General features: G+C 59.3%; 20 protein-coding genes across 40 annotated transcripts; 11 read left to right on the plus strand and 9 right to left on the minus strand.

The window, feature by feature from the left end:
- Positions 1–11,186: 11,186 nt before the first annotated feature.
- Positions 11,187–16,895, minus strand: TMEM8B (transmembrane protein 8B). The gene is made up of 12 exons (XM_032988129.2): positions 16,813–16,895; positions 16,151–16,358; positions 15,863–15,996; positions 15,466–15,725; positions 14,883–15,238; positions 14,485–14,581; positions 14,159–14,282; positions 12,701–12,843; positions 12,326–12,504; positions 12,091–12,237; positions 11,898–12,014; positions 11,187–11,689 (listed from the first exon to the last, which is right to left on the minus strand). Exons 3-12 carry the CDS (start codon positions 15,892–15,894, stop codon positions 11,354–11,356), a joined length of 1,791 nt encoding a protein of 596 aa, XP_032844020.2. The 5' UTR covers positions 15,895–15,996; positions 16,151–16,358; positions 16,813–16,895; the 3' UTR covers positions 11,187–11,353.
- LOC122154648 (collagen alpha-2(I) chain-like) lies at positions 16,372–28,598 on the minus strand. Its single transcript, XM_042804761.1, has 5 exons — positions 28,298–28,598; positions 27,806–27,859; positions 25,846–26,292; positions 16,817–17,006; positions 16,372–16,557 (listed from the first exon to the last, which is right to left on the minus strand). Exons 1-5 carry the CDS (start codon positions 28,596–28,598, stop codon positions 16,419–16,421), a joined length of 1,131 nt encoding a protein of 376 aa, XP_042660695.1. The 3' UTR covers positions 16,372–16,418.
- On the plus strand, positions 20,871–23,810 carry LOC116960499 (atrial natriuretic peptide receptor 2-like). 2 transcript variants are annotated; one of them, XM_042804795.1, is made up of 5 exons: positions 20,875–22,324; positions 22,409–22,583; positions 22,670–22,768; positions 22,865–22,956; positions 23,124–23,810. In XM_042804795.1, exons 1-5 carry the CDS (start codon positions 22,253–22,255, stop codon positions 23,184–23,186), a joined length of 501 nt encoding a protein of 166 aa, XP_042660729.1. In that variant the 5' UTR covers positions 20,875–22,252; the 3' UTR covers positions 23,187–23,810. The 2 variants fall into 2 exon arrangements, with proteins under 2 accessions (XP_042660728.1, XP_042660729.1); XM_042804794.1 differs by having other exon boundaries at positions 20,871–22,583.
- A 618-nt stretch (positions 28,599–29,216) lies between the features above and the next one.
- On the minus strand, positions 29,217–30,368 carry HINT2 (histidine triad nucleotide binding protein 2). Its single transcript, XM_042804695.1, has 5 exons — positions 30,275–30,368; positions 29,861–30,010; positions 29,636–29,740; positions 29,454–29,526; positions 29,217–29,351 (listed from the first exon to the last, which is right to left on the minus strand). Exons 1-5 carry the CDS (start codon positions 30,341–30,343, stop codon positions 29,260–29,262), a joined length of 489 nt encoding a protein of 162 aa, XP_042660629.1. The 5' UTR covers positions 30,344–30,368; the 3' UTR covers positions 29,217–29,259.
- A 1,527-nt stretch (positions 30,369–31,895) lies between these two features.
- TAF1C (TATA-box binding protein associated factor, RNA polymerase I subunit C) lies at positions 31,896–37,347 on the minus strand. The gene is given in 17 exon segments (XM_042804895.1): positions 31,896–32,058; positions 32,061–32,802; positions 33,025–33,308; positions 33,614–33,751; positions 33,870–34,044; positions 34,196–34,324; positions 34,419–34,554; positions 34,677–34,748; positions 34,856–34,979; positions 35,100–35,210; positions 35,291–35,535; positions 35,625–35,695; positions 35,794–35,889; positions 35,983–36,089; positions 36,285–36,405; positions 36,539–36,821; positions 37,111–37,347. Coding segments are annotated over 16 exon segments (2,820 nt in total). The 5' UTR covers positions 36,671–36,821; positions 37,111–37,347; the 3' UTR covers positions 31,896–31,921.
- A 3,803-nt stretch (positions 37,348–41,150) lies between these two features.
- SPAG8 (sperm associated antigen 8) lies at positions 41,151–43,063 on the plus strand. The gene is made up of 4 exons (XM_042804763.1): positions 41,151–41,676; positions 42,398–42,679; positions 42,784–42,846; positions 42,929–43,063. The coding sequence occupies exons 1-4, from the start codon at positions 41,353–41,355 to the stop codon at positions 43,061–43,063; spliced, it is 804 nt and encodes a 267-aa protein (XP_042660697.1). The 5' UTR covers positions 41,151–41,352.
- Positions 43,064–43,719: 656 nt separating this feature from the next.
- On the minus strand, positions 43,720–55,547 carry LOC116964697 (atrial natriuretic peptide receptor 2). Its single transcript, XM_042804877.1, has 22 exons — positions 54,790–55,547; positions 49,539–49,738; positions 49,341–49,454; positions 48,955–49,090; positions 48,776–48,870; positions 48,550–48,682; positions 48,351–48,435; positions 48,117–48,237; positions 47,515–47,589; positions 47,282–47,359; positions 47,038–47,142; positions 46,694–46,765; positions 46,455–46,614; positions 46,226–46,381; positions 45,971–46,139; positions 45,710–45,856; positions 45,413–45,536; positions 45,214–45,282; positions 44,955–45,129; positions 44,762–44,860; positions 44,574–44,665; positions 43,720–44,406 (listed from the first exon to the last, which is right to left on the minus strand). Exons 1-22 carry the CDS (start codon positions 55,511–55,513, stop codon positions 44,344–44,346), a joined length of 3,192 nt encoding a protein of 1,063 aa, XP_042660811.1. The 5' UTR covers positions 55,514–55,547; the 3' UTR covers positions 43,720–44,343.
- A 5,970-nt stretch (positions 55,548–61,517) lies between these two features.
- On the plus strand, positions 61,518–68,368 carry LOC116964710 (microseminoprotein, prostate associated). The gene is made up of 3 exons (XM_033005078.2): positions 61,518–66,136; positions 66,790–66,898; positions 67,309–68,368. Exons 1-3 carry the CDS (start codon positions 66,025–66,027, stop codon positions 67,496–67,498), a joined length of 411 nt encoding a protein of 136 aa, XP_032860969.1. The 5' UTR covers positions 61,518–66,024; the 3' UTR covers positions 67,499–68,368.
- Positions 68,369–68,480: 112 nt separating this feature from the next.
- Positions 68,481–79,498, minus strand: RGP1 (RGP1 homolog, RAB6A GEF complex partner 1). Its single transcript, XM_042804428.1, has 9 exons — positions 79,177–79,498; positions 78,492–78,632; positions 75,048–75,184; positions 74,561–74,644; positions 70,882–71,031; positions 70,656–70,802; positions 70,127–70,254; positions 69,684–69,861; positions 68,481–69,537 (listed from the first exon to the last, which is right to left on the minus strand). Exons 2-9 carry the CDS (start codon positions 78,605–78,607, stop codon positions 69,314–69,316), a joined length of 1,164 nt encoding a protein of 387 aa, XP_042660362.1. The 5' UTR covers positions 78,608–78,632; positions 79,177–79,498; the 3' UTR covers positions 68,481–69,313.
- Positions 79,499–79,614: 116 nt separating this feature from the next.
- On the plus strand, positions 79,615–95,628 carry GBA2 (glucosylceramidase beta 2). Of its 3 annotated transcripts, none has more exons than XM_042804427.1 (17): positions 79,615–79,830; positions 83,704–83,795; positions 84,014–84,129; positions 84,243–84,461; positions 85,740–85,979; positions 86,333–86,435; positions 87,776–87,929; positions 88,214–88,339; positions 88,442–88,626; positions 88,975–89,079; positions 89,729–89,836; positions 90,207–90,358; positions 90,503–90,609; positions 90,768–90,910; positions 91,222–91,337; positions 94,382–94,573; positions 94,660–95,628. In XM_042804427.1, the coding sequence occupies exons 1-17, from the start codon at positions 79,625–79,627 to the stop codon at positions 94,879–94,881; spliced, it is 2,586 nt and encodes an 861-aa protein (XP_042660361.1). In that variant the 5' UTR covers positions 79,615–79,624; the 3' UTR covers positions 94,882–95,628. The 3 variants fall into 3 exon arrangements, with proteins under 3 accessions (XP_042660361.1, XP_032860950.2, XP_032860941.2); XM_033005059.2 differs by lacking the exon at positions 79,615–79,830 and adding an exon at positions 79,884–80,726; XM_033005050.2 differs by lacking the exon at positions 79,615–79,830 and adding an exon at positions 80,737–81,275.
- Positions 95,629–98,640: 3,012 nt separating this feature from the next.
- On the plus strand, positions 98,641–100,094 carry LOC116964704 (avidin-like). The gene is made up of 4 exons (XM_033005070.1): positions 98,641–98,779; positions 98,899–99,109; positions 99,552–99,672; positions 99,945–100,094. The coding sequence occupies exons 1-4, from the start codon at positions 98,708–98,710 to the stop codon at positions 99,988–99,990; spliced, it is 450 nt and encodes a 149-aa protein (XP_032860961.1). The 5' UTR covers positions 98,641–98,707; the 3' UTR covers positions 99,991–100,094.
- Positions 100,095–102,168: 2,074 nt separating this feature from the next.
- On the plus strand, positions 102,169–119,578 carry LOC116961386 (avidin-like). Of its 3 annotated transcripts, none has more exons than XM_042804987.1 (5): positions 102,169–102,464; positions 118,384–118,503; positions 118,641–118,851; positions 119,204–119,324; positions 119,406–119,578. In XM_042804987.1, the coding sequence occupies exons 3-5, from the start codon at positions 118,686–118,688 to the stop codon at positions 119,437–119,439; spliced, it is 321 nt and encodes a 106-aa protein (XP_042660921.1). In that variant the 5' UTR covers positions 102,169–102,464; positions 118,384–118,503; positions 118,641–118,685; the 3' UTR covers positions 119,440–119,578. The 3 variants fall into 3 exon arrangements, with proteins under 3 accessions (XP_042660921.1, XP_042660920.1, XP_042660919.1); XM_042804986.1 differs by lacking the exon at positions 102,169–102,464 and adding an exon at positions 116,881–117,440 and having other exon boundaries at positions 118,644–118,851; XM_042804985.1 differs by lacking the exon at positions 102,169–102,464 and adding an exon at positions 116,886–117,440.
- Positions 105,406–106,303, minus strand: LOC116960376 (avidin-like). Its single transcript, XM_032987599.2, has 3 exons — positions 106,105–106,303; positions 105,509–105,629; positions 105,406–105,439 (listed from the first exon to the last, which is right to left on the minus strand). Exons 1-3 carry the CDS (start codon positions 106,268–106,270, stop codon positions 105,406–105,408), a joined length of 321 nt encoding a protein of 106 aa, XP_032843490.2. The 5' UTR covers positions 106,271–106,303.
- A 5,308-nt stretch (positions 119,579–124,886) lies between the features above and the next one.
- LOC104365264 (avidin) lies at positions 124,887–126,758 on the plus strand. Its single transcript, XM_032992186.2, has 4 exons — positions 124,887–124,991; positions 125,547–125,760; positions 126,220–126,340; positions 126,615–126,758. The coding sequence occupies exons 1-4, from the start codon at positions 124,920–124,922 to the stop codon at positions 126,712–126,714; spliced, it is 507 nt and encodes a 168-aa protein (XP_032848077.1). The 5' UTR covers positions 124,887–124,919; the 3' UTR covers positions 126,715–126,758.
- A 1,942-nt stretch (positions 126,759–128,700) lies between these two features.
- Positions 128,701–130,394, plus strand: LOC116961384 (avidin-like). The gene is made up of 4 exons (XM_032992192.2): positions 128,701–128,772; positions 129,454–129,664; positions 129,770–129,902; positions 130,361–130,394. Exons 1-4 carry the CDS (start codon positions 128,701–128,703, stop codon positions 130,392–130,394), a joined length of 450 nt encoding a protein of 149 aa, XP_032848083.2.
- A 3,102-nt stretch (positions 130,395–133,496) lies between these two features.
- CREB3 (cAMP responsive element binding protein 3) lies at positions 133,497–141,049 on the minus strand. Of its 5 annotated transcripts, none has more exons than XM_042804666.1 (11): positions 141,002–141,049; positions 139,492–139,929; positions 139,047–139,169; positions 138,709–138,964; positions 138,388–138,494; positions 138,080–138,172; positions 137,402–137,505; positions 135,962–136,030; positions 135,730–135,808; positions 135,516–135,597; positions 133,497–135,140 (listed from the first exon to the last, which is right to left on the minus strand). In XM_042804666.1, exons 2-11 carry the CDS (start codon positions 139,585–139,587, stop codon positions 134,758–134,760), a joined length of 1,392 nt encoding a protein of 463 aa, XP_042660600.1. In that variant the 5' UTR covers positions 139,588–139,929; positions 141,002–141,049; the 3' UTR covers positions 133,497–134,757. The 5 variants fall into 5 exon arrangements, with proteins under 5 accessions (XP_042660600.1, XP_042660601.1, XP_042660602.1 ...); XM_042804667.1 differs by having other exon boundaries at positions 139,492–139,932; XM_042804668.1 differs by having other exon boundaries at positions 139,862–139,932; positions 141,002–141,024.
- A 1,533-nt stretch (positions 141,050–142,582) lies between these two features.
- TLN1 (talin 1) lies at positions 142,583–178,461 on the plus strand. 2 transcript variants are annotated; one of them, XM_042804664.1, is made up of 58 exons: positions 142,583–142,924; positions 148,936–149,099; positions 151,334–151,431; positions 151,666–151,795; positions 152,025–152,177; positions 152,468–152,610; positions 153,000–153,127; positions 153,630–153,690; positions 153,985–154,089; positions 154,423–154,578; positions 154,818–154,919; positions 155,144–155,220; positions 155,402–155,582; positions 156,282–156,395; positions 156,733–156,841; positions 157,324–157,532; positions 157,653–157,751; positions 157,951–158,001; positions 159,779–159,946; positions 160,230–160,524; positions 160,629–160,795; positions 161,146–161,274; positions 161,603–161,716; positions 161,921–162,034; positions 162,195–162,329; positions 162,464–162,592; positions 162,712–162,814; positions 162,892–163,100; positions 163,196–163,315; positions 163,475–163,672; positions 164,006–164,145; positions 164,246–164,339; positions 164,510–164,599; positions 164,776–164,898; positions 165,071–165,214; positions 165,546–165,707; positions 165,799–165,939; positions 166,195–166,376; positions 166,696–166,828; positions 166,951–167,052; positions 167,182–167,352; positions 167,502–167,651; positions 167,775–167,876; positions 168,002–168,121; positions 168,424–168,570; positions 169,486–169,652; positions 169,899–170,082; positions 170,348–170,473; positions 170,784–170,900; positions 170,980–171,165; positions 171,278–171,385; positions 174,356–174,461; positions 174,603–174,727; positions 175,028–175,153; positions 175,298–175,360; positions 175,616–175,798; positions 176,513–176,638; positions 177,206–178,461. In XM_042804664.1, exons 2-58 carry the CDS (start codon positions 148,970–148,972, stop codon positions 177,335–177,337), a joined length of 7,677 nt encoding a protein of 2,558 aa, XP_042660598.1. In that variant the 5' UTR covers positions 142,583–142,924; positions 148,936–148,969; the 3' UTR covers positions 177,338–178,461. The 2 variants fall into 2 exon arrangements, with proteins under 2 accessions (XP_042660598.1, XP_042660599.1); XM_042804665.1 differs by lacking the exon at positions 157,951–158,001.
- A 4,068-nt stretch (positions 178,462–182,529) lies between these two features.
- Positions 182,530–198,650, plus strand: TPM2 (tropomyosin 2). 11 transcript variants are annotated; one of them, XM_042804674.1, is made up of 9 exons: positions 182,530–182,733; positions 183,598–183,723; positions 189,939–190,072; positions 193,314–193,431; positions 193,554–193,624; positions 194,398–194,473; positions 194,606–194,668; positions 195,196–195,265; positions 195,604–196,400. In XM_042804674.1, the coding sequence occupies exons 1-9, from the start codon at positions 182,620–182,622 to the stop codon at positions 195,684–195,686; spliced, it is 855 nt and encodes a 284-aa protein (XP_042660608.1). In that variant the 5' UTR covers positions 182,530–182,619; the 3' UTR covers positions 195,687–196,400. The 11 variants fall into 11 exon arrangements, with proteins under 11 accessions (XP_042660608.1, XP_032848117.1, XP_032848115.1 ...); XM_032992226.2 differs by lacking the exon at positions 195,604–196,400 and adding an exon at positions 197,071–197,572 and having other exon boundaries at positions 182,531–182,733; XM_032992224.2 differs by lacking the exon at positions 195,604–196,400 and adding an exon at positions 198,346–198,650 and having other exon boundaries at positions 182,534–182,733.
- A 2,611-nt stretch (positions 198,651–201,261) lies between these two features.
- Positions 201,262–206,762, plus strand: LOC104361959 (gamma-secretase subunit Aph-1b-like). The gene is made up of 7 exons (XM_032992232.2): positions 201,262–201,471; positions 202,812–202,982; positions 204,360–204,433; positions 204,594–204,716; positions 205,069–205,196; positions 205,455–205,578; positions 205,820–206,762. The coding sequence occupies exons 1-7, from the start codon at positions 201,359–201,361 to the stop codon at positions 205,855–205,857; spliced, it is 771 nt and encodes a 256-aa protein (XP_032848123.1). The 5' UTR covers positions 201,262–201,358; the 3' UTR covers positions 205,858–206,762.
- Positions 206,763–207,612: 850 nt separating this feature from the next.
- LOC104368453 (carbonic anhydrase 9) lies at positions 207,613–223,883 on the minus strand. Its single transcript, XM_032992184.2, has 12 exons — positions 223,562–223,883; positions 216,215–216,244; positions 214,769–214,939; positions 212,415–212,557; positions 211,543–211,635; positions 211,221–211,287; positions 210,720–210,877; positions 210,441–210,582; positions 208,308–208,331; positions 208,101–208,130; positions 207,863–207,956; positions 207,613–207,718 (listed from the first exon to the last, which is right to left on the minus strand). The coding sequence occupies exons 1-12, from the start codon at positions 223,680–223,682 to the stop codon at positions 207,655–207,657; spliced, it is 1,137 nt and encodes a 378-aa protein (XP_032848075.1). The 5' UTR covers positions 223,683–223,883; the 3' UTR covers positions 207,613–207,654.
- Positions 223,884–241,461: the final 17,578 nt, after the last annotated feature.

Below are 241,461 nucleotides of genomic sequence, written 5' to 3' on the forward strand. Positions count from 1 at the left end.
GCGGCCAGTCCACGCCAGGAAGGTGGGCAAGCAGCCTGTGCTGAAACAGTAGTCATCCATCTTGAGGATGTGACGGGCCGGCTCTTGCTCGGATGCTGTGCGTGACCTTCAAGGGGGAGGGTGCCGTGCGCGTCCCTGTAGCTCCCCAGCAAGCTGCCTCCGAACTCCCACCCTTCCCACTGCACTCCCAGTGCTGCCTCGGGTGCCTGCCCCACCAGAAACAGCATCTGCCAGGGCACCCCGCATCCTCCAGACGCACGCACCAGCCGGCTGGAGCACCCCAGGTGTGGCCAAGCCATGGAGAGGGGCTAGGGGCATGGCCAATGGGAGCCACCAGCACCGGCGAGCAGCAACGTTGCAGCCCAGCTGGCATCTGGCGGGGGAGACGCGTGGGTGAGCGGCGCTGGGAAAGCCCGTTACCTCTCACGAAACCGTCCCTCGAAACCGTCCCTCGTCCCACACCATCTGGGCACCCTGGGTCAGAGAGAGGGGCCACGCTGCGTGGGCACGCTGGCCCCGTGGTGCAGCAGGCAGGCAGCGGGGGCCCGTGGCGGGGGTGTGGGGGGGGGTGCCCGGGTGCAGGGCCAGCCCCGGTGGGGATGGTGCTCCCACGGTCACACACAAACCCTCCTCGGTGACCCCGAGCGGCGAGCAGAAAGCGGCTGGCTGCTGGCCAGCAGCTCTGGCCCCGAGCCTCACGGTGGTGGGGACGATGCCTGCCATGGCTCTGTGATGGCTTTCCCCCTCGGGGGGGCTGATCTGGGTGGGCAAAGGTGGGCGGGAGGGGAGGTCTCCCTTCCTGAGCCCTGCCTCTTGCAACCGGTGAGGTTGCAATGGGGGGGGGGGGGGGGGGAGGAGGGGGGCACCTTTGGGCTGCGTTTGCCCATGCTCCCCACCACCCCGCCGTGCTCCCCATCACCCCACTGAGCTCCCCCCTGCCCTGCCTGGCTCCCCGCCATCCTGACATGCTCCCACGGGAGCACGGGACACCACGATGGACACCTGGGACACCGTGGCACCCATTCCCCGAGCCCTGGGGGGTGCAGGGGCAGTGAGGCAGGGTGTTGCCCCCGCCACAGAGAACGGGCAGGTCCTTGGCAGAAGGTGAAGCGCAGCAAGGGGTGCCCTGGGAGGGGGCTGGCTGGAAAGGTGGGGGGGTGGGGGCGGCATCAGGGCCTGCAGTGGGGTGGTCAGGGGGTGGCAGATCGGGGGGTGCATGGGGCGGCACCTGATGAGTAGTGGGAGACAGCGGCGTGCCGTACTGGGAAACGGGGTGGGAGGGGCGGGGGGGGTTAGGGTGAGCGTGCAAGGGGGTGCGTGGGGCTGAAGTTGAGGCACAGGGGAGCGCGGCGGGGCGCAGCGGCACGGCGGTGGGGGCGCAAGAGGGGTGCAGTGTGGGGTGCAGGGTTGTGCAGGGGGGTGCAGTGTGGGTGCAGTGGGGGGTGTAGTGGGGGGTGCAGGGGGGTATAGTGGGGGGTGCAGGGGTGTGCCGTGTGGGTGCAGTGTGGGGTGCAGGGGGTGTGCAGGGTTGCGCAGGGGGGTGCAGTGTGGGTGCAGTGTGGGGTGCAGGGGGGGTGCAGGGTTGCGCAGGGGGGTGCAGTGTGGGTGCAGTGTGGGGTGCAGGGGGGTGCAGGGTTGCGCAGGGGGGTGCAGTGTGGGTGCAGTGTGGGGTGCAGGGGGGGTGCAGGGTTGCGCAGGGGGGTGCAGTGTGGGTGCAGTGTGGGGTGCAGGGGGGGTGCAGGGTTGCGCAGGGGGGTGCAGTGTAGGTGCCGTGTGGGGTGCAGGGGGGGTGCAGGGTTGCGCAGGGGGGTGCAGTGTGGGTGCAGTGTGGGGTGCAGGGGGGGTGCAGGGTTGCGCAGGGGGGTGCAGTGTGGGTGCAGTGTGGGGTGCAGGGTTGCGCAGGGGGGTGCAGTGTGGGTGCAGTGTGGGGTACAGTGGGGGGTGCAGGGTTGCGCAGGGGGGTGCAGGGTTGCGCAGGGGGGTGCAGTGTGGGTGCAGTGTGGGGTGCAGGGGGGTGCAGGGTTGCGCAGGGGGGTGCAGTGTGGGTGCAGTGGGGTATAGTGGGGGGGTGCAGGGGTGTGCAGTTGTGGGTGCAAGGGGGCGTGCAGGGGGGGTGCGGGGGACCGGCGGCGGGGCCTCCGGCCATCCCGGCCGGGCCAAGCTAGAGCGGCAGCTCGGCAGCCAATCGGAGATCACGGAGGGAAGGGAGGGGCGGGGCCAGCCCGGGGCCCACCCGCCCGTCGGAGGCGTGGCCTAAGAGCACGCTACCCAATCATGCGGGGGGAGGGGAGGGGCCTCCTCGTGACGTAGAAGGAGGCGGGTCCCCGCCGGGGCGGGGGATCCCGGGGCGGTCCCTGGGATTGCGGGGAGGGGTTTGGTACCCGGACTGCCCCCCCAGAGCAGAGGGGTGCCCCCTCACTGCAAAGGGGGTGAGCTTCCCCCCCCCACGCCCCCCCGGGGTCCCGGCGCAGGGGTGCGTGGAGTGGGCTGCTGGGCAGGCCCGGGGGTGTCGTGCCAGGGGAACGCTGCGGCGCTCACGCTGCACCCTCCGATCCTTTACCTGCCCATGCGGCACGGCTTGGGGTGCCCCTGCCCTCCCCCCGGTTTGGGCACAGTGGGGTGCCGGAGGGGCAGTGAGGCAGGGCTGGACCCCAGCCCCTTTCCAGAGAGCCCACATCCCTGGGATGCGGGCACTGGACAGTTTTAGCAAGGGGAACCGGGGGCTGGCACCGAGGGGACACAGATGGGGAAGGGTCTGAGATAGCCAAAGCCATCGCCCGTTCCGAGGGGGTGCCCACCCGAAACCACCCCTGTGCCTGGTGAGAGCCCTCCTCCCAACACGGGCAACGTGCCCACACTTGCAGGGCTGGGGTGACAGCCTGGAGAACACGGGGCTTGCCGTGGGAGGGGGAAGGCAGGCTCCCTTTGGGGCATGCAAGGCCTTCTCCAGGCTGGAAACAAGTGAAAGCAGTGTCAGATCTCAGCAGGATTTCAGTGCTGCTGTCTGGTGGCCCAGGGACCGTGAGGGTCCAGCTCTGGGCAGCCAAGACATAAGGCCCTTCCCCTTCCATCCCTGACAACAGCTTGCAACGGGGCAGCTGCAGCACCCTCCCTGCACCCCAACAGACATGCGACCCCCCAGGTGGCTAGAGCAGACCTCCGGGGTAGTGAGGACCTGGGGGAAGATTTTTCACTGGATTTATCCTGCTCTGGAACAAGTCAAAGCTGCACGACGCAGCTGATCTTCCTGCATCACCTGCCCCAGACCAGAACCTGCATGTATTGTCTGGAAGAATTGAAATAATAAAGTATTTTTACCTGCCAGTGGAGCAGGCAGCAACCCCTTTGTTCCTCTACCCAGCTTCCAGCCGTCACCCACAAAGCAGAGGCACAGGTAGTGTGACCCAAATGACTGCCCCGAGAGCAGCTTTGGGCTGTGTCCTGTGTTTTTCTGCTCCTGCCGCTCAGCTCTGCGGCTTCCCCACTGCACCAACCCTTCCTCTCCCCTTTCCTGCCCCAAAGGCTGCCCTGAGCCCTGGGGTCAGCTGGTGAGGAGCACAAAGACCCCCCTGGCCACGGCTCACCCCACAGCCCAGCTCTGATGGCTACCCTGCTGAATCCCCTGGCTGCAGCAAAAGCACTGAGTGTTGACATTAGGAACAGTCCCCTGACACTCGAGCCTTTGCAAAAATCCTCCTCAATAACTCCAAATGCTGAAGGTTTACCATGGGCTAAATTGGGGTGCAGCACCCCGTGCACACTCTGCTCCTACCTCCTCACACATCTCCCTGTGCAACTGGTCGGCACTTGCGCCTCAGGGATTTCTCACAGACTACTGAACACCCGACCTGCTGCCAGAGATGGGTCTGCAGGCTCTGCTGGCGGGTGCACAGAGGGATGGACACCTCCAGGCATGGAGGCACCCTGGGCAGCCCTTGGGCACTTCTCTATTGCACTTTCTTTTAAAACCATGACTCTTTTCAATGGAAATGGAGCCATTCTCACCAGCAACTCCTAACTCTTAGTATGTGGGCCAGAAAACAGTGGCAAAGTATTTGGGTTCGTGTTCAAGACCTAAAAGTCTCACATGCTGCAAAGCAGCACCAAGCATCTCCCCCCCACAAACAACCGCCCAGCTGGGATACGATGCAGGACAGATTAGGCAGAAATCTAACTTCAAAATAAGTGAAGTCAGAGAGGGTGTCTAAGGTCAAAGAGAGGAAGCTGATTTGAAGTGTATCAGGATGTTCATCTTGATGTCAAACGCTGTAGTTCACTTTTTTAATGAAGTGGCTCCCCCCCTTTGAAGTGGATCCTCCTTGTGCTGCTCCTGCCTGTGTCTCAGGGAGATCCTGCACAGACTTCACCCTCATCAGATGTTAATTTGTCTCATGTGATTAGCCCGAAAAAAACTCTTGTGTTGCAGCAGTCAGGATGAGACAGAAGTGACGACTCAGGGATGAGACCTGCCAAACTGCGTTCGGACCCAGTGGGCAGAGAACGGGGTCGGGTGGGTTTTTGAAGGCAGCCTGGAACCAGAGCACAGCTGGGGTCTAAGAGTGAATTTTGGTTGAAGGCAGGGTGCAGGGAGATGCTCAATGTCTGGGAGCATTTGGCACCTCCCTGCAGTTGAGACTGCACCCCAATCCTTGAGGTGTATTAATGCTTCTGGGGTCCCTCGGAGAGGAACTGGGTGTTGCTCCAGGTCCCTCCCAAAACAGGGAGGAAGGCTCCAGTTCAGATTATCCATCTTCGCCTCAGGAGACGCTTTCATTAGTTAATTAGAACAACAATCCTCATGGGCCTGTCTGGGATTTGTAGCTGTGCTGGCAGTAGATTTGCTGACTGCAGGCGAGCCCTGGGGCAAAGCTCCTCGGGAGGGAGGATGCGTCGCCCAGAGCCCAGAGCCCACCAGGACTTACCTCCCTTCCTGCTGAACTGGGAGCCTCTGGGTTGTGCTTGTTCCATGTCCATTTAATTTCAGCCAAAATACTCCTCCTCAAAATGTGGAGCTCTGGGTTTTAGCCCTGGGGGTGGTGAGGCATCTTAATATAAAGTAAGAATAAACTGTACTATTCCCCTCAGTGTAGGCACCATTCACACTCCAACAGGAAGATTCAATATGATTTCTTTAATACAGCTTCCATGGAGAGCACTGTTCATACATAATATATTGCTTAGTACTTGGTTCTCTCAGGGGAAATCTTAGTGGTGGTATTTGAGTGGGGGGAAATGTTTTTCATGAAAAAACTTTAATATGCAAGCCATAAAGGGAACGGTGGCTTTGCATCCCATCGAAAATGTTCTCAGCCTCCACTAACATGGTTTTATCGTCCTCTGCAGGATTGCTTCTTAAGGTAAATTTATCCAGGATTGCATTTGGTGTAACAGTTTGATTTCTGTTGGTGCGAGGCTGATTTCTCACGAGAGTAACTGCCTTAATCTCCTACCACTTGACAGCGAGCACAGCTGCACTTTGTACTTGTAGACTTTGTTCTCGCAATCTCAGCCCATGAGAGATCCTTCCCCTGCTCGCTGGCCGCGACACGCCAAGGCTGCTCCTTCAGCAGCATCCCTCTGTGTTGATATACGGGCCCTGAATGTCTGCTCTGGAGCTAGAAACACTTGACTTTCTTGTCCTAACACAAAAGGCAAAGGCTTGCAGGACGTGCAGGTCCTACCTCAATATTCATCGTAAGGAGGTAGGTCCAGGCTGCAGCACTCTGGTGCACCCCTGGACACCCCCAAAGTCTTATTGCTACAGCAAGACCTCAAAGCTGGCATTGCAAAGTTATTTGCAGCTTTACACTGCTGCAAAAGATCTTCCTCAAAACCTTTTGGTGTTTGTTTTGTTGTTTGTTGGTTTGTTGTTTTGTTTTGTTTTTTTTTTTTTTCCTCTGGTTTTCCATGTAACTTCATCCCCTTTCCCATCCTCTTCATTTTGACAGCTTCCCTCCTTGAGGAATGACCTTTCCCACCCATTTGCCTGCTCCACTCTGCTCCTCAGCTACGCTTGCCCTGCAAACCTCGTTAAAGGATGCATTCATTTACTGGAAGTCTCCAGCATGCTGCTGTGAGCAATTCTCATGCTGTCTGCAGGCGCTCTGCCCTCCTGGCTGCTCTATTAATTTCTTTTAGCAAGCTCCCTGATTTCTATGCAGTTCCCTTGATGAAGTCAAGCACAACTCAAGTGGCTTTTCCACTCGGCAGAGCAGCTCTTCAACAGCACTCTTCTAAATTGCCACGGATGAAGTCCCGAGTCTGGCCCCCCCGCAGGTTCCTCTGCCAGTCTCTCCAAGAAACTCAATTACCAGTGGCTAAAAATCATGGTGATTTGCATCACCACCACATTTGCCAGGTCTCCCGTGTCACAGTGTCCCCTTTCCCTGTCTGCTACTCCCCTCCAGCCACGTGAGCATGGCAGCCGCTCTTTGTCCCCTTGACACAGTCCCCCTGTGATGTTCTGGTCCCTGTGGGGGCAGCTAAGCCATTTTCCCCCCATGGCCACGGCCCCTGCACCCATACCCTCATGCAAAACCAGGCATGCTCTGCCTCCCTGCTGCTTTCTCACACCTCCAGGTGTTGTGGCACAGGGCGCTGCTGGGGCGATGCTGGTTCCTGATGCCCTCAGTCCATTTCCGAGCCCCTTGTCCCTGCTCTGGGCTGGCTTTGTCATGCTCAGCTCTGTCCCAGTTGCATGGGACAGGTACCCACGGCATGGTGCTGCCCTGGAGGAGGGACCTGGGGAGATGCGAGCAGCAATGCAGGAACGTGCACTGGGGCTGGGCTTGCTCCATCTATAGCTGTCTCCCACTTGTGGCTACCGTTTGGCCCTTGCCCTGCACCCTGCAGACTGGGGATGAAGCTTTGAGCGATCCCTGACATGGGATGAGGGCTGGGGATGGCAGTGGGGAGGGTGAGGCACAAGCCTAGGGGATGGGATGAGCAAGCAGACCCCGCCTGGGTTGCTCCAGAGGAAACAGGGTCCCCTGGCATACTCAGAGCTGCTCCCCCCAAGGCTGGCCACGGCGGGGACACTGTCTGCAGGGCTGAGGGGCATCCAGGGACAGAGCAGGGCAGGAGGCTCCAGCGCCTGTGATCTGTGCGGCGGTGCCAACTGCGGGTGATGGATGGGTCTGCATGGGGAGGGCGGTCAAGGCTTGCTACTCCGATGAGGAAATCATCAAGTGGCTGCAGGGTGCACGGGGCAAATTGCAAAAGGAGAGAGCAGAGGACCGTTTTCCCATCCTTTCATCATCCCCAGAGTGGCATGGTGACAGCTGTGCCCAGGCAGGGAGCAAGCTCTGGCTGCACCCACGTTGAGATTTACATCGACTGTGGTGAAGAGGCTTCGTCTCACTGGGGCCTGGCAGCAGAGAGAGCAGGAGCAGGGCGAGGACCTCCCAGGGCAGCACTGGGGGATCTGCTGCGTCTGCCCGTGGGGTTTCATCAGGATGCAGGGAGAAAATGCTGGGGTGGGAACTGAGCAGGGTTGCATATCCCTGCAGAGATACTCAGGGACCAGCAACCCCCAGGTGACCAAACTGGTGGCACCAGTAGCCACCCAGCTATCCGCAGCTCGCTGCCCCCAGGGCTAGCGAGGGGCACGGCACCTTCCTGCACCCAGAGAGACCCCAAAGGCTGGGACCTCTCTCCAGCCCCCACCCACCGTTACCTGCTTGGGCACGCACGGTCAGAGAGAGGAGGAGGGATGATGGCTCCTGCCTGCACGCACGCAGCCCGCTGCAGGGCTCAGTAATTCAGGCCTGACACATTAAAGTTGCATGGTGTGCGATTGCCGTCTGCAACGACAGACTGCGTCGGGGCTGCGGTCTGGTGAGCCTGGTCCCAGCAGACATGGGCAGGCAGCGTTGTGTGGGCCCAGCAGCCCCACAGGGAGGGCAGGCTGTGGGCATTGGGCAGAGCATCCCCCGCGGTGGGAGTTAGGGTTGAGAGGAGGAGGCTGCAGGGGGAAGCACGGTCCCGATCCTTTGCGATACACATTTCCAGGGAGCATGTGTTGGCGCTGGGAATGCCGGCCCAATGGCACTGGCAGCCCAGCAGGCAGGATGGGGCTGGGATACAGGAGGCTGGGCTGGGGCAATGCTGTCCCCACGGCCACCCCCATCTGCATCGCCTGTGTCCCCTGCAGCCTCTCTGGCAGGACAGAGGCCACAAAGGCTTGTGCTGTCCCAGGCACCCGGCCAAAGCCCTTCCCAGTTGTGTCTGCCCCCACATCCTGCCCTGGTGGGGTTCGAAACTCACCCCAGTCCCTCTCCAGCACCAGGGAAGCGAAGCTCTTCACTGGTTGTTTGGGGAGTTGGTTGCCATGGGGATGTCAGATGTACCTGGTTGTTATAGGGACACCGTTGCCATGGTTATGCAGTTGCTGTGACCAGCAGGGACAGGGATTGAGCATCAAGAAGGCTGTTTATGCTGGGGGGGTGGTGTGGGGGGTGTGTGCAGGGGTCACAGAGACCCCAACTTTGTGAGCAGGGGTGGCAGGCAGAGTCCAGCCTTTGCCCCAAGTGCATCTCCATGGGCCTGAGGCTGGAGATCATGGGGAGCACACCAGCAAAGCTCACACAGCCCCACAGAGGTGGACAGGCTGGTGCTCCTGACCCCACAACAAAGGGGAGGTGGGTGAGGGGATGCGAAGTTTCCCATGGGGTGTTCCAGCAGGCTTGGTGGGACAGATGGTGCCGCACACCAGCAGAAAGGGACTTCACCGTGCTCGGTTCCAGAACCACTGAGCAAAAACCTTTCAGTCCTGCAAGGCTGCATGTCCTGTACTTGCACCCCACCACAATGCCCCCCTGAGCTTTGCCAGCCTCCTGGGCAGGGGGATGTGTTTCTGCCTTGTTGGGGCTGGGGGGGTGAAGTGGGGAGGGGATTCCCAGATCTCAGCAGGCAGCCTACAGGCGCTGGGGGATGAGCTGGGCTGACAGAGAGTGCCTGGATCCCCTCCAGAGCTGTTTGGCCAAGCTCCCTCCCCCAGCAACATGGTCGGCTGCTTGGCCTGTCCTTGAGATGAAAAATGCAGTCACAGGTTTAATTAAAATGAGAGGGAGCGCTGAGCTGTCCCAGCAGCCCAGAGAAGCAGAGTCCAGCAGAGCCGGTGTATGACTCCTCTGGGCTTCCCTGGGCAGCTCCGCTGGCTAAAGCCCCTGCCCACCTCTGCCAAGACCCCTCAGGGGTCCAGACCTGCATGTGCCACCCCATGGTGTCTGCCATGGGGCAGGACAGGGGCTGCTGCAACTGCTTGCAACGGGAATGCACATCCCACCACGTGCTCACCAGGCTCTGTTATTGTAGGGTCTGCACAAACTTGGAAAGCAGCAGGTTTTCACTTCAACCTTGCAGCAGTGAGCCGGCAGATGAGGGAGGGGTAAGGATGCTGCATGGAGCACCGGTGTCTGCGTGAAATTGGGGTGCATTTGTGCAGGACCACCCGCCGGGCTGGTGGACACGCTGGGGTGGCATGAACCAACCCCACCCCACCCCCCCGTGCTCGGTGCACTCATCCGGCATCTCGCTGATGTGAAAGCTGAAGCTGAGCTCCTCGTTCTCGCCAGGGGTATGCGATTGGATTTGCTGAAGTGAGTAATGTTTTTAATTAAAAAATTCATCCTTAATCAGCCTCCTGGCTGGACCAGACAGGGCATTTTGCATGGCAGCAAAAGGGCTGGAGGGTGAGCTCTCGGAAGGAGGAGGAGGGTGACAGATGGAGGTCCCCCGGCCCCCTTGCACAGTGACTGGGGGTCCTGCCCAGCCACCCCGGGCACACCCCCACACCGGACCCGCTCCCCACAGCCTCCCCGCAAGTCCTGGAGATTCAGGCAGCAAAGCCCTGGACACACCACTGCCACCACGGCCCTCACCAGCTCACCCCTCCTTCTGCTCTGCCTACCCCATCCCCACCATCCCCTCCAGCCACCCCCACAGCCCCCTGAGCCCACCCTGCTCAGGCCAGCTGGGGCCCAGCTCCCAAGCAGCAGGTTTAATTAGATTGCAATCCTATTACATAGCTGCCTGCCCGCCCGCAGTTGCTAATCCTGTTAGGCATCCAGTAAATCTCCCTGTGCTGGGCTCTGTCCCCAGGATACAGGGAGGGGGGCTGCTAGTGGGTGGGCTCTGCTGAGCCAGGATGTGACCGCCAAGGTGCAGCGCTTTGCCTGGAGACTCACTTCTGAAGAGCCCTGCGGGGCTGGGAAGAGCCCAGGGGGTTGGAGCAGTCCTCAGAGGGGTGAGAAGGGGCAGTGGGTTTTCCCCTCTCCTCCCTGGTCCATCTTACTCCCTCTGAGCTGCAGGAGCAGGGTGGAAATGCCCTGTCCTCGGGTCACACACCCAGCCCAGGGAGTTTGCCACCGCACCAGGGTCATCACTGGCTCCAGTGGGTGCTGAGCTTGTGGGTCTGACCACGGTGCGGGACAAGGAACAGGAGCTGAGACGGGGTTGTCCCAACCAGCTGGAGAGGGTACAGTCCGTGCAATGCCCCCTCCCACTGATGCTCAGTGTCCTGCAGAGACAGTGCAACTGCCCATGACTAGTGGCAGCAACAGGGACACAAGGTCACTGCTCCGTGACTGCCGGGTGGGCGCACACCCGTGTGGGGCGCCGAGGGAGGCTGCTCCGGGCAGCAAGGTGACACCAATGGGCTGTGGGCTCCCGGGGATGTGGCCCTTGCAGGCAGTGCACTCTCAGACCCGTGCATCACCATGGCAGGCAGCACCAGCACCGCTCCCCAGTAGCAGCTACCCCCAGGGCGATGGGGTCCCCGTGGTTCTGACAGCTCGTGGGGGGACCCCACCTGCCCTGGCACAGCACAGATGCCCCTGGGTGAGGCTTCACAGCCGTCCTGTGAAAGCACAGTGCCACGTCAAAATCATCCCGGCTCTGCAGCCTCCCCTGCAGCCAGCTGAAAGACGAGCCCCTGGCCTCCCCACCTCTTGCTGGCCACCTTGTTCTATGCAGGAGCTGTGTCAGCCCCAGAGCAGCCCACTGCAGAGCAGCAGCTCTTGCTACAGACCCCTGAGTGAGAGCCAGAGACGGTTGCCTGTACCCGCTCTGCACCCAGCCAGGTCCCCTGGGCACCTGCATGGCTTGGCAAAGAGAGGAGCATGGCCCCAGCTCAGCCTCGAGCCCTCCCAGCTCTGCACTGGACTGAGCCGCAGCAACTGCCGGAGACAAGTTCAATCAGGCTGTAATTGTAAGAACAGGGCGGCACGGGCAGCTGTGCAGCCACCCGGAGGAGTCCTGGTGCTCCCAGGGACGGGTGCCTGTCAAAGAGAGCGGGTGCTGGGCCCCGCGGGGGCTGCTGTCCGTGCCGGAGGAGTTCGGGCTGCCGCTGGCATCAGCTGGTACAAATACTGTTGATGGAAGCCACGGCCGGGTCGACGAGCCCCAGTTCCTCCTGTTCATTGACACAGAGCTGGTACCCGCAGCCCTTGCGCCGGGGCAGCGGCCCCAGGCGCCTGCTGGGCTTGGCGCGGGGCGGCAGCAGGAAGCCAACGCTGCCGGCGATGAGCAGGTGCCAGATGCTGTGGATGTAGAAGTAGTTCTCCTCCGTCTCCACGAAGGCGTAGAGCAGGACGGCGGCCGCCGCGATCAGCGCTCCCGGGCACAGGTAGAAAGCCCAGCGCTTCCAGGTCGGTGGGTAGCAGTGGCGGCGGCGGATGGTGCGAGCTGTCTGCGGTGGGGAAAAGAGGGGCTGGAAGAGGCGGCCCCGGCAGGGATGGGCACGGCTTCTGTGCCTCAGTGCCGCATCCCCCAGGACCCAGGGAGGGGGTTCCTGGGGAAGGGGAGATGCTGGCAGGGGAGCGGGGCTAGACAGCTGGGCAGGATGCTGAGCGCAGCTGGGGCCGGGGCATAAGAGGACAGGGACAGCATGTCCTTACCCAGGCAATGGCCATGATCCCCAAAGCGAAGAGACTGGGGCCCAGCAGGTTCCAGAGCCCGTGGCGGTCCATCTGCAGAGCCATGGAGAGCAGCATGGCCCCCAGCAGGTACAGCACCTGTGGGGCAGCGGGACGCCTGTCAGGATAGGTCCCCTCCGTGTGCACGGCCTGTGCATCCCCTCCCCACACTTGCCTGCTTGACCACGGGCTGGAGCCGGGCCATGGCGATGACGGTGACCCAGACGGACATGAGGGAGCCCAGGAAGTCGCAGAACTGCAGCACATCGTACTCCATGATGCAGAACACCACGATGCCTGGCTGGTCACAGGCGTGGTAGAACTGCGGTAGGGGGGAAAGGGTGTAAGAGCCACCCTGCAGAGCCCCAGCCCCTCGCCTGCCCCCACAGCCACTCCCACCCCACGCTCACAGTGGAGAAGAACATGGTGAAGATGTAGACGGCAGCTTCCAGGAGGTAGTGGCTGCGGACAGCAATGGCCACGGGAGGCACGAACATGACATTGCTGAGGCACAGCAGCAGCGTGGAGAGGAGCTGGAAGCCGTAGGAGAAAGCCTCAGCGTTGTCTGTGCAGCCCCAGCCGTTCCAGCCTGTGGCCAGGGAGAGCCGCTGTCACCCCTGCAGCACTGACAGGGGCTGGGGAGGGAGGGGGAAGCCCCTTTCCAGCACCCTGTGGAGAGCTGACATGGGGGGACTCATGGGGTGCACAACCCCCAGGGAGAGGGGAGGATGCCGGGGGGATCCCCCTGTGCAGTGAGCACCGTGGGTGCCCGGGACAGCTCTCACCAGCTTTGCACTCGCAGGCAGCGTACAGGTAGTTGTTGGTGCGCAGCAGCTTGCACTGGCCATAGATGCCACAGTCGTTGATGCAGGGCGAGAGGTAGGCACGCAGGTACACCTCGGCCGTCACGTTGGTGCAGGGCTCGAAACTGTGGTGTGGGAGAAGGGGGTCAGCCCTTGCCCTGAGCCCCTCAAGCAGCTCCTGCCTCCACCAGAGGCACCCGTCGTGCCTAGAACAGGCAGGTGATGGGAGACCCGGGGACTGGGTGAGCATGGAAATGAGCTGCTTTGGTGCTACGTATGAGAGCTAGTCCCCAAGAGTCTTGTGTGCTGCAGTTGTCTGTGCCAGGCTGGGCGAGCAGGAGGAAGGTGGCCACACTTAGAGCCACTTTGCCTTTAGCAGCACGCTCCGCTGGCTCCTATTTCATTTGGATTTTGCTGTGCAAACACCGTGCCCTGCAATACCTGCGTGTGACCGTGTCGGGGAAGGACCGACTGCAACCGGCAACTCAGCGTGAACTAGAAATGCAGCAGAGGACTCAGAGCAGGCACAGCACCCCTCTGCCCCGCACCACCCACTCGCAGAGCTCCAGGCACACCCGGCACCTCGGCAGCCCCAGCACACGGAGCACAGGCGGGCCCACGTCCCAACACCAACGCACCAACTGCTGCCCGCGCACACGCCGACACCCCAACACGCACAAACACGCAGGCAGCGCCGCCTGCGCACAGAGACGGGCCGTGTCTGCACGTGTGCCCGCTGTCCCTCGCACGGTCAGGTCTGCGCACGCCTGCACGCAGCACACACACGCAGCCCTGGCCGCGCTCGCACGAGCCCGAACACGCACACAGAGCCGTTGCGCACCCCAACAGGCACCATGCGTGTGCATGCACCGGGCATGCACAGAGCGCCGTCTGCACGGCACACGGACTCTGGCGTGTACAGACACACGTGCACAACAGCCCTTTCTCCTCCGCAGGTCTCTCAGGCAGGCACATGGGGAAGAAGCAGAGCTGCAGACACAGGACCGGTCCCTGGAGATGCTAAGCAGTGCAGGGGCACAGCAGCCCGACTGGAGCTGCCCCCTCATATGAATCGCCAAGCCCTGTCCACGCAGTGACTGCCCAGTCTCCTCCCGGGCACTGGTACGGATGGGCACTGCCGCGGAGACGGGCAGGCACCGAGACGCGCGGCATTCACACGCCGACAGCCGCTTCCTAACCACGAGACAGAGGGAAGAAGCCGCGGGGACCCACAGATGGTCAGGCAGGCGGAAGATGAAGCCATCTGTGCCCACGCAGGCGCTCCAACGGTGACACGCGGAGCCACGTGCGCACACGTGAGCGGTGACACGCAGAGCAGGGGCCGGGCACACCCACGGACCCACAGCGCACGCGGGTGCGGGCCACGGTGGGGATGTCCCCTCTGGGCATGCAGTGAGGGGGATGCACCGGGGTTCTTACCCGTGGTCCGTGGCGCAGAGCGAGCGCAGGCTCAGGTACCAGCTGCCTGTCTGGGGGTAGGGGATCCGCAGGCGGCTGAGGCTGGCCGTGGCATTGACGGAGAGGAGGAAGCCTGCCAGGGACTCTGCGGGCCGGGAGAGCTCTGGGTGAGCAGGGTGGGGGGCAGCCCCTTCCCCATGGGACAGGGGCAGAGCACCCTCTGGCCGGCTCCAGGGCCAGGCGTCCCCCCTCGGTCTCTGCCGTCTCCCACCCAGCCTGCCGCCAGACGTGGGGAGGGGAGCAAGCCCCGCAGATGCAGCAGGACGGGCACGCACAGCCCAGCCTACCCGTCTCACAGGTGACCGATGCGTTGTCACCGGACGTCAGCGGGACTTCATGGTTCAGACACCCAAACACTGTCACGTTCTCGCCACACAGGGAACTCTGATGGCAGAGGAGGAGACGGCCCTAAACCAGTGCCGGGGATAGCCCCTGCTCTGACAGCACCCGGATCATGGCACAGCAACTAGCACTGCCCATCACCCAAGGACACCCCAAATCCAGACCACCATCCTGCCCTTGGAGCACCCTAATCTGTGCTCCATCACCCAAGAGCTCCCCAACTCTGGCCCACGACCCAAGAGCACCCCAAATCCTGTTCCCTGCCCTGCTGCAGCCTTGACATCACCCATCTCCCAGCCAGTCCCCACCCCAGGCTGCCCTGCCCTCGCCGGGGCCACCTCACCACGTTGAGCCGTAGCTCCAGGTTGAGCACCCCACCACTGTCCAGCACCGGTAGAAGGTTGATGACGAAGACAGCGGGGCGGTCAGGCGGCACCGACACGTTGGGCCCGAAGAAGATGTAGAAGTGGACGGAGAAGGTGTCCAGCTCATTGCGCAGCGTGGGGCGGACCGGCCAGCACCGCTCACCAGCAGGCAAGGCGGTGGGGATGGGGACCGGGTGCTTCGTGCTGTTGGGGCTGGCGGGTGGAGGGCTGTCCCCCAGCGCCAGCCCACCCACAGAGCCGAAGGAGTGGGGCATGTTCATGGAAGCGCTGGAGGGCAGGAAGGGTGGCCGGGCCAGGCTGGGTCGGGAGCAGTCTGGGGGGCAGAGCCGTCAGCCTGGGCACCACACACCTCCTCCAGCCCCCTCTTAGTTCCCACCCCACCTTCTTGCCCACCACTCGCATCCACCTGGCCAAACACCTCCCAGTAATCCCACCCCAGCAGAGCTGGGCATAATCCTGCTCCCAGATGGGGCCAGATCCTGCAGGCATCCTTTACCCCACCACCAGTCACCCAAGCCAGACCTCCCCCTGCCCCCTCACCTGTGAGCTGCACAGTGACCTGGAAGGAGACCGTGCCTGGCACCCCAGGGTGTTTCTCCACCAGAACATAGTACCAGTGCTGCCAGAAGGGCAGGTCCAGTGCCAGCTGGCAGGGAGCGTGCTCCCGGCAGTCCAGCGCCGTTGAGTTGTGCAGGGGGGGAGCCTTGGCCCGCACGCGGAGCCAGAGCGGGCAGCCCTCAACCCCGCGGCACCGCAGCACCTCCACCAGCACTCGTGACGTGTAGCTGGGCACAAACACCCTGTGGGACAGCAGTGTCAGGTCCTGCCCCTCAGCGTGGACCAAGGTGGGGCCGGGAAAGCAAGCCAGAGGGGTGGGACACCCTCAGCTCCCCCACCCCGGGGACGGCCCCTGCTTGGGAGACCCTCCGGCACTCACTTGTAGAGGCAGGAGCGGTTGTGGGGGGCCATGCTCTGCTCGGTGATATATCCAGGGTACAGCACAGCAATGTTCACCAGGCGCTGCACGATGAGCTGTGGCTGGAAGAGATACTGGCACTCCTCGTAGAGCCCCTGCACCAGCGAGACAGTCAGCATGGGGCAGGGGGAATGGGGTACTGTCCCCACTGGGGACACCTGCCCTGCGCAGTGCCAGCCCAGGACAGTCAGGCCCCAGCAGGGCCCTGCAGAGAGCCCTGCCACCCCACCCTCCCCACAAGCCCTTCACCTTGACGGAGATCTTGCCCTCATCTTTGGGCAGGTGGGCAGCCAGGAACCAGTCCCCGGGCAGTGGGCTGGTGACATTGAACACCCCCGTGGTGCGGTTGGGCAGGGTCCAGGTGAGGGTCAGTGCGAAGGAGCCAGGGACAGCCGTGTCCCTGGGGAAGTGCGTGTGCAGCGGGTTAATGACGGAAGGAGCCCCTGAGCGGAAATACCTGCAGCAGAGGCAGCAGTTAGCAGAGACAGGGGGTCTGTCCTCCATGCTATTAGGAAGCTCAGAGACATCGCGGGAAGCCATCTGTAAGCTGGGACTTGCTGGAGACTATGACCTTCCCTGGGTGTGTGTTCAAGCAAAACCATTCATGTATGAGATGCCCGAGAGTGGAGCCTGCAACGGTCCTGGGAAGATGAATCCTGGGGAGACCATGCGTTTCGGTGTGTGTACAGGCATATACGCACATGGGTGCACGCATCTGTGCACGCGCATGTACCCGCAGATGCGTGCGGGAGTGCTCCCCTGTATGTGTGCTTGCACAAACGTATACACGCACACGCACATGCAAGCAAGAAGCAGACAAGAGCAGGGAGGCTCCAAGGCAAGTCCAGGCAGGGGACAGCAGGGGCAGGCAGAGGCAGGCAGGAAGAAAATGGACAGGGCGGGCTGCTTACTCACACGGTGATGCTACGGTCCGGGCATTGGTCCCCAAAGGTGCCACCCTGCTCCTTGAAGGTGATGAGGTTCCAGACGGCGATGACTGTGTCCTCAGGGATGTGGAAGTGGAAGAGCTCGATGCTGGCAAAGGAGCGGAAGGGGCTGAGCTTGCGTGGCGTGCGGGTGAAGTAGTCAGTCACAAAGAGCCCGTCTGCAGAGGAGACCCAAGGCGCTCTCAGCAGGGTGGAGGACTGGGGTGGGTGGTGTAGCACCCTTCTGAGACCATGCCCACCCATACAGGCTCTGAACATGTCCCAGAACGGTCGGCCTGGAGGAAAGAAGGGCTGCGACTGTGCCATTTCAGTGAGTCCCCAGGGATGATGTCAGCTGTACCCAGCTGCATCTCCCAGCCCTGGCACATCATGCCCGGTTCAGCGCTGCCTCGAGCCCAGCTCCCCGAGCCGTGGGCACTCATCCTCTGGAGCCCAAAGAGCCCTCAGCCCTGCCTGCTCAGGCTCTGCCCAGGTGCAGCCCGTCTTTTTCAACTCATCATCTTCTTCAGTGAGGACCTGCTCCCTGCATTTTACCTGTAATGAGGGCCCATTCCTCAGGGCTCCAGCCCTGCCCCAACAGGTTAGCTCCCACAGGGACATAGAGTCCCCCCTTCTCTGCCTGCCAAGGACGTTCAGCACAGAGCCCATCAGAAACCACAGAGTCCCACCCTAGAGCCATGAGAAGAAGCAGCGAGCAGTGCACTCCCAGCCCAGCCTCCCAGCTCTCCCGTGGTTTGCGGGGGAGGAATGGTGCACATATGTGTGCACATATGCACACGTGGGTGCTGCCTGCGTACACGGCAAAGTGGAGGCTTGCACACCCACATGCATGGGTGCGCGTGGCTGTGCACAGCCCTGCGTCTGCGTGACACTTCCTGCAAGCCCACAGCATGCACTGGGGCCACCTCCCCCTGCCCGGATGTCAGACAGTTTGATTTCCAGGGGTCTCCAGGAGCCCCAGCAGCAGAAGGGCAGCCACTTTCTTGCCACAGTAGACAAGGGAGACCTGGCCTCCAGACAGCAGCTGTAACTTCGCCCTACCATTGCCACACTTCCCCAGTGCCAGACCGGGAGACCCATCCATTACACCCCAGGGATGCACCAAGGATGAGATGCCCCTCCGCACAAGCTGCCGGCGACGGGGGTGCCAGCAGAGGACGGGCCGAGAGCAGGGCTGTGCCTGGGAGGACTCATCCAGCGGGGAGTGGGATAGCTGAAAAGAAGGGTGGCTTTTCACGGCGTGCGCCTGGCTGGGAGTGCGCGCATGTGCTTGTGTGCACGTGTGTTTGTGCTGCGTGTGTGCAGCCCCAGCCGGCTGTATACTGACATGCATCTGCTCCCTTGCCTGGAACAAAGGCAGCTCCCCCTCCCCTTCACTTCCAGCCGACACAAGCCAGGCATGAAATACCTGTCTCAGTGCAAAAGCACCCAATTCCTGTTTCCCTGCCATGAGTCACCAAGCCATTCCAACGCTCCCCTCCCCATATGAGGACAGTGACCTGGCTGGCGACCCTGGGGAGGAGGAGATGTTGAACACAACTATAGGAGGTGGCATGGGGGGAAGCAATCGGAGCTTCCCGGTCCCAGAGCAGTTCACCCCATGCCCACTCGCCCAGGGCAAGGTGAGGGGAGCCGGCTGCAGGCAGAGAGGGTCAGTCTGAAGCCCCGTGGTGGTGTGGCCGGAGCACGGGAGGGTTACTGGAGGGCAGAGAGGGATTTCCTATCCATGAAACCGGGGGAAGAAGGAGGAAAGCAAGTGTCCCTCTGTCTCAGGCCAGCGGACGGAGACGCGGGACCCCCCACGCCGGGACCACTGCCCCACGTCGCGCCCGGCGGTCAGGACCGCGGCCAGCGGTCAGCACCGCGGCCAGCTCCCGCGGCCGCCCCACGGCGGCCCCCGGCCAGCTGCCCCCCATCCCCGGGGGACGCCCCCCTCCCAACCCCGGGGTACCCTCCTGCATCCCCGTCACCAAGCCAGCCCCCCGTGCCCCACAGCGAGCCCATCGCCTCACACAGTCCCACCCGTGTCGCGTGTGTGTGTCCGTCCCCCCGCCCCACTCATCCCGACGCCTCGCTGCGTGCCCACACACAAACCCACGCTGTCCATCCCCGCTGCCCCACCGCACCCACGCAGCTCTCTGCCCCTCATCTGCAGCCCCCCGGGCCCACTGCCCGTGCACAAGCCCCACCACCCCCACCCCCACCGTGTTCCGCTGCATGTGCACCGCCTGCACCCTCCTGGCACGCATGCCTCGGTGCCCCACTGCGTGGGTACCCCACGCCCCACGGCGTGCTTATCATCATGACCCACCGCGCACCAGTCCTTGTGCCCCATTGCATTGGCATCCGGTACCCTCTGCACGTGCAACCCCCATGCCCCCCATTACGCAAACATGCCCCATCCCTCTCCCCTCGTGCCCCACGGCACAGGGACCTCCTGCCCCACTGCACACACCCCCCCCCGCAAACCAGCTGGGCACACCTCTGTGCCCTGTGGCATACGTGCCCCGAACCCCACTCCGTGCGTGCCTCATCCCTTGTTGCACAGACTCACCGTGTCCCACCGCCCACGCGTCCTGCACCCCACAGCCAGCAGACGCTGCGCCCCACTGCACACACACCCCTGTGCCCCCCACCCACCCCCCCGCGCCCCGTTGCCCCACATCCCACTGCTCGTGTACCGCACACCCACCGCAAGCTCACCCCCCTGCCCCACACCACCGAGCACGCTGCGCCCCCCTCCCCACGCGCACACACACCCCCCCTCCCCACGCCCCACAGCATGCAGACCTCCTAACCCCTTGCACACACGCCCCCCCCACCCCACCCCGCGCCACAGGCACCCCGCGCCCCACGGCGTGCGTACCTCACTCCCGCGGCACACGCACCCCCTTCAGCGCGCATCCATCCCTGCGCCCCACGCCGCGCGTGTGCCCCACACCCGTTGCACGGCACGCCCCCGGCCCCGCGGCACTCACCGGCGGGCGGCGGCGAGAGGAGGAGCGGCAGGAGCAGCAGCGGGAGGCGGAGGGGGGGGGCGAGCGGCCGCCGGTGCCCGCCGCCCCCGCCGCCCCGACGGCCCATGCCGCCGCGCCGGCTGCCGTGGGGTGCGCGCCGCCAGCAGCCCCGTCGCGCACCGGAGCCCATGACGTCACCCGTCCCGCCCCCCTCCGGGGCCACCCACGAGCGACCATTGGCCCCCACGCGCGTCACTCGCCGGTGGCAGCGCCCCGCCCCCCCCCCCCCCCCCCCGCGAGCGACCCGGTTCCCCACCGTCACCCCCACAACCCCGGGGTAACCCCGCCGCTGCTCGGGACACCCGGTGGCAGGGACACGGGTGGGGGCGCGGGACGTGGGGCTGGGGGACAGGGACACAGGTGGCGGGCAGAGATATGAGGCTGGGGGACAGGGATATCGTCTCGGGACAGGGATAGGTGGGGGACAGCGACAAGGACAAGCTCCTCGAAGCTCCCCCGGCTCCAAGTCGGACCCACGTCGGGCCAGGGCTGAGCCAGCTAGTGACCGTGGCTGCGCCTCTGCGAGGATGTATTTGAGAAGGGAAACCTGGGAGGAGGAGTGGGAGTTGTGGGGAAGAGCTGTGAGGGTGACACCTCTGCAAACACTGAGGTCAGTGAAAGAAAGGAGGAGAAAGAGGGGGAGGTGCACTGGAGCAGAGTCCCTGCAGCCCATGGTGAGGGGGCAGGCTGTGCCCCCGCAGCCCATGGAGGTCACCAGAGGAGCAGACGCCCACCTGCAGCCTGTGGAGGTCCCCACGCCGGAGCAGGAGGCTGCACCCGAAGAAGGCCGGGACTCTGTGGGAAGCCCCCACTGTTGTAGTGCGGCACTGGGAGGACTGCAACACGTGGGGGTGACCCACACTGGAGCAGCTTGGGAAGAGCTGCACCCCATGGGAAGGACTCATGTTGGAGAAAATTCGTGGAGGGCTGTCTCCTGTGAGAGGGGCCCCACACTGGATCAGGGGAAGAGTGTGAGGAGTCCTCCCCTGAGTAGGAAGGAGCACTGTGACTGACTGTAACCCCCATTCCCTGCCCCCTGCACCACTGGGGTTAGGAGGCAGAGAAATCGGGGGCAGAACTGAGCCCGGGAAGAAGGGAGGAGTGGGGGGAAGGTGCTTCTAAGATGTAATTGTATTTCTCAGTGTCCTACTCTGTTTGTTAAGTCTTAGTGGTGGGGGTGTTTGAATTAATTTGATGTTCTTTTTTCTTCCTCTAAGGAGTCTGTCTTTTGCCCCTCCTCTTCATGGTTGAGCCACCCCTCCCTGTCCTTATCTCAATTCATGAGCCTTTTCTTGTATTTTCTCCTCCCCATTCTTGAGGGGGAGGGGGTGAGTGATGGGCTGTGTGGTGCTCAGTTGCCCTCTGGGCTCAAACTGTGACAAAGGTGCAGGACACAGGTGAAAGGAGCCGTGGGACCAGGACATGGGGGCTGTGGGGCTGGGGTGTAAGGTACTAGGGAGATAAAATGATGGGGACAGAGCATCCAGTGGAGAGGTAATAGAAGGATCAAGGGCTACCTGTGCGGGCTTGAGGGGCTACCTAGGGGGACTGTTTAATGGGGGTTGGGTGGTTTTCTAACAGTGGGTACCAGCTTATTATCATAAATTATAATATTTGTGTCATAGAGGAGCTGTCCGAGAGAGGGGGTTGGGACAGCACCTTTTGGGATGAAGGCATCCTGACTGGAAATGATCTCATCATGCTTTCCCAAACTCCCCTGACATCATCCTCAGGTTCCTCTGACATCACCATCCTCTTTGGACACAGCACAGGTTGGGAGGTGACTTACAGGCACAGCCCCACTCCCCACGGGGGCTGCTCCCATCCCATGCCCCCATAATGGAGCAGCCATGCTTGGTGGTCCAGTCCAACGCCCCAGCAGCCCCTTGGAAGAGCGCAGCCCCCCTCCAGGCATGGATGGGGGTCCCCTCCCCAGTGCAAACCTCCCAGGGCACAGAGGCCCCTGGCACGGGAATGTACAAGGCCCATGGACCCTCCATGAGAAACCTGGTCCCACGCTCCTTGAGAATTGGATGGGGGAGCCTCTGTGTGTGTGAGTGAGTGTCCTGATACTCTCCAAAGGCTCGAGGGTCCCACCAGAGCTACATGTGATGGACCCACCCCCTGTCAGTGACACCAGTGGGTGTGGGTGCCCATAGGGGTGTTGGGCCAGGAGGGACCACCACAGGGAGACTGCAGCTGCCCCAGAGGGAGGGAAGATTGGTGTGGGTGAGGGGTCCCTGAGGCCAGGACTGTGAGGGGTCAAGGGGGACAGGGAGGGTGGGCTGGGTGTGAAGGAACACCTCTAAACATGCCAGCAGCTGCCCTATAGGCCCACATCCCCCAGGTCTTTGGGACTGCCTCTTGGCCCCACAACTCACAGAAGCATGGGGTGCCCCACCACCATGCAGCACTGGGGCCAGGAGGATGCCATCATCAACAAATTTGATGTCTACAAGGTGAGGGGGGGAGTAAGTGCAGCCCCCCCAAAGCGAGGCGGGCAGCGGGGAGCCCAGGGTGTACCCACTCCCCTGACCCCACAGGTGGAGACCATCGGGGACGCCTACATGGTGGTGTCGGGGCTGCCGGTGCGCAACGGCAAGCTGCACGCCCGCGAGATCGTCCGCATGGCCCTGGCCCTGCTCGAGGCCGTCAAAACCTTCAAGATCCGGCACCGGCCCAACGACCAGCTCCGCCTGCGCATCGGCGTGCACACCGGTGAGCCCCGGCACCGGGCAGCCCCACGGCGGGGGGATGCTCGCCCGCCCGCCCTGCAGCAGCCCCGGGCATCTCTGTGCCCGCAGGTCCTGTGTGCGCCGGAGTCGTGGGTCTGAAGATGCCGCGGTACTGCCTGTTCGGGGACACGGTGAACACCGCGTCGCGCATGGAGTCCAACGGCCAGGGTGAGCCACGGGGCCGGCAGCCGGGCTCCGGTGCCGCGGGCCCGTGCGCCGCTCCTGGACCCAGCCGTGTCCTTTTTGCCCCTCTGTGCCACCCAGCCCTGAAGATCCACATCTCGTCCACCACCAAGGAAGTCCTGGATGAGTTTGGCTGCTTCGAGCTGGAGCTGCGCGGGGACGTGGAGATGAAGGTGAGGGCGCGGGGCCGCTGCTGGGCTGCCAGCCCGTCCCGCCGCACGGGCGTGCGATGGGTGGGTGGCTTGGGGCTGGGACCCCCTGTCCCCCTCGGTGCCGGGGACAGCACCCAAGGAGCAGCGCCGGGGGCGGGGAGGGTCTCACCCGGCCCTCCGCCCCCCAGGGCAAGGGGAAGATGCGGACGTACTGGCTGCTGGGTGAGAGGAAAGACCCCAAAGCCATCTGAGCCCGGCGGCAGTGGCGGAGCCCCCAGCCCCAGTGGCGCCACCGTGCTTCCCAGCGCTCGGCCCCCGGGAGGAACCGGCACAGCCCCGTCACCGCAGCCCCCGGCCACCACCGCAGCCCCCCTGCTTTAGCAGGGCTGGGGCACGGGGGGCCGGCGCCCACAGCACCGCCTGCCCCCTCCACTGGCACCAGCAAAGCCCAGCTCCCCCCGCAGCCCCTGCTGGAGGGGGGAAAAGCAGGCCCCAATCCGCCCCGGGGGGGAACCCCGTGTCCCCCCACCACCTGGGGTCCTGCCGCCCCTGCCCTCTTCCCCGCGGCTCAGCTGGCTCTGAGCCGCTCCCGGGGCCTGGCTGCCCCACCGGGCACTTGGCCGTCTCTTTTCAGTGCCCGGCCCCCGGCAGAAGTTGTGCCCGTGTCACCCCCTCCCCGGGGCGGGGGGAAAGGGGGGGCTCCTGCCGGGACGACCCCTTGGCCAGGGCAGGCTTCCGTGCCGCGGCTCCCCCCCTCCCCAGCGCCCCCCTTCCCTGTATATAGCTCCACCGGGTCATGTAAATACCCCCCCTCCCCCAGGTGTAAATATAGGAGTCGCTGCAAACTATTTTGTGGAAATACAAACTTCCCCAAATCCCTCCGTCCCCTGGTCCCTGCTTCGCTCTGCCCCGGGGCGCCAGGCGGGGGGGGGGAGCCGGGGGTGGGGGAGAACCCCCACATCGAGCTCAGCCCGGGTGGGGGGGACAGCCGCCTGGAGCATTCCAGCACATCGTGCCCGTGGGTCCGGCTGCGGCGTGGGGTGGGGGTCCGGGCACGGGGAGCCAGCGGCGGCTGGGGGGGGCTCGGGGCGGCGCTGGGGGGGCAGGGCCCCCGCGGCGGGGTTTGCTTTGGCAGGAGGGCTGCGGTGCGTTCCTCTGAGCTCATGCTCTGGCCACGCCGCCGCCTCTTACTGGAAGCCACCTGGGCCTGGGGACCGGACCCACGAGTGACCCGCGGCGGGCACCGGGCGAGGGCACGTGCCGGGAAGGGGCTGGGCCAGCGGTTCCCCGCTCGTGCCCAAGGGGGGAGGCCGGGGGCCGCAGCAGGTTTTGGGGCAGCAGCGACGCGCAGAGGGGCTGGAGGGTGTCCCCACGCCGGCGCTGCGTGGCCCCACGGGGATGGGCATGCCGGGGACGTGGCGCTCCCCCTCCAAACGCCCAGCCTGAGCGCAACCCGGGGGCGGCGGGGGTGCGGGGACAGCCCGCGCCCCCCTCCACACCACACGACCCCTCCAAACCCCCCAAGGTTTTTATTGCTTCTGGGGCCGGAGCCGGCTGCTGAGGGGGACGCAGGGCAGGGGCTGCTCCAGGTACTCGGCGATGGGAGTGGAGAAGGCTGCGTTCCTCCGAAAGGGACTGTCCCCGCTGCGGATGCCGGTGACGCCCTGGAGGGGAGGGGAGCGAGGGGGTCCCCGTCAGCAGCCCCGTCCCCGGGGTGCTGCCGGGGCAGGGTGCCGGGGGGCTCACGGGCAGGCTGCGGGCTTGCCCCAGCCAGAAGCTGCGGGGCTGCTCCGTGCAGTAGTTGTGGGGCTGCAGGTGGAAGAAGCAACGTGACGGTGGGCAGGAGGGACACGGGGGCTCCCTGGGGGCTGCCGCAAGCTGGGGGGGGGGGCGGGGGGGCGCCCCCTGCCTCTACCTGGGTGGGGGGCGCTGGCGAGAGCCGGCAGCCCCCAGCGGGGCCGTCCCGTTGCCTGGCGGAGACCGACCCCGTGGGCGTCTGCGGGGGGCAGAGCCCCTCCAGCAGCTCCGACCTGCGGGCAGAGCAGGGCCCGCACCCCTCAGCGCGGGGATCCCCCCCATCCAGCCCGGCAGGGCGCCCCCCCTCCAGGGCACCTCCCCGGGGGTGGGTGACACGCAGGGGCGCGGGCTCGCCTGAGTTTCTGGTAGAGCGTGGCCTCCAGCACGGCCCGGCACTGCCCTGCGGGGGAAAAGGAGCCGCCAGCCCCACCGCTGAGACCCCCACGCCGCCTCGGTGGGGGGCAGCCGGCGGTGTGGGGGGGGGGCGCGGGGGCTCCGTCCCACCTCGCCCCGGCGGCGGGGCCCCGTGCGGCGGGCGTCCTTCGTGGCGGAGCCGGCGGCGGGCCGGGAGAGCGGCCGGTGGCCCAGCAGCCGCGGTGGCCGTGCCGGCAGGCGAAGCCCTCGCTGCCCGGCTCCCGCCCCGGCACCGCGTCCGGGTGGTTCGTGGCTCTCTGGGGACGGGCGGGCGGGCGGGGGGGGCTGCGGGGAGGGGGCGGGAGCGGGAGCCCACCCCGCGGTGCCCTGTGCCCGCTCCTGCCTGCCGGCGCTCGGCCGGCCGCCCCGACCCCCGGGGTGCCCACGCTGCCCCGAAGGCACGGCAGCGAGCCCCGGGGCTCCCCGGGCTGTGGCTCCGCCGCCCCTCGGCAAGCTCCGGGCTCTCCCCCCGGGGCCTCGCCGCCGCCCCCCACGTGCCGCCCGTGCCACCGAATTGCAGCCCCTTCCCCTCCTCTTGGGCTCACCCGTCGAGCTGCGGCTCGGCCGAGGGCGGCTCTTTAGAGAGAGCGGGTGGCCGGGGGCGGAGGGTCTTCACGGGGTCAGCGTGTGGGACACGACGGGGCGGGATGTGGGGGCATTTCCCCTCGCGGCCCCCCCCAGGCAGTGGTGGGGAGTTACCTCCTCCTGCCAGTTGCCGGTCGGGCAGCTCCCCCGGGGCACCACCGGGCTGGGCCGCTCGGCCGGGGTCTGCAGGGAGGCGGCCAGCGCCGGCACCACGATGGGGGGCACCTCGCTGGGGCAAGCCCCCCGCTTCCCAGGGCCGGGCGGCCGCTCGACCCCGCAGGGACCCTTCCCACCCTCGGCGGGCGGCTCGGCCGCGGCCGACAGCGTCTCCCGGGGCTCCTCGGCGTTGCCCCACGGCTCCTGGGGCATCTCGGTCGCGGCCGTCGCTGTCCCCCCGCGGCGCGGGAGCTCCTGTGGGGACCCGGGGCAGGAGGACATCGCCCCGACACCCAGGGCGACCCCCCCAGGGTGCCGGGGAGGCACACGGCCCCTCGGCCACCCGGAGGTGACGGCAGACCCCGAGGAAACGGGCGGGGCTCCCCCCGCAATCACTCCCGTCCCCTCACCGATTTGCCCAGAAACGTCCCCCCCGGTGTCCCCCCGCCCCGTGCCCCGCCCCAGGGCTCTGCACCCCCCAGCGCCCCCCTTACTTCTCACCCTGCTCCCAGCCCCCCCGCCCCCTCGGCGCTCCCCAGGGGCCGCCCACAGCCCACCCAGCCCCCCGTCCCCCAAACGTCCCTCCGCCGGGTCACGCCAAGGCCCTGCACCCCGGACACGCGCCCCCTCGGGGTTCCCGGCCCCCACCGCCGCACTCACGGCCCCACGGCGCCTGCGCGGGGCTGCAACGGCGCCGTCGCCCTGATGACGGTGAACACGTGCTGCGCCTCGCCCGCGGCCGCAAGCTCATTGGTGGGGCCGGGCGCACGCGCGCCCCCCATTGGCGGAGAGCCCGCAGGGGCAGGGAAGGCTCCCGCCCAGGGGCGGGGCCAAGGGGCGGTGGAGCGCGCCGAGGGGAAGGGGGCGGGGCCAGGCCCGCGGCGAGGGGCGGGCCCTGGGCCAGGGCGCATGCGGGGGCCGCGGGGGTCGTCCCCACGCGTGGGGGTGCGTGGGCACCTGCCCCCGGCCGCCCTGCGGCCTTGGAGCCGCCGCCGGCGGGGGCCGGGAGGGATCGCTGAGCCAGAGCTCGCAGGGCCCGGCCTGGGGACAGGGGCGGCCCCAGAGGCTCTCGGGCCGGGGGCGACACGAGTGGGCGGGCGCCGCGCCTGGCAGCGACAGCTCGGCCCCGCTGGGGCGGCGGGAGTGGGACGCGCCCCGCTCCCCGTGACGTGGCCCACGGGACGCCCGTCACCCGCTCTTTGGGCCCGGCCCCCGGCTGCGCTTTCCTGCCCCACGCACCCACCGCTGGCGCGGGGGGACCGGGCGGGACGGGCCCGGTGCCTGGCTGGGCACGGCCGGTCCCCGACGCGTGTGGAGCAGCTCCCCCGGCCGCCAGTCGGAGAACGGCCCTTCCCCGCGACGCGGCCGGCGCCGGCCTCTTGTTTTTCCTGGCCGGGGAGTGCCCGGCCCCTCCGGCCCCACGCTCCTCCCTCCGGGCGCCCGGCCCCACGCTCCTCCCTCCGGGCGCCCGGCCCCACGCTCCTCCCTCCGGGCGCCCGGCCCCACGCCGAGCAGGAGGGGCTGCTCCGAGCCCTGCTGTCACGCAGCTGCGTGGGGAACCGAGAGACGTGCCGCGGAGCTCAGGCTGGGAAAGGGGCGCCCCACGCTGGGGCGCAGAGCCGCCCTTCTCCACGCGGGCTGCGGCCCCCGGCGCCGCGGGGGGGGGGGGGGGGGGGGGCGGGTGGACTGGGGTGACGGGGGTGTCTGACTGGGCGTGGTGGTTTGAGCCCGGTCGGCAGCCGAGCACCCCGCAGCCGCTCGCCCCCCACCCGGGAACGGGCGAGGGAGCTGCAGGGGCGAAGGGAGACTCGCAGGTTGAAACAGTTTAATTATGGTCACAAAAGGAAAACAACGGCAGCAACTGAAAACAGAAACGGGCAACGCACAACGCAACTGCTCACCTCTCGCTGACCCATACCCAGCCCGTTCCCGGCCAGCGATCCCGAAATGCCAAGATCCCGCATTCCCAATCCTGGAAGCGAGAGGAGAGGGAGAGAGGAGAGGGAGAGCCCCTTCCCGACCGCCCCTGCTCTGTACCCTGAGCGTGGCGTTCCGCGACGCGGAATATTTCATTGGCCGTTTGGGTCCGGGGCTCTGGCCGTGCTCCCTCCCCGCTTCTTGTGCACCAGTGCACGGGCAGGACGCTCCCGTGGGAGAGTCCTTGAAACCCCAGCGGCAGCTGAAAACACCGGGGTGCCATCAGCATTCTTCTCATACCAAACCCCGTGCTGAATCTGAAGCGCAGCCCTGCTCCAGACACCCAAAAAGGAGCGTTAACCCTGTTCCAGCCCAACCCAGGGCGCTGGCAGAGCCGCCTGCGTTCGCGGCTCCTTCCTCCTCCGCAGCCGGAGCAGCGCGGCGCTTCGGGGTCAGCGCGGGCACCGCCACGGCAGGAACGTCACTGACCCACCGAGACACTCTGAGCCGCGTCCAGGAAAGCCAGAGCTTTTCAACGTCCCACGCACGGCCCGCAAGTGCGCGGGTACCCGAGAACCGGGGCGGGCGGGGGGCACAGCCAAAACAACGGGCCCAAACTGGCCGACGGAATATTCCCCGCCGCCGAGCGTCACGCTCAGTGCACACACGTGGGGTGGTCGAGAATCTCCGCTCGGGTTTTCCGGACAGTGGCTCCCGGACTCTCCTCTCTGGGATCGCTGGCCGGGCAGGGGCTGGGCATCGGTCAGCGGGTGCTGAGCAGTCGCACTGCGCATTGCCCGTTTGTTTTCTATTTGTGCTATTATCACTTTGTGTTTTTCCAAATACTCCCGCACTATCTAATCTGGTCGCTAATGGCAGCTAATGAATGGCAATATTTTGCACAGCGGTGCACGAGGGGGGGCTCTGGGGCGAGCAGCATGGCGAGTTTCACAGGACACGTGCGCTTTTAGCCCAATTTAGTGCAATCGGCTCGCTTTCACGAGGGAACACGGGGGAGCTGGGGGGCACCCAGGGCACCGCTGTGGGGGCAGTGGGGTTGGGTGGGCAGCGTGGGGCACTGAGCACTGCTGGCGTCTCCGTGGCATTCCCCAGCTCGGGGACACCCCTGCAGCACCCAGCCTGCCCCCCCATCCCCCCCGGCACTGGGATGGGCGTTTAGTCCATGGGGGGATATGGGCACACCCCAAAAATCCTCATGCTGCAACTGGGGGGCTCCAGAGCAGGCGAGTTGGGATGTGGGGAGTCCAGACGCACACCCTGCTCTCCAAGAAGCAGGGTGCCGAGTTCCACCCGTGTCCCCCCCCCGCTCCTGGGACACCTGAGGCCCCCTCTGCCCTGTCCGGACACCCTCACCCGCAGGGGTCACCCCGACAGACAGGCACCACAGCCACCGCCGTCGAGATGCTTTATTGGGGGGCAGTGGTTTGGGGGGGCTCAGCCCGGGGGCCAGCCCAGCTGCCGCCCCCCCAGCACATGCAGGTGCAGGTGGTAGACGGACTGGGCGCCGTGCTTCCCGTCGTTGATCACTGCCGGGAGAAGATCGGGGAGTTCAGCACGGACCCTCCACGCCCCCTCCCAACCGCCGGCGAGGCTCCTGCCCCGCGGCCCACCCGTGGCCACCAACTCACCCAGGCGGTAGCCATCGGCCAGACCCTCCGCCTGCGCCGTCTGTGCCGCCACCACCAGCAAGTGGCCCAGGAGCTGCGTGGGAGCCCGGGGGGGGTGGGGGAGGGAGTGGGGGGGGGCAGAGGTGGGTCACCGCCACGCCTGCGTGTGCGACCCCGCCTCACGGGCACCCCCCGCGACTCACCTCGGTGTCCTGGGGACCCACGCGGCTCAGCCGGGGGATGGGGCGCTTGGGGATCACCAGGAAGTGCACGGGGGCCTGGGGGGCCGCGTCGCGGAAAGCCAGGCACTGCCGGGGGGGGGGGGGGGGGGGGGGGGAGCAGAGTGAGCCCCGCAACCGTGGGCGCTGCTCCCCCCCAAATCCCCGCCACCCCTCCGGCCGCGGACACGCGGGCCGCTCCCTGGCTACCTTCTCGTCTTCATGGAGGATGTCGGCGGGCACGCTGCGGGCGAGGATCCCGCTGAAGACCGTGGGCTGCCCGTCCTCCCCCGCCGCCGCTGCTCGCCGCGCCGCGCCCACCTCCCCGTCCTGCCCGCCCGCCGCCACGCACCGCTGGGGCTGGGGGGACACACGGGCGTGACGGCCTGCCCACGCGGGACGGGCACGCTAGGGCCGGGAGGGGCGAGGGGCACGCGTGGCATGGCAGCGAGGGGGGTGGAGAGCCCGTAGGGGGGGGGGGGGGCGGCGGCGGGCGCACACGCGCACTCTGCCGCGGCGTGGGGGAGCGCACGCGCGGTGCTCAGGCCCTCCGCGGCGCGTCCCGCGGGGCGTGGGCGAGGCCCTCCTCTCCCTCCCGCGCCCACGCGCCAGCCCCGCGCCCACCTGCCCCGCTCGCAGCGCGCCCCACGCCGCCCCGCCGCGAAACAGCGCGCGAGCCGCCACCGACAGCATGGCCGCCGCCGCCGCGCCGGACACGCCCCCGACGCCCCATTGGCTCCGCCGTCTGCCCCTCCCGCCCGCCCCGCCCCTCCCGCCCGCCCCGCCCCTCTCCGGCTCCAGTCATGCGCCGGTGCCGTGCACGTGACCGCCTACGTGCGGGCGGGAGAAAATAAAGAGATAAACCCAGAAATAGGGATAATGGCAGCGGGGGCGGGGCTGTGCCCGGCGTCACGGGCGGGAGGCGCCTGACGGGAACAAAAACGTCCATTTAGTGCAGACACCGACAAAGCCAGCACTGAGCGTGGGTGGTGGCAAAGCAAGAGCGGCCACCGGGCCCCAAAACACCCCCACACCCCCGCACGCCCCACGCCCATCTACCCGGGCTCGGCTCTGCTCTCCCCTCTCTCCACCATCCCTCTCCACGGGCACAGGGGCAGGGCCGTGGTGGGAGCGCAGGGGCCACGGAGCACCACGCAGCCGCGCGGCCCCCTCTTTCACCCCTGCACCGAGAAGGAGAAAATAAGTCAGTCTAGGGATTAGAGATAGGGCTTGGAGGGGCACACTACCTGGTATGGTCAGGGGCAAAGGGCACACTTGTATGGGGAAGAAAAAAATATAGATATGTTACAGACACTAACAACAACACTTATCAGAGTAGGACAGTGAGAAGCATTGCCACGTCTTGAGAACACCTTCCCTCCATCCCCTCCCTTCTCCCCAGGCCCAGCTCTGCTCCTGGTATCTCTCTGTCCTCCCCCAGTGGCGCAGGGGCAGGGAATGGGGGGTGTAGTCAGTGCTGCCACTTCCATCTTCAGTGGGGGAGCTTCTGGAGCTTGTTTCCCCTGCTCCAGCATGGTCTGCCTCTCACAGCAGACAATCGTACACAAATCCTCTCTGACGTGAGTCCCTCCCACGGGCCGCAGCGTTTCCCCACACTGCTCCGGCGTGGGACACCCCCGCATGCTGCAATCCTCCCAGCGCTGAGCTACTACAGCGGGGGCTGCTTCTTCCCATGGGATCCCAGCTGACTTTGGGCACTGATGCGTTCATTTTTCACGTGGGGCCCCTCACCGGCTGAAAATCAGTCTGCTCCACCGGTGCCCTCCGTGGGTGGTGGTGGGGGCGCCCTGCCATCTCACCACAGGTTACGGGGGGGCTCTGCTCCAGCGTGCCTCCCCCCTCCTCTGTTCCTGGGCTGACCTCGGTGCTCACACAGATGCCACAACTCCTCCTCACAATTTCCACCCCAGTTCTCCTTCTTAATTACGTTATCCTAGAGGCACAGCCACCATTGCTAATTGGCTCAGCCCTGGCCTGACGTGGCTCCGACTTGGAGCCGGGGGAGCTTCCCAGCCACTGCTCTGCCTCCCTACTCTTCTATCAAAGCCCCCCACCACACAAACCCCGCACACGTCTGCCCCCACGCATGACACATGGGCCGCCCCACCAAGGCCACGAGGGAGAGGAGCGTGGACCGCAGCCCAAACCCCCTGCAGCACCACAGGTGGGTGCTGCTTCCCGCCAACCTCCCCCTCTCCCCAGTTAAAGATGCCGGGCAAAAGGCTGAGCCAGTCTGGATTTATTGGGTGCTCAGAAGCCAACGCGTGGGCGCTTGCGGTGGGGCTGGGAGGCGGAGGAGAGCTGGCTCTGGGAGGAGGGGATGCAGACCTGGCTGGCCTGGCTGCCGGGGAGCTCGGGGGGGTCTGGGGGGGCATCAGCCCACACCCCAGGTAATCCCGCAGCGTCTTCCGCCGCTCCTTGGGGATGCCGCGGCAGCGCAGGCTCTGTGAGGAGAGCAGGGCTTCCTCGGGCGCCGGCGATGCCGGGGGGCTGCCGTTCCACTGGGAGCTCTCCCGGGGGAGCACGGCAGGGGAGCTGGGGGAGCGCGGCGGCGAGGGGCCCGCGTCGCTCAGCTCCGACAGCTCGGACTGGTAGGTGAGGGAGGAGGTGAAGCTGACCGAAAGGCTGCACCGACCCCAGGCTTGCTTTTGCCGCCGCCGCCGCTTCTGCATCGCCCGCTTCCGCAGCGCCAGGTAGAAGCCCGTCCTCTCCTCCCACCACTGCTCCCAGTCCCTGGACCACACCGTTGCCAGCCGGGCGCTCAGGGGCTCCTCCACACACCCCGTGGGCGGTGGTGGGGCAGGGGGTTGGGGGCCCGGGGGGTCCCAGCACTGGATGCGGCCCCCTTCCCGCATGGCCTGGCGCAGCCGCTGCCGTGCCAGCCCGTGCAGGGTGCTGGGGCACGCCGGTGCCTCCAGCTCTTTGCGGGTGAAGAGGCTTTCCTGGCTGAGGGGGGGCAGCCAGGCGTGCAGGGGGTGCTTCCTGGAGCCATCGGAAAGAGCCTTCAGCCAGCAGAGGTACCGCGGGGCCGTGGCTGGGGAGGGCAGTGGGCTGGCACAGGGCTCTTGGGGGAGCAGCATGCTTGCCTCCTCGTTGTCGTCTTTCTTGTTCTCCTCCTCGTCCTCCTCCTCCTCATTATCTTCCTCTTCTTCCTCCTCCCCTTCCTTTTCCTCCTCCTCCCCTTCCTTTTCCTCCTCCTCCCCTTCCTTTTCCTCCTCCTCCCCTTCCTTTTCCTCCTCCTCCCCTTCCTCTCCCTCCTCCTCCCCTTCCTTTTCCTCCTCCTCCTCCTCCTCTCCCTCATCCTCATCCTCTTCCTCCACCTCCTCTTCCTTCTCCTCCTCTTCCTCTTCAGCAACAATCACCTCCAAGTTGGACAAATAGAAGGTTTGCTCTTCCTCCTCCTCCTCCACTTCTCCTTTTTCTTCTTCCTGGCTGCCCATGGACAGTGGGATGCTGGCTGGAGCCTCGAAGAGAGGGGAAGACCCAGGGGCGGCCTCGGCCTCATCCCCCAGGGTGGGCGCAGGGGCCCGCGCTGCCCTGTTGCTTAGCGTCTGGCAGAAAACATCCCCGGCCTCGGAGAGCTGGAAAACCAGCAGCGACTCCCGCGGCCTGTCCTCCTGCACCGTGGCCACCAGTCCTGCGGAGACACAGGAGACATTGCCATGGGGGTCCCGGTCCTGGGGCCCCTCCTGGGGCCTGGCCAGCAGTGGGGGCTGCCCTCACCCCCTCCCCGGGGCGCACCCGCTGCAGGCTCCCACCCCCCACCTTGCTTTCTAAGTCACTAATCTCTTGCACAGGACTGTTCAGGGCTTTGCTTTTGCTTTTTCAGCCACCAAACCCCACAGGGCACAGCAAGGGCTATACCCCCTCCCCTCCAGCCCACATTCTCCCCGCCCCTGTCATCCTCAGGACCTGCACCCCGGGGTGGAGGGGGACACCCACCGGCAGCCAAGGTGCTGAGGTGCTGCTGGATCAGGTGGTGGCTGAGCCGCTGCTGGGTGTGTAGGTGCTGCAGGCAGCTGGCAATGGTTTGCAGCTCTTGTGGCGGCCCTGCAATCTGGCAGGGCGACCACCCGCCCCCTGCGGAAAGACACACGAAAAATTGGCCAGAGAGCACCGACGGCAGCTGTTCCCAGTATTCAGGGGACACGGGCACAGAGACCTGATCCCACAGCAGCCCCGTAGCCCCATCTCTCACCCCAGTATTGCAGCAGCAACAGCTCCTTGGTGCAGGATGTGCCAAGCAGCATCTTTTGCCTCCTTCCGGGGCTCCCCGGTGTCAGGTGGGCAAAGAGAGGAGCAGCCTTCATCATGTGTTTCCACTTCAGCATGGGCACCAGCGGCATCCGCTCGTCCACCACGTAGATGGAAAACTGGGACAGGGGATGTGGCTCAGGAGGGCTCACTCCCAACATGTCGTGGCAGCCCCCCTCAGCCTCCCACACGTGCTGGAGCCAGCGGGGTTGTGCCAGGGCATCCTCTCCCCAGACCTCGGCTGTCCCCTCCAGGTATCATGAGACTCACTTGGGTGGCGACAAGGTGATGAAAGTTGTGAGCCCTGCCCAGGTACACTGGCAGCACCACACGCTCGCCTTGCCGGCAGCTGGCTTCCTCGCCCACCTTGAACAAGTCAAAGTGGCATCTCTCGGGGGCCTGCAGCAGTAAATCGGGGTGCTGTCAGCACCCCAGGCTGGGGGAACCTCTTCCCCACCCACCATCAGCCCCATGTCCACCCTCCCAGGCTCACCCGGGTATCCAGGCACTGCAGACCAGTGCGGTCGGCACAGCTCACCACCCGTGGGTGGGCGGTGAATTCGCTCCAGCGCCAGGGCGAATGGTCCCGAAAAAACATGGTCTGGGGGTCGTGGCGGAGCCGCTGCAGCCTGTGAGGAGAAGGCAGCGCCGACACAGTGCAGACCTGCCCCGCTCGCTTGGGCCCTCCCACCCCACTGAGACCCAGGGGTCTGCGTGAGCCCCACGCCCGGCCCCGAGTGCCCCATCTCACCCTGTTTCGACGTTCCAGAGGTAAACAGCTCCGCTCTGGGTGCAGAGAGTCAGCTCCCCGGGGAGGTGAGGGCTGTGGGACGGGGGGCCTGGCATCACTGTTGGGGCAAAGAGCATCCGCCACAGTGGGGACTGCTGCAGAGCCCCCTCCTTCCAAATCTCCGCTCCCCCCGTGCCTACCTGACGGTGAGGCTGGAGGCAGGCACGCTGGTGCGAATAACTTGGAGCGGGGTGGGGGCTGCCCCCATCCTGCCCGGAACCCTCCAAACGCCACAGTGATAGTCCGACCGCACGCCGATGAAATCTGACAGGGGACAGGAGGTGGCACATGAGACGGCAGCATCCCAGGGGCTGCCTGCTGCCCCCCACGCCCTGCCCAGCCCGAGGTGCGGATCCTGGGGTACGGATCCCAGGGCTGCCTCACCTTCCTCATCCACCCGGGCAGTGGCCACTTGCCGGATCCGCCCGTTGAGCACAAACTCCGCCGTGGAGCACCGGGTGTGGGGCAGCTCCCCCAGCACCACATCCTGAAAATCTGGGGGTGCCAGCTAAGGGCAGTACAACCACGATCAGTACCCCGTTCCCTCCCCATGCACACCATGTGAGGAAGGATACAGAGGCGGTTCATGGCCTGCCCTCCAGGGTACACCAGACAGCCCATGCGTCTCCCATCTTTGGGGGGCAGCCAGGCCAGCGCACCCCCAGTAGGGCTGTCGTCAAAGAGCAGGCTGGGCCACTGCAGCAACAGCTCCTCATGCAAACAGTCTGCCAGCAGCCCCACTGGCACCTCGGAAAGCCAGTCACGGCAGAGTTGGGAGAACCTGCGCATTTGGCAGGCACGGTCCTTGCGGGAGCAGACGCTGAGGAGGGTACAGATGGTGTCAGGTGAGGGGGAGAGAAAAGGAGCCCCCTCAGACCTCTCCAGGTTGGGGGACATAGGGGCACTTACTGCCTGGCCGTCAGATGGTCCCTTTCCTGCATGGGGGCCATCATCCGGATGGTGCTGTCCCAGCCATGTCTCTGCAAGGAGGGGCAGGGGCAGCGGTTGGAGCTGTTAGCTGCAAGAGGAGGGGTGGGGTGTGGCGTTGTCACCCCCCCCCCCCCAGACAGACACTGACCCTCACCTTGGAGTTATTCAGGTAGAATTTTTTGTGCAGCAGCTGCCCCAGGGTGCCAAACGCATCTTCTGGGTGATCCACAAAGAAGCGGCCCAGCTGCGTGGGAAGGACAGGGAAAGCTTGGGACGTGCAAGGATCCAACAACTTCCCCCCAGGCCCTGCAGCATGACACAGCACCCCAGGCCCTACTTGCTTGGTGAAATCCAGAATGGCTCCAGACTTGCCTGTCCAGAGCATCGTGTGCAGAACGCCGTGGTAGAGGATGTCTTGGGGCACAAGTGGGGGGACACGGCACCCTGTGGGGAGAGGGCAAGGGCTGGGGCACCGCTGCAGCACTGGCAGACAACGGCTCACCCAACCCCGTTCCCTCCTGGGCGACCCCAGGGAGAGCCACTCGAAATTCCCCGTCCTCCCCCGGGAGCCGCAGGGGCAGCTTGGGCAGCCACCCGTGGAACGGGATGTGTGTGCGTGTGTCCCCGCGGGTCGCGTACCTTCCTGCCGGCCCCTGTGGCCTCCCCTCGTGTCCCGAGGCAGGAAGGGTACGGCAGCGGCGTGGGCGGCTTTCCAGCTCTCGCCCATCGCGTCGCGGTGGGGCACAAACACCGAATCAGCCTGCGTGGAGAAGGGGCTGGAGGTGACGCGGACAGCGGAGAGGTGTGTGTCCCCCCCACACACACACACCCCCCACACACACACCCTTCTCGCCCCACGGGCCTGCGCAGGGCGGGCGTAATCGCGGACTCACCTGGCGACGAGCGGGACCGGCCTCCACCACCCGCCTGTGCTCGCCCCAGCCGAGGGTCGGAGAGCAGTTCCCCTCCTCCCGGGTCGGGCCGCAGCCGAAATAGTAGGGGAAGAGGGAGAATGGGAACTCCATCGCGCCCGTGGGGCGGGAGGGCGGCTTTGAGAAGCGGCGGTGGGATGTCCTGGAGAGGTCGCCAGTCGGTTGCCACGCGTGACGCTCACGGCCTTGCGGTGCTGACGCCGCCCATCAACCAGCACCCGGAACAGAATAAACAGAATTGGACCTGAAAGGCGCGGTGGGGCGGGGGGGGGGGGGGGGGGGGAAAGGGAGGGGAAGAGGGTAACAAAAGAGGGGGGAGGGCTGAGAGCACTGCCGCCCTCTGATGGGCGGAAAGAGGAAACGCTCCTCGGCCGGGGGGAACCGGGGGGAACCGGGGGGAACCGGGGGGAACCGGGGGGGAGCCCCGGGGACCGGGCTGGGGGAACCATCGGTGCCAGGCCACGCCGGCGCAGACGCTGTCTTCGCCCCTCAGCCCCAGGAGGGACACGCCACGGGTCCTGCCGTGGGCATACCTGTCCGGCCCCGGTGCTGTCTGCACGCGGGACAGCAGAGTTTTCTGTGGGATGTGGGTCTGGCCGGCGGTGATGTCAGGGGAGTTTGGGGAAGCGTGATGAGATCCTTTCCAGTCCGGATGCCTCCCCCCCCGCAGGCGGCAGTCAGACATCCTCTCCTGGACACCTCCTCTCTGAGATAAACGTTATAAGGCACAATAACAAGGTGATAGCTGCTGCTAGAAAACCTCCAGTCCTCATTAAACAGCCCCCTAGACAGCCCCCCTCGCCCCCGCAAGCAGCCCTCGCTGCTCCCATCTCCTCTCCCCAGGAGAGATGCCTCAAACATGCACCGACACAGAGAGGCTGAAGTACGAGCTGCGGCCTTTGTGATTCGTAACTGCAGAATGGATCGAAGGGTGCAGGGCTTCGCTCCCCCCCCCCGCCCCGTGGTTGTATTGCGAAATCGCCTAGATAAGCCCCAGAGGAGGGGGGAGACATAGATTGAGTGAAAGCAGATGTTGGGTTAATGCCTACACTTTAATTTATGACTATAGCCTTGAAGAAGGGCTGCTAAGGTCTAGGCAATTACCCAAAAAGCAAAAAACTGAGGAAGAAGTGAAGGTGGTAGGGGTGAGCACAACCGCCTGCTCAATGGGGCAAGGGGGTTGGTGCACCCCATCCCCCCTCTGCATATGCAGAACTCCTGCTCCACCATTTCCTCTCTCATGGAAATGAGTTGGTGCAATACCCGCCCCTCTTTGTCTCCTATGTTAATCAGCTGATAAAGATGAACTGAAAAGGTGACAAAAAACTTGCCTGCCAGCAACCTGTCCTTTAGTATTGTTTCACCTTAATTTAACCCGAGGGGATCACAGAACCTTTACAACTTGGGTCACAACAACCCTGTTTGTCCCCGGCCTTGTAGACACCAGCTCTAGCAAGGATCCCGATCACAGGAGACAGTCCTTCACAAAATTTCTTTGCCATGAGTCCTTCCCGTGGGCTGCAGCTCTTCCCAAACTGCTCCAGCGAGGGTCCCCCTGCAGAGTCCTGAAACCACCATCCTGAAAATGCGAGTGGTGCTTCATGATCAACCCTTATCTATAGACTGAGCATGACGCGGGGTGATAAGGAATATTCCATATTTTGAGGCAGTGCCTCAAAAGCTCCACCGGCTCCAAGAGAGAGGAGTAGCAGAGCCGAGCCCAGGTAGATGGGAGTGGGATGTGCGGGGGTGTTTGGGTCTGTCGGGGTGACCCCTGCGGGTGGGGGTGTCCGGCCTGGGCAGGAGGGGCCTCAGGTGTCCCAGGAGCAGGGGGGGGACACGGGCGGAACTCGGCGCCCTGCTTCTTGGAGAGCAGAGTGTGCGTCTGGGCTTCCCACATCCCAACTCACCGACACTGGAGAGGCTCTGCAGCCCCCCAGTTGGAGCAGGAGGATTTTTGGGGTGTGCCCATATCCCCCCATGGACTAAACGCCCATCCCAGTGCTGGGGGGGATGGGGGGGCAGGCTGGGTGCTGCAGGGGTGTCCCCGAGCTGGGGAATGCCACGGAGACGCCAGCAGTGCTCAGTGCCCTGCGCTGCCCACCCAACCCCACTGCCCCCACACCGGTGCCCTGGGTGCCCCCCAGCTCCCCCGTGTTCCCTCGTGAAAGCGAGCCGATTGCACTAAATTGGGCTAAAAGCGCACGTGTCCTGTGAAACTCGCCATGCTGCTCGCCCCAGAGCCCCCCCTCGTGCACCGCTGTGCAAAATATTGCCATTCATTAGCTGCCATTAGCGACCAGATTAGATAGTGCGGGAGTATTTGGAAAAACACAAAGTGATAATAGCACAAATAGAAAACAAACGGGCAGTGCGCAGTGCGACTGCTCAGCACCCGCTGACCGATGCCCAGCCCCTGCCCGGCCAGCGATCCCAGAGAGGAGAGTCCGGGAGCCACTGTCCGGAAAACCCGAGTGGAGCTTCTCGACCACCCCACGTGTGTGCACTGAGCGTGACGCTCGGCGGCGGGGAATATTCCGTCGGCCAGTTTGGGCCCGTTGTTCTGGCTGTGCCCCCCGCCCGCCCCGGTTCTCGGGTACCCGCGCACTTGCGGGCCGTGCGTGGGACGTTGAAAAGCTCTGGCTTTCCTGGACGCGGCTCAGAGTGTCTCGGTGGGTCAGTGACGTTCCTGCCGTGGCGGTGCCCGCGCTGACCCCGAAGCGCCGCGCTGCTCCGGCTGCGGAGGAGGAAGGAGCCGCGAACGCAGGCGGCTCTGCCAGCGCCCTGGGTTGGGCTGGAACAGGGTTAACGCTCCTTTTTGGGTGTCTGGAGCAGGGCTGCGCTTCAGATTCAGCACGGGGTTTGGTATGAGAAGAATGCTGATGGCACCCCGGTGTTTTCAGCTGCCGCTGGGGTTTCAAGGACTCTCCCACGGGAGCGTCCTGCCCGTGCACTGGTGCACAAGAAGCGGGGAGGGAGCACGGCCAGAGCCCCGGACCCAAATGGCCAATGAAATATTGCGCGTCGCGGAACGCCACGCTCAGGGTACAGAGCAGGGGCGGTTGGGAAGGGGCTCTCCCTCTCCTCTCTCCCTCTCCTCTCGCTTCCAGGATTGGGAATGCGGGATCTTGGCATTTCGGGATCGCTGGCCGGGAACGGGCTGGGTATGGGTCAGCGAGAGGTGAGCAGTTGCGTTGTGCGTTGCCCGTTTCTGTTTCCAGTTGCTGCCGTTGTTTTCCTTTTGTGACCATAATTAAACTGTTTCAACCTGCGAGTCTCCCTTCGCCCCTGCAGCTCCCTCGCCCGTTCCCGGGTGGGGGGCGAGCGGCTGCGGGGTGCTCGGCTGCCGACCGGGCTCAAACCACCACGCCCAGTCAGACACCCCCGTCACCCCAGTCCACCCGCCCCCCCCCCCCCCCCCCCCCCCCGCGGCGCCGGGGGCCGCAGCCCGCGGGGAGAAGGGCGGCTCTGCGCCCCGGCGTGGGGCGCCCCTTTCCCAGCCTGAGCTCCGCGGCACGTCTCTCGGTTCCCCACGCAGCTGCGTGACAGCAGGGCTCGGAGCAGCCCCTCCTGCTCGGCGTGGGGCCGGGCGCCCGGAGGGAGGAGCGTGGGGCCGGGCGCCCGGAGGGAGGAGCGTGGGGCCGGAGGGGCCGGGCACTCCCCGGCCAGGAAAAACAAGAGGCCGGCGCCGGCCGCGTCGCGGGGAAGGGCCGTTCTCCGACTGGCGGCCGGGGGAGCTGCTCCACACGCGTCGGGGACCGGCCGTGCCCAGCCAGGCACCGGGCCCGTCCCGCCCGGTCCCCCCGCGCCAGCGGTGGGTGCGTGGGGCAGGAAAGCGCAGCCGGGGGCCGGGCCCAAAGAGCGGGTGACGGGCGTCCCGTGGGCCACGTCACGGGGAGCGGGGCGCGTCCCACTCCCGCCGCCCCAGCGGGGCCGAGCTGTCGCTGCCAGGCCCGGCGCCCGCCCACCCGTGTCGCCCCCGGCCCGAGAGCCTCTGGGGCCGCCCCTGTCCCCAGGCCGGGCCCTGCGAGCTCTGGCTCAGCGATCCCTCCCGGCCCCCGCCGGCGGCGGCTCCAAGGCCGCAGGGCGGCCGGGGGCAGGTGCCCACGCACCCCCACGCGTGGGGACGACCCCCGCGGCCCCCGCATGCGCCCTGGCCCAGGGCCCGCCCCTCGCCGCGGGCCTGGCCCCGCCCCCTTCCCCTCGGCGCGCTCCACCGCCCCTTGGCCCCGCCCCTGGGCGGGAGCCTTCCCTGCCCCTGCGGGCTCTCCGCCAATGGGGGGCGCGCGTGCGCCCGGCCCCACCAATGAGCTTGCGGCCGCGGGCGAGGCGCAGCACGTGTTCACCGTCATCAGGGCGACGGCGCCGTTGCAGCCCCGCGCAGGCGCCGTGGGGCCGTGAGTGCGGCGGTGGGGGCCGGGAACCCCGAGGGGGCGCGTGTCCGGGGTGCAGGGCCTTGGCGTGACCCGGCGGAGGGACGTTTGGGGGACGGGGGGCTGGGTGGGCTGTGGGCGGCCCCTGGGGAGCGCCGAGGGGGCGGGGGGGCTGGGAGCAGGGTGAGAAGTAAGGGGGGCGCTGGGGGGTGCAGAGCCCTGGGGCGGGGCACGGGGCGGGGGGACACCGGGGGGGACGTTTCTGGGCAAATCGGTGAGGGGACGGGAGTGATTGCGGGGGGAGCCCCGCCCGTTTCCTCGGGGTCTGCCGTCACCTCCGGGTGGGCGAGGGGCCGTGTGCCCCCCCGGCACCCTGGGGGGGTCGCCCTGGGTGTCGGGGCGATGTCCTCCTGCCCCGGGTCCCCACAGGAGCTCCCGCGCCGCGGGGGGACAGCGACGGCCGCGACCGAGATGCCCCAGGAGCCGTGGGGCAACGCCGAGGAGCCCCGGGAGACGCTGTCGGCCGCGGCCGAGCCGCCCGCCGAGGGTGGGAAGGGTCCCTGCGGGGTCGAGCGGCCGCCCGGCCCTGGGAAGCGGGGGGCTTGCCCCAGCGAGGTGCCCCCCATCGTGGTGCCGGCGCTGGCCGCCTCCCTGCAGACCCCGGCCGAGCGGCCCAGCCCGGTGGTGCCCCGGGGGAGCTGCCTGACCGGCAACTGGCAGGAGGAGGTAACTCCCCACCACTGCCTGGGGGGGGCCGCGAGGGGAAATGCCCCCACATCCCGCCCCGTCGTGTCCCACACGCTGACCCCGTGAAGACCCTCCGCCCCCCCCGGCCACCCGCTCTCTCTAAAGAGCCGCCCTCGGCCGAGCCGCAGCTCGACGGGTGAGCCCAAGAGGAGGGGAAGGGGCTGCAATTCGGTGGCACGGGCGGCACGTGGGGGGCGGCGGCGAGGCCCCGGGGGGAGAGCCCGGAGCTTGCCGAGGGGCGGCGGAGCCACAGCCCGGGGAGCCCCGGGGCTCGCTGCCGTGCCTTCGGGGCAGCGTGGGCACCCCGGGGGTCGGGGCGGCCGGCCGAGCGCCGGCAGGCAGGAGCGGGCACAGGGCACCGCGGGGTGGGCTCCCGCTCCCGCCCCCTCCCCGCAGCCCCCCCCGCCCGCCCGCCCGTCCCCAGAGAGCCACGAACCACCCGGACGCGGTGCCGGGGCGGGAGCCGGGCAGCGAGGGCTTCGCCTGCCGGCACGGCCACCGCGGCTGCTGGGCCACCGGCCGCTCTCCCGGCCCGCCGCCGGCTCCGCCACGAAGGACGCCCACCGCCCGCCGCACGGGGCCCCGCCGCCGGGGCGAGGTGGGACGGAGCCCCCGCGCCCCCCCCCCACCGCCGGCTGCCCCCCACCGAGGCGGCGTGGGGGTCTCAGCGGTGGGGCTGGCGGCTCCTTTTCCCCCGCAGGGCAGCGCCGGGCCGTGCTGGAGGCCACGCTCTACCAGAAACTCAGGCGAGCCCGCGCCCCTGCGTGTCACCCACCCCCGGGGAGGTGCCCTGGAGGGGGGGCGCCCTGCCGGGCTGGATGGGGGGGATCCCCGCGCTGAGGGGTGCGGGCCCTGCTCTGCCCGCAGGTCGGAGCTGCTGGAGGGGCTCTGCCCCCCGCAGACGCCCACGGGGTCGGTCTCCGCCAGGCAACGGGACGGCCCCGCTGGGGGCTGCCGGCTCTCGCCAGCGCCCCCCACCCAGGTAGAGGCAGGGGGCGCCCCCCCCGCCCCCCCCAGCTTGCGGCAGCCCCCAGGGAGCCCCCGTGTCCCTCCTGCCCACCGTCACGTTGCTTCTTCCACCTGCAGCCCCACAACTACTGCACGGAGCAGCCCCGCAGCTTCTGGCTGGGGCAAGCCCGCAGCCTGCCCGTGAGCCCCCCGGCACCCTGCCCCGGCAGCACCCCGGGGACGGGGCTGCTGACGGGGACCCCCTCGCTCCCCTCCCCTCCAGGGCGTCACCGGCATCCGCAGCGGGGACAGTCCCTTTCGGAGGAACGGAGCCTTCTCCACTCCCATCGCCGAGTCCCTGGAGCAGCCCCTGCCCCGCGTCCCCCTCAGCAGCCGGCTCCGGCCCCAGAAGCAATAAAAACCTTGGGGGGTTTGGAGGGGTCGTGTGGTGTGGAGGGGGGCGCGGGCTGTCCCCGCACCCCCGCCGCCCCCGGGTTGCGCTCAGGCTGGGCGTTTGGAGGGGGAGCGCCACGTCCCCGGCATGCCCATCCCCGTGGGGCCACGCAGCGCCGGCGTGGGGACACCCTGCAGCCCCCCTGCGCGTCGCTGCTGCCCCAAAACCTGCTGCGGCCCCCGGCCTCCCCCCTTGGGCACGAGCGGGGAACCGCTGGCCCAGCCCCTTCCCGGCACGTGCCCTCGCCCGGTGCCCGCCGCGGGTCACTCGTGGGTCCGGTCCCCAGGCCCAGGTGGCTTCCAGTAAGAGGCGGCGGCGTGGCCAGAAGCATGAGCTCAGAGGAACGCACCGCAGCCCTCCTGCCAAAGCAAACCCCGCCGCGGGGGCCCTGCCCCCCCAGCGCTGCCCCGAGCCCCCCCCCAGCCGCCGCTGGCTCCCCGTGCCCGGACCCCCACCCCACACCGCAGCCGGACCCACGGGCACGATGTGCTGGAATGCTCCGGGCGGCCGTCCCCCCCACCCGGGCTGAGCTCGATGTGGGGGTTCTCCCCCCCCCCCGGCTCCCCCCCCCCGCCTGGCGCCCCGGGGCAGAGCGAAGCAGGGACCAGGGGACGGAGGGATTTGGGGAAGTTTGTATTTCCACAAAATAGTTTGCAGCGACTCCTATATTTACACCTGGGGGAGGGGGGGTATTTACATGACCCGGTGGAGCTATATACAGGGAAGGGGGGCGCTGGGGAGGGGGGGAGCCGCGGCACGGAAGCCTGCCCTGGCCAAGGGGTCGTCCCGGCAGGAGCCCCCCCTTTCCCCCCGCCCCGGGGAGGGGGTGACACGGGCACAACTTCTGCCGGGGGCCGGGCACTGAAAAGAGACGGCCAAGTGCCCGGTGGGGCAGCCAGGCCCCGGGAGCGGCTCAGAGCCAGCTGAGCCGCGGGGGAGAGGGCAGGGGCGGCAGGACCCCAGGTGGTGGGGGGACACGGGGTTCCCCCCCGGGGCGGATTGGGGCCTGCTTTTCCCCCCTCCAGCAGGGGCTGCGGGGGGAGCTGGGCTTTGCTGGTGCCAGTGGAGGGGGCAGGTGGTGCTGTGGGCGCCGGACCCCCGTGCCCCAGCCCTGCTAAAGCAGGGGGGCTGCGGTGGTGGCCGGGGGCTGCGGTGACGGGGCTGTGCCGGTTCCTCCCGGGGGCCGAGCGCTGGGAAGCACGGTGGCGCCACTGGGGCTGGGGGCTCCGCCACTGCCGCCGGGCTCAGATGGCTTTGGGGTCTTTCCTCTCACCCAGCAGCCAGTACGTCCGCATCTTCCCCTTGCCCTGGGGGGCGGAGGGCCGGGTGAGACCCTCCCCGCCCCCGGCGCTGCTCCTTGGGTGCTGTCCCCGGCACCGAGGGGGACAGGGGGTCCCAGCCCCAAGCCACCCACCCATCGCACGCCCGTGCGGCGGGAAGGGCTGGCAGCCCAGCAGCGGCCCCGCGCCCTCACCTTCATCTCCACGTCCCCGCGCAGCTCCAGCTCGAAGCAGCCAAACTCATCCAGGACTTCCTTGGTGGTCGACGAGATGTGGATCTTCAGGGCTGGGTGGCACAGAGGGGCAAAAAGGACACGGCTGGGTCCAGGAGCGGCGCACGGGCCCGCGGCACCGGAGCCCGCCTGCCGGCCCCGTGGCTCACCCTGGCCGTTGGACTCCATGCGCGACGCGGTGTTCACCGTGTCCCCGAACAGGCAGTACCGCGGCATCTTCAGACCCACGACTCCGGCGCACACAGGACCTGCGGGCACAGAGATGCCCGGGGCTGCTGCAGGGCGGGCGGGCGTGCGGGCGAGCATCCCCCCGCCGTGGGGCTGCCCGGTGCCGGGGCTCACCGGTGTGCACGCCGATGCGCAGGCGGAGCTGGTCGTTGGGCCGGTGCCGGATCTTGAAGGTTTTGACGGCCTCGAGCAGGGCCAGGGCCATGCGGACGATCTCGCGGGCGTGCAGCTTGCCGTTGCGCACCGGCAGCCCCGACACCACCATGTAGGCGTCCCCGATGGTCTCCACCTGTGGGGTCAGGGGAGTGGGTACACCCTGGTCTCCCCGCTGCCCTCCTCGCTTTGGGGGGCTGCACTTACTCCCCCCCCTCACCTTGTAGACATCAAAGTTGTCGATGATCGCATCGAAGCAAGTGTAGAGATCGTTCAGCAGTGTAACAACCTGGATAGAGCCAAGGGTGCACATGGGGCTGGGAGCCGTCATGTCCCCCCAGCCCCAGGGATGGCACTGCCAAGGTATGAGCCATCTGCCAGCCCCACAGCGGGAGCTGCCCCCCAAGCCCTGCTCTCACCTGCATCGGTGTGCTCTCCGCCGAGAGGGCAGTGAAGCCCACGATGTCACTGAAGTAGATGGTGACGCTGTCGAAAGCCTCGGCCCGCACTGTCTCCCCACGCTTCAGCTGCTCCGCTACGGAGCTGGTGAGGACAGGGGTGGATGCTGGTGGCCTCCCACCCCAAGTCCTGCTGTGTCCCTTCCCTATACCAGCACGAAGAGCCGGCAAGAGACCCCATGCTTGGATGGCAGCGGGTGCATGCTGACCCCATACCAACCCCCAGACCCACACACTCCCGTCTCTCCCCCCTCTCACTGGGGCAGGATCTGGTAGAGGAGGTTCTCTGCCTTGCGCTTCTCCTCCAGGTAGGCCTGCGTCCGCTCCTCCACCAGCTTCTCCAGGTTGTTGGCGTACTGCTCCATGCGCGACAGCAGGTTGTCCAGGATGCTGGTGCTGCCCTCCCTGCCGGGGTTGCAGGCAAGCTGGCACTGCGGGAAGAGGTGCCCCCCAACCACCGCCCCCATAGTTGTCCCCTTTCCCACCCGCAGTCACCTTCTCTGCTCGCCAGCCACTCACTTGTTGAATCTACGGATGAAGATCTTGATCTGGCTGAAGTCGGGGCGCTCAGCTGGCTCCTGCGCCCAGCAGCGCTCCATCAGCACCGCCAGCTCCTCGCTGTGCACCCCGATGTCGATGGAGGGGCGGAAGAAGGGCTTCTGGCTGTTACGCACCTTCTGCACGATCTCTGCCGGGGGGTGGCCAACAGTGAGCACCGGACCTCCCTGGTGGGCACGGGACCATCCCACGCCTGCCCCCGCTCCCTCCCCTCACCTTTGGGGCTCAGGTCCATGCCGTCGATGTAGAAGGGGCCGTTGCGCAGGGCGACCTCCTGCACGATGATGCCGAAGCTGTAGACATCGGCTTTCTGCATGCCGGGGGTGGGCAGCCGCCCCTTCTGCAGCAGTTCTGGGGCTGTCCAGAGCTTCTCTGGTGGGACACAGCCATGGGGTGGTGAGGCAGGGCCACCACACCCCCCTGATCCCCCTGAGCAGGCACTCACTGGCGTAGAGGGCATGCGTGTCCTCACTGTCGCAGGGCGAGCGGAAGCTGGCCAGCCCGTAGTCGGTGATCTTCAGCACGAAGCGGCTGTCCACCACGCAGTTGGATGACTTGAGGCTGCCGTGGTGGCCAATGATGCTGTTGTGCAGGAAGGCCATTCCCTGGGACAGACAGACGTGGTGAAGCTGGACGTCCCCCCAGCACCTCCCCCCCAGCCACTCTCGCCCCTCGCTTGGGTACCTTGACAATGTCGTTTATGAGGGAGTAGCGAAACATCCAGTCCAGGTTGATGCTCTCGTTCTCCAGGACATCCTGGGGCAGCACATTGAGTGGACACCACTGAGCACCCGGGGAATGGTGGCACCACCACCAGCCCCAACAAGCACCTAGCTGGCGGGGGGGGCTCGGCCTCACCCACCCCCTCCCCTCCACCAGCCTCTGACGCCTGCTTGTGTAGCTGTGCTTGCGAGTCTTGTGAGGTTTGGGTGGCCACCAGCATCTACACTCCTGTCCTCAACGCCCAGCCCATCCAGGTCACCAGGAGTGTCTAAATGTCACCCCCGGTGCCCCCCAAGCCCCCCTACCTGCAGACTGCCCCGCGGGCAGTACTCGGTGACGATGCAGATGTTGGGGGGGTCGATGCATGCCCCGATGAAGCGGGTCAGGTGGTTGAACTGGATGTCCCGCATCTGGAGGGGGAAACAGAGCCAAGACAGGCTTGAGGTCAGAAGGGACAGTCTGCTGCTCCCACCAGCCCCCTCCTCTGCCAGGACTAGCCCCTGCACCCCTCAAGCAGGGTGCCCACCCCAACCCAGACCCCAAACCTACGTGCTTCAGCTCAAAGAGCACCTGCCGCGTCAGCTCAATGCGCTTCTTGTTGATGTGCTTGATGGCCACCACGTTGCCCTGGGGTAAAGAAGAGGTCAGTGCCCGTTGGGCAGATTTGGGGAGGGGAGGAAAGTGCCAGCATCCTGAGGGGTGTGGGTGCAGCCAAGGGGGAGCACCCCAGCAGGGCTGGGGGTTTTGGGAGGAGAGCTCAACTCCCTGCCTGTTTCACTGACCTTGAAGTGGCCGGTGTTGGCAAAGATCTGGTACTTGCCGTGGGTCGTCATCAGGGAGCCATAGCTGGAGCCGCGCTGCGGGGAAGGAGGGGGTTAGAGATGGGGACCCTGGGGAGGGGGTGACAGGCACCAATGATGCTGGGAGAGATACCCAGGGGTGTGCAGGGGATGGTGCAGGACAAGCTCTGAAGGGTCAGGACAAGCTCTGCATGCTCTGTAGGGAGGGTGAAGACTATAGGATGAATTATCGAGTGCTGCAGGGGATGTAGGAGGTGTAGGGGATGCATAAGGTGTGGCTGTGTAGGGGATGGAGGGCCATATAGGGGCTGGATGAAGTATGGTGCTCTGTAGGGGATTCAGGGCTGTGTAGGGGATGGATCAAGAGTGGCTCTGCAGGGGATGGAGGGTCATGCAGGGGATGGATGAAGCGTGGCTCTGTAAGGGATGGAGAGCTATGCATTGCGGTTTTGGGGTTGGATGCAATGGGGCTGTGGCTCTCTAGGGGATGGAGGGCTGTGTAGGGGATCAACAAGGGAGGAGCGTCATGCAGCACAGGGGCAGGAGCAGGAGCAGTGTGGTGCCCTAGGACTGGCGGCTCTCACCAGTGACAGGGTGAGACGGCTGCCTGCTGCCTTGTGGTACCGCTCAGGGCTCCCGAATTGCAACTCGTCCCAGCGGATCCTCCAGAGCATGCTGGCAAGCTCCTTCTCCAGCATCAGCTTCCTGGGAGGCACATGGGGGTCAGGTCCCCCTGCCATCCCCCGGCCCTGCCTGCCTCCCCGCCGGGTTGAGGGGTGCCTGGTAACCAGGCAGAGGATCCCCCAGCCCCGACTGACCTGAAGATGAGGAAGCTGGAGATGCCAAACATAACGAAGGTGAGGCCGGTGCCTAAAGCCACGATGGCCAGCATGGAGAGGGGGGCTGCAGGCAGGAAGGGATGTCAGCGTGGCCCGCCTGGCCACGGATGCCAGGCTGTCACGCACCCACAGGGAAGGGTGCCAGGGGCCGAGGGACGTGGGGACCCAGTACACCCACTTTTATCGCAGGAAGGGTCATCCACGTCAAAGACACAGGGCGGGTTGTCCAAGGGGGGGGCCCCCTTCACCCAGGGGATGGGTCGTCCCAGCCAGTGGATCTGCTTCTCCACACCCGAGTAGTGTCCCACCACCTACGGCAGACACAGCTGAAGCCCCCACCACCACCACCCACAAGCATCCCGTCCCCCAGCACCAACTGCCAGCAGGATCCCAATGCCCCCCACCTCGTACTGCCCGCTTTCAGGGTCACCCATGGCCCACAGGTTGAAGTCGGTGTCCCGGTCATTGTTGCTGTCCATGCTCACCAGCCCCGTCACTCCTACGGGAAGAAGCGAGACCCAGGTGGGACAGGGACCAGGTTCCACCACCCCCCGGCACCGAGCTGCCCCTGTCCCACCGTTACCCTGGAACTTTCGGTCCCGCATCTTCTCGATGATGTGGGTGGCGTTCTTCTTGGAGCCGCCCTCCCGCAGGGTCTCGTTCAGCACCATGGCATACAGCAGCATCCCATCATAGAAACACCCCGCCACCAGGTTCATCTGCCGGGGGGGAACCTCAGCACACCCGCGGCCACACGCACAGCAGCAACCCGGCCCCAAGACCCCCACACCAGGGCCACGTGCCCACCCATGGCCCCATAAGTGTGGGGATGGCAGCGTCCATGGCTCTTCCCACCAGAGATGTCCCCTCTGGCGTTGCCCGTGGCTGCGTCCCACCCTCTGCATCCTGGTGAGGTGCCACAGCCCCATGTGGAGGGTCTCCACCACCCCATCACACAGGGGGACTCACCAGGGAGTAGTTGAGCTGCACCCCAAATTTCTGCTTAGCTCGCAGGATGAGCTGGGTTTGGAAGTGCTGGTACTCAGGGTTTTGAGGCTCGTAGTAGGTGATCACCAGCACCATCTGCAACCGAGCACAGCACCCCGGATCACACATGGGGGCCGGGCCGGGGAGATCCCCGTGCTCCGGCAGGCAGGCACAGCTCACCTGGAAAGCCTCGCGCAGCCCCGAGTCCTGGCCCGGGCTCTGCTGCCAGGGCTTGAAGGGGTCGTGGGCAGAATCGCCCCGCAGGCTCTCCCCGAAGACGTCCAGGTAGAAGAAGACGTAGTCGCCGTTGGTGAGGTTTTCCCGCTGCGCCAGCTGCATGATCTGCCGCAGCATCTCTGGCGGCCCGCAGAGATACACCACTGCCAGGGAGATGCGGGGCGTCAGGGGGGCGATGCCACCCCCCCAAATCCCCCGCGGCACCCCAGCCAGGTGTGGGGTGGGATGTTTTCCCTCGGGGCGGTGGGGCAGAGCCACCCTGGGGGCACGCTCAGAGGCTGTGGCGGGGATAGAGCAGGCGGATGGGGCAGTGCTCGGCCCTCTGCCTTCTCACGCCGCTTGCCCCACGGCCACAGTGCCCGCTCAGCCCCACTGCCCTCGCTGACCCTGGCCCGCTCCTGCCCCATCAGCCACCTTGGGCCAAAGGGGGAACGGAGAACAGGGGAACCGTTGCTCCAGAACATGAAGCAGATACCCCATGCACAGACCCCACGCACCCTGCTCCAGAAAAAGCCACCCAGGGGACGCCTACCCCAGCATCAGCTCCCCGGCTGCTCCCCGCCAGCCCCAGCCAGGGGCCGGGGCGGGGGGGCTGGGAGAGGCGTCGGGGCCATGCGCCAGAGGCCCCTGGGGAACCCGGGCTGGGGAACGGGACAAACCCATGTTTGGGTTCGTGGCCGGCCGGCCCTGCGGCAGGAATGCGCAGGTTCCCGGATTCCAGCACCTTCGGCGGCCGCCGGCGCTAATTGGAAACAGAGCATCTCACTGGTGCAACCCACACGGCAAGGGGGTGCCCGGGCCCCGGCTGGCCACCCCGTGTGTCCCGAACCGCTGCGGGGGGCTTGGCCACCCCCAACGGGATGCCCACCCGGGGTGCTGCGTGGGGGCAGAGCGGGCTGGCACAGAGCACCGCAGGCTGTTGGGATGGGCGTCTGAGAGTGTCCGAAACCCCCCCAAGCAGGGGCCCTCCTTGCCCTTGCTGAGGATCTTGCCACTGCCTCCTCCCTCCCCCCGGAAAACCAGGGCCCCCGCTCCAGCCAGCCTGGCTGGGAATCTGGGATTGAGCAACGGAGGAGGCGGTGGCGGCGGGTCCTGGAGGAATGTCACGCTCGGGCGCTGGCCCCGGTGCACAGCCCTCCTGCATGGGGCCCAGCGCCCTGGCTGGATTCGGAGTGTGGGGAGGGCTGGGGACAGCAAAAAAGCCCCTGCACCTGGGATGGGGTCCCTGCTGCTGGAGGGGACCTGGCCATGCAGGCAGGAGGGCTGATAGGGTCACCCACAGAGGCAGCGAGGCAGCCCATGGGTGGGAGAAGAATCCCAGCACGGGCAGCCCACAGCGACGTGGGGAGCTACTCCCGGGCAGGGGGGAGAGGGAAATCGCAGCAACTTGGGCTGTGCATGAGCAAAAGCCTGTTTCAGGATCTGAAATGGTTTCCCTCCTAGTGCTGCAATACTCTCAGATAAACACTCTTGTCTTCCCCACTTCGCTAGTCCCACACCCAGAAATGTGCCACCCCTAAATTTCTCAGCCAGGGTGGGCAGCTCAGCATTTCCCCGGCATGCAGAGGCTGCGGACGCAGCATGGGACCCCCCCCCCCCCCCGCCCCCCATCCCTTCGCAGGCGCCAGGAAAAGGCAGCCTGCGTCACCACAGGGGCCGGGGAGCCACGGCAGCTGGTGGCAGATGGTGGGACACCCCGCGCAGCCGGCAAAAGCCCGACCGGTCAGAGGCCACCGCGGGAGGGGATCGATGGCGCCTGGACGGCTCCCCGGGGACGCGTTGCAGGAGCCGCGCAGAAGGGAAGGGTCAACGCTCAGGGCTCTCCATGACACTGGCAGCTGCCTCCAGCTGGCAGCCTCCTGCCTGGCCAGCAGCACCCCTGCCTGCTCACAACCCCCTCCTCAGGGGTCGGCAAATAGCCCAAAGCAGCCTCAGCGCCACCCAGGGACAAGGGGGATGGGGTTGTGCGGGGCTGAGGTGCATGCAGCCTCCAGGTATTTATTTAGGGGGTGCCCATCATGCAGGAGGCAGAGTGCGCAGCCCCCAGGGACCGGCAGGACCCTGTGTGTGCAGGCAGGGTGGCAGAACACCACCTGACCCCTGCATGATGGAAGATAATCCTAAAGTGAGAGCGAATCCCAGTTTCGGGCAGCGAATCCCTGCAAATCCTAGTTTTGAGCAGCCTTACCAGTATCGGGCACTGCAGCACAGAGACCCTTGCCCCAGCCAAGCAGCCATCCCACGCCCAGGGGGATCGCGGGGGTGAGGACAAAATGCACTCCCCTCCAGGCAGCAACACCCAGCCATCTCCCCAGGCAGGGGACCTGGCCTTTGCAGGCAGATGCTCTGGTAATTCCCTCAACCACAGCTCTAATTATATCAGCGCTTTTGCAAGTGGCAGGAGAGACGTGGGCCCCTGCACGTCACCCAGGCACTGGTGAGAGGGGCAACGGGAAACACAAGGCAAGACACACATGGGACAGGGCGATGCACCCACACAGCCCCGACCCGTGCCCACTCTTTGCTGCCAGCATCAGGGATCGGCAGCCTCTGGGGCACACGCTGGGGCAGGGAAGCAGCTTTCCCCGGGAAAGGTTTACCAAACTCCTGCCCACCACCTGGGAGAAGGGAGGTGGCACCAAGAGGGATGACATGTGGTGTCATTGCGAGGCATGGACATGGACGTGGCTGCGCCTGAAGCTCCTGCCCCCGCCCTCCATGCCATGCCATGCAGGGGTGGGCACCCCTGGGACAGCCTTGCAGGGTCCCCGCTCCCTGCCCCACGCCCTCGGGTTAGGAAAGCACCTAACATCAGCATCACAGCCCTGAGCACCCATCTCCATGGGGCCAAGCACGCAGCCCCACACCCTGCCCCCATCTCTGGGCTGTGGCCAGAAGGGCCCAGACTCCCCCACATCCTGGCTCAGAGGGCCCCCAGGTCTCTGCCCACGCCTGGCCGCCTCCGCCAGCAGCCTGCACCAGGAGGGATCAGTTCCCATTGGGGTAATTTAAAGCACCAAGCCGGAAATGTTGACAGGACTCACTGGTATTAGCCTTTTTCCCTGCACAGCCCTTTTCCCCCCGACCCACACGAAGCTCCACACCCCACGGCTGGTGACGGCGCACGCAGGGAGCTCCCATCCCACCCCCTCAGCCAAACAAATGAGAGTGGCAGCCACAAGCTGCTCAGCTCCCGCAGCCCACCACAGGATACCCATCCCCAAGGACCCAGCCCCACCGGCCTCAGTCCAGCCTCAGTGAACCCGGTCCAGCACCCCAAAGCACCCCAGACATGCACCCCCAGCTCGTCCCACACAGATTTGGCCACATCTCCCACTGGCCCATCTGGCTCCACTCCTCCCGGCTCGATGTCCTTCTTAATGACACAGCATCTCAGGATCCATTAAGAAGCATCATGGAGCGGCTGGCTCCAGGATCGATACATCCCGCTCATCAATAATTAAAGAGCATCAGGCTGCCCTTGCTCTCCAGCTGCCTCCCTAAGCCCCTCCATTTCCTCCCGCTCCCAATATAGCCGCTCTCATGGGGCACTCACAAGGCACCAAATTGATTTATCCCTCCATCAGCAAGGTGGGGCCGTCCCCCAGCCCTGTCCCCAGGGGCGCAGTGGGGACGGGCACAGCCCGGAGCACCCAGGTGCCAGGTTGGGGGGGCTCTGCCCGAGCACGGCACGGCCGCCTCGGCGTGTCAGCACCGGGCTGCTCGGGGCACGTAACCACAGCCGGCGCTGCCCTTCAGACGGCCACGTCCACACCGTCACCTTCAGCCTCCAAGGAGGTGGCTGGGTCCTGCCTGCTCCCAGGGACGCCCTGATCCTGCTAACGCAGAGGGCAGGGTGGCCCCGGCGCCCCTCACACCACACGCCCCATCAAGGTTAGGGTCCGTCCCGGCCCTCCCCCGGCACACAGTGACTGGGCGGGGGGGCAGAGAGGGGGACCCTGTGGCCCCCCAGCCTCCCCCGGACCCCCCCATTGGCACTGGGGTGTCTCAGGTCCTGCTTTCTCCCCTGTGTACCCACCGCTCCACGCAGGTCCCACTGCTCCCCCAGCCCCACCGTGACAAAATGTGCCCACCCTTCGCTGTGCCCTACATACAACCTGCTTTGCCCACCCCTCCCCGTGCCCCACAAGACTCACCGTGCTCTCTGCCCATCCTCATGCCCCACACGGGTCCCACTGTGCTTCCAGCCCCTCCCTGTGCCCCACACATGTCCCACTGTGCCCCTGGCCCCTTGCCGTGTCCCACAGGGTTATCAATCTGCCCACACCCCGCTCCACCCCACACAGGTCCCACCGTGTCCTTGGCCCCTCACTGCACCCCACACAGGTCCCAGCAGTGCCCTCAGACCCTCACGGTACCCCACAAAGGTGCCACTGTCTCCTTGGCCTGTCACTGTGCCCCACAGACATCCCACTGTGTCCCCATCCCCTTGCTGTGCCCCACACAGATCTCACGGCCCTCTCAGCCCCTTGCTGTGCCCTACAGGGGTCTCAGTGGCCCCCTAACCCCTTGCTGTGCCCCAGATGGGTCCCACTGCCCCCTTGACCCCTTGCTGTGCCCCACATGGCTCCCGCTGTCCTCTTAGCCCCTTGCTGTGCCCCACATGGCTCCCGCTGTCCTCTTAGCCCCTTGCTGTGCCCTACATGGATCTCAGTGGCCCCCTAATCCCTTGCTGTGCTCCACACGGGTCCCACTGTGTTCTTGGTCCTTCACTGTATCCTGCATGGGTCCCATTGTGTCCCCATCCCCTTGCTGCACCCCAGATGGGTGCCACTGCACCCTCAACCCCTTGCTGTACCTTGCATGTGCTCCACAGCACCCCAGTCCCCTCACTGCACCCCAGATGGGCTCCAACAGCCCCCCCCCCCCCCCCCCCCCGCCCCTTGCTGTGCCCTATGTGTGCCACACAACAACCCCGTCCCCCCACTCTGCCCCAGACGGGTCCCACCACACCCCTGTCCCCTCACTGTGCCCCACACGGATCCCACCGCATCTTCCGCCCCTTGCCGCGCCCCCCACGGGGGGTTTTACCTCCTCCCCGAGCCCTGCGCGGTTCCCCCGCGGGGAGCCCCCTCTGCTTCCCCCCCCCCCCCCCCCCACCGCCGCCAGCCCCCTCCGCAGGCTCTCAGCTTTGTCCCACGCCCTCCCCCCCACGCCGCGCCGCCCCACGCACCTCGCCCGTTGGCCTTGATGAAGTGCACGGCGGTGTCGGGGCCGCCCTCGTCGGGGGAGTAGATGTGGTGGCGCACGGTGAGGTTGCTGCCGTCCTGCAGCTCCTGGTAGACCCCCTCGACGGTGAAGTAGTAGGGTCGGTCGTCGGTCTTGCGGTCCACGTAGAGGAGGACGGCGCGGGCGCTCCAGTTGAAGTGGGCGTGGAGGTGGGAGACGAAGGCGCCCAGTTTCGGGGCCGAGGGTCCGGTACGCACCGTCGTGCTGTAATGCTCCCGTTTGCGGCTGAAACCGGCCGCCACCGCCCCGCCGGTGATGAGCGGCAGCCGCCAGTGCGAGGCGAAGCGACCCACGGAGGCGGCGGGGTAAACGCACCCCGGCCCGAACAGGACGTCGGGGTCGTGGTAGAGCTTGAGGTCCACGGCGTTGAGCGGTGCCACGTACTCGGAGCAAGCGCCCTCCAGCTCCGAGCTCATGAACTCGACGCGCACCGAGAAGGGCCGCGGCAGCAGCGGCGGCTCCCCCCGCTCCAGCGCTTCCAGCGCCAGGCTCAGCGCCGGCCCCACGCGCGGCCAAGCCCACGCGTAGCTCACGTTGCGCTCCGGCAGCACCACCGCCACCGTCAAATTGGCGGCCGTCCCGTCGGGGGTCGCCGTCCGTCGCCTCCCCGCTCCCGCCGCCGGTACCGGCAGCAGCAGCAGCAGCAGCGGCAGCAGCCGCGGAGCCATGGGGCCGCGCTGGCTCCTCCGCCCCGGTCGCCGCTCCTGCGCCCCGCCGCGCCCCCCCCCACCGGCCTGCCCCCCACCCCCGCCCCACCCCCCCCGCCGGCACCGCCCCGGGACGCCCAGCGCCCTCTGCCGCCGTTCCCCGCCCGGCCGGACGGCACGGGGATGGGCGGCACCGAGGGGCGGGGGCGGTGTGTCCCCGAAGAGCGGGGCTGGGGAGCGGCGGCGGGGGGGGCGACGGGGACGGCTCACACCGGTTCTAGAAGGAAGTGGGGTGCCCGCGGGTGGAGGGGAAAAGTGAGGGATCTGGGCTTTCCCCGAGGGGTCGGGGTTTGCAGGTTCGGTGGCCCCCCCCGGTTGGCAGGGGTGAAGAGGGGTGCGTGGGTTATAAGAGGTTGAGGGGGGTGGTTTGGGGAGGGGTCATCCGGATTTGGGGTGTCCCGGGTGGGTGAGGGGATTGAGGAAGGGGTGCTTCTGTTCTGGGGGGGGGTGCAGTGAGGAGGGGATGGGAGGGGGCACCCTGAGGGCAATACTGGCTGGGGATTGGGGAGGGGTGCGTGGTTTCTAAGGGGCGGGGGGGGGTGTCCAGAAGCGGGGGCTGGGAAGGGGGATTCCGGGTTTGGGGCATCCCAGGTGAGTGGGGGGATTGAGGAAGGGGTGCTTCGGTTCTGGGGAGGTGCAGTGAGGAGGGGATGGGAGGGGGGACCCTGGGGGCCACCCTGGCTGGGGACTGGGGAGAGGGTGCCCCGTTCTGGGGGTCCCCAATAGGGGATGGGGAAGGCCCTGGGCAGTGGGGTGCAGGGGATGTGTGTGTGATGGGGCCTTGGCAAAGGGGTGCCCTGGGGAGTGGTGTCCCCACTGGGGGTTGAGGGAGGTGGGTGAGGTGGCACACAGCTGTGGGGTGCAGCCAGCTGATAGGGGAGGGGACATCCTGGGTGCGGGTGTCCCCACCAGGGATTTCAGGGAGGTCTTGGGCTGTGGGGTGCAGAGGGAAGTCAGGGTCTAGGGAGGGGGTGACTGGGATCTGGGTGCCCCCTTCGGGGGGACATCCAGTGCCCTGGGTGTGGGTATCCCCACTGGGGCCGGGGGGAGGTAGGATGCTGGGGAGGTCCCTGGGGATTTGGGGTGCAGGGGGGCAATTGGGAAGTCAGGCCCTGAGAAGCAGGGTGCCCGGGGGATCCAGATGTCCCCGACACCCAGGATGTCCCCCCCAGCAGTGGAGGGTGCAAGTGGGGAGCCGTGCCACAGGGATCTGGTGTCCCTCGCTGCCTGTCCCTGCTCCACACATGGCCTGGCTGGGGGTGGGCAAGCAGGGGGGGTCCAGGGGCAGGGGGATGCTGGGGCGCTGGAGGCAGCGGACATGTCACCACAGCGGGTTTTAGGGCTCCAACCCCTGTGCTATGGTACTCAGGCCTGTGGGGTGGTGGGGGTAGGACGGTGGGGGGCTGCAAGGGGAGCAGAGAGTGCGGGGGGAACAGCCCGTGGGGCACAGGGGAGCACTGCAAGGGCAAGGGCTGGCTATGGGGCAGAGAACCCTGCGCAAACCCCTCAGAATGCCATGGGGGTGGGATAGCCCGGGTAGAGGGGGGCTGCCAGTCCTCGCGGGGATTTGGGGAAGGACCCGAGGGGGACGCCAGCCCCGGCTGCCGTGGCGGGGGGGGAGAGCTGCTCCAGCCCTGGGGGGGGACAGAGATGCTCTGTGTTTGGAGAGGGGGCCTCTGTGGGGCGCGGGGGGGGGGGGGGGGGGGGGGGCTCGGCAGGGGCAGCGTGCCTGCGGTGCATTCCTCGCATTCCCAGCCTGCTGCCTGATCCCGTCAGGCAGGGAGGTGGGGGGGTGGGGGGGGTAGGTGTGTGGGGGGGTGGGTGTGTGTTGACAGCCACTGCCGCACGTCTCAGAGCCACGGGGGGGAGGGTGGGGGGGTGGCTTCTTGCGTGTTGGGGGGAGCTCAGGGGGAGTCCGGTGGCTGCACGGGGGGGACCTGCGGGTACCACTGGCCCTGCAAGGTCCCCCGGGGATTGGATGCGTGAGAGGGGCTGAGCCGAACAGTGGGCAGGGTGTCCCTGTCCCCTCCTGGGATTTGGGACAGGTCACCAGAGCAGAGCAGAGCTGCGGGCTTGGCACCCTTGGGTGCCCCGGCACGGGTCCCCCTGCAACTGGGGCTGCCGGGGATCAAAGCCCCTCTCTCTGTCCCTGCCAGTGCCACTGCAGGTGTCCCCTCCATGCGTGACACGTCCTTCCCGCTGTGGGGTCACAGAGCTTGGCTCACCCGAGCCGGGGGGATTGGGTTGCCGGCTATAAATACCCCGCTCCACTTGCGGCACAGAGCTGGCAGCAGTGCCTGAGCTGGGGAGGGGACGGCGCTGCTGCAGGACAGTGAAATCCAACCAGCAGCGAGTATCGGCGAGGAAGGAGAAGATGGAAGGGTCTGGAAGAGCTTCTCCGTGGGGTGTGGGGCTGGGCGCGGTAGGTCGGTGGTGGTCCCGCGGGGGACCCACTCTGCGAAATCACTCCTGCTGTTGGAGAGGTCACGGGGCGCTGATGGTGCGAGGTTCTGTGCCCTCCACGTGCCCCCACGCCGGGCAGCCCAGCCCCGGGGTTTGTGTCCTGAGCCACAGTGGCACCTCTGAGCCTGGGGTCACCTGGTGGCACAGTCCAGGGTCCAGCGCCGGGGCGGGGGGCAAAGGGACTGGCAGCACCCTGGGTGGAAAAAGCCTTCTCCGACCTGGCTTCTCCCTGCCTGCAGCAGGCAGGGTGTGGGTAGCAGAGGCAACGACCAAAAAATAAATAAATAAATAAATAAATAAAATAAAGAGAGGAGGGGGAAAAAAAAGCAGAGGAGGGTGGAGGGAGCGTGGGGGCAGCATGGGGTGGTTGGGGGGGCCGTGTGTGCTGGGGCACCCCGTGTTTGCGTGTGCATGCCAGCAGAGGGGGCCTGGTCACCGCTGCCTGTACACCGTGCACCCCACACCCGTACAATGGGAGACACTGGCTACAAGCTGGGGCACCCTGGCAGCCGTGGGGCACGTGGGGAGGCTGCCCCAGCTCTGCGACCCTTGTCGGACCAGGGCACCCCCACCACAAGTACACACGGGGGGAGAGGAACCAAGGGGGCTTGGTACCCTTGCTGTCCCCTCAGCCTGCTCCCTGGAGCACGTGGGGCTGGGGGTCACCATGCTTTAGGGTTTCTGTAACTCCATCTCACCTTCTCCATTCCCCAGTCTAACGCTGAGTTTTAGTCTTTCTGCGCTTGGCATCCCACGTCTTGGAGCTGAGTTTTCTTTCTGCAGGACTGTGCCCAGCACCCTGGTCTTGGTAGTCTGTGGTGCTCCATGGAAGTCCATGGTGGTCTGTGGCAGCCCAGCAAGGTCCATGATGGCCTATGGTGGGTTGTGGTGGTCCAATGGTGGTCTATAACAGTCTATGGTGGTCTGTGGCTGTCTGTGTTGGTCCACAGTGGTCTGTGGCACTACATCACAGTCCACAGAGGTCCATGATGGTCTATGGTGAACTGTTGTGGTCCATGGTGATTCATGGTGGTCTGGGGTGGTCCATGACAGTCCGTGGCCATCCATGATGGTCCATGATGGTCTATGGTGGTCTGGGGTGGTCCATGACAGTCCATGGCCATCCATGGTGGTCCATGATAGTTTGTGGTGGTCTATGACAGACTGTGGTGGTCCATGGCAGTCCACAGAGTTCCATGGTGCTCTACAGTGTACTATGGTGGTCCATGATAGTCCATGGTGATCTGTGGAGGTCCATGGTGGTCTGTGGTGGTCCATGGCAGTCCACAGAGTTCCATGGTGCTCTACAGTGTACTACGGTGGTCCATGATAGTCCATGGTGATCTGTGGAGGTCCATGGTGATCTGTGGTGGTCCATGGCAGTCCACAGAGTTCCATGGTGCTCTACAGTGTACTACGGTGGTCCATGATAGTCCATGGTGATCTGTGGAGGTCCATGGTGGTCTGTGGTGGTCCATGGCAGTCCACAGAGTTCCATGGTGCTCTACAGTGTACTACGGTGGTCCATGATAGTCCATGGTGATCTGTGGAGGTCCATGGTGGTCTGTGGTGATCCATGGCAGTCCACAGAGTTCCATGGAGATCTATGGTGGACTGTGGTGGTCCATGGTGGTTTGTGGTGGTCCATGGCAGTCCATGGTGGCCCATAGTGGTCCTCGCACTGCACCAGGGCATGATGGGCACCAAGAGCGCAGCTGTGCCCACCTGTCCCAGGGAGCTCATGCTCATGAGGTTCCCATCTTGTCTTCCATGTCCCCAGCAAGAAAAACCAAGCCCCAGGTCTCCAAAGCTGATGACTGTTTAATTGCTAAGAAATGTTTTTCCACCTCCTGGGGTGCACCAACACAAGCTAGCGGGCTGCAGGGCCCTGCCAAGCTCCTTCACCTCTGCACTGAGTGTAGGGCCAGAAGCCTGTCAGCCTCGGGAGGAGGCTGTAAAGAGCATGGCAGGAGCCACACGTGGGTGCCTGTGGCGCAGTTGTCTCTGCCAGGGCCAGGTGAAGGATCTGTGCAAGCACAGCCACGACAGGGCACGTCTGGCACTGGGTCACGGGGACATCTAGCACGGATGGGCGACAGCCCCATCCTGACGGAGACTGGGGGCTGTGAATGGAATTGCGGAGGGGGAGCACAGGAAGAAGACAGGGATGGATGAAGAAGGCACCACTGAGGGTCCCCATCTCCATCCAAGCGGGAGCCAGGGTCCTGCTGGGCTCTCCATTCCCAGTGCTGGAGAAGCCATCCCACCACAAAGAGGAGAGGAACATCTCCAGAAGGTTAGGGTGGCTTTGGCCAGGTGGGCATGAAATCACACAGGGATGGGCTCAGGCACGCAGGGTGGGCTTTGCACGTATGGGCTTCCTGTGCTCCTGCTGTCTGGGAAACCCGAAGGACTCCTTGTTTGGGTCTGGGGTTTGTTTGTGTGCCAATAGCAGAAAAAAGCGGAGCAGAGGCAAACATTTTAAAGGAAGAAATGTGGGTAATGTGGCGGCTGTGTCATCTCCCCTGCTCCAGGGCAGGGGCTGTTCTGGTGTGCTCACCACCCCCGACACCCACACCTCTCCGTGCCCCAGACCCACGGTGGGACCTTATAAGTGTCCTTGCAGGGCACCAGGACAGGACATGTCACCCATGACCGCCTTCAAGTGGGCACTGCCTGAGCTGCGCGGCGGGCACCTGATGCATGGCTTTCCCCTCCATCTGCTCTGGGACCCCCAAGTGTGGTATGAGGGGTCCCAGCCCCACAACCAGGTGGTCTCTTCTGCCATGAAGCCACCAGCCATCCGTGGATTTTCCTGTAGGGTGATCCTGAAGCAGGGTAGCACCTCAGGGTGCTCCCATGGGATGCCAACCAACAGCTTGTGATACACTGGGACAATGTAGGGTGCAGGAGGGAATCTGTTTTTCTGATCCAAGAGAAGAGCTGGAGAAGATCTGTGGGATCCATCCAGGACCTAGAAAGTCCCAGCACCTCCTGGGGCTCCCCTTGTCCCGGCATCCCACTGAAGCGGGGTGCCCAGGACAGGTCTGGGAGTCCCCAGGGGCTCCCCGTCACGTCCCAGAGCAGTTACATGCTGGGGTCAGTGCCAGTGACACAGTGCTACCGTGACAAAGTCCCCTCCACCACGGGGTGCCCGGATCCCTGACCTCCCCAGCAGGTCCCCAGACCCAACAGGCGCATGGCACTTTTTTGGCTGGTGCAGCTCCTGCATGGCCCAGGAATGATCTCCCAGGGTTATTTCTGACTCACAGGACAGGAAACATTTCGGGGTTTAAGCCGAGCTGAATAATGTGCTCATTTCCTTGTGCCGACTACAAAGCACCTGCTCCAGGGGATTTATGGAGTGCCGGCCTCTCGCACTCGCTGCGTGGCTGCCCGCCCGGATGTTTTTATTTTCCCAGGATGGCCAGCAAGTGCCAAGGCTTGTTTTCCTAAAAACCCCATGCCCTCCCAGCACGTTTCCTTGAGGGGAGCCTGGGCAGAGCCATGGGCTGCAGCACACCTAGCTTGCTGGGGTACCTGGGGTGCTGGAGTGCCAGGGTGGGTGCCAGCACCCTGCCAGGGCTGAGGGCAGCAGGGACGCGTGGATAACCCACTGGTGCCAAAACCTGGCCTGGCACAGAGCAGCCACAGCTGGGATGAATGTCCCAGGAGTGTCAAAGGATGATGGAGAGGGAGGGAGCATGGGGGCAAGCAAGGGAGAATGAGACCTTGTGAGAGCCTGGGGGAGCCATGGCACGGGGCTGCCTGGACCATGGAGCCCTGCCTGCCACCAGCTGTGGGGAGGAGACACCCAGTCTGGGGTGGGCAGAGCCTGTTCCACAGCTGGGGACCCACAGATACCATCCAACCGGGGCTTGTAGGGCCCCTGCAAGACACTGCGCCCAACTTGTGGGGTGGAAACGGTTCTCCCCTGCGAGGAGGGTCAGGGAGTGGGTGCCAAGGCCGGGGACACCTGCGGGAGATGCAGGGCATGCCAGCACGCCTCCCAGCCCACGCTCCTCTGGTGGCACCAAGCTCCAGCCAGCCAGCAGCCAGCCTGCAGAGTAAGGTGACGCGAAGGTTTTCGTGATGTCCCCTCTGCTTTGTCCCCTTTCTGGAGCAACAGTCTTATCGCTTTAGTCCTGGTGGGGTTGGCTCTGATCCCACGTGTACTTCCAGCCTCCGGGAGCTATCCCATTTGGCTTACCAGCTGCAGGATGGAGGACAGAGGGAGCTGGCTGTCATTCCCTCAGTGGCCCTTTGTCCCCTCTTGTCGCCTTTTCCAACTCCGGGTTGCCCAGCTCTCTCTGACCCCCCTGATCACCTCTCCCCAAGGTCTGGCCATTCCAGTGAGCAGCGAACGTTTGGGTGAGCAGACAGCTCAGAGTCAGCATCTACCTGCATGCTGCCCGCATGCTGCCCGCACCCTGTGCTGGTGGGGCTCTGGGACTTGAAGCATCTGCAAGGCGCCGGGCGAGGAGAGGTGTCCACATCCAGAGCCACCAAAGCAGCGCGGACCAGTGATAAGTTGGGGTTGTGTCTTTTTTTTTTTTTTTTTTTTTTTTTTTTGTTTGTTTGAGAGAAAATAAAGCACTCGCGGGGAGCAGGAGCCAAGCTCCCCTGTGCCTAAAACAGCAATCGCAGCACTTCCTCGGATTTATGGTGTTTGCTTTCACAATGCCAGCCGGGATCCTGTTTGCTTCCTGCTCTGCAGCTGCAGTCCCAGCTGAAGGCTCAGGAGATTCAGGTTTTATAACACTCCCGGATCCTTCCGATGTCAACTTGTCCAGCATCATTTATTACCCCCGTGCCTCCTGTGGGGCTGGGGTGGGCTGCTGTCACCCCATCCCAGCGCCCACTGGTGTGGGTGCTCTCCCCTGCCCACCCACAGGGTCCCATTCTCTGGCACTCGGGGCTTGAGCAGCAGCTCTGCAGAGGGAGCACCCACCTTTTGCTGGGAGAGGCCAGCAGTGCTGTGCCCTCGGTGAGGTGCAGCACCCAGCTCTTCTCCTGCATAGCCACAACCCGAGAGCCAGGCAAGGCAGGAGTGGCTGGGTCCTGCTGGAGGGATGGTGAGACATGGATGTGACATTCTGCAGGGTCCTGGGATGCTCCAGGGTGGTGACTGCTCCTCACCGGCACGCTTGGACAAGCAGTCAGTCCTTGCTGTTGGCCTCTGTAAATCAAAGTGACTGAATTTATAGCGAGACATTTCTGTGGCTCTTCCCCAGATCTCAGTTGTCCTCTCAAGATGTGAGCATGAAAACTGGCTGCCCCCTTTCAGTCTCTGAGGCAAAACCTCCCCTGGGATGCACTAGCTAATGCAGCCAGAGAGGGTGTCAGCTCCCCCAGCCACAGCATCCCTTGGGACCTAAATGGAACCTTTCAGCACCGAGTCCAACTCCAGCTGTTGCTTTCCAAGCTACAAGGCCCCTCCAGGATGAGCCGGGCCGAAATGCTCCGGACCCCCCATGGGGTGTGCTGGGGCCAGGGAGGGGCACCGGGGTGCAGAAGTTGGGGAAGGAGAGCGTCCAGGTGGGGGAAGAGCAGGACCAACAAGCTGCGGGGAACCACCAGCCCCGTCTCCTGACGCACAGCCTCAGCGTGGAGGCTGCGGCACTGCCCAGGTCCCCCTGCAACGTGCTGAGGGGTGTCCTGACTCCGCTCCTCCTCCTCCTCTGCATTTACCCAATGAACTCCTTTGTTGAAATACCCATAGGCCATGAGTGGGCTGGCAGCCTTAACCTTCTTTTTGGGAAACCAGTATGGCTACAGAAATCCCAGAAATGCCCCCTCATGTCCCCAGCGGAGCAGGGGCAGCGTCCCTCCACAAGTCCAGGAGCTGCTCTCCCCCAGAATTTCAGTGCCCTTATGGAAGCCTGGCTAAATCTTGCAGGCCTCCAAAAGAAACCCACCGCTTTTGTTTAACATTTGCTGTACTCGGTGATGAAATAATGATGGATTATTTCATTGTGGTTACTAGCGTGCCAGACTTCTTTTTCCAAACACACAATAGGAATGTTCATTTACTGCTCCGGCTACGAATGCTTTTATCCTCCTTATATAGTAAGAACTCTGCACCGAAGGACGAGTTTAATTTGTCACTGATACACTTCACCATCCCAGCTCACAGCCTTGCAGTCAGCAGGTTATTCACGAGTGCCCAAATCATCTCTGATTTATTATCAGCCTTTTCCAACCAGTCCCATCCTCGCTGCCATCCGGCTACCCCACCAAAATGGCCACCTCGAGAGGGCTCAGTTAACTCTTTGAGATGGAGAGGGGGTGCAACGTCAGGGCTGCTCCCTCAGAGGCAAGAACACAAGATGCAGGACAGGGATGCAACAACATGGCAAGGGGGCCCAGAGCACCAGTGCAAAGAGACTATGCCTTCAAACCCAAAGGTGGTGAATCCAAAGCGGATAAAAGGAAGTGTTCTGGTTTTGTTGGTTTGTTGTTTTTTTTTTTTTTTTTTTTTTTTTTTACTCCTTGCTTAATTAGGCTGCCACAGGAAAATGCTCAGGCCAAAATTTAGCAGGATTCAAGGAAGGTTTGGGCATTTATGGGGATAACAAAAATATCCAGCTATAATAGCGGATGCCAACACAAATTCTGGAAGGGATATTAAGCCTCACGCGTCAGGGTGTAAACCTATCCCAAACTCTCAGAAAGTAGGGAGCTTAATGCAGGGGCAGATGACCCACATATGCTACCGCTCCCGCCGCCGCCTCGCTGCCGGCACAGCCCCACGCTGGCCAAGCCACTGGCTGGACCGTCCCTGGAGCCCCGTTTCCTGCTGCCGGCAGCGCCTCTGACAAGGGCTGTGAATTTCTCTTGGCAATTCAGCCCTCCGCTTGTAGTTCTCGGGGGCCGTGTGGCTCCAAGGGCTCTGACCTCCTCCCTCTCGCCCATCCCCTCGCTTTGCCAGCTCGTAACAGCCTTATCACTTCAACCCAGAGGCAGCCCCTTGGGGTAAGGGTCTGTGTGGGCCACCGGCATGTCCCTGGGTGGTACGGCACCTTCCCACGGCTTCTTGCTTCCAGCCAAGCCCTTCGTTTCCCTCTCAGGTCACTTGTTGCCCAAACGCACCTTTGCCTGCTGATTTAATCCCTCCTGTTCTCTGCTTCTGTTGGGGCCAGTCTCCAGGCTCTGAAAGGGGCTGCTCATCCCTGTGGTACCTCGTGGGTGCTGCACGTACACCAGCATGGCCCTGCTTCCATGGGCGCTGCTCAGATGAGCGGCTGCCTCACGCCTCGCCTGCTCTGCGTCAGTGGCAATCACTGTACTGCCTGCTCTTGGCCAAAAAGTCCCACTGCCACTCCCAGCCCATGCACGGCCACAAGCCAGGCACGGCTGCGGCGCAGATGGGGTGAAATTGCCTCGCTGTGGTACCCAGGAGCTGGGTGCGAGCATCTCCATCCCCACTGAGGATGGTGCCGCTGCATCCCACGCTGGTTGTTGACAGGACGCCTGTGCTGCTCCGGTCTCTGTGAGGTGGGATGTTCCCTAAACCTCGGCTGCTGCGAAGGATCAGAGATGGCTCAGCGTGACCAGAGGGGAGCCTGGAGCTCTCCTGGTTGGGGGCCAGGGTCTCCTGAGCTTGCCGCTTGCACGCTCTCCACCCTGCCGAGGGCAACCCCGCTGGGGTCCCTTGGATCTCCCCTCACTGCAGAGCCTTGCACCCACAGGGGCTTCCAACTGGAGACATTTCTGGAGGGCATGAATCAGCTTTTCACAGCTTGTTAAAAATCTTGATCCTACCTCTTGTTTTCATGCCTTTCAAATCAGGAAATGAGTTTTACAACTTTTCCAGTGGGGCACAGCTGGTGGCCAGGGTCGTAAAGCTGAACTTTATAAATATCTCTTGTTGGGATCAGGGGAAGAGCATTAAAAAGGCAGAGAGAGAGAGAGAGAGAGAGAGGGAAAGAGAGAAAGAGAAGGGAAAGGAGAAAAGGCAATAGAGAAGCAAGGCAACCTCGGCAAAGAAGCCCAGCTCAACGCCGGCCATGGCCATGCAACCGCAGAAGATGGGGTGTGCTTGGGGCAGGCTTTGCCTGCTGCTCTCCCTCCTCCTCCAGCTGCCAGGCTCCCAGGCCAAATGCTACTTCCAGGCTAAAGGTAGGTGGGGAGGTGAGATGGGAAGCGAGCAATGGGAAGAGGAGGCCTCAGCTTTCCCTGGGCCGGCGGGGCTCTGCCCTGCGTGCCTGCGAAGCGCAGAAGGGACTGCGCTGAGCTCAGGAGCGTGATCGTGGGCCAGTGATGAGTGGAAGGAGCAGTCTATAAACCACAGAACAGCTCCCCAGGGCTCTGGCTGAGAAACAGCTCGCTGGGCCACGAAGAGCTGCTGGCAGGAGCCCGGCTGGGGCTGTGTGTGCAGGACTAGAAGCAGAGGGAGGAGGGCTGCCCATCTTTCGTCTGCTGCCCCCTTCCAGGGCTGCAGAGATGCTCAGACCCCAAAGGGGCGCAGGATATGCCCTCTCCAGGGTAGCGAGAGCCACTTGTCTCTGCCCTAGGGCCCCAGGGTGGTGGGGAAAGCCACAGGGCACGACCAGGAGAGGACGGATGGGAGCATCGCCCTTGGCAGATGCCCGGGCATCCCATATCTGCCGTGTGGTGGAGAGGCCACCAATTATCTTTCACACCGTAGGGTGGGTGGGAGGTCATGATGCCCCCCCTGTCCCCTCTTTCAGGGCACAGGGGGTGCCACGGAGGCTCCCACACCCTTCTCAGCGCAGGCCCACGTGTGCTCATCACCACCATTTTCTTTGCAGCTCCCTGCGAGTACGAGGGGAAGCAGTTCTCCCTGGGGGAGTCGTGGCTGAGCACCAACTGCCTGCTCTGCACCTGCCTGCACCCCATCGGCGTGGGGTGCTGCGAGACGTGAGTGAGGGGCCGAGGGGCGCTGGGGGGGTGGGCTACTGCCGGCCGTGCTGCCCTGCAGCGGGGAGGAGGTTGTGTGGGTCTGGTGGCTGCAAACACAGCCGAGAAAATGTCACCCCTGGGGGGCCGTGGGGCGACAGAACATGGGGGACACGGGACACAGGCGGGCAGGAGCCCGCCGGGGTGTTGTTGAGGGTGGTGGGGTGAGTCGGGGAGACAAAGGAAGGGCCGGGGGTGTCTCAGCACAGCGAGGTTGCCCAAACGTGCCAGGAGCTGTGACCCAGCCTGCCTGAACTGGCCTGGGAGACATTCCTGCTGGGGGGCTGGCAGCAGAGGAAGCCACCCGGCCCCGCCAGCAGCCCCCTGGCACGAACCAGGGGGAGCTGACGGCTCTGTGCCCTCTCCCGCAGCACCCAGCACCCCATTGACTTCCCCGACTGGTGCGAGGCCCATTACGACTCGCAGACCTGCCAGATCTCGGTGGTGCAGAAGGCCAACCCCAACCTGCCCTGCGTGAAGAGCATGGAGCACGAGTGGGGCTCGGCCGGCACCCCCGAGCCCCTGAGCAACAAGGTGCTGGGCGCGGGGCTGAGCAGATAGAGGCTCTGCAGCGCCCCGCGCCCGCCCCCGGCATCATCCGCCCTCCTCCAGAGCACAACCTCCCGCATGCTCCAGACCTGCCCGATCCTGTAGAGACATCACTGCCGCCACCTTTGAGGGAAACCACTATCCACACAGCATGGTACCGAGCTAACACGTACACCCTAGCGCTGCCACAGTACAGCTTTGCTTCCGCCTTCAGCTTCCCGAAACGAACCGGGGCCCCCTCCCCGCGAGATGCCCTGCACACCATGGGAACGCAGATCCTATGGGATCTCCTCCCAGGTGGGCAGGAAGCCTCCAGCTACTAACGAAAGGGCTACGGGACGACATCAACCTGCCATCGAGACGGTCTTGGTGCTCCCGCATCCAGCCTCGAGCTAAGCAGCTCCCCCCTCCCACTCAGACCCCCGTCCCCCTGCACGGCAGCTGCTGGGAGCTCACCGGGGAGCACCAAGGCCCTTCGTGCAGGACCCACACACCCCGGCCGGCCCCTTCTCTGCCCCGGAGCACGAGGGGCACAACCCACCTCTGGAACCACTAACGCCCCTGCTCCCGCAGCTCCCGGTGCCAGAGGGGGTCCCCGGCACTGCAGGCCAGCCCTGGGCAACACTGCAACGGAGCCAGCCCGGGGCGGACGGCAGAGCGGGGGGAACCACTAGAAGATGTCCCCAAGGGAGCACACACACACCGCCCCCCCCCCCCCAGCCCCAGCCCCAGGGGAGCGGGGCAGGGAGCTGGGTGCCCTGCCAGGGTTTGGGGAGCTGAAGCAATCCGCACGTGGCAGGGCGGAGCTGGCCCCTCTGGCAGCCTGCCCCAGCCGGTGCCATGCCTGTGTTGTGCAGAGCCTTGTGTAGATGTTTCTGTTCTTGCAATAAATGTATTAAACAAAGAGGAGGTCTCCTGCCTGTGACTGGCATGCCGGGCGGGCTGCGTCCACCACCAGGAACGGTGCAGGGATAAAACTCTTGGGAAGGCTGAGTTTTGCACTTTCGGATGTTTATTAGGTTTCCATGCAAAGAGGAAAACTCTTTGGAAGGTCTGGTAGAAACGGGGAGCTGGCTGTTGAGCAGGGAGACCTCCATCCCAGCTCCTGAATGCGCAGCAGGCATTCACTCCAGCTCCCCAAGAATCCCGAGAGCAGCAGGATGCCCTCAGGCCCAGGAGCACCAGCAGAGAACAGCCCAGGCGCTGAGCTCTTCTCTGGTTTGGATCATCACAACTGTGCTGCCACGGCGTGCGGCCACATCCAGGACACCAGCACGTGCCGGCAGAGAGGGGCCCACCTGCCAGGACCTGCCTCCTCTGGGTGAGGGTAGCGGGGGTGCTGGGCTGTGCATACGGGACACCCTTCACAAGAGGCAGGATGCGTGCCAGGGGCAGGAGAGCAGGCTCTCACCCAGCCCAGGGGACCAGCGTGCCTCGCCTGGATGCCAGACCTCTGTTTGTGGGGTCTCTGTAAGGAGGATGGCCTTCACCCAAGGCTGGCATGGCGCTTTGCTGGTAGAGCTTCCCTCTCCTTTCCCTGGGCTGGGCCCTTCCCTCTTGGAAGCCCCTCATGGCATAAAGGCACGTTGGGCTGTTCTCTGGGAGGCAGATTTCTTTTTGGTGAGTCCTGGGATTTACACCTTCACCCAAGCAGGACGGGTCCATCTCCCAGCCAAGGGCTGTAGCATAAGACACCACGGACAGACTTGCTCGGTGCCCACCTGGGTGTCGCAGACAAACCCAAGGACACGTTGGGATGCGTGCCCCTCAGCATGCCAGTGACAGTCCTGCCTGCCCTTCCCACCAGTGGCACCGGCTCTCCCCGCTTCAGATGGTGATGGAGTTAGTGCTGGAGAACTGAGATACGTAGGAAGCCAGGATGGGGTTGGTGGGAAGGACTTTGATGGGCAAGTCCCAGCTGAAAGTGTCTACTTCCATCTGCTCCACCCCAGTCCAGGTGACGGCCTCCGACTGGCTCCCACGAACCAAGCAAGTTCCCGCCGACTCCCCGGAGGTCACAAACTCAAAGTGCAGCCTCCACTTCAGGGACACTGTGGGCGAGAGGGGGGTTAGCAGCCAACACCACAAGGGATGGGGACAGCAGCTGCCTCAGCGCTGGCTGTCCTGGCAAGGGCTGGGGACATGGAAGTCCTGCAGAGACAAGCAGGGGTGGGTCCCTTCCCCGGTGGCCACTAACCGATGTTGGTGGTGAACCCTGGGGTAGAGCTGAGCGGGATGGGCAGGCTGAAGCTGCTCTGGGCTGTGTGCAGGCAGGCCTCCTGATGGCGGGCGTGCGTGCTGAAGGAGACGGGCTGTCCCCGCCGGCGCTGGAACTCCTCCTGGATGCTCTCCTCCGTCTGCAGGCTCACTGAGAACTGCAGGGCCATCGGCAGGGTGCTCGCTCTCACAACCACACAACCTCACAGAGCGCGGGCACAAAGCCCCGAGGCCTCCGTTTCCCAAACGAGCTCAGAAATGGAGCCCTTCCCCACCCCACACCCCAGGGGGAGCCCAGCTGGGTCCCACTAGAAACCCTCACTAGAAACTCCACAGCAGTCCAGGGTCACCCCAATGCCTCCTCCCTCTTCCCAGCGCAAAACCTGTGCCTCTCCCCACAGCAACCCTGAAGCCAGCACTGACCTGCAGACATGGGATGTCTCCCTCCGAGAAGTTAAAGGTCCCAATGACATCCTCTCCAATCTTATACACGGTCTTAAAGATGCAGAATGACCCCACTTTGCCACGAGTGTTGCTGATGTTATACAGGTCTGTGGAGCAAGAATAAGCGGGGAAAGGGTTGTGGTAGGATGAGGCTCTGCTCCATACAGTGCTCTGGGTTAATCACAGAGCCCAGCAGACATGACCCCATGCCTGCTGCTTGGGTGTGAAGGACAGCCCCTGGAGGCAGCATTCTCTTTGGGAAACGTCTGCAGTGAGCGAGAGCAAACCACACGCTGGCTGTGATATGCTGAGGAGAGGGTGTCTCGAGCTGAACTAGGAAGAGACTGAGACTGGCTGGGAGGAGCCCATGGGAAACAGAGCCTGATGGAGCTGTTCCACAGCCCCAGTTGGAGCATTGCTTTGTCAGCGAGAGATTTTTGCACGGACCCCCAAGCTATGCTTCACGCCCAGGCTAGAACATCAGGTTCTAGCAGGGGATATGACCTACGCAGGCTGCGTCGGGAGGTGGCCACCATGAGCAGTTCTGTCGCCAGGTCCGCCAGGCGAGAGTCTTTCTTCAAGCCCTCCTCCTCCTCCAGGAAGGGGTTTGAGGGCGCAACGGCCTCATCCTGTGGGAACTGGTAATCCTTGAGCCCTGGGGAGAAGGCGAGAGTGTCAGCAGGGCGGGGTGCAGCCAGGCCTGTGCCTGCAGGGAGGGCAGCGCATGGCCTTACCGTGCAGCACGAGGACACGGAAGGGTACACGCAGGAGCTTGATGGGGGAGTTGACACGCTGGCAGCCGATGGTCAGCTTGTACACGTACTTCACCGACTGTCCCCGGAAAGAGGGAGGGCCATCTATGGGCAGCGTCTCACTGTACGAATCTGCAAGGAGCGGAGAAAAGACCGCTTTCCAAGGCGAAAAGGAAGCTCCCGTAGCTGTCGCTTGCAGGGTCCCTGCACCAAGGGTTAGGACCAGCAGCGGCGCCGAGATAGGGACAATGCCTGGTACTTTCTGCCACCTCCTCTTTCCCACAGCAGGCCAAGCACATCCCCAGCCTCCCTGCACAAGCGCACTGCTCCTCACGTCGCAGGCGCCGTCATCCAGACGTTGCTTCCAGCACATACAACCACACGCACAAACTCTGCCTCAAAAGAATGTGAAAGATGTAAAATCCAGGAACACAAACACTTGAGAGCTAAACTTACTCATCACGAGTTCAACCTGAATTTGCCTCTGCGCACTTCCTCTGCATGCCACTTTCACGACGCAGTCACACGCGGCAGCTTCCTCGGGGCTCATGCGGCAGAGAGGTGCCGATCAATACCTCATGCCTCTTTTGATATTCACTTTACACAAACCCCAGACTCAGCAACAAAAATCAGTTTCTTCCTGTGTTTTCCTCTGAAGCACTGGGTCTAAATGGCCAAGAAACAATTAAGGGACCTTCACAACAACACGTGGCGTATCCCCCTTGACAGACTGATGACTTAGACCACAAAGACTCTGACTCCGAGACCTCTGAGATGCCAGGGCCTGGCTTTACACCACATTCAGCCCTCTCAAAGCCCCTTGGCACCCACACAAACCCCAACGCTTCCCGACCCAGCAGGAACACTTCTGCAGCCTTCCCAAACCGCACGCTGTATAATAAGAAAGGCGCAAACAGTGAACTGTGGAAAGTCTCCACCTCTCTGGCTGGCCCACCCCAACGCAGATACGCCCTGCCAGAGGAAGGGAAGCATCCTGCTGTGAAACCACAGATCCTTCCCCATGTCTGGCACATCCTAAACATTGAGGCTTAGATTAAAAGCTAGGGTTACATTTTAAATATAACTTCTAGATTTAAAATAAGAGGACTGGAAGGAAGAAAAAAGCCCGTGCTACTGTGTAGCATCCACAGGCTGTCACACCTCGAAAACACAAGGCTGGACCTGGGTGCAGATAAAGCCGAGTACTGTCCTGATGGGGAGGAAAATTAGGTGTTTCCAAAGAAGCACACAGACTTAAGAAGAATGCTCACAAAGACCTTGATGCCCAGTGAGGATTATCTGAGCAGAGACCACTGCTGTCTGAGGAGGATGAGTGGTTTGCTACCTGGCACAGGAATGCCAAGATTTGGGAAGTCCCAGCTTCCATGCGCATCCCAGAAGGAAACACATTCCTGGCACTACAAATGCCTTCCTTACCCACCCGCTGTACCCTCTGGCTGGGCTTGCGGCCCGTGTCCAGGCTGCTTCCATTTCCTCCCCTCTCTGTGATCTACCAAATATTTAAAGGTATTACAAAACTGGAGAGGAGGCAAGAACAGCCACAGAAATGACCCGAGGGCTTGAGAAAATGTTTTATGGTGACAAATTTAAAGAGCTCAGTTTGGGCATTGTGTCAAAGGGATGGGAGGCAAATCAACTTCAATATATAGGCACCCTAACAAGGGGAAGATATTGCGGAGTAAGCTGGTTGGCACCTGAAAACAAGGCCTTTTATCAAGGGACATCCTGACACAACTGTAGCTATATGTGCCAGCTCAGGCTACAGTTTAATAACATAGTGCTTTTCTGAAGCAGAATTAAGATTTCTTGGGTTTTTTTGCCTTTCCAAACTGTGCAGAAAAACTAGAAACTTCTGAAAAACAGGAAATGAAGAATTAAGATACACACCCACACAGCCTTAACTCTGCCTCCACGGAGCTGGCAGTAGCCCCCAGGAATGATCTGCATGCGTGCCAGCTGCAGTCTCGTGTGAGAGGAGCAGCACCACAGGCTGACAGGATCAAAGTGAGCAGCCTGGAAGAGACAGAGCTGTGAATACAGGGGTTTCACTGCTAAAAAGCCCAGTGCCACACGCAGAAGCATCACACAAGACACGTGCAATGGGTACCTCACACAGCCAAGGGGAAAGGCTGTGATATACAGCCAAGGAACCCCGAAGTGTAGAAGAGTTTGTGTCCTTCCTATGGAGCTGCATCCAAGCGCGAGGCAGATGCAGGCTGCTTGTGCCAGTGTCACCCAGTGGCAGAGTGGATACACACAGATAATATCACTGGGAAGGACAGACTATCACCAGCTTAGCCGGGGGCTGAACAGCTTCTGCTTGCAAAGCCAGCGCGTGGGGAAATCCTCTCAATCCATCCCAGCCACCGGAAGGTGACCGTGTGTCCACTTTTATGAAGCACAGGGGACCTTGGCTCGGACGTGACAGGGCCAGCTCCCTTCCCCTGCATGCTGCTGTGGAACAGTAAGTAAATAACTAAAGGTGCTCAGACAAAAGGCTTTGCAGTTCAGGAGACAGCCCCAGACAGCACTGCCTCACCCCGCTAACCACCTAGCCAAGCCAGGTTGGTTCCTCCCTGTCCGCTTTTCCCTCCCGTCGGGCCCCTCCAAGCCTAGAAAGATGGGAGATCCCAGATTCAAAACCAGCACGTCACAGCCCGTGGCTCCGTGGTCTCACTTGCAGCTCTCCTCTCACCTCCCCAAAGCCCAGTGCTCCAGCGGAGCCCCCTCCACCACAGGCACTGCCTCTCCGCTCCCTTTGCTCTGTGACTAGAGAGGTCTTTTGTCAACTGTTCCCAGAAGATCCCTAGGACAACCCAAGGGAGCTCTCCACACCCAGGCCGCAATGCCTAACATTATGCTGCAGCTGGACCACAGGCCACTGGAATGCAAAGGAGATCTGACATGAACTGACAGGCTGGGTGACACAGCCACCGATCAAGGGACAACAGCACAGACTTGTATTTTCACAGCTGTCTACTCAGGTGGAAGCTGCCTGGAACAATGAAAATGAGCTGCTGCAAATTCCTTGTGAAAAGGATAAAAAGTTCTCTGAACAACAAAAGGGAAAGTAGTGATGAAGGAGAGCTTAAAGAGGACCCACTGGGAAGGACACTGTTTGAGGGCTTTGGAGACGTGGAGAGCTTTGCGCAGAGATGAGAAGTGCTCACTTTCACAGCAGGAAATCTAGAACAGGCAGAAGACTGCAATGTTGAAGACAGCCACAACCTGAAGAGGAAGATCAGACCTTCAGAGGATGCCAGCCTAAATGCCAAGAATACTCCAGCGTGGCCGAAGAAATAAAGGCAAGGAAATGCAGGTGTGAGTAACTGTTCCTTCGGATGCAGCCAGGCATTTCAAAACAGTTTATGCCTCACAGCTACACAACAGACCTGCGGCAAAGGTTGTGGGCCAGGGGCAGGACTGAGGGACACTTTGCAGAACACAGCCCTCAGATGGTGGAGAACAGACTCTGGATGATGCAGCAGTTCCTTAGCACTCATGCTCCCAGCAAGGCTCCTTGCCTTCTGCAAGCACCGGGGTCTCCCACTTGCAGCCCTCAGGGCTGCAAAGCCAGCTGTGAGCACGGGGCTCCCCAGAGGTGAGCTCTCTGAGTGGGGTAAGAGAAGACAGGACTCACAGGACTTTGACTCTCCAGGGTCCAGTCGCAAGTCACAGAAGAGAATCTTCGGTGGGGTGGACAGGATACACTGACCCCGCTCTCCTGGAAGAGAAGAACCACCACGTGAATGCTGCCCACCCTCGGGGCCCAGGCTGAGGGGGGCACTCACTGCACCCAGGCCAGCTGGGCCTTATCTTCATGGTGGGGGAAATGAGGAGGAGAAGGGGCCGAGGAGGAAACATCTCATGCCCTGCTCACTTCATGAGACATTCTCTGAACAGCTGGACAGACAACCTTCATGTTTTGCTCCAAGCTAGTGCCACTCTGATCTCAACATTAACAGGGTCCTGCAGCAGCCATCACCAGGGAATTACAGAAGGAAAGCAACATGGACTTCCCACTGCCCTCTAAGTGTGCTGCCCTCAAGACACACATTATAGCCTGCTTGACTCCCGCTTGCTGTGCTCTTACCATCCCTACCTGGGGTTACAGGAGTAGCACTCACCTCTGTTGGGGACGAAGACAGTCTCGTTCTCTGCCTGCACGTCATGCTTGCTGCCGTCAGAGGGAGGGAGCGCTACCCGGTTCTCGCTGGCATGAAACTGGCAGTGGATCTGGGCGCTGGCCCACGCCAGCATCTCACTGAGAGCAAAGAAGAGAAATACTCATGTCTGTACTTTAAACCTGGATTACAGCAAGCATGAATTGGGAGAAGAGCAGCTCTTGCTGCTCAGCTCCATGCGGGACTGCTTGTCTGGAAGGAAGAAGGCCTTGCTTCACCGTCACCGAAGCCGCTCTCACAGCCTCCCCTCCAAACAAGCTTTTGGAGCAAGTTCGAGCTGGGGTGCTGACCTGAAGCCAATTCCACCCCAGCTGCTGACAGGCAGTTTCACCCAAGGCCTGGCTCTGTGGCCTGAGGGCTCTTGTTTAGCAGCAATATTCACAGTCTAAGCCACACCACCCTGGGCGCAGCACAGACAGGGAGTGAGGAAGCACCCCTGCCCTGAGAAGGCCACTATACACACGTGGCAGAAAACAGCAAGCAGTGCAGGTCAGCAGCCACCCCTTCCACAGCGACCGACACAAGTTGGCCTGTGCAAAACCTCACAGGGACCTTCCAGCAAACACGTTGAGGTCAAGCATCCTGAGATCCGGTCCACAGCCTTACTTACTTGGTCTTCTTTCTCATCACCTACGGCTTGAGGCTGGCCACAGACTGCACTCTTGAGAGGACATCTCTAGCTGTCCTGCATGGGCTGGCAGAGGACTTTTAGCCATGAAGAGCTAAATCCCAAGCCAGAAGCGACACAAAGAGCAGCACGCCAAGGTGCCTCCAGTAATAATACAACTATCAGGGAAGTGGGCAAATTCAAAAGCAACAAATATCTGCAACCCTGGTTTCAGCTGACCCTGCCCACAGCACCATCCCCCTCAAGAACATCAACCTCTGGTTGTGTCAGACCGGAGAAGCGTGTTTCTAGGTCCTTCATAAGGACCTATTTTCTCCTGATGCAAGGAATTTGCTAACAGCTATATAGGGAAAGCAAAGGTGTTACTCTGATGCTTCTCTGTACAGCCACAAGAATTGGTTGCATCCAGCCTGAAAAACGCTCGCATGTTTTGGACTCTGCTAGGGCTCCAGCCATTCCACAGGGCATTTTCCACGGCATTACTGACACCTTTGAGTTTCCAAAACACTTCTATTTTTATTTCAATAGCAGTCTTATTAACTTAGCCAGTGCGTGGTTCCTCTGGCATTTTCTAACATCATGATCTAATTAGTAAGCACCGACACCTGAGTTTTAGGTGGCACAGGGATTTTCTGTGGCACAGAGGTATCTCTTGATGTGACACATCAGAGATATGTCTAGACATCTTAAACGTCAAGACAAACCAGAGAAAAAGGCGTGCTGCATTTGTTTCAGCTGACTAACAACGCACTATTTGATCTTTTGTATGTGTTGGCTGCCTTTACCCAAACACATGTTGGTTACTCTACCCAGTTACCTCTAACCCCACAATTGTAATTCTGTATCTTCAGAAGTACCAGCATGGCTCCTCCATTAGCACAGCTGTGTAGTTTTCTGTCCTAAGGTATCTGTTACATGGAAACAGAGAAATGCTCTTGCTTAAGAGACACTGTTTACTAATTTGATATAAGCTTAGCATGATTACAGTACCTTCAAACACCATATTTTGAATCTTTTTTTTTTTTTTTTTTCAGTGTCACCGAACAATATACCACTGGATTGTTCTCATTTTTTAACCAGACGCTCAAACAAAATTTGCATGTTCTTTCCTACCAGCAGGCCTGGCTTGTCCAGCTGGCAGGGCACAAAAGGATCCTGCGCTGTTACTGAGGTCGCTTCCCTCCTCTCTCACCTCCCCCTACAACTCCTGTAGCCCACAAGGGCCGTGCTCCAAGCAGCCTTTGCACAAAAGAGTTTTGTTTCTTGTACACCTCATACCAACAATCAAATACACTTTCTGCCATTTACTTACTGTCCTTCAGTTCTGTCCCTATGCTTGAAAAGCGTGCTTCTCAGTTCCTCCGCCTGTGCTGCAGCTTTTGCCAGCCCTGAAAGCTTCTAGTCCCTGACAGGTCTGTCTGCCTGTTGCAGTGACTGCGCTTTGATCTGGCTCCTGCATTTACACAACCCACAGCTTCTATTTCCAAATCACTAATTTATCCAGTATTGCCACGCATGTGCCTTAGCTAGGTCTCGTCAGTTTGGTCACCTGCTTTTTTATTTTAAAAACTTTCCTTTTTCCAAGAGGCAGTTTTCTACAGACCACGACACACCCGTAGTTCCCAAATGAAGCTCCTGTAACTGTGCTGCGAGCCTCCAAAACAGCTCCACCAGGTACACTTGCAGTCCCACATGTTTCAGAACTCGGAAAAACAGCACTGTCACTGCACAAGACAAAACTCCAGAAAGCTAGATGCTTACACCACAGCTGAAATTGAAAGCTGAATTCAGCAGGCAAGAAGAACCAGGAAGAAAAGATGGAAAGTTAAGGAAGGCTATAAACAAAGAAGCCCAGCTGCAGTAATACAAAAGACTGCTTTGCTGCTGCTGAGACTGCAAGCGCTGGAAGTGGGTCCACCAAAACAATCACGTGTGAAATGTGTACCGGTGATGAAAAGGTGCTGAACCTGACACTTCCCAGGAAGGGCTCAAGATAAGAAAACACTCTCCACCCTCTGGAGACTCAGACAAGGCCGCACACTCAGCAGACACGGAGGCTTCAGGTGACTACTTACAATGTAGAGTCACCCCCTGTGAGCCAATACAGGAAGCTCCCATTTTCTCACGTTTCCTCAACACCTATTTCGGGCACAGTAATGATAAGGGGAGACGCAGTGCTCAAAGGCTGGGCCACAGAAAATGCTGTCACTGAAGGCTGACTCTTTCCTTTGGGCTGTGTTCGCCCCTTTGCCTGCCAGCTCTGGAGGCAGGAATCACACTGCTATATCAGTGCACTGCTGGACAGAGAGAGCTCCTTCCGTGAACAGATGAAATAATGACATTGTCTGGATGTTGCTCTGTGAGACTTCCACCCTGGTGAAACTAGATATCCCATTCTGACAGCCAGTTTGGCTTCATTTTCCGTCAGCAACCCTGTCGCTGAGGGCTCACCTGAAAGGCAGTTAAGAGCACCTCTAACTGCATACTTTTTTTTCTTGTCTCTTTCTTGGGGCCAGAAAACCAGAAGAATTACCTCAGTTTCAGCCCTGAAACAGCGACGGCGCAAAGCACCATTAAGGAAGTACCTCGGGCAGGGAAGTCACCCGTGGCTGAGCTGGCACCATTGCCCCACAACCCAGCCATGACTACATCTGGCTCCTCAGGAGGGACGGAGGGCCGTTCCCTCTGGAGAGACCCAGACAGCTCTGCTGCTCTGAGGCTTCATGCACAGAAAAGCCCACCAGTACAAGCTGCCCTACCTGCTGGCGGAGGTAGACGAGGCCGATAAGGGGTTGGTGAAAGTGATCACACACTCAAGTACCTCCCCTGCCAGGAAGACGGGCCCACGGCCCAGCTTGGCCAACACCTCGATCATGGCTTGGACAGTCCTGCCTGCGCACCTGCCAAAAAAAAAAAAAAAAAACAAACCCTAACCAACAGTGGGCACAGAGTAAGAGGGGGAATGGCAACAGCCAAGCTGGGCATGTGCACATGGGGGAGGACAGAGCGAGCCCCGTCTCTAGACGCAGCACACAGACACGTACAGGGGTGAGGGGCAGCCCTGGCCTTGCACACACACGCAGAGGCAAACGGCCCCCGCCTTACACACAGGGTGTGTGTGGGGAAGCCAGCCCCCGCCATATACATACACACACTGAGGGGGCGGGGCAGAGACGGCCCTGACCTTACACACACACACACACACGCGCGCGTGCTGGGAGAACGCGCACAGCCCTGGCCATGCACCTATATGCACTGCGCCCCCCTCCCTCCCCCAGAGGACATACTGCGAGGGGTGAGGGACAGCCGACAGCCCCACCACCCTAACCCGGGGGACTCCGGGGCGGCCCCGACCGCAAGCACACAGACGTGAACACCCACCGGGGACACAACTGGACCGCCCGCCCCCGCCCCAGCCGCCCCCGCCGCCCCGTCCCCACTCACCGCCCGGCACAGGCCCCGCTCGCCGCTCCGGGCCCGGCTTCCCCTCAGCCGCTCGGCGGGGCTCGGGGCCCGTTCGGCAACGCTCGGGTCTCGGCTCGGCGACTTTCGGCCGCCGCTCGGGAACACTCGGGCAGCGTTCGGGTCTGGAAGCGGCAGCTCCCGACAACTCTCGGGAGCCGCTCGGCAGCGCTCGGCGCTCGGCTCGGCAACTCTCGGGAAGGCTCGGGCGCCGCTCGGCAACGCTCGGGCGGGGCTCCCCCGGGACCGCCGGTGGCGGCGGGGCGGGCCCGGGTTTCCGGAGGCGCTCGGCGGCGCGCGGGGCGCCGTGCCCCGGGGGGGGGGGGGGGGGGGAGAGGGGGGACGGACGGACGGACAGACGGACGGGCGGGGCGGGGCGTGGCGCGGCGGCGCGCGCGGTGAAGAGGGCGCGCGCGGGGCGGGGGCGGCGATGGCGGCGGCGGCGGCGGCGGCGGCGGCGGAGGCGGCGGCGGGGCCGCTGGTGCGGCGGTACGAAGGGTCGGCGCGGGGCCGCGGCGTGGCGGCGGCCGGCTGGCGGGTCTGCCTGGCGCACCGCTTCGAGGAGCCGCGGCAGCCCTACGGCGCTGCCGACGTGCCGCTCCGCGACGTCCTGCGGCACATCGGCCTCGGCTTGCGGTACGGGAGCGGGGAAACGGGGACCGGGACCACCGCGGAGAGGCGGGGGGGGTGGGGGTGGGGGTGTCGGGAAGCGGCGAGGTACCGGCGGTGCCCCGGGAGACGGAGGTCAGAGCGCGGCGGATCGCGGAAAGGCCCCGGTGTGGGGGGAGCCGCTCCGCCCGCACCCACCCGCCTCCCCGGCGCCTGCACCGGGAGCGCTGGCGCAGGCTGGGCCGATCTGGCTTAGGGACGGCACCCAGCGCTCGTGTGTCCAGCAGGAGCTGGGGGGGCTTTGGGGCATCGCTTCTAGGGGGGAGGGCCCCCCTTTCCCACCCCCGGGGCTTGCTGCTGGTGCCCGCTGTTGCCGCATCTTCCCCTGGCCGGTGTCAGCCGCTCAGCCCCTTGCGTAAGGCGCCTTTCGGCCGGTGGAGATTAAACCCGAGGTTAACTGGGAGGATTTTGCAGTGCTGTGCGCTATGGCAGGTTTGGGAAGGGGGACTTCTCCTGACTTTGCGTCAGGGTGAGCTGGAAGTAACCGGCAAAAACGTGTGTGGGAAACAACAGTGTTATTTTAACCTTTAGAACTGCTGCCCGGGTGTTGGCAGTGTTTGTGTACCCATCAGGCTGAGCATTGAAACCGATGACAGCGTGATTTATTTCCTTGTGCTTGCTTTATGTCTCCTGCCTCCATTTTCTGAGTTTTTTTTTTTTTTTCCTGCTTGATGTCCTTGGAGGTTGCTGCTTGCAAAGCTGGTTCCTGCAAAGCCTGATGAAGGGACTGATAGCGGACTGCTTCAGGGTGCATGGCACACCAGTCTGACCTGAGACGTCCTGACGTGAGCCTGGGCATCAGAGAAGGGAGAACGTGGGTCATGAATGGGAGATAAAAGCTGCTGGAAAAGCCACTGTGGCAGGTTGGGGATGAGTGTGAAGTCCTGGCAGGGTGAGCGGGGAGGAGGGGTGACCACCTCTGTGCAGGCTTGGGGAAGCTACTCCTGGCCTGTTCTCATTGGACTCCCAGAATGGAAGTGGCTTGTGTCAGTCTTAGAAGAAGGTTTTAGAGTTCAAAAACAACAAGCTAAAAGACAAACTACTGCCTCTTCCCTGTACAAATTTTAGGAGGTAATTTGGTTGTCATTTCAAAGTAGTTGTGCAGGGCAAAGCTTCCTGGCAAGGAGACTCCAGCCTAGAGAGCAGAGGAGAGGAAGGGCCATGGTGGCAAGAAATACCTGTGTGCATTTGAATTAAACCCCAAGGGCAATGGTGTTGCCCGATGAAGGGCAGCTAATGCAGAGATGTGAGGATGTGTGGGAGGCTGCATGCTCCTGGCGTTGGTGGGCACCCATGCGTCTGCTCGGCAGAGGCAGGCAGCTGATGGAAACCTGGGTGCTGGTACTGCAAGAGGAGCCTGGAGCTCAGTCCTGTGGCATGGCACGTGGATCTAGACCTCTGGAGCCCTGCAGGTTGGTGTGCCCTCTTCCAAATGACCCATGATGAGCACCACCCCTCTCCCAGGGGCACCCGTGCCAGGGGTGCTCTCAAAGTCTGGCATGGCGTGGTGCATCAAGTGCAACATCACCTGGTGCAGGCACTCGTATGTCCCAAGATGGCTGGTTGTGCCTTGGGGGTGCTGCACATCTTTGGCTGAAGAAGTCTAGGACCTGCAGAGGAGCCACCGCATCCTGGGTTGATGTGGTGTCGTGTTGAGTTAAACCCCAGGCTGATGGGTGTCCTCTCCTGCAGCCCCAGCCCCTGCTGCAGGTGACATGGCCAGGGGTGCTGACAACCCTGGGGTGGGATTTTCATTAGCTGGGGCTCAGCAGGGTAGATCCTTCGTGAGGACACCCACAGCTGCAAACCTGGGAGGAAAAGGTTGTGCAGACGTCTGAGGTGGGGCTGGCAGGGCAGGAGGAGAGATGTGGGCAGGTTTCCGCAGGGGTGGCTGGTGTGCCCTGCGAGGGGGGTCATGGCACGGATCCGGAACAGCTGGGTGATGTCTGAACAGGTTTTAATTCCACTGCCAATTTTAAGGGAAAGAAATGCCCTCCAGCTCTGGCAGGGCTTTTGGTGTTGCAGAACACAAAGACTTTATCCTGGTTATTCTGCAGCCCCAGCAGAGCAGTTAACAGCCAGCAACTGGGTACTGACCACCTTCTCTGAGCTTGCACAATTTTGGGAGAAGCTGGCAGGGAAGAGTTTGCTATTGAGATGGCAGAACAGCTTGGGCAGTGGCTCTCTGTGAATCCCAAACCTCTCTCACTGCGTGCTCTTGGAAAAACTGCTTTTTTGAAATCCCTCCATCACCTCCTTTCCAAGGAGCTGAGATGTCCCTCAGGGCTGTGCTACAGCCTGGCCACCTTATATTCCATCACCAGAAACCTGCTGGGGAAGCAGCTGGGTTGGTTCCCTGACGCTGGGTTAAAAAAAAAAAAATCATTTCCTTGAGAGAGAGAGAGAGTGCACATTGCCAAAACTTTACCTTGGCAGCATAAAGCTGGGGCTGTCTCAACTGGGAAAAGAGCAGTCGCATCAGATGTAGCTCAAAGATAACAGCAGGCCCTGATTCAGGCCAGTTGTGCAGGACAGGCTGGTTCTTGTGGTGCCCTGGACCTCTGCAGGCAAAATGTCCTTAAACAGTCAAATGTGAAGGTGAGTAGGCTGCAGTCAGGTCCTGCAAGAGTGCAACCCGAAAAATGTTACCCTGAGGGGGTTTTGGGGACCTTACATGTTGGTGAATGAAGGTGAACATCCAGTGACCATGCAGCCAAAAATGCAAGTGTGGGTTGTTTTTGTTGGGGAGGAATGTGTAGGAGCAGGGGGGGCGGGTCATGGAAGAGCCTCTCCCCCTTGCTCCTGGGAGTACAATGTCCCAGGGGATTTGTGCTAAACCGTTTCCCATCACATCCCACGAGCCTTCGGAGCGGGACAGGCTGTGTGCTCCTGGCTGGGGTGGCTTTCCCTGCCCAGCAGTACAGTGTGGGTGCCCGGAGGTTGCTCAGGCACACTGCCCACCCCAGCAGCTTCCATTCCCCCCGCCACCCAGCTTGGGTCTTGCCTGTCTGTTCGCTGGGGGAAGTTCAGCAGCTTCTTCTGGTCTGGTAACTGGTTTCCATATGCTAATTGTCTCCACGTGGAAGATTTAACTTGGGGCAGTTCATTAGCAAAAGCCAGGCCTTTACGAGCTCCGGCTTGGAGCCCAGCCCTGCACCTTTTGCCCGGAGTGGTGTCGGCACACCCAGGTGTGGGTGTGCTCCTGTTTGGGTGTCTCTCGATTCCCAGGCCTTTGGGTGAGAAATTATCTGATGGGTAGTGCCTGGCTGCACAGCTGTCCTGTGGGTGCAGGTGAGTCCCCAGGATCCTGCCAGCTGCAGACAGCAAGCATCACCTCTCCCAGAGCAAGGCTGCCCTGTGCCATCTGCCCTCGGGGATGTGGCAGGGCTGTGTGTGACAATGGGGACGTGGAGGTGGAAGAGCAAGGCTCATGCTCCTGGAGCAGCATATGGCTTCTCTGGGCTTGTGCCTCTGCTCCCAGGCCTTCCTTAGCAGGATGTGACCTACCAGTCATGGAGGTGGTGGTGGTCCTCGTGTGCATTCCTACTTCTCCACGGGCATCTGGAAGAGCCTCCTGCCCCTGCACGAGCTTGGAGCCCTGCTCTCGGATATTGGAGCACTCTGTTTTCATGCTGTGCCCTTGCAGGCAGCCCTGAGCTGCCTGAGCTCTGCTTGCTCGTGTCTGCTGACTGATAACACGCACCCTGGGACACAGGTTCCTGTTGTACATCCCTACAAGAGGGGCAGCTGCAACGCATGCTGGTCACGTCCTGCCCAGTGACACTGAAGGGACAGTGATGCCTGCTCCCTTCTTCCCTCATACCTCTCTTTCCCTTACAGCTACTTCAGGTGGTGGTACAAGAAGACCCGCATAGAGAAGAAATCTGCCTTCATTGACCTCTTGTGTGCCGTTCCTCTGCAGCAGATCTATGGTCAGCCTCCAGTTTTGGCACTGGGGTGGTGCAATGCCCAGTGTGCTGGGTGGGCAGGGATTCACACGGGGCCGTCAAGGTGCTAGAGCAGGGAGTGGGTTGAGGAGCTTCTCTGGTATGGGCAGTGCTGAGGGGCCCCTCGAGCTGTGTGTGTGGGGGGTCCTTGAGATCCCACCATGGGGAAGAATGGGGGTGCTAATTTCTGGTGTCTTTGCCAGGGTGCCCACTGGGCGGGATCGGGGGAGGCACCATCACCCGAGGCTGGCGGGGAGAGTTCTGCCGCTGGCAGCTGAACCCTGGCATTTATCACTACGAAACAGTCATCGCCGACCAGGTAGGTGCGGCAGGGTCTGCAAGGGCTGCGAGCAGCACTGGAGCAGCCTGGGTGTTTGAGGCATCTGCTTTTGGGCTCATCTCATCCTCTCCCTGTGCTCCTCTCTTCCCCAGTTCACAGTGTGCCTGCGTTGCAAAGGGCAGACAGTTTACCAGCAGGTCCTGTCTGTGGAGAGACCCAGTACTCTGCAGGGCTGGAACTGGGGCTACTGTGGCCACTATGCCTTCTACCATGCCCTATATCCCCGTGCCTGGATGGTCTATGAGCTGCCGGGGCAAAACGTGGTGCTCACTTGCCGTCAGGTCTCTCCTGTCATCCCCCATGACTATGAGGTAGGTCGTGGTATTAGGTGGTGGCTCTGCTCTGGTTGCAGCCTGTCCCCTGGGAGCACTGGGCTGCACTGCCCCGCAGCAGCGCAGCTCCTGTGGAGCAGGCTGGCAGGGATGTGGCAGAGCTGCCTGCACGGGAGAGGGGAGAGGATTGGCGCAGCAGAGACAGGGCTGTACTGTGTGATGATCCGCGTGTTCCTTTTTGGTAGCGGTGGCTTGGAGCTGCTGAGTTTCTGACCCCTGAGCATCGCCTGTGCCCCCGGGGATGCTGCAGTAGAGGAGTTTCTTGTCCCTCTTGCCTAGCCAACTGTTGCCTGAAGGTGACCAGGCTCGCCACCTTAATGTTCTTTCCTAGCCTGATCTCTTCTGTCCTAAGACCTTGTCCCTAGTAGCAGTGGGACCCTGTGAGGCTTTGCCTCTCCTGAGGCAGTTGGTGCTGGAAGGGTTATCTTTTTTTTCCTTGTGCTTAGTTCTGGCAGCTGCTCCTTCCCCCTCTGACCTATGCTTTGACTCTTTGTACTACTTGTTGCCTGCCTTTGGTTTTGTCCTGTGACCATCCCAGCTCCCGTCCACCCGGAATGGCAGGTCCAGAGCTGCGGCCTTACTGCCACCGGATGGTGGTAGCATTTTGGGAAACGCTTAGCCTGTATTTGTGGGTTGACTGGTCAGCTGGTTGTTCCTGAGGGTGTTTTATCTGGCTTTTGCCTGACATCCTCAAAGGAAGAGCTGCTTATTAGCTGGGCTTTCCCAGCCGGGCTTTCCCAACATTTCCAACGTGTCTCAGCTCAGCAATGCTCCCAGGCAGGAGGAACCCCCACAGCAATGCGGAAGCTTGGGATGGCAGCAAGGGATGCCTCGCCGTTCCTGCATGCTGCTCCTGCTCACTCCCAGCCCCGGGCAAGGGCGGCAGGCCGCACTGCTGACAAGCCTGACCTTCCTCTTACCCTGGCAAAGCACGTGAGCCTGTATCAACCTGTTGAGCAGATGGGTGGTGAGACACTCTTCTGAGCCTTAAACTCTGCTTTCCAGCTGTGTGTTGCCCTTTGTGGGGTTTGCTAGCCCAGGGCTTGTGATCTGATTTTTCTATTGCTTGTGCCCTAAATTCCTCTGCTCTTGCTACTGCTTCCCAGCTTGGCTATGGATTCCAAGACTAAGTTGTTCCTGGTGCTCTTGCTCCTGCTGCAACCTGTGTGGTCTCTCCAGCAGCAGGAGAAAAAGTGATGCTCTTACAGGGAACCATGGAGCACCGGCTGTATACACAGTGTTGTCTGTCTCTGCCAGGACTCCAGCCTGCCAGTGGGAGTATTCATCTGGGAGGTGGAGAATGAGAGGGATGAGGACGTGGATGTCTCCATCATGTTCAGCCTGCAGAATGGCACAGGAACAAAGGAGGACAGGAGTGGGGGGCACTGGAATGAGCCCTTCACCTTTGAGAAGGAGGGTGAGCGGGTTGCTGGAGTCCTGCTGCACCACTGCACACGTGTGAACCCCTTCACCCTCGCCATCTCTGCCCGGGAGAAGGTAAAGGGCTGTCGCCGGTGGTGTGGCTCCTGCCGCGGGGGGGGGACTGCTTCCAGGCAGCTGGTAAAGGGTGGGTGTATGGTGGCCTGGGGTCAGCATTGGCCCTCAGCACTTCCCTGACCGCTGGAGCAGGAACTGGGGACATGTCTTCCCCAAGGGCACCCTCTTTGGGGGTAGGTGCCAGGAGACAAGGTATGGGTGAAGCCTGCAGGACAGCAGGTGAGTAGGTTTGGAGTTAGCATTGCTGGGCAACATGCAGGGAACGAGTGTGGGGTCCCAGAGTTGCTGGGGGGTGGGGCTTACATCTGCCCCTCAAAACTAGCAGCCCCTGATGATGCTCTTCCCTTCCCCAGGCTGGCACAGGAGTCACCCACCTCACGGCATTCAATCCCATGGGATTGGGTAGAGAGGTGTGGCAGGACCTTCTGCAGGACGGCAAGCTGGATTCCCCCGCCGGTGAGTCCCTCCATCCTCTGTGGGACAGGTGGAGTGGGAGCCGGTGGCCACATTGCTCGTGGGCCACAGGGCACCCAGGCAAGAGTGGATTTCCCTTCCTCTGTGCCATTGCAAAAAGCTCTCCGTGATGCTGTGGCTTGTTCCCAGCTTTGGGCTGCATCCAGATTCCCATTGCTTGTCACGCTGTCCTTGTTACGGTTCTCAGAAAGCTGATCACACTGCTGAGGGGCTGTTCTCTGCTATATTAATTGCACGTGCCAGTATCTTGTCTGTGTGGGGTTGCACACTGAGTTGAGATTTCTGCTGAGTAGCCAGGGTGATCCTCAGCCACCTTCCCTGAGCTCCTATTGCCAGATCTGTGAGCTGGGCCCTGTCAGATTTGTTCTAGTGGGCGTTCAGCAGTCATTGAGGCTTGGTGCTGCCATCACTTGTTGTCCTCTTGCTACTATATCAGTTCCCTGAAAGTATCTCTTATTTCCTTGATACTTTTGCATCATCCTCAGTTGTCTGCTCGCTCCCTTGACAAAAGCCTTGAAGCAGAGTGGCATCTCCTAGCCCTTGCTGCTAACCTCTTACTGTCATAAAAAGTGACCATTTTCATAATAATCCTGCCAGCTTTTGGAAAAGGATGATGCTGACAAACTAGTGATGCTGGCACTGGGCCTTTGCAAGATTTCTCGAAGGTTAAATCATGTAAATAAAGCGTTTACATGAATATTTCCGGAAAACTTAAGTTTCCTGCCTAGATGCACTCAGAGCTCTCCAGGCCATTGGGATGTGGTTTTCCTTCGTGCTTGCCAGGCATTATCGTAGTCAGGATCAGTGCTTCTGTTAAAATTGTTGCTTTAATGAGTTTACCTGGTACACATGTCAGAACTAGCATATAATTATCCAGTTGCCTCAGGGCTTTTCTTAAATACGGGCACAGTTCAAGCACCCTGCAAAAAGCTGGAAACAATGACTGTCACTAGAAAGTCACAGTGTCTCTGTGTAACTGTAGCGCAGTTACAAAGTCATGGGGTGCACTGTTCCTTCCACTTGTGCCTAGTGGCTTTTCCTGCCTGATTCGTTCCTGTGCTTTGATGACTTACTATTTTAACCCCTCCACCCATGGCAGGCATTTTTTCCTGCTTGCAAAAACCAGTTACTCACGTGCAGTAATGTCATGACTTAAAAACCTGAGGGTGTACCCTCCAGGCTGCAAGGGGGCTGGGGCATGCCTGAACAGTCTCATCCCCCTCCGGGTATATGGGAGCACCAGTCATCCCCCCACAAGTCTTCCTTGGTCACTTGTGAATATTTTTTTTTTTTTTTTTTTTTTTTTTTCTCCCCACCACCAGGTAAAAGCAGCCTGACGGAGAAGGGGGAGGTGACGGCAGCAGCAGTGTGTGCCAGCTGCAGGGTGCCCGCCCGGGGGCACAGGACGCTGGAGCTGGCCCTGGCTTGGGACATGCCCTGTGTTCACTTTGGCTCCAAGGAGAAGCTGCACCTCCGGTGGGTGGGTTGTCTCCAGTGGGGCTTGGCTCACGTCCCCAAGGCCCCCATCTCCCTGCCTCCAGGCTTGAGTACTGCTTGGGGAGCCTTGTGTCACCCACTCCCTGCGGCCGTGGCCCTGACAGCTCACGGGCGGGACCCCCTCCCCATCCCCTGTGCCTCAATGCCCCTGCACTAACCATCACATTATTCTGGTGCTCACTACAGTCCAGCTCCTCTCCCGTGGCCGGGTGGGCTTCCCAGCCTGTGCCCACGGCGTACTGACCAAACCCCCCACTTGGCAGGCGGTACACCCGTTTTTTTGGCAGCGGAGGCGATGCTGGTCCTGCCCTGTCGCATCATGCCCTGACGCACTATGAGGAGTGGGAGAGGAAGATTGAAGCGTGGCAGAAGCCCATCCTGGAGAACAGGTAATGTAGATGGGAGCGCCATCCCACTGGCCTCCTGGGGCTGGTCAGAGCAGGAGCGTCACCCCTTTGGCCGCTGTGGTTGAGTTTCCCTCTTGCCCGCAGCCAGCTGCCTTCATGGTACAAGTCAGCCCTCTTCAATGAGCTGTACTTCATGACGGATGGGGGAACCATCTGGGTGGAGCTGCCCCCGGACTGCCGTGCTGAGGACCTGCGGGGGCCGGCGGGGGCTGGCCTCTCCCACCTCCTCCCTGTCCTGCGGGAGTACGGAAGGTTTGCTTATTTGGAAGGTAACTTGCAGGGACGTGATGGATGGTCCCAACTCAACCTCTCCCCATTGCTGTCACCAGGTGGTTTTAACCTGCCGTGGGGATGATTTTCACACCCGGATGGGTAGGGAGCAGTGCTGTTCCCAGCAAAACCCCCTTGCAGGACCAAGCCCTGTAGGATATGTCACAAAATCTTCTCCAGAACCCTGGGTGCTATATGTAGAGCATGAAACCCACTTCCGATGGGAGCCCCTGCCTGTTCTGGGAAAGAGCTCACCATCCTGGGCCGTGTGGGAGGGAGGACCTGTCCCTCCTTTCCCTTCCCTGTGGCAGATCTCCCATCCCTCACTGTGTTTCCGGTCCTTCCAGGCCAGGAGTACCGGATGTACAACACCTACGATGTCCACTTCTACGCCTCCTTTGCTCTCGTCATGCTGTGGCCCAAGCTGCAGATCAGCCTGCAGTATGACATTGGTGAGTGACCCAGGAGACCCTGGATTGATGCCTGCTGATGCCTTCACCTAGGGAAGAGGCAGAGGATTTGGGGCAGAGTTTTCCATAGAAATCCGTGACGTGGAGCCAGTGTCCCCCTCAAGCTCCTCTGCTGGGCCCAGGACTTGCAAACCTGCAACATAACTGCCTCCCAGCATCTTTCTGGCCAGCACTGGGATGCCTTCTTGCCGCACTGGGGGTTCACAGCTGGTTCTGCCTGCCCTGGGAGAGTCTCTGGTCTTACTCACTCCCTCCATGCCCCTTGCAGAGAAGCAGCATGGAGCTGTTTGCAGACCCTGATGTTTTGAGTGGGCTGGAAGGCTGCTCTGTGGTGTCCCAGACCAGTGGTGGAGCACAGCCCTTTGCTGGGCTGTGGGAGGGCTGAGCCCCCTGGGGCTCCCTCCCAGCCCTGGATGCTGCCACCGCCTGGCTTAAGGGGGTGGTGACAGTTGCGTGTCCCCTGCTGAGGGGAGGCTGGGATCAGCCTGATGTCTCCTCAGCCCTTTGCTGTGATCTTGCAGCCCCATGGGGCAGCCCGGTGTGCTGGTGCAGGTGGCCTTGCCTGCGCTTGGAGCGTGTGGCTGCAGTGCCTGCAGCCTTTCTGATGTCTCTTGCTCTGTGTCCTCTCCAGCTGTCACAGTGGTGAATGAGGACGTCCAGCCCCGGCAGTACCTGATGTGTGGTCAGACAGCCCAGGTGAAGCTGAAGAACGTGGTGCCACACGACATTGGGGACCCAGGTGAGGGGTCTGGCCAGGCCTTCTGGGGACCAGAGGGGCTGCAGGGCTGCTCACACAACTTTCTCAGGGGTAGTTAACTCCCACGCTGTGGGAAAGAGGTACAGTGCATGGAATACACTGTTTTCTGGGAATTAAAAGCTCAGATGGTTTAGGGTGGTGATAAAGACCACACTGCATGGACCTTGTACAAGGCAGACGGAGGGGAGCCGAGCAGTGGATGGGAAAGCTGCTCTCCCTAGAGATGGCACAGGATGCAACGTCTTTATTTTAGTGCTGTTTGATCACGGCACCCTTGGGACCTTGCTCCTGGGTAGGAAGAGGGGACGCTCGTTGCTTGCTGCCCTGCTGTATCCACTCTGTCCTTGCTCAGGTGACGAGCCGTGGCAGCGTGTCAATGCCTACCTGATGCACGACACTGCCGACTGGAAGGACCTCAACCTGAAATTTGTGCTGCAGGTGTACCGTGACTACTACCTGACACATGACTCCCTGTACTTGCGGGACATGTGGCCAGTCTGCCAGGTACTGGGAGGAGATCAGACCGTGGGGCATCCCCCTTCCCCACTTCCCTTGGGAGCCGTGCGACTTCCCAAGAGGGGGTGGGTGCTCCCGCGCAGAGCGTGGGGGGCTGCCAGGATGCAGGGGCTGTGTGACCATCTCCCGCAGGCTGTGATGGAGTCAGAGCTGAAGTTTGACACGGATAACGACGGGCTTATCGAAAACGGTGGCTTTGCTGACCAGACGTATGATGCGTGGGTGGTAAATGGAGCCAGGTGAGCAAGAGAGGCAGGTGGGGGTTGGAGACGGGGGGCGTGGGGTGGGGAGGTAGCTCAGAGCTGGGACTGCGGTCCCTGTCTGTTGTGGGAGCTCTGTGCAACCCGTGGGGTATCCCACGTTGCTGATGCTTCTCTCTCTCCTTTGGCTCTGGCAGTGCCTACTGCGGTGGGCTGTGGCTGGCAGCTGTCTGCATGATGTGCAAGATGGCAGAGGTGCTCGGGGACGCAGAGACTCAGCAGAAATACACGGACATCCTGAGCAAGGGCAAGGAGGCATTTGAGAGGATGCTCTGGAACGGTGGGTGCTCGCCGGTGGGGAACCACACTCGACTGGCCATGCATCCCTTGGGAGGTGGGAGGGCTTCTCTTTGGGTCACAGAACCTGGCAGGTGAGAAGGGAAGGAGGGGAGATTGCCATCCCTCCAAGCAGAGGGGAAGGAGCAGGTACCAGGGAGGGAACAGAGGATATGATGGTCTGGGAAAAGAAAGAGAAGAGGGCCTTTTGGAAAAAGCTGCTGTGTTACTGCCTTGCAGGGAAGAGTGTGGGGACAGCACACATGAGCTAGGGTCCTAAATTATCAGTTTTAAACTGTTTCCTGCCTTTTCCAGGAAAATACTACAACTACGACAGCAGTGGGACTGAAACCTCCAGCAGCATCATGTCAGACCAGTGTGCCGGGCAGTGGTTTCTTGGGGCTTGTGGCCTGGATCAAGGGGAGTTTGAGGTGAGAGAAGGGGTGGCCTGGTGTGGGTTGGGGTGAGGCAAGATCTGCAGCAGGAGAGCAGCAGCGGGGCTGGCGTGTGCTGCAGGTTAACGTGTTGGGTGCTGGTGCGGGAGGCACCATCCTGCTCCCCCACAGCATCGCGTGCTCGGGTGGAGGCTGTTGGATGCACATTGGTGCGACTCACCTTAAACCAAAATCTGCTGATGGAGAGGCCATGGGGCAGGGGTGTGTAACTGCAGTCGGCTCCAGCATGCTTGGAGGAAGGTCCCACTGTGGTTTGCTCTTGGCAAGTCACTATTTCTTTAAAAATGGGAGAAAAATGGTGTATGAAACTTTCCCTGTGTTATTTGCAGCCCAGTTCGAAGTTCTAAATGAATGTCCAGTGGAATTAAGGCTTATTTGGGGCCCTGAAGTATGTTGTTCTTCAGTTGCAAGGGAAGAATTGGCTGAAGATTCTTCTTGTCTGATGGGGTGGTAGGAGCAGGTGCTGGTGGTGCAATACCTGGAACAGAGCTGGGAAGTGGAGAGCCATCATATAGATTATTTATGAGCCAAAGACAGTTGTCAGGCCAAAGTTGTCAGACCGTAGGCAGTTGTGTCTGTGGTGCTAATGGAGAGGCAAATGCTTTGGCTGACTGAAGGAAGGAACTCTTGGCTGTGCGAGGGTCATGGACCATTTCACCATATCAGAGGGGAGCTTGAAGTGACCTTTCCTGGGAGTAGCTTGTGCTGAACACTGTGGCATTTAATGAGAAATGGGAGCCTGGCCATGCCCTCCTGCATTTATCCCAGTGTAGGTCCCTGGAGTGTGGGATTGGGGCTGTGCCTGAGGTTCCAGGCAGGATCTGGCCCAGACCTTATGCAGTGATACCCTAAGATCCTTTTTTGGGGGGAAACAGTAAACCTGGTGCAGTCCAAAAATCTCGCTTGCCTTTCCATAGCTATTCACTGTTGTTGCTGAAGGTGGCACTCTTCTCTGCTGGTCTGGTGAGCTTTGAGCTCGCTGGAGACGAGACTGGTAAACTTCCCTCTTCTGTTACTCTGACCACGTAGGGTTTTTTCCGTGTATTTTGATCCCTCACCTGGCTGGCAGTATTTCTGTTTGTAACCTCATTAATGCGCTCCTGCTGCTTGCAGAGGTCAGCAATGAAATACAAAGTAAGAAAAGTCTGTGATCCAGTCCTGAGGAAACTGTGCCCTGAAACGTTTTGCTAGAGGGGGCTGCTTCACATCTCCCCTCTGCTGATTCCTGCTCCCTAACAGCACTTGGGCTTATCTACATAGCCACACCAGAAAAAAATGTGTCAGATGCTTGGCTTAGCATAGATTAAAAGAATCTGCTGCCTTTCCTTTGAGTTTACCAAAGGTGTCTGGTTGGACTGCCCAGCCTCCCTTGGCAAGCTCCTGCCTGGTGTCAGCACATGTTTTTCTTCCCCTGCCTCTGGAGGCACCAGACTGGCAAGAAAGGTCTGTCAGGTCCCTGGGCTGTGCTGATGAGCCAGGAACTCTTCCCTTTCTTGCGAGCAGGTGTCGTGGTTGCTCTGTGGCATCACTCCTCATCTTGGTTACCCTGCACATTTCTTGTTGTGGCTTTTTCGTTGTTAGGTGGGTTTGGGACAGAGAGCAGCCAGCAGTCCCCTTGCAACATCACTGAGTCTTGAGCTTTGCTTTTCTGACCGGGGCAGTGACTTCTGCTGCACTGACGCTTCCTAGTTTTATTGCCAATAATGAAAGCAGAGCAAAAGCTTTATTTACATTCAGCTGTGCATAGAGAATTTTCATCTTAATGCAGTCCTCACTGTGTTGCTGCTCCACTGCTTTTTGATTGGCTGGCAGGTGTTTTTGTGCTCGGGTGGGGTGGGTTGGTTGTTTTTGTTTGTTTGTGGGGCTCCTTTTTTTTTTCCTCTTTTTTGGTAAGAGCTTACTCAGCATTGTACTTCAGTCTGTTCTCGTAAATGTTATGAGGTCTTGGCCTTAGCTTGTTGAACAAAATTCTTCCCCGTATTGGAGGAGGAAGGTCTTTACTTCCTCTTGATAATCTCCTGAGATGGCTGTTTATCCAGCGAGCAGTGTTGGCTTTTCACAAGTCTTTAGCTTTCATTTGGGGTAAAAGTTTCAAACCTCTCCTGCCAGGCATGAAAAACCATCAGACACCCTGTACATCTCAGTCTGACCTCCTCATCCCCAGGCTCCCCCTTCTCTCTCACCTCAGATTCTGTTTGGTCCAGGCCACAAACCCTTGCATCACCACCTGATTACAAAATTGGAAGGATTAAAGTCTTTTTGAAATCATTCAGAACTAAGCCCTGTTTTTGTTTTTCCTTTGAGCTGAAGCAGAATTTTTTTTTTCTTTTTTTTCTCCAAGATTCCCAGCATTTACTCAAACAAACCTACCACAATCCACAACATTCACTTTGCAGCTGCAACATGCATTCTGATGTCATTAGACCGGCTTTGCCATGATCTTTCCCTTTTGTCAGGAAGGTACCTCCAGCCTCACTGATCCCAGACCGTTGTTTGGCCACTTCTGGCCAGTGTCCCATTTCTTGTAGGCATTGCAATGCCTCGTGCAGATGGGCTGAGAGAACAGTACAGTGGTCTTACCAGGAGAAAACCTGGGCCTCAGATAGCCATCAGCCTGAGAAATGAGCAGTGGTGACCATAAGCCAAGATGAGGATGGTGTGGTTGGCCAGGTCCCCAGAGCAAAATCCCAAGAGATGTGGGGGCTTTGGCCAGTGATTGAAGATGAGAGGTTGTTTATGGAGACACACTAGTTGGATGAGCTGTCAGCCTCCCCATGAGGAAGGTAGAATGAAGTTCACCATCTCTTCTGTTGAGCAACTGTTTTGGTGTGGTTTTTTTGGTCCTTTCTGAGAAAGGCTTTTTTACTTCTTCCTGTTATTTTCCCGAGGTGGCTATTTACCCAGTGAGTAGCACTGACCTCTTTCTCCTGGAAAGCTTAGCCCTGCTCCCTGGACACCCAGCCTGCAGGGTCTGCATGGGCGCCGAGCCCAAAGCTCGCCCTCTCTTTCTCTCCACACAGGTCTTCCGCAAGAGTCACGTTGTCAGTGCGCTCAAGACCATCTTTGAGAAAAACGTCATGGGCTTTGCTGGCGGCACCATGGGAGCGGTGAACGGCATGAGACCTGACGGGGTGCCCGACACCTCCAGTGTGCAGTCCAACGAGGTGTGGATTGGGGTGGTCTACGCCTTGGCTGCCACCATGATCCAGGAGGTGAGTGGCGATGCTGCACCCCTCGACACGTGCCATCTCCTTGCATGCCCGTGGATGGGCTGATGGTCGTCTTCCCTCTGCTGCAGGGGCTGGTGGAGGAAGGCTTCCGTACGGCGGAGGGCTGCTACCGGACGGTTTGGGAGCAGCTGGGCATGGCTTTCCAGACACCGGAGGCCTATCGGGAGAAGAAGGTCTATCGCTCGCTGGCTTACATGCGGCCCCTTAGCATCTGGAGCATGCAGCTGGCCCTGGAGCGAGGAGCTGGCCGGGCACCAGCACCACCTCCCCAGGTCCCCATCCACCCTTGAGCCTGGTGGCACTGAGCAGGGCAGTGGGTGCGCTGGGGGCTGGGGGACCTCAGCTGGTGGGCAGGGACCCTTCCCTACCCCTCTTTGATAATATTCACATTGCTGTTTTCCTTCCCTACCTCCACTACATGCCTTCCACCTCAGGGGGCTTCCAGCCACCGACACTGAGCATGAGGGGGGACGAGAGGTGCAGGTGATGTCTCCTCAGAGAGGAGAGGGGTGGGATAAGGAGGTGCTGCTGGAGCCTGTGCCTCCCCTTCTCCATCACTCAGGGCTTTGACAGCCTGCAGGACCCCCAGCCATCGTCCACCGGAGCTGGTACCTTACCCAGGAGCACAGGAGACCTCTCTCCTTCAGTCAGTGGTCTGGGTAAGGTGGGAGCTGGTCTGCAGGGCAAAAAAAAAAAAAAAAAAAAAAAAAACAAAAAACCCACAACTGTGCGAGTGTGTGTGTGAGGACATTGGACTGGTGCACGCAGGCACGTGGATGCTGTAGTTGTCCCTCCGTTGTGTGACACTGCAAACAGAGACTGACTCTACCCCAAAGCACCAGCCCCAGGAGAGCCTGTGGCAGATACAATCCCCAGGGGAGTCTTGGCTTCCTGGATGGTGACAATCGGAGCCCAAGCAGCAGGTCCTGGTCTGGTACCATGGCACCCCTCCCTGCTGGCGCCGGGGGCGGGCAGTGGAGCATGGTTTAGAGGATGAATCATTTTAAGATCTTAATAAATTTGTCCAGCTGTCTATCCTTCTTCTTGCGTGTCTTCTCTGTCACAGGGGCGAGCTGGAGGAGGGGGCCCCTCTTGCTCCCCTTTTACTTCCTGGCCTGGGGTTGCAGGGAGGAGGCAAGCCCCCATGGCCGGCTCCTCGGGTAGGGTTTTGCTAACGGGAGCAAGATGTGCCTCCCCGCAGATGGGACGGCAAGCGACCTTGCTCTCTTTTGCCTGTGAGGCAATTCCTCCTGAAAATGCCTCTGTGGGGAGTGGCGGTGCCCCCAGGCTGGCCCTTGACCTAACGCTGTCCTTTCCTACTCAGGGTTGGGTGCCTTGCTTCCTCTTCCTCCCTTCTCTGCCTGGTAGTGTGGGGATGGGAGGGGGACCCTGTCCCCAGATCTAGCTGCAAGGTCTTTCTGCCTGCTTCAGAGCTTTTTGCTCGAAAGCCCTCCCTTAATCGGGGCTGGGGTAGGAAGCAGCCTTTCCTTCCCCCTGTGCCCTGTGTGTGTCTGTCCCCCCCTTGCCCCCAGCCCTTGCCTGCTCTGGGAGCTGGAGCAGGCAGGGCACTGCTGCTCTGGCCTGGTTCTGCCAACAGGTGATAAACGGCCTTTTCTTTGCTGCCCAGGGGAGCGTTCCTGCATCCGCCTGGGCAGAGGAATAATGTTATCCGGGAAGGGCAGGTTGTCCCGGATGCGACCCCCCCCCCCCCCCGCAGACCTGCTGGTGCCATGCTCCCAGCACAGAGCCTGCAGCTGATGGAAAGGGACTGGGATGAGGCTGGAAGGGGGAGATGGGGGTGCCCACCATCATCCGTCTTGTGTTGGCAGCTGTCGGAGACAGGGATGTCCCCATCCAGCTGGCAAGGGGCGAAAGCGGGTGCCAGAGCCAGCCCAACACCTGACCAGGCTGGGATTTATTGCTGCAACCTGTCAGCATCGCTCATTAAGCCCCGGAGACAAGCTGCCCACAGACTTTCTTTCAAAGGTTGGGGTGTTCAGTCTGTACTGAGGGATATTTCTGTTCTTTCCTTCTCTTTTGACCATGTCACCTTGATAAAACTTGTACGTGATACACTCAACTTTCAGCAGCTTCTGCATGGGCATGGTTGCAGGCTGGGAGGACAATCCTTGGTTAGAGATAAGATTTTCTCTAATGTTTTCATGTGCTACTGTTTTTCAAGGCTGACTCAATCCCAGCTTGAGCAGCAAATTTAATTATTATTTAACCCTTTCTTATTATTGATTAACCCTTTCTTGACTCCTGACATACACGTTGAAACCCCAGCCCTGACAACTTTTAACTTCTGCTTTGGACTTCTCCCCTGCTTCCCCCTTTCCCTTGCCTGCTTCTGTTGTGACAGGGCTCGGGCATGGCATCACAGGATTATCTGTGGTAATTGTTTCTATCTATGTGTCACTTCACTGGCTGTCCTTTGGAGGATGCAAATTCTTCAGAGATTGGCTTGTTTTATTTTTGGCTCATCTGAGACTAGTCAAGAAATCTGTCTCCTTGAGCACTGAGCTGATCACTGCAACTACAAGATATGCCACTGGGATAGGCGTCGTTAAATACAAGAAAAATAAAGATTATGGACAGATAGCACCAATATGGGTTGTGTGATGCTAAAATAAACCAATGGCTGTAACTGAGCTGTGGGTTGCCATCAGCACTGGCGCCAGCATGGAGACCTTGGGTTGCCTATCTCAGTGCCCACCAGTGGCCATGGGGTCTCTGCAGGAGCTCCATGAGCCAAGCTGAAGACAAGGGGGTGATGGTTGCCCCCCCTGCTCCTTACAAACTTCCCAGCCTGACCTTACTTGTTATCATGAACCTTCAACATGTTCCAGGCAGTACCTCCCTGCCACCAAAACAGTAAAAGGCAAAAAGGAGCTGTGTGGGAAAACACCTCGTTGTGCCGTTAATTTCAAGACAGAGGGAAGCAAACATTGGGGCAGGAGTTTCCCAGGGACAGCGAGGTCTCTGGCCAGGGAGCTCTTGCAGGCAGGGGTGCAAGAGGGCTGTGGGGCTCCTGCAGAGAGGAAAGGGGGGTGTTGAAATGCGGGCAGCAGAAGTGCAATTCGCCCCAGCCTGGGTAGCAGTGAATTTTGCTGTTGGATAGAAACTGGGGTCCAAATCTGAAATGTAAGGGAAAGCAATGTTTGGGAAGTATTTCTGAGATGTTGCAGAGTTGCCTTGTCTACATTCATAGAAAAGGATCATTTTCTGGTGAATAGAGCTCCATCAGCTCTTGCTGTGATGATTGGGGGAATTAAAGCACATATTTTAGGAGTCTTCCCTGAAAATCACTGAGGAATGGGTGAGAAAGTCTAATGTGAACAGAGCCACTTCAGCCTCTCCAGACATCAACTATAACATTATATAAACACATACTTACAGTTATTTAAGAATCTCTGAATAAGTACAATTTTTGTCAGCATTGAAACAAGACAACCAAGATATTCAGGGAATGTTTGGTTTTCATAAACAAAACAATTTCCTTCCAACAAAAGCCACTTTGTAAAAACAGCAGCAAACTCCATCTGAGCCTTGGGCAAGATAAGGCCAGGCACTTTGTAGCATGATCTATGGCTGCTTCACTACTGGGGTGGGGGGATAAAGCAAAGCCCCAAAAGGAGCTTGGTGCTGGGTGGGTTTGCACAAGGATGCCTGGTGAGGAGGACTAGGGTGAGGCCATGTGCTGCAGCTGATTCTGGGGTGCAGTGGGGCTAAGGTTCCTTGTCACCCCTATTCACCCTGGGCACAACAGTGGGGTGATGAATGGCAGGAGGGACAACAGCCACTGAAAGGGGTTTTTCCTGACTGAGCATCTGTCCTGGCAGTCACCAACCTGCAGAGCTGGAGCCTCCCCACAAAATGCCAGGGAAGTGTGAGCAAGGAGGGACAGTTTCAAGAGGCGCTTCTGGGAACATCGGTCTGCAATCACCCCTTCATACAGCTGGGAACTGCAGATTTGGAAACACCCAGATTGCACAATGCCCTGGCAGGACCTGCCACCCACAGCCCTGGCAGCAATAAAAAGGTGAGAGCAGGCGCATCGGCAGAGCCCTGCGAGGAGCACAGCCGAGGTACGCCAGCTGTCTGTCCACTGCAGAGATGGTGCAAGCGATTCCCTTCCTCCTGGTGCTCAGCCTGGCCCTGGTGGCTCCCGGTCACTCTGCAAGAAAGGTAACGGCGGGGCTGGGATGCACAGGGCAGGGGGGCTGCGGCTCCAGGGGCACCTGCTCCTGTCACCCTGCCTGTGCCTGGGCTGTGCTGCGGCACCAACTGAGTCCCCTCCGCTCCAGTGCGTGCTGACCGGGAAATGGGTCAACGATCTGGGCTCCAACATGACCATCGGGGCTTTGAACGGAAAAGGCGAATTCGCTGGCTCCTACCACACCGCCGTGACAGCCACCATGAATGAGATCCAGGTGTCACCGCTGCAGGGGTCCCAGCACAACACAAACCAGAAGAGCCAGCCCACCTTCGGCTTCACTGTAAACTGGAGCTTTTCAGGTACTTCTTTCCCAGCTTTCCCGCAGTGTCCCCAGAGCCCTCCTGCCCTCCCGGTGGTGTCCCTGATGCTTTTCTGCCCTCCTCCTGCAGTGTCCTTTATGATCCCCTGCCTTCCCCTGCAGTGTCCCCAGTGCTCCCCCATCCCCTCTGCTGTCCCTGATGCTCCCCCGTGCTTCACCCTAGAGCTCCTTGGCTGCTGTCACCTCCCAGTCCCGGGACACAGGGGATGCGCGGGGGGCTGAAGCTCTGCAGTCTCTCCCCACACAAGACCCCAAGCCTTCTGACCCCTCCTGCCTCCTTTCCCCATCACCATTGTCCCCATGGGGCAGGGACAGCCCGGGTCTCCTGTCCCCAGTGCTGGGGCAGGCTGCAGGACCACGGGCTCGGCACTGACCTGCCACCCTGACCATGATTCCCTCCACCTCCTGCCCCATCCCCACAGACTCCGTCACTGTGTTCACGGGCCAGTGCTTCGTGGATGATGAGGGAAAGGAGGTTTTGAAGACCATGTGGCTCCTGAGGTCTCATGTGGACAAAATCAGTGATGATTGGAAAGCCACTAGGTGAGCTCCCCGTCCCTGCCCTGCTCAGGTCCCCTGCGCGTTCCCGGAGGGGTCGGGGCTCTCCCACCCCACAGGGCTCAGTGCCCAGCAGAGCTGCTGCCCGTGTGGGGTGACCGAGGATGGGGGGCTGATGTACGGCCTCCCCGGGGGGCCCACCAAGGTGTCAGGGCTGGGGTGGGGGCTGGCTGGGCATTCGGCACTGGGAGGGTGCGTTTGCCCCGAGCAAGGCTGCATTTCCCACCCTTACATCTCCTCCCGCTGTGTCCCTGCAGAGTCGGCATCAACACCTTCACCCGTCTGCGCTCCCGGAAGGAGTGAGGGTGACGGCGTGGGGGTTCCCGGGCCGGAGGCACCCCCAGGTGTGCAGCCCCTGCTCCCACCACACTCCCTGCTTCTCCCAATAAAGTTTTCCTGCAAACACCCACGTGGCTCCTGTCGTGTAACAGCTCAGCACCCACGTTCCCCCGGCACCCCACGGCCGCCCACGGCCTCTCCTGTTGCCATCCCTGGGGCCCGATGTGTATCTCCTGCCGTGACCCCCCCGATGGCCCGGGACCCTCTGTCACAGCCCCCCCCCGCCCCACTGCTCTCCCTGGGGACCCCCACCTTGCCCGGGGCAGCAGGGCCCGGCTCAGGCCAGCGCGGTGGCCAGTGGCCCATTTCCCACCGGGGTGGCCCTTGACAGAACCGGGGCACGGCCCCCGCCGCCCCCACCGCCACGGGGACCCTCGGCTGCTGCCTCCTGCTCCCCCCGGCCCTGCTCGGCCCCCACGCCGCTGCTGCCAGGAAGGTGAGGGCAGGCTGGGGGCAGCTCCCGCTGCTGCCGAGCCGTGCCGAGCCGTGCCGAGCCGTGCCGAGCCGTGCCGAGCCGTGCCGAGCAGTGCCGTGCCCAGAGTGCAGGGTGACTGAATGAGGAGATGCACGCCGTGGCTGTTCTGTTCTGATCTGTTCTGTTTTCTTCTGCTCTGTTCTGTTCTGTTCCGTGCCGTGCTGTTCTGTGCAGAGCCGTGCTGATCTGTGCTGCCGCCGGGTCACAATCTCCAGGGCTGAGGGGGTTACGTGCTTCCTCTGTGCCGTGCCCTGCCCTTTGCAGACTGCTCAAACCGCAGCCAGCACTGTTGCCTTGCCGGAGCACCCCAGGGCTGCTGCACAGCCTCGGGGAGCCCTGCCCGAGGGAAATGTTGGCTTCAAGGCAATAACAACGTCAGGAGGGTGCAGGCAGGAAGGCAGCAGGCTTAGCAGGATGCCCCGTCACCGAGCTGGCCACGCTTTGGGGTGAGAGCAGAGTCCTGGGGTCCCCCTGCCACCCTCTTTCCTAACTCTCGGGTTCCTCTAAAGCAGCTACGAGGCTGCGCAGACCAAAGGAGAGCGTAGCACAGGGCTGGCGTGAAGGCATTCTGCTCCAAAAGGCTGTGAGGGAACCGAGAAAGCTGGAGAAATTCCAGGGAGGCACCGTGAGGGAAACAGCAGCATCGCTTCAGATGTGGAAGCTGGACCCAAGGGAGAACACGGTGAAAATCAAACCACATGCAAATCTGCAGCAAGGCAGGCTAAAACACAGAGCAGGTGGAAAACTTGCTGAAGCCACGGGTGCTGTTAGCAAAGCTCTCCCACGGCATTCGTGGCAGGAAAACCAGGGGAGCAGCGGGAGGTGGGAGCCCCACCAGCCCACTCCTGCCTTTAGGCGGCTCGGGTCCCGGGCAGGGTGCTGCCGCGGGGCGTGCGGCACCGTCCGGGGTTATTTTGCAGCGGGGCAGCCTGAGGACCGAGTTTCAGATTCAGGACCGGAGCTCGGTTTCCAGGAAATCATTAAATTTGCTGGGAGGAGTGACTCAGACGGCACAGGGATGGCTCACTGGAGTCAGTCTCAAACTTGAGCAGGCAGGAGTTTGTGCTGGATTTGCTGCACCCCTGGTTTCCAGTAAATCACATGCATTTCCCTAACAGGAGTTTGGGGACTGGGTGTGCTGCAGCTGCTGACGCTGTGCTGCTGGTACAGAGCGGTCCTCGCCGCTTGCCAGGAGTATGGACACAGCCAAGACCCCACGTCTGCCTGCCCGAGGGCTGCCTCAGAGCTGGGGGGGCTCCCAGCCAGGTTTCTGGGGGGCAGAGGGGCCGGCGTTCAAGCAGGGAAGAGCCAGGGCTGGCCCGTGCTTGTGTCAGGGGGTCACTTTGGGGATTCACCATCCCACTTGGGCTGGAAAAGGGGCTTTCTCGGGGCCAGTCTCTTTCCAGAGTAACAGGGAGAGAGGTCCACGTTGCACCTGCTGCCGAGCTTTAGCCCAGTTTACCCAGGACATATCCACAGACTGCACAACGCTGGGTTTAAAGACAAAAAACAAGTTTATTTTTCTTTGGAACTTGGCGACATCTTCCGTTAAAGCTGAAACCAACCCTGAAGCTGCTGAGGGAACACCTGTTCTGCCAAGCCCGGCTGAAGCGAGAGGATTCTCCCTCCTCCCTTCAGTGCACCCGCGTGAAGATGTTGTGCCCGGTCCTGCGGGGAAGCAGCAGCCCATCGGTGCTCGGCCGGCGGAGGGGCAGGGCTCCCAGCCAGGCTGGGTGTCCCTTGGCTCACCTGGTGGCTTTCCAGTCGCTGGACAGGGAGTCGACCTTCTCCCGCAGCAGCCAGGAGGTCTGCAGGACCTCCTCCCCGCTGTTCCCAGCAAAGCACTGGCCCACGAAGACAGCTGTGGAGTCTGGAGGAGCGGTGGCTGTTAGCATCCCAGCGGCACCCCGGCTGCTTTGGGGGCTCCACGAGCACCAGCGGGTCTAACGCTGACGGAGCCCGGGTGGGTCCCGCTCTTGGCAGGGAAATGCTCTGCGGCAGAGATGCTGCCAAAGCAACTCTCGGTGCCGCCGGGCCCAAACAGTGTTTCAGGAGATGTCCTGCTGCCTGCAGACATCGTCCAGCGTGGGGAGAGATCGGGGAGGGGCAGAGTGGGGACACGAGAGGGGCCAGAGGGATTGGGGTGGGTGCTGGGACCTGCCTCACCTCCCCTCCCCATCCCACTGATGGCCCATGGGGACAGTGAACAGGATGGGGCTGGGGATAGGGACTGTGGCAGAGATAGGCAAGGGCATGGAGATGGAAATGGGGACAGGGACGCAGGAGGGGCTGCCTGGGGCTGCCCACTGCCCATATCCCAGCCCGGGGGTCCCTGGTCTCCCGGCTGAGGGCTGTGCCTGGGCTGCCCCCCTGCCCTGCAGGAGCCCCCGCCCCCCAAACCCCCGCCCCGGTCGCCGCAAGGGACTCACGGAAGGCCGGGGAGCCCTGGGGGCAGGGCGACGGGAGGGGTGCGGGGACGGCTGGCGATGTGCAGCGGCCCCGGGGGCTGCGCAGCCGAAGGAAGCGAACCTGCCCCGGCAGCGAGAGGGAAAGGCCGGGGCGCGGCGGGCCGGGGGCGGGCAGCCCTGGCCACACGTCCCGGGAGAGCGAAAGGGCAGCAAACGTCGGGGCAGGAGCGGGCCGGGCGGGCTGTTGCTGCGGGGGAGCGGGGCGGCTGCTGGGGCGCCGGGGACGGGGCCGTGGGGGAAGCGGGGCCGGGCTGGGGGGCGCCCGGGGCGGCTGGGGAGCGGGGCCTGGGGGGCGGCGGCGGTGCCGCGGTCACCGCTGGCTTCCTCTCTCAACCTGCGGGTTTGCTTTCTCTTTCTGTTCCCTCGCAGGCTGCTTACATCGCCTCCTATCCCGGGGGCTGCCTTCTTAGGGAACACCAAGAGACAGGGAATTTGCAGCCGTGGGGGCGATGAAAGGGCAGAAAGGAAGTCTTACTGCCCGCTGCCGCGTTGTTCTTGGTGGCCCCACGTCCCCCCGTGGGCTCCCCGCCACCGGCGTTCCCAGCCTCATCCTCTGAGTCCCGCTGGGGTGCCGAGGTTTTGCCCTCACCGACCGTCTGGAGGAGCATTTGGGGACCCGCTCATGGTGCTGGTGACAGCCACAGCGGGCGACTGGGGAGGGCGAGTGCGAGAAGGAGCCCAACGTGTTCAAGGCAGGGCCAAGGATGTCAGCGTGCAATGGGGCTGAAACGAGGGGCTGCATGTGGAAGGCAGGAGGGTGCAGGGGTGAGGATGGGGATGCAGGGGTGAGGGGCAAGGGGTGAGGATGAGAGTGGAGAGGTGAGGATGAGGGTGGAGGGGTAAGTATGAGGATGCAGGGGTGAGGATGAGGGTGCATGGATGGCTTTTAAGTGAAAGCTGAACCTCCAGGCACATCAGGCAGTTGGGCTCAGCCAGTAGAGACATATCCTGGACAGGATCTGCCCTGTGCACTTTCCAGGAGCTCACGCGGTTGAGAGCAGCCCCAGATCTCAGCGGGGAAGGAGGGAGAGGAGCAGGGCCTGAGGAAGCCTGAGGAAGTTTGGGCACACTGTGAGAGGAAGAAGATGTTGAACAGGCTCTTAAAAATCTTCCGTGGCACATTGTGCTTGCTGCCCCAAAGTCCCTGCCCCATCCTGCAGTCTCTTTCCCCAGCAGCCCTGCAGCCCCAGGTAGCACCGTCCTCTGAGTCCTTCTCACCTCCCCCTGCCTTCATGACTTCTCCCCGGGGTGCTCAGGGGCACCTGAGTTAGGAGCTGTGGGTTACTGATTAGAGAACCTGTGAGTCAGAATCTTCATGAGTTGCTGAAATGGTGAATTAGTGAGTTGGTGTGTTAGACAGATCTATGCAAATGGCATTGGGCCCTTGTTTGACAGGCTTGCTTGTCTTCTTTCCTGATGAGCTGGTAAAATAATGTTTAACATACAGGCAAAATTGTCCTGTGAATTAGAGCATCCAAAAGGAGCTTTTACCTGTTCCAGCCTTTGGTTGATCAGGCAATGGCCAGTTAGTGGGAAATACATGCCTATGTACATTTGTACAGCAGAGATCCCTCCAGTATCTGCCTTTAGACACCTAGCCTACCCAGCACCTGTCCCTGGAGCTCCATGTCCCTCCCCTGGTCCCTCCAGTATCCAGCCTGGGATTTGGACCACCTCAACATCCCAGACTCCCAGATCATGACCATGGTCCCCTCTGTAGGGGGCTGGTGCCCAGTCCTCCCCCATAAGTGCACCCAGGACCAAGCCCTCCACCCAGAACAGTAGCTGGAAATGGAGTTTAATAGGACGAAGGGGCAGACTGGGGTGCAGAGAAGATACAGGGTGAGGCCAGGTGAGTGTGCTGCTTACCTGCACGTAGTCTTTCCCCCGAGCCACGTCTGTGGGGCATCCTGCTGCTCCACCCCAGGGCTGCTGCATGGGGCCACCCACCACAGTGCCCCTGTGGATGCCCCAAATGTGTGCACAGGCAAGAAGGTGCCTGCCAAGTCCCGAAGCCATGGTCAGGAAACGGGATTACCCAGCTGCTATCCTCCCCTTGTGCACCAGCACCATCTCTCCCATTCCCCCAAAATGCCACATTGCCTTCCCCCAGCCACCACCCAACACCCACCTCACTCTGCCCACAGCCACAGAGTGGCTTGTTCCACTACAGGGACACATGGGGCATGGCTATCTGCCAGGTGGAGAAAGGTTTATTCAGCTCCACACATGTCGGGGCAGCAAGTTTTGGGAAGAGGGGGAGTCCCACCAGCAGGCTGCTGGAAGGCACTGGGAGGAAGCAGGGCAGGGCCGGGGTGTGTTTCCCAGCCAGGATGCTGGGAACAGGCAGGAGCCCATCCTGGGAGCAGGGCAGCAGAGAGCCTCAGGGATGCAGGGGGGGTAGCGGGGGACAGGCAGCTCCGGTCCCCATCCCCATCACTTGATGTAGGTGAAGATGGAGATGCCAATCCTGTGGGGAAGCCGTGTCAGCAGGAGGGGACGGAGGGCTGCCGGGCAGGAGGACAGGGGCAGGGCTCACCTGGGGGCTTTCCAGCCGTTCCTACGGGATGGGACCTCTTCCCACGGGAGCCACGGGGTCTCCAGTGTCTCCTTCCCACAGTGGTCCATGAAGCACTGGCCCACAAAGGCAGTGCTGGAGTCTGGTGGGGTTCAAGTGGGGCCAAGGGGGCTCAGAGCCTGTGCCTCCAGGCAGCAGAACCTGGCCCTCCTGATCCTGGCAGATAGACAGACAGACACCCCCACCTACCGCATGCCCTGGACAGACAGACACATCTCCTTCCCAGGTTGCCCGCATGAGTCACTTCCACATCATCTGGACAGATAGATGGGCACCAGCCCTGCCATGTCCCTTGGACAGACAGCTGGACGCTCCCGCCATCTCTCCCAGACACACAGACACCCCTGCCACCCACCCCAGACAGACAGCCCACCCCCCCCTCTCCACAATCCACGTCCCGTGGCAGAGCAAGCGCATGTGGCTGATCTGTGGCCACAGCCAGGATTCCTCTGGGTGTCAGGGAGAATAACGGGGACCTGCCGGGGGGGCCCCCCTGCTCCCAGCATGGGCAGGGGGTCACTGGCTGCCCCGGGATGCTGGGGTGGCTGCTGCTGTACCTGTGAACTGCCACTGCACGGTGAAGCAGAAGCTGGGCTGCCCCTTGGCACCGGGGTGCTGCTGCTGGGACCCTTGCAGGGGTGACACCTGCGTGTTGGTAGCCACCACAGCGGTGTGGTAGGAGCCCAAGAAGGTCCTGGCCACATCCAGGGCCAAGAGGGTCATGTTGGAGCCCTGCTCGCTCCACCACAGGCCCTGCAGGTCCCACTGGGGGACGGGGGGGTCATGCCTTGGGCAGCGCCAAGCCACGGCCCCTCTCCAGCTTGCCTGGGCCGTGGGACGCGTGCCCCCCATGTCTGGGGCTTGCACAGCCCCTTGCACGGCAGCTGGGACCGGGGGCACTGCTGTCCCTCAAACAGGGTCGTTTACCTGATGTGCACTATGCCAATATACACACAGAGCAGAGGTAGTTCATTTATTTCATTTTTTGCAGAAAGAGTGATGCTAGGTGGTGATTCCACAAAGCCAGCACACTGCACAAAACAGCTTCCATTTATTTATATGCTTCAGACTACACGAATACACATTTACTGTAATGACCAGTGGTTCCTTTCTTATCACTTCATTCCTCACTGGTTAGCAACATGCCTTGTCTTTTAATTATTCTATACAAACTCAAAGGGTGAGGGGGTGTAAATCCTTTTGGTGTTGAGTTGGTGGTGATAATCTCCACCTGACACCTTTTTCTTTGTCCTAGTTACAAAAAATTTTTGCTGATTTGATGCTTCTTCAGCAATTACTCAACTTTCAGTGCTTTCTGAGCAGGATGTTCTCTTTTCATCAGTTTTTTTTATTTTTGTTTTTTTCTCTTCAAGGTCATAGTCCTTATCAAGGCCTGCATTGTTCATACAAACTAACTAGGCTCACATAGTAAAGCCAGGACTCCCTGTCCTCCTTAGAAGATTTAAATGCAGTATATGTAATTATAACTTGAATAGTATCACTATAACCTAGGCACTTATTCAAACGCATGGTTTTACACAGGTAACATTTTCCCCCCTTTAAGACAATGAGGCTTTCAAAAAGGCTCAGAGATCTCACAATAATTTCTCAGCACAATCATATATCAATCACTTAAAACAATATTAAGAAATGAAAATAATACACAGAATTATTAGAATCACAACAATTAATGTGATACTTTGGAGTAATCCTTCCAAGCAGCTAGTTAAGGAAAATCCCAGTCCATGTAATGGCTTGTTTAACCATCCTCCTTGTAGTCCAGCAGGCAATTCATGACTAGCTTTTGCAACTTGACAAATTTTGTCTAGTTGAGTCTCTAAATTCCCAGGGACAATGGGGACGTGTATACAACAACTGTCATTCCTAAAATCAAAATATCCACATACACCATGTAGGTGAATAACAACAGATCTAATGCCAATCTATTTGGAAAAGCCATTTTAAAGGTGTCTTGTAATTGGGTGTTTAATTCTGAGAAACCTAACTGAGTGGCCAGAGTTCCCATCTGTAATGTAAGTTTGTGAATTGCCACTCTATTTCTTAATGAGGATATTTGTGGAGTGAATATAGATTCTAGTACCCATCCTACAGTGGTGCCAGTGCTTGGATGTTGCAAAGGGTCTGGGCTTCTTTTTACTTTTCCTCATAGTTTTGTGTCCAGAGGTGATTTCACCATAAGAGATATAAGGTTAATGTCCCTAATGTCCAACCCATTATTTTTCCTTTCAAGGGAAGATGAGATGTCCGTTTCCCATCACTACTAATCCAGACTGCATGTCCCAAAGAGGAAATTGTCTGAGTGTTCTTCCAGATTTCATTATTTGTCAAATGAGACCATGTATCATTTAGGCTAGTAGTATCATTTCGACATATACAATGGTAAAGCTTAAGCCACTGACACTATTGTCTGTATTTCAGGACCTACACTCATTCAATTGTAAACATTTGTGCAATTCCAAAGTTTATGTTTCAATTTTTCCACAGTTTGGGAGTAATTTAAATAAGGGTATTTCAAACTTACTTGTAACAGATCCTCAGATGTCCCTTCGTTACTGTATTGTGTCTTCATTACTGAGCTGTCTGGGAATAGCCCCAATGACCTGTCTGGGGCACAGTCCATATTTGAGGGATCTGACAACCTCAGGGCAAGTTGATACACAGATCTCCTGAGGTCTATAAATTATTTCTGTGGTCCAAGGTGTTTCTGGCTTTTCTATATTGCAACTAGTTACTGGTTTGGTTTTAATTGTCCATTTTAGAGTGCATACCATTCCCAAGTGGTATGGGTATTATTCCACATGTCCTTCCACGTGGAAGTTTGTGGTAAACACTTCCCAAGGTATAGGAGCTTCTGTTGACTGAGGGGTGGGTAAACACAGTGTTACTGAAGAGACACTCCGAACTTGACCAGTATCTGGAATTAATTTAAAAACTAGATTTCCATCACTATAATGGATGGAGAATAAGATCAATAACACTAGAAGAATACACATTCTGTGACCTATTAGGAGGATTAAAAAATCAGTCATCCTTTGCACTAATAATATTACTATGGATAAAGCTAATAGAATTCCTAAAACAAGCAGTGATAATCCTTGATACGCTCTATATGTTTGTATGATTCTTGTCTTGGGTTCAGCTAGGATAGGATTAATTTTCACAAGGAGCTGCAAGGGGGCACAGCCAGGACAGGTGACCCAAACCAGCCAAGGGGATATGGGACACCACGCTGACCTCATGCCCAGTATACAACTGGAGGAGCTGCCTGGGGGTGGGGGGTGATCCCAGCTGGGGAAGGGGCTGAGCTGGGGCACTGGCTGGTGAGAAATTGCATTGTGCATCACTCGATTTATAGATTTGGTTTCTTAGTATTGTCGTTGTTCTCATTTTCTTCTCTTCTGTTGTTCTATTAAACTCTACTTACCTCGACCCACAGGCTTTTACTTCTTTTTTCCTCTCTCAATTCTGTCCCATCCCACAGTGGGGGGGAGGGCAAGCGAGCAGCCGCCTGGTTCTTTTGTTGTGGCTGACCCTAAAAAACAACAGTCCTTTTTGGTGCCCAATGCGGGGCCAACATGGCTCGGTAATGAGGAGCATCCTCAGGGGGCTGGGGGGAAACAGACCGACAGGTCCTGCAGCTCCCCCAGCCTCAGTGACAGGTCCTGTGGCTACTCAATCCCTGGTGATAGGCACTGTGGCTACTCAATCCCCAGCAACAGGCCCTGTGGCTACTCAGTCCCTGGTGATAGGCACAGCAGCTGAACCAGAGAACCAACCTGTGCCAGCACCAGTTGCCCCTGTATAGAATAAGAAGTACAAAAACATCAGTTCACTCAATGAGGGATGAAAGTGAACCATGGTCATCATGAGAAGAGGAGGAAGAGACAGAACCAGAGAAAATCGCCTGATCCCTGCCCCTGCGTGTGCTGTGAGATGTGTGATAAGATTCTGGCCACCATCCAGGTGAGCACATTGTTACCTGGATGCTCTGATAGCGAGGCCAGTAGTGTGGAATTAGAGGGCAGGGAGACCAGGCAACTGGGATCCCCTCTAGGGAAGGGGGCATTGACAAGGAGATTGGAAGAAAGACACAGACCCTCAGCCTCTGGAGGTGACTTCTGTCAAGTGTGAAGAAGAGGTACCCCTTCAAGGGAGATGTCACCCAGGCAAGTGGCCCACCATGGAGAGAGGTATCCAGTACCTGAGGGAATTAGCTGTGTTGGAGATAATCTATAATGATCTGGATAACAGACAGCTATCTGCAGATCCTGATGAAGTCCAATGCACACAATTCTTGCGGTGGAAGCTTCTACAAAGGGGTCCACCATCATATGCCAACTCATTGGCGGTAAGGTCCTAGAAGAAGGCAAGGGTCAAACAGTGGGTGAACTGGCTGGCCAGCTCAGGCCATATGAAGGAAGTCTCTTCCTCGTTAAGGGCCTGCATCTCAGCTGTGGAGAAACTGTTCTGGGAGCTCCAACGATTCAAAGAGGATATGTCCCACTCCCCACCTGTACGGGCCCGTATCTCAACTCTTAGTAGGCATTCCTCTGCTCCAAAGAGAGACTATAGAAGTTATACACCATGGAGTACCATGTGTTTTACCTGTGTGACCATGGAGAGGACATGAGGAAGTGGGATGGAAAACCTACCTTAACCCTGGATGCACGGGTATGTGAGCTGAAAGAAAAAGCAATCACAAAAAGAGATTCTTCCTGGAAGGATGACACTCCAGTTTACACCTGGCACTTCCCCAGACAGAGCAGAAGGGCTAATATCACTTCTGATCCTCTTGAAGGGACTTCTGATTCTTGTTTACAAAAAGTGAATAACAAATTCAATGACCAGGATTAGAGGGGCCCTGCCTCCAGCCAGGTGAAAAAAGGGGACAACTAGGTTTATTGGACAATGTGGATTCAATGGCCTGGCATGTCAGATCCACAGGAGTATAAGGCTCTGGTGGACACTGGTGCACAGGATACCCTAATGTCATCGAGCTATAAGGGGACGGAACCCATCGGCATTTCAGGAGTGACAGGGGGATCCCAAAAGCTCACTGTATTGGAAACTGAAGTGAGTCTAACTGGGAATGAGTGGCATAAACACCCCATTGTGACTGGCCCAGAGCCCGTGTGCATCCTCATCATAGACTACCTCAGGAGAGGGTATTTTAATGACCCAAAGGAGTACCCATAGGCCTTGGAGATGGAGGAAACTGAGCAGTTGTCCACCTTGCCTGGTCTCTTGGAGCACCCTTCTGTCATGGGGTTGCTGAAGGTTGAAGAACAGCAGATGCTGATGGATACCACAACTGTGCACTGGTGGCAACAGTGCACCAGATGAGACTCTGATTCCCACCCATAAGCTGATTTGCCATCTGGAGAGCCAAGAGGTGATCGGCAGGACTCGCTCACCCTTTAGCAGTCCCATATGACCAGTGCAAAAATCTAATGGAGAGTGGAGACTAACAGTAGACTGTCGTGGTCTGAATAAAGTCACACTGCCACTGAGTGCTGTTGTGCCAGACAGGCCAGAGCTACAATATGAACTGGAGTCAAAGACAGCCAAGTGGTATGCCACAACTGATATCGCCAACACGTTCCCTTTGGCAGCAGAGTGCCAGCCACAAGTTGCTTTCACTTGGAGGGGCATCCAGTACACCTGGAATTGACTGTCCCCGGGGTGGAAACAGCCCCACCATTTGCCATGGGCTGGTTCAGAGTGCACTGGGACAGGGTGAAGATCTAGAACACCTGCAGTATGGTGATGACATCATCGTATGGGGCAACACAGCAGAAGTTTTTGAGAAAGGGAAGAAAACAGTTCAAATCCTTACAAAGGCCAGTTTTGCCATGAAATGATGGAAAGTTAAGGTACCTGCACAGGAGATCTAGCTTTTATGAATAATATGACAAGACAGGCATTGTCAGTTCCCAGTGGATGTGATCAACAAGATAGCAGTGTTGGGAGGGTTGGGAGCACAAAATGGTGAAAAAACAATAAATGTTTTGTGCTACAACTCAAGGTACAGTGGCTTGACCACAGTCCCACCCCCACACACATATGCACTTGGGCAAATATTACCCTGAGTTCATAGCTAACCTGAAGGGACAATAATCCAGTACTGAATTGGAGGGACAGATTGACAGGTTTGTGCTCCTCACCCCTCCCTAGAAGAGACATCTTTTGGTAAGATTTGTGCCCTCAGCTATGCCGAGTGACTACCTGGGAGCTAAGTGTGTGATTGCAATAGTTTTTGTTTGCAGTGGTGTATAGCCAGCCTGCAGTTTATGCATTTATCGTAGGCAATTGCAAAGAATCTGTAAATGTTGCATAAGAATAAGCCATGCTGTTTGTGCATCTGATTGCTTCTTTTGAATGTGGCTGGATGTACAGCATACGAGCTGTTCGTGCATTGGGTGTCAGACCTATAGTCATAGCAATAACTGGTCTATATTTTAAAAGAAGAGTTCACCCACCCCCTAGCCCCTCTAATCATTGAGGATCAGCTAGAATTCAAGGGGATTCATCTCTTACCAAATTAATTTGTCACCTTAAATGCAACAAGCAGCTATGTCTCCACCAACTAGTAAAAAGGAAACACAAGCTTTCGTAGGTGTTGTGGGTTTTCCAAAAATGCATATCACAAATTACAGTCTGGTTGGAAGCCCTCTCTACCAAGTGACTTGGAAAATAAATTATTTCAGATGGGGTGCTGAGCGACAACAAGCCTTTGAACAAATTAAATGAGAGATTGTTCATGCAGTAGCCCTTGGGCCAGCCCAGTCAGGACAAGATGTTTAAAATGTGTTGTAGACCGGCAGCCGGTGAGAATGACCTTACCTGGAGTCTCTGGCAGAAATCACCAGAGGAGACCTGGGCTTTTGGAGTCAGGGATATAGAGGATCCAAGGCCCACTGGAGTCCAGCTGAAGAGGAGATATTGGCAGCACATGAAGGGGTTCGAGCTGGTTCAGAAGAGGTTGGTACTGAAGCACAGCTCCTTCTGGCACCCCGACTGCCGGTGCTGGGCTGGATGTTCAAAGGGAGGGTCCCCTCTACACAGCACTCAGCTGATGCTATATGGAGTCAGTGGGTCACACTGATCACACAGCAGGCTTGAATAGGAAACCCCAGTCACCCAGGAATTCTGGAAGTAATCACTGACTGACCAGAAGGCAAGGATTTTGGCATATCACCAGAGGAGGAAGTGGTATGTGCTGAAGAGGCCCCATCGTATAATAAACTGCCAGAAAATGAGAAGCAATATGCATGGCTCACTGATGGGTCCTGTCACACTGTAGGAAGGCATCGGAGATGGAAAGCTGCTGTATGGCGTCCAACATGACAAGTCGTAGGAACTGCTGAAGGAGAAGGTGAATTGAGTCAGTTTGCAGATGTGAAAGCAATTCAGCTGGCCTTAAATGTTGCTGAGGGAGAAAACTGGCCAGTGCTCTATCTCTACACTGACTCATGGATCCTAAGAGTTAGGCCACTGAGGAACAAAAATCCAACCATCAGGTAGATCAGGCTGCTAAGATTGAAGTGGTTCAGGTGGATTTAGACTGGCAACATATGGGTGAATTATTTATAGCTCGGTGGGTCCATGACATCTCAGGCCATCAAGGAAGAGGTGCAACATACAGATGGGCTTGGAATTGAGGGGTGGAGCATGGTCAGTATCGCACAGGTTATCCATGAATGCAAAACATGTGCTGCGATCAAACAAGCCAAGTGGTTAAAGCCTATGTGGTACAGAGGACGATGGCTGAAATATAAATATGGGGAGGCCTGGCAGATTGACTGTATCACACGCCCACAAACCCAGCACGGCAAGTGCCATCTGCTTACAATGGTGGAAGCAACCACGGGATGGCTGAAGACATATCCTGTGCCCCATGCCACCACCTGGAACACAGTCCTGGGCCTTGAAAGACAGATCTCGTGGTGACATGGCACCCCAGAGAGGCAGAAGTCAGACAACAGGACTTATCTCCAAAACAACCTTATAGACATCTGGGCCAAAGACCAAGGCACTGAGTGGGTATATCACATCCCCTGACATGCACCAGCCTCTGGAGAAATTGAACGATACAATGGGCTGCTAAAAACTACACTGAGAGCAATGGAGGGTGGGAGCTTCAAACATTGGGATACACATTTAACAAAAGCCACCTGGTTAGTGAACAGTAGAGGATCTACCAGTCAGCCTGGCCCTGCCCAAAGCTTCCACATACTCTAGAAGCGGATGAAGTTCCCGTAGTGCACATGAACAATATAGTAGAGAAGACAGTCTGGGTTAGTCCTGCCTTGGGCAGAGGCAAACGCATTTGCGAAATTATATTGGCTCAAGGACCTGAGTGCACTTGGTGGGTGATGAGGGAGGATGAGGGTGTTCAATGTGTACCTTAAGAGGATTTGATTTTGGGTGAGAGTAGCCAGTGAATTAAATTATATGATGTTAGTTGCAAAATAGCCCTGCCACTGTATGTCATCACTATTGCAGTTGCTGTGTGCCATACAAATGGCATTACAGTAAGAATCACCAAAATCAATGAAGGACGGAGTTTGATCAAACCAAGAGAAATGTAGCAGTGGTAGAACTTGAACTGGCTGCAGCAACTGGTGCCCAGAAACCTCCTCAAGACCGGAATCTCCAGCCTGTAGACCATGGGTACAGGCCACACTAAATACACCAGCCACGAGATCTGGATGCAGCAGGCACCAATCAAACGTCACACACCACCTTTCCTGCCATGAAAGACTGCTACAACAGATGGAGCCCCAAAGTCATGATTAAATTAAATCAATGGAGACGTTAGAGGGAGGGCCCATAGACTAAGGCAGTGATATCTCTGCTTGTGTGTATATATACATGTGAATGTGTGTCTGTGCGTGTACTTATATATGTAGATATATATATGTGTGTGTGTGTATCTATATCTATATATCTATAAAGGAGAGAGAAAAAGTGGTAGTAAATAATTGGTAAGTGTAGGAAGTGGGCATGATATAGATGATGTAGAATAAGGGGTGAATAAAGTCCTGGGTTTGGCAAGGATAGGGTTAAATTTTGCAGGTCACCCAAACCAGCCAAGGGGATATGGGACACCACACTGACCTCTAATGCCCAGTATACAACTGGAGGAGGTGCCTGGGGGTGCGGGGCAATCCTGGCTGGGGAAGTGGCTGAGCTGGGGCACTGGCTGGTGAGCAATTGCATTGTGTATCGCTCAATTTATAGATTTGGTTTCTTATCTCTTAGCATTGTTGTTGTTCTAGTTTCCTTCTCTTCTGTGTTGTTCTATTAAACTCTCTTTAACTCAGGCCACAGGCTTTTACTTCATTTTTTTCTTCCCAATTCTGCCCCATCCCATGGGGGGAGGGCAAGAGAGCAGCCGCCTGGTTCTTTTGTTGTGGCTGACCCTAAATGACAACGCGGGGGAAGAGACAGTCGGATGGGGCAGGGACTTTGGGGCAGCAAGCACACAGTGCCCCTAGAAAGCGTCAGGGCCTGCCCACCATCTTCTTCCTCTCACAGTGTGCCAACTTCTCCACAGGCTTCCTCAGCCTCTTCTGCTCTCCTTCCTTCCCTCCCAGGCTCTGGGCCTGCTCTCAGCCCCATGGGCTCCTGGAAAGTGCACATGTTAGCGGTCCCAATCACGAATAGAACTTATCTACACAAAGCAGATAAGCCGTCACTTCTTTATCCCAGCGCTGGGGAACACGGGGGATAGCTCCACCAAAGACGTGTTCACCGACAGGTACAAAGCACAACATATTTATACACTTTTTCAGCAGAGTCATGGTTACATAAGATCAACAAAATTCATAAAGTTTAGTTTGATTTTAATAATGATTGGCTTTCAGTTACCTCACCTTACCTATATTCCTATTCTACAGAAATCGTTGGTCATCTTTACTGATTGATTTGAATAGAATGAGGGGAGGGTAATGATTAGCATATTCATGTTATTTCCTGGAAATCATTATCATATGCAAATGTCTCTAACGCGTGCGTGGTTATGTTAGATGGGGGTCCTCTGATGGTCGTTGATGGTCTGCCTCACCGTGTCCGCTGATTGAACTCCATCCCTGCGCATGCTCATTTCATCTTTGGCCGATGCTCATTTCTTCTTTGGCTGATCTTCCAAACCAAACCCAGTATCTTCTAGTACCTATTGTTTTGACTCAAGATCCATAACCAGTACCTATTGTTTTAATTCAAAGTCCATAACAATTTGTACAGTGTTCAAGGCACACACCATACTAGCCACCTATTCCTAAGGGCCTTAGTGTGCTTTATATTCTCATAGCTGCTGTAACTCCATTTTAAAATCAAAATCATATTCTAAACTGAAACCAAATTAATATTCTAGGATTCAAGCTATTTTATTAAGGTAACTACAACACGCAGACAGAGCAGTCTGTCAAGGTTGTGGCTGTACTGGCCAAGACTTCCTGATGTGCCTGGTAGCCCAGCTTTTACTCAAAAGCAACCTGTGCACCCTCATCCTCACTAATGCACCCTTATTCTTACCACTGCACCCTCATACTCATCCCTGCATTTTATAGTCAACTCTGAACCCTCATCCTCACCCCTGCATCCTCATACTTACCCCTCCACCCTCATCCTCACCTCTCCACTCTCATCCTCACCCCTGCCCCTCACCCTCACCCCTGCATCCCCATCCTCACCCCTGCACCCTCCTGCCTTCCACATGCAGCCCCTCGTTTCAGCCCCGTTGCACGCTGACATCCTTGGCCCTGCCTTGAACACGTTGGGCTCCTTCTCGCACTCGCCCTCCCCAGTCGCCCGCTGTGGCTGTCACCAGCACCATGAGCGGGTCCCCAAATGCTCCTCCAGACGGTCGGTGAGGGCAAAACCTCGGCACCCCAGCGGGACTCAGAGGATGAGGCTGGGAACGCCGGTGGCGGGGAGCCCACGGGGGGACGTGGGGCCACCAAGAACAACGCGGCAGCGGGCAGTAAGACTTCCTTTCTGCCCTTTCATCGCCCCCACGGCTGCAAATTCCCTGTCTCTTGGTGTTCCCTAAGAAGGCAGCCCCCGGGATAGGAGGCGATGTAAGCAGCCTGCGAGGGAACAGAAAGAGAAAGCAAACCCGCAGGTTGAGAGAGGAAGCCAGCGGTGACCGCGGCACCGCCGCCGCCCCCCAGGCCCCGCTCCCCAGCCGCCCCGAGCGCCCCCCAGCCCGGCCCCGCTTCCCCCACGGCCCCGTCCCCGGCGCCCCAGCAGCCGCCCCGCTCCCCCGCAGCAACAGCCCGCCCGGCCCGCTCCTGCCCCGACGTTTGCTGCCCTTTCGCTCTCCCGGGACGTGTGGCCAGGGCTGCCCGCCCCCGGCCCGCCGCGCCCCGGCCTTTCCCTCTCGCTGCCGGGGCAGGTTCGCTTCCTTCGGCTGCGCAGCCCCCGGGGCCGCTGCACATCGCCAGCCGTCCCCGCACCCCTCCCGTCGCCCTGCCCCCAGGGCTCCCCGGCCTTCCGTGAGTCCCTTGCGGCGACCGGGGCGGGGGTTTGGGGGGCGGGGGCTCCTGCAGGGCAGGGGGGCAGCCCAGGCACAGCCCTCAGCCGGGAGACCAGGGACCCCCGGGCTGGGATACGGGCAGTGGGCAGCCCCAGGCAGCCCCTCCCGCGTCCCCGGCCCCATCCCCCGCCCCGTCGCACCTGCCGGTGCCGGCAGCGCTTTCCGGGAAGGCAGCGGGGGGCCCCGAGGGGAGGGGTTACCAAGGGGCGAGGCGGTCGCAGCTCAGCCGGATTTCGGATTCGCTGCTGCATCGGGATGAGCCGTCACCTCCTCTCCATCCTCACCCTGCCTATCGGGGCCTCCGTGGCCGCGGCCGCTGCGGGGACACAGGTGGGAACGGGGCCGCGGGTGGGAGATCTTGGTGGGAGACGAGCTGGGGGGGGGGATGTCCCGGGAGGGACGCGCGTGGGAAACACACCCCGGCGGGGGTGGCGGGTGGTGTCAGATGTGGGAGCTGCAGCGCTTGTGAAGGAGTGACACTCGTGGAAGACTCTCCCGCGGGTGGGGGAGTGGGGGGGAACCCCGGCAGCAGGAGGACACCGTGCACCTGCGGGGACGCTGCCCGGCGCTGCGGCCGAGGGGGAGGCTCCGGGAGGGAAGGGGGGGGAGATGCTGCGGGGTTGTCCACGTCCCCGGGAGGGATGTGCATGAGGATCCCTTCCCTGGGGCGGGGGGGACACTCGTGTGGGGAGCCCGGCCCCGGAGGCGTGCAGGGAATTGGGGCAGGCATAACGTGGGGACCCTGCCCCGGGGGGGGTGTCTTGCCCCGGCCCGGGGAGGTGCGGTGTGGGAGCGGACAGGCAGCACAGGGAGCTGGAGCCGGGGCAGCGCTAATGGGGCGCTGGGGGGGCTCTGGCTGTGCCGCCTCCTCGGCCGTGCAGGAGCCCACCAGGAACCTGGGGGCTCTGCCCATCCCAGTGGGCTCCCCACGCGTGCCACGCACCGATGCTGAGCACAGCACACGTCCCCACAGGCGCAGGCAGACGGTCCTGGGGTCGCATCCTCACCTGGCAGGGCCGGAGTGGGGGTCCCGCCTGTACTCCTGCCTGTGTGGGGCTCCTGCCTTCAGCTTTTCCTCTTCACCTCTCCCCTCCTGCTTGGCTTACCCCAGCTTTTGGCCCTCCTGACACAGCTGAGATGGCAGTGGATTTATATAGACTATATAAATCGTGTCTCTTACACAGGGGGGCGGGAGCACTCACGGGGCTCTGGAGGCACCCTGCTGTGCTGCTGCTCCCCACAGCTTGCCCCTGTGTTTTCTTCCTTTTCCAAGCTCTTCTGCCAGGCAGCCGAGGACCCCAGCGGGGAAAAGGCCCGCGAGAAGGAGGCAAAGGCCACCAAGAGCAAGTGGTGGCCCATTCGAGAGCAGAAACACCCCACAAGGAATGTCAAGGTGAGTGCCTGCACCCCGTGGGCATCGGGGGGGTGCGGGCAGGGGGCTCAACCTGCGGGGCAGGGGCCTCATCCTGCGGGGCAGGGGCAGGGGCTGTGTGCAGGCAGCCCCCGGGGACACGGCTGCTTGTCCCCCAGCAGTGTGACCTGACCGGCTGGTGGGAGAACGAGCTGGGCTCCAAGATGCACGTGCCTGAGGTTGACAGCCAGGGCAGGTTCTCCGGCGAGTACATCACTGCCGTGTCGAGCGCCCAGAAACCCATCGAGCCCTCCCCGCTTGTCGGCTCCCAGCACTTGGATGAGGACGGGCAGTGCACCTTCGGCTTCACCGTCAACTGGAAGTTCTCTGGTCAGTAGCTGCAGCGGTGGCTGAGCCTGGACGGAGTGGTGGGATGGGGAGGGGAGGTGAGGCAGGTCCCAGCACCCACCCCAATCCCTCTGGCCCCTCTCGTGTCCCCACTCTGCCCCTCCCCGATCTCTCCCCACGCTGGACGATGTCTGCAGGCAGCAGGACATCTCCTGAAACACTGTTTGGGCCCGGCGGCACCGAGAGTTGCTTTGGCAGCATCTCTGCCGCAGAGCATTTCCTTGCCAACAGCGGGACCCACCCGGGCTCCGTCAGCGTTAGACCCGCTGGTGCTCGTGGAGCCCCCAAAGCAGCCGGGGTGCCGCTGGGATGCTAACAGCCACCGCTCCTCCAGACTCCACAGCTGTCTTCGTGGGCCAGTGCTTTGCTGGGAACAGCGGGGAGGAGGTCCTGCAGACCTCCTGGCTGCTGCGGGAGAAGGTCGACTCCCTGTCCAGCGACTGGAAAGCCACCAGGTGAGCCAAGGGCCACCCAGCCCGGCTGGGAGCCCTGCCCCTCCGCCGGCCGAGCACCGATGGGCTGCTGCTTCCCCGCAGGACCGGGCACAACATCTTCACTCGGGTGCACTGAAGGGAGGAGGGAGAATCCTCTCGCTTCAGCCGGGCTCGGCAGAACAGGTGTTCCCTCAGCAGCTTCAGGGTTGGTTTCAGCTTTAACGGAAGATGTCGCCAAGTTCCAAAGAAAAATAAACTTGTTTTTTGTCTTTAAACCCAGCGTTGTGCAGTCTGTGGATATGTCCTGGGTAAACTGGGCTAAAGCTCGGCAGCAGGCGCAACGTGGACCTCTCTCCCTGTTACTCTGGAAAGAGACTGGCCCCGAGAAAGCCCCTTTTCCAGCCCAAGTGGGATGGTGAATCCCCAAAGTGACCCCCTGACACAAGCACGGGCCAGCCCTGGCTCTTCCCTGCTTGAACGCCGGCCCCTCTGCCCCCCAGAAACCTGGCTGGGAGCCCCCCCAGCTCTGAGGCAGCCCTCGGGCGGGCAGACGTGGGGTCTTGGCTGTGTCCATACTCCTGGCAAGCGGCGAGGACCGCTCTGTACCAGCAGCACAGCGTCAGCAGCTGCAGCACACCCAGTCCCCAAACTCCTGTTAGGGAAATGCATGTGATTTACTGGAAACCAGGGGTGCAGCAAATCCAGCACAAACTCCTGCCTGCTCAAGTTTGAGACTGACTCCAGTGAGCCATCCCTGTGCCGTCTGAGTCACTCCTCCCAGCAAATTTAATGATTTCCTGGAAACCGAGCTCCGGTCCTGAATCTGAAACTCGGTCCTCAGGCTGCCCCGCTGCAAAATAACCCCGGACGGTGCCGCACGCCCCGCGGCAGCACCCTGCCCGGGACCCGAGCCGCCTAAAGGCAGGAGTGGGCTGGTGGGGCTCCCACCTCCCGCTGCTCCCCTGGTTTTCCTGCCACGAATGCCGTGGGAGAGCTTTGCTAACAGCACCCGTGGCTTCAGCAAGTTTTCCACCTGCTCTGTGTTTTAGCCTGCCTTGCTGCAGATTTGCATGTGGTTTGATTTTCACCGTGTTCTCCCTTGGGTCCAGCTTCCACAACTGAAGCGATGCTGCTGTTTCCCTCACGGTGCCTCCCTGGAATTTCTCCAGCTTTCTCAGTTCCCTCACAGCCTTTTGGAGCAGAATGCCTTCACGCCAGCCCTGTGCTACGCTCTCCTTTGGTCTGCGCAGCCTCATAGCTGCTTTAGAGGAACCCGAGAGTTAGGAAAGAGGGTGGCAGGGGGACCCCAGGACTCTGCTCTCACCCCAAAGCGTGGCCAGCTCGGTGACGGGGCATCCTGCTAAGCCTGCTGCCTTCCTGCCTGCACCCTCCTGACGTTGTTATTGCCTTGAAGTCAACATTTCCCTCGGGCAGGGCTCCCCGAGGCTGTGCAGCAGCCCTGGGGTGCTCCGGCAAGGCAACAGTGCTGGCTGCGGTTTGAGCAGTCTGCAAAGGGCAGGGCACGGCAGATGGTGCTGGTGAGAAATGCAGTGGTCATGGGCTGGCAGAGATGTTTGCAAGGCCTATATGAGGGCACCAAGCAACGCTGAGACACATGGAGCGTCTCGGTTTTGGGATGGCAGGTTGTTAGAACAGCTTTCCACACTGCTCATGTCTGCTCTGCCTCTCTGAGCCGCAAACGCAGCATTAATTGCCTCCTTCCAGCTCAAGTTTATTGACAAGGCGAAAGTGAGTGGCAAGGTCCCCTTCAGCCCCACCACAGTCCTCCCTCTGGCAAGGAAACCAGCCATTGCTGTTGCATGACAAGCCTTGGTCATGGTCATTCACCCAGTGTGAATGCCTTCAGGGACACGGGATGCTGGAGGAGGCAGGAGGCACCTGGCAATCACACACAGCATGTGGCTGCTGCTGTGTTTGTGTTGCACAATTGCTCCCACAAAAACACAGAAAAACTAATTTATTGAGATCTTGGCATGGGGTAATGCTCACGTAGGGGATCAAACCCCTGAAACAGTTGGTCACTGTCAGAACTGAGAAGGACTCTCTGTTGCACGGGTCCTCCAGCACTTACATGTCTGTCCTGGTTTTGGGTGGGATAGAGGTAATTCATTTTTTTTCCTCCTTCCTTCTTAGTAGCTGGAATAGTGCTGTGTTTTGGATTCAGTATGGGATTTGATATGAAAAGAATGTTGATAATGCACTGATGCTTTTAGTTGTTGCTAAGAAACCCAGGACTTTTTCAGCTTCTCAGGGCCCGCAAGTATTCAGGTACCCACGAAGATGGGGGGGAACACAGCCAAAACAACGGCCCAAATTGTCCAGTGGAATATTCCATATTATCTAACATCATACTCAGTATATGGATAAGGGTTGTCTGGGAAGGTCCACTCAGGTTTTTGGGATTGTGGTTCCAGGACTCTCCTCTCTGGGATCGCTGGCCGGGGAGGGGCTGGGCATCGGTCAGCGGGTGCTGAGCAAGCACACTGCGCACTGCCCGTTTGCATTTTCTGTTATTGCTGTTATTATTATCATTATTATTTTAATATTATTTTATTTCAATTATTAAATTATTTTTACCTCAACCTATGAGTCTCCTTACCTTTACCTCTCCAACTCTCTCCCGCATTCCCTGGGGTGTGGCAGAGTGAGCGAGTGGCTGTGTGGTGTTTGGCTGCCAGCCGGGTATAAACCACGACAGTGTCTTAACCACAAGCAGAAAGATGTCCTACTCGACTGTTTCTGCAGGGAATGTTCCTATTGACTGTTTACAGATATCTCAACACTGAATATCTCAAGTGCCCAACATCTGCCTCAGTCCAGCTGTTGTCCCACCTAAGCAGATGGAGCCTGGCGGTTCCCAGGTCACCCAGGGACTCCCTGGCTGGTCAGTGTGTGTGTATGCACAGGCAAAGCCTGGTACCTAGCCATGCTGCAGCGATGAAGAAAGAATAAATTTGATTTTCAAGCCTATAACTTCACTTACAAATGAAGTCCCATAGCTTCTGCTCCCCCTGCCATGGCCACGTGGTCATCAATCCTGCCAGCCCCCTAGTCAAGACCACACACCGTGCTCTGCTTCTTCACCTCTCTCCTTGGCCCAGCTCTGGCTGCAGCCCTGCTGAACGTGGACCATCATCCTGGCAGGATGAAGGAGCTCCTTGGCCAGGCCCTCAGACCTCCTGGGGCTGTCAGGGATCCGGGGCACCCTCCCAGATTCAGTCTTCCCCCCCGGCCCCTGGCTGAGCTCACCACACTTGTCTGTACATCCCTCTTGGGTGGGTGGGGGACCTGTGGCTCATCCAGCTTCCCTTCCATGGCTCCCAGAGGTGCCCAGTCCTGTCACGCTGCCTGTGCCCAGGTTGTTCCGCAGCACTGGTGCTGAGTGATCTCCGCTCCAGTGCGTGCTGACGGGGAAATGGGTCAACGATCTGGGCTCCAACATGATAATCGGGGTTTTGAACGGAAAAGGCGAATTCGCTGGCTCCTACCACACCGCCGTGACAGCCACCATGAATGAGATCCAGGTGTCACCGCTGCAGGGGTCCCAGCACAACACAAACCAGAAGAGCCAGCCCACCTTCGGCTTCACTGTAAACTGGAGCTTTTCAGGTACTTCTTTCCCAGCTTTCCCGCAGTGTCCCCAGAGCCCTCCTGCCCTCCCGGTGGTGTCCCTGATGCTTTTCTGCCCTCCTCCTGCAGTGTCCTTTATGATCCCCTGCCTTCTCCTGTGGTGTTCTCAGTGCTCTCCAATTTTTGCAGTGTTCCCAGAGCTCTCCAGCCCTCTTTATGGTGTCCCTGATGGTCCCATGCCTCTCTACTGCGTCTCCAGCACTCCCCCATCCCCAACACCAGAGCCTCAAGGTTGGTGGCACCTCCCAGTCCCCACTTCTGGCTCTTTTTCAGGCAGCTCCTGTCCAGGACAAGGTGGGGCAGAACTGGATACAGGTTCAGCTGCCCTGCATATCCCATGCCTGTCTAGTGTCATGCCCTCTGTTCCAGCAGGACAAATGGCTGCGAAAGGAAACATCACCCACTCGCAAGAAGCTTTTCCCACTCACAAACAGGCAAGCTGTCTGCTTAAGAGGGAAAGACCCATCCAAGCACCGTCTTCCACCCCTTCACAGGCCACAGATTCCACCACCACCTCCATGGGCCAGTGCTTCATGGATGAGGACAGGAATGAAATACTGAGGACCACATGGATCACACAAGATGAGGTTGACAGCCTCAAGGATGACAGGAAAGCCAGCGGGTGAGCCCCCGGCAGAGCAGGGCTGCAGGGCACATCTCCATCTCCTCTCTATGCTGGGGTCATGCCCATGGGTGCAGCATGGAGCTCTAGGGGGGAGCGCTGAGCCCTGAGGGTGGGTGCTGGTATAGGAGCCAGCTGGGCAGCAAGCAAGGGAGAACGGTGCTGGGACCCCAAGAGCTTTTGGAGCAACTCCCCAGGATGGGATCTGAAGGAAGACACTGTCATTTTTAAATTAAAAACAAAGTGCAATTCGCAAGTGGGCATTGCCAGGTCGTGTTCCCCGGAGAGGGGGAGAGTCTTGGTGGCTTCAAGCCCAGGCAGATGTGTCTCTGGAGTATTCTCAAAGCAGATGCTCATCCCCCTGTGCTGGGCAGGGGCCAGAGAGGTCCCTCCTGACCTGGACACAGCCAGGTGCCGGCTCTGTCTTCCCCTGCAGTGTCGGCAGTGACATGCTCACCCAGCTTGAGAGATATCTTAGATGAGGTGGCTGTGCCGTGTCCCTGTGCAAGAGCCACATAGTCTGAGGACCCTGTGCCACCTGTGTGTCCTCAGTATGGTCCCATTAGGGACCCCGTGGGAGGGCTCAGGCAGGGCTCTGTGCTGTACCCGTACCCTGCCCACCCTCAGAGCACCATGCATGGGGCATTGCCTCCCATGGAGTCTGTGCATGCCGGCACCATGCACAGGACATCCCCCAGCAAAGGGACAAAAGAATTTTAATATCTACATATCTTCCAGAAAAGCTCATCTGTACGTACAAAAGGGATTAATTCAAGGGTGCCCAAGAGTTCACTCTGTAGTGACAGTCACAGCTCCCAGACTCAGAGAAAGCTCAGCACAGCCAGGAGAAAGAATACAGCTTAGAAACAGCAGCAGAAACTTGTAATGTGGGAGGGGATTGCCACGAGGACAAACTGCTGTGGTTAGACACACCACCCGTCAGTGCAGCGGAGAGGAGATGGTGGGGCTGTGCTTGCTGCAGCACTGTCTTTGGATGTCAGCACTGGCATGGTGGCAGCAGGACAGTGCCAGGCTGTGCCCACCCCGAGGACTCGGTCACAGATCAAGGAATGGGCTGGCAGAACCTCTTGGATGGTGGATGTGCAAACCATCCCTGCGCCCCTGCCTCCCTCCACAGCCGTGCTCATCCCCACGTTCCTCCGGCACTGCCCCCAGGTCACGCAGACCTCCTCGTCTCGCCTGTCCCGGGCGCCCTGCCACCGGGCCACCCGCCCCACGGCTGCCAGCCCAGTGCCTGTGGGGCTCCGGTTACAGCCCTATAAAGGGGGCTGGGGCGCGGGGCCGTGTGGGAGCCGTGCCGGGCGCCTGGCAGCCCCGTGGCCATGGGGAGCGGTGCTTTCGCCCTGGTCCTGGTCCTCGCCCTGGCAGCACGTGTCACCCCTGCGGAGAGGAAGGTACAGGGACGGGTGATGATGGGCATGTGGCAGACATAGCGCTGGGATGCCGTGCGGGAAGCCGGGGGTTCTCTCTTAAATGCCATTTTAGGCTGGGATGAGCAGGAGAACTTTGCAAGCACCTAGCCCAGGCAATAGGCAGGGTATCTCTGGGTCACCCCCCAGCTACTTAGTACCACCTTCACAAAGCTTTGCTCCCACAGGGGCACCGTGCATAGGACATTCCCTCCCAGGGGGGTCTCTGCCCAGCACACCACGCACTGGGCATCCCTTCCCGCGGGGTCTGTGCTCAGGGGCACCATTCGTGGAGCATCGTCTCCCATGGGGTCTGTATCTGGGCGTACCACGCATGCTGACAGGCTGGCACATGTTCTGTCCACTCAGCAGCCAGCAGCACTTGGGGGAGTGTTTCTCCAAACTGGGGACAAGGAGAGCTCTGCTACCCAGTTACACTCGCAGCAGGGCTTGTGGCTCCAGCTGTGGGGCGGTGGGATGGATGGGGTCCCCCTCTGTGCCGTGGGCAGGGGCAGAGGCCCTGTCACTGTGTCCCTCCAGTGCCAACTCAGCGGGCTGTGGAGGAATGAGCAGGACTCACTGATGGAGATTTCGACGGTGATGGACAATGGGGACTTCGAAGGGAAATACCTCACGCGGGTCACCCTCACTGGTGCCTGTGCCCACATCTCCCCCTTGAAAGGCATCCAGCAGCAGCCCGGAGACGGGGGCTGGCCCACCTTTGCCTTCACCGTGCGCTGGGACAAGTTCTCCAGTAAGTGCTGGGACACCTGGGGATAGCACCACGGGGGCACTGGGAGCTGTGCAGATGACCAGCAGGTTTCTTCCTCTGCTGGGAAGTCTGCTGGGTGATGCTTCAGTGTGGTTAAGCAGAGGGAGGCAGGGGTGCCTACCCAGCGTGGGGATCATGGGCAATGCTGGATTTGCATGGGGCAACCCCTCCTCACCCAGAGCCTTTGTATCCATCCCTCACGGGCAGCCCGAGGTGACTCTGGTGCATCCAGACCCTGTTTGGTCTTGGGGAATGTGGTGCCAGAGAGCCTGCCTCACCCGAGGGAGCCACGGGGGACAGGCAGGTCCCCCCAGAGTGGTTCGGGTGGGCGTGTGGCCATCAGAGTGGGAACTGGAGTAGCCGGGAGGATCCCGGGGAGGGGGGAACAGCCAATGAGCGTGGATGCTGTCCCCACGGACACCTCACCAAGTGCTTCCCCAGATGCCACCACCGCCTTCGCGGGGCAGTGCTTCGTGGACACAGGTGGAAAGGAGACGCTGACCACCATGTGGCTGCTGCGAGAAGCTGTCGGGTCCCTTGAGGAGGACTGGAAAGCCACGAGGTAGTGGGTGGACCTGGGGGGCAGTGGACCTACAGAGAGGCCGTTCCCAGGACCTCTGACAATGAGCGTCCCCTTGGGTGAGGGGACCACCCCTGGGAACTCCCCAGTACGGGTTTGCAGGGGGAATGCCAATACCTCCTGGCCAAGGGCATCCGACAGCTGCTCGAGGCGAGCTGGTGGGCATTTAGGGATACCCCTGTCATCTGCTGGCACTGGCAGCTCTGAGTGGACCATGTATGCGGGTCGTCCCACAGGAACTCTCTGCTTCCCACAGGGTGGGCAGAAACGTTTTCACACGCAAACGCACCCGAAAAGGAAAGATCCTGCCGAGCTTGTCTCCATCCTGTGAAGATGCATCTTCACCTGCCCCGTGACAGCATGCTCTGGCTGTAGTCCAGCCCCGCCCCAGGACAAGCAAAACCAGCCTCTCACATAAAAATAAAACTTAAAAATCACATCAGCTGTTGTCATCTTTTTTTAAGAACTGACCTCCCTCCCACTCTGAGGCAACATATGTCCATATGGGTACCCCTGCAGAGGCGAGGGATCACCACTGCACCTTCCCCAGGGATATCTGGATCCCTCCCTGATTCCCTCCATCCATCTTCCTGGGCTCATTTCACACCTCGTCCTAACCCGAAATTCCACCCTGGGCCACCACTCCCTACCTGCCTGCCAGTGGCGGCAGCACCCCAAATCCAGCCGCCTTCCTTGCAGTGCCTTCATACACATCCCCACCAGGTGCCTCGCCAGTCCCAGGACTTGGTGCTCCATAGGGTTGGGTGATGGAGGTAACTGTATTGGTAGGTGTGAAATATTGATAAAGTGCTTCCTTCCTGCTGCACGGCACTCAAAATAACATGTGCACAGTTAAAGCCCCCATCTCATTCCCCTGGGTTGCAGCTAGGGATTTTACCCTTCTCTGCTGCTGCATTTCAGCAGTGCCACTCTATCTGCCGCTGTGGACACCTGCCAAGCTTAGTCAGCTCTTCTGATGAAAAGTCTTTGGCACGTCCACAGGTGAAGACGAAGCCTCTTGTACAAGCGTTACCAATATGACCCAGACCTGGGGATGCCAGCACACTAGAGCTGTACAGTCTCTTGAGCCTGGCTCAGCCCCAACAAGGCCAGTGCACGCTGCCGTGTTGTGGAGTGGCGGCTGCCACCTCCCTGGCACGTCAAAAAGGGTGGCTTGCCCCTGCCAAACAGCACAGAAAGGCAGGGGCTGGTGTCAGGCTGAAAGGATGGAGTGTGGCATCCAGGGCAAGAGAAAGAGATACCCTGGGAGGGGGGGATATTTCTCAGGCCCTTGTGTTAAACCCATGAGTTTGGGACTATAAAAGGCAACAAGGAGGAGTGAGGTGTTAGGTGAGGGGTGGTGTACGCTCGCCCCAGACTTTGGGGCCATCCAGACCAGAGGGAGAGGTGCTGAGCAGCAGCAGCAGCAGGGTCCCAGGATGCGCCAGGGCAAGTGGCAGGCACTGAACGGGTTAGGACTTCCCCACCCTCAGTACACACACTGCAGCCCTGCTGCCACTCAGTGCCCCAGACACTGCTGTCCAAGCAACGGCATGTGTTTGTGCAGCCGAATTCCACCTTAATTTTCAGTTGCCCACAGGCCCACACCTGCTCCAGGCACTGCAGCAAACAGAGAACTCAGGCACAGTGCAGGCTGGCTGTGTTTTGTACATTCAAAGGCCCGAAGGCCAGCAAATGTGAGGAAGAAGTGCAAACGCAGGGCTGGTTAGCAAGCTGGATGTGTTTAACAAACACACTTGCTTGGACCCCGTTGTCCCTCTGGTTACCTCTTCCTCCAACTCTCGTAAAAGTGAAAGCAGCAAAATTAGCTGCTGATATCCAGAAAATGCTGGGGAAATGTTATTGCTGCTAAAGCAGAAGGCAGGGCAAGCCTCCCCTCCTGTGCAGTGCTGCAAGCGCTGCAGCTTGCCTCTGCCAGGGATGCCCTGGCCCCACCTGGGTGACACCCTGGTCAGGCAGTGACAGCAGCAAAGCAGGGAGCAGTTAATCGGTTAAACAGGTAATAACTTCCAGCTTGAATGCACAGGAGGCAGGTTCCCAAGGAAGACAGTTGATGCTTTCCAGGCTGTTATAAGGATCTTAAAAAAAGCCCGTGTCCCCTCCCTGCCCTCCACAGCCGTGCTCATCCCCACGTTCCTCCGGCACTGCCCCCAGGTCACGCAGACCTCCTCGTCTCGCCTGTCCCGGGCGCCCTGCCACCGGGCCACCCGCCCCACGGCTGCCAGCCCAGTGCCTGTGGGGCTCCGGTTACAGCCCTATAAAGGGGGCTGGGGCGCGGGGCCGTGTGGGAGCCGTGCCGGGCGCCTGGCAGCCCCGTGGCCATGGGGAGCGGTGCTTTCGCCCTGGTCCTGGTCCTCGCCCTGGCAGCACGTGTCACCCCTGCGGAGAGGAAGGTACAGGGACGGGTGATGATGGGCATGTGGCAGACATAGCGCTGGGATGCCGTGCGGGAAGCCGGGGGTTCTCTCTTAAATGCCATTTTAGGCTGGGATGAGCAGGAGAACTTTTGCCCCTGAGGAGAGGAAGGTATGGGGACGAGTGGCAATGGAGGCATGGTGCTGGCACCCTGCTAGACCCCAAAGGCTGCTGCTGGGGTTGTGGTGCTCAACAGGGAGTTGGGGTTGGGCTGCCAGAGCCGGTGGGACCATCACTATGCAGGGCTGAAGGAAGATGCGGAGAGGCTGGGAGGGAGGGACTGTTCCTGCAAGGGTGCTCCTCGCTGTGGGAATCCATCCAGAGACAGGCAAACAAAGCCATGTGCCAGAAAAACCCTGTTTCCCATCAAGCATGGAGGGAAAGCAGAACACCCTCTGCTCTAGCGTGGGCAGGACCTGCTCTCCCCTGGGTGACAGCAGCAAACAGCCCAGGGCAGCGGTGGTGCGGATGGAAATCGGTGCTGCGGGTGTGTTGCTTGTGCCGAGGTGGAGATGCCTGTGTCATCAGCTTCACACAGGGTCTGTGGCATGTACCCTCGTGCTGCAGGCATCCCTGGGCAGAGCCAGGGTGGCGGGGCTGCAGCAGGATGCCTCCCCTGTCCGGCTGGGCACCCCAAAACAACAACACTGGCCTTTCAGTGCCTCCTCTCCGGGTCATGGCGGAGCGACACCGGCTGCCGGATGGTCGTGTCTGTCCTTGGCAAGGACGGCAGCTTCTCCGGTTCCTACCTGCCGGGGCTGGCTGCTAGTGACTCCAAAATCCTCACCTCGCCACTGGAGGGGATCCAACAGGATGCGGAGCTGGTCCCGCAGCCCACCTTCTCCTTCACTGTGCGCTGGCAGCTCCAAGGTAGGTGGGAGGGAGCTGTGACCCTGCAGCAGGGATGCTGGCAGGATGCAGGGGGGTGGCTTCATACCTTGTCACCCCAACACACGTCACCTCGGACCCTTCCAGACTCAGAGATAGCCCGGACGACTGCTTTCCTGGGCCAGTGCTACGTGGGCACCGATGGGGCGGAGACCCTGCACGCCCTGTGGCTCCTGCGAGAGGCAGCCAACAGCCCCGCCGAGGACTGGAAAGCCACCCGGTGAGCACCAGATCCTGATCACTGCCGTGCCAAGCTTGCCTACACCCTGGGCTCAAGAAGGGAGAAATCCCATGGGATGAGGCATGGCAGGACCAGGAGGGTGAAATGGGTTTGTCACTGGTGACGAGCAGGGACTAAGGAGCACCCCTGTGACCTGGCCAGCCCCTGCATCCTGGGTGTGCCCCAGGATGGGGTCTGGCCCCAGATAAACACACACACACACCCCCCCCCGGGACTCTCCTTGCACCCTCCCCAGCAGGGAGAGAGCAGGACATGATGCCAGCACCCAGTGCAGCCTCTGCTACAGGGTGTTGGAGCCCAGAGCATCCCACTCAGCACCCAGTGAGGCACTGGGGAACACAGTGCCTCCCCCCTCCTCGGGTTTCCCCTCTATACCTTCCATCACGGCATAAGTGACCCTGGCTGGGTGAACCACAGTGATTTGGGGTTTTCCGCAGGATTGGCACCAGTGTTTTCACCCGGATAAAATAACAGCAAGCGGGGGAAATCCAGGAGGCCCAGGTCAGCAAGGAGACGGCACTTCCCCCAGTCAGGCTCTGCTCACGCTGATGTGCTGCATTTCAGCAGCAATCAGCCCACAGATTCATGCTTTCCCAGGCAAGTTCAGTCCAGCATGAAGGCTGGGCACCAGGTGCAAAATAAAGGGTTTTTTTGTGGGGATGTAGGGGTTGGCTCCGGTTTCTGCCCTGCTTTCAGCCTGTGGGGTTTATCTTGCCCCACAACCACCCTCCCATGGGGAGTCTTTGTGCAGCATTGCCAAGGGCAGCAGGGTCCCTGGGGATGGGGGCTGTCCCATGTCCCCTCCCTGGCAGTGTGCAGCAGTGCTGTGCCTGCAAACCTGCCGCTGTGCTGTGGTTAACTTGTCCCTCCGTGTCCCTCCCAAATGTCCCCCGGGGGTGCAGGGTAAACCAGGCTGTGACCAGGCAGTGGGATGAGGTGCAGCATTAGTGGGATGCCACGAGCAGCAGGTCCCAGGGCTGCATGGCAGGCTCCAGGCAGAGCCTTCCCCGTGCAGTCAGAGGAAGTTTTTCAGGTGCCCAAACACACAGCACAGCTGCAAATGGCTTTTGCAGAGCCGGCAGCCTCCTGTTCCCAGCCACCAACCGCACTCCTGCCCCAGGGGTGGGGAAAACTCCCAAACAGCCTGTCCCAAGAGACCCCCCCCTCCACACGGCCGTGCCCCCAAAGCAAAGCACACATGGGGTCTACAGCCAAGCCCCCACTGCACTGCACATGGACAGGGAAAGGGAAGAGGGGAAGGATGCCTCTGGCACTGGCTGATTTTTTAGGGCATCCCCAGCTGACCTGTCCACTTTCTGTCTCAGGCACTTTGCTTCTGACACGGCCAGCTCCTGTGGGGGTTCAGCAGCCCTGGGGTTGAGGTGCCTGATTTTGGGAGCTGAGGGAAGGCAGTGTCCCCATTGCTGTATTTCCAACTGCTCTTTTAACTGAGCGCTCGGTTTTCGGTTACTTTTTATGTTTCCACCATTATCCAGTAGCTGGTGCTAGTGGATAAAAATAGGCCGGATGATGACACAGGGCTTGGGTTTCCCTTGAAAAGAAGGGCTCGTTTTCTGCTATTGACTGAAATTCTCACCTCTCCAAGAAACCCCAATTCCTTTGAAAAGGAAAGAACGTTTCTTTAAAGCTGTGAGCACAAGGTGTTCTGTACCAGCTGCACAGCCCAGGTCCCCTTCAGCAACAGGAGGCAAATCTCACTTGCTTTCATAGCTTTCTACATGTTGCTACCATGGAAAGGAGATGGCACTACCAACACTCGGGGACACACCAAGGAAAAAAGATAATTCGGCAGCACCCGTGCAGGACTCGCCCAGGGCTGAGCAGGATATTTTGTCCTGAAAGGGTCATGTTCCTGGTTTGTTGGCGTGCCCCCACAATGCTGATGCAGGCATCTGCCAGGACATACGTGGGATATGGGTTAACCTCGGGAGTAACAGAGGGATCACGGTGAGCAGGGCAAGCAGGCACCCTAACACCTAAGCCAGAGTGCGGGGCCGTGTGTGCGTGCAAGCAGCACCGATGTACACGCAGCCTGCGCTCCGGTCCCTGCGGCACGCGAGGGAAAAGTGTCACGGAGGGTCTGCAGCAGAGGAACAGGAGGACAGTGGCAGAAATACCAGGTGCCTCCTGTTCCTCTGCTTGATGAAAACAAGGTGCAAGTCTCCTCAGCCGGAGGACTCATTACAGGCATTTTTATTATTGTTGCCCTTTAACCCAAGGTGAGGGCCAGGCTAGGCTTCCTTCCTCTCGCTGGCTCTGAGCCGCTGGTTCAGGAGAACACGGAAAGCGATGAAATACAGCAGACCTGGTGTGGTAGTGTAGTTCCCTGCCCCACCGCCTTTCTGCTTAAAGCAATAGCCACCAGTGGTGGTCATGATGGCTGCATCTCATTTACCTTGGACTCCAGGGAGATGGATAACAACACAATAGATAAAGGCCATACATCTTACTCACCAGCTGAGGGCTAGTGGAGCATGCACCAACTGCAATACAGCTGATCTGAAATAAATCAATCAACTTATTCCACAGAGGACAGCCCCAGGGCCTGTTGAGCTGTCCTGCACAGCAGCAGGTTGCATGCCAGGATCTCCCCTGGAGTAGGGATGTCTCCCAGGTTTACTCCTTGAGATTCCTTAGCAGCGTCAGATACTCAGTAAGTGAACTGGAAGTGATAAAATGAAACGAAAAGTGAGGATGGGGTCCTAGATCTTCCAGCCACTGTGCACAGCTCCTGTGGAAAAAGCTCCAGTTCCCTCAGGACGCTCGCAGGCTGCCTGCCCTGCCCAGGGCAGAGCTGGGACCTGATCCTGTTGAGTGTGCTGCTGCCCGTCCCGAGGCAGGGCCCATGGGTGAGTTGCCCCCCCCCGCCGCTCTCTCCTCCCCGGGCAGACATCTGTTCACCTGCACCCTTTGCTTCCCTCGTGGGTTGCAAGCACGGACCTGCCTGCACCCATCACCTCCCGCACCCCCAAGCCCCACACCAGGCTCCACAGCCTGCGCTCAGGGTCTGCTAGCACCTCCCACGGACCCCAAACCCAGGGCCCAGCCCCAATTCAGCCACCACCCAGCAGGCAGGGACCTCCCCCCCCAGTCCCCAGCCCACCCTGGCGCTGCTCCGCTTCCTGCGATTGTGCAGCTCCCCGTTACAAAAGCAGCTGTGGGGGCAGACACCCGGACCTTGCGCTTCCTACTAGGGAAGCTGCTCGCTTCTGAGGGGTTGGCTTGGGTGTGTGCAAGGTCACAGGTGGGTACCGAGGGCTCACAACATTCACCTGTTTCCAAAAGTGGTTCAAGACTGGTTTTGCACCCTTGGAAGAGGGGGCGAGAGCAGAGCAACTGCCCTGCAAACTCGCACCGTGCCTCAACAAGCCCCTCTGCACAGCTGCAGCCACGGGAAGGGAAGGCAGCACGCTTTCTCCTTCGTTATGCTGCAGAGTAATCACCCTCCAGACTCCCCTGGGTTCCTCCAACAATGGTCCCAAGCCCCTGGCATAGCCCCTACCCTCCACCCATTTGCCCGACCCCACACTGAAATGACCACAAAGGACATAGTCAGATGCCATTACTATTTATTTAAATGTTATCACTAAGGAAATTAATAACTATTATACTTATCTATTAGAAGATACTCCTTCTCATTACAGGGGTCTTGGACTATATGACCTTTAAAGGTCCCTTCTAACTTAAACTTATCCATCTAGTAGAATATACTCCTCATTACAGGGGTCTTGGACTATGTGACCTTTAAAGGTCCCTTCTAACTTAAACCTATCCATCTAGTAGAAGATACTACTTCTCATTACAGGGGTCTTGGACTGTATGACCTTTAAAGGTCCTTTCTAACTTAAAACTATCCTATAGGGTTCTATGAAATGTCTTAAATCAGGGTAAGGAGAGATGCTTAACAGGTACTACTACTAAGCTGCACTCCAGGAAATGCACTCTTCACCAGCTCAAAATGTTTCTGCTCAGCAACCAGAGGCAGCTGACTGCCTCACCAGCCACCACAGCAAGGCTCGGGCACACAAGGACACTCTGAAACAGTCCTGTGGCCAGGATAGCCTCCGGAAGATCAAGCAGCTCTGCTGCTCTCTGCTCCATTCCTCCTCTGCACACCGGCTACAGGCATGCCTTCTCCCTGAGGCCCAGTAGCCCCGCTCCCAAGGCTGGGGAGATGAATGGCTGAGACCCTACGGAAGGGAAACAGCACACATGGCTCAGGAAGGACTCCACATTACCTTCTCTGGCCAGGCTATGGTCATGGCTCAAAAGGTAGCAGGAACAGGTGACACGCAAGCTGTCACAAGGGCTAGACCACTCCCTGTAAGAGCACTGAAGGTCAGCTCACTATCTTACACCTATAGGTCAGGCAACACCACAGGAATAAGGGGAAGGGACAAGGGACAGATGCTTAGACACCAGACACAGTAACAAGTGCACGATTTAGCTTGTTCACCTCCACCTGTGCAGGGAAAGAGCAGGACAGTGGCCTTCATCACCAACTACACCATCAGAACAAGTAGGGGCCAACCACCTTCACCCTCCATGCTACAGTGCCTCCCTGCAAGCCACGGGACACATCCCGGGCTAGCCATGTCAGCAGCCATAGCAAAGTTCCCAGTTTCCTACGCTTTCTCAGATAGATTCCTTCTAAAGATATAGAGAACAGTGTCAGAACAGGTCAACTCTAAAACAATTCCTCCCTGGTAAACCCTCTGAGCTGCCAGCAATTGTGATAGTATTCAGAAGAATCTGCTTTGATAGATTATGTTAATGCAGCTCTGTTTGTCCCTGCCTGGCAGGGCGCTCAGCTTCACCCCAAGAAGGAGGAGGAGGAGGCGCTCATCTCATCAGCATGCTGCTGCTGGATGACAATTGGGGGAGCATGTTCCACCTCCTCCTGCTTCTTGGCTGCCCATGCCACCGGCACATGCAGAACATAGCTCCTGCAGCCCTGCTCCTGAGGCTGGTGAGAGCCCAGCCCAGACCCAGACGCTGCAGAAGGGGCCGGGCACGAGGCACTATTGGAAGATGTGGGATCAGTGTTGGGTTGACCCTGGAACACTTCCTGTAATTGACTGAGAATGCCCGACAGCAAGGGGTCCTCAGTTGCTGGGGTTGACCCCTCCATCGCAGCACCCTCCTGCTCAACAGCCACCACCCGGTTTAGGAATGCGTGGTTCTGCTGTGACAGCGCTGCAAAAGAGGTAGAGCCCTGTCATTTCCAGCCTCTCACCGCCCTGCTCTGAGCATGGGTCACCACAGAACCCGTGAGAGGAACGAGAGGGGAATAGACTATTCCACTAGGGGTACCTCCTTCCAAAAGGAGGGGGGGAGAGGGTGCTATACAGCTGCCATGCACAAGCACGGACTGTGCTCCAAGAGGGACTGGATCTCCCCAGTTCTTGTACCATCCCTGGCTTAAGGCCCAGGTGAGCCCCTGCAACAGGGCTGAGTAACAGCCCAGAGCTGGAGCATGTCAGCAAAGCCAAATGCAGTGGTCACCCCAGGCAAGAGGCACCCCAGAGTTAAGGAAGGCGTTCTGACACGCCTCAGCACCCAGGGACTCACCCCACCACTTCGTCTGCGGCTCATTGCCCTTCAACATGGAGACGTTGTGGGACAGAAACAGGTAGAGGGACAGCATTATGACCTGGAAACAGAAAGATCAGCACAGACCTCACCAAAGGACATGGATAGGCATCATCGGCCTCAATAAACACCTCTCTCCCAAACTTAGGACAGCAGCGACCCCTTCAGAGACACCAAGGCTGAAGACGCTCACCATTGTTCTAATCGTGGTAGTCCTGTTGGCAGATTGTCTCACCAAAGCCTGCAGTTTCTGCAAGTGGCTCAGAAGTAACCTGCAGGAGAGCAGGCAAAGCAGGTTAATGCAGTGATTGAAACAAGAGCTGCAGGCTCCTCTCCTCCCGCCTTTGCAGCCCAGGACAGGCCACAATCCAAAGAGCAACAGCCTTCCCCACCGTTATCTCCTGCCACATCCAGGAAGAACTCACCTGTTCTGCTCCTGCAGCAGCTGCACCTTCTTCTCCAGCTCACGGTTTTGAGTTTTGCAGGCTGCCAACCTTCCCAAGAAAGACAAACAGCATGGAAGAAAAACAGAGAAGTTTTGTTAGTCAACAGCAGACACTTCACCAGTGTCTCTCCTCAAGTAATCAGCCGCTGCTTCTGGGTGGTTGGGGCATATGAAACTGCTCCTGGGATCTACCTAGCACCACCAGGAGCTAAGCCCAGAGTGCAACATCTCACACCAGGTTTGGGGAGGGGCAAGCCCAGCCCAGTCCCGCAGGGAAGCACCAGACTGATGTGTAAGGATGCTCGCTCCTAGTGACACACCAGCCCTGCAGATCCATGATGTCAGGCTGTACTGCAAACTAGTCTGACCTGGAAAACACACTGGACCTGGCAGACCAGCACCTGGTTTGAACAGAGGAAGCTCTGGGTTATCTCCAAGTGTAAGAGAGCAGGGCAAGCTATGCCCCGAGCTTCTGAGCCCCCTGAGGAGAGCTGCTGCCCCACAGGGTCAGCCTCACTTTCCACCCAGGGTGGACAGACCCCAGCAGGGGCACAGCACAGCTGCCAGTGATCAGTTTCCCCTGCTCCTGATCCCTGACAATGTGGTCAGCATAATGAACACCATTCTATGGGGGAGCAGCCAGCCTGACTGAGGAGGCCACCTCTTTGTTCTTGTCCCCTCGTTATCAGGCCCTGAAGGTCTCGTGCACCAAGCAGACAACCTGAACAGTTTTCTTCTTCCCTTCCCTACCAGCCCCAAGGTTCCTGGGTGACAGGCTGGCTGTTCCCTTCCTCAGTGGCCTTGAGAGTCCCAGGCTCCCCACCAGCCCCATGCTGCTAATGACCTTGCCCCAGATCAGGGAACAGTAACAGCACACATAACACTGTCCATAAAATCAAGCAGTTCCACGACCTAAGTGGGAACTTGGACTGGAGCTGCTGCTGGACAGTGAGACCTGGGAATCCCCTGGCCAGGGACACCTCCACCATTGTCTGCTTCCTCTCATGACTGAGGGAGTGACTCATATTCATTTATATAATTTTTGAGTCTAGATTATGAACATTATATTGATACAGCAAACCATGTATTAAGATCTGACCCTTTGCAGAGGGTCCAGCGATTAGAAATGATAAGTTATATTAGGATCTAGGTGATTAGAAATAATAAATTAAGTTGTATTATAAATTTTGTATTACGTTGCTTACAGATTGTACTGCATTGATTCTGCTTGCGGAAATCTGATTCTTCAGGTAAATCCTGTACCATCTTAATCATAAATTCTGTGCTATAGTAATCATAATATGTTAAGAAAACAAAAGCTTTAACTGAAACTATTTCATGCAGTCATCATTCTGCCAAGGATCCCTAAAAGGACCTATCTGTCCCTTCAGTGTTGGGTGAAACTGCTGTGTGCCTGTACCTGTCTTCCCGGCCACTCATGTTGCTCTTCTTCCTTTGACCACTAGCCCGGGCTGGCTTCTTGTTCTGGGTCTGATGCACACCATTCATAAGCTGGTATTCAGTCTGCAAGAGTGACTTTTCATTAGCAGCAACCCCACGGCATTGGCAATTCAGCCCTCACAAACCCTTCGCACATCTCAGTGCTCAGTCCACCTGCTTTTGTCCTCTATCCCTCCCACACCACTGAATGAACTGCAGGAGCTGTAAGGCAAACTCTGGCCTGCTGATACAGCCAGCAGCTTCCCCAGTGTAGAAAAAATGAGGCATACCTAAGGGAGATGAAAAGCATGCAGCTCACAAGCCACTAGGGCAAGCAGGAAAACATAGTTTGGAGGCACTTGTGGTGTAACTGTCTCCTGCAAGCAGTCATTAGTGGGGTGACTGACAGCAGCCAAGTCTCACTGCTCATTGTATCTACCCGATTAGTAAAGCAGAGGCTGCTGTGCATGTGGACACCCCTTGGGCCCCAAAAGGAGGAAGAGGGCTCCAAGCCCTGCCACATTCTGCCCTGAACTGAGCACCTGGGCACCAATCCTCTCATCAAGGCACCATCCTGTATTTTCAAACACCTACTCTGGCTGAAACATCTGAGTGGTCCAAGCCTGTTTGGGGGTGACATGCTGTAGTGAGGACTTACTTGGTCCACTGTCAGACAGGGTGGTAATGAAAGACCTTCCTCCTCCAGGAACTGCTTCTCCTCCTGTGTCAGGAATAGCCCAGGGATCTCAAACTAGAAATCAGCAAAAATACACCTGCTGAGAATGCAAAGCAAAGGAAGTCCATCCCAGGGAAGAAAGGAATGCAGAAAGCACACAGAACTGGGATCAACTCTCCCAAAGCAGCATCATGCTCTCCTCAGATACCTGTCACAGGAGCAACGCTAGGAGAGAAGGGGAGATGTGAGCAGAAGCAACAGCTGGGGCCCACACACATTGCAATCAGTACCTCCACAGTGGTTCCAGGCACAAGCTGGTGTTCAGCATCCGCAGCAGCAGCAGTGGGAAAACTGGAGTTCTCTCCCAGTGTATTGCTTGTGCCTTCCAAATCCATTGCTGGAGAACGAAAAGAGAGTCAAGCGCCAGGCCTCAGTGAGGCAGCACCTGATCAGCCAGCTTTGAGTAGCAGAAAACCACAATTTTACAGCAGCAGAAATCCATTAAACTTGGTGATCTCCATTGCTGTCTGGCACTCACCCAGAAAAACTCCAGTGTGGGATTGCTCTTCTGCCTGTAGGCAAGACAGAAAGAGCCCACGCACATCACTTACCAAAGTCAGTTGAAACACCTCCTTCTGCCATATCAGACTTCATGCTTTCCAGCACAGAACTATCCTGATTGCAGGAATAGTTGTGATCTATCTGCACAATGTGCCTGATGTCAGAATTACTGCTAGGGTCATGGGACAGAAGCAGATCCTCACAAACGCTCTCACTGACAATTGGCAAATAATCCTGCAGCGAATGTGGGTCATCTTTTAAGTGCTGCAGCATGGAGGTGATCATGTCATCAGTCTCCATGTCCAGCTGTGGAGAAAAATCTTTTACTCAGCAGGGAGTCAAATCTCCTGAACCACAACCCAGCAGCGATTCCTCCCAAAGAACTCACCTCAGGGTCTAGCAGATCTAAGCCTTCCAACGGATTATTCTCAGGGAAGGAACCACTATCCTTCATAATTAAGTCAAGCAGATCGTCATCCAGCAGGGTAGGCAGATCCTCTGTAGAGGACATCTGAGCAGAACACCCAAAGTGACTATGTGCACAGGAGGAGACACCAGCCCTCCTTCGAGATGCCCCTCAGCCCCTACAGACAAAGTCTCCCCGTACAAAGGCAACAGCTGTCAGGGCCCTGCAGCAACAAACAGCCCACAAGTATTTCCCCAACAAGGCCACAATACCAGCACTGGTGGCCCCACCACACCATCTTCCCCATCAGACTACCGAGACCCAGCCACAGGAGCCACACTTCACCCAGAACACAAAAACTGCAGGAAGGAGAGGGAAAGTGGAAGGGCCCCAGACTTTCTGCCATGGAGAGCAGGTAAGATCCTACCACTCCACTGAAGCCCCGAAGGGGCTGTAGCCCCAGATGCAGCCAGCACAGCCAGTCTCCTGTTGTAAGCAAATCATTAAGAGAAGTCATCATCATGGGGTGAACTGAAAAGGTTTTATTAGTGATTAAAGGATGATCAAATCATAATCAATCACTGAATGAAAATTAAATGATAATCAAATGGTGATTAAACAATCACTGAACAGTAATTAAACAGTAATTTAAATGAGGATTTAAACAACAATTTAGACAGTGGTGAAACACCCTACTACTTAGTATCCTTGTAATAATTAAGCTATAGGTGTATATATATATAAAAATGTTGCTACCATACGGTATAGTTTTAGGCCAAATGTAAAATGCCACTTACCTCGCAGTAGATATCAGATGCTGGCCAAAGGATCTCTCAGCCTTGAGAAGGAACCTTGAGAGGCGTCTCTGCTGAAGGGGAGAGATCACTGCTGTGCAGCCTGCTGCCGTGCAGGAAAGCTCAGCAGGCTCGAGGAGGGTGCAGGTATTTATAGTGTAAAGAGATGGACTTGTAGTCAAATCCTGACTTTGCTTTTGTTCAAGTGTGCAGCTGGTGTACTTTTAGTTTTGTCTAGTCCCGGCTCGGGCTGCTGCTGTTATCTGCTGATAAGCCGTGGCCTAGAGCGCTCAGTCCCTGAGAAGCTGTGGCCTAGCTCTGTTCTCATGGCTTCCCCGGCGGCGCTGGTATCAGCCAGGCCTGCCTGTCGGGGATGTCTGAACCCAAGCACTGCTCTCTCAGCCAGCGCGGGGGCATCCATCACTCCCCCCTCCCCAGCACCGTTAAGCTTTCACATCTAGGTGGCAAGCCCCACGATCTGAAAACAAAAAAAAAAAAACAAAAAAAAAACACCACCCACACCAAACCCTCCCCCCCCCTCCCAAAAAGTACCACCCGAAACCAGAAGGGCAGGGCAGTGGGGCTGCTCTGCCAGCCGGCACGGAGATCAGGGTCTCACTGACAGAAATCAGAGCAGCGAGAGGAAGGGGGAGCTGGGCAGAGCCTGGGGAACGCCAGGGCCCCGTTCCTCCCACAGCCACCGAGGACCTTCCATCCAGGATGTGTGCACTGGGCCAGCAGTGAGGGGTGGATGAGAAGCAAGAGGAGATAGCAGCGAGCGGGGCAGAAGGGAGCCCAAGCCCCTCCGCACCCACACACCCACCTGAGGGAAGAATCCGAGCACCCCCTCGCCACCCCAGCCGTGGGGCAGGCCCAAGGGTGAAGCACGGGTAGGCCGCTGCCAGAGACGCACCCGCAGTCCGCACGGACCGGGGCTGCGCAAGCCCGAGGCCTGACGGCCACGGACCCACCCGGGGCGGGGGAGACGGCCCCGGCTCCCGGCGGCCCACGCAGCGCTCGGGCAACCACCCCTACCCCTACCCCTACCCTTACCCTTACCCTGGCCCTGGCCCCGCCGAGCGCCCCCCTGCCTCCCGCCCCTGGGGCCCGAGACCCGGACCCGGGACCCGGCCCGGCGCTCACCTCCGCCCGCTGCCGTCCAGCCACGCCGCTGCCGCCCTCCGCCTCCCGACAGGTCTCGCGCGCTCCGCTGGCACCGCCCCTCCCGGGGCGTCCCGCGGGCGCCCATTGGCCAGCGGTGGGGAGGGTCGAGAAGGGAAGGGGCGGGGCCGGGGCCTGAGGGACCGGGAAGGGCGGGGAAGGGGCGGGGTAATGGCCGCGGAGCGACCGGGGCCTGCGGGACGGGGAGGGGGGATGATGTGTGTGCGGAGCGGCCGGGGACTTTGGGACCGGAGGGGGCAGAGGGGGTGGCCGCGGATGCCCGCGGACTGACGGGTGGGGAAAGAGGGGGGTGGCCAGGGATGTCCGCGAAGCGGCCGGTGCCTGAGGGACCGGGGGGGGGGGGGGGTGAAGAGGGGTGACCCGGGATGCCCACGGAGTGACCGGAGCCCGCGGGACCGGGGAGAGGGGGAGAAGGGGGGGTGGCCGGGATGGCCGGGGGGTGAAGGAGGGGAGATGGCCATGGGGTGACCGGAGCCTGCGGGACCGGAGGAGGAGAAGCGGGGGTGGCCGGGGATGCCCGGCGAGTAACCGGAGCCTGGGGTGGGGGGAGAAGGCGGGGCGGCCGGGGATGCCCGGGGGGTGAAGGAGGGGGATGGCCACGGATGCTCGTGGAGTAACTGGAGCTTGGACACCGGGGCGGGGGGTGGAGAAGGGGGAGGCGGCCAGGGATGCCCGGGGGGTGAAGGAGGGGGGATGACCACGGAGTGACCGGGGCCTGCGAGACCATGGTGGGAGAAGGGGGAGTGGCCAGGGATGGCCGGGGCTGAAGGAGTGGGATGGCCACGGATGTCTGTGGAGTGACTGGAGCCTGGGGGACCGGGGTGGGGGGGGGGGGGAGATGGGGAGGCGGCCAGGGATGCCCGGGGGGTGAAGGAGGGGGGATGACCACGGAGTGACCGGAGCCTGCGAGACGATGGGGGGAGAAGAGGGTTCAGCAGGGATGCCCGGGGGGTGAAGGAGGGGGATGACCCCGGAGCCTGCGGGACCAGGGAGGGGAAAAGGAGGGGTGGCCGGGGATGCCCGGGGGGTGAAGGAGGGGGGGATGGCCACGGATGCCCGTGGAGCGACCGGAGCCTGCGGGCCCGGGATGGAGAAGGAAGATGGCCGGGGATGCCCGCGGAGTGACCGATGATTTCGGGTCCGGGAGGGAAAGAGGGGCGGATACCGGCGGAGCGGCCGGGGCCTGTGATGGCCACGGATGCCGGGGGGGGGGGGGGTGTGGAGGGGATTGCCACGGATGCCCGCGGAGTGACCGGAGACTGCGGGCCCGCGGGGTGGGGGGGGAAGAAGGGGGGTGGCCAAAGATGCCCGCGGAGTGACTGGGGACTTGGGGCCCGAAGAGGAATGAGAGGATGTCAATGGATACTCGCGGAGCGGCCGGGGACTGCGGGCCTGCTGAGCGCGGGGGGGAGTGGCCAGGGATGAACGCGGAGAGGCCGGGAACTGCGGGCCCGACGAGGGGGGGGGGGGTGACCGTGGGTAAGCGCGGGGGAGGGTGGCCAGGGATGAACGCGGAGCGGCCGGGAACCGCGGGCCCGAGGAGCGCGGGGGGGGTGACCGTGGGTAAGCGCGGGGGAGGGTGGCCAGGAACGCCCGGGTAGGGGAAGAGAAGGTGGGGTGACTGGGGCCTAGGAGTCGGGGGGGCTAAGACCGGGGAGGGATGGCCGGGTGGCGCAGATACCGATCGACGCGTCGCTCCGTGCGGAGGGCGGCCCCGGGGTCCCGAGCCGAGCCGTTCCGTTCCGCGCCGTTCCGCGCCTTTCCGCGCCGTTCCGCGCCGTTCCGCGCATGCGCGGCCCAGGGCGGCTGGGCGGGAAGCGGGCGGTGCCGCCCAGCTCCGCACAGCCTCGGCGGGGCCGCCGCGCTGCTCCCGCTCTCTCACAGGTATGGGGATCGGCGCGGCACAGGGGGTCCCGGTAACGGGGGTGGGGTAGAGTGGGGCGGGGGAGGGGAAGGGGGGGGTGGGGGAGGGGAAGGGGGTGGGGGGCGTGGGGGGGGGGGGGAGGGGGCTTGGATCCCGGTGACCAGCAGCGCCTTGGTTTCCGGGGGGCTACCGGAAACGGATGTCCCGGGGGGAGGACACCCCCCCCCCCCGCCCACCGGGGTCGTTGAGGGGGAGGTGGAGCAGCAGCATCCCGGTTACCGAGACCTCGCTGTTCCCACCGGGCTATCTCCGTGGGGTTGTGGTGACCCAGGGGCTTCCGGGGTCGGTCACGCCTTGGCCTAGTTTTTAGGGCGCTGTCGGTTCCCCAGCCCCGGCGCCCACACCGGAGGTCCCGGGACAGCACGGGCAGGCGCGGCCGGTCCCGGCCCCGTTAATCCCGGCCTTGTTGTTACCCTGCCCCAAAAGAGCTGCCCGTGCTGCAAGTCCTCGGCCCGAAGCCTACGCTCGCTAGGCCTCGGCCAGCATCCCCGCCTCGGGGGGGGGGGGGGGTCCCCGGGGACCGGGCGGGAGGGGCTGGGCTGCGGCCACCGGCCCTCTGACCGGGGTGGGGGAGCTTCGTCGCCGACTGGGGCATGTTCGGCGAAGCTTTTCCCCTTCCTGCCCACCCCCGCCTGTACGGGGCGGGGGGGGGGGAAGCGAGTGGGAAGTGAGTCTCCGGCCCCGTGGCGCGGTTTTGGGTGGAGACGCCGGAGGGACACGGTCCCCACGGCCGTGCCGCAGCCCGGGGGGCTGAGGAGTCACCCCGGCAGCTCTTGCCGATCACCCCGGGACAGACAAAGCTGTTCGTGGCTCTCCCCGGGGTGGGAGACACGGGGTGGATGCTTGCAGGGCAGGACTGACCGTCGTCGGGGGTGAAAAAAAAGCCTGGAAAAGCTCCAGGCTGGAGCAGCTAACTGGGCAAGGGGATCCCTTCCCCATCCTCTGTGTGCTCCCTGCCCAGCCCAGCTCCCTGCCAGATTCTGCCCGTGCCCCTTCGAGCTCCCCAGCCCTTTGAATCTGCCGGCAGGATGTCTACATGCTTCTGGCGTGGCTTCATCGCTGGCTGTTAGACCCATATTTGGTAGCAATAATTGTTTACTCCCTTCTCCTCTCTCCCTGCGCCTCGCTGCTGAGAAGGGGAGGGGACATAGTTTTGGGATCTCTCTTTGCTGTAGCCCACGGATTGCCTGGTAAGGGGTTCAAAAACCTCCCTGCAAACCCAGGGGGTAAACTCACCCCCTCCAAGTGCTAAATGATCAGGCAATTGTGCATGGTCAGCACCGGCCCAGCGTGCAGCTCGCTTGCCGAACTGGCAGCGATGGGAGCTTAGAGCATCCCAAAGTGGCACGTCCCAGCAGATTTGGGGAAGGGGAGCGCAAAGAGGGAACAGGGACCTTCAAGGTGCCCTCCTTTTTGGAGCTGAACTTTGCAGGCTGATGGGTGGAGAAACGCCCCCCGAAACCTGACTGTGTTCACCTCTCACTTTCCCCTTTCTGCCTGGCCAGTGGCATCACGGCTGGCAAGTCGCTTTCCCTGACAAGCGCAGGTATCCAGATCGGGGGTGACTGGTGGTCTCTGGAGGCTGTGGGAGTGCCTGCCACTGCCCAAGCGCTGCTTTTGAGGTGCTGTATTTGGAAGGCCAGGTTGCTAAAGTCACAGAAGAGGCTGCGAACAGTAGTGCCGGCCAAGTGCACTGTCCTGTGCTTGCTTTCCCTCGCCTTGGTGGTGGGCAGTCTCGGGGTGCTGCTGTTCGTACCCCCTCCCTCTGGGGGGCAGGGGATGCCCGGCAGAAGTAGACAGGCCTGGGGATGTGTGGGAAGTGCCGGCAGTTAATGGCCAGAGCTGCTTCACCCCGGCGTGGGTGAGCTTGCAGGCAAGCCGTGTCCTTGCTGCCCATCCCCTGCCTGCTTTCCTGCACCAAGCAGGGCTGCCCTCCCTGTGGGGGCAAGAGGATGCTCCCACCCCAGCTGTGGCTAACAGGGGTGCCGTGGGAGGGGACTGGGCTGGGCTCGCTGGCTGCTTGCGCTGCTGTGGAGCGAGCTCTGCCTTGGCTGGAAGAAACCATCTTCCCATCCGACGTGGTCGTGCGGCTGGGAAAGAGGAACTGGGCTGAATGCGCTCTGCAGCGTGCAGCACTGTCACCAGTCGGGGCCACTGGCTCAGCCTTCCCATCGGTGTGGGGCTGAGGCACCTGTGCCCAGCGCTCGGTGCTTGCTGTGGCTGTGTATACTGGTCCCATACTGGAGAACCCAGCCAGAGCCTGCTCTGGCTTTTTACCAGATGCATTTTTGACCGGGTTTGTCATGCTGTTGTGCCAGCAAAACACACTGGCCCGTGTCACGGTGGCCTGGTATCTGCCTGGCTGTACTGGTAGCTGCACTGGCCAGGCTGGTTGCCCTATGCCTGCGTAAAAACCTTGGCAGTGGGGCAGTTTGCAGCTGATAAAGCCTTCTGTAGACAGCTTCCAGTCCAGGCTGGTCCAGAGTGAGGCCTTTCCCATGTGAAATTTGGCATTTCTGTAAAGAAACAAAACAAAAAAAAACAACAAACCCAAACCTCATCCGGAGTCTCCCTGAGAAAGAAGATGTAAAAAATGGAAAAATTGTTGCATTTGAAGTTTTGCAGCTTGTTCTGGAAGCTTACTGTGAGTGTGTCATCAGGCTGCTATTGAATTTTGGGGTTTTTTTTTGCTTTTTTTTTTGTTGTTGTTGTTTTTTCTTAAATAAGGTATAAGCCTTCCTCTGTAACCCTTCTTGCAGTGCTAAACTCAGCCGATACAAATATAGCAGTTATATCACGTGACAGAAAATTTGCTCTCAGTGGTCCCGGCAATGACACAGTGGTTCCTCGGGCTGAGGCGGCCCTGCCTGCTTGCAGCCAGCCCTGCCTGCACTGCCCCTGCCTTTAACTGGAGCCCAGAGACCACCACCACCATGGTTTTGCTCACCTAGCTCAGAGTGAGATAGAGGCAGCGGGGATGGGTCCCCGGGGCAGGGGGGCGGAGGGCAGGAATCCATCAAGAACCACCACCCCACCCCCATTTTAGGATCAGCTCAGGAGCATGCTGGTGGCTCAAAGGGTTACACACAGCTTGTTACAAAATGCAGAAGTGCTTTAATTTGGCTGCTGGCTGGCTTGCTGCTCTGATACCTTATCTTCCTTCGCATACTGAGAACTGATTGAGAACGGGGTTTGCTTGCTCTGAAGGTGAGCCAGCACAGAAATTTGGTGTGTGTTCATTAAGACTTGATTTGTTTGGGTTTTTTCCTTTCCAGAAGGACAGCTTGAATTTGGCTGTTCTTTTCCTTTATTTTTTCTGGTTTGCAGCACTGGGCTCCCACACTGTCTTATCTGTTGTGTTTAGTCCAGCTCTTCCCTCCATATGGAGTACCTGGAGGGGAGAGGTCCGCAGGGGCCAAGCTCTCACAGGAGGCAGCAGATTTGCAAGCCCCATGTGATTAATTGCTGTGTTTGATGACATATCTCTCTAGGGTTTGGGGAGGTGTAATTGTTCTGCAGCAGAGACCATTTCTGCTTTAGACATTGAAGTTGGCAAAGTTCAGCTGCTGGAGCCTGAACTGTTTCCCTAGAATATGGCAATCAAAATGAACTATCTTCCTTTCTTCTCAAGGCTTCCTTGATGTCGTGAGCACTTTCCCGGTCGAGCTCTGGCATTTTTGCAAGAGCTCAGAAGTGGGAAGGCTTAAGCAGTCATCCTCCTTTGGGTTCTTGGGAAGTGTGGTAGTCCCCATGAAGAGTGTGCTAAGGGGTGCCTCCTCTGCAGTGCCTGATTTTGGGTGGCTTTGAGAGGGCAAGAGGAGGCTGCAGAAATGGCCGGGCATTGGCTGGCTCCTCTTGGTTCCTCTCTGCCATCCGGTGTCCTCCCCTCCCCTTCCTCCATGGTCTCTGACCTTGTCCTGGCAGTGGCATGTTCTCCTTTTCCTGCAGAGGGACTGAAAGCAGCTTTATGCTCAACTTGAGGGTATTTTTAGATATAGAGAAGATGGCTTGGTGACCGCAGCAGCCTGCCCTGTGTATGAAATTTTTGAAAAGCCCTTTCTACAGCAGGGTGTTCTCGTCCCTTTGGCTCCGCACCTTTGCTGCTGCTCCCGGAGAGGCGGCGATGGCACAGGCGGGCACCTCTGCCACCTCCTTCTCGCTGCCACCGGGCTCCCTTGCTCCAGAGCTGAAGTGCATTTAATTTCTCGTCGGCAGAGCCAGTGAGGGCCACGGGCCTCCGCAGAAACATTGCTGAACGGCTCAGGAATGCGGAGCTGGAGCCGCTCCATGTGCTGGCGGAGGCGGCACGCTCCTCTGTCCCTGCCTCCCACCCTGCACCACCAGCATGGCTTTATGCCTCTGCGGGAGCAGGACGCCTGCCCTCTGACTTGATCCTGGCCAAAATTGGATGCAGGAGCTTTTTATCCATTGCAGATCCTGCCCCTAACCCACTCAGGTCCACGGTTGGGAGCAACCCACACTGGTGTGCCCCCTTCCACACGGGACGGGAGTTGGCAGCACCGGTCAGCAATGCACAGGCTCGCTGTGTGCTGCTGTGGTGCGAGGGAGGCTGCCAGCAAGTCTTTCCCCAGAACCTTCCTCGGCCAGGCTGAGGGTGCATGTGATTGGTAACCTTTCCCTGACAGCCATAATAGGAGGCCTGGTAGGAGGAAATCAATCTAAAAGTGAACAAGCAGATGTGGTGCATCCCGCCAGTGCTCTTCTGTCCTCTCACCAGCTGGGATCTAAGGACAAGGCGGCCTGGGTCAGCGCAGAGTGGGGGACTCCTTCCCCATGAGCAGGCTCTTAGGGAGAGGAAACAGCCAATTGCTGCTGGAGAGCATCTGTTTGGGACTGGCCAGGGGCTGGGAATGCTGAGAAGGGCAGGGAGAAGTGGGGCAGGGTGAACACAGGGACCCAGAGGTGTGTGTCAACCTGGGAAAGCACTGAAAGCTGCTGCACAGTGGGTAAACCCAAAGGAAAGGGCTCCTACAAGTCCTACAAGCTGCGTCAGGCAAGTAGGTGGCTTATCTGCAACCTCCTTTTACTCCTGTCATTTCTTTCTAATTTTACTTTGCTGAAAGAACATTACAGCTCTAATTAGGTGTTATTAAACCTGGTGTTTTAGAGCACTGTTGAGAGGCGCTTGCTCTGAAGGTGATCTGCACAATCCTTCAGGCTTGAAGCTGATCCTTCAAGCTGGACCCGGGCTGGGGCCTGTTTCAGATAGCATGGTGCAGCTCTCATGTGCCCTTGCAGTGAGGCTTGCAGTGGCTGGCCCTTCATGCTGTGCACAGGTACCCTGGCCCCGGGTTTGTGCAGTATCAGCACAGTGCAGTGGACTCCGATCTCTCAGCACTCTCTTGGTATGAGTGGTGCTTTCCTCGGGTAATTATTTTTAATGGGCAAGTTTGGTGCCTGCTGCCCTTATCTTGCCTCTCTAAGCAGCGCTGGACTTTTCCATCTCTCTGGATCGCTTTGTGCTCAGGCTGCCAGCTCAGCACCATCCACTGGCAATATGGGGGGCCCTGATAGCCGGGGCAGGGCCCTGCCAGTTCCGGGTCAAGGCTTGGTTTTCCTCTTGTGGCTTCTGTCACGGCAGGTTTAATTATAATCCCTTCCGTCGCACTCTCCCAGTTTATCTCGCATGCTGCCGCGCACTCACTTCCTCCTTGCTGGCAGCATCTGCGCTGGGTGCCAGCTGCTGTCACTCCCCACAGGCGAGTAGAATCGTCTTTGGGACCCTGGGACGAGGAGACAAGGGTCCCCAGTGCTGCCTGGAGACCCCAGGATCAGCACCGGGCTGGAAAGTGGGACCCTCTCTCAGCCTCGCCAGCACAGGGTGCAGTTCTTTCTTGCCTGGATTCTGGCTTTTGGAGAGGAGAGGTGCTGCTGGAGGGGAGGAGGAGGAAGGACCCTGCACACCGGAGGGGCCAGCAGGCAGAGCTAACCCATCTTTCTCCATCGGCAGGTGACGCAGGAGTGGGGACAGCCCAGCCGCCACCATGGTTGCCCTCTCGCTGAAGATCAGCATTGGCAATGTTGTGAAGACGATGCAGTTCGAGCCCTCCACCATGGTGTACGATGCCTGCCGGATGATCCGCGAGCGGGTGCCCGAGGCCCAGATGGGACAACGTAAGTCTGTTGTGGGGCTGGCTGCTGCACCGGGGCCACCCCGGCTTACCTCTTGGCTTTTCACCGGTCTCCCTTTCCTCTTTAGTCCCCATACCTGTCTGGGCTTCCCCAGAGCAGTTCAGGAGCTGGGGGGAACAAGGTCCAAGTCCTCCTGCCCAGTTGAGGCAAGGGGCTGAGCTCCTTGGGCTCCCTCCTCAACACCCCAGAAGAAATTCTGGGGTTTGGAAGGTAGGAAACCACATTTAGAAGGGAAATACTTGCTGTGCAATTTGAGCCTGCTGCTCTTCCTGTATCTGCTCCTCTCTCTTGCTTGCATGCATTACCACTAGCCAGGACTAGGTGGGTTTAAGCAGTTGCAGGGCTTGTAGTGAACAGTAGTAAACCATATAATTTAATTCTTCCTTTCTTGGGGGATATGTAGTCCCCTGTTGGATCTGTCTCCCGCCAGCAGCCCTCTGCCAGACCCGTGCTGGTGGTCCATTACCTTACTAAACCTTCTCAGCTCTAATATTTTCCTGCTGTGGCCAGGCTCAAAATTAAGCTTATGGCTCACAAGCTCATGATGTGACTCACGCCTACGCAGATGTGGCCTGTCCCTGTCGTGGATGGGGGGGGCTGGAGCTCTGGGCCATCATCTTGGAGGGTCTCCTGGGTCCCTGCTGCCCCCGAAAGCGGCTGCGCCGCGGAGAAGAGGCAGCAAACAGGAGGTCAGGAGTCGTGGGAAGAGGAGGGGGAGCGTGGTGACATCTGGGAGCAGCAAATTCCTCGGGGATGAAAGGAAATGCCTTCTTGCGCCGTGCCCGGCTGGCCAGCTGTCCAGTGGATCACGGCTTTCGGTTTCGGAGAGGGACTGGATGCGTGTGTGGATGTGGGGCTGTAGCAGTGTTCGAAGGAGCCTCGCATTTCCTGCTTCTGGGCGTGAGCCAGCCTGCTTATAAAAAGAGTCAAGGGGGAAGCCTTGAAGAGAACTGCTTATTCCCAAGTTCCTTTTCAGTTGCTCATAGCTTTTCTTTTCCTATCAGTTCCTTGCAGCTTTTTTTTCATTTTGCTCTCCTTACCCAGTGGCACTCAGGGGTCCCTTTTTGAGCTACTCTGTTTTTTTTTGTCACCTTTGGGCTGGGAGAGTTTCAGTGTAGGCTTCCAGCTCAGCTCTTGCGCTGTCTCAGGAAGCGCCTCTCCCCACCCAAGCTATGGATCTGGGACAAGCTGCTCAGTGTTCAGTGCTTTAGAGTTACACTCTTGGAATTTGCTTTGAAAATAGCTTTTTTTTTTTTTTTTTCATTATTATTTAAAAATAAAATGGCAAGCCTCCATGATTTTTCTGCTCCCTGTTTAGTAGGATCCTAACAGCAGTGTTAGCCAGGCAGGAGCGGGGCGGCTCAGGAATTTGTCCCTCCCTGCGGAGAGCTGCCAACGAGATGACGCATTATAAGCACAGCTAGCCAAGACAGCCTGCGGCGTGGGGTTCTTACAGAGGTGGAGAAGGACCTTTCCCAGGGCAAAGCCAGGCATGGTCCTGGCCTCTTGCAGCAGGAAAACAGGGCTATCCCTGGGGTTCCGAGATGGGGTGCCACTGCCTGGGGTCCAGCAGCAGCACTTTCACCAGGTACCCCAGCCCTAGAGGAGCAGGATTTGGTGAACAGCACTTCCTCATCAGCTCTGAGGACTTGTAAGCTTGGTCTCATCCTCCAGCCTCCTCCTCCACAGTCGGAGGAGTCCCAGCTCCTTTAATCATACAAAGACTCTGTCAATTATATTTCCTCTCTGTGTATTTTTTCAAGCTCTGCTATATCCTGGTGAGGTGCAGACCACACCACCACAGAGTGCTCATATGTGCCTAGGTTTTATAGACCAGTTCCTAGCACCCTTTCTGGTGATTCCCAGCATTTTATTACCTTGTTTTCACCACTGCTACATGTTGCACTGAAGATTTCAGAGAGCTGTCAAGCACAGCTCCAAGCTCTTCCTTTGTTGTGACTGTCAGTTCCAAGTTCAGCATTGCGTAGGCATGCTTCAGATTACTTTTTCCATAGATAACTGTGGTAAAACTGTGTACCTTGAAGCTTGCTTGCCAGCTTTGTTGCCCACTTGTTAGGTTTAGGCTCCAGCGTTCACAGTGCTGCTGTGCCTCTTGCACTGGGCTGCACTAATGCACGTCCCTGGGTGTAGTCTGGCATCTTGGTGGCCCTGTCCAGCTCAGGATTACCCTGACAGAGACTTTACCTGTTTTTCAGCCAATGATTTTGGGCTGTTCCTCTCGGATGAAGACCCAAAGAAAGGGATCTGGCTGGAGGCTGGGAAAGCTCTGGACTACTACATGCTTCGCAATGGGGTAAGCATCCATCCCACGTCCTACCAGCTGGTACCTGCCTTGGCCCTGCAGTTGGATGTGCCTGCAGTGTGGAGGTGGTGTGGGTGCCTGCCCTGCTGCCTTGCATCGTGCCCTGCAGCACCTCACATCCCCCCCCACAATTGCAGTGGGGAGACAGGAGCTGTTGGTGATGGTGGGGTGCAGGCACCCTGCCCTGGTGCCACTGCTGGGAGCTGTGCTCTGCTGTGCCCACAGGATACGATGGAGTACAAGAAGAAGCAGCGGCCCCTGAAGATCCGCATGTTGGATGGGACAGTGAAAACAGTGATGGTGGATGACTCCAAAACCGTCACGGACATGCTCATGACAATCTGTGCCCGGATCGGTGAGAGGAGGGGCAGCCACAGTGGGGAGGAAGGGAGGTGGGGAGAGGTGGCAGTGTCTGGTGGGGGCACTGGGGGAGTGGCAGCAGCTCTGTGGCAAATGGCCTGGCAGCGGGGATGTCTGAGGGGTGCATGACACTGGGGAGGGGACACTGCTCTGCACCCCTACGTTGCTTCAGGCTCTATTTGGCAGTAGAGTCGTGCTAAGCTTGTTCCTCTGCTCTCCTCCAGGCATCACCAACTACGATGAGTACTCACTTGTTCGGGAGATTATGGAAGAGAAGAAGGAGGAGGTTACCGGCACACTCAAGAAGGACAAGACCCTGCTGCGAGATGAGAAGAAGATGGAGAAGCTCAAGCAGAAGTTGCACACAGATGATGAGTGTAGGTGCCTGTGCAGGCTGGGGAACGGGGTCAGCCTGTGCTGAGGGCAGCGGGGAGGGGAGCAGGGACCCCTGCAAGGGGAAGAGCCAATACAGCGGAGCAGAGAGGGCTGTGATGAGGGAACATGTGCCCACACTCCCTGGAGTATCTCCTGCCCAGAGGCCTAAGGCGGAGGAGTAAGAGCTGGGGTGCACCAGACATCTATTTCTCGCTCTGTCTGAGCAGTATTGGAGCTGGGACTGGCCCTGCCTCGGTGCCTGTCCCTGCTCATGCCCTGGTGTTGTCTGCAGTGAATTGGCTGGACCACGGCCGGACTCTGCGTGAGCAAGGCATCGATGACAACGAAACACTGCTGCTGCGGCGCAAGTTCTTCTACTCCGACCAGAACGTGGACTCACGAGATCCTGTGCAGCTCAACCTGCTCTACGTGCAGGTACAGCTCCCTGTAGTGCCTGGCTTCACTGCCCTGTGCCTGGCAGCTGAGGATTTTGGCCATGGACTACCATGGGGACACTTCAGAATGCCCAGTTATCTCCTGGTTAAGAGCCAGGACTGTCAATCACAGACCTACCCTCTGCGTACTTCAGAGCTCCCCAGAGGATCCTGGGTCTCCTCTGGTGGGAACCATGCTAAAGTCCTGCTGCTGTTTCCCTCCCAGGCTTGGTGATGGTCCCTGTGGGGGACAGCCTGGTCCTAGATCCTTCTCTTTTTCAGGGCTGCTTCTTTTAAGTCTGGAAACCAGGTCCTGCTTGGTGTGGAGGGGAGCAGTGGCAGGGCTGTGTGGCTGCCCAGCCCATGGTGGTGTCTTCTCTTTCCACACAGGCTCGTGACGACATCCTGAATGGTTCCCACCCCGTCTCCTTTGACAAAGCCTGCGAGTTTGCTGGCTATCAGTGCCAGATCCAGTTTGGGCCTCACAACGAGCAGAAGCACAAGCCAGGCTTTCTGGAGTGAGTGTCCTGGGGAGCCCCTGAGCTTGTCTCAAGGTGGCTCAAGCAGCTTGGCAGCGCCCAGCAGTGCACTGGCACATGGGGCTCCGGGGGTGCTGTTGCCTCTGGTGCGACCCCTCTCCTCCTTGCAGCACAGCACCTAAGTGTGGAGATCCACCCTGGCAGCAAGGGGTGCCAGCCCCCTATCCTGCTTCCTCTGGCACCCCCAGGGACATGTAGCCAGCTCTAATAAGGGGGACTCCAGCCTACCATATGGCCTCCCCTGATGCCACACGAGGGGCTGCATCCTCAGCACTTCCACCCCACTTTCAGCAGTGGAGTGAAAACCTGGGGGAGCTTTCATTACTGCAGCAACTTCTGCATTCTTCCTGCTTCTAAAAACTCCCAGCCTGTGCCGTGGCAGGGTTTTTTTTGAGGCTCTGGTTTGGGCCTCTTTGTAGTCAAAGACAACTACTGGCTTCAGGCTCTGCTGCTAACAGCTGACTTGGCTGTCTCTTGACAGACTCAAGGATTTCCTGCCCAAGGAGTACATCAAGCAGAAAGGAGAGCGCAAGATCTTCATGGTATGTGCAGGGACGATGTTGGGACCTGGGCTCCTTGTTCCTCCTCGCTAAAGGTTGAGGCTGCTTTTGTCTCTGGAGGCAACACATAGCAGGTTGGCGGGTGAGAAACAGGAGCAGGAAGCTGTAGGTGGGGAGACAAGGCGGCTCCTGGGGTCCCAAAGGTCAGAGGGGTGCTGTAGGAGGGACAGGGGATGCTGGTAGGGTGAGGAGAATATGGAAAGGCTGTGGCAGGGCGATGACAACACAGCCACAGGACTGTGGAGCTGGCATGGTTTTCTGTCTTTGCTGTTGCAGGCCCACAAGAACTGTGGCAACATGAGCGAGATCGAGGCCAAAGTTCGCTACGTGAAACTTGCCCGTTCCCTCAAGACCTATGGGGTCTCCTTCTTCTTGGTCAAGGTAGAGCAGAAGTCCCTCTGGTGCCACCTCTCACCAACCAAACTTCCTACAGCATCCCTCCGTCTGTTGTGTCTCCAGCTGCTGCCCCTCAACCCATGTTGCTCCAGGTTTCCCTGCATCTCCACTGTCCACCTTTCCTTCTTGTCTTGCCCCACGCACTGCCTTCCCACTCCTTGGTTCACACTTTTTCTCATTTTCAAGTCCCATGTCGTGGTTATCACCATGAGAAAGTGTGGCCTTGGGGGTGTTTGGTAGCCACAGCAGGCCTCAGAGATGTCTGCCTGGACAGATCCGTCCCAGGGGCAGCCCACAACCCTTCTGTCATGCCCGCAGGAGAAGATGAAGGGGAAGAACAAGCTGGTGCCACGGCTGCTGGGGATCACCAAGGAGTGCGTGATGCGCGTGGATGAGAAGACCAAGGAAGTGATTCAGGAGTGGAGCCTGACCAACATCAAGCGTTGGGCAGCCTCGCCCAAGAGCTTCACCTTGGTAGGGAACAGCCCCTGGTTCTCCATGTCCCCCTCCCCGGTGGTGCTGCTGTAGGGGGGCTGCTCTCACACCAACCCCTCTCTTGGGTATTGCCCCATGGTGGGACAGCCTTGCCCTCCTGGTGCCTCTCCTGGCTCTTGTTTTGGAGGCCGGTGCTCGGGCGCTTAGCACATACCAGAGGGGCTCAGGATGGCCACCAGTACCCTGCTCCGGTGCTACCCTGTGCCCTGCCATTGCAGGATTTTGGAGATTACCAGGATGGTTACTACTCAGTGCAGACAACGGAGGGGGAGCAGATCGCCCAGCTGATTGCTGGCTATATCGATATCATCCTCAAAAAGGTGAGGCTGTGCAGACATGCACTGATAACTGGGTCCTCTCTGGAGAGAGGGACAGGGTGGCCTTTCCAGCTGCCTCCAGACAGCCGTTGGCACACGGTGCTGCTGGGGGAACTGGAGGAGGGGCAGGGGGACCCTGTGGCCTTGGTACAGTGGCTGGGCTGCAGGAAGAGGAGAAGGCTGGGAGGTATGTGCTGTCTGACACATTTTCCTCTTTCCCTCTGCAGAAAAAGAGCAAAGACCACTTTGGACTGGAGGGGGATGAGGAGTCCACCATGCTGGAAGACTCTGTGTCTCCAAAGAAGTAAGTTCTCCAGGAACAGGTTAGCTGCCAAGCAGAACTTGAATGGGGAGTGGGTTCCAGCTAAGCTTTCAGCACAGTGAGTCTGAAGGAAGAGCTGCAAGTCCTTCAGTGGCAGCGCTCCCACAGAGCCTGGTGCCGGGAGCATGGGCGTCCTTTGACCTGATATTTCTCCTCATTTCAGGTCGACCGTCTTGCAGCAGCAATTTAACCGTGTAGGCAAAGCAGAGCTGGGCTCAGTGGCCTTGCCAGCCATCATGCGGACAGGGGCTGGAGGGCCAGAAAACTTCCAGGTGGGCACGATGCCACAGCCTCAACTGCAAATCACCAGTGGCCAGATGCACCGAGGGCACATGCCTCCCCTGGTAAGCTCTCCCTATGCCCACCATAGGGCACAAACTCTACAAGGTGACCATCAGGCTCAAGTAGACCCATCCATTGCGGTCCATGGCCAGGCGTTGGCTTGTTGTGAAGAGCAAGGGCTCTGGGCCACTGGCCTTGTGTGCTTCCTGGCCTGGCTGAGCTGGCATCCTCCCGCACTCACTCTGTGGACTTGAGCTACACTCTGACGTCTTTCCCTGTCTGGCAGCCACAGCCTCTCCTTCAGGTTGACCTGCCCCGAGCTGCTGTGCCTGGCCAGCCCCACCAGTGCTGTGGTTTGCAGCAGAGCCCTGTGCCTGGCTTTGGTGCCCCCCCCGTGTCCTCTGCTGCTGGAGAAGCCCATGGAAAAGGCCACGGGGGAGGCTGTTTTCTTTGGGCCCACTCAGCCATCTGTGGGGCTTGCTGTAAAAGCCTTGCAGGCTCTCACTGCATCTGCTGCCCACTCCCCAAGAGCTGATTAGCTGCGAGACTCACTTGTACCCACGGTGGGACGGGGTATTTCCCAGTGGGAGGTGCAGAAAGGAGACCCCCTTTTTGCTAGGTGCACCCTTCTTTGTGGAGGCACCTACCTAGAGCGCTATCATCAGCAGCACATTATACCATGTTGCAGGAATGGCGTGAGCCAAATATTTGAGCCTAGATTTTGAGCCTCCAATGTACCTCAATCTGTCTCTGTGTCGCAGACTTCAGCCCAGCAAGCCCTGACCGGCACCATCAACTCCAGCATGCAGGCGGTTCATGCAGCCCAGGCCACGCTGGACGACTTCGAGACCTTGCCACCCCTCGGGCAGGATGCTGTGAGTGCAGGGTGAAGGTGGAATGCCGTGGGGGGACCATGCTGGAGGTTGTTGGCTGGGCTGTGTCTGGCTGGCCACATTCCCAGGAGAGGTGTCAGCAGCTCCTGGGAAGATCTGCTGTCTGCAAAGAGGTGGGGTTGTATCCCACTCTGGGGGCAGGAATGGAGGAGCCCCTTGGTCATGTTACTTGATAGGGGTGGGCTGGGAAGTTTTGTGTGGTGACAGCTCTTCCTTACCTCTTCCTTGTCTCTTATTTTCTGCATCTCTTTATGTGAGCATGAGTGCAGCTACCCACCACCTCCACCGTCACCTCCCAACCCTGTTCTCCCCATTTCAGGCATCCAAAGCTTGGCGCAAAAACAAGATGGATGAGTCAAAGCATGAGATCCACTCCCAAGTGGATGCTATTACTGCTGGCACAGCTTCCGTGGTCAACCTCACTGCAGGTATGTTGAGGGTTGGAGAAGAGGGATGCCCCATCTCTGGAGAAGGCTTGGTCCCTTTTTTCTGGCTTAAGATTGCAGCTCCTGCCCTCCATCAGAGACTGGAGGAGCCAGCCTGCCCCAGCTAGAACTAAATCAGCCCTGACTGCTGCTACTGTGCCTGCAGCCATGCCCCACAGCTCATCCTGCCTTTCGATCCCTGTCTGTGCCCAGCCCAGTCCTTGGCTGACCAGCCATCCTCTGGACCAGGAGCATGTTGTTCGGTCCCTGCCATAGCTCCAGGCCCAGCCATGGCAGTGTGCAGCTCTCTTTCCCCAGGCTCTCTTGCCCAAACTGAGCTGATATGACAGCCTTGCAGGCTGAGGAGCCAGAGGGTGTCTCCTCCTGCTCCCGGAAAGGAGAACCACCTTGGTGACAGGCGCAGGGATGCTCTCGGAGCATCACTTGAAGCACACCCCATCCTGACTTGTCTCCTTCCTATGCAGGGGATCCAGCAGACACAGACTACACTGCTGTGGGCTGTGCTGTCACCACCATCTCTTCCAACCTGACGGAAATGTCCAAGGGTGTGAAGCTACTGGCTGCGCTGATGGAGGATGAGGGAGGGAATGGGCGGCAGCTTCTACAGGCAGCCAAGAACCTGGCGAGCGCCGTCTCGGACCTCCTGAAAACAGCACAGCCTGCCAGTGCTGAGGTGGGGGGCAGGAGAGGCCATGGGGCCAAGGGGAGGGTGGAAGGCAAGGGGAATAATCATCAGGTGAGGTTTTAGGGCTTACTGACGAGCCTGGTGTTGGTTTTGCCTTGCTCCTTGCAGCCTCGTCAGAATCTCCTGCAGGCTGCTGGCCTCGTGGGCCAGACCAGCGGGGAGCTGCTGCAGCAGATTGGGGAGAGCGACACTGATCCCCGGTTCCAGGTGAGTGCATCCAGCAGCAGCCAGCAAAACCCACTCCCTAAAACTGTCAACCTTTGCACAGGACCTGGCAGGAGGGCTCCAGGCCAAAGCATGGTCAGTGGCCAGTGGTAACTTTGCTGAGGGAGGGGACAGGCCATTGCCAATCTGTCCCTAGAGCTGCTGTGATATAATGCCTCTTATCTTGTGGATTCTCATGTAGATCCAAGAAAGCCGGCGTGCTTGGATCCTGACTGCCTCAGACCCAAAGACGGTAAAAGCAGGCTGTAGGCATGGCTTGGTGGTCCCTGCCCTCTCCAACATGAGGAGTGCTCTTCTGGGGACTGTCAGATGAACTCTCTGGAGAAGGGCTCTTATCAAAAATCTGCTTTTCTGGTGGTTGGCTCTTGGAAGTCCATGCACTCGGGTCACTACTTGGGCAAGCGCAGCCCTGGGAGTCCTCCCTTGCAGCTGCCTTGGCTCCTGCCTGCTGCTCCCTGCCCGTGGGAGCTGCTTGCCTGCCCGCCCCATCAGAGACCCAGGGTGGCTGGAGCCTCATGGGGTGGTTTGTTCTGGCTGAGCTGACTTCCAGCTGGCTTACTTTCCCACAACTGCTCCTTCCAGCACAAGGGAGGTAGCACACCATGCTGGGGAGGAGGATCCAGCTGTAGTACAGATCAAAACAGACTCCAGAAAGAAGGGGTTTCTGTCCGTGGTGGCTGCACAGCCTCAACATGAGCAGAAAAGTCTGGACAGATAGCCAAGGGGAGCAGAAAAACTAGCACCAGGGCAGGAAGCCATGTTCAGCCAGGTGGCAGTGCTAGGACAGGGCAGCCTCAAGGTACAGATTTAGGACCCGGAATACAATTTGCACACTTGCAGCGGGATGCTCTGCCTCGCAGCTGCCAGACCCGAGTGTATCTACTTCCCTTCTTGGGCTCGGATGCAGCAGCCTGGGGACTCTGGAGCTGGGTGCATGCGCTCTCCGTTTTCTCCTCCTGTCGGGAAAGGTGGTGGATCGCAGTGGGTGTAGTTTTGGCTTGCAGGAGGCGAGGGGATGCTGTGACACTTCTGGCTTGGTGGCCGGAGGCTTAGCTGTTACGGGGTGTGGGGCCGCTCGCTGTGAGCACGCACACGGCAGGAGGATTGCAGGTGCAGGAGGCAGAGAGTGCTGCCCTGCGTACCAAGGTCTTTGCCCCAGGAATTTGCTCTCTAGGGCTGGTGCTGCCGGTTTTCACTGGCAGCGTGCCGCAGGAGCTAATCCTGAAGGCTGCAGTGTGCTCTCATGTCTGATGCCCTGTGGGAAAACAGTTTGTGGTGTGCTGGTTGATGCCTGTTGTGTGCTGGCAGGGCAGCCCCATGACTTTCCTGCTGCCCTCAGGGGGAGAGGAGGCTGGTTGCTGTGTCAAACCTCTCCTTTAGCCCCAGGAATGACAGCAGAGATGTAGCCTGTCACTAATGAGCTAGAAAATAGCTGGCGTGCCTGCAGTACAGGTGACCAGTGTGGGCAGCATCTCCTGCTCACCCCTTGCTGGTGGGGTGAGTCTGTGGGCTGGCAGCTGTCCCCGCTGTGGTTCTGCCTGCCATTTGGCAGGAGGGGTTTGTCACTTTTTTGCTGTTTGGCTTTGCAGGGGGTTGTAAGGCCAGGCAGCGCTGGTGGTACCTTGCAGCAGGTTGTCGCTGTGGTACAACCCGGGATTCGGTGCGGGTTGTTGCCTGGGGATTGGGCAGTGAGCAGGTCGTGGGTGTTGGGGTGATGCTGAGCGTTGCCCGAGTTGCTCTGGGCAATGTTCCTGGAGGTGCTGTGGTGCAGGCTGCGGTTCAAGGCCAGGTTACAGCCTCACCGCCAGCTGTAGCACACAGTAGAGATGGGGTCAAGGTGTTGCCAGCCGCTCCAGGTGTTTGGTGCCGCCAGTGCTGGGACCTAGAGGATGAAAGGCCCCGGAGAGCTCACATTTCCCTGCTGAATATTTCACGAGAGCCCTGCAGGCGGCTGCCAGTGCCGCCACTGCCGTGTCTCCCGTGCTGACCCTCTCCGTCCCCCTCCCCAGGACATGCTCATGCAGCTGGCAAAGGCTGTGGCCAGCGCAGCTGCGGCGCTGGTGCTCAAAGCCAAGAACGTGGCTCAGAAAACAGAGGACTCAGCCCTGCAGACACAGGTGATCGCTGCTGCCACCCAGTGTGCCCTCTCCACCTCCCAGCTGGTGGCCTGCACCAAGGTAAGCAGCAAGGTTAACCCTTGCCTCAGCATGCTGCAAGCATCACCCTGCTGGTGGCAGCTCCGTCGTGGGGTCATCGGTGTGCCGGGACCCCACGTCTTCAGGCAGAACATTAGGGATCTGGCACCAGAGGCATAGGCTGCCTTGGGCTGGGGTCCCTGCCACTGTGCCCAAGCACTGAATATCCTCTTCAGAGGAGCAGAAGTTGAGGACAGCTGTCCCCGCACAGCTTCTACAAAGAACACACCGTGCTCACTGCTCAGCCTTTCTCCTCCCTTTCCAGGTAGTGGCTCCCACAATCAGCTCCCCGGTCTGCCAGGAGCAGTTGATCGAGGCCGGCAAGCTGGTGGCCAAGTCGGCGGAGGGCTGTGTGGAGGCCTCTAAGGCGGCCACCAGTGATGACCAGCTCCTGAAGCAGGTGGGGGTGGCAGCCACAGCCGTCACCCAGGCCCTGAACGACCTGCTGCAGCACATCAAGCAGCATGCCTTGGGCGGGCAGCCCATCGGGCGCTACGACCAGGCCACCGACACTATCCTCAATGTCACCGAGAACATATTCAGCTCCATGGGCGATGCTGGTGAGAGTGGCTGATGGCACCTGGAACAGAGCACAGTGGTGGGTGGGGAGGTATCGGAGAGCCTGTGGGACTTGCTAATGGGCCACCCTTCCTCTCTGTCCCAGGGGAAATGGTGCGTCAGGCTCGTATTCTGGCCCAGGCCACGTCTGACCTTGTCAATGCCATCAAAGCTGACGCGGAGGGAGAGACAGACCTGGAGAACTCACGCAAGCTGCTGAGCGCGGCCAAGATCCTGGCTGATGCCACCGCCAAGATGGTGGAGGCTGCGAAGGTCCGTGGCGGGGGAAGATGGATGCTGGCTTTGGCCCCCAGCCCTGTCCGATGCTGTCAGCTCAGTGCTGGGGAGGGAGGGAGCAGTTTCCAGAGCAAGGCTCTGCGTGGAGCCAGGGACCTGTGCGATGGAGTGGGGCTCCTCCTGGAGGTGATAGCAAAGGAGCTGTTGGCTCTTCTGCTGCTGAGCTCTCCTGGAGAGGCGTTGGGCATCTCCCCAGCACCATAAGCAGCTGGGCTGCCTTGTGGGGGGGACTCCCCATCATCAAGCCATAGCACAGCTGCTGCTTCAGGAGGACAAGGGACCCTGTGATCCCTGTGAGGTGCGATGAGTTTTCTGCCTTTCTCCAGGGAGCCGCAGCCCACCCAGACAGTGAGGAGCAGCAGCAGCGGCTGCGTGAGGCAGCAGAAGGGCTCCGCATGGCCACCAATGCTGCAGCCCAGAACGCCATCAAGAAGAAGCTTGTGCACAAGCTTGAGGTGAGACATGGGGCAAGGGGCCACAGAATTCAAGGAGGCACAGTCGGTGAGTGAGACCTGACCGGGAGACCCCACACTCCTGCACTTTACAGAGGGATAAAGTTCTTTTCATGTACAGAGTCCATGTGGCATCCCTCAGAGACCTCTCCACTGCTCCCTTCCCTTCCTCTGTGTGCAGCGTGTTGTTTTGGGCATGGAGGGTGCTGGGGGTGTCACAGGTTGGAGGCCCAGGAGAAGCAGTGTGGGGAGAGCTGGGCCCCAGTGTGTGGCAGGGAGGCTCAGGGCAGACTCCCTGCCATCAGTGTTAACCCATTCCTCCCCCTGCCAGCATGCAGCCAAGCAAGCCGCTGCCTCCGCCACCCAGACCATCGCTGCTGCGCAGCACGCCGCCTCCTCCAACAAGAACCCTGCTGCACAGCAGCAGCTGGTGCAGAGCTGCAAGGTGAGGGCCCAGGGCTGATCCTGGCATCTCCTATGGCCCCTCTCCCCGTCCCTCACACTGGGGCTCTGTGCTCGGCTGCAGTGGGCAGGCAGGACCTTGGGGTCCTCACACAGCTCCCTCGGGACCCAATCTTTCTATCACTGGTCCTGGGTTAGATCTGTCTCCTCCTGGCTGAGCCTCTCCAGTGACCCTCCTCTCTGGCAGGTGGTGGCAGAGCAGATCCCGATGCTGGTGCAGGGCGTGCGAGGAAGCCAGTCCCAGCCAGACAGCCCCAGCGCCCAGCTGGCTCTCATTGCTGCCAGCCAGAACTTCCTGCAGGTACCTGTGCTGCCTGGAGCCTCCCATGCCAGCTCTGGCACCACAGCTTTCCTGCCATGTCTGACCCTCCTAAGATACTGGGAAAACCTGCTGCACATGGGCAGCAGAGAGAGGCTGCATGTTCGTCCCCTTCTCACTGCTTTTTATTTTGGCCCGGCAGCCCGGTGGGAAGATGGTAGCTGCAGCCAAAGCCACTGTCCCCACCATCACAGACCAAGCCTCCGCGATGCAGCTCAGCCAGTGTGCCAAGAACTTGGCTGCAGCTCTGGCTGAGCTCCGCACGGCCGCCCAGAAGGTGAGAGGCCGGGTCCCATGCTGCGGCAGGACCCTGACTGTGCAGAGCAGGGGGAACAGTGGGGATGGCCTGGTGGCAGGTCATGGTGGGCGCAGCAGTTGCCTCACTCACCTTCCCTTCTGCCCCCATTGCAGGCTCAGGAGGCGTGCGGACCCCTGGAGATAGACTCCGCGCTGGGTCTGGTGCAGAGCCTGGAGAGGGACTTGCAGGAGGCCAAGGCAGCTGCCCGCGATGGCAAGCTAAAGCCTCTGCCAGGAGAGACGGTGAGGGCACAAGGAAGGGCAGCACAGGGTTATGTGGGGTGGGCAGTGGGGTGGGGGAGCCACGGGGACGGAGGCTGGAGGTACAGCCCACCAGCATGTCCCCACTTATCCCTCCACAGATGGAGAAGTGTGCCCAGGACCTGGGGAACAGCACGAAAGCAGTCAGCTCCGCCATCGCTCACCTCCTGGGAGAGGTGGCCCAGGGCAACGAGAACTACACAGGTACCAGCCTCCACGCCAGGGCTGGGAGAGGGGAGGGGGCCATGCCAGCAGCCACTGACCTCTCCATCCCCCCCCAGGGATCGCTGCCCGAGAGGTGGCCCAGGCCCTGCGCTCGCTCAGCCAGGCTGCCCGTGGCGTGGCAGCCAGCACCCCCGACCCGCAGGCGCAGAGCGCCATGCTGGAGTGCGCCAGCGATGTCATGGATAAAGCCAACAACCTCATCGAGGAGGCGCGGAAAGCGGTGGCCAAGCCTGGTGACCCAGAGAGCCAGCAGCGCCTGGCCCAGGTGGGGAGAATGGGTAGCCTTGGTGTTGCCCACCGGCCCGTGGGAAGGGCGTGAGGCTGGCCAGGGGATGGTGACTGCTCTTTGCTTCTCTGCAGGTGGCCAAGGCAGTGTCGCAGGCCCTGAGCCGCTGCGTTAACTGCCTGCCAGGGCAGCGAGACGTGGACGCTGCCATCCGCATGGTGGGAGAGGCCAGCAAGAAGCTGCTTGCGGATTCGGTGAGCTGAGCCGGGGTGGGAGGGGAAGGGAGAATCATTGTAGGGATGCAAACAAGTCCGTCCACACCAGGTTGCTCTGTAGCATATCCCCAAGCAGGTGCCAAACCCTCATCCTCCGTCCTCCATGCTGCCTCTCCTAAACCCTCTCCCTGCCTCCAGTTCCCTCCCAGCACCAAGAGCTTCCAGGAGGCACAGAGCCAGCTGAACCAGGCGGCCGCAGGGCTCAACCAGTCTGCCAATGAGCTGGTGCAGGCATCGCGTGGCACTCCTCAAGACCTGGCCAAGTCCTCCGGCAAATTTGGGCAAGACTTCAATGAGTTCCTGCAGGCGGGAGTGGAAATGGCCAGCCAGTCCCCGGTGAGAGCAAACGCCTGTTGGGGGATGCTGGGTACAGTGAGAGGTTTGGGGTTCTCAGAAAAGCAACTGACTGCAGGCAGGGTGGCTGAGCAGCGGTGTGTAGGGTGGCTGCGGCCAACACAGCAGGTGAGATGGGATCTGGAGCTGTGCAAAACCACTGCATCAAGGAGGAAGTGGCTTGGGTTTGTCCAGCAAGCATTGCTGCTGTGTCCTTTCTGTTTGCGGACAAGTTAGATGAAAGGAACCGGCTCGACTTGAAAAACACTGGAAAAGACCCAGGGTGGGCATGGAGTTTGGGAACTGGTGCAGGTGACTCTTCTTGTCTCCTCGCAGAATAAGGAAGACCAGGCGCAGGTGGTATCGAACTTGAAGAGCATCTCCATGTCCTCCAGCAAGCTGCTGCTGGCTGCAAAGGCACTCTCTGCCGACCCCACGGCCCCCAACCTCAAGAATCAGCTGGCAGCAGCGGCACGGTAGGAGGAACTGCTCCCTCTGGGCTGTTTGCTGTAGCAGTGGGTCCAGGTGGTGGAGCTCGCGTTGATCCATGGGGTCTTTCTCCCCTGTTCCCTGCAGGGCCGTGACCGACAGCATTAACCAGCTGATCACCATGTGCACCCAGCAGGCTCCGGGCCAGAAGGAGTGTGACAATGCCCTGCGGGAGCTGGAGGTGAGAATCCACATCGTGAGGAGGCAGTGGAGGGGCTGAGATGGCTGGGTGCTGAGATGGCGGGGAGGGGGGGAGCTGCACCCCACTGCGAGGGGCAGGAGGGAGCAAAGAGGAGGTGCAAGTGGAGGGCGCAGACCCTTTCACTGGATGTGATGCCTGTGTGCCTGCAGACGGTGAAGGAGCTGTTGGAGAACCCCACCCAGACTGTCAACGATATGTCCTACTTCAACTGCCTCGACAGTGTCATGGAGAATTCCAAGGTGAGCTCTGAGCTGGAGGTGGAGGTCTGGGGGAGGATGGGGAGGTTTGGGAAGGGTGTGAGGGCAAAGGGAAAGGTGGTTCCTCCCCTGTTGACGAAGCACGGTAAGCTCTGAGCCGGGGAGCGTGGTGTGGGAGCGGGAGATGGTCTCTAACCAGTGCATGGTGTGTCCTGCAGGTGCTGGGCGAGTCCATGGCTGGCATCTCCCAGAACGCCAAGAACAGCAAACTGCCCGAGTTCGGCGACTCCATCAGTGCCGCCTCCAAAGCTCTCTGCGGGCTCACGGAGGCAGCTGCCCAGGTGAGACACGCTCAGTCCCAGCCCTGAGCGTTACCCCTGGTCCGCGGTTGCCGTGCACATCTCTCCCCTGCCCCTCAAAGCCTGGCCCCATGGTATGGTGTTGCCAGCCTCCTCTGCAGCTCTGAGCCTCTCCCCTGTGAATAACCTCTCATGACATCTCTCGTGCTCCTAGGCTGCCTACCTTGTGGGGGTCTCAGACCCCAACAGCCAGGCTGGACAGCAGGGCTTGGTAGACCCCACTCAGTTTGCCAGAGCTAACCAAGCGATCCAGATGGCCTGCCAGAACCTAGTGGACCCTGCCTGCACCCAGTCTCAGGTGAGTGTCAGCAGGGACACCACTGTGGGTATTTTCTTGCATGAAAGGGAGCGTGAAGCTAGCTGGAAGAGCTGCATCCCAAAAGTTGGCCATGTTTATGGCTTGTGTCTCATCAGACCCCATCAGCTGTACTGGGAGCCAGCTGACAGCTTTGGTGCAATGGTGACAGTGCAGATGTGGGGCTGGGTCATGGGGGACCTTGGCAATCTTTTCTGGGTCCCAAGAGGGACCTCTCCGCTCAGTGGTGCCCCACGTGGGGCTGGTGTGAAAGAAGAGCCGCAGGGATGGGGAGTCACGGTGGATCTTGCCTCACTCTGCTCTTCCCCCACAGGTGCTGTCAGCAGCCACCATCGTAGCGAAGCACACCTCAGCCCTGTGCAACACATGCCGCCTGGCCTCCTCCCGCACCGCCAACCCTGTGGCCAAGCGCCAGTTTGTCCAGTCGGCCAAGGAGGTGGCCAACAGCACGGCCAACCTGGTGAAGACCATCAAGGTGCGGTCTCCCTGCTGGGGCACCGTGGTGAGGATGATGGGATCTGGGGCGTGGTGGGGGCTGGATAACGGCTCTGGTCTCTCCACAACAGGCCCTGGATGGCGAGTTCAATGAGGAGAACCGGGAGCGGTGCCGCGCCGCCACAGCCCCTCTCATCGAGGCTGTGGATAACCTGACAGCCTTTGCCTCCAACCCGGAGTTTGCCACCGTTCCTGCCCAGATCAGCCCAGAGGTAGGGTGCCGCAGGGGCAGGGAGGATGTGGCCCAGCTACGACGGGGACTGCTGTAGTGTAGGGATGAGCTATGCCTCCTCCTGAAGTTGGGATGGAGTCCCACTGCAAGGCTGGTGCCTTGTTGGGGGTGTGATGGGATGGTGGCAGCAAGGCTCAGGGCTTTGAGGGGCTGCTCCGGGGTGAGGGTTGCGGGAGAGGGAGCGACTTCCCCTGCACAGTCCCTTGCCTCACCAGCCCATTGTCTCCCTGTGCAGGGGCGCCGAGCCATGGAGCCCATCGTATCCTCGGCCAAGACCATGCTGGAGAGCTCTGCTGGCCTCATCCAGACCGCCCGCTCTCTGGCCGTCAACCCCAAGGACCCGCCACAGTGGTCGGTGCTGGCTGGACACTCTCGCACTGTCTCAGACTCCATCAAGAAGCTGATCACCAACATGAGGTGAGGAGGGTCCTGCCCACTTGACCGTGGCCCTGTCCCTGCTGGCAGGTACCCCTTCTCTGAGTGACACATCACCGGGGATGTTTTGGCTCATCATCTCCTTGGCCACTGCCAGCAGGCAGAGGGCAGGGATGGGACAGAAGATGCTGCCCCTCTTGCCCTGTGCATGAGCTGCTCCTCCAGCCTGGGCTCTGTGATGCTGGGTTGCCCCAAAGCCCAGGAGAGGGGGGGTCCTGCCCCTCACCAGCACCAGCCGAGGCCAGGGACAGAGGGATGGCATAGCACCTGCCAACGCAGGGCTGATCTGTCTGTTGTACAGAGACAAAGCTCCAGGACAGCGGGAGTGTGATGAGGCCATCGAGGTCCTGAACAGATGCATGCGGGAGGTGGACCAGGCCTCCCTTGCTGCCATCAGCCAGCAGCTGGCTCCCCGAGAAGATATCTCCCAGGAGGTGGGTTGGAGACGTGCTGCTGCAAGCTTAACAGGGGCAGGGGTCCTTCCCACTGGGTCCCAGTGGCATGTGGTGACCCCAGCCCTGCTGCAGCCTCATGCAACACCCTCTCTTTGCGACAGGCTTTGCACAACCAGATGATCACGGCTGTCCAGGAGATCAGCAACCTGATTGAGCCCGTGGCCAGTGCAGCACGGGCTGAGGCCTCGCAGCTGGGGCACAAGGTAACACGGGGATGGGGACAGGGAGCTGCTGACGAGGCACTTGGTGCGTGTGGAGGAGCTCGTGGCAGCAGGAGAGGCACAAGGCAGCCGGGGCTGGAAGCTGCTGGTGCTGATGCTGCTCTTCCTTAGGTGTCCCAGATGGCTCAGTACTTTGAGCCGCTCATTATGGCGGCTGTCGGCGCTGCCTCCAAAACACCCAACCACCAGCACCAGATGAACCTCCTGGACCAGACCAAAACGCTGGCTGAGTCTGCCTTGCAGATGCTGTACACAGCCAAGGAGGCTGGCGGGAACCCCAAGGTGAGCAGGAGGGGCACACGTCAGTGGCGTGCTCGCCTTCACGTGTGGGTGCTGCACGGGGCACGCGCACGTGCCAGATGGAGACCTGGGGCAAGTGTGCAGCGTGCCAACCGCTGCCTGTCTTCCCTCACTCTGGCTTGTCTCTGCAGCAAGCTGCCCACACCCAGGAGGCTCTGGAGGAGGCTGTGCAGATGATGAAGGAAGCGGTGGAGGACCTGACCACCACCCTGAATGAGGCAGCCAGTGCTGCAGGTGTTGTGGGGGGCATGGTGGACTCCATCACGCAGGCCATCAACCAGGTGAGGAGAGCATGGAGAGGACCTGGCCAGGGCTGGGGGTGGGAGAGGGGAAGAGTCAGGGTCAAACCCTACAATGTCTTTGGGCTGGAACTGAAGCCAGAGTCTCCCAATGGTGTCTTACAGCTGGACGAGGGGCCAGTGGGCGAGCCGGAGGGGACCTTTGTGGACTACCAGACCACGATGGTGAAGACTGCCAAGGCCATCGCAGTGACTGTGCAGGAGATGGTGGGTACAAGCAAGCCTGTCACTGCAGAAAGCACTGCTTGCCACCCCAGCAAGGTGACTGACCTTCCTTGCTTGCCCATCTCAGTGCAGGGCCCCTCCAACTCCTGCTCTTCTTCCATTGGCAGGTCACCAAATCCACCACCAACCCAGACGAGCTGGGCATATTGGCCAACCAGCTCACCAACGACTACGGGCAGCTGGCGCAAGAGGCCAAGCCGGCTGCCCTCACCGCCGAGAACGAGGAGGTGCGAGTGCTGGGGAGAGTGCTGGAGCGTGCTGTGGGGCAGGGCAGGGTCTGCTGGAGTGTGAGAACAGAGGATGAGGACACTGAAACCTCGTGCTGGAGCTGGGGGCAGGCAGCATTCACACCTCCCCTGCAACACGGTGGTGGAAACACGGAGTAAAGCCATGTTTCCTTCTTTCCCTCTCCTGAGTGGGAGGATTGGAAGAGAGGAGCTGGGTGGGGGTGTCTGGTGTCTCCCAGCAGGTATCATGAGTGAGGGGCTTAGTTCCATGCTGCCTCTCTCACGCACGCGTTCCCCTCCAGATTGGCTCCCACATCAAGCGCCGGGTGCAGGAGCTGGGTCACGGCTGTGCCGCCCTGGTCACCAAGGCTGGAGCCCTGCAGTGCAGCCCCAGCGACGCCTACACCAAGAAGGAGCTGATAGAGAGTGCGCGCAAGGTTTCTGAGAAGGTGAGCAGGCCAGAGAGAGGGACAACGGCTTGGCGAGGTGGAGGGGATGCTGGATTGAGCCATGTGCCCTTGGAGCTGCCACTCGGTGTTCCCTGGTCCTGTTGGGCTCTGCTGGCTCTCTCAGCCACGCTAGCCCTGGCCAGCTGGTGGTTTGGAGGGTGGATCCCCCTCTCCAGGCACCAGAACAGCCTGGTATCTTGATGGGTGTGACATTCAGGTGCTGCCTGCTGCTGATGACCTGCCAGGGGAGACTGATCTACACACTGTGGCAGCCCAGGGCTCTCCAAATCACCTCTTGCAGTGGTGGGCATAGCATTTGCTGCGTCTCCAGCCAAGCCTGCAGCTCATGCTGGGTGATTGATCTCCCCTTCATCTTTTGCTGATGTGGTGGAAAGCGTCCTGTCCACCAGTCAATCTAAAGAACTTCTGAGTAACAGATAAAAACATGGGTAAAAAAATAGTCAACAAGGCAGCAACAGAGCAACAAGGCTTGTAAAGAAGGGTACGGAAGCAAAACACTTGTTCATAGTGCCTGCCTGCACACTCAGGACTTTCTGCAGGTCCTTTCCAAGATTGCTTTCCATCAGGAAACTTGTTTGCTTATGAGTGCTTGCCCAAGTACAAAAATTATGTTTAGCAGCTGAAGGAATGAGCTGCGATTTTCTGATGCCCATCATACAAACCTTACTCATTTGGAAACTAGCAGAGTCCAGTATCTCCTGGACCCTAAATACAGTAGGTACAGGGTAAAAATAAATAAACAGAAGCTAAGAAGGGGTGTCCAGGCCGCGCGATTCCCAATTCCCTCTTTGGTGTGAAGTGGCTCTGTCCTGGGAGGTGTCAGAGGATGGGTGCAGTGGTGGGGGGTTGCCTGAACCTGCTCTGCTTCCCACTCACCCTACTCGTACCCCGCAGGTGTCTCACGTGCTGGCAGCCCTGCAGGCTGGGAACCGCGGGACACAGGCCTGCATCACCGCAGCCAGCGCTGTCTCTGGCATCATCGCTGACCTCGACACCACCATCATGTTTGCCACGGCAGGAACCCTCAACCGAGAGAACTCGGAGACCTTTGCTGACCACAGGTACCCGGGCACCTTGTCTGGCATCTGCTCAGCCAGAGATGGTGGGGGGTCAGGCTGTGTCCTGCCGTCTCCCATCTTTCTGAGCTGTGGACCAGCTCCAAGGAGAGCTGCAAGCTCAGGTTGTGCTGACTCTTTCCCTGCCAGCTTGTACAGCAAGAAGACAGGGTCCACAGTCTCTCTATACCCACAAGGACCATGTGTGCATGTAGAGGGCTATGTCCTCTCTGACTCTCTTTTTCTACCCAGGGAGGGCATCTTGAAGACAGCCAAGGCTCTGGTCGAGGACACCAAGGTGCTGGTGCAAAATGCCACAGCCAGCCAGGAGAAGCTAGCCCAGGCTGCCCAGTCCTCTGTGTCCACCATCACCCGCCTGGCAGAGGTGGTGAAACTGGGTGCCGCCAGCCTGGGGTCTGAAGATCCGGAGACTCAGGTGGGTTGGGAGGTGTGGGGTGAACGGAGGCTGCTCACAGGTTGCTTGAAGGGGCTGAGGGTTGAAGGTGGTGTGTGGTGCTCTGGGCTGGACTCTGCCTGTCATGGAGAGGGCTGGCTAGGCTTTGGCTTGTGCTGGCTGCGCTGTATATTGTATACATGTATATGGTGTGTCCTGGAGTGCCCAAATTTCCCACGGCTGGGCCACACCAGCCCCAGCCTGCGTGTGACTAGCCAAGCAGTTGTTCTGGTCTTGCTCTTCCCAGGTGGTCCTGATCAATGCTGTGAAGGATGTGGCCAAGGCACTTGGGGACCTGATTGGTGCCACCAAAGCAGCTGCTGGCAAAGCTGGGGATGATCCTGCTGTCTACCAGCTGAAGAACTCTGCCAAGGTCTGAGCTGGTCATGATGGGAAGGAGAGGATGGGGCAGGAGGGACTGGAGAAGGAGCAGAGGGACTTCTCTGCCTGTCTGGGGGCAGGAGGACAACTAGGGGGTAGTCAGGGCAAGGTGGGGGAGGAAGGGACATGTAAAAGATAGGGCACGACGTGCAGAAGAGGCATTGGTGGGAGAACAAGATGGGTTGGTGTGAGTGAAGTGAAGGGACAGGGCCGTTTTGGACCACACCATGAGGGAGGAATAGGTTCTTGCAGCAGCCCCAGAGCTTGTGTGGGGCTTCACCTGGCTCTCCTCCCTTCCACAGGTGATGGTGACAAACGTCACTTCCTTGCTGAAGACAGTAAAGGCTGTTGAGGACGAGGCCACGAAGGGGACACGGGCACTGGAGGCCACGATAGAGCACATACGCCAGGAGCTGGCAGTGAGTACAGCCACGGTGCCACGGCTGCCGTCCGGCTTGCCGGCTGCCCCACACCTCACCACTGCCTCTCGCCTCGCAGGTCTTCTCCTCCCCTGTGCCTCCCGCCAAGGTCTCCACCCCAGAGGACTTCATCCGTATGACGAAAGGCATCACGATGGCCACGGCCAAAGCAGTGGCCGCTGGCAATTCCTGTCGGCAGGAGGATGTCATTGCCACGGCCAACCTGAGCCGCCGTGCCATCGCAGATATGCTGCGTGCCTGCAAGGTAGGGTGTGGGCGGGGGGGACGTGGGTCTGCCACGGGTTTGCGGGTGGCTGTGGGTGCCAGCAGGGATGGTGCTGGATGTGAACGGGGGCTTCCTTGTCTCCGGGTTTCAGGAAGCCGCCTACCACCCGGAGGTGAGCGGGGACGTGCGGCAGCGGGCACTGCGCTTCGGCAAGGAGTGTGCTGATGGCTACCTGGAGCTGCTGGAGCATGTGCTGGTGGTGAGTGTCCCCACCCCTATTCCCAGGGTGCTCCCCAAGTCCCCAGGGTCCTCTGGGCTTTGCAGCTCCTCCCACTGAGTGTTTGCACGGCCCCCCTTCACTGCCCACGCTGGCACAGCACGTGGCCGAGCCTCTGCTGTGGAAGCAGATGTTAGAGAGATGAACAAGCTCTGGAAAAAGGTATTTGGCTAACAGATGAAGATTAGTTGGCCATAAATAAATGGAGGCTGGAAATTAAACAACATGGGAGCAAAATCCTGAAGCAGCTTCCAGTAAAAGTAGTGGGAGTAAGAGACTTCAGGCACTGTAAAACCAGAGCTTGTTAAGCTCACAGGAGAGTGGGAGGCAGGCAGCACCCTCAGTAGCCAAGGTGATGACCGCAAGCACCAGCTGCACTCTTTTGATCTGGTGATTCCGCTGAGTCCTCCCTAGGACTTCAGCTGGGTGCGTTGTTGGCTGTCCTACAAGATGAGTGTAGATTACACGAAGCAAAATAAGACCATCGAGCGGTAGAAAGGATCCAGTGAGGTCCTTCCAGAGGTTTGCATTCTTGGCAAGATCACAGACTTAGAGTCAAGGGTGCTGGAGAGATGCACAGAACCAGCCTGCAGAGCTGTGAGAGCCCTTGAACTGGGGTCAGGACAAAGATTGAGGGTGAGTCATCTCTGTGGCAAGGTTTCACTAAGGTGGTTAGAAGGGCTTGGTGAGAGTCTGCCATTCAGGTTCACCAGACACAAGGCAGTGAAGCTCAGGCTGTGATTTCCTGCAGGGAAATCCCCTTTAAGGCAGAGGGTAACCAGCACTGGCAGCACAAAGAGGAGGTGGGCAGGAATCAATGGCTAGAAATTTAAGCTGGGCAGAGGGGAAATCAAAGGGTGATTTTATCCAAAGCAGTTGACCACTGGGGTGCAGTTCCAAGGGAAGCAGTGAGTTTTCCATCCTTTGCATCTAGATCAAATGTCTGTCTGGAAGATGCTTTAGCCACACGTAAGTCACGGCAGCCAAGGCTGGAGTGCTGAGAAATTCTCTGGCTGACCTGTTGTTAACAGATGATTGGGCTAATGACTTAGTGTGTCAGTGCCTGAGGTCAGCCTACTTGCAGGAACATGCTATTCTGTTGTGTTTTGGGTGTAACCATCAAACCGCCATATGATGTCTCTTGAACATCATACATTGGTACATCCCATTAAATGTTCACTGAAGGTGCATTTCAGCAAGCTCATAGCGCCCAGGTTGCCTTCAGCTCCAGACGGAGACCATTTATCAGTTTTAAACACAATGTCAGAGCAGATAGCAGACTTAATAATGTAGTGTTTAGTCTGGATACGCTTGTGAGGTTAAACCGGCCATCACTGTGCGCCATCAGCTTGAGGACTCCAAGCCACATGCAGCTCCAGTGACTTCACTGGGGACGCCCCCACAAAAGTCCAGAATAAAGCCACGACACCCCCCAGCCTCCACAGCTCTCTGGTCTGCGAAGGCAGGAATGAAACTCACATGTCCCATCTATCAGAGGGCAGCAGGTTCCTGGAAGGCCACAAGCAGGAAGGATGTAGGGGAATGAGAGGTGAGATGGTGGATGCAATGCTGCCTCCCTTCCCAGTAGCAGAAAGTCCTTTGCTGTACACTGGGTCCCCATGAGAACCAGTGCCTTGCACGGAGCGTGAACAACTGTGGTTAGAGTTTGAGAAAGAGGGTTATTTGACTTGAAATGGAAAACATGGCTCCCAGCAGAGGAGTGGGAAAGCCTGCATATTTCACCGGGGAGGGGAAGGAATTTGAACCTCCATGGGGACTTGGTATTTGGTAACAATAGGTCTCTCCTTCCAAAAGCAGAGAGATCCGGTGGCTGAAAACTGCAGTGAAGCAGTTCGTGGTGGGGAGAAACAAGGTGTAAAGTGAGGGGGAGGAGGAGAGGAGCTCCATGGCTGCTCTGGGTGTAGGTGGCTCCTCCAGCCGTGGGAGCCTCGTCCAGGTGTCCCGACTCCCCCGACCCTGCAAGGCTGGAGGATGAGCTAATGAGAGCTCCCCACCTGGGACCTCTGATTGTTCGCTCCTACCACTCCTCTTGGCTGCCCTTCAGCCCTCACCAAAGAGCACCCACCTTCCCCTGCTCCTCCCCGTGTCCCCCATCCCCAGCGCCTGTCTATTCCAGCCAGGGTGTTCACTGGTTTCTTCTCTTTCTTCTCCCTCCTTCCCTCCCTCCCTGTCAGCCGGTGAGTAAGGTGACATTGGGGTGCCTGCTGGTGTCTAACCTCAGCATGAGCCTTGCTCACGGTGTGTCTGCGTGCCCAGCCCAGTGCTGGGGTGGCACTTGCGTGTGTCTGCAGGGGCCGCGGGGTCTGTGTGTGTGTGTGTGTGTGTGTGTGTGTGTGTGTGTACTCACACCCGCTCTAGCTGATAGGCAGCCGCTGCCTGTGCGGTGCGAGTTGGGCCAGCGGTGAGCTCTGCTTGTGCGTATGGACCCCGTGTGTGTGCACACACATGTGTGCTGTGGTGTGTGCATGTGTCCCCTCCCAAGCCCGGTGAAGGACCCTCATGGCTCTGCCTGCCACGTTGTCATGGCAGGGGCAGCCCTCCTGGGCTGGCACATGGCCCCAGGGTCCCTTTCTTTGCCCAGCTTGTGTTTGCAGACGAATCTCCAAAATGGAGACAGTGAGGGGGAGATGCTTCTGGAGCTTGAAATGCTTCGGTAGGGGGAAGAAATCCTGGAGGGTGTAGCCGCTGAGTGTGGGAAGGCTTGTGCTCTTGAGATAGCCCAGAAGCTATGGGTGCGGAAGGGCTAAAGGGGAAGTTCTTCCCATCCTTGGTCAGGAGGAGACCGGCCAGGGTCACTCAAGAAAGCATCACAGAAAACGCCTGTTGTGTGCACATTTGTGGGGGTGCTCCCTCCTTCCTTGGGGAGCACACCCCAAACAGACCTATGAGGTCCCCCTTTTCCAGGTGCTTACATCTGCTCCTTCCCCGCAGATCCTGCAGAAGCCGACTCACGAGCTGAAGCAGCAGCTGGCAGGCTACTCCAAGCGCGTGGCCAGCTCCGTCACCGAGCTCATCCAGGCGGCTGAGGCCATGAAAGGTGAGGAAAGGTCCTGCTCAAAGGGGCAGGACCCAGGGCTGGGATTAGGCTAGAGGGCTCAGCAGTTGATGGAGGAGGTAGGGCGAGTCAGAAATGAGGCCGCACGCAGGTTTAACCTGCCTTGCTTCCCGGTTTTTCTAGGGACGGAGTGGGTTGACCCAGAAGACCCCACTGTCATCGCTGAGAACGAGCTGCTGGGGGCAGCGGCTGCCATTGAGGCTGCAGCCAAGAAGCTGGAGCAGCTGAAACCAAGAGCTAAGCCCAAGGTAGTGGGGCTGAGCCTTATCTGTCCCCCTGTGCTCAGCTTGGGGTGGGCTGGGGCCACTCCTGCTTGTGCTTCAGCCAAGTGTGAAGCCCCATCCGACAGCTGGTCCCCCTTTCTGCAGTCCTGCTGCCTCCCACATCCTCAGCTGGACCTTCTTCATGCAGCCCGTGCCCTCCTGCACCCCACAGCCCTTAATCCAGCTTTATATGTGCCCCCTCAGCCTCCCTGCAGCTGTCATCCTGCTCTGCTCCATCAGTCCCAGCACTCCTGTCTGGGACTTACACCCCACTTTTGCCCACAGCAAGCAGATGAGAGCCTGAACTTTGAGGAGCAAATCCTGGAAGCTGCCAAATCCATTGCTGCAGCCACAAGCGCCCTGGTGAAGGCAGCCTCGGCAGCCCAGCGAGAATTAGTGGCCCAAGGAAAGGTAAGGCTGCAAGAGGGAAAGAAATAAGAGAACGTAGTGCTGTGGTGAGTTCTGTCTTCTCCCAGGGCTGCTTGTAGCCCTCCTGCCACACGGCAAGGAGTGCACGAAGTGGTGGAGCCTCACTCCTCCTCTCCTTCCTCGCAGGTGGGCGCCATCCCCGCCAACGCAGTGGACGATGGACAGTGGTCCCAGGGACTCATTTCAGCCGTGAGTATTAAGGGCGTGCTCAGGGAATGGTGGGGGCAGCCTCCTCCTGGCTCCTGCTGCAGCGTTGAGGATGCTCTGCCCTTGCGCTTCGCCTCGGCGGAAGAAGCAGTCACGCTTCTCGCTCCCTCTCCCGCCAGCTGAGACGTGGCCTGGAAGCTGGTTGTCTCATCCCTCCGTGGGGCCTGTCAGGGCACACCCCCCCCGACCCCGGGGGAGGCTCCCGTACCCCTCCCCTGACAGCCTCTCTCTCCGCAGGCACGCATGGTGGCAGCTGCCACCAACAACCTGTGCGAAGCTGCCAACGCAGCGGTGCAGGGCCACGCCAGCGAAGAGAAGCTCATCTCGTCCGCCAAGCAGGTGGCTGCCTCCACGGCGCAGCTCTTGGTGGCCTGCAAGGTGAAGGCTGACCACGACTCGGAGGCTATGAAGCGGCTCCAGGTGAGTCCCTGGCTGCCCCTCCACCCCCATCATCTGCCTCCACCCAGCTGCTCGAGGGGTGGGTGGGAGCGGGGTGATGGCGCGTGGGTGCTCCCCAGGGCTCACGCTCCCTGCCTGCGTGCCATCAGTGGGAAGCTCCTTGGAGCGCAGGCTCCAGGGCGCCTGGACTTCACGGCTAGCTGCCCGCCGGGTCTGTGAGTGATGTCGAGCTGCTTGAGCCTGGTGGCGTTCAGGGATGATGAACTGGCACAGGAATGACTGAAATGTGTGCGCTGCATCACTGGCATTTGAGAGGTTAATGTCGGGGGGGGGGGGGGGGGGGGGGATGTTTTGTAGCACCCTTAATCCTCAGAGTCCATGGCGCACAAAAGGTTAATGCCCATGCATTTAGGGAGGTTAACGTGGAGTCCAAACACTGGTTCCTTGGGGCCAAGGGCTGGGGAGGGTCATCAGGGCAGCCCCCCCCAGCCCCTGCCCCATGCCTCAGACAGGAGCCAGAGCCTGGCTGGGAGCAGCAGTGCCTGAAATGGTCATGAGCGGGTGGCAAGGCAGCAAGCCATGTAAAGGAATCCCTGCCTGCAGCTCACAGCACTCCTGGCTGCCTTTCCTGCCTGCCAGCCTGGCTGGGGGCAAGGGTTTTTTCGCCTCTCCCAGGCAGCAGTCCTACCCTGGGGCTGTGACTTAACGCTGCCACACCTCCCTTCCCTGCGGCAGGCGGCCGGCAATGCGGTGAAGAGAGCGTCGGACAATCTGGTGAAGGCGGCGCAGAAGGCAGCTGCCTTCCAGGATCACGACGAAACGGTGGTGGTGAAGGAGAAGATGGTGGGGGGAATTGCACAGGTAAGGACTGGGGCCGCCCTGATGGGGCAGGGGGTGGCTCTGGCTGCCACCACAGCCTGTGCGTGCCGGTCTGAGGAGCATGTCCTACCACCCACCAGCACGGGGCTCCAGAGAGCCTCAGAGAAAGGCTGCGGGTGCAGCCATCCCACCCAGCGCCAGTTAAACACCGTGGCTTCACACTCGTCCTGCCGCGGGTAGCAGTGGGCGCAGCCGGTGATGGTGCACGCTCCCGGGAGTGTAACGCCCTGGCTCCTCCGTGGTGCAGCGCCCGCATCGTCCCTGTGTCCGTGACGTGGGTGAAGGGCAGAGGATCGGGTAAGGGGTGCCACAGGTCTCAGCCCTGCCTCCTGGCCACGGGCTCTCGCAGCTGAGCGCCAGGAGCTGTGCTGCTCCCCGTTCTCTCCAGAGGACCGTGGTTCCACCGCAGGGACAACAGCCCCCTTGCCCGGGGCCATACCAGCCCAGGGAGGCTGTGGGGGGGGAAGCAGCAGCCGGAGAGCCCGGCTCTGGGGCCGGCATTGCCGCAGCAGAGGCTCCGGCCATGATCCCAGGGCTCTCTCCCGGCAGATCATCGCCGCCCAGGAGGAGATGCTGCGCAAGGAGCGGGAGCTGGAGGAGGCGCGGAAGAAGCTGGCCATGATCCGGCAGCAGCAGTACAAGTTCCTGCCCTCGGAGCTGCGGGACGAGGAGCAGAACTGAGCCCCGCGCCCTCCCGCCGCTCACCGCAGCACAGACTGCCGCCTGCCCGTCCGCTCCTATTTAAGACAACCCGCCTCAAGCGAAGGGGCTGCCTGGGCTAGGCCAGAGCTCTGCCCACACCCAGAGCGCCAGGACTAACCCAGCCGCCGCTCCAAGCTGGCGCTGCACCAGCAACTCCGCTTCGCTGCCCAGCCCACCTTCCCACACACACCCAGGGCACGGCCAGAATGCACGGAGGGACCCGGCTGGGGTGGGAGCCGGGGCTGCATCGGCTCAGGGCTCACCCTCCAGCCCTGGGTTGCGGGGCCAGAGAGCCTCGCAGGGGATTTTTCTGCAGGGGATTTTTCCATGTGCCTTTGTTGTTCCCACTTGTGCTTCTTTCTTCTCTCTCCTCTGCGCGGGGCGGGGAGAGGCGGGCAGCTTGCCCTCTCCTGTGTGATGGGTGCAGGGAGCAGCGTGGTCCCTCGCTGAGCTCTCACACGGAGCCGCCTTTCACCTCCAATGCCTTATTGCTGGCTGAATCTCCTTCCTCCTCCTCTTCCTCTACAGCTTCCCTGGGAGGCACTAAGCCCCCTCCCCAAGCATCTTCTTCAGCCTGGCCCCGTCTGGGAAGCAGCAGGGCTGGAAGCCACAGTGCCTCTGCTCAGGATATGGGGAATGCAATGGGTTCATCCCTGGAGCTGCTCTTAGCCTTCCCGTGGGGCTTCCCCCCCCCAGCCCCTCCCCCAGCCACGGCCCCAGCCAGCTCTGCCCTCCTCCTCCTTCCCAAGTGCCTGCATCGTTTTCCAAGATCTGCAGTATTTTTGTAACTTTTCCATTTCTCTAGTATTGAGCCTGCAGCTTTCAAAGTTCATTTATTCCTGCCTCCCCAGCTTGTGCCTTGCCCACTAACACCCAGCTCTTGCCAGGGTCCCACAGCCCAACATCCCACCCCTCCTTGGCTCCGGGACCCCCACCCCTCACCCTTTGCACTCGCTGAGGCTTCTTTCACTATTTTGATACTTTTAAGCATCCCATACTAAACATTGAAGGAAACCAGGTTCCCCCAAGGCTACGGGGTGGAGTGGGGATTGCCGATGTCTCCTTGGAAAGACACGTTCATCAATAAAATCTGGTTTTCCTGCTTTCTTGCCATCTGGGTATCAACGCAACACCCCCCCCACACCCCCCCCAGGAGAAAGGGAGGGCTGGTGGGCAGGGGGGCCATGGGTGCCTGCCCTCCCGGCAGAGGCGGGGGGGGGGGGGGGGGGGGGGGGGGGGCGGGGTGGAGTGTAGCAAGGGTGCTTATACAGCACGGAAAATATTTGAAGCACGTCCAGCCCCAGGCACCCGGCAGGCTGGACCCCTGCTGCCAGCCATGTGCCGTCCCTCGCAGGTGCTGCCGGGGGGCCACCACCCCAGGAGGGGGCCCTGGGGATTTTGTTGCTGGGGGATTTGGGCTTGGGGGGGGGGGGGGGGGGGGGGAGTTGTGTGTGCAGCTGGGGTCCTGGCCCCATTACTGCTGCCCGCTGAAAATCTTGCTGGGTAGGGTGCTACAGGGGTGCAGGTAGGGGACCCTCAGGTCACGGTTGGCCCCACCGGTGGGGAAGCGGCAGCCCTTGGCATGCTGCGGGTCTGGGAATGTGGCCGGAGCCCTCCCGGCTGCTGGCGCTGAGCTCACGCCCCGAAATAGCGCCCCCCCCCCCCCCCCCCCCCCCCCCCAGGGCCGAACCTGTGCGGGCAGCAGCTGCCCCAAGCGTGTTCCCCACCTGTTCCCGCCCCGTCACTCAGCGGGGGGCTCGGGGGGCCCCGAGCAGCGGCCGGGCGAGCGGGGATGCTGTGGGGTGGAGCGGGGACGCGGGCGGGCGGACGCGTGTCCCCCGTCTCTGGCAGCGTGAGCTGCAAGCATCACGAGCGGCGAGGGCAGCATCCCGCAGCATCCCGGACAACGACCCCTCGTCCCCTTGTGGGTACGCCCCTGGGGGTGCGGAGGGGCTCTCCCCCGCTGGGACGCTCACCCCTGGCCAGGCTCCAGGGTGGATTTGTGGCTCTCGCAGGCATCCCAGTCCTCCCAGCTGTCCCCTGACAATCTGCACTGGCCTGACCCAGCACCAGGCTCTCACCCAGGTACCGGCTGGGCACAGGGCACCTCTGAGCCACCAGCAAGGACAGCAAGCTGGCACGGTGTGGCTGCGGCCCCAACCTCATCCCGGCACCCCCCAGGGCCAAGGGAGCCCCAGCACTCCCAGCACAGGGCTGCAAGCGCATCCACTGCTGCGTCTTCCAAGCTGGGGTACAGGCAAGCAGTGGTGCCACAAATGCCAGGAGAGGGACGTGGGGTGTGATTCGCCCCGTTCCCCTAAATCTTGCCCTCTGAAGTGAGGGTTTATTTTGGGAGGCGGGTTTGGGCGAGCACACGTGGAGGTTTGGAGATGGGACACGACAGTCATGAGGCACCAGTGTCTTTGTAGGGACCCAAACCTGGCTAAGTAGGAGGCGGGCGGGGAAGCAGCCCAACTTCTTGGGGAGCTCAGGGACAGGGCAAGAGGCTGCAGCACGGGTTGCACCTGAGAAGTTCCCATTAAATGGCAGGACAAGCCTTTCCTGGGAGCGTGGTCGGACCCTAGATCAGGGCATGAAGGGGAGTCCCCATCCTTGGAGACCTTAGCCCAGGGCAGGACTGAGCACGAGGCAGCAATGGGAGGGATGCGCACCCACACCCCTTTGCACCCCCTTGTCCCAGACATCACCCCGCAGGACAGCCTTAAGGGCAGACTCATGGGCCTGGATGCCCCCAGATGTGCCAGTCGGATGTGGCCATGATGGCTGGAGCAAAGGGAAGCGGGCAGCAAGGGAAAACTGCATCCTTCGAGGAGATATCTGAGGGCTGAAGCCCTGCCCGGTTCCAGGGCAGCTGCCTGGCCTCTCGCACCATGCACAACATCGTCGTTCCCCCATGCCCTGAGTCCATGAAGTTGCTTTGGGCCCAAGCATCTTGCAGAGAACCATCCATCCTCACCCGGGAATGACGTGAGATGGATCTTCCCCCTCCCCTTGGAAGCTGTGGGCTGGCGGTTACTGACTCTCCTTGTCCAAATATGTGCCTAATTTGTCAGTATTAATAGCTGCTCTCCAGAGTCCAGCAGCCACTCTTCTGCTGCTTTCCCCAGGGCACCAGCAGCACCTCAGTCCTCCGCTGCTCACGTCCCTCCTATGCCCCCCACAACCTGGGGCTGCAGGCTTCCAGACCGCCACTTCCTCCAGCTCTCAAAAACTTTTTGCTCCTCTCTGCTGGGAGCACCAGTGCCGAAAAGTTGCGGCAGGCAAGGGCTGGATGCAGCCCTGAGGTGATGGGCTGGGGGAACCCACACGCTCCTCCCGTCCCCATCCCATCCCACCCTCCCCACGTGCTGCACGGCTCCTGCGGCCCCTCCGCTGGCTCCTTCCAGCCCCCCCAGCGTGGAGCCCACCCTGCAGCTGGGAATGCGCCAGAAGCATTTACGAGCATTATTAAAGCACGGGTTATTTTTGGAAGAGCCGGGATCTGAAGGGTTTGCATTTTTTTGCCTGTGGAATACAGTTTATTTAGAGCAGAAAGATGAAGAGCGGTGGTGAGCTGCCCATGCGCTCTGTGTCACCCTGAAATGCCACCCTATGGGCTGCACATGTGCCAGGTGTCCTTGTGGGTTCCAGGGACAGTGGCACCAGGGTGCAAGGCAGTGGGGAGGTGGGTGCCAGGGACCCTGCGCAGACCTGGGTCTCCTCCTGCCCCACCGTGATGGAGGAGCTGGATGGAGAGATCAGGGGCTCTGCTTGCTTCTCTCCCAGGGGATTCTCTCCACATAGGCTGTGCCAGCCCATGGTGTCCCTGAGTGCAATCACAGCCCGTGGGTGTCCTCAACTGCAGTCACAGCCCATGGGTGTCCCTGAGTGTAGTCACAGCCTGTGGGTGTCTCTGCAGTGCCAGCCGCTGACGTCCCCGACTGCAATCACAGCTTACGGGTGTCCCCAGCTGTAATCGTGGCCCGTGGGCGTCCCGGAGCTCAATCACAGCCTGAGAGTGTCCCCAGCACTTCAGTGCCAGCCCACAGGTGTCCCCAAGTGCTGTGCCAGCAAGCAGGGTCCCTCAGGATGCAGTGGCAGGGCATGGGGTGCGCCTAGGGCAGTGCCTCTAGCGCGGGGACAGCTCTGGTCAGAGCAAGAGGCAGGTCTCAAGCCCTGGGGGTGAATGGCTGGGGGTGTCCCTGGGGCACAGTAACAGCACACTGCCAGCCCATGCAGTCCCCAGGCGTGGGGGAACAAGGCACAGAGTGTTCCCCACAGTGGTGAGAGGCCACAGGAGGTCCCCCCCAGCACAGTGCTACTGGGGAAGGGCCACAAGAAATGTCCCTACTGCAGTGCTCCAGGGTGTCCCTAGCACCGTGTCTGCTGGGCTGTCCCTATCCCAGTGCCCCCAGGGTAACCCTAGCATAGTGCCACTGGGGTGTCCCTCACCCCTAACAGAGTGACCTGGGGCGTCCATAGCGCAGTGACCCCGGGGTACCCCGAGTACATTGGCCCCGGGGTGTCCCTCGCCCAGTGTCACCGGGGTGTCCCTAGTACAGCACCCTGGGGTACAGCTAGCGGAGCCAGCACTGGGGTCTCCTTCACCCAGTGTCACCAGGGTGTCCCTAATGCAGTGCCACTGGGGTGTCCTTAGTGCAGTGCCACCGGGGTGTCCCTAGCAGAGTGCCGGTGCGGTACCCCCGGTGCGGTGCCCCAGCGTGTTCGTCTGCTGCGCCCCAAAGCGTCACTCTCACACCACCATCCCTCGCCCGGTGCCTCCGGGGTACCCCAGTGCCGTGCCCCGTAGTGTCCCTTTCACAGTGCCCCCGGGGTACCCCCCCAGTGCAGCGACCCGGCGTGTCCCTCGCACAGGGAAGTCCCTCACCCGGCGCCCCACCCCCCCCCAGGGTTTCCCTTGCTCCGTGCCATCGGGGTACCCGGTGTGCCCCCCTCGCACTGCCCCCCGCGGTGTCCCCCTCCCGTGGGTGCCCGGCGCCGGGGCTTGCGGGGGTGCCGCCTTCCCCCCCACCCCCCCCACCCCCCCGCTCCCCTCGGTGCGGCGGTCGGTGGCGAGCCTGTCCCTAAAAGGTGCTGGCGGGCGGCGGGGGAGTTGCCGGGGCGGCCCCCGCCCGGCGCGGCCCCTCCCCGGCTCTTAGGCGGCGCGGCGGGGCGGGGGGCGCAGTGCCGGTGCTCCCGCCGCCCCCGGTGCTCCCGCCGCCCCCGGTGCTCCCGCTGCCCCGCGCCCCGCCACCGCCACCATGGAGGCCATCAAGAAGAAGATGCAGATGCTGAAACTGGACAAGGAGAACGCCATCGACCGCGCCGAGCAGGCGGAGGCCGACAAGAAGCAGGCGGAGGACCGCTGCAAGCAGGTGGGTGTCCCACGGGCTCCCCCGGCACTGACCGGGACCCCCACCTTAAGGGTCTCGAGACCCGGGGATCCCATCCTCCTGGGTGTCCAGCCTGGGGACCCTCTGCCCTAGGGGTGTCCGGCCCTGGGGACCCTATTCTGCTGGGTGTCCAGCCTGGGGACCCTGTTCTTGGGGTGCCCAGCCCCAGGGACTTCCCTACACTGGGTGTCCAGCTTGGAAACCCCTGTCCTAAGGGTGTCCTGTCCTGAGGACCTTGCCCCTTACACTGGGTGTCCTGCCTATGGATTCCAGCTCTAGGGATGTCCAGCCCTTGAGACTTCACCCCGCTGGGTCCCCATCTCCGGGGACATTACCCTGCTGTGTGCCCATCCCTGGGGACCTCACCCCACTGGGTGCCCATCCCCAGGGACCAGTACTCCAGCCTGTTGCTCCTGACCACTACACTGGTCCCCCCAAACATGCCTTACCTCAGTGAGACACCCCAGTGCCACCTCCTTATCCCACTGCCATGGGGGTACCCTTGGGGACAGTGTATTCCCTCCCCCAGCCACACAGAGATGGATGGGGACCTTGGTGCCCCCCAGAGCTGTGTCCCCAAGTCAGAACCTCTCCAGATCCCTACACAGGGAGGGAACCTACCACCCCTTTACCCCCGCCAGTCTCAGGGTTGCTGGGGGCTGCTCTGGACCTGGGGACCCAGGGCTCCCTGAGGACGTGTGGACCTAAAGTTGACAGAGGGAACGTGTCTGTGTGCTCCTGCTGTGCCCCCAGCCTGGGTGTCCTCACGGGGAGGATGGCAGTCCACCCCCAGCCTTGCGGGCACCGCTATCCCCCCCTGACACCCACCCTCCGTCCCTTCCCCAGCTGGAGGAGGAACAGCAGGGCCTGCAGAAGAAGCTGAAGGGCACGGAGGATGAGGTGGAGAAGTACTCTGAGAACGTGAAGGAGGCCCAGGAGAAGCTGGAGCAGGCTGAGAAGAAAGCTACAGACGTATGTAGGCACGCCAGCAACTCCTCCCCTGCGCGGGTGCTGGACCTCGGGGGAGGTGAAGGGAGAGGGGGGCCTTATATGGAAAGCGTCCGTGGGGAAGACTGTCAGGATCCAATTCCTACGACGCTGACACTGAACCAGGCTGAGGTGCAGGGCAGGGGCTGGATGGATCCTCCTCGGGGTGCAGGGGCCAGACAGGCTGTGGCAGGCACCGCTCGGGTCACTGGTCCCACCTGGAGCTTTGCGGGAAGACACCTGCCTGGCTAACGGGGACAGGTGTCCTGAGCTGTGTCACCGGTCCCCAGGCATGTGCCTCCGCAATGCTTGTAGGAAAAACTCTCCGGCACTCGCTAAACTGCGGCAGGAAAAAGAATAGAGAAGTGGAAAAAGCTCTTGTCCATGGCCAGCTGCCGAGTGCTGGTTGCAAGGAAGGATGCTCGGGGTGCGGTTGGAGGGGAGGGAACTCAGTCATTTTGGGGTCCAGTGTGCCACCCTGTACCCTGGGAAGGGCAAGGCCAGAGTTTTATTTAGTGCCGTGACTGATGTTTCTCCTGGAAAATGGATCCTGCTGGGGAGATGTTAGGAAGGTGTTGAAATTGGCTTGTGCCCGGCCAGGATGAAGGGTGGAACAGCTGTGTGCGGCCACGGAGCCGCTCAGGAACAGGGTATAACGACCTGCAGTGCCACACAGGGTATTTGACACCCTATAAATAAATCCTCCTTTTGATAGCCAGTCCTTCTTTGATGAAAACCAACCCTGGAAACTGGAGGAGAAGCTAAAGGGAAGCCGGCTGGAGCACGGCCAGCGGGGCACAGCCAGGCTTTTTAGGATTGAGAACAAAAAATTCAATCCCAGCTGGTTTATGGAGCTAAATGGGGGAGATGCGTCAAATCTCTGAGGCGGCCGCCAAGGACAAGGGTGAGCAGACAAGGACAAGCAGCAGCAGCACAAGTCCCTAGGACGGTCTGGAGCTCCTGGGGAGCGGCCGGGCAGCTCCCCAGCCTTGTTTGCTGACCCTACAGGCCTGCCCCCATTTAACCAAATAGTTAAAACATTGAAAATCTCCTGGAAGCGCACATTTGTCCTGGCGTGGGGCAGGCACGTCAGGCTGGGCAGGGTAGCTGCTGTGTGTAGTGGGGTTCACACTGGTCTGACTGGATCCACGCTGGTGTGGGATGGGGCAAACTCAGTGTTGGGGTGTGGCTGAGCGTGGATGGGATGTCCCCAGTGTGGGGCTCGGAGGAAGGGGCAAACAGTGGCACTGGGCAGACGTCGGCCGTGGGGTGTGGAGTCATTTGCCGATGGCAGCGGGCTGTGCGGTGCCGTCCTGGGCAGGGAGGGTGTGCTGTCCTGCTCTCGGTCCACCGCGGCTTGGCAAGTCTGCAGGCTTCGGCACGGAGAGTCCCATCCCAGCAGATACGGCAAACAGGAGCCACCAGCCCTGCCAGGGAAGGGCTGGAGGCGGGGGGCACGGTGACAGAGCGTCGTCACGGAGGGCAGGGCTGGCTGCAGCGGGTGCTGCGGGCAGGGCTGGGAGCCCATCGCCAGCCTCGGGTCCACGCCGAAGCCTGGACGGGCTTGTGACTTTGTGCGGGAGTCACCAGGTCCCCGCGCCAGGGTCCTGAATGTGCTGACAGCTCTAAGTGACAGGGCTGGTGTCACCTCCTCCCCGAGGCGAGGCGCAGCACAGCTCCAGCAGAGGAAGCGCAGGGTAGACACCCAGAGCCCACCCTCCTGCCTCCCCGGGGACCCCCGTGCCCCCCTTGGCTGCCAGGACAGCACGTGCCTGTGAGCACGGAGCATCCCCATCCCTCGGCCAGGTCGGGGCCCATCACAGTGATCCAGGCAGGCTCCCGCGCTCGGCAAAATTGTCAACAAATGCCTTAAAAGAATAAATCTTGCCCCTGCTCTGGCACTGCCCTGCCTCCAGCATGGGCTGGCGGTGCACGAAGCCCACGGGGACTTCACTAAGGGGTGCAGATGAGAACCCCTGGGCACTCGGAGGGGGGTCAGATGGTGGCACAGACCGGGGGGCACCTGGCCCCTGATCGGCAGCTCCCAGTGCTGGCAGGGGCTGCAGCCGGGACAGCAGGTTTAGCCAGAGCAGCCCCCTCCAGCCCCCCACGTTCCCCCCTGTCCCCTGCCACCCCAGAGGGGCCCAGGGAGATTCCGCTGTCCCCAGGCCGTGATCCCAAAAGCTTCACCCAAGTTCCCGCCCCGGTTGCTCTCCCCGGCTGAGACTTTGCTCTTATTTGGCGATTCCCCGAGCTGGTGGGAGGGAACGGGGCTCTGCTGGGAAGTGACTGCATCCCTGGGTGGGGCCAGAGCAGGAGGCACCCAGCCTGGCCACGGTGGGACGAGGGCGGCTGCCCCCCAACCTGCCCCCCCCACCTGCCTGCAACAGGCTCACTCCTGCCCCACTGCTGCTGGAGACCCCCATTTCTGCTTTCGGCCCCGTGTGCCGGCTTGAGAGCACTCCTGGCACCCAGGTCTTGGGCTGGGAGCCGGGCAGGATTGACCGGGACTGACACCGAGCCCAAGGCCATGTGTTCCCAGGGGACCTGCAGTGCTGCCTCTTCCACCGGCGCTTGGCAGGGGGATGCGGGGCTGTGGGGCACAGCTGGCGGTGTGGTGGGGTCCCCCCCAAGACCCCTGGCCCTGGAGCCGAGGGGCACTAGGCGGGGTCAGTCCGGGAATCGATGTCCCTGGAGTGAGGTGTGAAGCCCAGCCAGGGCTGCCCAGGAGCTGTCAGAGCTCCTTAAGGAAGGATTGAACGACCCCAGCACCAGCCCCTCCTGATGGATCAAGGCATGTGCCCCCGAACGGGAGGCAGAGCCAGGAGCTGGGGGACTGGCCTCCCCCCTAGGGCAGAGTCCCTAGGGCAGCTGGGGGGTTCAGGGCGCTCTGCCTCTGGGTCTCTGTGGGGCTGCCAGCCAGGTCCTCACTTGGAGGAGTGGATGCTAAGGGGCTGAATGGGATAAAAGGGGCTCCAGGCCCAGGTGCCCCGGGAGGATGCCCAGGAGCAGACTCTGCCCCGTCTGCCCCACGCCTCTCATTGATTTACCTATGGCCCTTACAGGGAAAAAGTCCATGACCCCCCTCAGCTTTTCAGCGTGGGGTGTGGTGGGCAGATCTTGGGGAGCACCCACGGGTATCCTGCTCCTGTGCCCGTGGGGGCTCAGAGGGGCCAGGCTCTGGCACCCCCAGACTCCCTGGGAACCCCCTTTTCCCCAGGGAAATGGACTCCCTGGGCTTCTCTCCATCACTCAGGGGGATTTCGGTGGGACTGTGCACCCCTGCACTTGGGGCTATGTGCCCTGCCTTGGTGGGGGGCTGTGTCCCTTATCCTGGGGGGCATTTTGTGTCTCGTCTGGGGGGCACCGTGTGCCCTGCCGATGGGGACTGTGCATCTCTCTGGGGGTGCCCCCCTGCTCGGGGACAGTGCCCTGAAGCCACTATGCGTCTTTGCCTGCGGGGGGTAGGGGCAGTGACCATGCGCCCTACCCAGGCAGGCACTCTTATGTGGGGTGCGGGGGGGGGGGGACGGGGACACCGCGCACCCCTCCTGCTGCGAGGACCGTCCTTCCCGGGGGTCTGCGTGCTTTGCCCCCGAGGGGGCGTGGGGGGGGATCGGCGGCGCAGGTCGGCCGGTGGCAGCAGGAGGAGGAGGAGGAGGAGGAGCAGGAAGGGATGGAGGCAGGGCGGGCGGCGGGAGCGGCCGCTGCCTGAGCGCTTCCTGCCCGAGCCGGGCGGATCCCACAAAGGGCTCGGCGGTGCGGCCTCCCCGCCGCCAGCCCCCCCCGCCATGGCCGGCATCAGCTCCATCGACGCCGTCAAGAAGAAGATCCAGAGCCTGCAGCAAGTGGCCGACGAGGCGGAGGAGCGCGCCGAGCACCTGCAGCGGGAGGCCGATGCCGAGCGGCAGGCCCGGGAGCGGGTAAGGGCCGGCCGGGGTGTTGGGGAGGGCGGGGTGGGGGTGGGGGGTCGGGGGGGGGTGTCGGCGCGGTGAGGCGAGGGGGAGCCCCGGCAGCTCCCCGGGATGTCCCACCGGCTCCGGCCCCGCCGCCGGCATCCTTCCCCCGTGGGATGGCCGCGGCCACCCCCCCCCCCCGCCCCGCCTCCGGCCCCAAATCCCCGTCCCTCCCCGGTAGCCGGGCTGGCTGCCCCCCGGGAGGTGCCGGGGGGGGGGCTGGTGCCGGAGGTGCTGGCTTCAGGCAGCGCCCCGGCCCCCGCGCTGCCTCCTCCAGTGGCTTCCTCCGTGGGTCTTGCGAGGGATGCTCTGTGCGGCGGGGCTCCCCCAGGGCTTCCCCGGCTGTCGGGGCACTGGTCAGCGTTGGGCTCTGCCTTGGCTCTGCTTGGGGTCGGGCAGATCCCGGGAAGGGATCTCCTCCCTTGGAAGCCGGCGGTGAGCACAGCTGAAAATCCCACGCCCGGGCTCTCGTCTGGCTTCCAGTGGGCTCCGCGGTCCAGGCCACAGCAGTCACAGAGCCTCTGGCTCTCCAGTATGTCCCTTCATGGGGATAAGCCACCCCTTCACGCTGCCACAGGCCGAAATTTCCACTCTGGCAGAGGGACGGTATTTCCAAGCTGCAGCTTGTTCATGGTTTAGCTTTTTTGTTGTTGTTGGGGCTGGGATTTTTTCTTTCTTTCTTTTTTTCCTATGCCCACTCCTTTAACATCCTCACCATATCAGGAGCAGCAGAGCTGGGTGCGGTACCCGGGTTGTTGTCACTTGGGCTGTATGCGGAGGAAATGGCCCCTTCCTGCAGCTGCAGATCAGGTTCCCCAGTCACTGGGAGCTGCTGGAGAGCTCATGTTCCCAAGTGTCCATCCGGGCAGCTCTGACCCACTTTTGGGGGTGATTCCCTGGGAAAAAAGCTTCCGAGGAGGTGAGGCAGATGCCACAGGCAGAGCATCGCCCTGTGGGGGCCAGCCCCAGCTCCCCGTTGGGTGGCCTGGCTAGGGAAAAGCTCTCGGTGAGCCTGGAAAAAGGGTGTCTGTGGGACGGAGGCGTCTGTTGTGCCAGCCGTGGGGCTGGTCGCCCTCCCGACGTGCTGCCAGGCTGCCCTGCTCAGAGATGTGCCGGCTGCACCCATCCTCACCCTGCCGTCTTGCCGTGAGGGGACGGTGGGTTCTCAGTGGGGCCACGCAGGGTGACAGCCCCCTCGCTGCTCCCACGGCCCTCCTGCCTGCCCGATGTCCCCCAGGGCATTCCTGGCGCTGGAGCATGAGCCCGGATGGGGCCAGGCGCTGCAGCCAGCCGGGCCTGCTCACGCCTGTGAATAAGCAGGAGACATTATCCCAAGGGTTGGTGCACAGGGCTGCTCCCCACGCTGGGGTCTCAGCACCATTCATCCCTTTGCACCCCGGGCTTGTCTTTCCCGGAGCCCTCGCCCCCAGCAGGGAGCTGGGCTGGGAGCTGCTGAGGCAGCGTTTCCCGGCGGGGGCGATGGAGCAGGAGGATGGAAAGAGTGCGAGGCCAGGCGTCGAGGGGCTGGCGGGGGGCCAGGGTCACCGCTCCTGGACGGCTCCAGCTCCTGGCCCAGCGTGTGGGGAGCCTGGGAAAGTGGGGGGGGGCCCTGTCTGGTGGGCCCCGGCAGCCGCAGCTTGGCCAGGCGCCTGCTCAACAAGGGCAGCTCGCCCCATTGCCCCCGGCGCTGTGCTGTACATCAGCTTAGAGGGGGGCTGGGGGGGGGGTGTGCTGTGCTTGGCGTCAGGCGTCCCTGTTGGGCAGGGCTGGGGGGGGGGGGGGGGGGGTTCCCGCAGGAGAGGCTGCCGGCTCGCTCCACTGCCTCCGTAAACAGGAAATCCACAAGCGGCTCCGATCTCCTTTTCAGGAGCGAAGCCGCACGGGGCATTCCTTCCCCTTTACTCACTGCCCTGCAAACCCCAAATGCCGTCCCTGTGACGGCACGGCTGCTACAGCCACCCTACCCCCGGTGAACGTGCCTCGTCCCTCGGTGGGGAGGGAGCCAGAGGTGCGAGGACGCGGTGGAGGGGCTGCACGTGGAGGGGCTGGGAGGAGCCAGCATCAAACAGGGTGCTGGGAATGGAAAAAAACCCTGTTGTCCCTATAGAAAGGCAAGGGGATGGATGATTGGGCATCCCATTCTAGTGAGCACTGGCTTGTTGCACAGAGCCAAGGGGTGTTCTGGATAGTGAATTATATATATATATGAGACATAGGATGATTGAGGGGTTTCTGCTCCTGCAGGCTGAGGCTGAAGTGGCTTCTCTGAACCGCCGTATCCAGCTGGTGGAGGAGGAGCTGGACCGAGCCCAGGAGCGCCTGGCCACCGCCCTGCAGAAGCTGGAGGAGGCTGAGAAGGCGGCTGATGAGAGCGAGAGGTGGGAAGGGAAGGGACAGCGGGGGTGGTATCGGTGCACTTGATTACAGGCAGCCCCCTTGGTAACACCATGGGGTCCCTCTGAAGTAACTGCATGGGGTTTGTGTTGGTTTTCATAGAATCACAGAATGGTTTGGGTTGGAAGGGACCTTAAAGACCACCTAGTCCCAACCCCCCTGCCACGGGCAGGGACACCTTCCACCAGCCCAGGTTGCTCAAAGCCCCGTCCAGCCTGGCCTGGAACCCTTCCAGGGAGGGGGCAGCCACAGCTTCTATGGGGAACCTGTGCCAGTGTCTCACCGCCCTCACATGGAAGAATTTCCTCCTTATATCTAATCTGACTCTATCCTCTTTCAGTTTAAAAACATTACCCCTCATCCTATCACCATGGTTGCTGATAAGGAGCCCCTCCCCACCTTTCCTGTAGCCCCCTTTAAGCACTGGCACGTCTCCCCGGAGCCTTCTCTTCTCCAGGCTGAACAACCCCAGCTTTCTCAGACTGTCCTCACAAGGGAGGTGCTCCAGTCCCTGATCATCTTTGTGGCCTCCTCTGGACACACTCCATCAGCTCCATGTCTTTGTTGTGTTGGGGGCCCCACAGCTGGACACAGCACTGCAGGGGGGTCTCACCAGAGCGGAGCAGAGGGGCAGAATCCCCTCCCTCGACCTGCTGGCCACTCTGCTCTTGATGCAGCCCAGGAACCAGTTGGCTTTCTGGGCTGTGAGCGCACATTGCTGGCTCACAGTCAGTTTTCCATCCACCAACACCCCCAAGTCCTTCTCCGCAGGGCTGCTCTCCATCCACTCATCTCCCAGCCTGTGTTTGTGCGTGGGATTGCCCTGACCCATGTGCAGGACCTTGCACTTGGCCTTGTTGAACTCCGTGATGTTCACACAGCCCCACCTCTCCAGCCTGCCCAGGTCCCCCTGGATGGCATCCCTGCCCTCCAGCGTGTCACCCACCACACAGCTCGGTGTCATTAGTGAACTTGCTGAGGGTGCTCTCAATCCCACTGTCCACATCACCAGCAAAGATGTTAAACAGCACTGGTCCCAACACCGACCCCTGAGGAACGCCACTTGTCACTGGTCCCCACTTGGACATCGAGCCGTTGGCTGCAACTCTTTGATGTGACCATCCAGCCAATTCCTTATCCACCAAGTGGTCCATCAGTCAAATCCACGTCTCCAATTTAGGGACAAGAATGTGATGCGGGACAGTGTCAAATGCTTTGCATAAGTCCAGGTAGATGATGTCAGTTGCTCTTCCCTTGTCCACCAGCACTGTAATCCCGTTGTAGAAGGCCTCCAACGTTGTTAGGCACGATTTGCCCTTAGTGAAGCCGTGTTGGCTGTCACCACTCACCTCCTTATTTTCCATGTGCCCTAGCATAGCTTCCAGGAGGATCCACGCCATGGTCTTGGCAGGCACAGCGGTGAGACTGACTGGCCTGTAGTTCCCTGGGTCTTCCTTTTTTCCCTTTTTAAAAGTGGGGGCTACGTTTCCCCTCTTCCAGTCAGCAGGAACTTCACCAGACTGCCATGACTTCTCAAATATGATGGATATGATGGCTTAGCCACTTCATCCACCAGATTCCTCAGGACCTGCGTATGCATCTCATCAGGTCCCGTGGACTTGTGCACCTTTATGTTCCTTATATGTTCTCAAACTTGATCGTCTACAGTGGGCAGTTCATTTTTCTCCCAGTCCCTGCTTTTGCCTTCTGTGACTTGGGCAATGTGGCTGGAGCCCTTGCCAGTGAAGACTGAGGCAAAAAAGGTCACTGAGTACCTCAGCCTTCTCCATGTCCCAGGTCTTCCTGTTTCCTTCCAGAGAGGGCCCACATTTCCCCTAAATTTCGTTTTATCACCAATGTACCTATAGAAGCTTTTCTTGTTGCCCTTGACATCCCTGGCCAGATTTAATTCTGTCAGGGCTTTGGCCTGATCCCTGGCTGCTCGGACAGTTTCTCTGTATTCCTCCCAGGTTACCTGTCCTTGCTTCCACCCTCTGTGGGCTTCCTTTTTGTGTTTGAGCTTGTCCAGGAGCTTCTTGCTCATCCATGCAGCCTCCTGGAATTCTTACCTGACTTCCTCTTTGTTGGGATGCATCACTCCTGAGATTGGAGGAGGTGATCCTTGAATAGGAACCAGCTTTCTTGGGCCCCTGTTCCCTCCAGGACTTTATCCCGTGCTACTCTGCCAAGCAGATCCCTGAAGAGGCCAAAGTCTGCTCTCCTAAAGTCCAGATTAGTGAGCTTGCTGTGCACCCTCCTCGCTGTCCTCCTGCAGACCCCAAAGGGAGACAACAAAGAACAACGCAGAGAAGTCCCCCAGATACAGGCATTCTTAAAAAGGCTTTGAAATTCCAGGGCATCCATAAAATCCTGAAAAATTTGATCTGGTGTTTATAAATATCAGGCTGTAACTGAAGCCAGAGGGTACTTGGAGCCTGTTTTCTGCCTCAAAACAACCTCTTATGCTTAAGGACTGAACAACAGTCCAGGAGGGGACATCTGTGCCTGGGAACAAAGATCAGCTTTTGAGAACAAACCAGCCTCATTCGAAAAAATAGTCCTGCAAATTGTGTTGCCACATCTTCCTGGCAAGCAGGTTTCCCAGGCAGGAGCTATGCAGGCAAGGTCACTCGGGTTGTATGGAAGTGCCCAGACATGTCACAGTGTTCCTCAGTTACGTGAGCTCTTCCCTCCATTGGCAAAGACCAGTCTGAGCAACAGCATCCAAGTGAGAGGATAAGAGTCTGCAGGTGTCCCTGCTCTGCGGGTTCACAGGGGTTTGGTGACCTCCTGCTTGTACGAATCACCCCTGGATGAGAAAAGACTTTGCCATGGTTTTTTTTCTAGCATTTCCTAAAGGTTGCTGGCCTGTCAGGCTGCTCTTGTGGAGGTTGCGGATAGCTCATCCTGGGCTGCACACATTTTCACCCCCAGATGATGGGTTCAGGACCTTCCTGGTTGAGGGGCACCACAGGCACATCTCCTAGCTCTGGAACATGGCCATGGGGCCAGCTCCACTGCTGTAATTGTGTGCAGGACCGTCCTTGGGGTACCACCGGTGTGACCCTACTGTGTGGGGTGGACAGCGAGTGCCAGAATCCTCAAGAGATGTCCCATGTCTGTGGAGCTGGAGGATGGTGGGGTTAGGGTACAGTGGGCAGGCAGGAGGTGCACATGCCACCTCAACCCACGGCAGTAACATCTTCTGGCTTGGGCTTTCCTCAGAGGCATGAAGGTCATCGAAAACAGGGCCATGAAAGATGAGGAGAAGATGGAGCTCCAGGAAATGCAGCTGAAAGAGGCAAAGCACATAGCAGAGGAGGCTGACCGCAAATACGAGGAGGTGCGTGCCCCCCTCCCCCAGTCCTGAACCCCTGGCAGCACCTGGGGCCTCTTCCTTGCAGCCCTGTGCCCCCAGCTGGGGCAAGCATGGGGCCAGCTCATGACCCTTGCTGTCATCAACAGGTCGCCCGCAAGCTGGTGGTCCTTGAGGGAGAGCTGGAGCGCTCGGAGGAGAGGGCAGAGGTGGCGGAGAGGTGAGGGGGGCTCCCGGTGGGCGGCGCATGGGGGTCCCATGCAGCCCTTCCCCCAAAACCCTGGCAGCCATGGGGATGTCTGCATGGGGACGGCGATGTCCCTCCCTGGGAGCATCAGGGACTGCCATTGGGGTGATCCCTGGGCTTGCAGGCTGGGGGCAGGGGGATGCCAGCCCTCCAGCAGCACATCCTTGACCCTGTTCTCTGCTGTCCCCCCCCACCCCCCGCCCCGGGGTGCCCCTCTTCCACCCCAGCCGAGTGAGACAGTTGGAAGAAGAGCTGCGGACCATGGACCAGACTCTCAAATCCCTCATTGCCTCAGAGGAAGAGGTACTGGGGCAGGGGCATGGGGCGATGCGCAGCAGCCCCCCTCTCTCTGTCGCTGTCTCTCGAACCGTGCGAGCCACCTCTCTCCTCTGCACCGCTGCCTCCACCACCGACCTCCCCTCGCCTCCCCCTCCGGTGGGTGCAGGCTGGGCACGCTCCTCCATCCCTCCATGCCTGCTCTCCCTGTCGGTGGGGCCGGCGGGAGCCCGGCCAGCGGTGATGCAGAGGGTGTCCGTGCAAGGAAGCACGAGGAATGGATGAACGGATGCATCCCGGCAGCTCCTGCTCGCAGCAGCTCTGCTCCTTCTCCACCTGCGCTGTTTTCTCCTCTCTCAACTTGTTTTCTCTCTTTCTTTCCTCCTTCCCTGCACCCGCTCTTTCTGCACCCCCTCTCTCCTGCCCCCCGGCCCCGCTCCCCCTCCTGGCGGCCCCTGCTTGGGATGTAGTAAATGTGGTGACCTAGAGGAGGAGCTGAAAATTGTCACCAACAACTTGAAGTCCCTGGAGGCCCAGGCTGACAAGGTAGGACCCAGTGGGTCTGCTGGGGCTGGGCAGAGTGCGTGGGGACTGGGGGTGCCGGGGGTCTCCTGATGGGGTGTAGGATGGATGGAGGCATCCCATAGGTCTCACAGGTGCCTGTCTCTGTCTCTGCAGTATTCCACCAAGGAGGACAAATATGAGGAAGAAATCAAGCTTCTAGGGGAAAAACTGAAGGAGGTAAGGGGTGCGGGGCTGGCACTGCATTGCTGCAAGCACAGGTTTGCCATCCTGTGCGGGTTTTGAACTCCTATCATGGTTTAACACCAGACCGCAACTAAGCACCATGCACCTGCTCAGTCTCGTCCCCACCCAGTGGGATGGGGAGGGGAATAGGGGAAAAAAAGTAAAACTTGTGGGCTGAGATAAGGGCAGTTCAAGAACTAAAATAAAATACAACAACAACAATAGTGATAATAATGATAATGATGATAATAATGATAATAGTAATGAAAAGGGATATGACAAAAAGGGAGAGAAATAAAACTGGAGAAAAAAAACAAGTGATGCACAATGCAATTGCTCACGCATCAGCCTGATCTGGTTTAGGGTGTGGGGGTCCATAGGGCGCTTGTTGCTTGCCTTTCCCAGGGTGGGGCTTATGAAGGGTTCCAGAGGTGCAGACAGGGCAGATTTGGGGTGTGGTGCAGCCTGCACCATCCCCGTTGTGCCCTGCAGCTCACCCTCATCCCACTGTGCTCCTGCAGGCTGAGACCCGGGCGGAGTTTGCAGAGAGGTCTGTGGCTAAGCTGGAGAAAACCATCGATGATCTAGAAGGTAAAATGTCCCCACTGGTCCCGTATCCATCTTTGCCAGGGAGTGCTGACCACAGCGTGCTCCTGGTGGTGTCTGGACGGGGCTTGGCTGGGGCAGGGGGGTGGGCAGGGGTCCTGGGAGGTGGGAGACTGGACACTGTGGTGTCTGGTATGGGAGTGCAGAGCTGCTGGGGTCTGGGCTCTGCCCTGGGGTGGGGAATAGGGCCGCATCCACGCTGCCTGTGCCCGCACGCTCCCACCACCCTCGGCCCCCCCAGCTCACAGCCACTCTCTCTCTCTCCGCTGCCCACCCCCCCACCCTGCTCCACCATCTGCCCCCCCCCCCCCCCTCACCTGCAGACGAAGTGTATGCGCAGAAGATGAAGTACAAAGCCATCAGCGAAGAGCTGGACAATGCACTTAACGACATCACCTCCCTCTGAGCCCCCCCGCCGGGCACCAGCACTGCACCCCTTACCGACCCCCCCCCCCACCCTCGCCTGCCTCTCCCTTCCCCAGCTCGCCCACTTGCCTGCCCGCCCGTCCCACCACTCTCCCTGCCCACTCTGTCCTCCTCTGTCCTTCCTAGCCCTTGCCTCTCCATCGGCTCCTTTGGGACGGGAGCTGGCCCAGGGTGTTCCCAAAATACCCCTCTTTGTGGGGTGACGATGTGTATAGCAGGGCAGGACAAACCCCCCCGTGCCGGGCCAACAGTGCCCGTGCGGTTGCAGGTCCGTGCCCCAGCACTGCCCAGTGGGGAACAGGGCTGTTCCCAGGAGCTCCCTCCTCAGCTCCCCATCAGCAGAAGCACCGGGGATCCTGCAGCTCCAGGTTTGGGGGCCTGCCTGCATCCCCCTGGCAAAGCCCCCCCAGTGCTGCTTGTGGGGCCCAGGGTGGGGAGGACCCCCACAGAGGGGACGTGGCACCTCCACTGCCAAAGCTCAGGCTCCGGGGATGGAGGGTTGTGTCTGGCTGTGCAGGCAGCCCTATCCCAGGCAGGCAAGCAGGCAGCCCCGACACCCCCCCGCTCCTCCCTCGCCCCTGCCTCCTTTCTGTCCTCTGCACATTGCTCTTCAGTTTGCATTTCATGACTTTTCTTTTATGTCCTGTCCCTCTGGGTTACCGAGTTGGTCTCAATAAAGCATTTTCTTTCCTTGGTTTCTCTTTCGTTTTCTTCATGCCGCTCTGTCCCTCATCTCCTGCCTGTCTCACACGGGTGCTGGCAGCGGGGTGGCAGGAGGTGGCTGCAGGCAGCTCGCAGTCGTGGGACCCCCGGGACGGCCGTGCCTCAGCCCCGAGTGGCTCCCACGCTGCCAGGCTGAGCGGGACGGGGCCCTTTGTGCCTCGGCCGGGGGGACGACCCCCACCACCCCCTGCCTCTCATACGCAGCTTTCCTCATCTCATACCATCACCTCCATGACTCCTTTGGCCTGAAATAGACCTGGTCCCATCCATCCCCCATCCCCACTCTAACACTGCCTGCAAGCAGTGACCTCAGCCCTGGCATCTCTCCTGCATCACCCTCCCTCGATAAAGGGGCTGACCCTACCTTTCAGCAGCAATCCCTAAATGGGTCCCTGATACTCCTCCTCCTCCTTCCTCAGCATCCTACCCTGCTCCAGAACACAGTTCCCAAACTGATAGACCCACAGCCCCATCCCTGCCCTGGGACCAGCTGCCTCTTCTTACCAGTCCAACTTGTCCCCACTGCTGGCTGGGTGGCTGTGGGATTTCCAGTGAGGGCTTTGGGGAATGCTGTCTCTTTTCACTAACCTGCCTTTCTCTCTCTCTTCCCTCTGCTGCGCTGATGTCTCTGTTTTCTCTAGAGCGCTCCCGGCAGGAGGCCGAGAAAAACCGCGTTCTCACTAACGAGCTGCGGGTCATCCTTACTGAACTTAACAACTGAGCTGCCCAGAGCTCCCGGCCCCAGCCCAGCCTCTCTGCCCCGTTTTGGCCAGGCTGGCTCGGGGCTGGAAGCCCCTACCCACTCCCCGCCGGGGCTAGGCGGGGTGTGGAGCCTTGGCTTATCCCCCTGGGGGTAACTGCCCTGCTTGGGGGGGGACAGGGACCCCCATTGGAGCTGATCGGTTTTTCTTGGGAGAGGAATGAGGGGGTTTGTGATGTCCTGGGATGCCCACGCAGTGACAGCTGTCCCCTGGCATCAGCCTGGCCCTGCCAGGGAGGGATGCAGTGGTCTGTATTGCTGCCTTCCTCCCTTTGTCCCAGGAGCCAGCAGCCAGCCTCTTCCTCCTCGCTCTGGTCACCCCAAACTGTGCAGGGAGGATCCTCTCAGAGCAGTGTCCCTGCAGGGTGCTGGGAGGGCTGGGATAGGAGCTGGGGACCCAGCAGCACCCGATGCCCTGAACCTGGGGCAGGGGACAGGGAAGGGCCCAGCAGGGAGCACTGGGGGAAGGGTTTGGGGAGGGAAGAGCTCTCGTCCCATCCTTGTTTCTAGAGGGAAGGAGGATGCCATTTGGAAGCGAACACCAGAGGAGACTGCCTCGGCAGAGCTTGTCCATGCAGCCTTGTTAGCTCTGCTCCTTCTCTCTCTGCTGTCCTCCCTGCCTGCCCTCCTGGGCTGCTGTCTCACTCCTCTTCTTCACGGAGCACCGCTGGGTCACGCAGCAGCCCCCGGCTCTCCTCTTTTGCTGGCCAAGGGTTTGTGCACATACGGCTGGTGGTGATGCCCTGGGGCAGGACGTGCTGGTGGCTGGCTAAGGAATGGTACCTGTCAGCGGTACCTGCGCTGCAGAAGGCTCAGCCATGGGCAGCGGGGCACCAGAGGAGGATGGAAATGGTGAAGCGTGGGGACCGCTTGCCCCCGGTGACCAGCCTGGCTGGCCTGGCCACCCCGGCAGATCCCGGAGCGGCTGGGCCCATTGCTGCCGGTGACGGGGACGCTTGCGTGGGCTCTGCTCCACAGGGTCACCCTGCTCGGCTGGAGGCTGTTGCCATACTGAAATGTCCATCTGTGTGTGTGTGTGTGTGTGTGTCTGTCTGTCTGTCTGTCTGTGCTTGGTGTGGTGTACGTGGGTCCGGCTGCACCTGGGTACACTTGGTCTGTGTCTGTGTGCGTGTCTGGGCGTTCCTTGTATTCACAGAGAGTCTGGCCAGTGCCAAAGAGGAGAACGTGGGCATCCATCAGGTCCTGGACCAGACCTTGTTGGAGCTGAACAACCTCTGAGCTGCACTGGGGAGCCCCCGTCCCTCTTCCCTACCCCACACGTGCACCCCACTGGCACGCTCAGGACGTCATCAGCTGAACTGCGTCTTGGCCAAATCCACACATCCATTCAGAAGGGAAGCCCTGCAGCCTTACACCGTGGCTTGGGGGCAACTTGTCTGTGCACAGCCTGACTGGCTCTGTCCCGTCTTCATGTCCAAATATTAAAGCAGTTTGACAAAATGGACGGGTGTGTGTAGTCCTTGCGGGCGAGCACAGGCACTGGGAGACGTGGTGGGGGTTTCCCTGCCCAGTTTGTGCAAGGAGGCTCTGCGGGGGCTTGTGTCCAGGGTGGGTATGGCCGGTGTAAGGATGTCCTCTGTGGCTGTGGGGGGCTGGGAGCAATAATGTACATGTTTTGGGCTGCATTCCCTTGTCTCCATCGCTTCCTTGGGATGCACAGGAAACCATGGCTCAAGCTCAGTCCAAACCCACCATCCTCTTCAAGCGCACAGTGACAGACATATGCCACTGGCGTGTCCCCTTCCACAGCCAGCACGTTACCTGCTGGTACCTGGGGAAGCCACAAGGTCTTTGACCTCTCCGTGGAGTCCGCTTCATGTCTCATGTTCATGACACCATCTGAGGATGCATACAAGCATGTGACCACGCATGCACACATTATCATCAGGGTCTTCTCCAGGCCTGGGGTTAGCTGCTTACCCTGTGTACTAGTTGCTTTTTCTATTATCAGTCACTGAACGCCTGCCTGAGGAACAGCTGTATAAACTAGCAAGTATTAATGTAGAAGGTGACCACTTCCCAAAGTGTTCAGGAAGTTTCCTCCTGGCTTGCCGTGTTTTCTCCAGCACAAAGAGAAGAGCAGCAGGATGTGTCTCATCGCTGTCACCAAAATGGGCTGCATTTCCTGGGGATGCCCAAAGTCATGATCTAGTCCTGCCCTCCACTCTGGGCCCCCCCGTGATGCGTGGCTGAGCCCTGTTGTTCCACACTACCCGGCGGATATCCCTTTAAAAGCACAGCCTCATGCTGCCAGGAAACATAATTCATGCTGACCCCTTGCCGAGACGGGCCATCGCCCCAGCGAGCGGCCAGCAGGGATAGCTTTCGTTATCTGCTTTCCTTTATTTGCCGCACCTCTCAGCTCAGGAAAGGAGTGTGGTGAGATTGCATCTCTTTCCTGCCCAGGTGCTGCCGGCCTCCTGCCCTCCCCTTGGCCCGGCACTTTTGGTTTGTCGTTCTGAGACCTCCTCCTACAGGGAAAAGGGATCCCCCTCGCATGGGGTGCTCATTTTCTGGTTGTTCTCCCAGGGTGTGAGACCCACCGTGAGGCACAGCCTCCCTCCCTGGACGAGCTGGAGGGAAGGATGGGCTCGGCTGTCCCGCGGAGCTGGCCCTGTGCAAGGGTTGGAGCTCCTCCTTGGGTCCGTCTTGCTTGTCTGCAGCCCAACAGCTGAGCCATTCCGCTGTTTGGTCAAAGCACCTTCCAGGCAGGGTCTTGTCTGGCTGCAGGAGGAACAAGAGTGTAAAACCACTTCTTCCGAGGGAGCCTGCGCCCTGCACTGCAAACAAGGCTGCCCTCCGCTCCTATCAGGGTGCGTCCCCAGCGCCCAACCTCTGGGCACCCTTCTCCTGCCTGCTGGGACAAAGAGCCCTTTCACATCCAGTGTTTTTCTCCACTAGCTGCTGCTGCCTCCTGGCTTGGACCAGTCCATTTAACTTAACTGTTTACACCCCACAGCAAGGGCCTTTATTATTATTATTATTATTAATTTTAATCTGAACTGTGTTTTGGCAGTGAGATCCTGCCTGCTGTTCCTGGGTGATGCTCTGCCCCAAACACATGAGCCTATCATCACGGTTCAGCAAAGCTTGGTATTTTTTAATATTTTCTCCATTCTCCCACCCGCCTCCTTCCTCCCACGTCCCTGCAGAAGGACACAGCCCAGGGGGAAGCTCTGGGAGGCTGGGGCACTGTGGAGCTGCTGGTAGGAGTGCTTGCAGGCACGTCCCCCCACTCGTGTCCACGCTGAGGACCGCAGTGCCCATCCCCTCCTCCTCTCTCCCTCCCCCTGCACGTCTCCCATTGAATTTCAACCTTCGGATTTGTCTATCTTGGCCTGACAGGCTGAAGATCTCCCCAAAGTGCTTTCAGTCCTGGTGCGGGCTGCCACCCCATCGATAAGCCACCACATTAACCTCCGGCAGCCTCTCACCTCCACGCTCTCCCCAAATTTTCTCATCGCCCTGGTGCCTCATCTCACCCCCGCACCCTTCCTGACCGACCCCCCTGAGCCCCACGCTGGAGGGGAAGGATCACGCAAAGCCCATCGCAGGGACGTTTTGATGAGACACGCGGAGCCGGACGCGGACCACGGGCCCCCAGTCCCTCCCCGCATTTACAGACCGGGGCACACGGGTGAGGGCGCGGAGAGCCCTGCCGCCGCGCCGCGTGGGTTCTGCGTGGCTCTGGGTGATTTCAGAACAGCTCAGCCTTGCCCTCACCCACACAGCCCGCGGCCTCCGGAATCCATATCGCACCCCGTGTCCCCCCACGCTACAGGCTTCCGCGGCAGCAGCGGGCTCTGCCCCCTCGGCGCAGGCTGCGCCCACTCGTGACAGGACCCTGAGGACAGGCTGTGCCCCCCCCCCCCGGGGCAGCCGTGACCCGCCCAGTGCCGGCTGTACCCCGCCCCACACCACCGCTGTCGCGTCCCACCCCCGCCCCGCCCTGCGTGTTTCGGTCACGCCCCCCGCGGTGACACCCCCCCGCCCCGCCCCCCGCGCGCCGCTTCCGGCGGCGGCGGCGCGCGCAGGCGGCGCGTGACGTCAGGCGGCCCCGGAAGGGCGCGGAGGGGGGGGGGAGGGGCGGCGGGGGCCGGTCCGGTCCGAGGCTCCGGGTCCCGATCCCGGCCCCGGGTCCCGCCGCCATGACGCTCGCCGTCTTCTTCGGGTGCACCTTCATCGCCTTCGGGCCGGCGCTCGGCCTCTTCCTCTTCACCATCGCCCGCGACCCGCTCCGCATCATCATCCTCATCGCCGGGTCAGTCCCGCGGGGCACCGGCAGCGGAGGGGCCGCTGGTGTGGGCGTGAGGGGGACACCGGGACTGGAGTGGCACCAGGGCCCGTGCCGGTACCGCTGTGGGCGTGACGTAGGTGCCGGTGCCGGTGCCCGTACCGGTGCCGGTGTGGGTGTGATGAGGGTGCCGGTACCAGTGCTGGTTACTGATACCGGTGTGGGTTTGACGGGGATACTGGAACCAGTGCCCGTACTGTGCTGTTACCGGTAGCAGTATGGGTGTGACAGGGGTGCTGGTACCGGTGTGGGTGTGACAGGGGTGCTGGTACCGGTGCTGGTTACTGGTACCAGTGTGGGTGTGACAGGGGTGCTGGTACCGGTGCTGGTTACTGGTACCAGTGTGGGGGTGACAGGGGTGCTGGTACCAGTGTGGGGGTGACAGGGGTGCTGGTACCAGTGTGGGTGTGACGGGGGTGCTGGTACCGGTGCTGGTTACTGGTACCAGTGTGGGTGTGACAGGGGTGCTGGTACCGGTGCTGGTTACTGGTACCAGTGTGGGGGTGACAGGGGTGCTGGTACCGGTGCTGGTCACTGGTACCATTGTGGGCATGATGGAGTGCTGGTACTGGTATGGGTGTGGCAGAAGCACTGGTACCAGTATGGGTGTGACGTAGGTGCTGGTACCGGTGCCGGTACTGGTTCCAGTGTGGGTGTGACAGGGGTGCTGGTACCGGTGCTGTTACCAGTACCAGTGTGGGTGTGACAAGGGTGCTGGTACCAGTGCTCGTACTGGTACCAGTGTGGGTGTGACGGGGGTGCTGGTACCGGTGCAGGTACTGGTTCCAGTACTGGTGTGCCAGGGACGTGACTCATAGTGTCAGAGGCACAACCAGTACCACCAGTGCCACTGTGGGTGTGATGGGTGCACCTGTACTTGTACTGGTCCTGTTGTGGGCACAATGGGGGCACTAGTACCAGTACTCAGTGCAGGGTTTGTAGTGGTACCGGTGCATGCGTGCAGCAGGGGCACTGGTACCAGCACCACTGTGGGATCAGTAGGGTATGGTACTGGTACCGGTGAGGATATGAGCCTGGTGCTGGTACTGGTGCGGGCACAACAAGGGCACTGGTGCCAGTTCTGGTTACCGGTGGAGGAGAAGCGCGGGCACAGCAGCGGTACCGGTACGGGCACCACCTCCCCAGGCTGGTACCAGTAGGAGAATGGGCAAGGCCGGGGCACAGCTGCCAGCGCTGGCACCGGCAGAGCAGGGTGCAGGCGTAGTGCCAGTGGGACTGGTCCCAGCACCAGCACGGCGCTGGTCCCGGCCCAGCACCAGTGCCAGCAGGCGCTCTCTCCCTTGCAGGGCTTTCTTCTGGCTGGTGTCGCTGCTGCTCTCCTCCCTCATCTGGTTTATCGCGGTTAAAGCCAGTGACCCCCGCGATGAGCCACTGCAGAAGGGGCTCTTGATATTTGGGGTGATGTTCTCCGTGCTGCTGCAGGAGGCCTTCCGCTTCCTCTACTACAAGCTCCTCAGGTAAAAGCCAACTCCCACCCGGCTCCGGCGCTGCCGGCGGGGTCCGACCCAGTGTGGCGGGTGCCTAATTTCGGCTGGGAGCTCCTGGGGAGGTGGGGGGGATGCCAAGCCACCGTGGTCCTCGCGGGTGGTACCTGGTGGGGCAGAGCAGCCCTAAGGACGCAGGGCTGAGGTGGCTGGTAGCATCTCCCTGAATTCGGGGCGGGTAGGCTGTGGGTTTGGGCTGCTGCGGGTCCTGTCACACCCTCACTGCCCCTGCTGACTAGCACCAGCAGCTCGGGTTGGGGGGGGTGGGGGGGGACAGACGCCAGGTGGTCGGGGCAGAGAAAGGTTAGGGATCTGCCCTCATCTCCTGGGAAGTCTCGTTCTTCCCTTAGCGGTGGTTTTGTGTGAGCAGGAACAGCCTGGAGGTGTTTTTTAGGGCGACACATCTCCGCCAGCCCCGTGCTCGGTGCCCCGGGGCAAAGTCTCGGCGCAGCCTCAGCAGCTCCCAGCCTCCCTGGCACCGCCGGCCCGGAGCGAGCGTGCGCGGCACCCCGTCCTGTGTTCGGACAGACGGACGGACGGACGGACGCTGCGCTGGGGCTGGGGAAGCGGTGCCGGGTTCGGCATCCCTCCCACCCGCACCCCCCAGCCTCCCCGGGCGCGGGCGAGGGGCCGGGGGGGAGGGCGGGTACGCAGGCTGGCCCAGCTCCCTGCGGCAGGGCGCTGCCGGAGGCGGGCAGGCAGAGGGTAGCAGAGCTCCGCGGAGCAGCCTCCGACGCAAACTGCCAGATTTCGGCTGCCCTGCGGATCTCCGGTCGCAAGGGCTGCTGTCCTCCCCAGCCTGAGGAGCTGTCTTGCGCCCGCCACACCGCTAGCTGATAAAAACGATGAAGCCCACCTCTCCCAGTTTCCCTCCCTGAAGATTTTTCCCTAGCTCTTTCAGCTCTTCCCTTGCAACCCCTCCATTTTTTTTTTTTTATTTTTTTATTTTTTTCAACGTCTTCTAAAAGTAGAAATGCGAAGATCAGGTACACCCTCCCGGCAGGCGCCTCCCACGCCTGCACTGGGGCTGCCTTCCGTGCGGGGGTGCTGCTTGCTTTGCACCCGATGTCCCACTCGCCTTGCAGGGCTGGCTGACGCTCACACTCCCCTGTGGAAAATCTTTCCCCGTCGCTTCGCGTGTTTTTCACACGCGTGGTTTGTCTGGTGGCTCAGGGCAGTCACGCGGATGCTCTCTGTGGTGGGTGTTGCAGCCCTGGGATGGGATGGTTACCAGGAGAGTGGGATGGTGCAGAGTGAGACCCCGGTCCCATCTGCTCCATCCTGGTGCTGCACCCATGGCTTGGGAGGTGGCTGTGCTGTGCCGGGCTCCAGCGTGCTCTCACCCCACAGGAAGGCCATCGAGGGGCTGGTGGCCCTCAGCGAGGACGGCTGCTCCCCCATTTCCATCCAGCAAATGGCGTACGGTGAGTGCTGCACCCCGGCCGCGGGGCCGGGGACAAACCCAGACAGGGCTGGGCATGGTGCCGGAGGGAAAAGGGTTTTTTTCTCACACTGAAGCTGGCTGGGAGGTGCCTGGGGTGGCCCTGGGAGGCTCAGGGCCTGACAGTGTCCCTCTCCTGACAGTGGCTGGTGTGGGATTTGGGCTCATGAGCGGCGCCTTCTCCATGATCAATCTCCTGGCAGACGCCTTAGGGCCCGGCACTGTGGGCATCCACGGGGACTCGCAGCTCTACTTCCTGACCTCAGGTGAGCCACCGGCACCCTTCGCCCGTGTCTCTGCCCCACCGCAGAGGCGGCAGACCCAGGGAGGCTGGAGTCTGCTCTCCATGCTATCACGCCTCATGCTGCACCCTCTACCTATTGGAGCCCCTTACAGTCCCCTGTTGCATCTCTCTGTGCCAAACTCTTCTTTCTGGCCCCCTGTAACCTTCCCTACTCCTTTCTCCCATTCCTCCCACGCTCTGGGTCTGCCCCAGAACCTCCCAGTCCAGCCCAGCAGTGCCCCTACTCCCCTTTTCCAGCTCTCCTCCATCCCCCCGCAAGCCTGCAGGTTAGGTCAGGGCGGGTGGTTCACTGGTGACACTGCCACTTCCTGCAGCTTTTATGACCATGGTGCTGATTTTCCTTCACACCTTCTGGGGAATCCTCTTCTTCCATGGCTGTGAGCATCGGCGCTGGTGGGAGATCACGGCGGTCGTTGTCATGCACCTTGCTGTTTCGGGGTCGGTGAGTAGCTGGGAGCAGAGCTCTGCACTGGGACCTGTATTTGGGGATGGTTGCGGTGCGTCCTGGTCCCTGTGCCAGGGGAGGGGAACAGCCTTTGGCACTAGCAAAGCAGTTGAGTTTGGGAGACTTGCAGCTGGCCCTTCACAAACCGAATCCTGGGGCCGGCGTCCCCTGTCCTGCTCCACTTGTCAAGGTGGTGATGCTGTCCCTGTCCTCTCAGGCCTGCTCACCCCTCTCCTCTCCCACCTCTCTCCCCAGACATTTTGCAACCCCTTGTACGTGGGCAGCCTGGTGCCCTCCTACCTGCTGATGGCCACTGCTGCTGCCTGGGCTTACCTACTCTCGGGGGGATCTGCCCAGAACCTGCGGCGCTTCCTGCTCTGTAAGTCCCACTTCATAAAGGGGATAGGGGACCCTGTGGGTCCCTCTGGGTACCAGGACTGGCGTTGGGATGGGGAGACAGTGTCCCCATGGTTGGAACAGGGGCATCATCCCCTTGGCTGCCAGACTGGAGGAGAAGCTGGGTTTTGGGGCTGTAGTTGGGTTGTTGCCTCTCCTGGGGGAAGTGGATGGGGCAAGGAGTCTGATGAAAACTGACGGCTCTCTCCTCCTGGTTCCTGCAGGTCTACGGAGTGGCCCCAGCCCCCAGCCGGGATCCTGAGGCCCTGTGGGATGTTCCTGTCCCCAGCCACCCCTGCCCTCCCCTCCATCCTGGCGGCAAGAGCGGCCGTTACCTTCTCTGCAATATCTTTTCTCCTGGACTGGGGGACCCTGGCCAGTCCCAGTGGGGCAGGTGCTGGGGTCCGTCTGTGGCAGCCAGCCAACCGGCATGGCTCGCTCCAACACCCCTTTAGGAGCCCCCAGAGAACAACTCAGTTTTGGGGGAACCCGGCTTTGCTGGCCTCGCTGCAAGCGGAGCCCCGGTTAGCCTGCCTGGGAAGAATGCTACCTTGCACTGCCGGAGGCCTGAGCCCAAAGAAACCCATTGCTTCTCCCCCCGCCGCAGAAGATGTGCTGTCCCTTGTGCCGGGCGGGGGGGGCCCCCGCATTGCCTCCTCGCTGTAGGGTGGAGGAAGCGGCTTTGCAAAGCGCTGCCGCGCTCTGGGTTGGGGCTGACCGCTGTGGTGCTACTTTCTCCGCCTCTTCGCCCAGCCCTGCTGCCCCGGCAGCCGCAGCCCTGGCCCTGGATCTGCGGTAGCTGCAGGGAGCGGGCAACCTGGTGCGGGGAGGACGGTGCCTGGGGACCCAAGGGGCCTGACCAGCACCTAGGATGGGGAGAGGATGGGGAAGACAGCACCCAGAGGGTCCAGCGGAACCGGAGGGTGGTGGAGGGCTCAGGAGGAGATGCAACCCCGCAGCTGGTGCCGGCACAGTTTGGGGAGGGTGTTCAAGGGGCCATTCTAGGGGATCATTGCCCTCTCCTGCACTTGGGGATTTTCAGGCGGGCACCAGCCCTGATGCTGTGCCACAGGGCTGGGAGGGAGAAACTGCCGTCAGGCTCAGAAGGCAGTTTTATCCGCAGTGGGCTTTTGTACCAATAAAAAGAAGTAGCACAGACAAGCAGAACTGTGTGTAGCCAGCAGTGCTGCCCTCGTGGGGAGGAGGGTGCAAGCACCCTGCAGCAGTGGTGGCAGGGGCTTGTGCTGCTGTGACTGGCACTTGCAGACCCCTGTTGTCTGGAGGTCTTGCTCCTACTCCATCCATCCTAACAGGGGCTGGGCTCTAGTTTTACTGCTTTGGGGTGGAGGCTGGTGAGAGCTGGAGACCTGCAGGTTCCTCCCCGCTCCTGGACCTGGCCTGTTTCTCTTGGTTTTGGCATGGCCATAGAACTCCCTGGGGTCACCAGGAAAGGGGGGAGGCAGCTGTGGATCTGGGATCACTCCAGCTACGGTAGAGCCAGAGGGCAGTTGGGAGGGGGCTGGTCAGTGAGGAGGTGGAAGCTCTGCCACCTTCACCTCTGCCTTTCTCCATCCCTACCAAGCCACGGCTATGTTTTTCCAATACTTTGCACAAATAAGAGGAGGAAGAAGTCCCAGAGCGATGGAGCGCAGGGCTGGGCTGTGCAAGGAGCCCTGCGCTGCTTGCTCTGGAGCTATGCCCGGGGCACGGAGGCCAAGGCTGTTTCTGCTGCTCAGGAAGGAGTCCCTGCGTGCCCCTCTCTGCTGTGGGTCCAGCTCCACTGGTGCTTTCCTGCCTCACAGCTTCATACAAGGACAGCAGAGAGGGATGGCACCATGGGAGCCTTTTACTTTTTTTTTTTTTTTTTCTTTTTTTCCAACACGCTTTTACCTTTTTTTTTATAACAAAAATATCTGCTGGGGCTAGATGCTGCCCCAGGCAAACAGTCTGTGTGGGCAGCCTGTGCAGCTGAGGGATGCTGGAGCACTGGCCATCCTTCGGCCCGGGGGAGCAGTGAGGGGAGGTGGGTGGCAGGCTGAACACTGCAGAGATGTGGGGCTCACGCAGTGTTCTCGGTGGTGGCTGCCGTGTAGATGACCTTGGATTTGGTCGGTGAGTCCAGCCTGGTGGGGGAGGAAGCAGGGCGGAGTGTTAGAGCAGGCTAATCCATCTTGCTGCCCAAAGAGACCCCCACCCTTAACCCCCTTTTTCACGCCCCAGACCTGTGCCACCCCCTGGGCCCCCTCCTGCAGCTCCCTATCGCTCACCGTGTGTTCTGGCTGCGGTGCTTGTAGATGTACAGCAGGAAGGCCAGTGCTGTGATGGCAAAGAGCACCCCAAAGAGCACAGCCAGCACATCCCCTGCAAACCAAAACACAGGCCTGTTAATGCTGGGGATGGTTCCCTGCAGCGACTGGCTGAGGGAGATGGGGCAAGGCTGGAGCAGGCCGGTAGCCCAAAAGAAGAAGGGACAGAAAGGCAGCGGCATCAGCTGAGCACGCTTACCTGCGTGAAATGAAGAGCTGGAGTGTCCTTCTGCAAAGGAGACAAAGATGAGGGGGTGAGAGCAAGCTGCACGGATGCTAGGGCAGCCCTGCAAACCCGCCGTGGCTGCCTGCCCCCCAGCTCAGCCCATGGCTGTGAGGACCCCCCTGCCCAGGCAGGTACACCCCCCAGCCTCCTTCCCCGCCTTTGGGCCAGTCCCTCACCTACCTGTTGATGCTGAGCTGTCACCACCTGGAAGAGAGACAGCACAATCAAGAAGTTGCCCGAGGTGTTCGGGGAGGGAAGGGGCAAACCTGCAGGGCTTCAGCTCACGCTGCCAAAGTGGGGCTGCCTGCAAGACTGCCCACCGCCCGTAATCAGGCAGGGGAGAGCTGCCTGCCGGATCCCCAGCAGCTCCCAGCATCGTGCTGTGGGAAGCCTAGCCCTGACACCCTGCTGGAAGCATCGAGGCAAGAGATGGGGTCGGACAGGGGAAAAAGTATCCCTAAGCCACAGCCCACACAAAAGCCTGGCTGAGCCCAAACTGCCCCATTGCTGCTGCCACTGCCTGGGAAGCAGGCGGGGGGGGGCCGAGCACTGCAGCACCCCAAACCCCACAGGAGACCCTGGGGAGGGGCACAGGGTGAGCCCAGCAAGCAGTGACCGTGGGGGACAGTTGCCTGCAGCGAGATGGCCAGCGGCTCCCCGGGGGGAGGCAGACAGCCGCTGCTGGCAGGGCACCCCGCGTGGGGATGGCTCGGTGGCCTTACGTGCTGGGCGGGAGCTATGCTGGGCAAATATTTACCTGGCGTGACAGCGTGGCTTTTAAACAGCTGCATTATCACCTGTACACGGCTCGGGTATTGCGCGCAGAGTGGCACTATCTGTGGGACGTATTCAGCTGCGCAGCCACGGCGGGGAAGCCGCCGCCTTCACCCAGCAACCAGGGGCAGGAGCGGCTCTCCTGAACTGGGGGTGACTGGGGAAAGATCAACAAGCGTGGGCGCAGGAGGTGCAGCTGCAAGCGAAGCGAGATGTGACCCCGCAGCACTCCATCTTGGTGCTCGGTGGCTGCAAGGCTAAAGCAGGCAGCTATCAGCACCAAGGCGGGGAGAAAACCCCAACAACCTCATGCATGCAAGATAGGGGACCAGTAACCTCATCCGGGAGTATTGGGACAGTGTCCTGGCACGCCAGGAATATGGGCTTTGTGGCTTTGTTAAAGTGGGTGTTGCTGGATAGAAATGGCAAATAAGGAAAAGAAAAAAAGGGTGAGCTGGGCAACTCCCCCCCCGAGCCCAGCCTTGGCAGCTGGAGGCTTTGGAACAGCTTCTGCATGAAAGTGGTAAAAGAAAGGCTTGGAGGTAAATGGAAAATATGATAAAGTATCTAACAGGTTTACCAAAGATAGAGCATGCCAGCCTAACCCGATATCCTTCTTTGATAAGTGATATTCTAGACAAAGAAACTGCAGTAGATTTTATCTCTCCTGACTTCAGTGAAGCATTTGATGCAGTGCCACGTGGGAAACTGCTAGCCAGGCTGAAGACCACGGTGATTAAAAGCCTGTAGCTGGTAGTGAGCTGGCTGCAGGTGGGACGGTGAAGGGAAGTGCCTTGCACCACGGTGTGTTGTTACCAAGGCATTGCCCAGGGGCCTGGGACTAAGCCTGTGTGCTGTTTCTATTAGTCACCTTGATACAAGGTGTAGGAAATGCCATCAAAACAGAAAAGGAACAGGATGTTGGGACAGAAAAACCCCAGTGACCTCAGAGAGCAGCAACAGGCAAGAATTCAGTGATGCAGAGTGATAGTCACACCTGAGGATTAGCAGGAATTTCTACTAATTGCTAGAAACCACCAATGCAAGAAAGACCTTTGAGGACAAACCGAGGACGGCCAGACAGGCATGCCTCAGGCAGGGTTCTGTGTGCCCAGCCAGGATGGCTGCGTGGCCCCCAGCCTTCAGGAGGGGTCCCCTGCACTGTCCTTCCCGCAGGGCTTGGCGGTGGGGTTCTCGCTGCAAGCCTGTACCTCCGCAGCTCCTGCTGAATTTAGGTATTGTGTTTGGGGATGAAGAAGCTAGCTGGGATGCTAGGACCTTGACCATACACATCCCCTGGTCCCACTACTGTTATTTCTGCAAGACTGAGGATAAAATAGTTCCTAGAAACTGATCTTCCCCAGGCAGGGTAAGAGAAGTGCAGAAGTGGGGGAGAGCAGGACCCCAAGACCAGTGCTGTGGGGCTACCCCATGCAAATGCGTTTCTGTAAGAGAGTCCAAGCCTTGACTCCCGCTCCTGACCCCATCTCTGCATCCCTGCAGCTGGGTGCAGCCTAAGCACACTCACGTGCTCCTTACCAGTAGGCAGCTGCTTCGCTGAAGAGAGGGTGGTCGGGAAACTCGCCAGCACCCGTCGCCCGTGCATGTCCTGCACAGGTCGGTAATTGTTCTCCAGAGGTTTGCTGTCGTCATTTCTCAGGCTCATCACCAGCATTGACATCTGCAAGGAGAACGGCATGAGCAGAGCAGGGTGCATCCTGCTTTCGGGAGCCAGGTGAGCCCCAGGGGACCAGCACCAATGGTGCATGCTTGCAGGGAGAGGCAAGACCCAGCGTGGAGCTCCGTGCTCTGACAGACCTGATCGTGAGAGAGCAACATGGTCTGGTTGAAGACTGTCCACTTCACCGTCTGGTAGCAGGGTGGGGTGGTCAGAGAGCCGTTGTAGTGAAAGTAGAGTTTCAGGTTGGCAGGCAGCAGACCTGCAATGTTGAATCCGGGCACCAGGACTTCCTCACCTGGGAGAAGAAACACCATGGGAGTGGTGAGACCAGGGCAACCCCTTGGAGGACAACAGGCAGGACCAGCACAGAGATCATGGGCAGCCTTGCACTGCAAGTGCCAGGGTCCACAGTGCTGCCACTGTGCACTGGAGAAAGAGCAGAGGGTTTGCCCTGGAGGCAAAGGAAAGCACGTGTGAGCAGAGGGCACCTTGGAGAGCTGTTTCTGTACAAGCTGTGCAACGCTCCCCTTCTCACACACACACGGCAAACGCCTGCGGCAGCCACTCTCGGCTGTGCAGCGGGTTTCTCTGCTGGGCTGCAAACCCCGGGACAAGTACTAGGTGGGGCAGGGCCTTACCTTCTCTTTGGATCTTGTACAGATGCTCAAGTATTTCCTGATAGTATGGGTTCTCCCTTGGCCCAACCTGCAACACAGAGACCCCATGGTAATGGCAGTGCCAGCAGGGAAGTGTCGCTCCCTGTGAAAGACATCCTATCCCAGTGACTCCTTCCTCCTACCAGGACAGCTCTGCCCTCTGAACTGCCCTCTCTCACCCCTTCTCCCCAGGAGCATTTGCACCTTTGCCAGTCCTCAAAACTGTGCCTGACTCTGCCTATCCCAGTCCCACCCTCCCTTTGCTCCTACCCCTTCTCGCCCAGGGCTGATCAATGGGACTCACCTCCAGGAAGGCTCCTAGTACAGCCAGGCCATCTGGGTGGACCATTGCCTCCTTAAAGCTGTCATACTTGGTGTTGTAGTGGACCACGTGGATCTGGAATGGAAACATGCAATCCTGATGCAGGATGGGCACCTCTGGGAGGTGCTCACCCCCACAGGGCTCTAGCCTGCTGAAGCAAGGGCTGGGAGAGACATGCACTTGTGACAAGCACCCCTTCTAGGAGGGGGAATATGCTGGTGGGACCAAGAGAATGTGCTGCTGCAAAGCAGGAAGCGTGAAGGTCTGCCTGCAGGAACTTCCCTGGTCGCGCACAGCAAACCAGCACGCTGCCCTAGATAGCCGGGGGTCATACTTCAGAGCCAGGCTCAGTCAGAGGACAGCAGCTAGAGAAGGAGAGGTAAAACCAGATGGGAGCTGGCCGAGCAGGAGGACAGTGTGTACAGAGTAAACAGTCCCCGCAGCTCCCAAAGCAGGCTGCTCACAGCCGCCCGGGGTGCTGGCTCCCCCAGCCCGGGGGTGGCCGCAGCTCCTGCTCCGTCAGCCCAGGTCCAGGCTGCGGTGCGGGGACAGGCTGCACCACTGCCAACGCAGCCAGCCCCAGCCCACTGCGGGCACAGCAGCTTGGAGGGTGGTCTCCTCGCCTCTGCACCGCAGGCTGCAGCGTGAGCCTGGCTCAGCACCAAAGCTGAACCTCCTACACTGAACTCTGCTGCTGCAGAGCTGCCCGGGGAGCAGGGGTCACGGCCACGGGTCACAGCATTCATCCAGTGACAACCAGGGACACGGGCTAGGAGCAAGACAGCACTCCAGCACCTCCCCTGCCCAGCACCAGGAGAGGAAAGGATGCACTCACCACCTCGAGGGCTCCTTACCTCCGCAGCAAAGCGGTGCCCGTTGACGGTGTGCTCGGAGCCGGGCCCCGATGGGGAACCCCAGTGCAGGTGCAGCTGCACGGCTCGGTACTGCTGGGCATAGCCGCCAGTGATGGCCAGCGACTTGGGCAGCTCAAGGAGAACTGCAGAGGCAGAAGGAAGAGGTCAGTCAGTAAAGCACAAAGGCCAGTCCATCCCACGGGTACGCAGAGGAGATACCGCGAGGGAAAGGGTCACCCTGGGCTTGTGGAAATCAGTCACAACAAACAAACTTGCTTTCCACCTTTCCTGAGGCTACGGGCAAGCCAATACCCAGAGCTGTGCCAATGCAGCAGGGTTCAACTTTCAACTTCAAGGTGCAGGACACCTCAGTAAATACATCAGCTTCAAAAATAGCAGCTATGAAAATGCTGGAAAGTGAAGAGCCCCTCTTCAGAGACTCCCAGGGGCCAGCTCCAAGCCAAATGTTATCCAACAATTTATGCAGCAAGTGAGAAGAATATAAAGAGATGGTGGACAAAATTCATGGAGAAAGATATTGGCAGAGTGGTGAATACCTATGAGAGCAGAGCAGTTGGACAGAGAGCTGAAGCACTTGGCGAGCTGCAACCTGTCACATAAATCAGCCTGTGAGTATCTGACAGCACTGGAGCTGGCAGCACGGAAGCATTAAATCTTTTGAAAGCATTTAGAGCTAAAATTTTGCCGCTTTGGATACGGTAAATGTATACTTGGTTTTGCCTTTTACTTTCACGTGGTTTAGCCAACTATCTTGGACTTATGCAGCACTGTGGCAAATCTAAAAGCTGAGCTACCTGGACACGTGGCAATAATATCAGGAACATCCCTCCACCTGAGAAAGGTTGTCCTATCCTTCTAAGTACCTTTTCCTCATTTTTAATATCAATTCTTTTCCTTCCTCCTTCTTTATAGGTGAAGTGTCCCTTAGTCACATCACAGAGCTAGGGCACAGATCCAGGATTAACCATGTAACAGGGCTGTGATGAGTCATTTGTCCTCTCCTGCATTCCCTGCCACTGGGTTCAGAGATACAAAACTCAAGTACGGGAAGTGGGAGACTGCTCCCTCCCTGGGAATTTGTACTAAAGAAATGTAAAGGCAGACGTCTAAATGATTGCATTCCTTCTACTAGCTACCTGAGTCACTTTTCAAGCCTTGAAAAAGCTTATACAGTATAGATGCTTTATATTACAAAAAGGAGTGACTGTACAAATATCTTACTGGACTTGCAACTTTTTATTTATTTATGGCTTTTCATAAAGCAGGCCAGTAGTTGACAGAATAAAAACCAACATTTTATAAGCATGTGAGAAACTACTTCCCCACCCCAATGAAAATGCTCTGACTGCTTTTCTAAACACCAAGCAACACCAGATGCCAGGGTGTTTAAAATAGCAACTACTGAGCTCAACTAGTGTAACTCTGCAGGCACGCTAGGGCAGGAGGCCATAATATAAAGCTCTGTGCATGTACTGCGTGGCTGATCAGACCATGCACAGCGAGTCTGACCTGTTGAGTTTGCTGTATACACAGGTCAGCTCCATCTCATTAGCTACCAGGGCAAGGGGGTGCCTTATCACATTGTCAGCGAGTTTAAGTCCCTTTCTCCACCACCTTTTCTTAGCTCAGCAGACACCAGCGTGCACAAAACACTCAACTTTCTTCCCAAAACAGCTGGTAGCAACCAGGACCCACCATCCCCTGCTGTGGGGTGGTGAGCAGGAAGGAGATCTGGTTTTCTTCTATATCTGGCATAGTGAGACTGATACTAAAATAATGTGAATAAGTTGTGTCTAGACCTTCCAAAAAGCATGCTAAAACTAGAGAAGGGAAACAAAAGACCAAGAAAAATTTCTTAAGGTCTTGAGATAGCATCCTGAAGCACAGACTACAAGAAGTTGGCCAACATTGTGTCCTAAAAGACTGAGAGGTAGGTACCTCGAAGGCTAAGTCACATCAGAGACTGACTAGTCCTTTGAAAGTGAAATGCAGGGGAGGAACAAGTGGCTGCCAACCCACATCAGAAATACCAAGGATACATTTTTAAAGGAAACGTGGGTTTTAACAAATTCCTAGAGCTAGCTCCCAAAGGCATTGAGTGGCAGGTTCTCCATGTCCTGGTTTCTCCCCTTCAGCCAGGACAGCATGTGGACATGTGAAAGCTCAACAGCCTGATGCTTCCTATTCGGCCTTGAAGGCAACATGACTGCAGCCTGCAAGAGAATTCCTTTCCCAGAGCCCAGGGAAAGGATGTCAGAGAAGCCTGGTCTTGGCAGGAGAGGCTGAGCAGGCTCTGCTTGTGCTCCAGTCTCTGCCTGTGCCTTTGCATTCACCTGTGTGCCCGTTGTTCCTCAGCTTGAGCCTCTCATTGGCAGGCAGGCTGTAGCCAGAGAGCTGGATCGGCCGCAGCTGGGGGCTGAAGATGGTCTTGGCTGTGTCGATGTTGATGGGCGACTGCATGGTCCTCACACAGTCCGGGTAGTCCACACCCCAGCGCTCCCGGTCTGGTACAAGAAGGAAGGGAGGGAGTGCCAGTGAGACCGCCCAGGCAAGGAGCTCACCAGAAAGGAGGTTTGGTGGGTGGGTGGTGGGGAAGGGGACAGGCACTGGTCAGGGACCAAGCCATGCATGTAAGGTTAGTTTCCATCAAGTTAGCTTGGGAGCAGCTCTGTGCCACCACGTGACTGCATGCAGCTGTATCAGGAAAGGTCTCTGAGCGTGGTGAGCTGCCAGGGAAGTCTATTTTTGGGGTGTTTGGAAAAGTGCGAGAAGATCATTTACAAGTGGACTTGGCAAGCCAAGGAGCTGCTGCTCTGCAGCTCATCACATGCTTGTTGCCTTGCACAGCCTGGCCTCTGGCAGGTATCAACCCACCACACGTCACCTGCACTGCTGCTCGAGCGAGGTACCGGTGCTGCTGGGATCCCATGAGCCGGCAGCCACAGGTCTGATGGGTTCCCAGCTCTTAACTGCACTGGTACAGTCCTCCAAAGGGTCAGCTCACATGGCTGGTGTGGCAGCTTAAACTGCCATCTTTTCCCAGTGCCATAGCTGGCATAAACACACCCCAGATGGCACCCCAGAGACCTCCCCTTGCACTGCAGAGGGCTGCTTCTAGCACATCTTGGGCCAGTGCAAACTTGTCTCCAATCCAGCCCCTCGCAGGACCCCTGTAGAGATGGAGGTGGGCATAAGCAGGTCCAAACCTGTGCTGGCTCCCAAGCACAGTGATGATGCTGGGGCCTGTCCCACCACTGCAGCGGGAAGGGATGCGTTTGTGCTAACACTGCAGTAATGCCCATCATGGGGGCTGTGGAGAAGCCCTGCAAGCCACGATGGGAGGACAGGGCCAGGCAGGATGGGGAGGGAGGGTGACAGAGGACAGAGATGAGGGGACAAGGTAATCCCTGGGCAGTTCAAAGTCCCAGCATGGGCTGCAAGTCCAGCCCGGAGAGCCCAGTTTGCTTCCCGCCTTGGCACAGGATCAGGGGAGCTCCTGTTCAGGCAGCAGTCCTGCCCGAGGGGCATCCCCTCACACCCACGGGGCTGGGGAATCCCTCAGCAGAGCTGCTGCTTCCTGCTCACATCAGAGCAACCCCCAGCTCTTCAGCCCATGGGTGCCCAGGTTCGGGCACCACTGAAGCATCAGGGTCAGGCAGGCGGGAAGGGTGAGCCGCAGAGTGCGCACAGGAGCCCTGTAATCATTAACCATGGCTGGCTCAGGCCCAGAATCTGCCAGGTGGTAGGAGAAAAAGCAGGAGTAACTGCAGGGTATTTACCTTCATAGCTCCAGTGACTATGGCCAGGACCTTGGGAAAAAAAAAAAAAAAAGAAAGAGAAAGAAACACATGAATGGAAGGGAAAGGTTGGCAGCAAATACACTTCTGCCAGGCAGTGTTCCCAGCCTCAGCAGCAGGTCTCTGGGCTCCCACTGCCTTCAATCCCCCTCCCTGCCTTCACTCTCCCAGTCTTCCCCCTATCCCAGTGAGGGAGATACTCCCAGATGGCACTGCCTCCTCTGAGCACGGCCAGGTTTCCTGGAGTTGTTGGCCAGAGGGAAAACTTCAGGACTTGACGTTTTGTTATCATCCTTATAATGGAAAAATCAGAGATACTGGCTTCCGTCACTGAGCAGCTGTACCAGTGCTGTTGCAGCAACTCCGGCGCAGCCAGAACGTCCCACTGTCCCAAAACAAACCACTTAACGAGGCAGGTCTGCAGCTTCCCTGTTTGGGCTCTTTAAGCAAGAGCAGCCAGGGAAGCTGCTGTTCTGGTGGCATTCCTGCAGTGCTGCAGCACTGGAGAGGGTGTGCGGGAAGAGCAGCTCCCACACCACGAGGAGTTTGGGCAGCAAGCTGCATTGCACTGCGCAGACACCCTCCTCCCACCAGAGAAAGCAGCCCTGGGACTCACAGCAGAGGAAGCAAACCAGCACGAAAACCTTGACTTCCTCATCAATACGTGCCCCTACCGTGGGGGCAGATAGCCTCAGGAAAATGTGCCAGACCAAACACCCAGCTCCCGTCTCAGCAGCCCCCTGCCCCAACTCACTCCACCACCCAAATTCCCATGCAGAGTTGCATAAGGGTCCGACCACGCACAAACCCTTCCCTAGGAAAGGCAGAAGGTAGGATGGGGGAGCCCGTGTCAGGATCTCTGCTTGTCCCATGTCACCCACGGAGCACACAGTGGCCATGACAGGGCAGGATGTGCCCTGGTGCGCCCTGAGCCACCCATGGCTGGGGGTGTCCCCAGTCTGTAGATCTCGAGGGAGCAAACCCCTCCTGGGGCAGGTCCTGAGGGTACGACACTGCTCCACACACCAGCCCTTGCACCGTCACCCTCCTCCAGAGCTGCCAGCAAAGCCCAGGCTCCCAGCATGTCACTGGAGCTGGCCTTAGAGGTGCCCCAGCACCTCTTCTCCGATGCCCAACCAAACGCCTTGGCTATCACCAACTCTTCTGCATGCAACAAGCTCCCAGCAAAGGGATGAGGGGCTTGGATTTGCTGCAAGCAGAGAAACATGGCCCGTAAGGATTATGCCCCTGCCCTGACTGGCACAACAGGTAAATCATGGGCTCCTCCCCTGACCTGTGCTTACCAGCGTGCTCGTCATTGCAGACAGGCTGTTGGCACATCCCAGTCCACAAGGGCAGGAGTGGAGGATGCCAGGTCAGGACAGGGTTGGGACAAAGGGGTACATGCACCCAGCAGTACGGGGCAGCATTTACACCCGCTTCCATCAGCTCCCCGGGGTGCAAGAACACAGAGGAGCATTTAGCAGGTGCAGTCCATCCCTGATACCATCTCTGTCCCTCGGGAGGGCCAAACGCCTGCCAGCCTGCCCGGGACGCAGGAGGGGCTCAGGCGCTGCTCCCATCCCCATCCCTGATGTTGACAACAGCTATCGACAGCCACTTGCTATTAATAGGAGCAGATTCCAGCTCAGGGGTGAGAAAGGAAGAAGCACGCTTTCCCAGGCCCAGATGTCCTATGCGAGGCCCCAAGCCCAGTGGGATCCTTCCCTCCTCCCAGCAAGGATCCAGGCCTGGGGACCTTTGGTGCAGCTACTGTCCTGGAAAGCAGATGACCACAGCAAAACTGGGCTGGGAAGGGCTGGAGGGTGCTTAGGGGCACCAGGAGTTGCAGAGATGGGAACAACCCTCGGGGCTCCCTCCAGCATTGCTGGTGACTCATCCCTACAGCACTTCTGACGCTCAGGAGCCACGCTCTGGAGTCACTTGCTCAAGCACTGGGCACTCCCAAAGACATATAAAGAAGGGGCAGAAAGCAAAGAGCTGGGCAAGCCATGGCTACCTGCGTCAGGCAGGAACACACGTGCCCCGGGACAGGCTGCAGTGCCCTCTCCATGCCTGTTTGCATGGCACTGCCTTGGGATGCACCCAGCTGTGCTGCACCAAGCTGAGATTTATCCCTCCCACCTTGCTCACACAAAGGCTACCTGCTCCCCAGACACTGATTATGCACTAAAATCCAAAGTACACCAACCCTCCTCTAGAAACAGCCCGTATCGTCCCCCACCCTGTCCCCTCTCTCCTGCCTCACCTGGCACTATCTGTGTGAGGTGGTCATGGCTTGCACACAAGAGCCACGTTTGCTGCTTCCTACAGCGGGATACCCCTTCTTCAGCATGAGGGTGCCTATCAGCATGGGGAGCCCCCCCCGAGGGGCAATCACATTGGGGCAATCCTGGCACAGGTAAGGCAGAGCAGCCCGGATTTGGCATGTGGTGCCTCGGCTCATTGTACATGCCTCAACCAGCATGGCCCGCCCCAGCACCCCACTGTCTTTCTTTCTGCTCACCTCCAGGGAGTCTGCCTTGACAGAAAGCAACTCAAACATCACATCATAGGCTGAACAATAGCACCGTGCTGGCACCTGCCCTGCTGTGTCAGCACTGTGCCACCCACCCCAGGCTCCCATGTCACCCCACGTCTGCCTGTTCCCACAGCCAAGGGGGCTCCAGACCCTCCTCGCAGCCTCCCGCCAGCTCAGCTCAGCAGCTTTGAACACCCTAAAGGCTGCAGATGCACCCAAGAGTCAGTCTGATCCATCCCAACACAACAGACTTCCTCAGGGATCTCTTGGCATCAGAGCCAAGAGGACCCACCAGAACTTATCCACGCACTGAAGCCACCTGAGAACATTTCCCCATCCCGTGAACCTGCGCGCAGCTGCGGCATAGCTAGGCCACCCACTCGGGGAGGCATCTCACAAGCCCAGCTGTGCAGGGATGGTCCCCCTTGGCACAGGCACCGAGTGGTGCTGCAAGAGAGGATCGAGGCGAGTCCAGTCTGGGCACCGCGTCGGACTCTCAGCATCTGCCCCGGTCTCAGCACGGCTCGGAGGAGCCCTGCAATACTCCAGTCTTTTCCACGTGGGGGCATTCGCAATCTCGCAGCCCTTTGCCATGAACATTAACCCACTGCCCTGCCCAAATGTCAATTTGCATAATTTCAGGCTGCCTCCCACGCTCCCCGCTGGAGCACGTCTTCTACCTCGGAAAGTTGTGTGGTGCCAGGTCTCCTTTCTGCTGAACTGCTGCCACTCACCACAACAGACGTGGCTGCACCTCGGCGGTGGGTGCTGCAGCTCTTTGCGTGCCCTGCCCTACCTCTGAGCACCCACAGGTCCGGGAGGGACTGCAAAGCACTCCCAAGAATGTGGAGGGGAAACAACCTTGCTGCTGCAAGGAGCACACTTGGGAGATAACGTGCAAGAAGGACTCCCAGCAGGAAAACATAGTAAGGTACCAACAGGAGCTGCCTGCCCTTGTAGGGGAGAAATCCTTCATGCTCAGCCATGCAGAGCCCCTCCAGTCCAACTGAGCACTAAACGCCACTCCCCTTCCCCCAGCAGCCTGCGATCCAGATGAGTTTCCCCCTTCCACTTGCTCCCTCCTTCGTGCTTTTTCCCCTGTTGCTCACTCCCTCTTGGCCCTCCCATTTTGGGATACTGGCGCTGCCGCAAGCGCCAGCTCCTTTCCCTCCTTGACATCCAACACCATCCAACAACACTTTCCTGCCGCGTTCAGGCGGACGCTGCCATTACCAGCGTGCTGCTCGGCATGTCCCGCAGCCTGGGAGGAAGGGTAGGAGCAGCTTTCGGCAGGGTGAGGAGCCAGCACAACCTCAAGACGCTAATAATCCCACATAGGAAAGGCACCAATGCAGCAGGCTTTCTCCCAGGAAACATCACCACAGGATGGACCATGCACCCAAGGGACTCAGGAGCATTTGCACAGAGCAAGATGCACCCTTCGGCAGAGCCAGGCAATAGGGAGGGAGACCAGAGGGTCTGACCCATAGGTCTGCCCCCTCCATCCTCAGTTTTTGACATTTTAGGGGGTACCAAGCCTGCAGCTGCTGCAGGGCACCAGACAACGCTGAAACGCGTGTGCCATTCACGGCGTGGATGCTGCCCAGTGGCAACGTGGCCATCGCTGCCACCTACTCACCTTGAACCCCAGCAGAAGTTGGATGGCTTGTGTGTGGTGGGCAGGGCAGCGAGCTCGCTTCTAGCTCAGACATCCTGCTCTCTTACCAGCTGGGCACATGATGCACTGTGCTGGGTCACAGGGGTGCACTGGGATCCTGCCAGAGCCTCCTCTTCCCAATAAGCCCAGTTCACAGGGGATGCCAGGGCAGGACCACCTTGCTGTGCCCACGAGGAAGAAGCCCTGTCTACAAATCAGTCCCAGGCTCTCCACCGAGAGACCAGTGGAGCCCATGGCCCAGAGAAGAGGGAAAAAGCGGTGTTATTCCCAATGCTCAGTGAGCCAGGAGGTACCAGGATGTGCAGAGATACACAGAGTGCAGGTCCCAAAGCAAGGGACCAGCCACAGCATCCAGGCTGAAGCCTACAAAACATATCCAAGCACCACGTCCCTTGAAAGCAATAAGCTGATCATGGTACCCAGGCTGTGCCACTGTGCTCACACTGCCCACAGCCAGCTCCCCAGGCCAGTCTGTGGCAAGCACGTCGCAGGCACGGGGTCTGGGCAGCAGGGTGCACAACCCGAGCATCCTTCTGCCAAGCCCCATGAGCAGCCTCTCCACGGGAAGGCTGTGCCATCCCAGCCCTACCTCCACCAGCACAGCCCTGGTTTCTCCATCTAGACACACACCCTGTGAAACACCCATGTCCTTTCAGACTAGGACACCACCCTGAGCACTGCTCATGGGAGCACTGATCCCTCCCGACCCCGGCTGCATTAAAGCCCCTTTGTGTTTGTAAACTCTGACCCGCTGCAAGCCTTTGGGATCAGCCTTTAATCTGCCACGGGTAGCATAGGTCTCTGCAAGGATTGTTCTTTGTGCTCCTGGGGGAGGACTGGTCGGTCTGCAGCACCCAAGACTGGGCCAGCTGCCCCCCAGAGTGGCAAGGGTTTGGGTGGAGGAAAGCATAGGGCAGGCTTTACTCCAGGGCACATTTCTGCTTCCTGTGAACCCAGCTGTCCCAGCAAGTGCCAGGGGAAAGAGGAAACAATCATGGAGAGCTGCAGAGAAAGGGCCATCCCACAGAAGGGATAAAATCGGGGAAACCCCAGGGGACAGATCAGTGCTTGAATCTGGGGAATGAGATGAATAAGGGGTATTAAGCAAGAGAAATGGGCTCAGCTGGAGGAAAACAGCATCAGGGAATGAGCAAGAAGAGGACACGTAGAACAGGACAGGCCTGAATAGGAGGGAGAGAAGAAACAGGCTGCAGTGCAAAAGGGAGTTACAGTTTCCCTTAACACGGGACTCGGGACTCCAGGCAAACCAGAGGCTTCTCAGAGAGCAACCCCATGTCAAAGTCTCAGTGACAACATGCCCCTGGCTTGTGCTGAGTGCCCAGGGCTGGGGGGCAACAGCCCTACCTTGTGCACAAGCCTCAAGGAAGAAAGAGCCAGCACATCACTCGGCAGCAGTGCCACGCAGCTTCTAGTGTCTGGCAGGAGCCTTGGTGGGTCTCAGTCAAGACCTGCTCCCTCACAGGACCCCAGACAGATCTTCAGCCTCTTACACCGTTACAGCATGGGCCAGGCTGCCTGCTTCCTACCTCCCTCCCTGCCACTTCCCATCCTTCCCCTCATTTTCCCATCTCCATCCCGGTCTCCCCACCCACTCTTCCCGATCCCCATGCAGTGCCCAGACTCTTGCTGCCAGCGCATCACACCAGTATGCTGAATGCCTGACGCCCTCCCACCCTGTGGCCTGGGTTACTTCTTCTCTCTGGCAAGGACCATCTGCGTCCCCATCTCTGTCCGGTGCTCAGCCCGGCGAGAGCGGCTCTAGTAAGAAATGTGATTCACTGCAATAACAAAAGCAGCTCCTGGCACCAAACAATTTCTGGTCATACCACAGGGCAGCAGTCCTGGCACAGGTCAGAGCAACTCCGTACCAGAGGCAAAACCAAGGACATGCTATGAGGCTGAGCCCGGGAAACAAACCCGCAGGCAGAGCTGGGACAGGGAGCGTGGCCAGGGACAGGATCATCCCAGTGCAGTGTTCAGCCTCACGCGAGCAAATGCATGGCACTGCCCCAAAATCACTGCTGAGCGCTGGCAGCGCCACAGTCCCAAGCCAGAAAAGGGACCAAGACCAAAGACCCAGGACTTTTCCCCTGAAATAGTGACCCTGAAATCTGAAAGCCCCCATGCCACCAGCAACACAGCTCTCAGGGTGAGGGCGGGGGGGGGGGGCACACACCACCCAGCCCACAGTTTGAGCATGTCCTCCATTCCCCACCATCAGCCATGGGGCTGACTCCCACCAACTCCGCAGCAGGGAAAGACCCCGTCCTCGCTGGGTTGTGGGGGAGCAACGTGGATGAGGGGCCAGGCACGGTGTACCCTGCTGGGGAGAGGCCACGCTGCAGGACAAAGGGGATCGGCTGCCGTCCCGCCACACCGGGGTCTGGCGTTGGACCCTCCGGGCAGCCCCAGAAAGGCACTGCTTGCTGCACAGTCCCGGATACCCCCTATACGAGCAGCTGTGAGCCCCCTAACTTGATTCAAAAGGGACTTAGTGGGGGAAAAGGGCTGCACACAAGGCAGGGGGCCCCAGCCCCTGGGCAGGGGTCGGGCCTCACAGGAGTTGGCGGGAGCGGGGACAAAGGCAGGAACGTGCTGGGGGGGGGGGCAGTTCCCGAAGCTGGGAGATGCTGGGGGGGTACAGCCTCCCAGGGGCACCCCACAGTGGCGCACACCTGGGCCCCTAACAGGGGTGCAGCACGATGTACAGCAGTCGTTCCCCACCCCCCCACCCCCCACCCCCAGTCAAGTAAAGGGAGACCTCCACAGCATTGGGGACCCCCCCCCCAAAGCTTTAGGCATCCCCAAAACAGCACGCCATGCGTTGCTGGCGCCCCATGCATCAGAGATCCCAAACTCAGCAAGGGGGGCGCCTCATGCATCAGGGCGCCCCACGCATCAGTGACCCCATCCTCAGTATTGGGGGTGCTCCATGCATCAGGATGCCCAGGCACCAGGGTCCCCAAACCGAGCATCCGGGGTGCACCGGGCACCCCGAACCCAGCAGCGGGGTGCTCCACGCACCGGTGCGCCTCGCATACGAGGACGGGACACACCACACACACACACACAAACACCCCCTGCTCACCTCTCTCCCGGGAGTGCGGGGGATCCTCTCCGCCGTGCTCCTGATCGTGCTCGCTGCCGGCGCCGGCGCGGCCCAGGGCGGCCAGGAGCAGCAGAGAGACCCGCAGCGCGGCGCGGCTCATCTCCGGCAAGTGCGCGGGTGCGGGGCGGGTGCGGGTGCGGGACGGCCGGCGGCGGCGGCGGCGGCGGCTGCTGCCCGGCCGCGCGTACGTGAGAGCGGGCGGGGAGGAGGCGGCGGCTCTGACTCACGCCGCCGTTACCTTTTATAGGGGCTGGAGGCAAAGTCTGCCGTGGCCCGGCCCGGCCCGGCCCGGCCAGGTGGGACGCGGGACTCGAACCGGGGATGTACCGGGGCCGGGGGTGGGGTTGCGCGGCCCCTACCCCACCCCAGCCCGACGGCGGCGTATGCCTGGGACCCCTGCGCGGGAGGCGGGGGAGCCCCGTCGGGTGAGCGGGCCCCTCAGCGGTGGGTGAGGGACCCCCTCAGCGGTGGGTGAGGGACCCCCCTCAGCGGTGGGTCAGGGACCCCCTCAGCGGTGGGTCAGGGACCCCCTCAGCGGTGAGCATCCCCTCTCCTCATCAGTGGGCAAGGGACCCCCTCAGCGGTGGGTGCCCCTCTCCTCAGCGGTGGGTGAGGGACCCCCCTCAGCGGTGGGTCAGGGACCCCCTCAGCGGTGAGCATCCCCTCTCCTCAGCGGTGGGTGAGGGACCCCCTCAGCGGTGAGCATCCCCTCTCCTCAGCGGTGGGTCAGGGACCCCCTCAGCGGTGGGTCAGGGACCCCCTCAGCAGTGGGCAAGGGACCCCCTCAGCGGTGGGTGCCCCTCTCCTCAGCGGTGGGTGAGGGACCCCCCTCAGCGGTGGGTCAGGGACCCCCTCAGCGGTGAGCATCCCCTCTCCTCAGCGGTGGGTGAGGGACCCCCTCAGCGGTGGGTCAGGGACCCCCTCAGCGGTGAGCATCCCCTCTCCTCAGCGAGGGGTGAGGGACCCCCCTCAGCGGTGAGCATCCCCTCTCCTCAGCGAGGGGTGAAGGATCCCTCGGTGTTGGGTGTCCCCTCAGTGCTGGAGTTGGGACCCCTCAGCGGTGGGTGCCCCTCTCCTCTGCAAGGGGTGAAGGACCCCCTCAGCGGTGGGTGTTCCCTCTCTTCCATGAGGGGTGAGGGTCCCCTCAGTGTTGGGTGGCCCCTCTCCTCAGCAGTGAGTGAGGGACCCCTCAGTGGTGGGTGTCCCCCCAGCTGTGGGCAATGGACCCCTCAGCAGTGGGTGTCTCCTCTCGTCAATGGTGGGTGAGTGGTGGGTGTCTCCTCTTAGTGATGTACAGCTGAGAAAAGCATTTCTTTCTGTTGAGGCTAGAAGATGATACAACTCTGCTCTGGGCAAAATTTCTTGGCTTTCTGCTGCTCCTCGGTGGTGGCGGGAAGCGTATGTACGTACTGTACCTGGATCCCAAAAGGCTTTGTACAAGGTCCTGCACCACATGTCCTTAGTCCATCTCATGCCATAGGTTGCTGGTCTCCATGGTTAAGCAGACAGGCAATGGAAGGAAGGATGGCAGGTCAGTTTTCAAGGGGGAGGGAGGTACCAGAGATGCCTTCCTTGGGAGCTGCACTGGGTCTTGTGCTTTTCAGCATCTTCAAAAATTGTCTGGAAAAAGTGCATGAGCAGCGATGGGACAGAATTAGCTGCAACACTAATTTAAGGCAGTAAAGGACTGAAGCTGCCTTGAAGAGTTCAAGGGGCAATAATGGTGATGAGTGACCAGGCACAGCAACAGCAGATTGCAGTTCATGTTGGTAGAGGCAAAGTGATGCATGGGTGGTGTAATCAACAATGGATGGCATGAGGGTGGATATAAATTAGCTAATGCAACGCACAGAAGAGATCAGAGAGTCGTAGTGATGTCAGCTCAGTGCTTGCCAAGAAAAAAAAAAGTGAAGTAAACCTCAGAGATTATCAAGAAAGAAACAAAGAACAAAACAAAAAAACCCTGTCCTGCTGTTGTATAAATCTTGGGTGAAACCTCCTCTCAGTTACTGCCCACAGTTTTGTTTCTCCCATCACAAAACAGTCAGAATCAGAAACAGAAGGCAAAGGGCCACAGGACTGTTTGGAGGCAGGAGTGGTTTCCACATAAGGAAGGAGCAAAGCAGGCATGCCTGCCCAGCCTGGTGAAGTGAAGTCTGTGCCCATAGCATGCCAGCTTGTACGGGATTGGGGAGCGGGGAATGAGGACTTACTCTCTCGGGATAGTGGATTTACGGCACAATCAACCAAAATCATCAAGCAGGAAGTTTGAGTCCAACCAGCAAAATATGTTTTCATGTGGTGCAGAAGGGAATAGGGGAACTCCTTTTCCCAAACATGCAATTTGTGCACACGCAAGAAGATACTGGACAAGTTAATGGACTGCTTGCGCTGTGGCACTGCCTGAGTCCCAGCTCTGTGCTGTGCCCCATGGGCCCCACGCCTCTGCTAAACCAGTTTACCCAGCTCTTTCCTAGCCCAAATCACTGGTCATCCCAGCACCTTCCTTTATGAACATGCTTAGCACAGCCTGTGTGAATACATCAACATCTACAGACTTGCCATCACTACAAGAGGCTTGAGACCTGTCAGGCAGTACAGAAGATCGTGCTGGGGCTGGATTTTGTGCAGAGAAGAAGCAACCTCTCCCGAAAAGCTGGCAGCTGGGAACACGGGCTGCTGACCCTGGGCAGTCTGGAACCATGGGCTCCTGCCCTTCGCTGTGCCAGAGACGTTCCCTCGTATCTGGCCGCTCCAGAGAGTCCTGTCTCTGGCGGTGACCTGCAGATAGGATCAATGCACTTTCAAACTGCAGACTTTATTCTCATTCACCTTGTTCCTTCCAACACCAGATAAACTGAACCAACAGATAAGAAGACATTTATTTATCAAGACTCAAGAAAACAGGACTGAGGGGGAGGAAATAAACCATAAAACGCAATTCCAATGCTCTTTCCTTCTCATGTTCTCGTGGTTTATCATATAAATGGTCTTTATCTTGAATGAAAAGGAAGCTGGATGTGGCAAAGGAAGGACAAGGTCAGTCTATCCCTTTTTAAGGACAAACCCCACACAGTTCCACCTCATACCTGAATATATCCCTTCTGTTTACTTCCCCAGAGAGGCTACCCTGCAGTCCCTGCTTTGACTCTGCACAAATGGAGTAATCGTGGAACTGTCATCTTTTCTGCCCCATCTTTCTTAGGTTTCATTGTCCTCCTTCTTCATTGCTTTTCAAGGCTGAGCATATCATATCACAGAAGCCATAATCGCACATGTCTTCTTTCCACCTATAATCTCTTATACTTTGTCAGCTTTTTTGTAGAGATGATACTTGGCAGCTGGGGACACTGTTAGACAGAAAGGTGACACCATCATCAGGGCACTTTGTCTGGATGTGCCTTCTGGGAATGCCAGGTGTTATGGATCACAGCCCCATCCCACAAGCCTTGCAGGCCAAGTGGAAGAGCACAGCGTTCATCCTCCGGTAAAAGGTTCACACCAATGTAATATCCTCACCAAAAGGAGTGCCCTGGGCTTCTCTGGTAGCCTTCTGTCAGAGGAGGTCTGGTCAGCCAGATTCAGGCCCCTGTAAGCAGCCCAGCTCTGTGCCCTTCTTTGCTATGAGGTATCTTGAAATGCACAGCATCAGACCTCTGCTCAGAGAAGCACAGATCCAGCATGAGGCACAGAGCACCAATGTACCAGGGAGCTTCTTCAATCCTCAGCAGCACAAGATGCTTCGGGCTGAGTTAAAATGGATGTGCTTCTGTACTGGCTGGTCTTTTAGCTTCAGTGCTGTGGGTAGAGATGACCTCTAAATGCTTGTAAAAGGGTTTATTCTCAGGAAAAAGATGTAATTCCCAGGAAAATTAACTCATGCTAAGGAAAGGCTTGGCTGTCTAGAATAACTTTGGGACTCTGGGCCTGTTTCAAATTTTTACCAGTAATCCTTTCCCACGGGATATACTAATGAATTCCTGAACTCTTTTGCGGGCTTATTGTCTATTACTTTTAATGTAACAGCAGCGGGCACTAGTTCATCAGTGCTGCTATTGTGCCTATTCACTACTTAGAAGTTCTCTGGATGACTTCCAATCAAAACCAGGCTGATCTATCCCATTCACCAAGGTGAATCCCAGACACCAGCACCTGCAGTTTGTATTTCGTTACTGGCGGTTGGTTAGAATTGCCTAAATAATAATCTTTCCTTCAAGGTGATATTAGACTCTGCCTTGCAACTGTTGCATAAAATGTCTCCTACCAATTGTTTTATTTTAATCTCTCTAGCTGTACATTCATTGTGCTGGTACCATCGTCCACCCAAGCCCTCTACCACCACACTGCATAGCTTATCTCCAGCAAATAACCAACTTCCCTAAGTGTAGGATGGCAATGAATATTTTGAGGTAAGCATGTTAATTATCTTGTTTCTGTCCCTTGATGTTCTAGGATAATAGTTCCTAACTTCAGAGTAACCCCAGCACCTGTGTTATGGGGCTCTAGACCCAGTATGTCCAAATCATGGTCTGCTCTTTCCTGTAACCAAGCTGCAGGGAGCAGGTAGCCAGAGGAGCCAGTTGGCCTGGGAGCTGCTGGACCAGGGCCACCCCTGTGGTATGGCAACTGCTTTGGTGCTATGAATTCTAGCAGCTCTAGTAGGGATGGTTTTAAAATATACGTTTCTGTGTTTCTACATGCAATTATAATGTATGATAATTACACATCCACTGTTACTTATTGGTAAAAACTTAAAAAAACTTAAAAATCTTAAAAAATGAGAAACTGAATTTTACTTTAATTTTAAGAGATTTGCTTACAAGTCTGAGTTTCAAAATATCAAAACTTCTGGAAACTAGAAATTCTGACTTCAGGCAAGGTCTGGACCCCTGTGTCAGCCTATTCCAGGTAGGCAAGCAACCTCCCCAACAGCTGCCAGCAAACACCAGCCCCAGCAGGATAAAAATGTGGAGAATTGGAGCAGGCAAACACTTCCAAGAGCACTGAGCAGCACTGAGATCTTTCTCGAGCAGTGAATAAGTCAGTCTTTCTAATTACAGTGAACAGAGTAAGATTTTACCTATAGCTACATACAAACTAGGACTGACGGCACTTGTCTGGGCACGGAGTCTGATCCCCCTGTGTTAAAAAGCAGCTACATGGCCTCCCTCACAACTTGATCAAATTGTATGTGGAGAGCAGCGGTTCTCCTCCTGCCCTGTACTTCCTTGGGCTTATTATAAAATGCCAGTGTTTATGAATCTTCTTTGATTTTTGTATTTATTGTTCCTATGTGAAGGCTGCTCTTTTGGTAGCATTTATTTCCTGATGTATTTATAGGCAGCAACTCTATCCCTTCTCAGACTGTTTTTTGAAATGTTAGACAGAAGTCCAAAGGAGCTTAGCTTATCAGAAAATAAATGCCCCTTCTTCTCCTGATTGCATTAACCCTCTGTACCTCATCAAGTTTTAATTAATCTTTTCGGAATGTATACATGCTAAATTATATGTTTAGCCTACATGGAAAGTACTTCTGCTACAGGAGACACTGCTCACAGTAAGCACACTGTGATGTAGTTTCCCACTCTTCTTTTTTGTTTTCCTGTAGTAGTTTATGCCAGGACTTCTCATTAGCAGGTCATCAGCACGCAGGATACATGAGGTTTTGCACTACTGCAGACAGTCTTCACAACCCTGCTGCAACAGCTTAATTTTCAGCTGCAACAGCAACGTTTTCCAGCTTCACGTCACTGGCACATTTTTGCACTTTGTGAAGGTCCCCTATGACAAGATTTATGAAAGTGGGTCCTAAAACCCACTTCAGTGGGTTTTGGTAATATCTTGTTTACCGTGCAGTGCCTCTTTTCTTTAGATGACCTATTCTTTTTGCCTGTATTATTGAATCTTTACTTTACAGTCCTTATCCTTGTCACTTTAATTAATACTCACACCTGAAACCTGGTAAAGTAACCCAGAACACTTCCTTTGTCCAGAGATACTAGATTAGTTTGGTACAAAAAAATTTTAGCAAATAGGTATTCTATTTTATCCTCTTCCTGCTTATTTTTTAACTTTCCTTGTTCTAAAGATATCCAGATCCCTCTTCTCCACTGAAAGTGAGGTACATTTATTATTCTCTCATATGGCACCACCTCCAGCTGGACACAAGACCTGCAAGCTGATTGTTGCTTCTTTCAGCTTTCAGGTTGTGAACTCCAAGCCATTTGAATACCTTAATCTCCAAGCTTTATTCTGATAGGGTGGCCTGACCTTGTACTTGCTTTTTCTTGCGTCCTCTGCTTCTTTCCTATGTCTAGCAACATGGAGGCAGATACTTGCTCAGCTGTGGAGTAACATCTAACGTTTAAGTTTTAATGTTTACATAGGGGCCATCTCCCCTCTGTTGTTCCCCCAGTCTCCTTCAAATACTAGTAAAGACCTTTTGTGCAGTATTAGAGTTTCCTTTGCAGGGTCTCAACTGGGAACAATTCCATGTTTTCCATGCACATCTTCACTTCCAAGCCACAGCAGCCTTTGCTGATCCACTGCTTTTACTACTCCTAGCAGAATCTTTGTTAATTCTCAGTATCTTTCAACGTACTTATACAACTATTGAGCGCTGGAGTCGCCTCCTAAAATATTTACATGTTATTCAGGACACAAGTTTCAGACGGTTGTTGTACTGGGTGAACAAAAAAATTCCATGACATTCTTTATTCCATGCCAAGTCCTCGTGCTTCTCAATCCAGGTGACTTCATTAACGAGTCTCTGTAATTTATTTCTCTAACTGCTGTCCTTGAAATTAAGAATCATGATTGTAAATATTTTTAACCTTCTACTTTGTGTAATTAGAATTTTATAACTCAAGGTAAGGTTATTTTCTGTAACCAGCTTGTATAAAATAATTACCCCACTTCCAAGAAACAATGTTAATGACCATCAACTCAGGCTAGTTCCCTGGATGTTTAAATTGAGCAAGCAGTGGCTGGGGCAAGTGGCTTGTTAGAAGCCACTAGCAAACTTTAAATTGTGTTATAGTGACAGGAAACTACCAAGTTACTCCCCCATCTGTTGCTGCAGTGTGAAATGTCATTAAGGAAAGAGAAACGATGTCTCAATGAATAAGAGATGAGCGGAGTTGAGGATCTTCTCTGTAATTTACAGAAAGTTGTGAAATGCTTCCTGGTAAATATTTCCCCAGAACTGCAAACTCCATACCCCTAGAAACCAAACATGTTTCACTACTTAGAAGGTACTTGGTTCTGGTTGGAGCTACTCAGACAGATCACTGACATCAGGACTGACTGCATGGTGTCCTGCACAGTGACTCTTTCTTCCTATGTGCTTCTCCAAAAAAGGGAAATGGACTAACAAAGCCTCTGTTGAGCCCATAAGACCACAAGCCAGATATCTAAAGATAGGGGAATTCATGGGACAGCAAGTTAAAAATAACCACTCAGAATTCCTGTGACAGTGTCTTATTGACCTAAAGCTGCAAAAACAAACGAGGAAGTACCTAGGATGGGGGGTAGGATACCCCCATGTCGGAACAAGTAGAGGAGTTTGTGGTTTCAGACTTGCAGCTGCGAAGACTCACTAGACCACTCTGCCTGGCTATGCACCACCGTACCCAGTCACCCCTGGCACTGGGCCCAGCAGCCTGTGCGTGATTCAACCTTTGCTTCTGGGAAACACGTGGTTTTATCCTAAACCTTCAAACGATGGAGCTCCAAAACTTAGGGGACTTAGGATTTCCCTTGGGAATCTCCTCCAGTGGATGATGAAATGACATGACTTGTATCTGTTTTTCATTAGTCTGATCATAACACCGTGCTGCTGGTTCTCATTCTGCCGTGCTGCTAGTCCAGGATTCTGTGCAGTCCCTGTGTATTTTCCTATACCCTACTCAAAGAACCTCTCAATAACCACCTTGATAAACTAATCAAATGATGCCCTTTAAATTTCTCTCTGGAGGGCACTTTCCCAGCCTTAGAGCAGTCTGTAATTTTTTCCTGTGCCCTCTCCAATTTTCCATCAGTTATTTCAAAGTTGTGGATGCCAAAACAAGACCCTTTACGTCAGTCACAGCCTCACCAAAACTGCTCATGGAGGAAGAATCCATTCCCTGTTCCCACTTACTGGTCCAAGATCCTTGACTAGAAAAGCATTAGCTCCTTCTGGCACAGCATCCTGGTAGGAATTCATACCATTCTGCTTAGAGGACTCAAGACCATTTTCCAGCACATGGATTTCCAGGAAAAACTTTGTTTCCTAAGCCTGCCCTGCTCCCTGCACACATGCTTGGCTTTCATGTGCCATGCTTTCATAGAGGTCCAGGCCACTCAGGCTTCACAGTAAATCCTCACTTTCCCAGTCTTTGAGTGCACCTGGGATTTTACCAGAGGGCCCTTGTACTAACCTCCAAAACAGAGATTACCCCCACCTAGAGCCAGACTCTGTAGAACTCCCGACAGTCAGCCTGGCAAGGTGTTTTACAAGGGGGGGGAACTATTCAGCCATCAAACATCTCCACAAGCTGAACTCTGGAGCTCAGATGACCTGAGCATCTCTGGTGCCACTTGTATGGAAGCCAGCAGAGAGAAAACAGGAGATCTCCTTAACATGTAGCAGGCCGGGGTACTGCAAAGTCAAGGGAGATCCAGTACACTCTTTCATCTCTGTTCTTAATCATCATCCTCTTCAGAGATGAGCTGGCAAAACAGACTGAAGAAAAGGAAGTCGGATTCGCAAATGACGCTTGCTGGGTTGTGACACAGTACAGTAGAGCCAAGAGCTCAGTCAGAAAGCCACACAGAAACCATGAGGCTCTGCCCTGTGCCAAACAGGCTCCCCCGAGGCAGCGTGCTAGCACATCCCAGCACAGCCCAGCGCTTGCCCCCCAGGGTGCATGGCTCCAGCCTGCCAGCACCCATCCTCCCCCTGCCCCGCTGCCAGCGGCAGACGCACAGCCACAGGGCAGATGCAGCATCTTTCACAGAAGAGCACTGGTCCGATGCAGAGAGATACAGCACACCAACCAGAGAGACTTTACTCATGGCCACCTGGCGTAATTGCCCGAATCAGGCTTATAAAAAGCTAACGGGTGTCAAGACCCGTCAGCACATGCTAGCCTTGATCTTCCGCAGCCCATGCCCGGGGGACCGGCCCTCCTGTGTGCAGCAGCAAGCAGCAGAAGAGCAGTCAGGGATCTCAGAAGGGATTTGCAGCCAGAGCTCCCACTGGCAAGACTCGCTGCAATGCGATGGTTACTGGGTGAAGCCCACACCCATGGCTGCTGCACGATCGTGCAAACATAAAAGAGCTGTAGATCAAACAAGACAAATTACTCTGCCCAGCACAGTGGAGCTGCCGGGGCACAGTATGTCCCCTATCATAATGGGATGAAACTTTGTTAATCTTGCCAGATTCAAGGGTGAAGAGAACTGGGAGGTGAGCCTGCTCATCACAACCACAAAGCATTGCTTTCTACCATGCAACCGAGCGTGAGCACAGTGGGTCTGCCCTGCACAACATCTGTGGCCAGTGTCCATGCACACATCAGCTGGAAACTGAATCACCCTGGAGAAGGGCTGGGAAAGAGCTCCCACTGGGCAGCACCCCCATGGCCAGCCCTGCCTCCTGAGCAGGCTCGGTAATATTGCTGGGCGACAAATGCAGCTGTGAGGGGCTGTCATAGATCCTGATTTCTTAGAATACAAGCAGAATAGCCAAAAAAATGGTCTCTTGGGCTGAAAGGACCAGTGTCCTGCTTTGCAAACACCATACCCTTGCTCACCTCCCCTTCAGACCTTTTGAGACTTTATTATTCTCAGGCCAGACCTGGCCAAGGCTCTGTGGCAATCTTATACCACCATGGAAAGACCCCAGACCTCTCTATCTTCTCTGGTTTCTGTCTGCCGCTAACTTCTGGAACATGACAATGCTTCGCTGCTCACCCAAAGCGATGCAGTTCTTCAGGAGATGGGAGAGCCCAGTGGCTTTGGACCAGGGGGGCCTGTGCAAACCAGCCCCCCCCCATCCTGAAGGCTGCAGCTGAGAGCAGACAGCCCAGCACCTCTGGGCTGGAGCCGGCAGGGCTGCACCGCCAGACCATGTCCGCATCAGTTGCATGACACTGGGGCACTGTTTTAATTTAAAATGGATTAGGCTTTGTTTTCTTTTTAGCACAATAACATTGCACGCATTGTTGGGCGATAAAACCCACAGATAACCATGCCAGCAGGGTGTTGGGGTGGACGTGATCAGCAGCACAGTATGAGCTGAGATGGCGAAGACTGGGGGAAAGCCTATAGAAATGTGCTGCTGCTAGCAATGACAGCAGTTCCTGGGGAGGCCCTTGCACAACTTCTGAATAGCTCCTTCCTGAAGGAGGGCGGAGGGGCCCGCCACCCAGAATTTGGATGGCAGCTGGATCAGGACATGGGCTGTGAGGCAGCAGGGATGCATGTGAGCCAGCTATGCCTTCTCTCACTCCTACTCACAGCCATGAGACAGTGATGGCACTGTTGACTCCTGGGAGGACACTAGGAAGAGGAGGCAAAGATGTCTCAATTTATCACAGCATTTATTAGTAAATTGCTGGGTTTCCCCAAGCTGCTTCTGCCCCTCCCTGCCTGCTCTCCTCCTGATTTTTCTGGGCGTAAGCTCTGCATTTACTGCTGGCATACAAGGGAGCCATTGCCTGAACAAGGTGCTCTCGCAAAATCATTTAATTTCCCAGGTTTCTTGGCAGGACCTTGGTATCACATGCACCAGATTCCTTTGCTACCCTAATCTGTGCCTTTTGGCTGGCAGCAGCACAAGGCAGGGGGAGTGTTATTCAGCAGTGCTGACCCTGAGCTGCAGAAACCACTCCCAGAGCACACGGGCTTTGGGGTGTCCCAGGGCCACCCAGCTCAGTTTGGGGACACCTACCTATACCCCAGTGTGGTGTTAGAGACCAGCCATTATTTCTGCCTCCTGCAGATTCAGAGTACTCCCTAACAAATCCTCCTACAGCCTCATTAGCTCACCAAACCAGTGTTATCCACCAAGCTGGCCCTTGCAGGTCTCTGACCCAGTTGTGCCTGGATTTCCTCTTCAGTCACATTGACTCCTGGCACATGTGATACCTGAGGATGATGATGCTGACAGTGAGCAGGAGCACTCCCAGGGTGCTCATATAGCAGCTGGGGACCTGACCACATGCAGCTCTCTGCGCACTATTCTCCCAGCACTTTCTTATCCGAAAACCTTAGTAACCTCTCATGGCTTTTTTTAGCATCAGTTTTGCTGCCGATGTGCTCCAGACCAGACATCCCTTGCTTCAGATGCTAACAGAAGGCACTGGGCTCCCCTGGGATCCTTTGTTGCTGCCAGAGGGACTGCATCTCCACGTGGGCAAGGCCAACAGGAGCTCCTATGGACGTGGTGTGGGTTGGGGCTCAAAGCATGCTGCAGCATACTGTGGTAAGCGTTACCAAAGCTGCTGCCCTAGGCAGGAATGCAAGATGAAAGGAATCAGGGGCAGCACACGAAATCCCACAGTCCTGCACAACACCAGTGCCCATCTGCCCTGACCTGCCAGGAAAGTGGGAAAGGCCAAACCAGGAAGACTGCAAGTCTGTACAGGTGCTGTAGAGATGTGCTCCCAGGAGAGAGGTGCCTGGGTGGCTCAGCAGGCAGCTGCAGCTGGTAGGAACACAGCTGCCCAGGGGAGCAGATGTAGGGCAGATGCTCTGCACCGCGCAGATGGGAGCACCCAGTTTCCCTCTGCTGCGCAAGTGATGCCAGGACAGACCAGAGCCATGGGGGAGGTGACCCAGGGCACTTGGCATGGGATGCTGCACCACCCAAGCCTCAAGTGGGAAGTCTGAGCAGACAGAATAATGAGCTGGCCTAAGCCGCCTGTTAGCAGCAAAGCTGACGTGCAGTGTGAGTCCTTGTGAGCCCTGCGAGCAGGACTTGTGGGATACGGTGGGGACTGCACGAAAGCCTTCCCCTGGGCCATCTGAGAGGTCTGGACAAGTGATCCCGTGGTCCCTTATGGGCTTCATACAAGATGAATTGCCAAGTCCTTTCCTGGTAGCAATTTAAATAGACCTTCTTGTTATGCAGAGACTCTTCTCTAGCAGGTATAATTACAGCAGGAATGCAGAGAGTACAGTTTTAGTTCCATCAGATGCTGGTAATTCCCTCCACCCACAATCAGTCTTCCAGCATTTTATTTGTCTGACACATCAGATACCATTTTCTTAGAGGGTAAAAGAGTTAGCAAAACTCTTAGCAAGAACAAATTAAGTGTCATTAAGTCAGGCAATCACAGAGCTGAGACTTAATGCCCTAATTTACCTAGGTCTTCCTACAGAAGACATCCTCAGTGCAATATGCAGCTGTTGATGCTGATGGACGTTATATGCATCCAAGACTTTAGAGCAGTGAAGCATTTGATCTGGACTGCCATCGTCCTTTCCAAGAAGATCCAGACCTTTCAGCTCCTGCCAGGATGGCAGAGGTAAGACAAGCCAAAGCTCATGTGACAAATTCACACCTAAAGACAGTCCCCAACTGCCAAGGAAAACCTCTTCTCCCTCAGCTATCAGTAGATTTTCCTCTTTTACTCCAGTCTGACTAGATGAACCATCTCCTTTGGCAGCAGTCCCCACAGAAAGAGATACCATTTACGCAAATGGGGCAAAGGAAGAGCAACCTGACTGTTATGGACTGGGGAGAGGCAGAGAGGAACTCGTTTAAGTGCTAATTGCTCTTGCACACAGTATAACCAGTGTGTACACAGCGGAGAGAAAAAAATGAACAAACATGTTAGTCGCTGAAACTTAGAATGCAGAACTAGACTCTTTTACATATATGCATGTATGTGTGTATGAGAAGAGGAAGGAGAAGAGCTCTGTAGAACACATCGCGCTGAGTTTGGCCAGTGTGGTTAGAATGCACCACGTATGAAGTACAAAAATTGGGCAACTGCAAAGTCATCTGCACATGCTGCAGAGAAACCTAGGCCATTTATTATTAAACTGCAGACCGGCCTCTTTCTCAAACTATATCCTCTACGGAGGATAAAAATCTGTCCAAGAAAAACTGAAAAAGTTAGCAAACCCCAGCAAAACAACGAGGAAACCCCACCCCAGAGCCAGGACTCCCGTGTCCCCTGTGAGCCATCCGTGGGCTGGGCAGCCTTGGCAGTGTTGCCCTCCTTGCTTTGCTGCCCGCTGCCATGCTAATGCTGGGGTCCACTGAGAGCTCAGCCCAGCTGAGACCTGGCCCTGGCCTCTCGATCTTGCTGCAGCAGAACCACGAGGGGATAACAGGATCAAAAAAGCAGTAACGAGCTCTGGGAACTTGTCAGACAAATGTGTTTTTAACTGAAACCCACATGAGCCTCTGAAGGGGAGCATTAGCTCTGTCACGTGGAGCACATGATTTTGGAATTCATTAAGCCTTTGATGCAGTGTTAGCACGGCAGTCCCCTGTCCCAGCCGTTAGCCATCTGGCTGAAAAGCAGCCAAGTTTCCTTCACCCCAGAACTGGAGGAATGGCCTGCATTTGCAGCGGGTTACTGGAGCTACAGAGCTGGAGCATGCATGCACTAAACAGGCTGATTGCACTGGTCTTGGGGAAAAAGCGGCAACTCTTCTTGGAGCCGTTGTCCCAAACATGCCACACTCCATGTGCTATGAGGCTTCTTCAGAGAAATCAGATGCTTCCAGAAAAGCTTCTTTTCTTCTTTTTTCTGAGACAGGTAACAGAGGATTGAAAAATCTAGTTATGGAGAAGTGGAACTAGAGCTGGAAGTCCTGCATTTAGTTACCGAGAACCGGAACAGAAGCACCTCAATTTGGATGAAACCAGAACAGAACTGCAATTGGAAGCTAAAGGCAAATGTTACTGAATGTTGTTGGCTATAGCACAGGGTCATGTTTTGCAGCACTATCTCAAATACAAAGTCCCCTCTGAAACTCTAACTCTCCCTTGTTTGAGGACAGTTTGTAGATTAACCATGCTGCGGATGTGAAGACACAGAGGTGGCTCCATCCATAGCCAGGACATAGTAAACATCTTTATAGTTTGCTTTCCAGGCTAGAAGAAGCTCAGCTGCTTTTTCACAAGAACTGAAGCAAGTACCTGTGCATTAAGACACCTGTGAAGCTCTGTGGTGCCCCATGCTCCTGGACGATGCGAGCAGCATGGTGCAGGGCTGGCTCAGAGCCGGAGCAGCACCCATGCTGACACCTCTGCCCTGCCCCAAGCTTCGGTGTTAGGAAGCGCAGAGGACACATGAAAACGGCTCTGCAGGGAACAGCTTGTGTCAGGCATAGTAGCTCTGGATCAGGGATGACCATGCTGGGATCCAGGCTGGCTTCTGCAGAAGCATTTCTGTGTCCTTGCACTGGCAAATGCTTGCCATTGCCTAACCCATTGGGACCGATGCAGTCCATTCCCCATCTGGAATAACAGCAAACTTGTAGGCATACAAATACACAAATTATCTCTTACAGCATTAAAAGAGAGTGATAACTGCTTGCTCCTAACTAGGACCTCCAGTTCCTCCAGGGGAGCCACCACACTGGCCTTGGGCTGTGCAGAGCTCCCACAGTACCCGCCACTTTTTACTTGCTCTCCTCCCAGAACAGTGCATGCAGTGGGGTGAGGCTGGTTCAGCCTCAGCTTGGCAGGCCCTCATTGTGTGGCTGCTATTGTTCCAGCCCAGACAGCATTTGGGTGAGATGATGCCTTTGGCAGTGACTCAGCAGCTGTGCTGATGCCTGCTACACCAGCCCCAGCAGGACTCAGTTGCTGGCGGACATCTCCAAAGCACAAAAGCAGGAGGAGAAGCCCTTTGAAATGATTTCCCAGATCTCCTGACACTGTTAAGTGGTTTTTCTTCCTAATTTTCCAACATCCTAATTTGCCAAATATTTTTGCTTGACTGGAAGCTAAGCACAGCTTTGGGAACAAAATCTCTGGTGCACTGGGTGTTCCCCTGGTCCACTGTAGAAGATCAGGTTCAAGACCATCTAAGGAACATGAAGGTGCACAAGTCCACGGGACCTGATGAGATGCATATGCAGGTACTGAGGAATCTGGTGGATGAAGTGGCTAAGCCACTATCCATCATGTTCAAGAAGTCGTGGCAGTCTGGTGAAGTTCCTGCTGACTGGAGAAGGGGAAACATAACCTCCATTTTTAAAAAAGGAAAAAAGGAAGACCCAGGGAATTACAGGCCAGTCAGTCTCACCTCTGTGCCTGCCAAGACCATGGCGTGGATCCTCCTGGAAGCTATGCTAGGGCACATGGAAAATAAGGAGGTGAGTGGTGACAGCCAACATGGCTTCACTAAGGGCAAATCGTGCCTAACAACGTTGGAGGCCTTCTACAACGGGATTACAGTGCTGGTGGACAAGGGAAGAGCAACTGACATCATCTACCTGGACTTATGCAAAGCATTTGACACTGTCCCGCATCACATTCTTGTCCCTAAATTGGAGACGTGGATTTGACTGATGGACCACTTGGTGGATAAGGAATTGGCTGGATGGTCACATCAAAGAGTTGCAGCCAACGGCTCGATGTCCAAGTGGGGACCAGTGACAAGTGGCATTCCTCAGGGGTCGGTGTTGGGACCAGTGCTGTTTAACATCTTTGCTGGTGACGTGGACAGTGGGATTGAGAGCACCCTCAGCAAGTTCACTAACGACACCGAGCTGTGTGGTGGGTGACACGCTGGAGGGCAGGGATGCCATCCAGGGGGACCTGGGCAGGCTGGAGAGGTGGGGCTGTGTGAACATCACGGAGTTCAACAAGGCCAAGTGCAAGGTCCTGCACATGGGTCAGGGCAATCCCAAGCACAAACACAGGCTGGGAGATGAGTGGATGGAGAGCAGCCCTGCGGAGAAGGACTTGGGGGTGTTGGTGGATGGAAAACTGACTGTGAGCCAGCAATGTGCGCTCACAGCCCAGAAAGCCAACTGTGTTCTGGGCTGCATCAAGAGCAGAGTGGCCAGCGGGTCGAGGGAGGGGATTCTGCCCCTCTGCTCTGCTCTGGTGAGACCCCCCTGCAGTGCTGTGTCCAGCTGTGGGGCCCCCAACACAACAAAGACATGGAGCTGATGGAGTGGGTCCAGAGGAGGCCACAAAGATGATCAGGGACTGGAGCACCTCCCTTGTGAGGACAGTCTGAGAAAGCTGGGGTTGTTCAGCCTGGAGAAGAGAAGGCTCTGGGGAGACGTGCCAGTGCTTAAAGGGGGTTACAGGAAAGGTGGGGAGGGGCTGTTTACAAAGGCACGCAGTGATAGGATGAGGGGTCACAGTTTTAAACAAAAAGAGGGTAGATTTAGGTTAGATATAAGGTAGAAATTCTTTAGTGTGAGGGTGGTGAGGCACTGGCACAGGGTGCCCAGAGCAGCTGTGGCTGCCCCCTCCCTGGAAGGGTTCCAGGCCAGGCTGGACGGGGCTTTGAGCAACCTGGGCTGGGGGAAGGTGTCCCTGCCCGTGGCAGGGGGGTTGGGACTAGATGATCTTTAAGGTCCCTTCCAACCTGAACCATTCTGTGATTAACTGCCAGGAGCTGTGATGCTAAGAGGTGACCCTAGACACAGCAAGCTTGATGTACAGCCCAAAACACAGGCTGAAAACCCTCCAGCCTGGTCTGCCCTGTCATAGCAGCTCTGAGCCTCAGAAACACCATGCCTCCTCCAGAGAGCCTTCTGTGAACGTGTCCCTGTAGTCAGCAGCACCCAAAACACGATGCAAATGGCATCAGTAACTGCCCAGCACCTCATTCAAGTATGAATGTATCACAGAAGGGGCTGAGAAGTGGCCATAACTTTGCTGCTGGTCTCAGGTCTATGGTGATGCTTTGGGCCTTAATCCTGCACCACCTTTGGATGCACAACCTCATGTCCCAACCTCTTCCATTGTGGCTCTGAAGAAGCTCAAAGTGAAACTGCTGAATTCTTAAGTGGCGTGCAACATCTCATGTAAGGTTGGCTGCAACAGGTAGAAACGTGGCTAATAGGATGTGATTTTCCAGTGTGTTTACAGGGAACTACAAATTCTGAAGAACCAACTTAACATGCAAAAGGATAAATAAGATGTATTGGAGGAGATGACGCACCCTTTGACAAAAACTTCCTGCAATTCTCTGACGGACAGTAACCACAAGTTAGATGGAAAAGTCTGTTAGAGTCCGTTAGAGCGGTAAGCTGAAAAACTAAAAAAACTCTCACCAAACCACCCCAAACCAAAAAAACATTCTCACACTGGAAACTTCCCATAGACTGAACAGAGAGGTGTGAAAGACCATTCAGAGAAGACAGAGGCCCGGCAGAAAAGCATAATGAGTTACTCACACTATCAAGGAACCAAGGGAAATTCACATGCTGCAACTTCCTTTTGCAGGGATGAATGAGGCAAATTGCTTCAAGTGAAAGTGTCAGTAGGGTATGTTTCAAAACAAATTTATAACACGAACAGTAAATGACATAAATGACATTTATCTGACACTTCTGGAGGAACCCCAACACAGATCTCTTGGCTGCTGTGGGACGTTCAACCTGTTGCTTAATTCAGCCTGAAAACAGATGAATGAGATGCCAGGGTTAGGCTTTTTTTTTTTTTTTTTTAAGAGCTTTGGGCAAATCTGGGAATGTATGGCGTGTGAATCTGAGTTCCACACTGGGAATTGGGAATAGCATCCCTAGGCATGTAGAGAAATGGGATTTAAGGGGAAGAACCAACCCCACTCTTGCAGAAGGAAATTGTGTCTCACTCCTTAAAGGAGTGAGGATCCTGTTTCATGGTTATGGCTGGATAGATGGATGTACTCGGATGCCCAAAACACTTTCAGCAAGGTACTGCA

Source organism: Tyto alba, unplaced genomic scaffold (genome assembly GCF_018691265.1).
Source record: "Tyto alba isolate M040663 unplaced genomic scaffold, T.alba_DEE_v4.0 Super-Scaffold_42, whole genome shotgun sequence".
Classification (NCBI taxonomy): Eukaryota; Metazoa; Chordata; class Aves; order Strigiformes; family Tytonidae; genus Tyto; species Tyto alba.

Bases quoted from the DNA above. Each gene is read 5' to 3' on its own strand.
- GBA2 (XM_042804427.1), top strand. From the start codon at position 79,625: ATGGCGGCGGCGGCGGCGGCGGCGGCGGCGGAGGCGGCGGCGGGGCCG. The intron at 85,980-86,332 runs GTAAAGGGCTGT...TCCCTTCCCCAG, and splicing joins CCATCTCTGCCCGGGAGAAG to GCTGGCACAGGAGTCACCCA. The intron at 90,911-91,221 runs GTGGGTGCTCGC...TGCCTTTTCCAG, and splicing joins TGAGAGGATGCTCTGGAACG to GAAAATACTACAACTACGAC.
- LOC116964710 (XM_033005078.2), top strand. From the start codon at position 66,025: ATGGCCATGCAACCGCAGAAGATGGGGTGTGCTTGGGGCAGGCTTTGC. The intron at 66,137-66,789 runs GTAGGTGGGGAG...TTTTCTTTGCAG, and splicing joins ATGCTACTTCCAGGCTAAAG to CTCCCTGCGAGTACGAGGGG. The intron at 66,899-67,308 runs GTGAGTGAGGGG...CCTCTCCCGCAG, and splicing joins GGCGTGGGGTGCTGCGAGAC to CACCCAGCACCCCATTGACT.
- LOC104365264 (XM_032992186.2), top strand. From the start codon at position 124,920: ATGGGGAGCGGTGCTTTCGCCCTGGTCCTGGTCCTCGCCCTGGCAGCA. The intron at 125,761-126,219 runs GTAAGTGCTGGG...GTGCTTCCCCAG, and splicing joins GCGCTGGGACAAGTTCTCCA to ATGCCACCACCGCCTTCGCG. The intron at 126,341-126,614 runs GTAGTGGGTGGA...TGCTTCCCACAG, and splicing joins GAGGACTGGAAAGCCACGAG to GGTGGGCAGAAACGTTTTCA.
- LOC104368453 (XM_032992184.2), bottom strand. From the start codon at position 223,682: ATGAGCCGCGCCGCGCTGCGGGTCTCTCTGCTGCTCCTGGCCGCCCTG. The intron at 214,940-216,214 runs GTAAATACCCTG...TTCTTGTACCAG, and splicing joins TAGTCACTGGAGCTATGAAG to ACCGGGAGCGCTGGGGTGTG. The intron at 210,878-211,220 runs GTAAGGCCCTGC...TTCTTCTCCCAG, and splicing joins GTACAAGATCCAAAGAGAAG to GTGAGGAAGTCCTGGTGCCC.
- TPM2 (XM_042804674.1), top strand. From the start codon at position 182,620: ATGGAGGCCATCAAGAAGAAGATGCAGATGCTGAAACTGGACAAGGAG. The intron at 183,724-189,938 runs GTATGTAGGCAC...CTGCTCCTGCAG, and splicing joins CTGAGAAGAAAGCTACAGAC to GCTGAGGCTGAAGTGGCTTC. The intron at 195,266-195,603 runs GTAAAATGTCCC...CCTCACCTGCAG, and splicing joins AACCATCGATGATCTAGAAG to ACGAAGTGTATGCGCAGAAG.
- LOC122154648 (XM_042804761.1), bottom strand. From the start codon at position 28,598: ATGCGCAGTGCGACTGCTCAGCACCCGCTGACCGATGCCCAGCCCCTG. The intron at 27,860-28,297 runs GTGGGTCAGTGA...TCTCGCTTCCAG, and splicing joins ACGCGGCTCAGAGTGTCTCG to GATTGGGAATGCGGGATCTT. The intron at 16,558-16,816 runs GTGAGTAAGCAG...TGGTCTCCCCAG, and splicing joins CCGGACCGTAGCATCACCGT to GATTCATCTTCCCAGGACCG.
- SPAG8 (XM_042804763.1), top strand. From the start codon at position 41,353: ATGTCCTCCTGCCCCGGGTCCCCACAGGAGCTCCCGCGCCGCGGGGGG. The intron at 41,677-42,397 runs GTAACTCCCCAC...TTTCCCCCGCAG, and splicing joins CCGGCAACTGGCAGGAGGAG to GGCAGCGCCGGGCCGTGCTG. The intron at 42,847-42,928 runs GTGAGCCCCCCG...CCTCCCCTCCAG, and splicing joins GGCAAGCCCGCAGCCTGCCC to GGCGTCACCGGCATCCGCAG.
- CREB3 (XM_042804666.1), bottom strand. From the start codon at position 139,587: ATGATGATGACTTCTCTTAATGATTTGCTTACAACAGGAGACTGGCTG. The intron at 136,031-137,401 runs GTACAGGCACAC...TTTCTTGGGAAG, and splicing joins ATGAGTGGCCGGGAAGACAG to GTTGGCAGCCTGCAAAACTC. The intron at 135,141-135,515 runs GTGAGTCCCTGG...CCTCTTTTGCAG, and splicing joins GCCGCAGACGAAGTGGTGGG to CGCTGTCACAGCAGAACCAC.
- TMEM8B (XM_032988129.2), bottom strand. From the start codon at position 15,894: ATGGCCCCCCACAACCGCTCCTGCCTCTACAA. The intron at 15,239-15,465 runs GTGAGGGGGCAG...TCTGCCCCCCAG, and splicing joins GGTCACTGTGCAGCTCACAG to ACTGCTCCCGACCCAGCCTG. The intron at 12,238-12,325 runs GTGAGCGTGGGG...CCCCTACCGCAG, and splicing joins TCACCATGTTCTTCTCCACT to TTCTACCACGCCTGTGACCA.
- LOC116960499 (XM_042804794.1), top strand. From the start codon at position 22,253: ATGGGGTGCCCCACCACCATGCAGCACTGGGGCCAGGAGGATGCCATC. The intron at 22,769-22,864 runs GTGAGCCACGGG...TGTGCCACCCAG, and splicing joins CATGGAGTCCAACGGCCAGG to CCCTGAAGATCCACATCTCG. The intron at 22,957-23,123 runs GTGAGGGCGCGG...TCCGCCCCCCAG, and splicing joins GCGGGGACGTGGAGATGAAG to GGCAAGGGGAAGATGCGGAC.
- LOC104361959 (XM_032992232.2), top strand. From the start codon at position 201,359: ATGACGCTCGCCGTCTTCTTCGGGTGCACCTTCATCGCCTTCGGGCCG. The intron at 205,197-205,454 runs GTGAGTAGCTGG...CTCTCTCCCCAG, and splicing joins ACCTTGCTGTTTCGGGGTCG to ACATTTTGCAACCCCTTGTA. The intron at 205,579-205,819 runs GTAAGTCCCACT...TGGTTCCTGCAG, and splicing joins CCTGCGGCGCTTCCTGCTCT to GTCTACGGAGTGGCCCCAGC.
- LOC116961386 (XM_042804985.1), top strand. From the start codon at position 117,366: ATGAGCCGTCACCTCCTCTCCATCCTCACCCTGCCTATCGGGGCCTCC. The intron at 117,441-118,383 runs GTGGGAACGGGG...TCCTTTTCCAAG, and splicing joins CGGCCGCTGCGGGGACACAG to CTCTTCTGCCAGGCAGCCGA. The intron at 119,325-119,405 runs GTGAGCCAAGGG...GCTTCCCCGCAG, and splicing joins AGCGACTGGAAAGCCACCAG to GACCGGGCACAACATCTTCA.
- HINT2 (XM_042804695.1), bottom strand. From the start codon at position 30,343: ATGCTGTCGGTGGCGGCTCGCGCGCTGTTTCGCGGCGGGGCGGCGTGG. The intron at 30,011-30,274 runs GTGGGCGCGGGG...GTGTCCCCCCAG, and splicing joins GCGCGCTGCGAGCGGGGCAG to CCCCAGCGGTGCGTGGCGGC. The intron at 29,352-29,453 runs GTGAGTTGGTGG...TTCTCCCGGCAG, and splicing joins GGCCGATGGCTACCGCCTGG to TGATCAACGACGGGAAGCAC.
- LOC116961384 (XM_032992192.2), top strand. From the start codon at position 128,701: ATGGGGAGCGGTGCTTTCGCCCTGGTCCTGGTCCTCGCCCTGGCAGCA. The intron at 129,665-129,769 runs GTAGGTGGGAGG...GGACCCTTCCAG, and splicing joins TGTGCGCTGGCAGCTCCAAG to ACTCAGAGATAGCCCGGACG. The intron at 129,903-130,360 runs GTGAGCACCAGA...GGTTTTCCGCAG, and splicing joins GAGGACTGGAAAGCCACCCG to GATTGGCACCAGTGTTTTCA.
- TLN1 (XM_042804664.1), top strand. From the start codon at position 148,970: ATGGTTGCCCTCTCGCTGAAGATCAGCATTGGCAATGTTGTGAAGACG. The intron at 154,920-155,143 runs GTGAGGCTGTGC...TTCCCTCTGCAG, and splicing joins TCGATATCATCCTCAAAAAG to AAAAAGAGCAAAGACCACTT. The intron at 174,728-175,027 runs GTAGTGGGGCTG...TTTTGCCCACAG, and splicing joins AACCAAGAGCTAAGCCCAAG to CAAGCAGATGAGAGCCTGAA.
- RGP1 (XM_042804428.1), bottom strand. From the start codon at position 78,607: ATGATCGAGGTGTTGGCCAAGCTGGGCCGTGGGCCCGTCTTCCTGGCA. The intron at 75,185-78,491 runs GTAGGGCAGCTT...CTTTGCTCTCAG, and splicing joins TCGTCTACCTCCGCCAGCAG to TGAGATGCTGGCGTGGGCCA. The intron at 74,645-75,047 runs GTGAGTGCTACT...CTTCTCTTCCAG, and splicing joins TGTCTTCGTCCCCAACAGAG to GAGAGCGGGGTCAGTGTATC.
- LOC116964704 (XM_033005070.1), top strand. From the start codon at position 98,708: ATGGTGCAAGCGATTCCCTTCCTCCTGGTGCTCAGCCTGGCCCTGGTG. The intron at 98,780-98,898 runs GTAACGGCGGGG...CCTCCGCTCCAG, and splicing joins CCGGTCACTCTGCAAGAAAG to TGCGTGCTGACCGGGAAATG. The intron at 99,673-99,944 runs GTGAGCTCCCCG...GTGTCCCTGCAG, and splicing joins GATGATTGGAAAGCCACTAG to AGTCGGCATCAACACCTTCA.
- LOC116964697 (XM_042804877.1), bottom strand. From the start codon at position 55,513: ATGGCTCCGCGGCTGCTGCCGCTGCTGCTGCTGCTGCTGCCGGTACCG. The intron at 46,382-46,454 runs GTGAGTGCCTGC...GTGTCCCACCAG, and splicing joins CACGCATGCCCTCTACGCCA to AGAAGCTCTGGACAGCCCCA. The intron at 44,407-44,573 runs GTGAGGGCGCGG...TCCGCCCCCCAG, and splicing joins GCGGGGACGTGGAGATGAAG to GGCAAGGGGAAGATGCGGAC.
- LOC116960376 (XM_032987599.2), bottom strand. From the start codon at position 106,270: ATGACCCTCTTGGCCCTGGATGTGGCCAGGACCTTCTTGGGCTCCTAC. The intron at 105,630-106,104 runs GTACAGCAGCAG...GAACCCCACCAG, and splicing joins CGTGCAGTGGCAGTTCACAG to ACTCCAGCACTGCCTTTGTG. The intron at 105,440-105,508 runs GTGAGCCCTGCC...GCTTCCCCACAG, and splicing joins AACGGCTGGAAAGCCCCCAG to GATTGGCATCTCCATCTTCA.